Source organism: Motacilla alba, chromosome 17, assembly GCF_015832195.1.
Source record: "Motacilla alba alba isolate MOTALB_02 chromosome 17, Motacilla_alba_V1.0_pri, whole genome shotgun sequence".
Taxonomy (NCBI): Eukaryota; Metazoa; Chordata; class Aves; order Passeriformes; family Motacillidae; genus Motacilla; species Motacilla alba.
The window spans coordinates 8,993,601-9,217,496 of NC_052032.1; the positions used below are offsets into that span (position 1 = coordinate 8,993,601).

The 223,896-nt window shown below is 53.1% G+C and overlaps 8 protein-coding genes across 26 annotated transcripts; 4 read left to right on the forward strand and 4 right to left on the reverse strand.

Moving 5' to 3' along the window:
• The first annotated feature begins 21,374 nt into the window (after positions 1-21,374).
• UBAC1 (UBA domain containing 1) lies at positions 21,375-35,474 on the forward strand. 2 transcript variants are annotated; one of them, XM_038156427.1, is made up of 10 exons: positions 21,375-21,792; positions 25,755-25,875; positions 26,095-26,168; positions 27,143-27,250; positions 27,796-27,913; positions 28,557-28,665; positions 29,843-30,074; positions 31,217-31,303; positions 31,986-32,124; positions 34,141-35,474. In XM_038156427.1, the coding sequence occupies exons 1-10, from the start codon at positions 21,655-21,657 to the stop codon at positions 34,254-34,256; spliced, it is 1,242 nt and encodes a 413-aa protein (XP_038012355.1). In that variant the 5' UTR covers positions 21,375-21,654; the 3' UTR covers positions 34,257-35,474. The 2 variants fall into 2 exon arrangements, with proteins under 2 accessions (XP_038012355.1, XP_038012356.1); XM_038156428.1 differs by having other exon boundaries at positions 27,811-27,913.
• An 8,639-nt stretch (positions 35,475-44,113) lies between these two features.
• On the forward strand, positions 44,114-78,407 carry CAMSAP1 (calmodulin regulated spectrin associated protein 1). 4 transcript variants are annotated; one of them, XM_038156433.1, is made up of 19 exons: positions 44,114-44,322; positions 52,561-52,723; positions 61,399-61,661; positions 61,930-62,091; positions 62,710-62,790; positions 63,740-63,772; positions 67,155-67,296; positions 68,257-68,396; positions 68,500-68,596; positions 69,014-69,191; positions 70,452-70,546; positions 70,905-70,989; positions 71,344-73,780; positions 74,456-74,592; positions 74,681-74,889; positions 74,975-75,077; positions 75,425-75,540; positions 75,797-75,915; positions 76,196-78,407. In XM_038156433.1, the coding sequence occupies exons 1-19, from the start codon at positions 44,254-44,256 to the stop codon at positions 76,496-76,498; spliced, it is 4,932 nt and encodes a 1,643-aa protein (XP_038012361.1). In that variant the 5' UTR covers positions 44,114-44,253; the 3' UTR covers positions 76,499-78,407. The 4 variants fall into 4 exon arrangements, with proteins under 4 accessions (XP_038012361.1, XP_038012360.1, XP_038012362.1 ...); XM_038156432.1 differs by lacking the exon at positions 63,740-63,772 and adding an exon at positions 65,724-65,783; XM_038156435.1 differs by lacking the exons at positions 44,114-44,322; positions 63,740-63,772 and adding exons at positions 51,691-51,911; positions 65,724-65,783.
• A 6,590-nt stretch (positions 78,408-84,997) lies between these two features.
• KCNT1 (potassium sodium-activated channel subfamily T member 1) lies at positions 84,998-160,782 on the reverse strand. Of its 14 annotated transcripts, none has more exons than XM_038156485.1 (32): positions 160,509-160,782; positions 147,993-148,172; positions 105,794-105,873; positions 104,733-104,832; positions 103,588-103,644; positions 103,227-103,275; positions 103,043-103,102; positions 102,232-102,306; positions 101,791-101,874; positions 101,283-101,377; positions 100,171-100,351; positions 99,914-100,078; positions 99,344-99,480; positions 99,141-99,204; positions 98,676-98,784; positions 98,394-98,502; positions 96,587-96,736; positions 96,195-96,433; positions 94,485-94,701; positions 93,996-94,101; positions 93,737-93,909; positions 93,485-93,556; positions 93,080-93,214; positions 92,752-92,863; positions 92,360-92,461; positions 92,179-92,262; positions 91,717-91,845; positions 91,356-91,376; positions 90,260-90,563; positions 88,583-88,645; positions 85,995-86,079; positions 84,998-85,542 (listed from the first exon to the last, which is right to left on the reverse strand). In XM_038156485.1, exons 1-32 carry the CDS (start codon positions 160,637-160,639, stop codon positions 85,422-85,424), a joined length of 3,789 nt encoding a protein of 1,262 aa, XP_038012413.1. In that variant the 5' UTR covers positions 160,640-160,782; the 3' UTR covers positions 84,998-85,421. The 14 variants fall into 14 exon arrangements, with proteins under 14 accessions (XP_038012413.1, XP_038012422.1, XP_038012416.1 ...); XM_038156494.1 differs by lacking the exon at positions 160,509-160,782 and adding an exon at positions 157,854-158,532; XM_038156488.1 differs by lacking the exon at positions 160,509-160,782 and adding an exon at positions 153,453-153,702.
• Positions 160,783-168,279: 7,497 nt separating this feature from the next.
• Positions 168,280-172,120, forward strand: B3GALT9 (beta-1,3-galactosyltransferase 9). Its single transcript, XM_038156715.1, has 2 exons — positions 168,280-168,285; positions 168,742-172,120. The coding sequence occupies exons 1-2, from the start codon at positions 168,280-168,282 to the stop codon at positions 169,879-169,881; spliced, it is 1,146 nt and encodes a 381-aa protein (XP_038012643.1). The 3' UTR covers positions 169,882-172,120.
• On the reverse strand, positions 170,780-177,487 carry PSMD5 (proteasome 26S subunit, non-ATPase 5). The gene is made up of 10 exons (XM_038156571.1): positions 177,284-177,487; positions 176,972-177,116; positions 176,266-176,379; positions 175,908-176,036; positions 175,158-175,267; positions 174,669-174,811; positions 174,047-174,238; positions 173,743-173,852; positions 173,156-173,296; positions 170,780-172,674 (listed from the first exon to the last, which is right to left on the reverse strand). Exons 1-10 carry the CDS (start codon positions 177,472-177,474, stop codon positions 172,417-172,419), a joined length of 1,533 nt encoding a protein of 510 aa, XP_038012499.1. The 5' UTR covers positions 177,475-177,487; the 3' UTR covers positions 170,780-172,416.
• Positions 177,488-179,190: 1,703 nt separating this feature from the next.
• On the forward strand, positions 179,191-187,672 carry CUTA (cutA divalent cation tolerance homolog). The gene is made up of 6 exons (XM_038156587.1): positions 179,191-179,341; positions 181,850-181,998; positions 184,671-184,730; positions 185,856-185,901; positions 186,137-186,186; positions 186,635-187,672. The coding sequence occupies exons 1-6, from the start codon at positions 179,261-179,263 to the stop codon at positions 186,735-186,737; spliced, it is 489 nt and encodes a 162-aa protein (XP_038012515.1). The 5' UTR covers positions 179,191-179,260; the 3' UTR covers positions 186,738-187,672.
• Positions 187,506-195,492, reverse strand: PHF19 (PHD finger protein 19). Its single transcript, XM_038156586.1, has 15 exons — positions 194,668-195,492; positions 193,317-193,511; positions 192,967-193,048; positions 192,770-192,865; positions 192,576-192,676; positions 192,326-192,474; positions 191,989-192,084; positions 191,686-191,754; positions 191,258-191,378; positions 190,793-190,860; positions 190,514-190,684; positions 190,346-190,427; positions 190,044-190,129; positions 189,846-189,941; positions 187,506-189,560 (listed from the first exon to the last, which is right to left on the reverse strand). Exons 2-15 carry the CDS (start codon positions 193,500-193,502, stop codon positions 189,209-189,211), a joined length of 1,755 nt encoding a protein of 584 aa, XP_038012514.1. The 5' UTR covers positions 193,503-193,511; positions 194,668-195,492; the 3' UTR covers positions 187,506-189,208.
• Positions 195,493-199,455: 3,963 nt separating this feature from the next.
• Positions 199,456-211,545, reverse strand: TRAF1 (TNF receptor associated factor 1). Of its 2 annotated transcripts, none has more exons than XR_005259296.1 (11): positions 209,830-211,278; positions 209,059-209,143; positions 207,313-207,411; positions 206,231-206,392; positions 203,880-203,951; positions 203,217-203,282; positions 202,592-203,017; positions 201,951-202,128; positions 201,244-201,392; positions 199,744-200,173; positions 199,456-199,660 (listed from the first exon to the last, which is right to left on the reverse strand). XR_005259296.1 is itself a non-coding variant. In XM_038156643.1 (11 exons), the coding sequence occupies exons 2-11, from the start codon at positions 210,036-210,038 to the stop codon at positions 199,958-199,960; spliced, it is 1,662 nt and encodes a 553-aa protein (XP_038012571.1). In that variant the 5' UTR covers positions 210,039-210,050; positions 211,400-211,545; the 3' UTR covers positions 199,704-199,957. The 2 variants fall into 2 exon arrangements, 1 of the variants encoding a protein (XP_038012571.1); XM_038156643.1 differs by lacking the exon at positions 199,456-199,660 and adding an exon at positions 211,400-211,545 and having other exon boundaries at positions 199,704-200,173; positions 209,830-210,050.
• Between the last annotated feature and the right edge of the window lie 12,351 nt (positions 211,546-223,896).

Consider the following 223,896-nt stretch of genomic DNA (forward strand, 5'->3'; position numbering starts at 1 on the left):
CCATCGTTAACCTTGTCCTCTAAGGAGAGTTTTGTCACTGACCAGGAAAGCGAGGTGTGTTCGGGTGCAGGTGCTGTGACTGGCCGCGTTTGTCTCGGGAAAGGCTCGAGCCAAGTGGGATGGGCTGGGGGAAACCGTGGCACTGAAATCCTGGCCGGACCCCTCTGGAGCAGGGGGAGGCCTGGCCGTGGGTGCTGCTGTCCCGGGGAGGTTCCTGCGGCTCCCTGGAGCAGGGATGGTTCTGTGGGAGTTCAGGCTGGCGCGTGTCGGGAGGACTGCGTGGGATGCAGGTGGAGAGCCTGGCTGCCGTTGTGGTTGTGGTCTGGTTTTTGCCCGAGATGGCTGGGTTTGGGTTTGGTTTCTCTCTCCCTCCCTCCCTTCCTCCCTCCCAGCCTCTCCTTTTCCTTTGCTTCTCCGTGTTTGCACCCTCACGTGCCCACTCCTGGGGGCTGGGCTCTGTCACCCCTCTGCACCCCGGGGCGTGAAGGTCCTGGGGGACCCACTGGGAGGGGAGGAACCCCCCCTCAGCCTGTGAAGGGATTTAGGGAGGAATCTGAGCATGGAGAGCACGTTGTTCTTGCTCCAAAGGGCACGGAGTCAGGAGCTCTTGGCGTTGGCTCCTGGCAGCATCCGCGCCGGAGGCACAGCTCAGTGCGTGCAGAGCTCACCCTCTGCCCCTCCCTCCTCCCCAGGCCAGCCAGGCTCTCACTTTTTAATAATTTGGAGTGTATTGGATGCAAAAGTTATAAGAAAAAGTGAGCTTTGAGCCCTTCTGTGAAGAGGTTTTGGGGAGGAGGAAGCGCTTTGCCTCCTGCTCACCCTCCCGCTGCCCCTTCTGGGGAAAACCCAATGTGGAGTTATTTGTCTTTTCTTTTTCTTGTTGCAGGCTGATGTCCCCAGGCTGTGGTGGCTTTGGTGGCCTCGGGATGGGACTTGTGGGTGTCCCTGGAGCCTGATGGGCAGCAGGTACCTGCTCTGTCCCTCACCTTTCCAAACCCCAGAGCTCCAAGGGGACGCTGCAGCTTCCCCCGAGTGCTGGGGCCAGGCTGGGGGTCCCACGGGGATGGCACTGCTGGGGTGCCCCCGAGGGATGGCGACAGGGCCATGAAAGCCAAGTTTGGCTTTTTCCTTTTTTTTCCCTTTCCTTTTTTAATGATGATTATTTTTACTGTGACTTAACGACCTGCTTTAATGGCACTTGCAGCTTGTTCTCTAACACGCTGGGGACTAGGAACAAGGTGCACAAAGAGTCCCTTTCTGGCTGCTGTGGCTGTGCTCCTCTTTTCTTTCCTGCTTTGATTCCCTAATCCAGACTGCGCTTTGCTCAGGGTTTTCTTCCTTCTTTGTATTTCCATTGGGAAAGCGGGAGTGGGGAGAGGATAACCCAACTTTTGGCCGTTTGTTTTCGTTTTCTTTGATACTTGAAGCAGTTTTTTTTTGCATCGTAAATAACGAGGCTGCCCAGCCTGTGCCACTGCTCCTGACACAGCAAATCAGTGACGGGGAGGGGGTCCTGCCCCACGCTGGGTTTTGGCACAGCTTTTTTTGGGGGGACTGTGACGCCCCTGCCCAGGTTTTGGGGGCTGGTGCAGGTGCAGAGGTGTGGGATGCTGCAGAGAAGTGGGAATGGGCACGGCTCTATTTGCACTTTACCCACGTCACTAAACAAACCCGGGGACCACGGGCTGAGCTCGGGGGGGGGGCTTTGTCCCCAGCCATCCCTGGGGACACGGAGCAATTCCTTGGCCCTGGGGCGTCCCCATGCCCTGGGGACAGCTGCTGGAGGGCAGCTCAGCTGGCTTGGTGGGGCTCAGGTTTGGCTGAGGACCCTCCTGATCCCCAAATCTTTAGGTTTGCCCGAAGTTTGAGGCAAGCCGGGAGCGGCTCCGCGTGCCGGAGATCAAAACTCGTCCCTTGTGTGTGTGTCTGTGTGCATATATAGAAATAGAAATATAGAGAGAAAAGATATTGCAGAGGATTCTTCCTCCTCCTCCTCCTCCTTTTTGGCACTTGCTGGGGGTGGGGAGCAGGCTGAGCCCCGGCTGGGGGCTGCACGTGGCTGGAGGGATTAATTCTGGACCAAACCTGTTCCCAGCCAGCCGGCGGGGCCACCGGGGGGGCAGCAGCAAAGTACTTGAATGGCTTAGGACAGAGAGTCTGCAGAGAGTCAAGTTGCACAGTGAAAAAATATATTTTTATACCTAGCACAACTTCCTGTATATTTTGGGGTTTTTTTCTTTCTTTTTTTTTTTTCTCTCTTTCATTTCCTTTTTATTTTTTTTTCCCGATTTGGGTTTGTTTTATTAATTATTATTATTATTATTATTATTATTATTAGGAAGGCAAACTTCTAAAATGTGAAGGGCGTTGGGTTTTTTTCCTTATCTGGTAGATGAGGGCAAGCATTTTGCACTAATGTTTCCTGTGTGTGGAGGATTAATGATATGTTTGAAAATGTTATATGGTAATGATTGTATTCTTCCGAGAAAAAAAAAAACAACAAAAAAAAGGCAAAAAAAAAATAACCCCTTAAAACTGAATGTAAGGTGAGAACAGAGCAGTCCATCGATTGTATGCGGCTTTCCTGAGTGCCTTAGAATTTTTTGATCATTTTTTTTCCAAGGAAAACAGATTAAGAAGATCAGATCATAACCGACTCCTTCCTCCTCTTTGTTTACGACACTATTTTAAATTCTAGAATTTTGGGGCTGCTTTATAATGTGAATAGGAAACTGCATTCATCTAGGTCTGACCGTGTAAAAATCAGAGCATCAGTATTTATGGTATGTCTGCACCTTTATTCTTATGCTTGACTATTAGCAATATTACCTGTATATTCTATATCTAAAGTTATACCAAGCACCTTTAACGAGCGCAGAGTGGAAAAGCACCCGAGTTCCCCGCAGCCGCCTCTCCTCCTCGTTAGCGCTAATTAAACAAACCCCGCTTTGCACGGCCGAGGGGCTGCATGAGCCTCTGCCAGCCCCGCTGCGGCCCGCCCGGGTGACACGGTGACATTGACACGGTGACATCGCCGGCCTTTCCCGGCGGCCAGGGCAGCGGCTGGGGCGGCTCCTCGGGGCTGCCAGTGCCCGGGAGGTGCCCCGAGCGTGGGGCTGGGGACCGAGCGCCCCGAAACTGGAGTGGCCGGGAGCGGAGCCCGCAGGGCTGGCCCCGGCGCTGTCCCCGGGGCTGCTGTCCCCAGGGCTGTCCCCAGGGCTGTCCCCGGGGCTGTCCCCAGGGCTGCTGTCCCCAGGGCTGTCCCCAGGGCTGTTATCCCCAGGGCTGCTGTCCCCCGGGCTGTCCCCAGGGCTGTCCCCAGGGCTGCTGTCCGCAGGGCTGGCCCCGGGGCTGCTGTCCCCAGGGCTGCTGTCCCCAGGGCTGCTGTCCCCCAGGGCTGTCCCCAGGGGTGTCCGCAGCCCTTGTCCCCTGGGGCTGTTGTCCCCAGGGGTGTCCCCAGGGCTCTCCCCAGGGCTGTCCCCAAGGGTGTCCCCAGGGCTGCTGTCCCCAGCCCTTGTCCCCCGGGGCTGCTGTCCCCAGGGCTGTCCCCAGGGGTGTCCCCAGCCCTTGTCCCCCGGGGCTGCGCTCGGAGCCCTCGTTTTGCTGGAATTCGCTCGCTGCCAATGGAGAAGGAGCCGTGGGAAGCCGGGATGAGCCCGCAGTGTCCCCAGAGTGTCCCCAGCTGTCCCCCCATGGCCAGTCCGCAGCCATCCCGGGATTCAACTGCTGTTCCAAGTGTTCCTGCTCTCCAAACCGTGCTGGGAGCGAGCGAGGGGCGGGTGGGACACGCTCGCATTGGAAACCCCTCCACTCCTCCTCCAGTTTCTTCCACTGTTCGAAAGCGTTTTGCACACACACAAAATTAAAAAAAAAAAAAAAAATCGTGATTTTTATGTCAAGGGTATAATAAAAAAAAATTTAAAAAAAAAAGCCAAAACTTGCAATACTATTTTTAGCAGACAAGAATAAAGAAAAGGAAAAAAAAGTAAATAAAATAATTAATAGATAATAAAAAAACAACTGAGTATAAATGTATAAATATTTTTGACTTGAACATTTGGATGGCACTTGATTCAAATAGAACATTAATCCTTTGGACAGAATGTTTGGGGAAAAAAAAGGACTTAAAGTACAAGGTTGTTTTTAAAGCGTCTTCATAGGGTATTAAGTAGTACTGTAATTCATGACTGTTAAAAATACTTTCTGTGCTGTAAGGAGATCTCACAGTACCACTGAATTATGTTCCTCAACTGTCTCAGCCACGAACGATGCTAGCTTCTTTTTTTTTTTTTTTTGTTCTGTTTTGTTTTGTTTTGTTTTGTTTTTTACCGTGCATTATTCACTAGTATTTATGTGCTCTTACTCTGTATAGTTCAGACTGTTATTTTGTAGCCATGGCTGACACGATATATCAGTAACTAAAAAAAAAAAAAGAGAGAGAGAAAACATGAAGACCCCACCCCGAGCTGGAACTGTGCTCATAGCTGTTTTCATATGATGAAAAAAAATCCATTAAAAAAAACCAACAAAACAAAATAACAACAACAAAAAAAAAAAAAAAACCAACCCGATGTGATCATTAATTGTAAAACGCTTTGTAAAATTCACATTTACAAAATAATAAAGTAAATTACAATTAAAAGGTTTCCTTGGCTCCGTTTTCTGTCTCTCTGGGTGGTGGGCAGTGTTAAGCAGGGGGCTGTTAAGAGATGCTGAAGGGGCTCTGATGGCTCAGGCTCCACTTCAAGGTATGAAACCACCCCCAGATTTGGCCAATTGAAGGGTTTTGCCCAAATGTTGGGATTTTGGAGTTCCCTGCACTGCCCTGGGCCTCACCTGATGTGATTTGGGCATCTTTCGGGTTTTTCACCTGGACACATCACACACTCCCTCCCTCCACGTATAAAAACTAATATTTGTGGTTGTTATTATCACTATTTAACACTGAATTGGCAGCCCACCCAAATTAATCTGGGGCTTTTCCAGAGAGCAGGGCCGGGACTGGAGGATGCAGCAGCAGCTGAAATCCTCCCATCCCCTGGGAAAATCCTTCCCCAGGCTCCGAGAACAGGCAGGAGGGCTCCTGCCACCCCCCAGGGATCGTGGGATGAGTCTGCCAGGCCTCAGAGGGGTCTCACGGCCCCGGGGCAGAGTGGGGATGCTCGGGGATGCTCGGGGGATGATCCCGGGATGCTCCGGGGGATGCTCCAGGGGATGATCCCGGGATGCTCCGGGAATGCTCCGGGAATACTCCGGGAATGCTCCAGGGGATGATCCCAGGATGCTCCGGGGATGCTCCGGGGGATGATCCCGGGATGCTCCGGGGGATGCTCCGGGGATGCTCCGGGGGATGCTCCGGGGGATGATCCCGGGATGCTCCGGGGGATGCTCCGGGGATGCTCCGGGGATGCTCCGGGGATGCTCCGGCGGCAGCGCTGCCTCCCCTGCTCCAGAGGGAGGTACCCAGGCACCAGCAGGGGAGATGGAGCACCAGGAGCTCCAAGAGCATCCCAGGACCCCTGGCTCTGCCCAGGATGGGGCTGTCCTGGGGTTGTTGCTGTCTTTAGGATGAGGAGGGGGGAAAGGTTTCAAAGAGGCTGAGCTGGAGCAGGGTCCCGCCGAGGGCCGGGGGTGTTGGTAATTCTCCTCTCTCTAATTAATGCCCTTTTTTTCCCCCCCAACCCAATTGGCCATAAAATTGCTGAGAAGCTGCATTTCCTCAGCTTAGCAAGATAGAAGTGCCCAAAACCACTTGCATTTGGGGTTTCATTTAATCTCATCTCGCTGGAAAGGAAAAACAGAGAAACTTGGATGCTGCACGCACGGCGCATTCCGCCGCGTTACATAAACCATTTCAAACTGATTTATTCTAAATGAGTTGTTATAATCAGAATTTTCCTTATGAGCAGCTTTCTTGCAAACGTCAGTATTTCAAGGGGGGGGGGGGAGAGGAAAAAAAAAACCAACAAAAAAACCCCGAGCCCAAGCCCATGGTACGCCCGCTGCAATATTTCAAACTGATTGCTTCTAAACACCAGCGCTAAAATTAGGGCTTTGGTGTGCAGTATTGTCAGAGTGGGTGTATTATGATCTGCAGAGAGTATAAAAAGATAAATGAGTTATTTAACCGAGTAAACGACGTTGCTGTAGAAATGTGCTGAGGGAAAATGCGCAGGGGGGGCTGGCTCAGGCCGGCTGGGCCCCGGGATTGTGGCAGCAGCGGGAGGGGAGCTGCTGGAGCAAGGCTTGGGGGTGGGAAGGGGATTTTCTTTGCATTAATGTTAGCATTTTTATGGCTGTTGTTATAAAATAGCAGTTTCCCCCTGCCTGGGGTGGGGTCGTGATTTTGGCAGTGCCAAAATGAGAGGGAGGTGGGTGAGAGAGGCGATGGGGCACCCATGGGTGCGCCCTCCCCAGGGCATTAAAAATGGCTGGTTGTTGGTGTGCTCTGGGATTTCACCTGCCTTCGTTTCCTTGGGATCTGCTCCAGAGGGAGAGATGGTGGAGCACTGCGTCTGCTCGGACTCTTTGAGGCTGGCTCTGAATTTCCACCCACACAGGTGCAGATTGTCCCCACTGGGGGCCTCCAGGGTGGGATACTGGGATCAGGGATCACCAGCCCAGGGACAGAAGAGTCTGGGCACTGCAGGGTGTTCATTGCAGAAGGTGTTGGTCATTTCATAGATGGGCCATTGCATGTGCTGGTCATTTCAGCTGGCGTTGCAGAAGTTGTTGACCATGGCTGAAGGTGTTGGTGATTGCAGACATTGGCCATTGCAGGTGGCTCCGGCCATTTCAGGAGTTGGGTGTTTCAGGAGGTGGTTATTTCAGGAGTTGGTCATTCAGGAATTGGTCATTTCAGGAGGTGGTCATTTCAGGAGTTGACTCTTGAAGGTGTTGACCATTGCAGGTGGCTCCGGTCATTTCAGGAGATGGTCATTTCAGGAGTTGACCATTGCAGGTGTGGACCATTGCAGGTGGCTCTGGTCATTTCAGTCATTGGTCATTCAGGAATTGGTCATTTCAGGCATTGGTCGTTTCAGGAGTTGGCCACTGCAGACTTTGGCCATTGCATGTGGCTCTGGTCATCGCAGGTGGCTCTGGCTATTTCAGGAGCTGCCACTGCAGGGCTTGGCCATTTCAGGGCTGGCCGTTGCCCCTGGCCACTGCAGGAGTCGTTGGTCCCTGTCCCTGCAGCCGGGGACGCCTCCAAAGGGAACAGGAGCCGAGTCCCGTGCAGGGCAGGCTGCATCCCCCTCATCCCCCTTTCCCAGGGCTGCTGCCCCGAGGGTGTGAGCCCGGGGGCTCTGGGGGTGCCGCCTCTCCCCCTCCTGCCCCGTCCGTGCCAGGGAAGTGGGGGATTGATGCCAGCTGGGCCCTGGAGCTGCTGCGGTGAATCACAGCCCCGCTCTGGGGCTGCTCTTGTTGAAATGCATCCTCTGTGCCGAGCCTTTGATAATCAGCTCCAGAGCAGCACTCCAGCCCCGGCTCCGATGGATCGTGCAGGACCCAAAACCCCAATAAAGGGTGAGGAGCAGGACGTGCATCATCCCGGCCGCGGATTCGCAGGATTCGCGGGGCCGGCGGCGCATCCATCAGCCCGGGCAGGGCTGCGGGGAGAAATCCGGGGTGTTTTGGAGGGTAGCTTAAGGGTAATGATGATAGGAATGATAAATCCGTGGGGAAGGGGTGGCAGGGATGGGCTGCAGTGGCGGGGTGGTGGCACGGTGACAATGGACAGGGAAGCTGCCACCGGCGTGGGGGTAACGGGGTGCTCGGGTGAGGCAGGAGCTCGGATTTTGGCTGTCTGTGCTGGGGCTGGGGCGAGGCAGGGTCGGTGTTTTGGTACCCAAATCCCTCCTGGTGGGTCTGGGTCTTATGGGACCAACCCTCATCCCTTCTGGGGCTCTGGGAGAGGAATTGCATCAGCCCAATTCAGGGACAGGGCAAAAATGGGAGGAAAAAGAAAAGGCAGAAATGCCAAGCCACAAACCAAGGCAGATAAATCCAGGAGGGCAATGTAATCTCACTCACCGGGCCTCACCAGAAGTTCCCATACATAAATTATTGCACCTAAAAGCATCTCTAATTCCACTTGTGAGTGATTCACCAGGACACACCAGGCTGCCCTCTGCATCTCCCCATCTGATTAGACATTTGTACCAAGACAGAGCTCACGCTTAAAATAACATTACTGGAATGGAGATGGACAAGAGAATTCATTTGAATGGAAATCAATTTGATTAGAAAAGTAAATTACCCGCGGTCTATGAGCAGCGCATTGTGGCTCGGAATAATAATAATAATAAAAATAATAATAATAAAATAAATCAGTGGCAGCAAAGGATCTTAAATGTTTTTACAGACCTGGCAGCGACTGAGCCGTGATCACTTCCCACAGGGAAACAGGGCTGGATCCCCACTCCTCGTGCTGGGACACTGCCAGGCAGAGCTGTCCCATGTCCCCAGGACCCTGTGTCACCAGGAGCCTCTGGAGGGCCCCAGAGTGGCAGGGGGGGCGTGGGGCTGCAGGACCTGGGCATGGCTGGGCACAAAGGGCTGGCAGCGGGTTCGTGGGGCTGCAGGTGCCCTCAGAGCGGGGATCTGATTCAGCCAGGGCTGCTGCTGCTCTGGAACCAGCCTGGGTGACACTGGGATCCCAGCACGCCAGGCACTGGCCCGGCTGGGGAAGGGGGGGACAGCAATGTCCCTCCCTTTGTGTCACCCTCCGCTGGCAAGTGTCACCGCTGAGGTGACAAAGAGCCAGGCAGGCCATGGGTGCCTGGCAGGAGCCCTGGGAGCTCCCTCCAGGGCTCTCCCCTGTGCCAGCTGCAGTGCAAGGAGCTGCACACTTTGCTGAGCCGTGGCACCTTCTAAATAATCAATTGGTATTTAATTCCCATGTGATAACTGTCTTATTAAATCTAAATTTAATGTGTATTTGGGAAACCCTAATTTAAAGTGTTACTGCATGCACCATCTGGTGTGCTCTCTAAATACAAATGCAATAACATAATTCAGAATTACATCATAAAAGTAAGTTATAAGAGATTAAAATGCACAACTCTGTTCTTCAGTCGAGGCAGCTTTTATGCTTCTGCTCCTGACTTAGACACAAATCACAGCCAAAACATCCCCACCCCGATCAAGTGATTTTCTGCTGGGATTTTGGGTTTAATGGGGAGCAGGAGTGCACAGGAGGGAGCCTGGGAGATCAGGAACTCTGGAGATGTGGAAACGTTGCCCAGAGGAGCTGTGGCTGCCCCAGGAAGGGTCCAAGGCCAGGCTGGACAGGGTTTGGAGCAGCCTGGGACAGTGGAAGGTGCCTGCACCCATGGCAGGGGGGGCACTGGATGGGCTCTGAGGTCCCTTCCACCCAAACCATTCTGGGTTTCCATGAAATCCCCTGCTCCCTCGTGCCAGGGAGGCTCAGGGCCGGGCACAGGGGGACTCAGGGGCCCACCGAGCTGCCTTTTGTTGAAGAATCAGTCAAATACAGCCCAGAGCTGGGTGCATCAATGATCTTTTATAGTGGCAGTAAATCTAATATCTTTGCAAAACCCCCTATTTTCTCTCTATGTTGAATGAAACATGAGATCCCTTAATAGAGAGGGAAATTAAAATCTAGCTTTATTGCAGTTCCTGTAACTGGTATCTAAGCTATTAATAATCAATCCATTCTTGCTTAAAAGCCAGCATTTATCACCCTGGCTGGGCTGACGGGCACTGGGGGGAAAGCACAATTGACTGCAATTACACTGTGAGAAATGTTATCTGTGCCACTGACCACTGGGGATAAATGACATCCCACCTGTTCCTCCCCTCTGCAGCTTCATCCCCCAACTCTTATCATTGGGATTTGCTTCTCCTGGAGCCCCTGGGATGCCCTGAGGAAGGAGCTGAGGGGAGGGGTCTGTGCTGTCCCAAATTCGGGAGGATCCCCCTCGCTGCCTGGGGGACCCCAAACCCTTCCAGACCCAGCAGTGGGTGCAAGAGCAGCTCCAAATCCCTTCCAGCAGCCCCAAAAACAACAGTTTATTGGTTTTACTCCTGCCCTTTCCGAGGGGGAGGACGAGGCTGGTGCAGGAATTGATTTCCTGGAGCTGCTGGTGTTCATGGAGCCGCTGACCGCAGACCTCCCGCAGCAGCAGCCCCTCTCCCCGCCAGAATTCTCCAGACTCCAAACTTTCCAAATGAGTTTTTGCAGTTTAAAATTAATAATTGTTCTGTCTAGAACAAGGATAATTAAATGCCTGTTCATCCTCATTATTGTCAGCCGTGTGATTTGTTGTTTTCTCCGTAATAAAATTAACCGGTTTAACTAATGGGTGCCAAAGCTTGATAATTAAAGCTGAGCAAATAATTTGCAACAAATAATTTACCCAGTGGGTTTGGAGGGGTCTGTGGTGGGTCTGGGGCTGATGGTGAGGGGCTGGGAGCCACTGGCGATGCCCAAACCCCCACAGGGCACCCCGGGGAAGCTCCTTTTCCTTACCATGGTCATTTTTTATTGATTTTTCTTGTTTGCTTTTTTTCTTTCTAAGGAAAAATGTTCCCTCCAGGGGCTTTGGCTCACACCTGGAGCACGAGGCAGTTGTAAGCTCACCTGTGGATGAAATCCCAGAGGAAAGAGCAGCTGCTCTCAGGTAAATCCCGGCGAGGATGTGGAATTGACCAAAAAACAGCAATTCCTGGGGAGGAGAGGAATTAAAATAACGAGCCAACAAAAGGAGTTTGGTCAGACACAATCTTCTAAGAAGAATGGGCTTTGAAGTGATGGTTGTTAGCCAGGTTTCACTCTGGCAGCAGTTAAAGAAGCTTTCGGAGGTACCGCAATTAATTTGTAGGTTTATATTACACATTATAACGTGAGGGGCCATTAACGAGGTGGTGACATTAAATTTAATGTTCTTGGCGAGTGGGACAGCTTGTCTCTTCCCCCCTGGGTGTGTTCCCTGCGTGTTTGGGGCCTGGCCCTGCCGGGTTTCTCCGTGGGAGCTGCTGGAGAGGCTGGGGAGGAGCCGCCAGCACCGGGGGTGTCACTGAGGTGCCACACAGGGGGACACAGAGCTTTGTCCCCAGCTCCGTGGCACAGCCAGCAAGGCCCAGAGGAGCACAGGGAGAATATGGAGTGTCTCATACCTATAACTTTAAATTAAAAAAGCAATGTGCTGTTTATTGGCGCTGCCGAGTGTCTCCGGAGCGGGAGGCTCATAAAGATCATATTACAGTACAAGCCATTATGCAAAGAGTTTACTATATATACATTTCTAAATGCTTCAGCAAACAGCAGCCTCCTTATGAGCTGAGCAGGATAACTGGTTCGTTTGGGGTAACAAATGATCCTTGATTTGATTTTAAATGCAATGACAGCAAAATTTATTTCTTATTTAATCACTTGCCAGAGCTGTTGAGGACGGGATGGTATTAAACTGCACAATGCAGCATATGACTACTGAATCAGTCGAAATAGGCATAAGAATATATTATGTTTATAGGATAGAAAAAGATTGTACAGCAATGCATATAACTAGAATGGGTATTTTTGTCATTTATACAGTAGCTTATATCATTATTCCTTCCCGCTTCCAATTTTTCAGTAATAAAAATACAGGGGATGTGATTCTCTTTGCATAAACCAACTTGATTCTTTATTAAATATTTTTATTAATCTGAAGTACTACAAAGCATTTGAGCAGATAAATCAGGCTCCGAATAGTCATTTCCTCTCTGCTATGGCTCTATAAAGTGGATTCATTTATGGGCGAGCACTACCCGAAAAGAAGCTTTCCTTATTCATTAACGTGCTCCCTCGTGGCGCTGCCTTTTCATCCCACCGGACCCCGCAGCAGGGTCTCCAAAAGGAGCAGGTCTGGGAAATCTGCTCTGTGATCCCTGCCTGGTTTTGTGTCCGATTTAATGAGGAATCACCTCTTGGGTATCTCAGGATGCTCCGGGTCTCTCCAGCTCCACTCACACCCAGTTGGGGACACCAGCACCTTTGGGGTGATTTGGAACACAAGCCGTGTGAAGGACGACTGAGGGAGCTGGGGGTGTTCAGCCTGGAGAAAAGGAGGCTCAGAGGTGGCCTTGTCACTCTCCTCAGCCTCCTGAAGGGGGGCTGTGCTGAGCTGGGGGAGACTCAGAGGTGACCTTGTCACTCTCCTCAGCCTCCTGAAGGGTGGCTGTGCTGAGCTGGGGTCGGTCTCTTTCTCCAGGCAGCCACAGAGAGAACAAGAGGACACAGTCTCCAGCTGCACCAAGGGAGATCCAGGCTGGAATTGAGGAGGAAGTTTTTCACAGAAAGAGTGGGCAAATACTGGAATCACCTGCCCAGGGAGGTGGTGGAGTCACCATCCCTGGATGTGTTTAACAAAAGCCTGGATGTGGCACTGGGTGCCATGGTCTGGTTGAGGTGTTGGAACATGGGTTGGAGTCGATGATCTTAAAGGTCTCTTCCAACCTGGAAATTCTGTGATTCTGTGCTTTGGGGATGGACCCAGCCCCAGAATTGTCCCATCCCAGCCACTCTCCCACAGGATGTGGGGATGCCATTGTGCACCAGAGGGGGATTTACGGACCAGCCCCTCCTGGGAGGACGCCCCAATACCACGGGACTTTTTGACCCCCCCCAAAGTGTCCCTGGCCTCCTGCTGCCCCTCCTCTCCCGTGCCCCCGCATCCTCTCACCCCACAGAAGCAGCCCTTGGCTGTTGCACCCCCCTTTTGGGCGATGCCCCCGATGCCCGGGGAGGTGCCACCCCGCCGGGGCTGCTCCCCGAGCCGGCACTCCCTGACTGCGGCGGGCACGGAGGAATTCAACCGATTTAAACCAGGAATTCAACCTATTTAAACCAGGAATTAAACCTATTTAAAACAGGAATTCAACCTATTTAAAAGCCAGCCAGGTGTGCAAACAAGTTTATCCTCTCGCAGCGGCTCGTGGGGGAGCGGGAGGGCTCCATAAAGGTTACGGCAGCCACGGGGATGTTCGGGGCTCCTTGGGACAGGTGACATTCAGCATTTGGGACCCCCGGAGCTGCTGCCTTCAGCCAGGCGAGCCCAGGGCTGCAATTCCTGCCCTGAGCTGGGATCAGCCTCACCCTGCCCTGCTCCCCTCCCGCCTGCTGCACCCGGGGCTTTGCTTTCCCATTTTCCTGCACAGCTGTCTAACATTTGTTTGCTCTTTGGGAACACCAATTCTGGCTCTCCGCAAAAAGCAGGGACCCTCCGGAGCTGCTGCTGGCACAGCCCCGCCGCCTGGCATCCCACAACGTTCCTGCTGCTCCAGGTGCCATCTTCAGGGGGATTTAGCCATCCATCTGCTGCTCGTGCCTGCCCTGGAGCGCTCCAGCAGGGCTGCGGATGCCCGGCGGCTCCAGCGCTCGGGAATGAGCCCAGCGGCAGCACCAGGACATGGATTTGCCTTCCCTGCCTCCCTCCCCCATCCCACAGTGGGCTGGAACAAGGTGGAGCGGGGCTTGGTCCCCCCAGGAACGGCTGGAGTCAGCCAGCCGTTGCACCGGGGTGTTTTCCTTGCTGGGAGCTGCTGGGGCTGCCCATAAATCCGCCCTCAGCAGCAACTGTGCCACAGATGTCCCAGGACATGAATTTTTTCTCCGGTTTTAGTGCTGGTGTAAAGCTAAATTATGGTCGTTGTCAGCATTAGCAAAACCCACCATCCCCATCCTGCCTGTAAAGCGCAGCAGCGGGGCCCGGGGCTGCCAGGGATGGAGGACAGGTGGGGCAGCTCCTGTTTTCTGGGAACTGCAGGGGTTTGTGGAGCTGGGACTGGGAACTGCAGGGGTTTGAGGAGCTGGGACTGGGAACTGCAGGGTTTTGAGGAGCTGGGACTGGGAATTGCAGGGTTTTGAGGAGCTGGGACTGGAAATTACAGGGGTTTGTGGAGCTGGGACTGGGAACTGCAGGGTTTTGTGGAGTTGGGACTGGGAATTACAGAGGTTTGTGGAGCTGGGGCTGGGAATTGCAGGGTTTTGTGGATTTGGGAATTGCAGGGGTTTGTGGAGTTGGGAATTGCAGGGTTTTGAGGAGCTGGGACTGGGAACTGCAGGGTTTTGAGGAGCTGGGACTGGGAATTGCAGGGGTTTGTGGTGCTGGGGCTGGGAATTGCAGGGGTTTGTGGAGTTGGGAATTGCAGGGTTTTGTGGAGCTGGGAATTGCAGGGTTTTGAGGAGCTGGGGCTGGGAATTGCAGAGGTTTGTGGAGCTGGGACTGGGAATTGCAGGGTTTTGAGGAGCTGGGGCTGGGAATTGCAGGGGTTTGTGGAGCTGGGGCTGGGAATTGCAGGGTTTTGTGGAGCTGGGGTTGGGAACTGCCGGGTTTTGAGGAGCTGGGACTAGGAATTGCAGGGGTTTGTGGAGTTGAGAATTGCAGGGGTTTGTGGAGCTGGGACTGGGAATTGCAGGGTTTTGAGGAGCTGGGGCTGGGAATTACAGGGGTTTGTGGAGCTGGGGCTGGGAACTGCAGGGTTTTGTGGAGCTGGGAATTGCAGGGTTTTGAGGAGCTGGGGCTGGGAACTACAGGGTTTTGAGGAGCTGGGACAGAGAATTGCAGGGTTTTGTGGAGCTGGGGCTGGGAATTACAGGGGTTTGTGGAGCTGGGAACTGCAGGGGTTTGTGGAGCTGGGAATTGCAGGGTTTTGTGGAGCTGGTGCTGGTGATTCCGCCGCGGTCAAGGCCACCAGCACGATGGCAGGAGTGGCAGCGCAGGCACCTCGGCCACCGGGAGCCCTTTCCCATCCCTCCACCTCTCTCTGGATGTGGGCTGCACACTCAGGGCCCACGGAGAGGAGGGTGAAGGAGCGTTTGAGCTCCATCCAACCCAAAACCTCCTGGCACTGCCCACGGACACCTTGGGAAGCACCAGAAGTTGGCACCTGAGTGGGCACAGAGCACCGGCCCCTCGCCGGAGGCGCTGGCAGCGCTCAGCACCGAGCCCGGAGGGGCAGGAAAGTTTCACACCTTTGCCAAAGCCCCTTGGAGAAGGAAATGAGCAGCCAGCAGCTGTAATTGAGATGGATGGAAGGGCGGCTGCCTCCCCCAGAGCGTTCCAGGCACCAGACTCCAGAGGAATATGAAGTGCTGCTGCTCTCCACAGATCGCCACGCTGCCACTGAATTATTAATGAGCAGGAATGATTTCATATTTAATCTAAAGACTATTAATTACACTGCAGAAGAGCAACACGCCATCCTGAGAGCCCCTCTCGCCAGCTGAATAATTTAGTGGTGCCCCATCTTTTACCTCAATGTCAGGGCGGGCAGGGAGACCCTTCCTGCCTGAGCAGTGGTGGCCCAAGGGGTGTGCTGAGGGCCCACCCCAACCTGTGAGCCCCCCAGCCTGGGCAGAGAGGGATTATTTGGGGTCCCTGGGGGCTGGGGGCACTGCTGTCCCTCTGTCCCAGCCTCTCTGGGAGCCAGCAGCAGCCCCAGCTGTGGGAACACTGAAGACAGATGTTTATTTGTCCAGGATTATTGGCTGATCGCTGTTAGAGTGATCCAAGATGATCATTAAAAAGGGAAATGGGCTGTTTAATAACGACGCTGGGAGCACGCAGTGTGCCTCGCATTACCAGGGTGTTTAAGCATGAGCCCAATTAAGTCCCTCACATCCCTGCAGAATTACCCCAGTTGTGCAAAACTATTAGGCAAACTCCAGGCTCCTCGTAGTCACAGGCAATCCTGGAGCCTGGCACTCTGCTAGAGACCCATTTCTGTCCTGAAGCTAAATTAAAATCCTATTGTGCCAGGGCTGCTAATATTTCCTGCTCTTGTTTCCAACAATTAAATTGTGACATTCTGCCAAAACATCCGAGGGAAGGAGGAAACGCTCTCGATCAGCTGGAAAGAGAAGCAAATCCTCCCAGCTGCCTCCTGCCACCCCGGTGCCACGGTGACAGTCACAGGTGAAGCAGCAGCTGACGGATGAGGCAGTGCCCGGTGGAGGTGGGGATTCCTCCTTCTCTGTGGGAAGTGGGATTTGGGGACTCCAGGTAAGAAAGTGAAAGGTTTTTCTTCTCGGTTCAGGGGAGGAATTCGGGAACTGGATGCGTGCAGTGCCAGAATGGAGAAGGCTGACGTGCTGGGTTTGTGGGGCAGGGCTTTGGGGGTGGAGGGCTCTGAGGGTAGCAGTGATGGAGCAGCTTTGGTGGCACCTGGAGCCCAGCTGGGGCCACCCCACCACAGCTGCTGCTGAGGAAGGGCTTGGGGACAATTCCCAGCCCTGCTGTGTCCCCAGCACCACCAGCGGCCTGATCCTGCCACCCTTCTCACACACGTACTGCACATCCTTTTAGATATCCTCCTGAATCCTAATCCTGTCCTGTGCACTCCTGGGGAGGGCACAGCTGCTTCCCTGGCGAGCCACAGTGCCCTCAGAGTGATGTCCTCCTGCTCGGGGTGGGCTGTGGCTGCTCCTGGGCAGGAAAGACCCCCAGGGTGCTGGGGACACTCCAGGGGGACAAGGAGGGACTGGCATCTGCAGAGCTGGGGTGAGATCACATTAACTGGTGGAGGAGAAAGAGGAGGGGTTGGGGAAAGAAAAAAAAAAAAAAAAGCTGTTTAAGAAAGAAATGACTGTTTGGTCATGGCTTACAAGTTGGTACTTAGAAATTCCATGAATTTTAAAATAAAGAAATGGTGAGATTTGAACTTTCTTTTGAATACTCACAAACTGCAGTGCCTAATACCTTCCCTGGCCATTAAGGAGCTGTGCTGGGAAGCCGGGAGAGCTAAGTACTACACTGATAGAGCAGTTAAACACTGTAATGGAATTGTGTTTGGAGAGGCTGCAAAGCCAGGTAGAGAGCCCATACATAAACAAGGCCATTACCAGCCAGGGTAAGTGGTGATAGAATTTCATGAATATCCCCACAAAAAGCTTTGTATATTTATAACAACCTGCAGAGTCGTTTTGAACACAGTCAGGGGCCTTTCAGAGTGACTCTGGAGTTAAATTGTGCAATAGATCTGTGTCCCTGCACGGGGATAGCAGCTCCAGGCAAAGCTGGAGGGGCAGAGGGACCCCTGACCCTGCCTGGGCACCCTCCTGGGCTGCTGTGGGTCCTGAAGCAGAGCTGCCAATTCGGTGGTTACTGCCCACAAAGTCCTCCAGTTTCCAGCTCAAAACTCCCTTTTCAGGAAGCTTTTTAGGGTAATTTCTGTTTGCAGGGCAAGGGAAGCTGAAGGGCTCTGCTCCCCACCCGGGATGGAAACGGGAGCAGGAGGAGTGGCTGCTCCTCTGCCGGCCCTCTGGAGAAGTCACCAAAGAGCACCACGGAAGTTTCCACGTCTCAAGAAAAGGAGAAATAAATCTGGGAGCCATCAGACCCAAAAGATCAGGATGGAGATCTGCAGGAGCTGCACTGAGAAGATTCAGAGCCCAGTGGGGAGCAGGGGCAGAGCTCAGACCCCAGACTGGGGCTGGGGGGCACAGACTGGTCCTGCTGCTCCCCAGAGCTGCTTTGCTGATGATCCTACAGCAATCCCACAGCATTCCTGGGACAGCCGGTGTTGCCAGAGCCCCAAAACCTCCCCACGAGAAACCCACACTCTGCAGCTGGAGAACAGCAAAGCCAACTCCTGAGAGTGCTTACCACTTTAATTTAAATAAATAGGTGCTTTAAACTGAGGAAAACTTTGCAACTCTTGCAAAACCTGAACCCGAGCGATAGGCACAGCTCGGGCACGAGCCGCAATAAAATGCTAATTGCAATTCATAAATTACGTCGGGATGCCTGGGAATGTTGAAGCTCCTGGATGAAGTGTAGCATTCAATTTATCCTGTGCCTGCTGCCGACAGTGCTGCCAGCCTCCTCCTTGTCCCCCTGTGTTGTTTTGTCATCTCTGTACTATCACCAATTCATCACAAAGGCAACTGAACTCGCCGGTGTCCACCCACCGGGTGACTTTGTCTTCGCTACTCTATGACTTCTAAATTAAATTGTCAAAACACATTACCGAGAAAAATATCGTGAAGGGGAAGTTCTTTACCCTTTTCTCCCGGCTGAAGAGAGAGAGGGTTTGATTTGGAGCAAACATGTCTGCTTCATTATCCTGCCCGTTATCATATTTCTTCCCTCGGCGGCAGCAGGAGAAGAGTCGATACTCAAGTCTTGGATGACATGATGGAGCATCCCACAGGAGTTGTCTCCATAAATTCTGAGATTGCCCAGGAAAAGCTGGGGGGGGGAAGGTGTGTAATTTTCACTCTCTTTTATTCCTCCCACTCTCAGACAATTTAAAAGAGATTACGGGGTTTGCTGGCGTGGATTCCCCCGAGCTGGATGTTCCCACTCTGCCAGCGCTGCCTGCTTTGGAATCAGCTCCTTGGAGTCCTTGCAGGAGAAGAAACGAGCCCAGCAATGGGACTGGGGAGGGCACAGGTCCTGCTCCCACACCTCTGCTCCTTGGGTAGGGAGGGACCTTAGCAGGGATCCCGTCCCACCCCTGCCATGGCAGGGACACCTCCCACTGTCCCAGGCTGCTCCAAGCCCTGTCCAGCCTGGCCTCGGCCACTGCCAGGGACTGGGCACCCTGTGCCAGGGCCTCCCCACCCTCACAGAGAAGGATTCCCTCCTCAGATCCCACCTAACCCTGCTCTCTGTCAGTCTGAGTTCATTCCCCCTTGTCCTGGCACCCACCCCTGTGAAAAGTCTCTTTTCCTGCTCCTTGCCAGCTCCCTGGTGTTTTGTTTCCTGCAGGAATCAACACCGATGCTGAGCTGCTCCCCCACTGTTTCCCTGCACTACAGGGGGTGTTTGAGGGCTGCGGGCTCTGTCCCCTGTCCCCTGGCTCTGCTGTCCCCCCCAAAACTGGAGCAGAGCCAGGCCAAGGTTGGGGAGCAGGGAAGGATCCCGCTGCTGGATGCAACCACAGAAAATAATTCCCCTGGGGATGTGAAGCAAGAGGAGCCTTTCCTCCAAGGGAAAGAGAAAGAGCTGCTGATTCCCTCTTTCCTCATTCCCACCTTGGTCTCTGGCCATAATGGATCAGCCATAAAAAGCAAGTAACACACGGCGCACTCACGGCGTGGCTTTGGACAATAGCAAGGTAATAGGCACATATTGTTTATTTCTTCTGCTGCAGAGCCAGGCAAGCAGGCAGTGCCCAGGGTTTCGATGGGGTTTTTTTAAATGCTCCCATTCCCTGGGCCCTTGTGATGCATTAGCCATCAGTAGTCAAATTGCCTCATATTTGCAATTTTATGGGTTCATTTTGTCAAGCACGCTGGAGCTGCATTCAGAGCACAGAAATAAAGTATTCCACTTCTGTTAGGCAAGAGCTGCTTCAGCGCAAGAGGTGGCCAGAAAGCAGAAACCTCTTTGATTTTTCCCTGCCTCTGCTCCAGATTCACCCCCAGATATTGCTTCTCCTCTGCAGCAGCGACTGCTGAGAGCCCCTTCATGCCTGTGGAAGGTCCTGGGCACACCAGGAGCTCCACACCACTGGAATCATCCTGCTGGGACATCACTCCCTGCTCCATGGCTGCTTTAAAAGAGCTCCCAGCAGAGCCTTATCCTGGTTGTCCCCAACTCCAGGGGCTCTGAGTGGCACCTCCCAAGCCAGCCCCAGACTCCATCTCCCTCCGTGGGGCAGGGAAAGGTTGGAAGCAGCAAAACCACCGGGAATCAGCAGGAAAAATAAGTTTTCAGGGTGGGTTTGGTGTTGGGCAGATCGCGTTCAGCCCATCACAAGGACTTGGGGTGACCCAGGAGCTCCAGGGCTGTGGTTTTGGGGGAACTCGTGGGATTATTCCCAGCAAGAGCTGCTGCTGGAGGAGTTTGCAGAGCAGGAATTTGCTCCCTCTCGTGGGCTCTGGGGCTGGAGGCCGAGCTCAGCACAGCAGAAAGGGCTGGGATTCCTCGGCACGTTGGAAAACGGGATGGGAAATGTCCCACTGGAGCTCTGGGAGCTTCTGCTCCAGCACGGGACCAGGACAAACAGCAGGGACAGGCAGCCCTGGGCTCCTTGTGACAGCTTGTGGCAGCCCCAAATTAACCCTGCTTCTTGATGGGCTCGGGTTGTGGCTCTCCAAAGCTCTCAGCTCCTCCTCACACGACACTTTATTGCCTTTATTGTCTCTAGGCCCAATTCCAGCAGGATTTATCTCCGTTTCAGCTGCTGTTTAACCAACTCCACACACGGACAGCACGGGGCTCACTCCCAGGGATGAATACACCACGGATTACTCTAATTTTCAGAACAAGAACAGCTCCATCTCATAAATCCATCAACCCCCAGTGCCCCTTTTTTTTCATTTCAAGCCCCATTTAATTTATTTAAACACGTTTATTTTACCCTAAAAAACCCCACAGCGTGTCAGGGGCAGGAAAAAGCGGGGAAACAATCAGGGCATATGTGGGTGCAGAGAGAGCACGGCCAGCCCCTTTCAGGGGATTTTTGTTATCCTGATCCAGATCCTGGGGCTGCTTTGCAGAATTCCCGGTCCAACACAGCTGGGACAGATGTGGCACGAGTGGGACAGATGTGACAGAAGTGGGACAGATGAGGCATGAGTGGGACAGACATGTTTTGGGGCTGTCAGACCCCTAAAATGCCTCCGCCAGAAACCCGCTCTCTCAGCCCCTGCAGCTCTAAAGCAGGAGAGCCGCTTCTGGAGGGGATTTATGGATTTATTTAAATAAATAGGTGCTTTCAACGCGTGAAAACTTTGCTCTCCGACGCCGGCTAGACCCGAACCCAAGCGATCGGCGCAGCTCGGGCACGAGCCGTAGGGAATAACACGGTTTGAATAACACACTCACAGTTTTAATAATAAAATATCAAAAGGAATCGCTCCCTCTGGCCGGGCACTGAGCCCCGCGGGGGAGCGGGCCGGGCACCGGCGGCCCGCGGGCCCCATCTAACGGCCCGCCGGGGAACGCCCGCTGCCCCCGGCCGCTCCATCCCGCCCCTCCGGGACAGCGGCACCGCCCCGGTGCCTCCCGGTGTCCCCGGAGTGTCCGCGACCCCTCAGCCCTGCCCGGGCCGCCTCAGGGAGCCCCGAGCCCCGCGGGAACGGAACTACAACTCCCGGCATGCACCGGGCAGCGCCGCAGTCCCAGCGCGCACCGGGACACCGGGAGAAACCGCGAGCCCACAATGCAGCGGGGCAGCTCCATGTTAACTGCGGGGCGGAGCAGCCGTTGAGGAACGGTCTTAAACGTCATTAAACGTCATTAAACGTCATTAAACGTCATTAAGTGCCATTAATCGTTTATTGAAGGTTTATTAAAGGTTTATTAGGGATTCAAAACCTCAGCTGCCCGCTCAGGGGCGTGAAGGGGAGGGGGGTTCTACGCGTTCACTTCCGGAGGAGCCCACGGCGGTAGAACTACACCTCCCAGGATGCCGCTGCACTGCGCAGCATTTCCGGTTCCGGCCGCGGCGGGAGCGCCGCCGTGTCCCCGGAGGGACGGCGGGGCCCGGGCGGTGGCAGCGGCGGTGACAGCGGGCACGGCCGCGCCGGGCACAGCCAGCGCCGCGCTCCCCGCGCCGCCCGGGCCGCGCCGCCGCTCCCCCGGGCCGGGCGGGCTCGGGGTCACCTTCATGGGCGGGCGGGAGCGCGCGGCGCTGCCCGGGGCCTGCTGAGGCGGCGAGGCGGAGGGACCGGGAGCGGCACCGGGAGCGGGAGCGATGTTCGTGCAGGAGGAGAAGATCTTCGCGGGGAAGGTGCTGAGGCTCCATGTGTGCACCATGGAGGGCGCCGAGTGGCTGGAGGAGGTGCCCGAGGACACCACGGTGGAGAAGCTCAAGGAGCGGTGCCTGAAGCACGTAAGGAGCGGCACCGGCACCGGGCTGAGCCGCCCGGAGCGCCCGGAACTCCGCGGGGCTGGGGCTGGAAACCATCGGGGACCGGGGGAACGACCGCGATTAACAGTCCGGGGGAAAGGAAAACTGTCCCGTGAGGAAAACTGATTTTTCCAACGCCCTGTAAATGGCTTTGAAAAGAAGGGGAGGCAGCTCGGGTGCACAGGTGGCTGTGTGTGCTGGCTCGCTGTGCCTGCTGTCCCCCCGAACTGCCTGAAACTGTTCCATACGGAAATAAAACCCCCTCCTGGAGAGCTTTGGGTGGTGGTAGAGGAGGATTCGGGCAGAGATCACTTGGGAATGTTTGGGTCCAGGGTTTGGGGTGTGTTCTGCAGCGGTGCCGGGGATGCCCGTGCTGTGTGAGCTGCTGGGTGTGAGTCGAACTCACTCTAGCCTGGCTTGTTTGTGTGTTAGCTGGACTCACTCTAGCCTGGCTTGTGTGTTAGCTGGACTCACTCTAGCCTGGCTTGTTTGTGTGTTAGCTGGACTCACTCTAGCCTGGCTTGTTTGTGTGTTAGCTGGACTCACTCTAGCCTGGCTTGTGTGTTAGCTGGACTCACTCTAGCCTGGTTTCTTTGTGTGTCTAGTCAGACTCTAGCCTGGTTTCTTTGTATGTTAGGTGGACTCACTCTAGCCTGGTTCATTTCTGTCTCTAGCTGGGCTCTAGCCTGGTTTGTTTGTGTCTCTAGCTGGGCTCTAGCCTGGTTCATTTCTGTCTCTAGTCAGGCTCTAGCCTGGTTCGTTTCTGTCTCTAGTCAGGCTCTAGCCTGGTTTGTTTCTCTAGTTGGGCTCTAGCCTGGTTGGTTTGTGTCTGAGCACAGAAGGAAGGTAGGAACTGAGGAGGAGAAACGGCCTGCCCTGTTAGAATCTGAGTGCAGCCCCCCTGGGCTGGCACTGAGACAGCTGAGGTGTTTTTTGGGGAGATCAAAGCTCTTCTAACGCTCTCCCCGTGCTTTGAACAGCAAGGTCTTGCTGGAGGTGGCCAAAGGGGCTCTGTGTGGAAGGGAGGAGGTGCCCAGGCTGGGGAGCAGGGCAGGGAGCACAGCCTGGGCACGCTGGTGCTCCCGGAGCCCCTGGGCTGAGGGGAGGCTCAGCCACAGCTGGGGTTGCTGTCCTGAGTGACAGCAGCAGCGTGTGGCTGGTGACCTGGGGCCAGCACGGCCGGGCTGGCAGCTGCACCCCTGAGAGCACAATTCACTGACTCACATCTAGTGGTGGGGTTTGCCTTTAGAGCCTTGCAAAGGATTTTTTTTAGTTATTTTTCTTACATAAACCTGTGCAATGGGAGATCCCTGTGATTTGTAACCACTTGAATCCCATTTGAAGGGTTAAAAGTTTTATTTCCTGGGTGAAATAAAGGTGCCCAGGAACCCTTCCAGTACCTGAAGGAAGCAGGGTTTTACAGGACAAGGAGAAGTGGCTTCACACTGACACAGAGCAGGTGTAGGCACAATTTGATAACTCAGGGTGATATTTGATTTCAATCTCTGCTGCTTTGTGCAAAAATCCATCCTGGGGTGGATTTCCATGACCGTCGTGGAGATTAAATAGTTTTGTGGAGGAGGAAATTAGACCTGGAGGAATCCTGGCTCCTGCTCACGGACTGAATCTTGGTAACACCTTGAGATAGTTTCTGCAGCCAGCTCTTCCAAGAGTCTGATGAGTGTGTTCCTGAATGTCTCTGAAATCTGAAATCTTTCAGGAAGCACAGGGAGATGTTTGTAACAGGTTGCAGCTGGGGAAGGGGCCACTTTTCCCTCCTTAACCTTCGGATGCTGGCTGAGCTCTGAAGTGCCACTCTTGCTGCCTTTATTTCCCCCAAATTTGGTGTTTTGGGCTCTTTTGTTGGACAAAGAAATAAACCTCTCCCACTGGTTTTTCCCCTTACCTGTAATATTTGTTTAAACAGATGGTTTAAACCACCCAAGTTTAATAGGAGGGAGTGTCAGGCCTATTTTCAAATGTTTCTGTTATTAAAAGCAAACAAAAAAGGCTTTTTTTGTGTTTTAAAACAAACAAAACCTTGTGGTTTACCAGGATTCCAAGCTTTGCAAGAGGTGTTTGGCATCACCAGGGATTAGGATTCCAGCAGTTGCTCGGGCACCTGTGACAAATGTTTGTCCCCTGCCAGGCAGAGCAGCTTGCTGGGAACTCCAAAATTAAAAAGCAGAGGTGAGAATGAGTAAAGACATTGCTGGTCAGGGTTTTTTTTTCCATTTCCAGGGCATTTAAAATGTGAAGACAAGCCAGGGGTTTCACTCAGCAGCCTCTTTGGTGTCTCTAGTGCCCACATCTGCCCTGTTGTTCTGTGCAGTTGTTACTGAAGAGGTTGGAAGAACGGGAAATAAGAATTGGTGCCCACAGAACATCAATTTTTTTTGCTTAAATTTTTACCTGATTAGTTTTATGATTAATTACTGGGGGAAATGGAATTAGGGGGGGTGTGTGTCCACCCCAAAACCAGCCCCCAGCTGCCCTTCTCAGCTGCTCTTACCTCGGGATCTGTACCAGGAGCACTCTGAGCTGGCTTGCAGAGATGTTCCTCTGATGTCCCCAGGCATTTTGGGCCCCTCAGCAGCTCCATCACAGGAGGTGCTCCCAGCTGTTAATGTGTTCCTTGGCCTTGGTTCAGCCCTTCTTGGGCTGGAGCTCCCTGAGCAGCACTCAGATATTCTCACCTCAGTTTCAGGGAGGCATCAGAACCAAATCCAGGTTCAGGGCTGGAATCTGTGTTGGGAACAGGAGCGTTTTGTTGGACAAACAGCAAGGAGCTGAGTTTCCATCGGCTGCAGGCAGCAGGAAAGGTGGTGGTGGAGTAAAAAGGCTCCTTTGCAGGAGGCTGGTGATGAACAGCACCAAAATGAAGGATTTTCAGTGGGATTCCTGGGCTCTGTTGCACCAGAGGTGAGCACTCTCTTCTGCACACGTGGAGGAAACATTTGGAAGTGGCATTAAAAGCTGTTTGCTGTGGGCAGAGCAGGCAAGGGCAGTATGAAGTGTCCTGTTTTGTGGTGAGAACAGCAATTTCAGGTTGTTATTTCTAATCTTGCCTTTCTGGAATTGCAAGCACTTTGCTTTCTTTTTTGCACTCAAACAAATTGGAAGCCTCTAGATGCACTGATGGAATAATGTTCCTGCAATCTTTCACTGTGCATCTGGAGCCACTCTGGTGTGAGGAGGAGGCAGCTCGAGGCCTGTGTGAGCACTCTTTTTTTAGGATTTGAACTGATTTCCTGGTGAATTAATTGACATGCAATTTGGAATTGCAACAATCCATTGTATTCTGATTATTTATGGTCGAGAGGAGGAGCTGTGAATGGGACTTTAGTTCAGCCCTTTCAGCAGGAACCCAGGTTAGAGCTCCAGCAGGCAAACCTCTTGATTTCAGCTGGAAACAAGGTGTAGAAACTGCCCAGTTTAAGGTCAGAGAAACCAAAATCACTGCTGGCAGTGCCTTGTTTACTCAGAAAGTAATTAATAATTATGAGGTGAGGCAGGGAGTCTGTCCTGTTTGGACACTCCAAATGAGGACGTGCATCATTCCAGCCTTCCCTCCTGTAAAACACTGCTGCTCCTGGTAGATTTGCATTTTTATTTTGTGCAGCCAGTTTCTGAGGAGCCTCAGTGATCAGAATGAACGTTGCAGTGGGTCCTGGAGCATCCTTGCTCTGCTCCAAATCTCCTGCACTTCCAGAGTCTAGTGTGAGAGCGGTGTCCTGAGAAAGCACAAATCCACCCACACAGGCACAAATCAAACCTCATTCTCTTTAATAAAATGCTTGATGTGCACTGACCTCTGGCTTGAGCTCTGGAGGAGCCAGGAAATGATGCAGAGTTTGTACGTGGAGAACCCTGAGTGCCAAGTGCCTGAGGGGCCTCATTTGTCATTTCTCTTTCTGATCTGCGGTGTTTATTGTCTCCTGCAGTGCCTTCCTGGGAGCTTGGAGGATCCCAAAACTGTGACACATCACAAGCTGATCCATGCTACTTCTGAGAAGGTGCTGACAGACACCAAAACAGTGTTGGAGGAGAACATTCAGGACAGAGGTGAGATTGTCTGCGTTTGGATTTTATCGGTCTGGAAGGAGGAGCTTGGGTTTCATCTGGCACACTCCAAACGTTTTTAAGATTTTCTCTCTGACACAGGAAGCTAGATAAATGGAACTGACGCAAAATTCATCTCCAGGAGCAGTTGAATTTGAGGGTGTCTTGCAGAGCAGCTCTCCCAGACTCTCTAACCTGTGGCAGTTCCTCTCTCTCTCACAGATGTGCTGCTGCTGGTCAAGAAGCGCGCGCCGACGCTGCTCCCCAAGATGTCAGATGTGGTTGCAGAGGAGAAAGTGAGTCTGAAACACTTGGGATTAACTGCTGTAATGATGTGGGGAAGGGTTTCTGTGATGTACTCTCCTTGGAGAGGCAGATGCTGCTCCCTATTTCTTCCAAACTTAGAGGAAGCTGATTTGGCATTTTTAACTGTCATTCTGAGAACATTTGCCTTAAAATAAGACACACAGATACGCTCTGTGAAAATGGTATCGATTTGATCTTTGAACAAATGTCTAATAACTAAAATAGAGTTCAGCAAGTGCCTTAGTTTGTTGTAAAACACAAAGAAATATGTTGGCCTGCTGTCAGGTTGCCTTCTGTCACCCTCTACCCAGCTTCTGGGGCTGGAATGTTGCCCTTGACTGTTTGGTTGTGTTTTATTGGAGTTGTTCCTGAGGGTCAGTGTCGTAATACGACACGAAAAAATGACACGGACACTGTTGCTCTCCAGGTGAACAAAAAAGAGGGACCTTTATTTTCTGACTCCAACATTTATAGTTTTCCAAAAGTGACAGCGGATTGGAGGGTGACAGTGCCACCTCTCCAATGACACTGGACAGACCAAGAGTCCATCAATTCTCTCCTCCTCCATGAAAGAATGCAAAACATAAGTTGTTTACAGAACTGTGTGTAAGAAAGTTTATTACAAAAATACAAACATCAGAAGGCTTAACAAAGTCTTAGAAAATCAGGGTGACAGGTCAGGATGGTGTTGATGTAGTTGATGTATCACATAAACTCAGAGGTTCTCTGGGATACATCCCTGTCCCTCTCAGTGCTGGAATTTCCCTGCAGGTTTAGGTGCAGGGACTGAAAGTGGGGCAGCCCAACAGGCCCAGCTGAGCTCTGTGCTTGCAGCATGACCCTGGAGCTGTTAATCCATGGCATTGCGAGTGACACAGCACTGCTTGGTGTCTTGGGGAGGAGCATGAAACTCTGTGCTGTGCCTGCTGGGTTATGAAACCTGCTCCTGTTCCCTTCCCTGCAGAGGAAGCAGGAGCAGAAGGCTCCTGACAAGGATGCCATCCTCAAAGCCACTGCCAACCTGCCCGCCCGCAGCGTGGACCGCAGCGTGAGCCACCACAACATGAGGGATGTAAGTACTGCATCTCTGAGCTCACCCACCCACAGCCAAACAGGCTGCTTTCTGGTGATTTATTAATACTTTTTAATATATTTCACTTATTTCTGTAAGAGAAATCTAGATGTCTGTAATGTGTATTAAATAGCTTAAGGTTTAGATACGTGGTAATAAAATACCGTCCTAAATTATGATTTTAAAAGTTTTGCTTGTACTTGGAAAAAGCCTCAGAGCATACTAAAGATCTGGAAAATGTGAAGTTACGGCATTTTATTTCTTCAGTCTTAAATAATTCAGGAGTTTCCTGTGGTTCATTTCCCTCCCTTGACTACTGCCCGTGGGGTGTGGTAGAAATAAAAGGACCTTTCTGCCCAGGAGCTTTTGCTTCCATGTAACACTTCACAGGAAGGTCCCAGACCTCCTGAGAGACTAAACAATGAAAATAAAGCCCTAATAAAGCAACTTTGTGTACAGAGGGCCAGGCTGCTGCTGTGTTACTAACAATAGATACATTAAGATTCACTGATGGCTGGTAACTTCCTGTCTAAATGCTTTGACAGTTTCCTTTCTTGCAGTTCCAGACAGAGCTCCGGAAGATTTTAGTGTCTCTCATAGAAGTTGCACAGAAGTTGCTAGCCCTGAACCCAGATGCAGTTGAACTGTTTAAGAAGGCAAATGGTATGAACATATCTTTAGAGTTATTGGTTCAGTCCTGGGAATTTGTTTTTGGAGCATAGCAGTGGGCTCAGAGTGAAGTTCAGACGCCGATGTGGCAGCAAAGCTGCTGAAAACTTTGTGGCAAAAGTTTCACCTTGTAGATAAAAATCATGGATATAAAAGGTCACTTTGGGATGGGTGAAAAGTTCCATTTAAAAATTATTAGTAGGGATGGTAAAGAATAGCTGAAAATTCACAAGGATGTAGTAAAATGAGGAGAAATGGTGGCTGTTGATCAGCTTGGCCCATCCTTGAGATCTGCTATGGCCAGATCCAACTTAATTTCTAGAGAAATGCTTAATAGATCTGCAGTGAATCTCATCTGTTTCATTGTGTGGAAATGCCATGGTCGTGTGAGAGTTAGCGGCCTTTTGTTTGAGATCTTGAACACATCTGGACAAAGTCTTTGTCCTGGAAGAATCAATCTGAGCCGGAGCGAGCTGAGTGCAGCAAATTACATGATGAGGTGGCAAAGTGGGGGCAGAAACAAAAGAAGGGACGGGAGAGAGAATGGGGCTCGAACTTAACACATGCCTTTCCATTGACACAGGGTTTATGTGAGGCTGGAATGAATCTGAGCTCTGTTTTGTTTGTGTGTGTGCAGCCATGCTGGATGAGGATGAGGAGGACAGGGTGGACGAGATCGCGCTGCGCCAGCTCACTGAGATGGGCTTCCCAGAGAGCAGGGCTGTCAAAGCCCTCAGGCTGAACCAGTGAGTGTGCAGCGCTGCCTGGCACTTTAACACAGATCTGCTTTAACACACATTTGCATCTTTTTGGTCTCCTTTATGTGGGTCACCTCAGTGGAGGTTGGAGGAAGCCTGAACTCCAAGAAGTGCTGCCTCAGGCCCAGCGCAGGTGGCTCGGGGAAGGGGGATCAGGGCTGGATGTGCTCTGCAAGGTCTGGGGGTCACAGGGCTGCCAGGCTGGCATTGTTTCCAAGCATCCAACTCACATTTTCTTCAGCTTTCAAAGTCAGATTTTACAGAGGAAAGGGCAAACTTAGCCCATCCACACTGGCCTTTCAGCTGTAGAAATGTACTTTGTGCTGATCTTTAAAAAAATCCAAGAATATTGTGAAGTCCAGAGAGCAACTGCAGTAAAGTAGGAGGTTATGTAGTTCTTCTCATGCCCCAAGAACAGCCAGCTGTGCTGCCTCACTCCTCAGAGGCGTTTGTTAAGCCATTCCTGAAAAATTTTGGTGATAGAGTCCTCAACATATTCCAATCACACTTTTGCAGTATCTCAGGAAGACTTTCTCCCATGCCATCCTGCAGCTTTCGTGTTGTAGCAGAAAAGCCAAATAGGCAAAGGCTTTCTTTCCCTTCTGTGAATATGCAATAATTCCTGTGTGTCAAATGGAATTACACATTCCTGTTACCTTTGCTTTTTCTTTTCCCCCTGTTGGGAGAGGTGTTTGGGAGCTCTGAGGCTCCCTTAGCTGGAGCAGTGACACTGCACAGCCAGTGATGGTGTCACCCCATGGTGTTCTGCTCCCCTGGCCCTGAGGAGCAGAGCCCCTGGCACCTGAGATGTGGCTGCAGTGCAGATTTGGGACGTGCTTTCTTGGCAGTTCTGTGCCCAGCTGCAAACAGCCAGTTTTTGGGAAGCACAGCAGATGCTGCAGAGAGTGAGGTGACCCCCTCAGAAATGCCTTTCAGAATCTGGCTTGCAGGTCCAAGCTGGACTTGGAGCCTCTCTTTTCCCAGATTCAGAGACGACTGTGGATGCCCAGAGAATTGAGATGCTCTGAGATTTGCTCCAAAGCTTTCTTTATGAGTTTTCAGGTCCTGATGAACCCTGCATCCAGCATGGGAATAACTGCGTGCCCGTGGAGCGCGGCTGCCTCGCGCGGCGCGTTCCTCAGCGCTGCTCCCGTGTGTTTTCCAGCATGTCCGTGACCCAGGCCATGGAGTGGTTGATAGAACACGCCGATGACCCTTCTGTGGATGCTCCTCTGCCAGGTTCTGCTCCTGCAGAAGCCCCAGCTGAAGGTGCTGCCTCCTCTGCTGAGGCAGCTGCGGGGCCCAGCTCGGAGGAGGGCGGGGAGGAGGCCAAGGATGAGCTGACGGAAATCTTCAAGAAGATCCGGAGGAAAAGAGAATTTCGTCCAGACCCACGGGTGGGTGCTGCTTATCCCCTGTGGGGCTTGTGGGATTGGGAGGGATTTCATGGGCACCATGAAATCCAAATGTTTCCTTTATAATTTTCAGTGGAGGTGTTCAGGGAGTGTTAAAATTCAGGGATTTTACCTCAGGAATGCATCACTGTCTGGGATAGCAGGATCTACATGAAAGGCACTGTTACTTCTGCACCTGGAAACTCTCTGAGGGGACTGCCATGAGCTCCAGACCCCCGGCACTGCTGTGTTCACTGCAGCCTGGGAAGGAGGGGTGGCAGGACAGGAGTGCATCCTTTGGTTGAACGGGGTCAGAAAACCCTGGACTACTGCAAAGTGTCCCTGCTCCTGGCAGGGAGTTGGAGCTGGATGATCTCTAAGGTCCCTTCCAACCCAAACCATTCCATGATTCTGTGGAAAGGACAGAAGGACAGTACTGTTTTAGGGAACAAGGCAAAGTCCCAGCAGCAGGTTGAAGTCTTGCAGCAGGGACAGAAGTTGCCCTTTTTTCAGAACACAGCATTACCTGCAGTGGGAATGTGTTGTTCTCCCACTGGGAGCACACCAGGAGGGGCTCTGTGACATCTGGCACCTTGGGTTTACATCTGGCTGCTCCGAGATTTGGGTTAAGAGCTGCAAATGGATTTAATGGCCTGGGTGCAATTGCTAAACAATGAAACATTCTGGTGCCATTATCTGGGTATGTTTGTCTGAATACATCACACTCTCCAGCAGTGTGATAAATTAAAGAGGATGAAGAGAACCACAAATGCACATCAAGGCTGATCTGTCAGTGAGGTGTAAGAGCTTAGTGACAGGAGAGGGGCTCCAAAATGAGGGGTTTATCCTCATTTTCCTTCTCTTTTCTACCCCAGGTACACTTGCTCTTTGCCTTGCATTCAGCTTCCAGTGTTGAGGGTAGGAACTACCTTCGCTCCTAAGATTTTTTTATTCTTCCATAATAAACACACCTTTGATACAGAATATTTGAGAACTTGGTTAATAAAATTACTGAGTGCCCTGCACGTGGAAATAATGAGGGGGTTTTACCTCACATAAAGCTGTGCACGGAAGGTGAAGGGATATGATTGCTCTCATTTCTGTTCCAAATGCAAGATTTATTAAGCTGTGGGGTTCTGCCCTAGGCTGTCATTGCCCTGATGGAGATGGGATTTGATGAGAAGGAAGTGGTGGATGCACTCAGAGTGAACAACAACCAGCAAAATGCAGCTGTGAGTACAACATCCTTGCTGCTCCAAGGGTCTGTCCCACTGATGCTTCTCTCCCTTGAGCTGGATCATGTTTTGGTCTGTCAGAAAGTGAACTCCTGCTGAAGGTTCAGGAGCACAAATTCTGTGCCTCCTTGAAATTGGATACAAACTGGAATGACTACAAAGGGTTTGCCCTCCTCAGAGGAGCTCAGGGTCTGCGAGGCCGAGGCTGGGTTGTCAAAAAGCTTTTGAGGAACTCCCTCACCACAGTCTGAGATTGTGCTGTCCTGAGGAAGGAGAAGGTGTTCCCAAGAATAACTAGTTTAGGACAGGAATCAATGATCCAGGATAGATTCAAGCCAGGCAGTGTGTAAATTACCACCTGGCAGCAGTGCTTCCACAGTTTCTGGGATCAGAAAACAGGAAGTTTTTCCAAGATTGATTATTCCTCTGCTGTATATTAAGGAAAATTTTGTGGACGCAGCTGACAGCCAGGGAAGCCTCTCTTCAGGATCCAGTGCTGGCTGCTGCTGGAGAGAGGATATTGGGTTGGATGGTACAAATAAATGTGTGAAAAGAAATGTACAGCTCAGGCTTTAACTGGGAGAGGGAAAAGTATTTTTAAAATGCCACATTAGCAAAACTTTTGAGTAGAGACACTTTGGTTCTCATGAAATCTGACATGCCTGCTGATTTCTTTCAGTGTGAGTGGCTGCTGGGAGACAGAAAACCTTCTCCAGAGGACTTAGATAAGGGCATTGACACCAACAGCCCTCTCTTCCAAGCCATCTTAGAAAACCCAGTGGTACAGTTAGGGCTCACCAACCCTAAAACTCTACTAGGTAAGTCCTGTGTGGGTTGCTGCTGGATTTGCCAGGAGATCCAAGCAGAGGTGATGGTGACAGCCCCCTTCAGGGGACAGGGGCAGCTCTGGAGCCTGTTGCTCGCTTGCAGCAGCTCTGCTGTTTGTTTGCTTCATCCTGCAGCTCAGCTGAACCCAGAGCAGGCTTGGGGCTGTCCCAGGAATGGTTGTAATTCCCCAGGATTACACTTGCTGAACTCAGAACTTGAATAGCTGCTGGCTGCAATGCTTTGTGGATTTAGGAGACCTTTTGTGTGCTCCCTTTGGCCACGAGGGGAAAAATCAGGAATGTCTGTCTAGAACTCTGATTATTCCACAGAAAAAACAAGACTGTCTCCAGCTGTGCAGCTCCCTGTGTGTGAGGCCTGAGCACTGAGACAGAAGGGAACTTGTGGAAAAATATTCAAACGAGAAGGTTGAGCTAAGGCTTTGCCCATCAAAATGGAGATAAAATGGGAAAACACCCTTCCCCTTGCTTGAGTTTGAGCTCTGTGGTAAAGTCTGTGTGCTCAGGGGCAGAAAGGCTGTGGGCACAGTGTGTGCCCAGCTGAGGAGCCTGACAGAGCCTCAAATCCCTGAGGAATTGCTCTTTTTGACAACACAGAGTGATCACTGGCTCTGTCATGTAGATATAAAAAGTTTTGCATTTAATCTTGGGCTTCAAAACTTACTTGAAGCAATGCTTTTAAATAAAGGCTGTGTGCACAGCTCATTCAAGAGAGCCTTTAAAAATACTACTTTAAATGTAATTAGGAGAGTTTGCAAGCCTTTAAATAATTCAAGAGCAGAACCTTCCCACTCTTGATTTCTGAACAAATGGTCTCTTCATTTCCAACAGGGGTTCCACACTGCAGCTCAGAATATAAATAGAAAATGAAATGCCATTGTAGGAGCTGGTGGAGCTTGGATGAACATCAGAGAGTAAATTCCTAATGATACATCTGCAAATTGCTTATGTCACAGGTTTTAATCATGAGGCTTTGAGTTTCATTAGCTCCTTCCAGAATATCGATGAATCTTTCGTTTTAAGCTTGTGGGTCTGTGTTAAAGAAAATAGTTCAAGTGCTGAAAGGGGAGATCTGGATTTTATTTTGGGCTTTCCTGGAGGCAAGTTGCATGACCTTGAGCAAGGTATTAATGAGGAGCCTTTCAGAGGTGCTGGGCACTTCCAGCTCCCACTAATGGCCCTTGAGCTTTGTGCAAGTGGGAAAATTAACCCTGACCTTGGGCCAGGCTCTTACAACACTGACATTTTGGTGACTGTGCAGCTGCTTTTTTTGTCCCGTTCTGTGATGACTGACTGCTGTCCAGGAGCCCAGCTCAGTGGCTGGCAAAGGGCTTCAGTCAGTGCCTGGCCCATTCCTCTGCCAGACTGGCAGCTCAGCTCTTGCAGTGGCTGCCTGGTTCCTTCAGCATGAGTAGAAGAGTCAAAACTAGAAACGGTACAAGAAAACAACAGAAAGCACACAAACAGCAAAGCTTATTGTAAAGACAGAATATTAAATATTTTGGACCACTTAGCACAGGGAACAGGCAAGGGGAGACTGTGCTTTCCATGAACTGTCTTGGTTAAGTACCAGGGAGGAAAAGGATGTTGGTGCAGGAAATCCAGGCTGGGATGTGGAAGAAGCTTTGGTCAGAGGAGTGGAGCTGCAGGAGACCGTCCAGGAATGGATAAATTTCATGGCGTGATCCTGGAGGCAGAGGCCTGGACACATTTGTTAGGGCTTTACCTTTTCGACCCCATGTCCTTGAGGTTCTGTGGGCTGGCCTGTAATCCAGGCTGAGTATTTAATCACTGTCTGCAGGGAGTTTAGTGCTGAGAGGGGAGGAAAGCACAAAGCCTGCAGCGTCACCCAGCCTGTGGACCCTTGGGAGTGCACAGTGTGCATCCCCACCATTTCTGCCTGTGAGCTGCAGCTGTTTCTCACTGCCCTGCTGTTGAAACCTCCCAAACACTGAAGGACTAACTGTTGCCATCCCTATTTCTTGGCAGCCTTCGAGGATATGCTTGAAAACCCCCTGAACAGCACTCAGTGGATGAACGATCCCGAGACGGGGCCGGTGATGTTACAGATCTCCCGAATCTTCCAGACACTGAACCGCACGTAGAGGGAGCTGCCAGTGCACTGTGCCACTTCCCCCTGGCCCTCACTCCCCCTCCACCTCCACGGGAGGCTGCCCGGATGGTTGGGAAGGGGTGGAGGGAGGGAGGGATGGATGGGGGAGATCCTGGCTGGAGGGGTCTCTCACACGAGAGCTTTCGTAGTTATGGCCAACAGGAGTGAGTTGCCTTGTGGATTTAGTGTTAGTGGAAGAGGTTTGAGGATTTGTTCATGTTTTCAGGTCTTAGGTTTAAAATAAAGTATATATATTAAAAAAAAATAGGAAAAAGGTTTTGTGAAAACACTTAAGAATCTGATTGTTGGAAAGAAATATTGCTCGTTCAAAAGGCCTGTGACAGTTTTCTGGCCAGTTCTGCTAGGATCTGGCTGGTGTTTACAAAAGGTCACTGACCACTAGCATAGGATTATTAATCATCTCCATACAGTATTAATTTATAGCTCTTATCAAATTGCAAAACTGCTTTTTAAAAAATAAAATAAAAATTGATTCTTAGGAAATGTTTTTTAAAAGCCCAAATCTTGGGAGAGCAAGCACATTTCTATCTGAGCTTGTTTATCTGGCATTCTAATTTAAGCAGAATCATTCAGAGATGGAATTCTAATAAATAGCATTACTTTTTCCTATTTATTTGCTGCGTTAGTGTTGTTGCAGTCCCACTGGGGTTGTCCTTGCAGGAGGTTCTCTGTCAGGTACCATAAAGGTGCAGGATCTCTTTCACCACAGAATTCACCACATCAAGACTTGGATTCCCGAGTGGCTGCAATTCCTAAGCTCACACTCTGCCATATCCCATTGCAAGGAGGGATATCTTCACACAGTGGGGTTTTTTTTTTCCCATTTTTATGTGCACAGTTTTGGCAAGGGGCTTGCTTTTCCAAAAAAAAAAAAAACAAGCAGCTGAATTGCATGGGGGGTTGCTGGGGTTCTGTAAAGCAGCAGAACCACACAGGTTTTTATCTTGTTTAAGGTTATTTAAAGCACGCTTGAAATTGCTGTCTTTGAGTTAGAGGTGAGTTTTTCTTTATGCTTATTTTTACCATGGTCATACCAAGAATGTCAGGCTGGGTCTCTCCTATTTTGCCAGAAGACTGACTTGAGATTTCAGAGAGGAATTCTGAGCTATTAGGAACAGAACTCACTGTGGATATCCAGCTGGTGTTTATGACTGGGCTCTGCAGGTGTTACTTTTTTAGCAGCCTGCTACAAAAAAAGGGTTTATTTTCAACTTAGTGCAACATGATTGTCATCTGTCATCGTCCCTGCCATGCCTTGAGCTTCACAGCCCTGCAGGAAAGGCACGAGAGGCAAATCTTGCAGAGAAACCAGCTGGAGACCCTGTGCTCAAACAGCACCAAGGTGTCCTGTCAGACAGGGAGATCCTGAGCAGCTCTGCAAGGCACCTCTGAGGTGTGGGAGGCATTTATGTGCTCTTGGGTTTTTTTTAAACAAAAATGCAGCAAGATGCAACCCGAAACCCCACAACAAGTTTTGGCCTGAACTTGGCATCTGCTCTGTGCTGTTAAGCAGCTGAGGCACTGAAGTTGCCAATTTCTCATAATTAATATGAAGGGTGGGGAAATCAAAACAGCCTGAGATTTTATCTTCTCTTACTATCCCAGGATTCTTTTTTTTTTTTTTTAATTTTGTAATTTCATATTAAGCTTTACAGTTGATGACTGCTGAAATATTTACTTCTACATTTAGAAATTCCAAGCTTTATAGAGATGTTCCTTCTGTTCAAATTGGACAGTAAAACCATTTTTTGTGGGCTCTTGCTAAGAATAGACTGACAACATGACACGAAATTATAACCTTGTCCTGTAACTGAAGCCAGGAGCCTGATCCTGCACCCCAGCGAGCTCAGCACAGCTACTCATGAGTAGCTGTGGCTGAATATTGTGGTCTTATAAAATGTTTTGATTATTTAATATATATTTTTTTGCTTACTCCTGAAGTTTTTTGCCTGTAATAATACCAGAAGACTCTCTTACTTGAAGCTCTTAATGTTAGAGAGAAATGTCCTTCTCTACAGTCAGGATTGTGGTTAATATTCCTTTTAATGAGTGTTTTTAGAAGGCAGAGTTGGGAAAAACTACCCTGTAGTTTGGTGGGATGTTTTTTTTTGGCTTCTGAATGGATAAGGAGAGGTTCAGACTGAGCAAACAGATCCTTTGGTGCAGCTGTGGCCCTCGAAGAATGGGAAGGCTTGGGAAATGCTGGGTTTGATTTCAGGAGTCCGTGGTTGGACTGTGGAGCTCAGAGGGGTGAAAGTGCTCAGAGCTGCCTCCCTTGGAGTGGCAGCACCCCTCAGTGCCACCAAGCTGGGAAAAGCACCAGCAAACAGACTGTGCTTATGGGATGGAAGGTGAGAGTGCCCAGGTTCAGCAGCAGCAGCTGGGAGACCCTTGGGATAAAGGAATTCTGCACTTCAGGGTGCTGGGAGGCTTGAGGAGATGTGGTAATTTCTGGATTTTGTTACTCCAGAGCTCAGCACTTCCACGGCTGAGGTGTTGTTTGGGATGGCTTTAACAGAGCCCTGCTTGGCTTGTGAGAACTGAAGTTTGCAGTGGCCAAAAGCTGAAGGAGACCAGAATTTAGGAGGTGTGGTGTTGATTTAAAGGCAGCAAAAACTCCCCTGAGGTTGAAGGAATTGCTCCAGACATCAGTGGTGCTGGGGTGTGAATTACAGCAGGGCTGTGTCCCATCACCCCAGGCCTGGGACTGCTGCTTCATCCCAGAAAATGCAGAGGGGAGTTGAGTCCAGTGTGCTTGGAAAGGCACAGACTGGCCCAGTTTCTACAAAGCCTGCAGAAGCTGAGGTGGCACCGCTGTGGAGCTGGAACGTGCAGCCATGGGGCACAAGGAGTGTGTGAGGCTCTGCCTGGTGAGGAGCTGTGCTGTCCCTGGGTGCAGGACTGGGGGATCTGCCCTGAGGCCCAGTGAGAGATCCCTGAACACACAGGAAAGATTTTTGTTAAATAAACCCAGCAGGTTTTGTGAGGAAGAACTGCTCCCAGCAGTGAGGATTTACAGGCTCAGGTCCTGTGCTTGCACCTTGGCTGTTCATGTTCCAGCTAGCACAGACTTGTCAGAGTTAATTTTCTCTTCACGTGGTCAAGGGAGTATTTGGAAGCCTGGGAGATGGAGCAGGACAGGGATGGGGTGGTGGGTGACTAATAGTGTGATTCTTACAGTTCCTGCTCTCTGCCCCATTGGTAGCCAGACAATCTTGTACCTTTCGATGTTGCAGGCCTCTTGCAAGTAGCCAGCTATTTATTGAAATATATCTAACTTATAATCGTGTCACCAAAACACTGATATTTTTAATGGCAATGTACTATGTGGAAGATTGTTCTCAGGGCCTCGTATTTATACTCTCTTTTTAGGGGGATGCATTTAAAGGGATGTATTTGGAAAATAGGCCAGTGGCTACTTTACAGCTTGGACCTTGATTGTCCTGACCTGTGAGGCTGAGCTAGTGTGACTCCTGCTGAACCTCTCTCCCTGGTCCAGCCCGAAGAATCTGCCATTCCTCCTCTCCTGGGGAGCAGGGACATGAGTCCTCCTTTAGGATTGCTGCATCCCTCCCTGGGAGTGGTCCCACGGGGTCACCCTGCTGGGCTTTGCAGCGTTTCAAGGCCGTTTGTGTTCTCCGTGCAGCTGCAGAATTGCCTTGCACAGTTCCCAGAGCAGCCCTCAGGGCATTCCTCCTCTGGGAAGGTGGGAGCTTCTCTCCTGCATGAGTTCCAAGGCCTCCAGCTCACGGCTGCTTCTTGGCAGCCCCTGTCACAGACCTGACCCAAAGCTTGACCCCCACCCTTTCTTTTCCTCCTCTCCTGGAACCAAACTTGCATTTCAGAGATTGATTTTCATATCCAAGCAACTCTTGAGTGGTTCTCGAAATCCTTTTTAGTTAGGACTGTTACAATTACTTTTTTTGAGGCGTTCACACCAAAACGAGCATCGCACCAAACGAATGTATAGCAGCACTGTCAGCAGCCATTGCCCGTGGAAGGGGCACGGGTTACTGTGAGCTCTGCTCCAGCGGCAGTTTTCCCGAAGGCTTGTGCACAGGATAGCCAGTGTTTCATCCAAAGGAACCATCCCGGTTTTCTACTTTTAATAATAAATGCCATTTTTATTAACCAACAGAGCAGCTGCGCTTCCAGCTGGTGTTTCCATCCAACTGAGAGTCCTGGAGCTTTGGGGCTGCAGATCCTGCCTGGATCCCCCTCTCTGGGATGGCTCCTCCTTGGAAGGATTTGTGCTGCCTGTGGCAGGGCAGTGGGGGGCAGTCCCCACCTCCCTGCACGGGGTGTTACGTCCACGTGAATGTTCTCCTGGTGGTTCTCACCTCCATCCCCATACCCAGTGTAGCAAAAGGGGTTTTTTTTTAAGGACCTCTTGCCCTAGATTTGAAGATCTTCAATGCAGATCCTGTTTGCAGCATGTGAACTTCAGTAAAAATGTAAATGCATTAAATTCTTACTGAATTTGGGTATAGTTTTATATCGAGCTCTGGGGAGAGGGAGGAAATTGGATCACGTTTTAAACGAAGCCCCACGAACCCAAATGTCTCTGTTGCAGCAGGTAACAGAGGCCTGTAGAGATTTTTAATTTGCATATTTTTATCATGGCTTAATGAACTGTACACGAATGTGATTTGCTACCCAGCACTTCCCACGAGGCAGCACCAGTAAAATTACATCGCGAGGTACTGACTTCACATTTTCTCATTTCACCTGTGTATACAGCAATTAGGTACTGCATAGGATAACTTTGATCTGGCTCTGACGCCGGCGTGTGGCATGCACAGCTCTTCCTAAGGTGTAACATTACTTTTCTGAAGCTTCAACTAGGGCAGACATCCCTGAGCCTGTGGAATTCGGGATTCATTCTGGCCACGCTCGCCTGGGTCGCTGACCTCTCCCGAGCAGGAAAACCAGCAGGATTTGCTCCCTGCAGAAATCCTCCAGGCCAAAAGCAAGGAATGCTGCTAATTTGTGATCGTTTTAAGCAGTTGCTGCTCTGAAATATATTCCTGGAAGTCGGGGAGGTGTTGGCAAAGCCAGACCTGTTCAGCCTGGAATTGTTTTGTGTGGAGATGTGGAACCCACGGCCGGGGCTGGAATGAATGCTGAGGCTTTAAACCTGCTCACACATAACCCCAGACACTGATGTTGTGTGTGCTGTACATTTATAATATATCTTCAAAATAAAGTTTTTTGATTTATTACAAGGTGTTCGGAGCCATCATTTGCAGGAGCAGCAAAGGTTTGTGGATCCACGTTGCTCAGTGTTCCTTGTACCCGCAGGTTGCTGGGGTTGTTTCTCAGAAAGTGGGGTGTGAGAGCTGCTCATACAGAGTTGGTGCAGGAAATCCTGGCTCAGCAGCTGCTTTTGCACCTGGGAGGTATTTCTCTATTTTTCAGGAAAACTTGCACTTTGGGGAGATTCATTGCAAGGGTTTTGTGAAACACAGTCTGGTGATCCCCTGGGATGTTCCGATGCCGCTAAGATGGATTTATCTTGACAGTTGTTGACTGACAAATTGAAATCTTTTCTTTCCCAACAAGGGAACCCTCATTAAGGAAAACAGCTCCAGCAAGCAGCAGCTGCTGGGATGCAGCAACTTGCACGTGACGTAACCAAAATTCCCATCTGGCTGTCGTGGTGCCAGCTGTGGGGGATTGGGAAGCACTTCCAAGCCTTGGCCCTCTCTGTGGGTGCCTTGGAGGCAACTGATGGTGGTGTAAAGGTGTGAGTTTATTTCTGTAAAGGAGAGAGAATCTCTAGAGTTCATTTGGGGTTTTTTGGCGGTTGGGTTTTTTAATTAATTAGCATTTTCTTCCATGTTCAGGGCAAGGAGCCTGCCAGCAGCCTGTTTGTTTAGCAGCTACTGCTGAGGAGTTCAGAGTGATTTTCATAGTGTCCCATGAGAGGTGGAGGATTGGAGTGTGAGACATCAAAATGCTGCTTGTTCAGATCACGTGGGTAAACATGGTGGTGTTAAATGCAGGTGGTTGTGGTGTCAGGCCCTAACTCAGATTTGCTGTAATGCCCAGCACAGCAGCAGGACAGTTCAAAGGTTTGGCTCTCCACTAATTTACAATTAAAACAAAAAAAATTACCTTAAAGCAGCTTGGGGATGTATCATTAGCTAATGACACTTGTGAATCTGAACTGGTACAGCAGGTCTGGGCAGAAATCCACACCTTAAGAATGAAGAAGTGCTGCTGTGTGTGTGGCAGGAGGGGCTGGAATTGGCGTGTGCTTGGCAGCTCCCGGTGTGCCCTGGGCGCAGGGACGTGTCCCGGGGTGCTCCAGTGGGGATGAGCAGCAGCTCCAGCCCAGGAGCCACCTCCAACAGGGCCCAAATCCATCACAGAGGGCAGGGAAGGGAAGCACAGGTTGCACTGGGCTGTGGAGAAGCAGCTTGGTGCTGGCAAGGTGAGCCATTGCTGACAGCTCAGCGGTGTGGCAAGAGTCGTTCCCAGCGCTCCGTGGGCGGTGTGCCGGTGCCATCCCAGGGCTGGGTTGGGATTTCTCCTTCCCTGTGTTCACTCTCTCCCATGAATTCATGGTCGTGGTCAACACTGCCCCTTAAAAAGGAGCAGAATATTGTGCAATTACCCATCAGCTCCTCTGGACAGGGTTCCAGCGACTGCCCAGAGAAGCTGTGGCTGCCCCATCCCTGAAAATGTTCAGGGCCAGGTTGGGCGAGGCTTGGAACAACCCGGTCTGGTGGCAGGGAGTGGAACAGGATGGTCTGTAAGGTCCCTTCCAATCCAAACCATTCTGTGACTCTGTGGAACAGATGGAAGCAGCAGATGCTTCCCCTGGGAGCTCCTGTGCCCTGACAGCCCAGTGAGCTCAGACCAGGCTGCCGTCCCCTTGGTGACAATCCTGTCATGTGCTCTCCGCTTGATCATGCCTTTCTTTAAAATTGATTTTATTATAAGAGGAATTGGCAAAGGAAGCAGCAGCTCTGGAAGCTGCCGGGGATGATTTGGTACAGGGAGATTGGGTTTGGAGCAAAATTAAGGGAGAAATTACTTTCTCTTGTAATTCAAAAGCTTTCATTTCAGCTGTAGGCCTCGTGAGCTGGATGTGGGTCCTGGAACACGGCTGGAAGGAGGGCAGGGCTGCAGCGTACGTGTGTGAGCTTGGTCCAAGTGCCAGCGAGTGTGACCTGAGCTGGGACACAGCCCGAGCCCTGCGGATCCAGTGTCACCAGGAATCCAGGCCCTGGTGGGGCAGGGGGAGGGACTCCAGTAACTCGAGATGTGCTGGACCAGACCACGCTGGACTGAAATAAACCTGGAGAGGTGACCAGCTCTGTGAGCCAGGGCCGTGATTCAGATGCCTGGCAGAGGAGCTGGTGCCCAAATAAAAGGGCTGAGTTCAGAGCTGTGATGCCAGGGGGCCACTGGTGGCTCTAGCAGCACATCCAGCTGTGGTGGGCTGCAGGTGGGATGCAAACCCCACGTGGTGGGGTCCTGCACCAGCCCTGCACCCCGGGATGCAGCAGTGCAGCTTCCCCAGCGTCACAGGGAGAGTCCCAGCTCTCCAACAGGTTTTGTTACCCATCCATCAGCAGTTGCACAAGGAGCTCTCCCACTCTGGGAAGCAGCGTGGGGCAGGAGCTGGTTCCAGCTCTGGGTGCACGCTGTGAGCAGTGGCTGCGGAGGCCTCACTCCTAATCCCTGGTGAGAGCTGCTGGAGCCTCTTGGGGCTGTGCAGGTGTGTGTGTGGCTGCTGCTGCACCCCAAGACGGAATTATTCATGGCACACTTGCTGTGCGTATGCATGATGTGGTTTCCTGGCTTTTATGAGCCGTAGCTCGGGCATAAACCACATTTATGTAGCCGTGAACCTCTTTTTGTCCTCTGAGGAAGGGAATCTGAGCCCGGGAGTCACGAACCCGCAGCAGCTCCCATGCACCCCAGGTTTGGTTGAATTATTTATTGAGCTCCTCCTCGATGTGGCTGTGCAGGACAGCCCCTGGAACTGTGAAGCCCCAGGGCTGTGCTGACCCTGCTGCTTCAGCCATGCACAACCTCAGCCCCTTCCTGCTGTACAAGGGCTGGAGAGGAGTTTGGAACAGCTCTCTGGATTTCTTGGCAGATGGGATTAGATTTTTCACTCTGTCCCCATGGCCTTAGTGGGGGTGAGGCTCTGGGAGCTGCTGGACCCCCAGAAGCCCCACACAGCTCCTCCATGACGTGTGCAAGAGAAGGGAACAGTTCAGACCTTCAGAGTCATCCTTCAGAGGACACCAGCCGGCTGTTGCCATGCTGTTGGAGTGGCGTTGCAGCATCCCTGTTCCATCTGTGTTTTCCCCTAACAGGAGCTGGTTGCCAGGCTGCCTGGGATGAATCATGGGGTGCTCTCTGCCTGTACCCCCCCTACTCCTGGCGTCCTCACAGACAGGCACTTAACTCCCCTGCTCCCACACATTGGGAGCATTCACCAAAAAAAGAAAAAGTGCACAATCCCCCCCTGCAATCTGTGCTTTGGCCTCCAGTGAACCTTCCCTATCCCTCCTCTCCCCTTTCCTGTCAGCGAAAAGCAGCAGCCCACTCCTCCTGCCAGCCCCTCTCCCCACTGCAGCAGCCCTGCTCCTGGTGCAGCCCAATCCATAAGTGGTTTGAAGTATTTCCATGCAGCCCAGGTGTCTGGAAGTAGAACAGAGCCCTGGTGGTGCAGCTCTGGCAGCCACAGCTTCCCTGGTGCCGTCACTTCCCGGGCCGAGCACTCACTCAGATTCCCATGGGTGACCGTGGGCTGTATTTATAGTTTGCTGGGCTAAAAATAAAAGCCCCAAGTGTTGGGTTCCCTGGTCCCAGCCTCATGGAAGGAGGGATGCCCAGGAGCCCCCGGGAGGGGTCTGGTGGGGGGTGTTGCCTGGGGCTGTGATGCCTTGGGAGCTGCTCCCATGCAGGGTTGATTAAAAGTTTATTTTTTGGAGATGATGTAGCTGCTGCATCACTGGCTGCTCCTGCTCAGCACAGAGCCTCGTGCAGGATTCTCATCCCACTAAAAATACTTCCTCTGCCTCATCAGGCTCAGTCTAACAGAGCCCGTGAGTGGAGGGGATGGAGCCATCGGCGCTCCTGGCTGTGGCTACCAGATGGCACGTGAGGGAGCCCTGCACGGCCCAGCTCTGAGAAAATGTGCTGCCAAATCCCTCTGAAAAAAGGTCTGTGTGTGCAGCATTGGTTTGTGCTGGTGCTGAACCCCCCGTGTGTGTGCCCAGCAAACATTCCTGCCTGCTCCTGACTGGTTTCCAAGCGAGGTCCCTTTTCAGCTCCCACCATGCCGGACACAAGCGCTGGGCACTGCAGGGCGGTGTTCCAGAGGGAGGATGTGCAGGAGAAACGTGCCTGGACATGAGGGGCCCGATGCAGCCCCTCTAAGGAGAGACCGTCACCCATTCCTGGTGCCAGGGGAAGCCAAAGTAAGTGATTTCTCAAGTGTTTCCTTAATCTGGGGCTTTGTGAACAGAACTGAGGTCTAAGGGCAGTATGGGGGAGTGAGATCTCATCTGTCCCTCTGGCTCTGTCCCAGTCCCACCATGCCACCAGCACTGGGCAGCATTCAGAGCCGATGGGCTCCAGCATCTTCCCCCCTCCTGACTCCGTAGCTCTCCTGAAAAAAAAAAAAAAAAAAAAAGCCAAGATGATCCCGGCGTGGCACTGCCTTGCGGGGCTGCATCTGAACGCTTTCCCTGCACAAAACCTCGCACCTTTAACCAAAACCAGAGCGGCAATATCTGCTCCCGGCATCGCCCCGCAGCCCCCGGCCCCCTCCTCCGCATCTCTGATGTCACTCGGCAGCAGCGTGAGTCAGCCGGCAGTTGCCGTGGTGATGCCAGCGATGCCGGGGAGCGCGGTGCTGTCCCGCTGCCCCCAGCCCCTCCCGGGCAGCGCAGGGCACCGAGCCCCCCGGCGCTGAGCCCCGGGACGTGCCATGGGCTCCCATGCCGCGGGGAGCTGCCCAGAGCCCCCGGCGACCCCCGAGGCTGCGAGGATGTCGGCGGAGGCCGGCGGTAAGTCGGGGATTCACCGGTCAGGGGCTGCTCCCGGGGGTCTTGGAGCGGTTCGGGGTCTCGGAGCAGCCGTGTGTCCGCCCAGCAGGACAGACAGCGGCACGCGGTGCCCCAGCCCCACGGACAGGGGCGTCCTTTGCAGCAGCCCCTTCTCCACGTGCTCCTGGCTGCCCTGGGGGGCTCATCACCCCGGTTCCCAGCCGAGGGGTACAGGCTGCTCTCAGCCCCTTCTGAACCCCGGGGAGGGAATGGAGCCTGAGGCAGGGGGGTGCTGGGCTGGCAGCAGCCTTGGCACGCGTGGGGAGCGGGCTGGGATGGCACAGCGCGGGGGCACCAGGGCCGGACAGCCCCCCAGGTGAGGACAGCCCCCACAGCCGATGGCCCAAGTGAGCAGCACTGTGCATGGGGACAGAGGGGCCACCGCTGTCACAGCAGGATGGGACCATCACGAGCCGCGTCGTGCTCATCCCCAGGTACTGCTCATGGTGTCGTGGTCACTCTCCTCACCCAGACCCGTCCTGCTGTGGGGCCGTGTCCTGCCCACATCTCTGCCAACCTCGGCAGGTGCCAAAGCCGCTGGAAGGGGTTGTGGGGGGAATCTGGGGATGGGCACCCCAGGGCACGCAGGACCCTCTCTGTGCCCAGCTCTGCAGCAGGGATGGACACGCCGTGTGCCCCTGGGCTTTGGCACCCCTGCCAGGTGCGTGGGGACCAGGCTGGCACTGCCCACCTCTGATCCTGGGAGTCAGCTCCGAGCTCCATCAGCCAGAGCTCACTGCCGGTGGATCAGAGGCTCTGGCATGGTTTGGTTTCCTGCTCGGTGTCTCAATTTTACAGCCGTCAAGTTCTCGCTGTAAATAAGGCCTGGACGAGCAGGATGGAGATGTTTCAATTCCTCTGACTAATTTGTACGTTCCCATATTTCTCTGGCTGCAGATTTAAGAGTGTTGGAGCATGTGCAAGCTGGCTGGGGCCCAAGCGGGTGAGGAGGGCAGTGTTTGCCTTGGCACCTCCCTGCAGGCAGGGCAGGAGGGGACAGGGCTGCCAGGTGAAACCTTTGGCTGCGGCACAGAGCTGGCAGCAAGGGGAACTGGGAGCTGCATCCCACCAGAAGAGCAGGAGCTAAAAATACTGAATGGGAATGAGGCAAAATGCAGTGGGGAGCCACTGCCCACCCCCGCCAGGCCCTGCTGTGGGGGAATTAGAGGAGCTTTCATTTGCTTTTGAGGCAGCTTTTGCTGGACTGAAGCACATCAAAATCGCCCAGAGCGAGTTTCTGTGCTGGCCCCAGGTTTATATTTGTGGAGGAAGAAGCCTTGCGATCCAAAAACAACAGCCCTGTCCTCAAAATATCCTCTGTATTGCAAGACCATAGCTCAAATCTGCCACAGGGAATGGGAAGTGCTGGGTCAGGTACATCCCTCCTGTGGCTGGGATGGATTTTCCAGGACCTGGCAGGCAGTGTTTGCCTTGTTCACCCCCTGGGGGACCTGGAACAAGGTCTGAATTTGTGCCCTCCCTCTGTGCGATGGATGTAGAACATTTTGGTGAAATCACCATGTTGTAACAGCTTCTTGGAACGGGGTTGGCTGCGTTGGCTGTGAATTCCCAAAGGTAATGCTTAGCAGGGGATCAGGATGTTGTTTTTGAGGATAACCACGTGCCAGCTGATGGCAAGAGGAGGGCTCTGTGCCATGCTGATGGATGCCAGGCTATTCCTGTGCCAGGGGTTTGTACTGCTCCACAATCCCTATGGCATTTATTGGGATGGTGATGCTGGGTACGTTCCATCTTGCTCTGGGCTCTTGCACCTTGCACAGCCAGGAGCAAGGGGAAGATGTTGTGATTTGTAATACAATTTTTTTTTCTTGTTTTTTTCTCCTGCCTTTCACTCATTGATTTCCTGTAATGTTTAAGTGGTGAAAAAGTTAGGGATAAGTAATTCTGTCTTTGCATAGTTGTATAGTTGTGGTAAATATAGTTTTAGTCAAAGTGTCCTTAGGAAAAAAATGCATTTTAGAAAGAAATCATGTGGGAAAAGAAAATCAACAGTCCCCATTGAAACTGATTTGTTTGAGCACTACCCAAATGTGGTTGCTAAAAATGGTTTAATGAATATAAAGATACATGGAAAGATAGAAACATCTCATTTGCTCATTAATTAGATCATGACAACACTCAAAACCCTTTCAGTGCTCACCCAGCTCATCCCTGGGGTCTTCCTGCTCGGGGTTGCCTGAGGAATGACAAGGCATGGTGGGATGAGAGTCCCGGGAGAACCTGCTGGGTTGTGAATGCTATTGACCTGTTATCCTCCTAAACATAGTCCAGGGACTTTAAAAATAAATAATCTTGCGGATAAAAATATCTTACAGGCCAAACCCCCTGCTGTTATTGATGCAGGCACTTAGAACCCACCAGCAGCACTTCCAGAGCTGTAATTGCTGGGGGTAACCGGAGGCCTGCGGATGGAGCATCCCGCTCCTCAGAGCTGGGGAAGGAAGCTCTGGCTCCCAGCAAGGAAGGCAGGCAGGGTGAGCTGTCACCCCTCCCTCTGCCCGCTCTTCCCCCTGGCAATAACAGAGTCATTAATTAATGTTTGCACAGCACTTTGAAGATAAGTGCTGAACACAAGTATTCCTTTAAATGTGATGGGGCTTGTCCCTGGCTGGGGGGAAGCCCCTCTCTGTGAGGAGCAGAGTTGCCTGTGCTCCCCGCCCATCCCATTTCTTGGGTTTGATACACATCAAACACTCCAAGCAGCGGAAAAAGAAATAAATCTGAATAACTTGTTGCACTCATCAGCATAACAGCTGAGCTGCATATACATTACCTTTGAAATAATGCAAAAGCATGAATGAAATAGAGCCCTACTACCTGCACTTCATTTGTTTTCTTTATTTGCATGAAAAATGCTGCTCGTTTCCTGCGGTTCCCCGATGCACAAGGCCTTGCCACTGCATATTCCTGCCGAGCCACAGGAGTGGAGATAAGGAGCTGCTGACAGCGGCGCTGTGCCTCAGAAACGGTTCCCGTGCTGCTGGGAATGGCACTGAAGTGACGGTTCCATTACTGAGAATGATGTCCTGCTCTCTGCTCCTTGAGGCTGGCTCCCTGATGGGCTGTCACAGGAAACTACTTTGTACAAGGGAGGAAAAGACACGTGGAGCTGTCAGAGCAGCAAGAGCATGAGGACGCTGCCAGCCCCACTCCCCCTCGTGTGATGGGACCCAGGCTCCTGTCAGTCAGGAGATATTTTAAGCGTCTTCTTGACCACATCTCCTTTTCCTTCTGGAATTTCTAGTGAGATTAACTTTTGTTTTGATCTCTGTGGGATGTGCATGTGTTTAGGATACCAAATCTGATGGGCACAGAGGAGACAGACCCCTCTGCCCCCCAGGCAGTGCCAGCGCTGGCCCCACGCTGTGACCTCGGGGTGTGCCCAGGCTCTAAGTCAATCCTGGCTGGGGATATTAAGTGCTCAGCACCGGGGCAAACGAGGCCCTGCAGAACTAAGCACAGGGAAGCAGCTACAGCAGGGTTCAAAATTAGTCCAGGCTGAAAATAGGGCCCTGAGGAGAGAGCTGCAAGCAGCCGGGGCTGTGAGTGTGCATGAGCTGCTCGCTGCTCTGCTGGGGCCACCTCCAGCTCTCATGGCTGTCTTGGAAATTTTGCAAGGATAAGAGATAAAAATGTTCATTCGTTTGAGTGTTTTCTCTCATGGCTCTGCAGAGCTCAGGCAGCAGCTGTTGGGCAAGAGTGAAGGCAAAAAAAATCTCTTCCCAGAGAGAGCCACCTGCCTTTATTGGCTGCTGAGGACAAGCTGTGGCTGCCCATCCTTGGAAATGTTCCAGGTCAGGTTGGATGGGGCGTGGAGAAACCTGGGATAGTGGAAGGTGTCCCTCCCACTGCAGGGGGTTGGAACAAAATGATCTTTTGGGTCCTTTCCAACCCAAACCATTCCAGGAGTGGAAGCACTTCCTCTTCATAACCAGGATCCATCTTCAGCCTGTAAGTCCCAGGCCACAGCACATTTATATTTTACAGAAGATACTTTTTTTACAACATGAATTTAGATCTGCTGTCCTTGGGGACATCAGATATTCTGGGAACTGATACTCTTACTCTATTTGTAGTCTCCCAATATTGATAGTTGAAAGAAGGTGGAAGAAACCAAAATCCCAGGCTTTTATCCACTATGGCAGAAAACAAGCACAAGGGTCCAGCTTTGCTGCCTGCAATGAGTGTCATGAGTGAATATGGTGATTTCTCAGAGGAATTGCCTGCTAGTAATTAACCTCAGAGCTCTGCTGGAAGACAAGTTGTGTCAGTTCACGTGTACACCCACTCTCAGTGCGTGAGGAATCCAGGAGACTAATAGGAAAATTATTTCTTCTAAAAAAGTAATGTATTACCATTTTCCAGAAGAAAAGCCTGGAGCATGTTTAGTAGTGGAGCACAGAAAGAAACAAGCAGCACGCAAATTACAGATGAATTTGTTGCTGCTGAATAAGGGAGAGTCATTTCTTTTCTCATGGAAAAGACAAACACACTTAGCAATCCACTGGTGACCCTCCCACTTTAAATGCAGGCTTTTTATCTCCAGGACAAGTTTGAGGACGCTGGTGTGGGATGAAGCCGAGTTCTTGACAAACCACTTCATCATCACCCAGAAAGTTTCCCAAAACATCAATTTCATCTTCCACTTAAGGACATGCAGATGCCCTCAATAGCAGAGTTTCAGGGAATTACCACAGAGGAAGAAGAGGCAGCATATTCCACACCAGGCTGGAAGAGGTGCAGAGAGGAGGGAAAGGGGCAGAGCAAGAGGTAATTCCAGGGCCAGGATCCTCCGTGCAGCAGAGGCCTGAGAAAGGAGAGCTCTCCCCTTTATGCTTTTTCCATTTATTTATTCCAAGAGTTTCAGGAGCTGAGGTGATCCTGGCTTGGTTTTGTGGGTGTTTTCTGCTGCCTTCTTAGAGCATATTTTTGTTCCTGATAAGTTTAACAATTGGATCCATTCCTTACCTCAAGGAAAAATATGTCAGAGGAAGATGCAGGTCAGTTTTTTCCTGCTTACACCTTCACCCTCAACGCAGGTCATTTGCTCCAGGAATCCGAGGGCTGTTCTGGTCCTGCCGTGGGTCTATTGCCCAATCCACCAGGAAAATGAAAACATTCTTCTCAAATATAAGGGGATTTGGATTCGGCCTTAATGCTTAATCTAAAAACAAGAGCAGCTTGTTCCGATGATAACGCTACAAATCGACTGCCTGTAACCACCGTGTTGAAAACCAAACCCTTCGAACAGAGATTATTAAACAACCAGCAAGTTGTTTGCAAAGACAATTTAATTGCACACAATCCTGCAATATGGAAGAGTGATGGAGGCTGGAATAACCTTTGGACACCAGATTGTATTTCCTGGTGACACAAACAAAAAAAATGCCCTCCCATTGCACTTTGAGAAGACACAGGAAATAAACGTTAAATCTTAAGACAGACCTAAATGAATCTTTAATGATTCTGAAATATTCACATAATCTACCAGTTACACGCAGCAGGAAAATAATTTATGAGAATCACAACAAAATTAGGTAGAATAAGGTCAGTCTGCTATCGCTGTTGTGCAGCTAAACTTGTAATCATGGTTTCAGTAGATGGATATGAAGATAATTCATCTGGCCAGCACACGCATTAAAGGCTCGAAGCTCAATCATGCAGCTTCACTTTTCAGACGAGCCCTAAAACTCACTTGTCAAGTGAGCTAATCTGCAGGATCCGGTTTTGATCACGAGCCTGGTACGCAGCGGTGGCCAAAACTGCACAGAGCTTTGGGCACCACAAGATAAGCAGGATCTAAAGCTGTCAGAGAGCATCCAGAGGAGGCCATGAGGATGGCTGGGTGTCTGTGCAGGGACACGGGCTGGACTCAGTGATGCTGTGGGTTCCTTCCAGCTCAGGATATTCCGTGATTCTATTCTAGGGCTCTGTGATCCCTGCTTGCTGTGCAGGGGGACAGAGGGAGACAGGGCTGGGAGACAAGAGCATGTCTAACAGCAAAAAAAACCCCACATCTTGAACCTGTCACGCATTTCTTGCTGTTGTTACAGATCATGACATAAAGCAGGGAAAGAAATTCTCCTTTTGCCAAGAAACAAAAGATGTGTAAGGCTTCAGCCTGAAAAGCCATCCACCATCCTTTGATGGTGAGCAGGGAGTAACTCAGCAAATCTTGAAGGACATTATTTATAATACCACAAAGAAAAGTATTGCTGATACTTTTTGATACAAACCCAATGTTTTATTGAGCCGTGCTGACAGCAGAGAGAAATTTCAACCCTTCCCACACTTAAGAAAACGACTGCTTTGGTACAGAGGAATCTATCAGGCACCTAAAGGTTCCCACAGCTGGTGGGTTTTGTGAAGAGGCATTTTCTTTGGCAGTTCTGTGCTTCCCTGCATCCAAAGGGAAGGCTTGGTGAAGATGCCAAGGGGTTGTGACTCCATGGGACGAGGATGGGCTGCGGTCCAGCAGCCCCAGTTCCACCTCCTGCCCAGGAGCTGGTTCCCCGAAACCCTGCAGACCCCACACTTGCTGTGGGTTGCCTGACAGGTCTCAGGAGTGGGACACAGCTCAAGTCACTCTCATTCACCCTATTTTTAACCAAAGAGGCTCTTTCTCCATCATGACTCCCGCAGGCTGGACCCCGCTGCTCCCCCAGCAGCCCTAGTCACCACCTGCCCTTCAAGATGGTGTAGGGGATGCGGGAGCAGAGCTGTGAGGGCAGGAGGACCTTGATGGTTGTGGGTGCATGAGGGGCGGCGGTGCGATCCTCCATGAGGATCGTGGGTGTGCCAGAGGTGTGGTTCCGTGAGGGTCTGTGGTTCCGTGAGGGTCTGTGGTTCCGTGAGGGTCTGTGTGTCCATGAGGGGCGGTGTGTCCGTGAGGGGCCGTGTGTCCGTGAGGGGCCGTGTGTCCGTGAGGGGCTGTATCTCCGTGAGGGGCGGTGTGTCCGTGAGGGGCCGTTTGTCCGTGAGGGGCCGTGTGTCCGTGAGGGGCCGCGCGGGCGGCGGGGCCGTGAGGGGCGGGTCCGCTCTCCCCGCGCGCGCGGGCCGGGCGCGGTCGCCACGGCAACGGTTGCCTGGCGCGCGCGCGCGCGCGGGCGGCGGGAGGCCGTGCGCCCCGCGCGCGCGCGCTCGCGCGCAGGCGCTCCCGCCTCCCCTCCCCGCTCCCCTCCCGCCTCTCCCTTTTCCCGCCGAGCGCGCGCGCGCGCGCCCCGGGCCGGGCGAGGCGGGAGCGGCGGGCGCGAGCGGCTGGGGGGAGGGGGGGGGCGCTCGGAGAGACGGAGAGAGGGCGCGGGCGCGCGCGCGGGGCGGGAGGCGGGCGCATGCGCGCGCGCGCGCGCGGCCCCGAGCGCTGTGGCAGCCGCGGCCCCTCGGCGGCGGCGGCGGCGGCTCCGTCCGTGCCTCCCGCACCGGCACCGGCGCCGGGCCCGCCGAGCCTCCCCACCCCCGCCCCGCCGGGGCTCCGGGCACCGCCGTGCCCCCTTCTCGCGCCGGGGATGAGGCGGCGGTAGCGCGGCAAGGTGAGGCGGCGGGGCCTGCAGGCCGCGGCGGGCGGGGGGGAGCGGCGGCGGCGGCGGGGGCTCGGCGGGGGCCTGCGCGGAGCCGGCGCCGGGTGGGCTGCGCCCCCCGCCTCCCCCGCCCTCGCCGCCGCCGCCGCCGCCTCCTCCTCCGCCCGGGTGGGGCGGGGATGCGGGGAGGGGGCGCCGCCGGCCCCCGGCGCTGCTCGGGCCGGCCATGGGCGTGCGGGCGCGGAGCCTCTGCTGCTTCTCGGGGGCGCGGCGGGGGAAGGAGCCGCAGGTGCTGCCCCGGCTCTGCCCCGGCCCCGGCGCGGCCCCGCGGGCGGGGAGGGGGCGGCGGTACCTGCCCGCATTGTTCGGGAGAGCCCCAGCCTCCCTTTATCCCGGCGGCAGGTGACGGGGCTGCGCCTTTCTCCGCTGCCTCGGCCCCGGGCTCGCCGAGCCGGGCCCTGCCCTTGACAATAAGGGATGCTCGCCCCGGGCTCCGATGCCTTTTGATTTCCGAGCGGGTTTGGAATCGCTACATCAGCCCTCCCGATGGAAATCCCGAAGGATGTCGGGCCTGTTGTGTGCAGCCCGGCCGGCCCCTCTCCTGTGTGGCTTTGGAATCGTCGGCTCGTGTAAAAGTCTCTGCCTTTTGTTTTTGTTTTAGATGGTGGATGTTGATGTTTGTGCGGGTGGAGATAGTACCAGAAGAAAAATGGATGCTCTGACAGATAGTGCAGTTGAGATTGTCCCTTTGGAGCTCTATGATTCAGCCAGAGCAAAAATAGCTGCTAATCTACAATGGATCTGTGCTAAAGCCTACGGAATAGGTAAGATCACCTCTGTCAAGAAGTCATTCTTGATTTTGTTCCTGCTTTTTCTGTCTCCCCTGCTGTTTCAGGAGTAATTAAATTTGGCTTTGTTTTAGATATCAATAATATGGCAGCCTGGTCTCCTGTAATACTGCATCTTTGCTGGTACCTTAAACAGGAATAACGGGACTGTATGAGATGCCCTGAATCAGCAAACCTAATGGTGAATGCTCCCAGATGGTGCTTGGCAAGAACTGCCTGCCTCGAAATGTTTAAATCCTTGCTTTAGCTAAGCAGACTTTGTTCCACAGGGCTTTATGTCCCTGCTTGCAGGCCCCAAGTCCCTCCAGGCTTTGGGTTCTTCCTTGTCTGGTCGTCTTGGCCAACAGATGCTGGGACCTTGGCTCTCTTTGTATGCTCATTTAGCACTTCTTTTTGTTCAGATTATGGTTTTGCATTCAAAATGTTCTGAAAAACAATCTGTTTATGTTGAGCAGCATTTTTTCTTTTGTGGAGAGAAATGTTGAATGAGCAGGTGTAGTTTGGGCTCTGTGACATTAAAGAGCAGGTTGTAGGGGATAGAGGAGCTCTTCCTTCCCTCACATTGTCATAAACTTTTACTGTCAAACGTGGAAAAATAAATATTCTTGGAGTATATTTGTACAGTGTTTTCCTGGCAGCTATTGAAATATGCTTTTTTTTGTTTAGAGCTAGATCTGTCTCGCTGTACAAGATGCATCTCGAGTTTGAGTAGCTTCACTGTGAAGAAACAGGATGCAATACTCAGAACAAAAGATATGATAAAAAGATGTATAGAGTCTTGTTTTGGAAAATGAGGTGGCCCTGTTAATCTAAGTCTAATTCTCCAAACTCATAATATGCTTAATGGATTAGCACTGGCTTACTTGGTGACCGGGCTGAAGAAAAGTGGTCCATTGCTGCCATTAAATATTAATCCTTGCTGGAATATTTTTGATCAATTATTTTCCTTCTTAAACATCTCCAACCCTGTCAGTGTCTCCCTCATCTTGGTGATTGTGGGCAAAAAAAAAATCACGGGGTTTACAGTGTTTAATGTGTTTTGTTACAAGCAACAAGAGGCAAAAAAAACCCCACGGATCAGATGACGCCTGAAAATGTGGGAATTCGGGGAGGGTGTCAGTGGAACATTGATAACTCAAAAGAACAGGACAGGCGCTTCCTGATGTAAATATTTCTCAGCTACTGGAATTGTTTGTAACATCTCCTGAAACTTTTTAGCCATCCCTGATAAAACAGTTGTTCCAGACCTGGGGATGCACTATTTATATTGTGACTTTGTGTGGAAGGAAAGCCGATCCCAAATGGGAAGGGGCTGGCACGGATCCTGCGCTGCAGAGAGAGCTCGCTGGCCTCGTGCTGCTGGGTGGTGTCTGCTCCAGCACTCAGCCTTGTGTCTGAACCTCTTGGACCAGTTAATTGCTTAATGGCTAGTCTGTTTATGCTCCTGACAACACAGGTTGTAAAAGTATTTGCCTTTCCTGTGACTGAAAGCTAAAAAGAATCAGCTTTTCCCATGGCAGAGCTGGCATCTCTGGCTGCAGCAGCCTCTGGCAGTTATTCTACCTGCATTTAGGCTTGTTCACATTACAAAGAACAACATTTGAATGCCACAGACAATAGCAAAAAGTAATTTTTTCCCCAGTGAGTGAGGATTGGTGCCTGTGTGTGTCTTAGCAGGACTGTGGCCCGTGGAAATGTAGTTTGATTTTTGAAATGGCTCCTGCAAGTCTCTGTCACATGTTAGCCATTACTGCTGGAATAGCATTGCACAATCCCTAGAAATTTATAAGCTTCTTTAATTCATAGAGAGATGGGTTTAAGAAGGTTTCCTGTGTGATTATAATTTTGAATAATACTTGAATTTAACACATCACTTGTCATAATGTGTTGTGTTTTAGTTTTAAGATGTTGGATGTTGTCCAGTGAGTCTTGGGCAGCTACAGTCAGTTGTGATTTTATTATTTAAAATCTCACTATGCAGATTAAAGGGCTTGAGGACTTTTTATTATTTTAGACTTATTTCTGGTTAATTTGGTAAAATAAAAAAAAGAGCTTATCTGTTTGTAACATTAAAACACTTCTGTTCTGAAGTAAATCTTACCAGGTCTCCATAACTGCCTTCAAGTGAATGAATATTTTTCTGAAATGTTAGATTTGGATTTGATTTATGAATTGACATAATTTTGTGCTTTAATCCTTCAAATTCTGGTACATTCATTTTCATCTGGCTAAGGCTGAGCTCACGGTGAAGAGTGGAAAGGGTCAAGAACAGGAATTTGATGCTGTAGACTGTTACTGAAAGTCACTCATCACTGCAGGCTCTACCTGCAACTATGTTTTCTCTTTGCTGTTAAAGGATATTTGAATCCTCAGCTTCTAAGCTGTATTTAAATAGGAAAATTCTTCATCCTTTGGTTTTTTTTTTCCTCAAGGACAAATCACTGGAAGCATGTATGACAAATACTTTGAAGTCCTAGTTTGAGCTTTGTTTTATTTGATGATACAAGATGATGCAGTCCTCCTCCTTGTTTTTTCACCTTCTGGCCATGAAAAGAGAGTTTTGGTGGCCAGACAACTGAGCAGCTCCACAAACACTGCAAGACAGCTCCTCTTCTTGCACAGGAGCTGGGCTGGATGGTTTTCCTGGAAACCTGCAGCTCCTGGCTGGCACAGATGGGCTCCAGAGGGAGGTCCTACAACTGTTTGTCTGGATTCCAGAAAGCAGAGGGGAAGGATGTCATGAAGGAAGGTCTTCCTCCATTCACTGTCATCCATCTCCCCAAATAAATCTGGGAGTACTGACACGGATCACTCTCACTCTAAGCACATCTGGAAACCTTCTGTAGCCTGGAAAGGTTCTAAGTTCCTTTAGCTGAGACAGTGGTTTGAGAAAATGGTGTTTAATTAGACCAGGATTAGCGTTTTTCATCCTCAAACTTTGATGAGAACCAAAAGGCCAATTCAGGGAATCCCAGCTCCTGATGCTTAAAGGCTCGAGGAGCAAAGCTGCCACCGAGCGTGGGGAACTTCAGCTGGCAGAGGGTGAGCGTGGGAGGGCTGGGGAGCCTTGGCAAGCCCTCCATGGGGAGATCACTTTTCCAGAGTGCTTGGAATGATCCAGACTGCCGGATCCAGATCCAGGAATGAGGCCATGCACAGCAGTGGGAAGTGGACCTGGCCCTTCAGCCCCGCTGGCCCCTGGGGCTCTGAGCAGCAGCAGCTGGAAAGAACAAACTCAGGATGCCTTTATTTGCTACCACTTGGGGAAATGAACAATGGCAATGAGAAACCCTGATTTCTCAGCAGATTTAATGTGGCACTAATTTATGTGTGGAGATTATATTTTCCATCATCATGGCTGTAATATTAAAATTCAGGTATTGAAGGATGTGGAAGTGTCTCAGTGTTGCAGCTTGCTGTGAGCAGTGGGTTCTTTCCAGCCCTTTCCATAGCAAATATTGTTGGTTCTGTAAAACAGTGTGCAAAATTTGGATTTTTCAAAAGGGGCCTGATGGGTTTTACTTATTTATTAGGGCTGGGAGTTCTTCATAGTTTCCAGGCTTAATGCTGACAGTAGCCTGGAACCTTTGGCAAGATACAGGCAGGAAAGCCAAGGACTAATGGAATGCATCCGAGGGGAAATGCAAGTTTGGTTTTTTTGGTCTTTGAGTACTTAGAACTTGCTTGCTAAATAAGGTTTTACAGGGCTGTAATAGCTCCCTACAGTTACCAGCTGGTAGAGGCAGTGTGAGGATGTTTCCTGGGCTAAATTCCCTAAATCCCTGCATTCCCTGCTTGTCTTTTGTCAGCTTCCTTCTCAGGCTGGTAGTAAAAATCCTTTTAAGAAAGCTGTTGTGTTTAGCAAATATTAACAGTTAAACATTTGTTTCTTGAATAGCTCCTGTTTGATAAACACCGAGTATTATTGTGTGAAGTTTACAGGGGTGAAGGATCCCATAATTATTATTTTGTCTCTTCTGCTTTATCCAGGATTGTGGCTTTATCCTTGATCAAAAGATATGGTAATAAGTGCAGTCGCTCTCCCAGCAGTTTGCAAAGCCTTTAGCTTGGGCTTTTCCTGCCTGTTGTGTGTAAATTTTCATGTGTCCTAGTACAGATCACTTACAGGCTTTAGAATTCAGTGCTGTCATGAGAAGCAGCACAAAATGTTTATATTCTGAGAAGGTGGGGTTTGTGCTCAGCCTGGACATTGACTGGTGCTGAATAATTCTGGGAACAGATACTGATACTGATGAAATCCTACTCAGAATGTGAATAAGCTTCGTGCTGTTTACCAGGACAGCTTGGCTCCCTTTCCAGGTGAAACCAGTTCTTCGTGCTTCTGCAGGTAAAATAACAGCTGGGCTGGATCCACCCCGGCAGTTCAAGGGATAAGTCAAATTTGTTCAGATTGCTGTATTTTTCTTTATCGAGTCAGAATCAGCTGGTTGTCTTTGAACAGGTTTTTGTAAGTGAGATGATAAAGAAATGCTCCCTCCCCTGAAGCAAGCAGAGACTGGCAATAATTGTCTCTCTGACAGCTGTTGCAAGTTCAGGTTTTTTTGTAATCCTCTCAAGGATTTTTTTGTACTTGGTGGTTTATACTCAGAACTGACAGTTTTTGAGATATTAGAACCCATTGATACCATGGAACAGACCAAAAGAATGGCTGGATGAAAAAATTGTATTGGAGGCTTCTTTATAAGCAAAAAATAAGAACATTATTTAATTTGGTTTCCTTTAGTAGGATTTGTTAAACTGCTCAAGCAGAAATTTTTGTAGCTACAAAAGGTGTTAGTAGTCTCAGGAGTTAATTTTTTGTGTTGATTTTCTCCAAACTCCAAGGCATAAACGTGTAAAAACTCCATGTTTTAATGAACAGAACTTTTCTAACCTCCAAGTTCAGTTATAGGTCACGGAAAGAAGGTGCTGGAAAAGATGCTGATAGAAACTGGGACTTGGAAAGCCTGGGACATTTTCTTCCAAAAGAGGATTGGCACATTCTGTAGTGAGACAAGCACAAAGCCTGTGACACCTTTGGCTTGTCTGACCCATGAAAAAGGGGGAGAAAAGGGAGAAAAGGTGTCCAGGTGATAGCAGGGCTGCTCGTGTGGCATGGTGTGGGGTTTAAACAGCACTGGGGGGATCTGCTGGGCTGTCCCTGTTCTGAGGGTGACAGGGGATTCCTGGCAGTTCTGGCAGTGGGAATTGTGTCCTTTCTCAGGGGGAAGGAGAAGGAGCAGCCCTGGGTGCTGCAGGTGTTTTCTGTGGGTTGTGCTGCAGGTAAGGATAATTAACAGGTGTGAAAGGTAAGATCAGTGTCTTCAGTTGCACTTCCAGATGCAGATTTCAAATATTGAAGACACCTCTCAATTAAAGCCCCTTTTTGTCTGTGCTGTGTTACCCCATTGGAGACAACTGCATTGAGCACAGCACATCAATTCTATTTCAACTCAGAATTCTACACTTATTTAGCATCCTGTTTGCATTGCAAGTTTTCCTGCCATTTATTTCTCATTTATTTGTGCCTGCCATTATGGCCAGCATGAAATAAATTTGAAATAGTAAAGTTAGTATCGTCACTCTTAGGCTTTGATGTGGTTTTTATATCTTAATTTTTTTAGTCAGGACATAAATCAGCTACAGAACTGTTCCTGTGTGTGACAGACAGAAGTGTTCTATGTCCTAATGTAAAAACTAAACCTGGGCAAGTGTTTACAGGGAAATAAATTGCTATAATGGGAGGATTAATGCTGATTAATAACTTCCTGTGACAGTAGGAAGTCAAATTATAGAAGTTATTCCCACCCAGCCCTACCCTTAATCCTGGTCAATCCAAATCCATTCAGTCCTTAAGTTATGTGGAGATCAGAAACATGAAATTAGAGGAGTCTTCAGTATAAAAGAAAAGGATTTCAGGTTTCTTGACACTCAGATTGAATGACACCATACAAATTGGGGTTGTTTTTTTTTTCCTTCTTTTTTGTTTGTGTCTTTTGGGTTGTTTGTTTGGGTTTGTGGTTTTTTTAACATATTGATTTCTGTGACATGGAATCTCCTCGCTAAGAACTAGATCCATTTAGTGCTGGAAAAGGCTTTTAAAAATCATTGACATGGAGCTGGTTTAATCAGAAATTGATGTGGGATTTGTGCCTGCCCCTGTCACATGGGGGGCTCAGCTCTCATGGCCTCTCCTGTGTTAGCAACGTGTGTAAAGACCCCCATCCTATAGAGTGCTTCCCTCCTGGGCGTGCCAGTGCTGCACAGAAACCTTCTTCCTTTCTGTGCTTACAGTCTATAAAATAATCCCAGTCTCTCTACCTTGTGGAAAAGGGAAAATCCTCAGGAAAATCCAGGCTGTGGGGCAGGAGGGACTCCAGGGCTCTTTGTCCACCATTCCAGCCCAATTCCAGGCAGTTCCTGAGCTGGTGGAGGGCAGGTGTTGGAGCTAAACCCCTCATCCGAGTGCTTCAGATTTCAGACTTTTGGAATTTGCTTTTTTTTTTTGGTGTTGTTTTAAAAAAAAAAGCCTTTAAAATTTGGAGTGGTGCTCATGCTCTGCCGGAGATGTACAACTTCATGGATATTTTATGAGCTTGTATTATTTCCTTTCACAAACAACTCTAGTACAAAGCAACGTGTCTCTGGTTGTTAAAGGTGTAGCTGCTTGTAGTGAACTGAAATGTTGAATTCTACGAGCTGCTCTGCGTTTGGGTTTTTGCATCTTTCCTCAGTCTTTGGAAACGGAAGCTCGAGTTCTCTAGCTGGAAATGGCCATGAACTGCAATGAGCTCTCAACAGCCTTTGATTTTAGGTCAGGTTGACTAATGTTAAGAAGATTAAAAATATCTGAATTTATGATGTGTTTCACTGCAAATGGACAGCCATGTTAACAAATGCTACTTAGGTGGTGCCAGTGGGTTTTATTTTGTCTCTTCCAACCACCTTCAGTGGAAAGTCACATTCAGTGTCACAGAAAGGAAAAATAATTATCTCAGCTTTAAAAAACTTCAGAAAGCTTTAAAAACTTTCTTCCCATTTTGAAAGAGGGCCAGCACTGTCTGACTAACAGGAGCTGTTAGACAACACTGGTTCGCTGCATATTTTTATCTAAGTGAGATGTACTTGTAGCTCATGCAATAACACTGTCTCCAGCCCTCTTCTTCATGAACATCAAGTGCTCTGCAGTACACAATCATTGTGTGGCTTATTTTGCAGCTCAAAGATATGGGTGGAAGTTTCTTAAGAGTGGGAAAATTTAATTATTCTGGAAATGAGCTGAATGGAAAGTAAATATGCTGCCAAATGAATGATTCTGCTAAGTGTAGATGTATATATTTAAAATGAACTGTTTAAGTGACTTTGGGGAAAGATATTCAGAGTGACTGGATAGCACCAGATAGAATTTAATGTTTGAAATGTAGGAAATGTCAGGCTTCTATTAAGACAATACACTTCAGGCTAGAAAATATTTTTCTTGGAGTTGCAGACTCTCATTATTCCTGCTCAGTTGTTCTAAAGATCAATAGCTTCCAGGCTGATTACCCAACGTGAGGAGAAGGATTTATTTTGGGACATAGAGCAAGGCATGGATTTGAGATGTCTTGGACATATTTAGAGTGATTGGAATATTGGTTGTTGTTAGTGCCTTTCCCTCCTGCCAGCTCTGAGCTGTGCTGGGAGTAGTAAAAATGTGTTTATGGCTGGTGGTGTGCAAGGGTGAGGCCTTCTGTGTTGCTAATTTTAGCTTCTTCTAAATTACTACTCTCAGGGTCTAGGATCAGTTTGATAAAATCCCAACACAACTTGGGGAAATTGGGCCAAGGCAGAAGAAGTTCAGTTTTAGACTTGGTTTAAAGTTCCTGCTTAATCCAAATGGAGTGGGTTTGCTTCCCAGGCCTGAATTATTTAAAGGCTGAAAGCTGCAAGAGTTTGATTAAAAAAATAGATCATGAGCTCACTGGTTTGTTTCAACATTCAAGGTTTTAGTCAGATATTTTGGTATTTTCCTTCTGAATTGCCAAAATTCATTTAAGAATTGGTGGCTTGGTTTAGAGCCTGGCCAGCCCCTGCTGGTGACGGAGCCTTGTCCTCTTGCTGTGCATGGATGCTTTGGGATTTTGCTTTGGAGATGTGGATAAACCTTGCCCATGTGACACCCATTCTAACCAGTGTCACTGACACATTTTATGAAAAATCCTTTTGCCAGGATTTTTTCTCCTGAGAAGCCGAGAGACCTCAGGAAAGAAAGAAAAACAATTATTATCTGCTGCTGTGGAGTGCAACGGGTGCATCTTTGATTGGTCCGTGTGAGGTGTTTCTACTTAATGACCAATCAAGGATGCAGCTGGGTCAGACTCTCTGGGAGTCACAAGATTTTGTTGCTCATTCCATTCTATTCCTGTCCAGCCTTCTGATGATTCCTTCTCTCTATTTTAGTACAGTTTTAGTTTAGCATTTTTAATGTAATATGTATCATAATATAATAAATCAGCCTTCTGAAACATGGAGTCAAGATTCTCATCTCTTCCCTCGTCCTGGCTGCCCTGCAAAGACCACAAACCAGTGATCAATCCCAAATAAAACGTGAATCCCACCAGCATTCCCCAGGCACTCCTGGTGACGTGTCGCTGTTCTCTCGGCCCTTGCAGACAACGTCCCGGAGGAGCTGAAGGACCCGTTCTACATCGACCAGTACGAGCAGGAGCACATCAAACCCCCCGTGATCAAACTGCTGCTCTCCAGCGAGCTCTACTGCCGCGTCTGCAGCCTCATCCTCAAGGGGGATCAGGTGGCCTCTCTGCAGGGACACCAGTCCGTCATCCAGGCGCTGTCTCGGAAGGGGATTTACGTCATGGAGAGCGATGACACACCTGTGTCTGAGTCTGATCTGGGCTCCGCACCAATCAAAATGGTTAGCTTAATTAAATCCACCTAATCATCTTCTTTTTATTTAACGCTAGTTAAAATAGTAAATGGAGTGAAGAGCTCTTAGTTTCTAGGTCGTTAACCTTAGCAATGTTTTGTTTTAAATACAGTTAGAACGTGCGGGGTTTTAAAAGGGATTTTATTTTCCAATCCTCTCTGTTTTTTTCTTCTTTCAGAGTTCTCACATGGCAATGATTGATGCTCTCATGATGGCCTACACTGTGGAAATGATCTCTGGTTTTTTCTTCTTTCAGAGTTCTCACATGGCAATGATTGATGCTCTCATGATGGCCTACACTGTAGAAATGATCAGCATTGAGAAGGTGGTTGCCAGTGTCAAGCGTTTCTCTACATTCAGTGCCTCAAAAGAACTGCCCTATGATTTGGAGGATGCCATGGTTTTCTGGATTAACAAGGTAAAATGGACTTTGGGAAAAGCCTGCCTGTCTTTTCTTGTCACCTTTTGGATTTTTAAATGGATTCTGATGCGTGTCTTCCTTTCTTAGTTGTGCATTTCTGTCATCCCTTCTACTTTAGCAACTTGTTTTTCATAGGGAAGGATAAAGCTGGTAAATTTAAAAATAAAGAAGATAATCAGGAACTAACTTAGAAAAACTGTAAAAATTGGATTCTTTATTTTCAGAAAAGTTACTTTGAGGTGTTTTTTCGGTTGATGGGTTTTTTTTTAGGTGAAGCCCTGTTTCATGCTAAATAAGAGGATGGACTTAACTCTGACTAGATGGAACATTTAACTGAAGTGCTGGAATTTTTCCAAGGGCAGCAGTTAAGTTACTCTTAATTCTTTTGAGTGACAGGAGTCACATTCCAAAGAGAATGTGTCCTTGCAAACCCAGGATTGTGATTTCAGCTCCTGCTAAAAGAGAGTTGGTCTGGAGAACTGCTGTACCATGTTTTTCTGTGAACTTTTTATGTTTGTAGCATGAATTGACTATTAAGTGACAGGAGCAAGAAGGACACTTGTGGAAACGTATCCAGGTGTATTTTAATTAATTTTCCTTGCTGTGCCCTTTCAGGTGAACCTTAAAATGAGAGAGATAACAGAGAAGGAGATTAAATTAAAACAACAACTAATGGAAAGTCCGGGGCATCAAAAGGTAAAACAAATCTGTCTTCAGTTGTGATATTGTGTGTTGATGATGAATGGATTTAAATATCAGTATTTTCTTTGTCAGGGAAGTGTGAGGGCTCCAATCCTCAAAAGGGAGATTTTCTGCATGCACTTTGTTTTGTCTCTGTCATCAGTGCCCTTCCCTGCCTTTGAAGCCCACTGGTATCTCCTGACTTTCCTTTAAGTTTCAGTAGGATGAAAACAACTTGTTTCAACTAAAATAACCTGTATCAACTGTATGTGGGTAAATATGACTCAGCTTTCACAGCACAAAATATATGTTATATATTTTGAAAGCTCTTGGGGCATGTTCTTTTTGCATGTTCTCTGTCCAGTGTGTACTTAGGGACTTATTCAGGTTCTGTCCAGGAAGGATACTCTTGGCATTCAGATGTTCTATGTGTGTGTTTTTAGTTTTTTCCAGCTTTTTCCCTTGAAATTATATTACAATGCACTAATATTGCAAAATACAGCACACTTTCATTTCTGGAGTATGTCAAATAGGTCTTTCTCCAACATGATGTCTATGTGAACTCCTAATTTGTGATTTCATAAAACCTTAAATTACAAATAACGTATTCTTTCCTCAAATTGACATTACTAAGCAAAGGGCTCAAAGTGTGACCTATGAACAAGGCACAGTTTCATTTTCATGTTAGTGGTGAAGGTTTTTTTATAGAAAATAATATCCTTCATCAAAAAAGAGCTGCTTAATTTTAACAGGTTGATCTGCGGTCTAAAGGATCTCTTGAATTATTTGACCCTATTGGCTATTTGGTCTCATTTAGTATCTTTAAATCTAAATTTCTAGGCTATCAGCCCTCTGAAATATGAAAGTGTTTTTTGCTGAAGTGCATTTAAGTATTACTGCTTTTAACTTGCATTGCTGATGTTCCTTTCCTATTCCTACCTTCCTTTCCTTGCTTCCTGAGCAGTCTCCTTCCAAATGGTATTGGAAATTAGTACCTGTAAGTGAACTACTTTTACACCAGTTGTCATCCACAAAATCATGGCTTTTTAAACTTCCTCAGAGTGTTTGCTTCCATTGCAATGCTTCTCAGCTGCTCTTTGAACAGCACCCGTGTGAGCTTTTGGGTCATCAGGCTTTGTTTTCATGCCGTGCTTTTCTGCATACTGTACAGCACACAGCATACTCCCTTTGCAGCATCTCCAAACTGCTTCCACACTGCAGGAGTGAGGGATGTGGAGTAGCAACAAAAAAAAAAACTAGAAAATGATTGAAATGTTGCTCTTTGAACAGCACCTGTGTGAGCTTTTGGGTCATCAGGCTTTGTTTTCATGCCGTGCTTTTCTGCATATGTACAGCACACAGCATACTCCCTTTGCAGCATCTCCAAACTGCTTCCACACTGCAGGAGTGAGGGACGTGGAGAAGCAATAAAAAAAAAAATAGAAAATGACTGAAATGGTTGCTTTGGCTGGGTTTGGTTGTGAGTAGGAGCTGATGCCAGCGCTGAGGTGAGAGGAAAGCTGGGCGGCTTAAACGGCTGCCTAATCTTGGAATCCATAGTTAAGATACTCAGATGTTTGTGCTTAAATAATGCTCTTACACTGCTCCTGCACCTGCTCGGCTGCAGATCTGTAAATCTGGCAGAGCCTGAGCACTGCTGCTCGCTGAGGTGGGCTGGGAGGTTGGCCAGGCTGGTGGGACAGTTGCTGGGGTTGTGAGCTCAGTTAAGGAGCCTGCAGCTGGCACAGTGGGAGGGAAGGCAGTTTGCACACTGGAGCAAAATACTGATTTTTCTTTCTGCTCAAGTGTGAAACTGGAATATCAATTCCACTATACATAAAAAAAAAAAAAAAAAAAAAACCAAAACAACTAAATAGTGCTTCTAGAAATCCTGCTTTCTTTTGTCAGGGTTTTCTGGGTTTATTTTGACTTGCAGAGATTTTCCTTTGTTCCTTTGCTTTCCTCAGCTTTGATGCCCTTTCTCCTGCCCTTGCAGGAGCCGGTGTTACTCATTTTCTCTCTGGGAAGATGAGCTGTTGTCTCAGTTGTTAATTCCAAAGGGCAGAGCACTTGGAAAAGGCAGGTGTGATCAGGCAGCCTCCCGTGATCTCTCTGCCTTCCCACAGGGAGCTCAGTCCCACTGCAGCCTCCTAATCCTTTGTTTGAGCCAAATCTGTAGGCTGGAGTAAGAACTTGAAATATCTGAAATTAAAGGAAGGAACAAACAGAGGTTGTCTCATTTCTAGTCCACTTAGATTTTAATGGTTTACGGGCAGGTTTTGCAGCCTCTCGAAGTTGTTGTCAGGTTCTGTCAGTTCTGTGCTTTTTTATTTTGTGATTTTTGTTTGGTTGGAATAGAATAATCTCTATTTCAGTAGCATTGTTTCTGCAATTACTGCATACAAATGTCATTCATTGTGTGCACGGGCAGGAGGGTTACAAACCACAACACTTGCCTTAGAAAATAAGGAAGAATTAAGAATTTTCAGTGTAAAAGACTGGAGGGTTAAGAGAATAACAGCTCAGCAAAAAAACAAAAAAAAAAAAAAGAAATTAAATCCATAAAAAACCCTCTTTGATAAATTTGTGGGGTTTTTCACCAAAGCCAAAAGAAACAAGGAATCTTTACAGATTTTAGTTCTTAGTATTGAGTGTCATTGATTTAAATTCCTTTAAGCCTATTGGGAAAGAAATATTTTTATCTACTTTAACGACAGGAGGAATTAAAGTTGAAAAAGAATTTCTGAAGGTTTTTTTGTTTAATATGCTTATTTTAAGTGGATAAATGCTGACCCTTTCAAGTTAACCAGTTTCCCTTGGTGTGCACACTTATTCTACCAGACTTACCACCCCCATTTCTAGTGCATAATGGATGTTGCTGATGCCTTTGATTTGTTTCTTGTTTGAATAATCACCATCCTATATCTCACTGTTTCTCTCTGTGTAAGCCTGATCTGATGCATGCCCTGTCTCACTGCATGCTGGAGCCAGTGGAATATGCTCGTGTGGTACAGTATGATTCCCATTCCATTCCATCTTCGTGAGTGCTCCAGGCTGGGGAAAAACCCAATTTGCACCTGGGAAAAGGACAGGAAAAATAGCATTACCATGCAGAGATAGCTTTGAGTTCCTTGGGAAACTTGGCGTGGCATATGCAAAATAAAGAGAAGAAACTGGTTCTCATTGCTCCAGGTGATCTTCATTGCTCTGAACAGATTTTTTCACAGCCTGTGCCATCCTAAACCGACACCTAGGAGTGTGTGTGTGTGTGTAGAGGTTTCCCAGGCTGGCTTGGGAAGTGTAGGACGTTGGTAAAACCCAGCTTTCCTCTGGTGATTCAGTGTGCGATTGGTGTGTCTGCACAGCAGACAGGAGATTCTGTTCAGTGCCAGTGCTGGCAGTGCCCTGAAGTGTCCAGGGGATGTTTTCCCAGCCCTGCCGGGTGTTTCTGCCAGGCCCTGCAGTGCATTCTGCTTTTGCTTTCCCAGCTGCTTTGCTGCTCAGTTTAGACACAGCCTCCCATAGTGTGCAGACGCTCAGGAAACAGCAACCCTGGGACTTGCAAAACTTGCAAGAAGCAATGCCAAGATCCGTTCTTCAGCTGACTGGCTTTGGCAGCTCCAAATTCCCTGAGGGCTGCGGGGTGGTTTGCACCAGAGCTTGATTTTGATCTGTAGTAAATCAAGGGGAGTTTTGCTGCGGATGTCAAGGCCTCCTCCTCTCTGATGATTCTGGAAAAGGCTGTGGTTTTTATTTTTGCACAACACCTGTGTTGCACACAGATGTGCCACGCTCTGGTTCCCTCTGAGAGAACCTTGCTGTCTGTGGATACAGCAGCAAACCCATGGGTGTGGGGAAGGTGTGAGAGATCACCAGCCCATCAGAATTTTTATTGCTGGGTTTTGTTTCTCCCAAGTTTTAAGTGTTCTCGTGTAGTTCCCCGTGTCTCTTTCTTTGGATCTGCTGCATTCATGCATCTGTGGGGAAGGGTTTTGAGTTAAATTGATGATAATAAGTTAAAATGTGTGAATGGAGTGAGGAATCCAGCAGCACAGATTGCTCCTGGGCATGAGGAGACTGAATGGCAGGTGAGCAAACTGCCCTAGTGCAAGGGGGTTGGGTTAGGTGATCTTTAAGGTCCCTTCCAACCCAAACCATTCTAGGATTAAAAGTGAAGCACCGTTTCCTTCAGAATTGGCTTCCATGGGGAGAAAAGCACAGCTTTGTCAGCTGGGTTTGACTTGGGGCAGAATGGCAGAAAGGATCCAGCGAAAAGAGTTTCCAGTGCTTAACACAGGTTCCTTTTTCTTTGCTTTTTTGGGTTTTTTTTTGTCTTTTAGCCTCTTCAGCATGATGCGAACCCTTGTTTCTCTCTGCAGGTGCGTTACAGAAGGGACCACCTCTCCAGCAGGCAGTTACCCTATTTCCCTGTGCTGGAAGATCTGATGAAGGATGGTAGTGATGGTGCTGCTCTTCTAGCTGTGATTCACTATTATTGTCCAGAGCAAATGAAACTGGATGGTATGTAATAAAGGCTTTGAGGGAATCAAAGGAATAAAAGGCTTTCAGGCTTTGAAAGCTGAACTAGAAATACATGAAAATTTAAGAATGCAGCACATTGAATAGGTAGTGGAATATGGCAGGTTGGAGGCAGGTCACATATGGAATCTGCATTTAAAAAAGAATCTCTCTTGGATCTTGGTTTTTTTACTTACTGTATTTAGAAGACTGTGTTCTGTATATTCTGAGCCACAAAAGAATCCTTTCCTTTCCAGTTTTAGATGATGTGGCTTTCTTTGCTCAAATAACTGAGCTTGGTTTCAATGCCATAAAAATGGAGTACATGTCCACCAGTGTTAGCTGATAATTCTCATTCTTTTCTTGGCATAACTCGGCATTTTAAAATCTAGATTATGAAATAGGTCTCTCAATCTGCAGAAATTGGCACTCTTGAGCATTGCAAAACTTGAGTTCTCTTCCCCAGAAAACGTTTTTCTTAATAAATCAATGTCCTTGTTGCATTAACTTCTGCAAATCAACATTTTGTATTGGTTTTTAAATTCTCAGATGTGTTGTACCTTGCAGAGCTCCTGAGTGTTTTCAGAAGGAACCAGCACTGTGAATCCTAGGAGTAACCCTTTATTATATGCAAATCAAGATGTCTGGTTTTAATTGCTTCTGTATTTTGTCACTGTGTGTGTTCTCTGTAGCCCGTTTACCTTTTCTGTGGCTGTGATAGACAGAATCCCCCGTGGATTCAAAAATGAATGCAGAGCTGATACTGTTCTCTGTGGTTTTCTTCCTCCTTTTCCTGTCCCTCTGGCTCTGAGCAGGTAGAGAAATGTCACTGGTAGCCAGTAAATATCCAGAGCTGGTGTAGAGTCTGTGAAGTTCCTGGTTTTAGTGTTTCTGTGAGCTGGGGGTGGAAGGGTGATCCCTTGGGAAAGTGCCAGAACTTACTCAGCCCTCTCTCCTTCCCAGATATCTGTTTGAAGGAGGTGACATCAATTGCAGACAGCCTCTATAACATCCAGCTCTTGAGAGAATTCTCAAATGAGTACCTAAACAAATGCTTTTACCTCACCTTGGAGGACATGTTGTATGCTCCTTTGGTTTTAAAGGTAAGAAACATAACAAAAGATGTAGTTTTCAATAAAATGTGGGTAGATCAGGAGTGTTTTGTTAATATGAAGTGTAATTTTCTTTTTTTTTTTTCTGTTTCAGCCTAATGTCATGGTGTTCATTGCAGAACTCTTCTGGTGGTTTGAGAATGTCAAACCAGACTTTGTACAGCCAAGAGATATCCAGGAAATAAAAGATGGTAAGTTTGTGACCACAGATAACTGATAGCAGGTTATTTAGGAAACACTGACAGTGCAGTGAAACTGTTGCCTAGTGGTGTTTCCTTGGAAGGTTTGTTTCTCCCCAGGCTTTATTCTTGCTGGGGGTCTTTGAAAAGCAGTGAAGTAGAAGGAAAATCAGTCCTAGATCCATTTGAGTTCTAATTTTTTGGATGGATAATTTTTGAACAGATAATTTCCCCCCCTAAACCCACTAATTAATTATTAATTATTAATTTCATTAAGCTCAGCAGAAGACAGATATTTTAAATAAAGACCAGTACTCCAGGTTACTGTAGACAAAGTTTCCATTCTGCCCTGTGCAATCTGAGAGCTTCCCGTGCTGTTTTCTCCTGTGGCCCCTGTGGGTGGTGCTGATGCTGTCCCTTTGTGCCCAGTCAAGGCAGTGATGCAGCAGAAGAGCAGCCGGCCCCCTGTCCCCATCTCCAACGCCACCAAGCGCAGCTTCCTGGCCACTCCTGCCAGCCCGAGCCCAGCAGAGCTGCAGCCCCCAGCCCAGGCAGCCCCTGAGGCCTGCAGCAGGTACTACCTGCACCCCGAGGAGCCTGACTACCTGTGAGTGTGTCTTCATCTTGTTCCACCTTCTGTTCGTGCCTCCCTGTGGGTGACCTGGGGATTTGTGCTGCTGAACGTTGTCGTTTTGCCACAAACTGAGTGACCCTCTGTGGGGTCTCAGCCCCGGATTGGGGTGACCCCAAAAGATGGAAAAGTCTCTCCTCCAACCCGTGCTTTCAAAGAAAGACTCAGCAGTCCTCTGTTGTCCAGTCTCAAGGTTGTTTATTGTTGGTTATCTGCAAGATTCTTCTCCTGAGCTGCTGTGGCCCGTTCAGCAGCTCAGACAAAGGCACACTGCCCTCCCAGGGCTGGTGCCATCTTTGATATCACACATTCCGTGTTCCATGTTTATATTTTTTCCCCAGTACCTACTATCTATATTGAATGGTGACTTTCTACTCGAAACCAATCTGTGAGTGCCAACATCACCAAAGACATGGAGGCTAGGAAGGAGAAAGGAGGAGGACAGGGCACACCCAAATCCCTCCATCTTAGATCTCCTGACCCCCATGTACAAAACTTGAACCCCTGTGTACAAGGCTTAAAACCCCCCTGTACAGCACTCAAAAATCCTTCCTTTCACTTCGTGACTACTTCTACTACAATACCTAAACTTGTGTGTGTGGCTTGTAACTCTTCACACAGAGTTGGTAATTTGCTCCACGGGCTAAGATCAAAACCCCACATGTGTCCTTGGCTGCTGCCAGGTTCTCAGAGCCCCCTGCCAGCAGCTCTGGCCATCCAGGGCACCCAGAGGGGTGTCCTGGCTTCCCACAACCTTCGAGTACCCAAAGGGGCTCCAAGAGGGCTGGCCAGGGACTTGCTTGGAGCAAGCTGCTCTTGTGCAAGGTGTCCTTGGAACTGGATGGTCTTTAAGGTCCCTTCCACCCCAAACCATTCTGGGGGGCTGTGAAAACAAACTCATGATCTGAGGTGGTTAATGTGGTTTTCAGCTGGCATAAATTTCATGGTGACCTCTAAGTTACATCAGCCTTTGCTTTGTCTTGAATTTATTATTTACATAAGCATTGTCTTAAATCTACTGCATTTAGAAACTTAGTTTAATTTCAGTTAATAGCTTTACTTTTGTGTCGTTACATGTGAAAAACCTCTCTTTAAGGAACTTCTTAAAAATTCATGATAATATGTTTTAAAGAGGATGAGGGTAACTTATCAGTCTGACTTCACAATTTGATATTTTTTCTGATTATAGAAAAAAAAATTCTTTGTAGTAATGAATTTTTTGCCTTCCTGAATTAGTGGCAAAGGAGGAAGCCCTGCCTTCAGCCCTTCCCATCCACTGCTGCCTTTGAGGCAAAAGCAACAAAAATCTTTACAGGGAGAAGAGAGCCCTGGTAAGTCTGCCTTGAATTTGCCTTTCAACAAACAATGCCAGTCAATGTCAATAAAATAATTAATTAAAATATAAGTTAATTTCTATAAATGATTCAGAATTGAATTAATCTACAGTAACACAAGTGAGTGAGCATGTTGAGTTTCAGTAAATCTTAAAGATCTTTTAAGAAACTTAGTGGATTTTAGTTTTTTTCAGGCTTTGACTGTGTCTGTCTGGTGGCAGCTGCAGCAAATCTGTTTTCTGCTGCCATCTGTTGGGGAATGAGTTGATTCTCTTTCTATGTTTGCTGTTAAATGAGGCAAAAGTGCTGGTTTAAAGACCATTTGTGACCTATTACCAATTAAAAACCATTTCAGGCCAGCGGCACCGATCGAATTCTCTGACCCGCGTTGATGGGCAGCCGCGAGGGGCAGTTCTGGCATGGCCAGAGAAGAAACCCAGGTAATTATTTATTACAGCATTGCTTGAGGAGATGATACTGGGACAATTTAATTGTGGTAATGTGGTATCACTGCCCTAGAACTGCACTGACAGTCACTTAATTTTGTTTTCTCCTTATGTGCACTTTCAGAGCTGACTGATTTTAGATTTGCAATACGTTAGCCGTGGTTTTCAGCAAGTGCTGTTGAAAATGGAAGTGTCTGAAGTTGCTGCTTGGTATTGCTGGTCACTCGTGGTACAGGAAGCATTTTTAAAATAAAACAACAATTCTAGCTGTCTGTATCATGGTCTTTATTTCAACAAACTGTACCTTGTCGTGCTTGAGTGTCAGTAGATTCTTCTTATCTCTTTTAGGCCTCTGTCTCAGCCAACACCATTTGCTCTTCATCATTCTGCCAGTACTGATGTGGACCCTGGCTCTGGTGACAGCATTAGCCTGGCCAGGTCCATCAGCAAGGACAGTCTTGCTTCCAACATTGTCAATGTAACCCCCAAAAATCAGCCCCACCCTCCAGCAGTGAAAGCTAACGGGAAGAGCTTGCTGAACAACGTAGAAATGGAGGATGAAGATGAGGAGCTCATTGCAATCATCAGATCTGAAGAAAGGCCAAACCGTGGTGACCCTGAGGTGCAGAATGCAGCAGCCAGGGTGCCCAGCATAGTGGCCACAGCGTGGTCTCCAAAAACAAACAGCGAGCCTTCGGACAGCAAACCTGAGAGCTTTTACCTGGAGCCTTTAATGCCTGCAGTCCTGAAACCAGCCAAGGAAAAACAGGTCATCAATAAAGAGGATGAGTGTGGGGAGGGGAAACAGAGGAGTTTTGTAACAAAGAGGTTAAATGAAGGACACTTGTCTTTGATCCGCAAGAAAGCCACGAGCAGTCACGGTGAGCATGACCTCAATAGGACTTTTACTCCCATTTCTAGCTCTGATTTCCCTCCAGTTGCAGATGCCAGTTCTGCAGATGCAGTGGCCCTGGGGGAAGCAGGTGTAGAAGCTTCCAGACCTTTGGCTAGTAGCAGTTTAGATCCTTCCTCTCAGGAGCTATCCACTGGAGGATTCTTTCTTCATGCTGCTAAAGCTGATGACGAGGTAACGAGTAAAGTCAACGTGAGTTATGGGAAAGGTCTCAGCCTGCACGTTCAGGATGCAACCTGGACCATGGTGAGACAGGACTCGGAGCCGGATCTCCTGGACATGGAAGATGCTGACCAGGATTTGGTGGCCATAGACAGCCATCCTATAGTCACTAAGTACATCGGTGAGGAGGAGTCTGCCAAGCTGCAGGAGGACATGAAGGTGAAGGAGCACGAGGACAAGGACGACGCCAGCGGCCGCTCCAGCCCCTGCCTGAGCACCATTTCCCAGGTGAGCAGCGTGTCCATGGCCAGCGGCAGCGTGCGCATGACCAGCTTTGCCGAGAGGAAGCTGCAGAGGCTCAACAGCTACGAGACCAAGTCCAGCACCAGTAGCTCCCAAAAAACCACCCCAGATGGGTCAGAAAGCTGCCCAGCACCACTGACCACGTGGAAACAAAAGCGAGAGCAGAGCCCCAACAGGCAGAACAAAGACAACGTGAATCTTTTAGCTTCGGAGCTGGTGCAGCTCCACATGCAGCTGGAAGAGAAGCGCAGGGCCATAGAGGCTCAGAAGAAGAAGATGGAAGCTTTATCAGCGAGGCAGAGATTAAAATTGGGCAAGGCAGCTTTCCTGCATGTTGTTAAAAAAGGGAAGTCTCCCGACGGTCCGCAACCTCTTAAGCCAGAACATTTTGCAAAAGAATATTCCCGGCACAATGGGGAAGATTTAGATGAAGTTTCTTTGGGTTCCAAATCTGAGGAGTTTCTTGTGAAAGAGGAGGAGAGAGAAGAAATGCTCAACGATTCTCAAGAAGTAGCAAAAGTAAAAATGCAGGAAGGCCTGGCTTTTGCTGAGCAACACAAACCAAAAGACCCTGCTGCTCTACACGATCTGGAAAAAAGTAAAATTATTTCTGTTGCCCTCCTAGAAGACAACGTGACTGAAGCAGACATAAACGAATGTGATCTTTCCATCGAGAAGCTGAATGAAACAATCAGCACCCTGCAGCAGGCCATCTTAAAGATATCCCAGCAGCAGGAGCTGCTGATGAAATCTCCGACAGTGCCATCCCCAGGAAGCAGAAGTAACTCTCAGGACCAAAAGGTGAAACCTTCAATCCATTTTGTTGAGCCCCTGTCTCCAACTGGAATGAACAGCCTGCGGAAACCGCCGCGGCTCGGCCAAGGCAGGACTCCCCGGCCAGGGAGGCCCTCAGAGCTGAAAGTCCCCAAGGACAGGCAGCAGAATTCAGCACGGGTTAAAACCCCAACACCCAGCCTAGAAAACCTTCCACATTTGAGACCTTTCCCACCCAACAGCTTGGCAAAGACACCCACGGAAGTGGGACTGGAAGGCAGCCCTGATCACGGGAGCGGTGCCCAAGAGAAGTGTTTCTTTGATACCTATAGACTTCACGATGAGAGCAATCAAAGGGCACTTGTTCTCTCCACCTCCAAAGATGCAAATATTCTGTCTGAAATGAGCAAAGAGGTGAATAACAGCTTCAAGGAAACAGGGTTGAATTCTTCTGATGGCTCAGGAAAAGAAAATGTCCCAGTGGATGAGCCCCTGAGAAGCAAGGCTAACCTCATTGAAGTAGATTTGTCTGACTTGAAAGCTCCAGATGAAGGAGAACTTGAAAACCAGGATAGCTCCACGGATATGATTAGTGAAGGTGATCAGAAGTCTGGTGTGGGTTTTTTCTTCAAGGTAAATGTGTTACCTTTCTCTCTTTGGTTCCTGTTGCACACTCACCCAGCGTTAGAACTGGTGTTTCCCAGGCTCCTGATGGGGCACAGCTCTCACTGTTTGCAATATTTGGATACAAAAAAGCTGCAGTGGAAAACAATTACTTCTGGAAAAAGACATAGATCAAACATTTAGTGTTTAGTGCAAAATTTGTGTTTTGCAATGATTATTGTCAATACCACAAACGTGCTGACGTGATACTGGCTCTTCTAATTTCTCTTTCAAGAAAGTCAAGCTAGTCTCAATCTCAGGGAATTCAGCTTTTGGGGTCTTTGTAGTGTGATTAATTTGGACTGATCGTCATTCACTGGGATTATTTGTGGTGTCCATCCTGGGCAACATCAGAGCTGCATTGTACTTTGCAAGTCTAGAAGGTTTTGTGATAATTAGAGATATTTAAAACCAAGTCAGAGTAAGATGAGCCCTTTTTTTCTCCTCACAGACTTAAAGGAAAACTAAAACTCTCTCTTAATTTTTTTCTTGAGCAATAAGAGATTTTGATTTACGCTCAATTCTAAAAATGTAAAGATTTCCAAAAGTAATCGTTTTTCTTCAAATTTTCCTGGAATCATCAGCAGTCGTGTGCTGCTCATTAACATACTGTTCCTTAAAACTTCCATCCCTTTGGATTTTTAGGATGAGCAGAAGGCAGAGGATGAGCTGGCCAAGAAACGTGCGGCGTTCCTCCTGAAGCAGCAGCGCAAGGCCGAGGAGGCTCGGCTGCGCAAGCAGCAGCTGGAGGCTGAGGTGGAGCAGAAGAGGGATGAAGCTCGGTAATGATGCACAGAAAAGGATTTCTCTTTGTTTCAAGGTGAGGAGGGTGTTCCCTGCTGAACGCACTGTCCTTGTGTTCTGTGGCAGCCGCAAAGCTGAGGAGGACCGGATACGGAAAGAAGAGGAGAAGGCTCGGCGAGAGCTCATCAAGCAGGAGTATCTGAGGAAAAAACAGCAGCAAATTTTGGAGGAGCAAGGGCTTGGGAAGCCCAAATCCAAGCCCAAAAAGCCCAGGCCAAAGTCAGTCCATCGTGAGGAATCTTACAGTGATTCAGGCACCAAGTGTTCTTCCACACGTAAGGATCTGGCTTGGTTTGCTCCTCCCAAGTTTCAAATCTGCTGCAACCAAATGTGTTTGACATTTTCTCTCCTGTTTTGTAGCTGATAATCTGAGCAGTGCTCAGTCTGGTTCCAGTCTGTCTTTGGCCTCAGCAGCAACGACTGAGCCTGAAAGTGTTCACTCTGGTGGCACTCCCTCACAGAGGTACGGCCAGCTTCTCTTAGGTTTCTCTGCTCCTGGGGGATGAAACAGTTTTGGGCTTCAGTGCTGTTTGCTTCACCTCCCTGGCAGAGGAGCACAGTCAGCATTGCTGAGTTCATCTGCTTTACGTGGCTGCCAACTGCAGTGTTCTGTACAAACTTGCAATTTTGTTTTATTTTCTTCCAGAAGAGTCAGAGATTTGCTTTGATTTCTAGCAAGGACAATCTGACTGTTCTGGGGAGGAACAGGGAGAATATTCTGTTCCATTCAGGGACAGCAGCATTTATGTGAGATTCCAGGGCCAAACCCCAAAATCTTGGCATATAATTTTTTATTTCTTTCCCTCCCAGAGTTGAATCAATGGAGTCCTTACCCATTCTGAGCAGAAATCCCAGCAGAAACACAGAGAGAGACTGGGAGAATGCTTCCACAGCATCTTCTATTGCTTCAGTGGCAGAATACACAGGTGCCTGCTTTGTTTTAGTTTAGTTGCTTTTTGTTTAGTTTGTTTTATTCATTTATTATGAATGCCAGATCAGGAAAACCTGTGATATGTTTCATGTTGTTTTTGAGAAGCTGTCAGATATATTTTGTTCTGTTTAATATCTCTAAAAGTCATTCTAGAAAAATAATGAGGTTTTTTTCCTTTTTTTCACTTTGAATGAAAATCTTAGCTTTCATAAGTGTAAGGCAGATAATTTTAACTTATTTATTTTCCTCAGGTCCAAAATTATTTAAGGAACCCAGCAGCAAATCCAACAAACCTATTATTCACAATGCTATATCTCACTGCTGTCTTGCTGGAAAAGTGAATGAACCACATAAGAACTCAATATTGGAGGTAAACATTAAAATTATTGCTGCACTCTCCATCACACGGGTGTGTAGTGCTGGTTTCATACAGTGTGGATTCCATTTCTGTAATGTGGCTGTGCAGAGCATTTTTTGCTTTCCACGTGGAAAACACCATCCTGTGTTTACTCTGCGTTTACTCAGAGCTCTGCATTTCGAGTTCTGCTTTTAGGTTTATAAAGGGACTGGAAAATTACGTTAAGGGGAACACCCGTTCAGCTCAAAGCTTGGCGTGGTTCTCCCAGTGAACCTGCTTGTTTTTGCTGCAGGAGCTGGAGAAATGTGATGCCAACCACTACATCATCCTGTTCCGCGACGCCGGCTGCCAGTTCCGAGCACTTTACTGCTACTACCCCGACACGGAGGAGATCTACAAGCTCACTGGGACGGGGCCAAAGAGCATCACCAAGAAAATGATTGATAAACTCTATAAGTACAGCTCGGACAGAAAACAGTTTAACGTGATCCCAGCCAAAACCATGTCTGTGAGCGTGGATGCCCTCACCATCCACAACCACTTGTGGCAGGCCAAGCGACCCGCGGTGCCAAAGAAGAGCCAGACTCGGAAATGACACCCAGCTCCCGGGGACAAGCTTGGCTCGCTGGGATTGCGTCGAGACGAGACGTGTTTACCGTTTTCCTCCGGTTTGGTATGAAATGTGCAGAACCATAGACGTTTTTTAAGAAGCTTCGGGACGGAGAAGCGTGGATGCAAGTTCTTGAGGATGAAGGAACGTTGCCAGTGTTTTTTATGAGTGATGAATCTGCTGTTACACCCAATGCTAACTACTGTGGCTTTCAGCTGACGAGGGACTGTGCATGTAGCAAGATCTTGAACAAGTGGATTTCCTTTTACTTGAAGCTTTTCATCGGTACAAATTGGGAATAATTTAATTCTCTTTCCTCTCCGCCTCATTCCCTCCTTTTTCCTGGCATTCTTAAAAGTTGGCAAGCTCTGAACTCGGGTAGAAGGATTGAACAGATCTTGGGTGGAGTGCTTTGGGTTTGGTTTGGTTTTTTAAACAGTCTTTAGGGAAATCTTCCTCTCAGACCTTTTTGAGGAACTGTTGAATACATCCAGTTGTTGTACTGTACCTACTGCCAACGAAAGTCCAGCTCTCAGATTTCTGAAAAAAGCCCCAACTTGTGCTGCTCAGAACAGAGTTTACTTGCAGGATCTGTGTAGGATAAGCATTGCAAAAAAACAAAAAAAAAACCACAAAAAAAAAGCCAGTCTTTTTCTAAAAAAAAAAAAAAACAAACATAAAAAATGGTTCACAAATGTAAAAGATCTCTGGAATACAATCATGAAGAGGCATAACAGGTGCTACTAGCTGGAATGTGCCTGACTGAAACTTAAGGCAAGCTGAACGGAGCCCAGTGATTACTGATTTCAGTTTCAGGTAGTGTCCTAAAGATTTGTTTGCTTTAATAAAGGTGGATGCTGGTAGGTATAGAACATTTCCACTCTGAGCACGCTACTCCTGTACGATGGTGCACTTAATGATCACAGATTTTAATGTTTTTATTACATCATGAAATGTAATTCTACTTTCTTTGTCCTGTCTTTATTCTGAATGAGCAGCATGCTCTACAATGAAGAGTGTGTTATGTTTTTTATTTTGGGTGATATATTAATATATATTGTTTTGTTTTTTCTCATTTGAAAGCAATTTTTAAACAGAGACATTTGCATTTGTTTCAAAAGCCCAAATAAGTCGAATGGCTTGGATTTCTTTTCATGTTGAAATATTAAACCTTGAGTTATGACCTTAAAAGTCTTTGTGTTTCAGCAGATTAAATTTTTGTCTGTGGTAACAGGGTACATTTGCAGTTCCTTTTTTTTTGTTTTGTTTTTTTTATTTTTATTTTTAACCACTCCCACGCCTCATTCTTGGCCCCAGCAGGTTCCCAAGTAGGTTTCTGTAGCTATTCCCTAATTAATTTAATCTGCTAACGAGCTCCTGCTCCCTGGCTTTGACACTTACTACCTGCAGCTCCTGTAGGTTCTGGGTTTGCACATGTTTACTTTTCTTTGAAGTGTTACTTGAATTTGTGTCTCTCGAGTGCAGCAGGCCCTGCCCGTCCTCGAGAGGAGCTGAGCTCTCAATCCAGTGTAATTATTGACCTCGGAGATGTGGAAGGTGCAGAGTTACTGTGCACAGGGGACTGGGGGATGGCGTGAAGTGCTGGCTAGCTAGAGCAAAGTGAAGGTCTTCCAGTGCAGTCTCTCCGTGTTTTTTTCCCCTTCCAGGACTCCCTGACTAGGCTGCTGCAACTTTGTAAATTATGTTAGATAGTTTGCTGCTTGTAAATAATTAAAGGCTTTATGGTTTCTAAAGTGCTGAGTATTAAACACCGTCATGAGTGTAACTTTTGTTACCATGCTTTTCATGCTTGTGCTTTATTTCTCACTGTTTGATATTATAAACCATATTTATTTTATGAAACACTGAAATTTAATAAAAATCATTAACTGATTTCCTTTTTATTTCATGTGTACTTTTGTTGGTGTGACACTTCATCCCCTCCAAGAACTAATCCACTTTAAAGATGTGCTGTTCTGTTGGCTGAAGCTTCACCTGCAGGGAGCTGCAGTGACTTTGTGACAAGAGCTTGCAGTGGCCAAGGATGGGACCAAAAAGCTCTCAGAAATTGGGAAATAGTTGAAGGATTTGTTTCATCAGACTCTTGCATGTCTGCTGGGGCTCCTTTGATCTGTGCACTCCCTCAGTGCCAGAATTTTGGTAATTGTTTTCCAGTCAGTGTTGAGGTTTGGGTTAAATTTATGGAATTCTGAATACAGAGGATTCCTGACTGTGGTTTAAGTGACCTCACATTTAACCCTTCCCTGCCAAGGACAGAAAATCCTGATGTCCTAATAAGGACATCATAAAATCCTAATAAAGTGATCTGGACCCTGATAAATTCTAAAAACCCCTGCTTAGAAAATGGGGTTTTGTCCTTCCAGAGCAGCGTGAGTGCCAGAAATCAGGGAAACGTGGGAATCCCCTGCTCCCTCAGCCCCGGGGGCTGGCATCCCTGCGGGTGAATGGAATTCCCCTGGCAGCCTGCAGCTTAAGCTGCTGCTTTGGGCTGCTTTCCCCAGGGCTGGAGCCGGGGCTGTTCCCTCCCAGCTCTGTCCAAACCAGATCAAAACAGAGCAGAACTGGATCCAAACTCCTCCAGCAGCTCCCAGAGCTTCTGCTTGTGCTTCCTGGGAGGGAGGAGAAAGTGGGAGCTCTGTCTGTGCCCCCTCTCTGCTTCTGACTAACAAATCCCAGAATGTGCATCTTTAAAGTGCTTCCAATCTCTGCATTCCAGCTCTGTCCATCAGTCTGTGTGCTCCACGTGCTGTTTGCATCTGTTCTTGGTGTGGTTTTGTCCCATTTTCATCTTGCTCTCAGGTGGGAGAAGAGTTCAAGGTGAAATGATCTGGATTTGGAAAATATTAGCTCGCTTTTGGAAGCCTTCACCTACACCGGGAGGGCTGAGGGTGCCGAGAAAATAAAGCTGATTTTTGTCCCCACTGCCCTGGGGAGTTGAGTGCAGAAATTTCTGGAGTTTCTCTTCCTACAACCAGGAGTTTGGGGCTGTAGTTTAAGCACGAATGACAGGAATGAGATCTCAGGACTTGAATTTTCCATTCCTTTTGCTTTTCCTCACCACAAATCCCCAGAACTGATGACTAGAGCAGTGTCAGACCACCCCAAACCCCCTCACTTTCTCTTTTATTTGATTTATGGTTTAAATACAGCAACAAATGAGGAGTCTCCTGCTCACTCTGAGCTGACTTTTGGCAATTTGGTGCTGATCCCACCCCTGGAACGGAGCAGTGCTTGTGGATTAAGCTGCCATCCACGCTCTGCTTATCCAATTAAGTGGCTTGCAGTTAATTAGGGGGTTAAATGTAATTAATTTTCAGCGGTTGAGGGAGAGGCAGGTGGCTGAGGGGGGTGGGTTTGGGGGTCAGGACGTGCCAAACATTCTGGGGATGAGGCTGTGCTGGGATTCTCCAAGGACATCACTCCAAAAAGAAGATTTTGGAGGAATTTGGTACCATTTTAGTGCTGTTCACCTGCAGAACTGAAGAAATCTGGGGAGTATTTTGGGGTTGTATGCTCCAGGTAAGTGAAACTTCATCACATGAAGTTCTTCAGGCCAGTTTAAAATTGGAATATTCATAAGGTCCACTAAAGTGTATTTTCCACAATGCATTGAAAATTTTACAGTTAATTCCAGGTTACCACTGAGACACTGGACTTCTCTTACTGTGGAGTAAGAGAGAAATAATTATAGCTTTTTAAAATTTTGTTATTCTAAAAAGAAAATATTTCCCTGAGCTTTCTGTTGCAGGTTTAAGGCTTGGTTTGCTTTTAGAGGGTTTGAGGATTTCAGGCTTCCTGTGGCTCTGTGAAAAGGTGCATTTTTTACTTTTCTGCTGCAAGTGGTAAGTTCAGCTCTTCTTTGAAAAAAATTAACCCAAATTTTTAGGAAAATGCCATTCCAGAACTGGATTTTCTGTCCCTTCTGTGCTGAGCATGGGTAAGTTCCTGTTGTAAAAAATTACAGGGTGGATTTAATTTCCTTATCTGTGCTAAATATAAATCCACTTTTATCTTGGTGCTGAAATCCTGTCATAGTTTTCTGATCCATCCCTCTGAACTTGTTAGGAAATAACACATTTATTGTAGTGGAGGAAAAATAGAACCTCTGGGGAAGGGTGTGCAGCTGGGATCATGAAATATTCAATACCCAGCATTTGTTAAAATTCAAATGAGGCACTTGAAAGAATGGCTTGAAGCCCATAAACCTTCCCAAATTATTGTGGCATTACCTGGAAATCTTAGCAAAGGAAATCCTCTTTCTTTTGACTCTGTTTTCCAGGGAATAACAAAAAAAAAATATTACAGCAAAATAAAAAATCTTTCCTGGGTTAATTTTCCTTTTTGTTTCCCAGCCTCACCACCCCCATTATTTTTAATGTATATTTTAGTGCTCTAGATTTTTTTTCTCTGCTACGAGGAATTTGTAGTGTTAGAGGTAGATTTTCCTCAACTGGGGCAAACATTTCAGTGAATTTTGGTTCATTTTGCAGAGTTTTTTTCCCTCTTCTTTTCCGTGTCTGCTGCTGTGGAAGGTGGAACAAGAGGAAAAAGTGGAAAGAGGAAAAGGAGGAAAAGGAAAGAGGAAAAGGAAAATAATCCACTGCTGGGAAGAGCCTTGTGCAGAGCATCCAATCCTGTTCTGCAGCCTTGGCTGGGTTCTCATCCAGTGAGGGCTGCTCTTGGTGCTGTTAAAATCACCTTCTTTTGGGTGTAATCATTGCAATTTGGATATCCTGGAAATTCAAGAGGATTTTGTTCTCCACAAACGGATTTGTCTGGCTTAAAGCCAATAATTAAAAAGTAATTTAGCAGGGACTTGGCTTCCTGCTGTCCTTCTACTTCCAGCTTCCTCACGTGTGTGTTCAGCCCAGAATGATCTTCATATTTAAGGGACATTGTCTGTGTCCTTCTGTGGGATTTTAAATAAATAGATTTTTACAGTATTTACAGTAAAATGCTGAATAAAACCAATCTCTGCTTACCTGCATTTGACGTCCAAGCTAAACTCTTTGTGTCTGAGTGTAGCATGCCCTAGAAATGTTGGGATCTTCCCTGAAAATCTTGGAAACTTTGGAGCCAGTGACAAATTTTGAAGTGTTGGGAGGTAGAAGAACATGTTCTGAATCTTGGCTGAACATCAGTTTAAAAAAATCCCCTTAAATACCTACCAAAAAAAAATCCCCTTGAATACCTACAAAAAAACCCCCTTAAATACCTACCAAAAAAAACCCCCTTAAATACCTACAAAATCTAATGCATTTATTAAATCATAGAAATTAGGGTTAAATAAATGAATTAAATAATCTTTAGAAGCTCCTCTACCACACCATGTCCTTTGTGCCTGAATGCACAAAGAGTTTGAAAATAAAATTAAAAATTAAAGTTGGGAAGAGCTGCCTTGGGAATGAGCCTCAGCTCAAACCCCATTTTCCTACGGATTTTAAACCAGGCTCCCAGAAAAACAGAAAAAAAATCAGACAGCCGTGTCTCCTGTTGCTGCATGCAGCTCTTTTATTGTCATTTATCTTTACAGAAATGTGAAGCATCTTCACAAGAATTGTACAAAACCCTCTCCCCTTGGCTGGCCGCGTCCCAGCAGAGCAGCTCCCGGAGCTCGGTCTCCGAGAGGAAAGGCGGGAGTCGCCGTTGCCGATAAAAATCCATGCAGGAGCTGAGCTTGGGAATCAAACTGTCCTGGTCTACAGAGGTTAAATAAAAAGGGGCGTAACAGGAAATAAATATGCTCATAACATTGGCTGGAGTAGTTGAGTTTAACGCGGGATACGTGGATTTGTTTAGTCCATACTGAGCGTTAGTGGACACGGAACATGCGCCGGAGCCGCTGCTGGAAAACCCCAAAACATCCCAGCTGTCCTGGTCTCTGCGTCCCCCGGGGCCTGCCAGGTCTCTGCACTGGAACACAACTACTTCCTGCAGAAAATGGGATTTCTCCGTGGTTGGCAGCAATGGCCGTTCTCCTGCCCCCACGGAAGCTCCTTGTGGGCCCTCTCGGCGGCTGGAGCGACTCTTGGTCGCCGCATCGACGTTTCCAGGGCCATTAGAAAAATAAACTGCTCTTGTTTTTACATTAATATGGTAACTGAGGCTAAGGAATTAGAAAAGTGAACCCCTTGGGTTCTCAGACTCGCGTTGGCCACAGGTGAGTATTTACAGGGCTCTCCCCATCCCACGGGAAGGTCGGCTGGAAATTTACACCAGAGGAGGAACCCCAGGCTTTGCACGCGGAGCTTCCGTCTCAGCTACAGGGACTTTGTACACTGAGCAAACAGAAGCGTTGTCAAAACACAGGAACATCCAGGGCATTTTGATAACATCACAAACCACACAAAGCCTGCAGTCCTTTCACGCGGTTTCCCCTTGGGATCATTTTCTCCTCGGATGAAGGGCAGGAAGGAGCTGTGTGCCCGCTGAGGAAGGAGGGACCCGGCGCCACGGCCAGTGGAGCCTCTGGAACACAGCCCCTGGATCTGGCCGCGTGGCTGACCTGGCTGCTCAGGGCTGGGGGGTGAAAGTTTAAGTAAATTAAAGGTTTTTAAAAGAAATTAAATTTTCCTGCCACGGGAGGGTTGAGCTGAGGAGCTGCGCTCGCTTCCCTGCGCTCTCACACACAGCTCACAGCCCAACAAACAAAAAATAATAAACATGTTCTCAGTAAACACATTCAAATAATCACACCTTTTGTTTTATTTGGGCTGGGCTTTTGTTTGTTTGCTGGTTTGGGTTTTTTTTAACCTGTAATACTGTTTTGTTCCACTCTCCCTTGAAAGCAAAGTGGGGTTTGGAAAATGATCCATATTAAATGCAAACAATTAAAATACACTCACACTCCGTGATCTGAGCATCCTGAGGCTTCAAGCTAGCACAGAGCCCACGTGTCCTTTTGTACTTCAACCACACCCACTTTTTAGCCTGTAATTTCTTTCTGCTGTTTTTAAATGACAAATTTGGCATGTGAAGCGACAAACAGAAATAAATAAAATATTGTGCCTGCCTAAACCACAGTGATCCAAAACTAATCATTAAAAATCCATCAAAACAACCCCAAAAAAAAGCTTTAAAGACAGTCCTGTTTGTGCCCGCAGCTCAGCAGGGTGGGAGGGATGCACTCCTTGCTTTCACCTGTGGTTCCTCACCAGGCCTGGCATGTGCCACCTCTCAGGGGCTCCTGCCTGGCACTTCAGGAAAAAAAAACAACAATAAAAATAAAAGCTGGACCCCAAACCTCATCCAGGCACAGCAGGTCTCTCTCAACCCCCTCTCGGGGTGATGCCAGCCTTGGCACTGGTCCTACCCTGGGCATCTCTGCTCTCCCCCAGGGCCAGGGGCACGATGGGCAGCACATCCCCATGGGCTGGGGCATCTCCCCAGCTGTTTAAAACTCATTTAAATCAGGTTTTGGCTTGTTTTCTGTTTTGTTTTCTTTGTAAACATTGATTTGGGCTGCAGTGGGGAGCAAACAGTGAATGGTAATGGCAGTAAACCATTCAGCTGGCAGGGGTGCAGGAAGCTGATGGGATTTCATGGCCATGTTGGGCTCTACAAGCTCCTTGCTAAAAAAGAAAAAAAAAATCACATTGGAATTGTAAGATATGAACATGAAAGCACAGAAAGTTAACAGCTCAGTTATTCACTTGGCAGTCAAGCAAACCCTTTCCACGTCGCTGCTGAGTGTGCAACAGCAGATGGAAACACATCTGGTGTTTGTGGTGGTCCCTGCAGGTCGGGGGGGACGTTCATGCACCTCTGCTGCAGGGGAAGCCATGGGGACAGGGAGGGGACAGAGCCGAGCAGGGGGGGCCGGAGCTGCCGTGGTGGCCGGGGGGACAGGCAGAACCTGCTGCCATAACGGTGTCACCGAGCTGTCACCGCGGGGAGGGGAAGGACAGCAGGCCATGGCCAGGACACACAGAGGGGGTTGGACTCCAGACTGCCCTGGCCGGAGGGGAAAGGGCGAGTGGAGCCACCAAACCACCACATCCAGCCCAGCCACCCGGGACAAGCACCCCCGAGCCCCCCGGGCAGCTGAGCCCCAGCAGCAGCGCAGGGGGACCCGAGCCGGGGGCTCCGAGGCACTGCCACAGCTCTGGGCGCCCTGGGCTTGGCGTGTTCCGCTTTGGGGGACGCCCCGAGGCGCGGGGCAGAGCCCTGCCGTGCCCTGTCCCCTCCGTCCCCGCTGTCCCACGGCCACCAGAGCCCTCGCCCAGCGCCGGAGCCAGAAACCCAGGCGAGGATGGAGGACGTGAGTGACAGAGCAGAAGTTTGGGGAGCCCGGGGGACACCTGGTGAAGGAGGAGGAGGAGCAGGGCTCGGTGCAGTTTTACCCTGGGTTCGGAGCAGTTTTACCCTGGGTTCGGTGCAGTTTTACCCTGGGTTCGGTGCAGTTTTACCCTGGGTTCGGAGCAGTTTTACCCTGGGTTCGGTGCAGTTTTACCCTGGGTTCGGAGCCGTTTTACCCTGGGTTCGGTGCAGTTTTTCTCTGGGTTCGGAGCAGTTTTACCCTGGGTTCGGAGCAGTTTTACCCTGGTCTGTACCAGCCTGCACCCTCCGGGCCGGTGCCAACCCAGCCCTGCTCCCCCGGGGCCATCGGCGTCGGGGCTCAGCCACGTCCCAGCAGCACCAGCGAACACTTTCTCACTAGTTGCGGTATCGGTATAAAAAGTTAAAATCCCCGGGGCTCACGGCCACCGGCTGCGGGCGCGTCCGGCTGTGCCGCCCCTCCCGGGGCTCCGGGCATCCCTCCCGCGGGCACAGCCAGGCTGGGCATCGCCTTCTCCGGGGCACCGCGGGCAGCAGCCGCCTTCCCCGGGCTGGGCCGGGCCGTGCTCTCCTTCCCCGGCCGCCCGGAGCCCTCGAGAGGGGCGGCTGCTCACAGCTGGGTCTCGTCGCGCGTCTCGGGGTTGCCGGAGCCCAGCTTGTTGCTGCAGCTGCTCTTGCGGCTGTGGCCGTCGTTGGCCACGTGTGCCAGAGGGTCGGAGCGGATCAGGTACCTGCGGGACACACGCTGTCACACTGCTGGAACACTCCAGGTCCCCCAGGAATTGAGGCCGGGACGCACGAGGACGCCCCACGGGGCTGTGACGCTCGCAGAGCTCGGCGGTTGTTTGAATAAAAGGGGTTAAATAACAAAGGTGTTCACGGAAATGCCATGAAATGATAGGTAATAAATAAATAATAAATAAATATTATAATATTATTATAATAAATAATAAATAAATAATCAGGAGTTATTCCTCAGCTGCTCATGGAAAATCCCACGCTGCCCATGGGAGCTAAGATGGGGCTGGGGTGGTTTGGGCACTGCTCAGGAGCCCGGGGAGTTGGAATGGGCTGGCAAGGAGGCAAAGCCCATGGGTATTTATGGGAAATCCTGGGAAACAACGGCATGGGGGCAGCTCGTGGCACTGGGGCAGTCTGGGGACAGGGGTGAGGTGACACTCACACGATGTCGTTGAGCTCCAGCCGCGTGTCCGGGGGAGGGTTGATCAGGACGTAGGACAAGGTGTTCTGGTGGTCGTTCATCTCATCTGCAAGAGGAGGGGCAGGGCTGGTGAGGGAGGGACACCCCCAGAGACACCCCAACAGGCAAGGTGACAGATCCCATCCGGGCAAATGTGTCCCTTCACCAGGAGAAGCCACGGGCAATGTCACTGCCACGGGAGGTCACCAAGAACGTCGCTGCCACCTCCCTCCTCGCCTCCCCAGGCTCTCCCCACCACGGCACGGCCCAGGGGACTGGCAGGGGTAACTCTTCCAAGTCCCCACTCCCCCCAGAAATAAAGTGAGATGTCTTACCTTGGTGCAGTGCAAAAGAGGGAACAGGTTAGTCCGGCTGTGTCAGGTACAGCACAAGCCCAACCACGGGCTCGGGGCAGCGGAACCCCCCCGGGGCCGCCCCAACGCTCTGCCCACCTCTCCCCCCAGCTGCTCAGTTTAGCACAGGATTAGTCCAGGGGTTGCTTCTTTCCCCTGCCCAGGGGAAATCGCCTCCATGGAGTTCCAGAGCCATCGATGCCGTTTTGGAGATGGCTCCAAACCAAGTGACCTCCCGGGGCGGGGGGGGGGCTCAGGGTCACCAAGAGCAGCACCCAAGGGGGAAAAAGGGGGTCTCGATGATGGGGAGGGCCCCTGTGCTCCCCGAAATAGCCAAGAACAAGATCATGGTGAAATGGATGGGGGCGCGAGGCTGCGGGTGCCAGGGAGGGGTGAAGCTGCGACAGGTGACACCGTCTCCAGACAGGGTGGTGGGGTGTGGATGGACAGGGTGGGGAGGGGACGGACAGACGGACGCGGGGGAAGCATGAGGAGCACGGGGGGACACCAGCTCGCTGCAAGGCTTGTCACTGGGACACCTCTCCAGGCTTTTGGAAAGGCCCCTCTGAGGCGCAAATGGAGCAAATGGAGCTGCTTTGGGGGCAGCAGGACCAGCACCCGGCCACTGGGATGGGCACCTACTCCAGGCTGGGGCTGCTCCTGCGGCCTGTCCTGCTGCTCCCACCACCCCGTCCCTGCTGTCCCCCTGCCTGGCGTGGGGGACACCCCAGCCAGAGGCTGCCCTGCCCCATGGCGGGCACAGCCAGGGCCTCCTGCCTCAGCGATGACAACGGGTGCCACGTCACCCCGGCACGGGGGTGAAACTGCTTTTGTCCAGCCCTCAGGTGCAGCTCCAGCCACCGCGGGCACCCAGCACAGGGATGCACGCAGCTTCCTCCCGAGCTGCCCTTGCCAGGGCACACCCAGATGAGCCCCGGGGCACCCCTGGGGCTGTGCTGCGTCCAGCAGTGCTCGCAGGGGGACACCAGACCTTTGTGTGGCTGCTCGGACACATCCCTGTCACCTCTGAGCCCACAGAAGGTGCTGCAGCCAGGGGCACCTGGGACCACCCTCGGGGAGATGCTGCCTGGGACCCCCAGCCCGTGCCAGGGCGTCCTGTCCTGGAGCCACCAGGGAGTTTTGGCCATCCCAGTGCTCAGCCTTACAGGGAGACAGGGATGGGGGTGGCGATGCCAGGGCAAGGGTGGCACACGGACCCTGGGACCCGACGGGACACACGGGGGGTTGACGTGACAGGGAGGTGGGGACGGGCTCTGGCTCTGGGCAGGTTTCCCTGCCCCACGGAAGTTTCCTGACCCCGTGCAGCCAAGCCAGGCCCTGCTGAGCACCCCGAGTATATTGCTGCATCTCCACCGCCCCAGGCAATATACTCTGCTGGCCTGGGGCTTCCGTGAGCCCCGGCTGGGGCTGCCTGGCTGATGAAGGACACACTTTGTAAGGAAAATGCCAACGTTTCACCTTAAGCCTGGCCTAGGGAAGCCAAAAATGGAGCTGGGATGGGCTGTTGCTAACCTTGGGGCTGCTGCAGTAAAAAGGAGCCTTTCCAGGGCATGTTCCACCCTGGTGTAAAGGTGGAAAAAAATGGGAAAACCTGGTAGGTCCCACAGAGCCAGACATGGTGCCCGGGGTGGCTGCAGCACCAGTGGCCCCTGTGGCTGCCTCAGACTGAGCCCAGCACTCCCAGTCACAAAATGAGGTCTTCTAATGCTGGAGAGGGGTCCAGGAAGGCAAATCAAGGGGTGCAAAGGGATTTTGAAAGCGCTGCCTTGCCCTGGACTGTGGCTGACCCAGCAGGAGCTCCAGCATCTCATCACAGCATGCACAAGCAGCTCTGGTGCATTTGTCCCCTTCCTTGTCCCCTCCTCAAGTTGCCACTCAAGTACAGCCCAAAATCCCTCACGGAGCCACGGAGGGAGGGTTTTGTTGATAAAAGCCAAGGGCTGTGGTTTCCCTGTAGGAATTCAGCTAAAAAAGGGGTCCCTGAGGTTTCTATCTCCCTGATCGGGCAGAGCCCTGCGTTTGCACCACCACCACAGGACACTGATTGGTTTTCCAACACCACCCAACAAATTAGTGCTGAAAGCTCGGGGGTCTAAGGTGAAAACTGGCAAGGGTGAGGTTTGGGCTTAGCTGGCATGATCTTGTTGTACGCTGCACGCCATGAGTCACGCGGGACTCCCAGGGAAAGGGAATTACCTTGCAAATATCCCAGGTTTACCCGATTCATCACATCACTGGCTGTTAAATTTGCTACATCCTCTACAGAACATACAGGGAAAGGCACAGACATAAACAGAGAGAGAGAGAGAGGTCAGCAAGCCATGGTTTGGCAAATATCAGAGACGAGCTCCTGCGCTGCAGCGATAACGAGAGCAAAAGAAAAAGGAAAGGGGCAGAAGGCAGAGCAACGTTTGCCATGGGTGTCCAGACAGTGACACAAGGTGACAATACACAGTCCCTGCGCCTCTGGATGCCCAGGGAGCTGCTGGTCCCCACCCTGTGCCCAGTGTCCCTGTCCTGCACCCCCACCGTCCTCTCTCCTATCAGAGCTCCCCCAGTTTGCTTCAACCAAAATTTGCCAGATGGGCCAGGACAAGGATGCCAGCCCTGCCCTGACCCCAAGCTGTGCCCCACGCCTCACCGAGGCCAGACAGCCCCCCTGGAACTGCAACAGAAACTTCTGGGACTGGGAATGAGGGGAAAAAAGGAGAGGGGGCACACCAGTGCAAGCTCTTGCCTGGCAGTCCCTGTCCTCACTCCAGCCCACCACACTGCAGCTCTCCTGCCTCTCTCCCTGGGGACGCTGGCAGTGCCCACAGCCACTCCCTGGGCCCCCACTCCAAACCCCTCCAAACCCCTCCTGCGCTGCACTTCCGGACAGTTTCTCCTCCTCTTTCCCGTGCCTAAAGCCAAGATGGGAAAGGAGGAATCCCACCCCCAAAATCAGCTCCCAGCCCAGCTGGGGCTCACTGCCAGCCTGAGTGTGGGCAAGGGCCGGCACGGGGGGGACGGACACTCCTGGAGGATGGAGCAAACAAGCAGCAGCACAGGATGGCTTCAAAGAAAGAAAGAAAATTAAAAAAAAAAAAAACAAACCAAACCAACCAAACGAAAGGAGCTGTGGGCTACAGACTTTGTCATAACCAAGGGGTGGGAGCTGTCCAGGGTGACACAGATGCCAGCACCGACGGGCGGGTCAAGCTTGACGAGAGATGCGGCTGCACAGAGGGACCCTAAGCGCTGTGGCTGTCACAGCCACACACCGGTGTCACACGCAATGAAGCAACTCAGCCCTGCAGCTACCGAGAGGTTTTCCACGAAGAGTTTACGACAGATTAAAGTTCGTTACAAAAGGGGGCTGCGCCAGCTGACGGGGTTTGGCCTCTCCCTGCCAAACTACGGGGGCTCTTGGGCACAAGGGTTGCGCTGACCTGGGGTCGGGTTGTCCTGAACCACCATCTCTGCACGGCCAGAAAGAGGGGCACAAACGGGGCCTCGAGCCCCGAGGCCGTGTGGGGACAAGGGCCACTCTGCCACTGCCAACTCCTGCCTGGAGCCATCCCAGAGCCCAGAGATGGGGGGGCTGCCTGCAGCTGGCCGGGGGTGGCAGGGGAGGGGGGTCTGCGTGGCGGGACCCCAGCCTGGAGCCGCTGGTCTGCACAAGCACAAGCAAGCCGGGGAATGAGGCGCCGCTGGCAGCGCGCCCGGCGGCGCCCGCTGGGACGGGCTCGGCGCGGCGCTAAGCCGGGCATGGGGTTAGGCTGGCATGGGGTTAGGCTGGCTCAGGGTGGGGTTAGGCTCGGCCGGGGGTTACCTGGGGAGCCCGCGGGCGGGAGGCGGCGCCGCGGAGCGGCTCGGCCGGACGGCACTTACCGTACCCGGTGGTGGGCAAGCCCAGGTGCTTCATACGGTTTTTGACGAGCTCGGACAGCTCCTGGCGCTCGGAGCGCCGGTACAGGCTGAGGCGCTGCTGGCTGATCCACTCGGCCGTCTTGCTGGAGTGCTTGTTGCCCTTCCTGCTGAGGCGCCGTGCCCACTGCATGCTCTTGCGCCGCAGCAGCGGGTGCTCCGACTGGTCGCTGGAGCACGAGTTCCGGTGGTGGCTCGTCTTGATGCCCCAGTGCTCCTTGACGTCCTTGGTGTCCTCGCAGTCCTCAACATTGATTGAGATCTGTGACTAGAAGCCCAGCAGGTCACGCGGGATGGGGGGTGGCCAAGGGGGGTTTGGCCTGTGCCTGGCAGGGTGGGATCTCTCCCACAGAGTGGGATCCTTCCTCTGACCCAAACGGGCTCTCCCAGCTCTTTGGCAAGAGCCACTGGGCTGGCAGATTTCACAGAACTCCAGAGTGGTTTGGGTTGGAAGGAGCGTAAGGCTCGTCTCATTCCACTTCTTGCCATGGTCCACCAGACCAGGTTGCTTCAAGTCCTGTCCAACCTGGCCTCGGACATCCAGGGATGGGGCAGCCACAGCTTCCCTTGGATAAGCGGGGCTGAGGGGACTCTTGTGGGCACCTGACACCTTGCACAGCATCACCTCTGGGATATCTGCCCCAGGAACAGCCATGCCCTCATCTGCCTCTCTTCCCTCTTACAGCATCCGTGCTGCCACATGTCTGACCCAGCAATCCCCACTGGTGAGCAGGAATTTATTAATAAAGCCTTTTAAAGCCTCTCAAGGAGCTGGGTTGCGTTTAATTAAATGCCAACTTTCAGCTCCCTGTCACTGCTTCCTTACAAAGTTGAACACTGAAGGTATTTAAAGGGATCCTGGCTCCCTCCCTTGCTCCTGATCCCAGTTAATTACATCAGGGCGCTGAGGCTCAGCCAATATCTCCCTTCCACGGGGACAGGCACCGGGGCTGAGAGCTGGCACAAAGCACGGGGTGGCTCTCGGTGGCCAGAGCCAGCCCAGGGATCAGCCACGGGGTGGGGGGACAGGGAGGCACGGCCGGACACGAGCGGCACTCACCTGCGCTCGGATGTCGTGGGGCTGCAGCAGGGGAGGAGGAAGGGAAAACCACGAGTCAGTGCAGCAAAGGGGCAGCCCTGCTGTGCCCACCCTGCTCCCCAAGGTGCCCAGTGGTGTGGCGGAGCCATGCCAACAACATCCAGCACTGCCCAGAGGGACCCTGACCCAGCTGGGGAAGCAGGACACCGCCACCCAGCACGGCCACGCTAACAAAATCAACACCAAAATTCCCCTTGCGCTGCTCTCCCCTCCCCACTGCGGCTGCAGCCAGGTCTGAGGTGCTCCAGGGACCAGCACCCTCCTGGATCCCAGCCTGGCTGGCACCAGCAGCCCCTGCCCAGCACGTGCACCCCGTGCCCACCTCGGAGGTGGCAAACATGTGCGACTCCGTCCTGTAGATGCCGATGGGGATCTCGGCGCTGGAGGAGCAGAGCTTCTGGAACAGGCGGCCGTATGTCCGGATCCACAGGTCATCCTCAGTGATCTTCATCTGAGGAACACAGGCCCAGCATGGACCCCCACTGCGCCACGGGCTGCTCCCGAGCTCCACCCCAGCCCATCCATGACCATCCCAAAAGTGACTTGGACTCCACAAGAAAATCAGGGGCAATTTCTGACCTCAGCCTTCAAAACAGGGAGCTTGGTCCTTGGCTGCTCTTTTGGCAGCACTGAGGTTCCCCAAAATGGAGGGGAACAATGACCTGGCAATGCTGCTCCCCCCCAGATCCGCAGGAGAGGGGCACCCCGTGCACAGGGTGACAGATGCCACCGGATCCAGGCCAGCCTGGCCGATGGTTTCACCCCAAGGGGGCTTGGCACGTACCGCACAGAGGTACCCGGAGCCCGGCGTGGTGTCCAGGCCCAGCAGCAGCCGAGTGATGGTGATCATGTAATCCTTCACGAACGACTGCGGAGACATTTGGGCAGGAAACCAGGCAAGGGTTGGCTCGGCTGCTCCCTGGGGGCTGCCAAGGGGAGGCCGCAGCTGCAGGGCTGTGTCTCACCTGGTAGAGCAGCGTGTCCAGCATGCTGATGCTGAAGACCCTCCCGGCCGCGAAGGGCAGCCGGAACATGAAGGCCAGGTTGGAGCCGTTCTCTCGCTCTCTCTGCAAGGAGAAGGGGAAGGCTGAGCTCAGATTGCACAGAAACTTAGAGGACTCATGGCAATGGGAGGGCACGGATGTAATGTTTCTGGTGGGTGTGGCAGGAGGAAACCAGGGCAGCATCTTTGCACGGTAGAAAAAGAGGATATTTTTTTTTCTTCATGGAAATGTGTGAGACATCATTGGGTTTTCCGGGCATGGGAAAAGCACAGGAGTTTGAGGAGCTCCGATGCTGTCAGTCACTGTCAGTGTTGACTTCCCAGGCCCCTGTGCAGGGAACAGCCTCCTCTTACCTTTTCTAGCTTGGAAAGGGCCAGGGAGTAGCTGTCCTTTGCTCTGAACTGCATGAACCTCATGTTGGAGGGGTGGGTCAGCTCCGTGATAATGCTGAGGCTGGGGAAGAGCCTGCAACGGAAAGAGATCTGCTGTCCTGCGGCTGTCTCAGAGGATTTAAAACCTGAGGAACGCCACAGCCATCCCTGTGCTGTCTGGGGTCAGAAATAGCTGGTTACACGCTGCTTCCTGCAGCAAACCCAGGGCCAGATGTGTCCCACTGTCATAGCCACCACCCCAGCCACTGCACCCGTCCTGGTCTTGTCCCCAGCAGCGGTCACCCCTCACCTGAACATGGTCTGGACGTTGACAATGGTCTTGGCATCTGCCATGTAGTCCTCCTCGGCGCTCATGGTGCTCTCCTTGTCCACCACCACCAGGTTGTCGGCGTAGATGATGCCACACTGCAGCAAACTGTCCAGGCTGGGCAGTTCCCAAAGAGAAGAGCGCAGGGTCAGCCCTTGGAAACGACACAGGGAAAGCAGCACAGGGGTTCCACGGCGAGCCCAGGCTGCTCCCGACCTGCTCTTCACCTGCTCCCATCTCCCAGGGAGGGGTTGACAACTCGAGAAGCCCAAGGCGGGCTCAGCTCTATGCTACCAAACCCTGGGGCTTCTCACAGGGTGACGGGAAAGTCTGGCCTGGGGTAAATGCAACAATTCAGGCACGACAGCCACCCGCGGGAACACCTACTTGTCAATGGTGCCCTCCATGTAGTAAACCATGGGGAAGCAGCAGATGGCCTCCAGAAAGTGGTGCTCAGGCCTGGGGGGAGAGCCACAGAGAGCGAGGTGGTTCAGCACGTCCACGCAGCAAAGACAGACGCAAAACCCCAGGGCCGGCCAGCCCAGGTACCCAACGGTGGCCCACCCCACAGCGGGAGATGCCCACGGGAATGCAGGGAGGGCTCTGCGGGAGGGAGAACACCGCTGGAGAAGTACTTGCTTGTTGTCCAGCAGCAGCACGATGGGGTTGAGCTCCTTGCGGGAGCGGTAGTACGCCCGCAGCGGGACGATGAAGTTGTAGAGGCCGTTGCCGGCTGTCTCTGCAGAGACGATGATCAGTTTGTTCTTGAACCCGTAGGCTTTGGCGTCCTCAAAGCTGTTGTGCTTGCAGCCCTGGGCGTGGTGGGACAGCGCAGGCACTCAGTGGACACGTCCTGGGGGGGGTTCAGCCCCAGGCAGCCCCCACAGCCCCTCCACACCTTGTCCAGCCTCAGGCAGCAGAACGGGGCTTTCTCAGGCAGGAGGTGGCACAGGGTCGGGGAGCTCCCGATGTAGGGCGAGTTTGGGGGGTAGCCCTTCACGTACCTGCAGCAGAGGGAAATCTGTGTGAGGACATGGGGAGAGCTTTCCATTTATCCAGCACTCAGATGCTGGGAAAACATTCAACAGCAACGCTGGCAAATACCCTGCAAAACTCTCCTGCCCCAGCTGGGAACCCCCTGCGTGTACATATTTCAGAGTATTTTTTGCTATGCAAAGGGTCATGAGGTTGTAAAGATGCAGGGACAGAGTGCTCATGGAAAAGCCAGGAGGTGCTGAGCCTGAGCACCCCCGGGCACCCCTGAACACCTACCACGGTCCCAGTGCCTCTGAAACTGGAACAAACTGGGCGCAGCCACAAAGAGCCAGAGGCACCTGAGCGAACCAGGGCCCAGCCGGCATGAACCGAAGAACAGAGAGCGACTCACTCCACCACCGCCGACCCCTCCTCGTCCGACTGCGTCATCTCGTCCTCGGACTGGTCGCTGAGGAGGTCACAGGGCAGCAGGGACGAGGTGTCAGCCAGCTCCAGGACGGGGGCGATGCTGGGCCGGCGCGTGCCCGAGCCGTTCTCGGCGGGCAGGGCCAGCTTGCTGCTGTTGGCAGGGCGGCACTCGGTGTTCTGCAGGTCCATGGCCACTGTACCTGGACACGGGGGCAGGGAGCACAGCAAACACGCTCTAAGGGGGGGGAAATGTCACAAAAGCCTCCTGTCCCCAAGCCCTGCACAGGGATGAGGCAGCCCAGGTGATGCTCAACTGTTTGTGGGCACAGGGAGTGCAGATAAAGTCCCCGCTGGTGGCCTCCACCTGTGTGCAGCACCTCACCTGTCCCTGGGGTTGTCCCTCTCTCTGTTCCCCTCACAGGTCCATGGCCAGCTGAAGCACTCACCCGCCTGCTGCTCCCTGAACTGCCAAACCTGGCTCTGCAGGAGCTGAGATGCTCCTTTTGTCATGCTGATGTATCTCTGAGAGGACAACCCTGCAGCCTAACCCCTGCCCACAGCTCCTCGGGGGTTCTGGGAGGCACCAGCCAGGTCAGGAACCACATCTGCCCTGGCACTGCCCTGCCTATGGATGTCCCTCCGCCCCAGGGAGAGGCAGGCAGGCAGCAATGCCCTCACCCACCGCCCACATCCCTCCTGAGCAGCTCCAGGCCATGGAATCTCAGAATCCTTAAGGATAGAAAAATCCTCTGAGATTGAATCCAGCCATTCCCCCAGGACTCTTAACCTGCCTCTAAATCATGTCCCCAAATGCCACATCCAGCCATGATTTAAATCCCTCCAGAGATGGTGGCTGCACCACTGCCCTGGGCCAATGCTTCACAGCCTTTCCTGCGAGGGAATTTTGCCTAATATCCAGCAGGGGACAAGACAGACTTCCTCATCCTGTCCTCCAGCAGCTTCCAAAAACCAAACACATCGATGGAGTGCCCCAAGAAGCAGAGCCCAGGCAGTGGCCTTGCCAAACAGCACTGCCCTGCTGTCCCTCTCATCACCTCTGCCAAAGGTCCCTGTGTGTGGAGCTGTGTGATGAGAGCTGTGACAAACACGGCTCAGCAAAGCGCCCCGAGGCCTGCTGGGGGATAATCTATGCAAATTGCTGCTCAGGAGTACAAACACATAAATTATTTGCTTGAAATATAATGTGCTCGTGTGGCTCAGCTCCTCCAAAACTTGTTCTCCCCAGATACAAGAGGGAAGCAATGACTCATGGTATTTTTCACTTGCACAAACGCGCCGCTGGCTGCGGGGAGAACTACGCTCTTCCCCAGCCTGGGAACCATAAACGTGATTTAGGATGTGCCCCACGGCGTTTCTTCCTCCAGCCTTGGAAATAATTGGGGGCTAAATCCAGGCTTGGGGCATTTATGCAAATAACCCTTAATGATAATGGACATCACGAGGTTTAATGATGATATTTGAGCTTGCTGGGAGCACACAGGGTGCAAGGAAACACGCATTTTCCTGGTGAGATGGCTGGGAGACAGCACGCAAAGGGGTTTTGGGGAGGGAGGGAGAGTGGCAAGGAGAGTGCAAAACACAAAATAAACCCAAATGCGGGGAGGAGACGAACCCAAAACGTGGGGGAGGTGATGGAGTGAGGCGTGCACGCCCCTGCTGCCCCCAGACTCACCCATGCTGGCGATGATGCTGTGCACGGGCAGCCGCGAGGGGCCGTCGTAGCTGCCCCGGCCCGCAAAGCCCTTCTTCTTCTGCTTCTCCTCCTGCTTGAAGATGAAGGCAGAGTTCTCCTCCTTGGTGATGTTGATGTAGAAGCAGGTGTCCGAGGCCGCCATGATGTGCCGTGGCCCGGGGTTCAGCAGGATGCTCTTGTTCTCCTCCCTCCGGATGCCGATCAGGCAGACGCCGTACCTGCCCGGGGAGCAGGGGGTGGGCATTCCCAGACGGACAAAATCCCCTCCGAGACATCGTCCCTGCCCAAAGAACCTCGCGGCAGCCCCGGCCCTGCCCCCGGGCATGCAGACAGACAGACAGACCCCCCCGCCCGTCGCCCCCCGGCCTCACTTCTTGTGCGCGTGGAAGGCGGCGTAGGTGAAGCTCTTCCCCTCGTACTCCATGAAGAACTTGCTGTCCCCCATGCGGATGTGATAGACCTCATTGCCCGAGCAGCGCCCGTACATCCGCTGCCACTGCTCCGGAGACTCCTGGCCCTCCCTGCAAGGGCAGCGGCGGCGTCAGCAGGGACCCAGGGGCTGGGATGGGACCCCTGGAGCTGGGATGGGACCCCTGGGGCTGGCATGGGACCCCTGGGGCTGGCATGGGACTCTCAGGGCTGGGATGGGACTCTCAGGGCTGGGATGGGACCCCCGGGGCTGGCATGGGACTCTCAGGGCTGGGATGGGACCCCCGGGGCTGTCATGGGACCCACGGAGCTGGGATGGGACTCTCAGGGCTGGGATGGGACCCCTGGGGCTGGCATGGGACTCTCAGGGCTGGGATGGGACTCTCAGGGCTGGGATGGGACCCCCGGGGCTGGCATGGGACTCTCAGGGCTGGGATGGGACCCCCGGGGCTGTCATGGGACCCACGGAGCTGGGATGGGACTCTCAGGGCTGGGATGGGACCCCCGGGGCTGTCATGGGACCCTCGGGGCTAGCATGGGACTCTCAGGGCTGGGATGGGACCCCATGAGCTGGGGTGGGACCCCTGGAGCTGGGATGGGATCCCCAGAGATGGGATGGGACTTCTGGAGCTGTGATAGAACCCTGGAGCTGGGATGGAACCCCAGGAGCTGGGATAGGAACTCTGGAGCTGTGATAGCCCCCTGGAGCTGGGATGGGACCCCTGGAGCTGGGATGGAATCCCCAGGGATGAGATGAGACCTCTAGAGCTGTGATAGACCCCTGGAGTTGGGATGGACCCCCAAGGCTGGGATGGGAGCACAGATCCCAAAACCCCAGCCAGATCCCGGGGCAGAGCACCAATAATCCCTGGAGCTGACCCGGAGCCCGACAGCAGGAGGTGACAGTGACACACGGCCACGGGCTGTTGGTGCTCTCTGAGGATGAGCTCGTTCTCATTTTGGGGTTTAAGTGCCTTTTTATTTAACGAGGGCTCCTGCAGAGTGCAGGGGGAGGGTGCAGAGCCCGTGTTGGCAAACAGCTCCGAGCATGGGGCGAGAGGCATCTGGCAAGGATGTTTCATAACTGTTTTGATGGCACTTTACCCAAAATTCAGGCATTTCTGGCTGGCCAAGGAGTGCAGGGCACACACCACTGCTCTCCTGTGCTGGCAGAGCTCCTTCCAGCCATGCTGGATATAAAAAAACACCAAAAAACCCTGCAGGGTCTGGGGCTGCTTGTGCTCTGAATCCACCTTCCTGCCAGCAGCACCGTGCCAAAACTAAGATATTTTTATCTCCAGCCTCTGAAAAGCTGGCAGTGCCCAGCCCACCTGCACTGGTGTGGTCCCCTTACAATATGGGCTTTTGTTCTTGACTTGGATGGGGACCCCAGACCCCACTGTGCTGCCCAGAGCCATCCCTGACCCCACCCTCTCCCCTGAGCCATCCCTGACCCCATTGTGCTGCCCAGAGCCATCCCTGACCCCACTGTGCTGCCCAGAGCCATCCCTGACCCCACTGGGCTCCCCAGAGCCATCCCTGACCCCACTGTGCTGCCCAGAGCCATCCCTGACCCCACTGGGCTCCCCAGAGCCATCCCTGACCCCACTCTCTCCCCTGAGCTCAGAGACCTCAGCTCCGCCACCCTCCAGGCTCAGGCAGGGGCAGGGACGGGCAGGGACAGCAAGGGACAGCAAGGGACAGCAGGGACAGCAAGGGACAGCAGGGCCAGCAAGGGACAGCACTCACTGGCCGCGGGAGGTGTGCACCAGCAGCGTGATGAGGGTGGAGGTGGCAGGGCAGACGCAGTTCAGGGCCAGCATGGCGTATTTGCACTCCTCCTCACACACAACGTGATCTGAAAGGCAGAGGGGACCATCAGGGAGGGCAGGGGGACAGATGGGCTCCCTGGCTGGCAGTGCCCGGGAATGGGGTCATTTTGGGGCGCTGGGCACTGGGTGTTTCCTCCTCCTGCCAGTCCAGGAGGGCTCTCAGCTGACCAAGAGCTGCTGTGCAGCTGCTCCAACTCACCTGCAAACTTGACATGGAATTTATTCTCTGGCTTTAAGATCTGAACGTAGAGGGGGCAGTTTGGAGCAAAGTCTTTGACAGCCCAGGCCCTCAGGATGGTCTGGTGGTCCTGGACAGGGACAAGAGCAACAAGAGCTACTCGATTGATGGCTTCTTTTCCCCAAAGCTTCTACACCTGGGATGAGCTGCAAAGCACCCAGCCACCCTGGAGACGTACAGCAGGAGCTCCTGCTGGCCCTGCTGCTCCCTGAAACCCAGCACTGATGGGAAACCAGCAGAAGGAAGGGGAGCCCACAGGGGCTCAGCCAGCAGCGTGCTGCTGCACGTCTCTGTGCCATCCCCGAGGCTCTCCTCGGCGCTCAGCCCCTTCCCAGCACCCTCCTTCGCTGGGCACAGGTGACACCAACACCAGCCCAGTCCCTTCTGCCTGGAAAATGCCCCATCCCCACCCCTGACCGGACTCACCGCCGCTGTCCTGTCCACCTCGTTTCGGCTGCTGAGAATGAAGCAAGCTTCTCCATTGTCCATCCTGCCAGGAGAGAGCAGCGACCCCGTGAATGCAGGACCCACAAGGCTGGGCACCAAGGCTGCCAGCCCCCCAGAGCCAGCGGAGGGACACGGCTGGGGTGACACTCCTGGCTGGGATGTGCAGCGTGTCCCCTGCTCACTTGGCTCTCATCAGGTCCTGGTCCTTGAGCGCGGAGCCCTGGAGGTAGATGACCCTCTGGGACCACAGGGGGATCTGCAGCACGCGCCGCACCTGGATGTCCATCTCTGTGGGGCACAGGATCACCACGTAGTAATCCTGCAGGGGAGAGGCCACGTCAGGGAAGGCACAGGTTGCACATCAGGAAAAAAAATTTCACTGCAAGAATAATAAAGTACTGGAATGCTCTTCCCAGGGAGGTGGTAGAATCACCATCTCTGGGTGTGTTTAAAAAACGACAGGACATGGCACTTGGTGCTGTGGTCTAGCTGAGGTGTTGGGGCAGAGGTTGGACTCGATGACCTTAGAGGTCTCTTCCAACCTCATCATTCTGTGATTCTGGGATTCTGGGATTCTGGGATTCTGGGATTCTCTGATTCTGGGATTCTGGGATTCTCTGATTCTCTGATTCTGGGATTCTGGGATTCTCAGATTCTGGGATTCTCGGATTCTGGGATTCTGTGGCTGGGGGTCCCGAGAGGCTGCGACCCACAAGTGACCCAGCAGCGTGTGGGCACGGCCTGGGGCTCACCTGCAGGCGTGGGTGGGCGTAGAACTCGTTGAGGAAGTCCATGAGGAGGTCGATCTTGAGCGAGCTGACGCACAGCACCACGTGCTTCTCCGTCTGCGCGCGGTGCCGGCTGTAGTTCCCCCCCGACTTCTGCCTCTCCATCCACAGGTAGACGAGCTCCTCGAACTGCAGAGGGCACGGAGCTGCTGTCCCCACCGGCAGGGCTGCCCCGGGGCGGGCCGGGAGCCCCTCCCCAGCCTCAGCTGTGCAGGTCTCACCTGGAGCGGCAGCACCACCAGGGCCACGCAGATCATGATCACCACGAGGAGCTGGGAAGGCCAAATCTTTGGTGTCACATCTCCGTAGCCCACGGTGGAAAAGGTGACGATGCAGAAATAGAAGGACTTGAAGAGGGAGAGCTTCTCACCTGCTCTTTCTAAGTGCTGGATGCCGCAGGTCCTGGAAGGGAAAAGCCCCGTCACAGGGGGGCTGGCCCCGCAGCAGAACCCCACACCCCGGCAGCTCAAAGCCATCCTGCTGGACACCAGTGTCACCCAAACCTTCCTGGGACCAAGTTGTGCCCTCCCTCCCCCAGACTCATCCAGCAGCGGGGCTGGGAGCACCACTGAGCTCTGAAATAGCATTAGTCATCCACATCAGTCTTTATTGCCAAAAACTCATGAGCCTAAAAGCCTCATTTCCTCTCCATTCGGCAACTTAATGGTTTAATACGCCTCAAACCCAGACCAAGGGAGCCGGAGGAGAATTCAAAGCCTAATTCAGAGCTAAATAGCCAGTGATGAGCTCTGCTCCCCTGCCCCAAGGAACATCCTTGATGCTGGCGATGGCAGGGAAAGGGCCCAGCTAATTAGCAGGAGCCCCAGTGGCCAATTACACAAATGACCTGAGGAGCTGTGAGTGTGGGGGAGGAAGAGCTCGGCTGGAGCCTGGGAGTGCTGTGGCTTCTGGTGAATGAACCATCCCTCACCTGTCCCTGGGGGAAGCTGCTGTCCCTGCCCTCGTGTCCACACCCCTCAGCTGCCTCTGGCAACACCCTCACCCTCACTGAAAACTTCCTGATTAAACCCCAGAATAAGGCAGGATCGGGAGTTTGGCTTAGAAACCCCCTCACAGCGCTCAGCGTGCTGGGGAGGGAGCAAAGCAGGGCAAGGTGTGAGCCCTGCAAGAGCCCAGCTCTGCCAGCTGCCCCAGGTGGGCACAGCCAGATTCCCGGGGCGGGCACAGCTGGATTCCTGGGGTGGGCACAGCTGGATTCCCAGGGTGGGCACAGCTGGATTCCCGGGGCGGGCACAGCTGGATTCCCAGGGTGGGCACAGCTGGATTCCCAGGCTCAGGAGGGGGGTTTAGAGAAACGGAGAGCAGCACTCACCCCGTGAACACGAGACACAGGAGGGTGCAGATCAGGATGAGCACCTGGTTGAACATTGCTGACTGTGTCCTTTGGATGGCTCGGTGCAGATCGTTCTGGGGAGACAGGGGAGGGCTCCCACCAGCTCACAGAGCCCGGGGGAAAATCCCCTCCAGGCACCAACTGCTGCCTTGCTGGCTCCAGCAGTGCCCTCCCCAGTGAAGGGCAAGCCTGGGTGCAGCCCTTGGGAAGGGATGTGCATTCCCGTCAGCAGGTCTGGGATCTGAGAGACAGCTCTGGTGGGAACAGGGGAATGCTGGAACACCTCACCCCTGACCACCCCTGTCACTGCGGTTTGGACTCTGAGGGATTCCTGGTCACAGCTTCGCATCCCCAGCCTGGCATTCCCTGGCACAGCTGCACACACCAAGCTCCAAATCCTGCCCCAGAGCTGGGGGCAGCCAAGGGTTCCCTCCCAGTCCTGCTGCCCTCCACATCCACGAGGAGCTGGACAAAAGGGACCACTCACAATCATGTTCTCCAGGGCATACTTGGCCAGCCAGCAGTTCAGAAACACAGGAATGAACAAATTCCTTAAAGGAGGCCAGAATATCTACAAAAGCAAGGGTTATTTGCAGAAAAAAAAAACAACATCAAAAAAAACCAAAAAAAAACCAAAAAAAAAAAACAAACCCCACGTTTTTTTAAAAAATAAAGCCAGAAGCAGCCATCCTCCCTGAGTGGAAGGATTCAAATCCAACTGAGCAGAAGCTGCCACCAAACACGGCCCTGCTTCCCTGGCTGGGGAAAGGGAGGATGGGTTTTGGTATAATTGTCAAATATTGAAGGGAAAATTTCCTGCCAGCCTTAAAAACCACTTGGCCAGAAGCCCATTTGTCTTTATTTCAGCACCAAAACACAGCACTCGCTACACCTAGAGCTGCTCCAAACGTCACCGGGACACACTCACCGTGATGATGAACGGCACCGTGTTGATCATCTCCAGGACGAAGGAAATGCGAAAAATCTGCTCCCAGATGTTCCCCTGAGGAATTCAAACCAAAGAAGATTTAGATAACCTTAGAAACTCGCCAGAGGACAATTAAAGTGATCCCACTCTGCCACAGACCCTGCTGGATGAGGGAAATACGGTGCAGGAGAGATGCAGTGGTGGTGGCAGGCACTCTGGGAGCAGGAAACATTCCCAAACTCCTCAGCTCTCTCCACAGCCACTACATCCCTGTGTCTGTCACTGCTGCCACCCTGAGCTGGGGGACAGCAACGCTTCGTGCAGGGATGGAGAGTGACTGTGACAGCTAGAGATCGCTGGCACTCGGAGCAGGGGTGACGCAGGGTCTGAGCCTCTGCTGCCAACCCTTCCCTGGTCCCTGGGAGGATGCCATTTGTCAAGGTCACTTTTTCTGGCCATTTCAGGTGGCTTTGGTCCAAAGGAGCCAGCTTGTGCCTCTCCTTGTCTGGCTTGGAGCGGTGCAGGAGCCACCCTGCCGAGCTCAGGAGACCTGGGATGTGTCAGCCTGACACCAGAAGCAGTGAGCCTGCATTAAACAGGCCTGAATTTCTCAGAAAGCACGAAAAGAAGAGATTCTGCTCTGCACAACGCTCATCCGGCAGCCCGAGGGGCAATGAGAAAGGAAAACATCCACGGCTGGCTGAGCCAGCGGCCAGACAAACATCCTCCCGGGATGCGCGGGCTCCGGGCCAGGGAAATCAATTCCTGCGGAGGGCAGAGCAGGCTGAGCCCTCCCGGGCCGGGCTCTCACCTTGTAGCTGAGGTAGGTGAGCAGCATGGTCTCCAGGAAGCTGATGAGGGCGATGCTGACCTGCAGGGACACACACGGGGGGCTCCCAGGGCTCTCTCCGAGTGCTGGCCGAGCCCCCCCTGCCCCTGGGGGTGCCACAGGTGGGGCAGAGCTCCCAGCCCAGCCCCTCTGGGCTCCTGCTCACCTGCACGGCCCACAGAGGGGTTTTCCTGTCCACCCAAAAGATGTGGGACCTGCAAAGAAACCCAGGGGGGATTCAGCTGTCAGGGTTTTCACCCCCACAATTGCAAACCCGAGGCCACCCCTGCACCAGGAGCTGCTGCTGCCTCCTGCACAGTTTGCTCAAGCAGCCCCTGCACTGGGAATCAGCCATCCCCAAGGGTGCAGCCACTGGCACTTGCCAATGGATTTGGTTCTGGGATGCTGCTCCACATCCCTGGAGCAGCCCCACGACAAAGAAGCGGCCTCAGGCAGCTGCCAGCAGCAGCCACCTCCATCCCTCTGCTCCCCCAGCTGACCCGGAGCACTGAGCAGCTCCCACTCACCAGTTGATGTTGGTGGACTGGTTGAAGGCTGTGTAATTCTGCTTCTCACATTCCCAGCTGGGGGAGAAAGAGCAGGGACAAGCAGTCAGCGGGAGATGCTGGCACTGACCCCCTGGGATCACTGGGCAGCATTTCCATGGATGCAGACACCCTGGTTCCTATAGCCAGGGCTTTGCACAAGAAAAGTCTCACCCAGGCAGCCTTGAACATCTCATTACTGGAGGACAAAACCCCTCAGGGGCTTCAGCCCCCACCAGAGATGCTGTGGAATGCTGATTCTCCCTGGCACAACGCAGAGCACAGGGCTGCAGGGAGCTGGGAGCTGGCAATTACCAGGTTACAATTGACAAAATTTGCTGAGCTGCAGCTTCTGGGACACGGCTGGCTGTGTCCCCAGCACCCTGGCAGGCAGGCAGCACCGACCTGAGCTCTCCTGCCCTGCTGTGAGGGATGTGCTCCCTCTGGCCAGCCTTGCTGCCGCCACACTCCCTCAGGAAAATGGGATTCCCTGAGCTGCAGCTGTGCTAAACCTCTCAAGGATGAGCATCCGTGTCCTGCTCCATTCTCACAGGTCTGGAAGCACTTTCAGAACGTGCAGATGTGCTGGGTAGTCTGCAGCCTTTACAAGGAAAAATCAAATTGCCAATTATCCAAGCTCTTGGGGGGAAAAAAAAATCACATTGTACATGAGCTAAACGAAGCAAGGACACATTAAAAATAGGCTTATACTGAAACCCAGCTCAAAGCTGATGTGTGGAATCATCCATCACCTCAAGGATTCACACAGCACACCGTATTTCCCTCTCAAGTGCTTAAATGGGATTTAGTGTTAATGTCTTCAAGGGCATCAGCCTTCAGAAAACATTTGCACGGTGATGCCCTGGAGTGGCTGAGCTCTCACCTGTGCCTGAAGGCCACGCTGCACCCCTGACAGAGTCAGACAGAATTTGGAAATCAACATGACCTGGATTTTTCTGCTCAGGGCCAGTAGATGCCCCCACAGCCACCCACGGGGTGCGAGCTGGGGCCTCCAGCCTGGGAAGTTTTGTTAAAGCACCAATTCAAACAGCTGGGGGTGGGGAGAACCCGTCCTCAGAGGTGCCACGGTGAGCCCCGGGGGGCAGCTGGGGGCTGGGGACACTCACCAGCCGATGCCCTCCTCGGGGTTGTCCAGCAGGACACGCACGATGTACAGCAGGCACGTCAGCAGCTTCAGGGAGAAGTTGAAGAGCCGGATCCTCAGGCCTGTGGGGGAGGGCAGCAGGGATGGGGCAGCAGTCCTGGGCATCCCCAGGAGCACCCCAAACACTCTGGGTGCCTTGTGCGTGCCCCCCAGCCCAGCCCCACAGCCCAGGAGCCCTCTGAGCCCCCGGGGAGACACTGCCCAGGCTCTGCCCAGCTCCAGGTGTCCTGCCCGGTGTCACAGACACAGGAGACCAACACAGGGACAAATAACCATCAGCCAGCTCCCTGCTGACCCCAAAAGATGTGATAGGCAAACGAGGAGCTGCTGGGGTGGATCCCCCTCATGAGCAGGCACCCAGGCAGCAGAGCAGCCCTGACCACATCACAAGCACCTTGCAGGAGCAGGGATGGTGAGGAAAGGCTGCTGCTTTATCCACTCTGCCTCCCCAGCCAGTTCATGGGGTTATTACTCAGATTACAAGTGAGAAATTCATCACATTTTCATTAAAAATTTCCCCCTGGGCACCCTGTAGTGCTGCGCTCCAGCTTTTTAGCAAGACGACAGGATGCAGGCAGGAGAAGAAAAGGCAAATTTATAAATTAACGAGCAGGCCCCCTCCAGACAGCTAATGACATCTCGGAGAAAGGAAATAAAAACACCATTAGTCAAGTGGAGACTGATCCCCATGGCTGGAGCAGGAGAGGGTAACTCACAGCCTGCCCTGGCTGTCCCCACAGCCTCAGGGAGGCACAGCCAGCTCCCTGACATCCCTGACATCCCAAACACTTGTCACAGCTGTTTGTCACGCTGCGGCCGTCGCAGGGAGCAGAAGTGGCAAAGCAAAGCATCCCCCAAACCGAGCGGGCCAGCACCCAGCAAAGGGGCCGGGAGGCGGCTGGGGACACGCGGGGACAAGGCCACCAGCAGATGGCAATGGCTTCTCATCCCCCAGGACGGAGCGCGGCTCTCCCGGCTCGGCAGGGCTCGGCTCCCCCGGCCGGCTCCGTGCGCAGCACTCACTCGATCGCTGGTTTTTGATGAAGAACAGCTTCAGCCGCTCCTTGAAGGTGTTTTCATTCACGTAGAACTCGACCTGCACCCTGCGGGGAGAGTCCCCAGCGGGGCCGTCAGTGCGGTGGCAGGGCAGGAGCCCCCAGGAGCCCCCCCTGTCCCCCCATCCCCGCTGGGTGACATCCCGGAGTGACCCAGGCTCGGCCCCGGGCTCCCGGCTGTCCCCGCTGTCCCAACCGGAGCCCCCGGCACCCCCAGAGCAGCCGGTGTGACCCCCGGGGCCAGCTCTGGGGGGACCCTGGGCTTGGCTGTGCTTCACACACGGCCAGCTGACAGCAGAGCCACAAACTTCTCCCTGCACGCAACTTCACAAGGGCCCAAACCTCCCGAGGAGCAGCGGCTCTGGAGCTGCCTCTCCCCGTTTATCTGCTCCAGCAGAGCAGGACAATGTCCCCAGTGTCCCCAGTGTGTCCTGGCTCTGTCCGTGCCCCGCCTCTGCCTGGGGAGGAGAAACACTCAGCACGGAAGCTGCAAAAAACAATTCTGCTCTAAACGGAGAAAATTCCCCTTTGTTGCTAAGATACCGCTCCTGGTCATTCCAGAAAAACCCAGGAGCTGACAACCGACTCCAAACATCGCCTGCCATCCAGGGCCACTGGTGGTGGCTCGTGGCCACCGTGGGACGGTGCCAGGGCAGAGCGTCACCTGCCAGGGCACTCCACAGCATCCGGCAGGGAGGAGCAGCAGGTGGCTCTGGAAATGTCCCATCCCCGCCTTCCTGCGGCCCCACATTCCAGGATGGGAGAAAACCTCCCCGGGCTGGATGGAGGCTCCTCCAGGGATGGGAGAAAACCTCCCCGGGCTGGATGGAGGCTCCTCCAGGGACGGCAGCAGGGGCTGGGATGCTGCATGGAGGGTGTTTGGGTCCCTCAGCTCACCCACCTCTGGTGGCACTTTATGATCACCTGCAGCCCTTTGTAAAGTCATTAATCATCACCCCAAATGGCGCTGCTCCTGCTGAGTGCCGGGGAAGCGCCAGCGGCTCCTCCTGCCTCGGCTTTGGAGTGAGCACGGCAAACTCCGCTCCTCACTGTCCGGCCCTCAAAGGAGCTCAGTGCCGTGGATTCCCCCTCTCGCTGCTTTCAGCAGGTCTAAGGAAGCGCTCCTGTCATTGCTCCTTCCCCAGCTGCTTGCAGGAGGTCACCGAGGGCTCCTCGTCAATCCAGCCCAGGCAGAGATCAAGGGCAGCGAATTCCCGGTGACAATTGCTGCCATCCCACTGCATCCCGCAGGTGCCAGATCCAACCCCATCCTGATTTACTGGGGACGGAGGGATGAATATTTACCAAACATTCATACCAGCTGATCAGGGAAAGGGTTTTACGAGACCTTCATCCCGGGCTCCACCCCAGCCGGCCTGAGGGGTGGGGAGGTGGCCGGAGGGGCTCTGCACCACACCTGGAAGGGACAACCCCAGACCCCACTGCAGGGAGAGAGCAGGAGGATTTGCCAGCCCAGGCTCATCAGCACGATGCTTGGGGAGCAAACAGCGTTAATGCAGAGCCTCGGAGCCCAGCCTTTACACCTGCTAAAATTGATCGTTTCCAGCGCCAGACGCGGCAAATCATTTTTCCGTGCCAGGGCATAAATCAGCTGTCACAACTGCTCACAACGCTGCACACAGGATAATTGCTCCTTCTCCTTATTAAAAATGCCCAGGAAGTGCTGGGAACTGGCTTTCAGCTCCGACAGCAGCGCTGAGCACCCCATTCATCAGAGTCCCTGAGGATTGAGAGCCTTGAGGAGCCGGAGACTTCAGGGAGCACGATTCCTCTGCCAGACATTTGTCTGGTATCAAAGCAACAAACAGCTGAATAAATCTCTGCCATCAGACAGATGGTTCACTGATCTGTGGAGCTGTGGCCCACCTCGAGACAATGACTGTAATTGCTGGTGGATAAAAGGACTAAATGATTAGATCTAACTCTTCATGATAAAGTGGCCCACGTATTCATCCGTCCCGATGGCTGCAGGAAGAAGGAACGCTGGGAAAACAACAAAGCAACAAAAAGCCATGTCCTGACTGGGGGGAACAGGGTGTTTAACACTGCAGAGAGATGAAGGAATAAAAAAAAGTGGAAGGAACGCGTTCCTGTGCGGACAACCTGCCGAGGCTGAGCCCCAGATCTTCGTGGGGTTCCACTCTGCAGGTGAATGCAGCACTCCACAGCTGAACAAGGGATGGCTCTTCCCAGGCAGCAGCACCATCCCGAAGTATCAAAGCTCCTACTCCATTTCCAGCCGAGGGAAGGAGATGATATCATGTAAAACATACCCTTTAATTTCATTGTCAGGAAGTTAACTGGGAGTAGGAATCAAGCAAAACTCTGACTGCATTATTACCACCCCAAAACACACCGTGACAGCTCTGCCTTCCCAGCAGCTCAGCCAGGATGGGGTGCCCAAAGTGTCCCCTCCCTGCTGCCATGGCTGGGCATCCTTCCCACCCGGAGCATCCTGGTGCCAGCCCATCCCAGGTCCCCCCGAGGGTCCCCAGCTCCACAGCTGCCCCACCTCACCCCTGCTGAACCCCCCAGGCCATGCGAACAACGATCCTGGTACAAGTTTAGTTGCAAGCCTCTGCTTGGAAGGGTAATTACTGCTATTATGCACTTCATAATGCCTGAGCGACTTCGTTTTCTTCGCTCCGTTATTTATTGTACTTTATTAATCCAAGATTAGAGGCAATTTGTTGTAAGATGATGAGTTCCCAAAAAAAGACACAATAGTTTGTTCAGAAAAGTGCAGGATGAAAGGGCAGGACGAGCACATCACAGCCCACCAGCATTAAAATAGACACTGAGGGGCTCAGCCCCTGCTCCATCCTTTCCATTTCCCCTGAGCTGGGACAGTTCTCTTCAAAAGGAGGAAAACTCAAAAAATATTAACCCATACAGGGACTTCTTGTCCCAGGAAGCTTCTCAAGGAATTCCTTCCGTCATGTAGCAGGATGCAGACAAGATTCTTCTGAATTTTTTTTTTTGGGAGGGGAAAGAAAGTAACAAACCAGCAGAACCTCAGAAATCTCTGCAATCTGGTGGGTGCCAGCACCCACCTCTGCCAAGGCAGTGAAAGTGAGACCTCACTTCACCCCTCTGCTCCAGCTCAGCTCAGCTGACAGCTCTGCACCCTCCATGCAAACCCACACGGCTCAAACACACAGGAAATGTGGCTGCAGCCACGCTGGAAGTACAGAAATGTGCTGCTGGCCCAGCTGGGCTCCCCGGGGACAGACTGTGAGCACCAGGCACAGCTCAGAGGAAGGTGAGGAGCAGGGCTGGCAGGGCAGGTCTGCAGCACTTCCTCTCCCAGCAGCCCGAGGAGGCTGTGCAGGATGCTCTGAAGGCACCGTGCCACGGCCAGGCTGCCTCCAGCCCTCGCTCAGCACCGGGAGCAGCTGGTGCCAGCTGGAACCCGAGCAGAGCCAAAATCCTTCCCAAACAAACCGCAAAACCTGCCAGGCTGGGGCTCAGGTACCTGCTGGTGAAAACCCCAGGCAGCTCCAGCCCTCCTGATTCCCTTTGGGATGTTTTCCCTTTTTCCCCAGCATTTTTGTGGTGGTGACGGGTGTTTGGGCACAGCTTCAGCGAGACGGGTGAGCTGTGCGCCCTGTGTCTGCCATCCTCCATCCATCCGGGGTGAGCAGAGGATGGGACAGCTCCAGCCCAGCCCAGAGCAGGGTTTGGGGACAGGAATGGGAATTGCTGCACAGCTGTGTGCGCACAGACAGCCTGGGCGCCTGCCAAAGGCAGCGAGCTGCCCCCGCGCAGAATTCGCCGTAATTGAACAATTGCTCAGAGGAGGAGGAACGGCTTCAAACCAGGGCAGGGAGCAGCTCCAGGGGCTTCTCCTGCCACGCCGGGTCCCTCACGGGCCGGGGGATGCTCGGCTTCACCCTCCTGGCAGGATGGTGCCCTGCCCAGGGCTCTGCAGCCGGGAATGTCTGGGATTCTCAGGGCACCGTGGAGCGGAGCTCTCCCACTGCGGCAGCTCCTCCAGGAATCTGGGGCACGTTTTTAAACCAGACAGCACAAAACAGCCAGGGAGGGACGGGCAGCTGGGGCTGGCTGTGCCTGCTTTGGGGGCTGAGCACCCCCCTGCCAGTGCTGCTGATCCACGGAGGGAAGGGGAGAGGGGGGATTTCTCTCAGGGGGGATTTCAGGGGCTGGGGGGGTACAGGACAGCACTGGGGACATCACTGTCAGGGCCAGCATGGTCCAAAAGGCCAAGTACTGCAAACAGGGCAAATCTGCCCACTTTCAGGGAATTTTCTCATCCCGCATCCCTTAGCAGGTGCAGCACTGAAGCTGCTCTCCCCCCCATCCCAGAATCCCAGATGATCCTCAGGGATCACAGCAGCACCCAGCCCGCAGGAGCTCAGCAGGTCCCACACCAGCCCGGGACAGGCAGTGTCCCATCCACCCCAGCACGGCCACTGTGCCACCATCACAGCCACCGTGGCACTGTCAGGGTCACCACAGCACTGTCACAGCCACCGTGGCACTGCCACAGCCACCACGGTATCACCACAGTCATTGTGGCACTGTCACAGCCACCACACCACCATCACAGCCACCGTGGCACTGTCAGAGCCACCATGGTATCACCACAGTCATTGTGGCACAGTCACAACCAATGTGTCACCATCACGGCCTCCATGGCACTGTCAGAGTCACCACAGCACTGTCACAGCCACCATGGCAATGACAGAGCCACCACGGTATCACCACAGTCATTGTGGCACTGTCACAGCCACCCTGCCACCACCACAGCCACCGTGGCACTGTCACAGCTCTGTGGAAAGGCAGCTGCCCCTCCTGGCCCCTGCAGCACCAGCAATGATTTCCCTGGCACAGCACATGCTGAGGCTCATCCCCGACCAGCAGAACCCAGCCCCACGTCAACAAACACTGCCCAGGGAGCCGGGATGCTGTGGCACATCTTGCCCCTCCTGGCCCAAGGACTCATTTCTTCAAGGTTTCATGCATTTACCACGGGAATCAATCAGAAAAAAACCCTCCTGTTTTATTATGGAGCGTGATTTTTTTTTTTTTCCCAAAGAAAGAATTGATATTGCCAACCACTCTGCAGCGAATTAAACCCAGCTGGGTGCAGGTAATATCATCTTGGCTCCAGCAGTAATGCTGCAGTTGTATTTTTGGGGGATGAAAAGCACATTCCAAGCAGTCACTACAGGAAAAACCCTGCCCAAGAGTAGGTTTGGCCTCCAGGGGCATTCATCTCTCACCATGCCCTGAGCTCATCCTGGTGTGCCAGTGGGACAAGGGCTGGCACAGACTGCAGGAAGGGCTCCACGGGCCTGAAGAAATGTAACAGAAATCTCCTGCTTGACTTTTAGTTCTTTTATACGTATATATAATTTTTTTTTTATTAGGGAGGACGTTGCAATGGAAATGGGATTTTTATCGATTCCTCATTCCCTGAAGGCAGCTGCAATCCCTCTCCCTCTCAGCAGCTGCAGAGCTCATTTCCAGGCACCAAACCGAACACTGGAGGAAACAGGGACGCCCTCGGGGCTTCAAGTTGTAGATAATAAAATACTTGGGGCTGAAGGGACCTTAAAGTTCATCCTGTTCCACCCCCTGCCGTGGGCAGGGACACCTTCCACTATCCCAGCCCAGTCCAACCTGGCCTTGGACACTTCCAGGATGGGGCAGCACCTCCCATCCATGGTTTGGATGGTGCTCATGGCCAGGCAGGGGCAGCACTTGCTCCAAAATAAAATAATTATACCTCTACCAAAGGCTAAAACCCCAAAAGGGAGTCAGCAATGGGATGACAGGCTGTGCCCCCTTTGGCCTATTTGTTTTGCAACATTGGAGACCGGCACTCGTGAGTCTGCTCCTGTAATTGCTTGTGCTGATGAATCTGCATTGTTTAATTAGGGCTGTGCATGGAGCTCATCGTTAATGGATAATTGCTGATTTGCTGCTCTCAATTCTTCCTCAATAAACTTCTTATTATTATCCTTTTGTTTAGTTACTGCTAATGAAGTTTTCTTTATATTCTTTCAAAGTTTTGAGCCTGCTTTGCCATACTCCTAATCCTGTCTCACAGCAGGAAATGAGGAGGTGAATTCCAGTGGGTGCACTGGTGTTTGGCCAGCTCCAGACCCACCCCAACTGCTCTGTCCCTGCAAGCAGGGAATCCTTCCCAGGGTGGGAACTGCAGAAGGATTTGCTGCTCCCATACACAATTCCTGGATGCCCAGAGCAGTAAAGGACAAACCTCGCGCTTATTGGCTCCCTTAAAAGCAGGATCATCATGGAACCACAGATTAACCACTTCCAAACCCCCTGGCTGGGGTTGGAAGGGACCTTTAAAGGTCACCTGGTTCCAGCCATGGGCAGGGACAATTCCACTAGACCAAAAACCAATTCCACCGGACCAAAAACCAATTCCACCGGACCAGAAACCAATTCCACCGGACCAAAAACCAATTCCACTGGACCAAAAACCAATTCCACCGGACCAAAAACCAATTCCACCAGACCAGAAACCAATTCCACTAGACCAAAAACCAATTCCACCAGCCCAGAAACCAATTCCACCAGCCAATTCCACCAGACCACGTTCAGGTTGTTCCAAACCCCATCCCTGCTTGCCTGGAACACTTCCATGGATGGACCATCCTCTTCAACCCGCGGTGATTTAACCAAGATTAACCACTGCTCTCAGCAGCAGGTCCTGCCCAAAAATCCCAGCTCACCACGAGCACCACGCACCCCGAACTCCAAGGGGGTTTTTGCCCTGTGGAGAGCAGGCTCAGCTTCTCCCCAGGGCAAGGCAGGGTCCCTCGTCCCTCCCCGCGGCACCGGGACACGCAGGCGCAGCACTTACTGTGAGAAGGAGGAGTCCACGCTGAAATCCTCGGCGTGAGGCCTGCGAGCGAGAGCAGCACAGAGCGTGAGGGAGCGCCGGGCCCCGGCCCCAAACCGGCCTCCAGAACGGGCATGTGACACTGGGGACGTCCCCACCAAGGCTGTCCCCGTGGGGGATGTGCCACCAGGGATGTCCCCACGGGGGATGTGCCACCAGGGATGTCCCCGCTGGGGATGTGCCACCAGGGATGTCCCCGCTGGGGCTGTTCCACAAAGGATATCCCACTGGGGATGTCCCCACCAAGGCTGTCCCCACGGGGGATGTGCTGCCAGGGATGTCCCCACGGGGGATGTGCCGCCAGGGATGTCCCCACTGGGGATGTGCCACAAAGGATATCCCACTGGGGATGTCCCCACCAAGGCTGTCCCCACGGGGGATGTGCCACCAGGGATGTCCCCGCTGGGGTTGTTCCACAAAGGATATCCCACTGGGGATGTCCCCACCAAGGCTGTCCCCACGGGGGATGTGCCACCGGGGATGTCCCCGCTGGGGTTGTGCCACCAGGACTGTGCCACCGGGGCTGTCCCACAAGGGATGTCCCACTGGGGATGTCCCCACCAGGGCTGTGCCACCAGGGATGTCCCCCTGGGGCTGTGCCACCCGCAGTGCCACATCACAGGGACCAGAGGCCACCCCAGTGCCCAGCTGAGGTCACGCCATGCCTGGGCCCTGTCCCTGCTCAGCTCCCAGCGATGCTCTGCCCGTTACAGCCCCTTCAAGGACTGGGCTCCGTGGATAAAACCAGGTTTTGTGCCTGTTTTGTGCCTTTTGTTTTTGAAATGACTGTCACTACGTGCCTCGCTGCTCTGCCTCTAGTCAGCGCCACACCTGGGGCAGAGAAATCGGCCCTGGAAGCCTTGGTGCCTCCAGGAATCAGCACTGTGCCTCTCCTGGGCTGGTTTACAGACACGGGTGATGAGCGGAGAAGGGGAAAGAAAATGGAGTAAAAAAAGAAACCAAAAATCAAATCAAGCAACAGAGGAACGATGAGGGGGATGAGGGGGTCAAGGCAAGGGGAGGAAGAACACAGAGAAAAAGAAGAGTGGGTGGGAGGCAAAGGGCCTGTGCTCATGTACTGTACATCCCACAGACAGACAGACAGACAGACAGCACGGGGCTATCTAACACAGCAATTCCAGCTGCAAAGCAAGAAATCCCCTTGTGAAAATGATGCTGTCACCAAGTCACCCAGGGATGGCCCTGGGTCCCCATCGTTAGCTGAGCCTGAGCCCTTCCCTGTTCCAGCAGTGCCCTCTCTCCTTTCCTGATTTACTGCGAGCCAGGGACACCGAGAAATATCACCACAGCCAAGGGGGCCACTGCAGACCATAAAGATTTTTCTTGCATTTTGCTTTTGCTTTACAAGTCTGCAGCACTCCAGCACAGTTCAAACTAAATAAAAGCAATAAATTCACATTTCAGCAGGAATGCGAGCCAAAAGGAAGCTGATCCATCCCTCAGCTACAAGGAGCAGCCTCCCTGGGACAGGATTTATTTTGCTCCTGCTCCTGGGCTCTGCTCTGGGCAGAGCCTGGGGAGGAGCTCATTGCTCCTTCCTCTATCCCAGGGTGCTCCAAGCCCTGTCCAGCCTGGCCTTGGACACTCCCAGGGATGGGGCATCCTGTGCCAGGGCCCCCCCATCCTCACAGGGAGGATTTCTCCCCAGTATTTAATCTAGCCCTGCTTTCTGTCAGTGTGAAGCCATTCCCCCTTGTCCTGTCACTCCAGGCCCTTATCCAAAGTCCTTCTCCAGCTCTTTTGGAGCCCCTTTCACTGGAGGCAGCTGTAGGATCTCCCCAGAGCCTTTTCTTCTCTGGGCTCAGCTCCTGCCCTGCTCCCTCCTGCCATTTCCCCCTCTTCCCTGCTCGTTCCCAGCTTTCTCCTGGAGCATTAAGTTAATTCCCACCAAAGTGCTCTCTTGTGCCGCCTCTCACAGCAGGAACAAGCCCTACAGCTGAGCCATGCCTCGGAGCAGCCCTGGCATTTATTCCTGCCCAGCAGCCCGGGTTTTGTGCAGCTGCAGAGCCTGGGGAAGCAGCCTGGGCTGGCAATTCCCCTGCAGCTCAATTGGATTATCCCCCGTGAGCAGCAGGGGCTGCTCGGGCCCCTCGCCTGCCTTGGCTTTGGAGCAGGGGCCTTTTCTGCCTCACAGAGATCTTTATGGGGAAAGAATCAGCAGATGATTTGGTTTTCTCCTAATCTGGTGCCAGCTGGCAGCCGGGAAGGGTGGGGGAACAGGAGCTAATTCCAGCTGCAGAGCAACCCTCCTGAAAGCCAAACAGCAAAGGCACAGAACCACTAAGATCAGTGGGGTCCTGCAGGACATCAAGGTTTTGGAGAACTGGGGTGATTCCCAGGATTTCTTCCCCCAAATCCATGGGCTCAGGAGGACAATAAACACCTCACTCACATGGAGGCATCACAAACAAAACGGATTCCAAAGTCATGGACAGTGAGAAACCTCCCCAAGGGTGGCTTTGGCCACTCTGTGCTGTGGTTAAAGCCCATGCAATAAAATAACCTTTTTTTGGTTACAAAAAGGTGCTTTTGGTTCCCAAATGAGTGAACTTTGTTGTGCTGGTCACAGAGGCAAGAAGTGATTTGAGGTGCCCCACTGAAACCTCTCCTTCTTCCCACCAGGCACCCAAATTCTCACCAGCAGCCCAACTGCTGAGAAAATATGGAGATTTCTCCAAGCAAACGAAAAATCATTCCAAATCTCATCTGGAAAACAGCCCTCTTCCAGATCCCAAAAACACTTCACCAGTGATTTACAATATACAGAACCTAAGCCACTTAATGGAGTCAGAAAGGTTACTCTGGCTTTTAATGTGTTTTAGATAATCTACTTCAAATTGACCTTTTTATTTCGTCCAGATCTGGCTCGGTGAGAGCAGACAAACCTCAGCTCCTCTCATTCCCATGGAAAACAACGACAGCACAGGCAGCCAAAGGACCTTCACCCCCCCGCAGGATGCAGGGGCTGGGAGAGCAGAGCTGTCCCCACACAGGGCAGGCTGAGGCCCCTCGGTGCTGCCGAGCACCAACCACCACGCCAGGCTGCTGGCTGGCACAAGCAGCACCTCCCAGACAGAGGAGCAGAGCAGGGAAGGAGAAAGGAGAGGAGCAGAGGGGGAAGGAACTTCTTGGCTGCTTCAGAGACAGGTCTGCCCCCACCTTTCAAGCTGCAGCCCCTGACAAAAGGGGGAGGCTTTATTAGAAGGTGAGGAGACAAAGGCACGTTTATTATTAGAACAAAGCCGTAATAAAGCTTGCTTATGTAAAAGAGAGAGCAATCACCTGCCCACCCGTGCTGGAGGCAGCTCCTCGGCTGAGCAGCACCTTCCACCTCATCCTGCCCCCTCAGCTCTGGCTCCTGCTCCTCCCAGCAAAGGCAGGGCCCCCCTGAGCTGGGCAGGGGTGTGCACAGCACCCCAAGAACTGGGCCAGCAGAACCAGCTCCCCTCTCTGCAGGGGGAAGGCAGCCAGCCCCGAGCCCCAGCTCTCCTCCAGCTCTGCCAGGGCACGGCAGGATCTGGGTGGCATTCAGCTCCTGTGCCTCATGCAGATAATTGGAGGCTAAAAGCTGTCCCTGTGCTCCAAGTGCTCCGGGATGCTCAGAGGGAGAGGGCAGCACAGCACAGCAGCAGCTCAGCCCAGCTCACGCAGGGTCCTGTTCCCTCCCAGCCAGCTCTGCTCCTCACACCACCGTCTCCCGAATTTTTGGTAAATGAAGAGCATTAAAAATTTACTTCTGGTGGTGCATTTCCTATTCCATTTACAGCCATCCTTTCCAAACAAACAAACAAAAACATTCATGCCTTGACTTGAAGCCTCTGGAAGTTACAGACACAAGTAATGACCTGCCAGCACTGCTCTTGGCTTCAGGCTGCTTTAATAACCACTTGCGAGGCTCACAGGCATTTCAAGACAGAGGTGGAAAGGTATTAAATCTGATGACTTTCTCCCCTGGCTTTGGGAAGGATTTAATGCCTTTTCACCCTGATCTGGAAATGCCATCAATGCAGGGGGGGTGAAGATGAGCCAAGCAAGGTAAGCGCCTCCTGGGGAGGCTTCCCAGAGCAGTGCTCATCCTCCAGAGACAGGAGCTGCACCACGGTTCCTACCATATTGACAGTGAGAAACTCAGCCCAAAATAGCCTGATGTGAGAAGGACAGATGGGAGGAGATGAAAAAAGAAAGTAAAGAGGGGGAGAAGGAACGAGCAAGAGGACGGGGAAAGCGAGAGGAAGAGGCACACGTCTGCTCGCAAAGCCCTGGAGAGGGGAGGGAAGGGCAGCTCCTCTTCCCGCTGTGGGATGGAGCAGGGATGACCCCAGGGAGGGGGCTTGAGCCTCAGCCCCCCTGGTGTGGAGGAACTCAGCCAGCTGTGCTGGTGGGCACCTGGAAAAGCCACCAGCAGCTGCAGAGGTGCCACAGGGACGGGCGGTGCCACCGCTGGCACCGGAGCGGCCACACGGGCAGAGAGCTCAGCAGGAGTGGGCTCAGCTCCCTCCCAGGGTGCTGCTGCTTCAATCACAGGAGTGCTTTTCCTTGGCATTCCTCTGCAAAAGCCATATCACAGCTCCAACACATAAAGTTTGGGAAGCAGCAGGCGCCGTGCCAGAGCCGCAGCAGCGCTCGCTGCAGCCGGACAGGCTGTTCCCAGCCCAGGGCCCAGCCTGGCCTGTGGTTACCTTCCAGAAAGCTGTGCCTCTCCCAGAATCAGCCACAGATTCGCTGAGGTTGGAAAGGACCTCTAAGGTCATCAAATCCATCATCAAACCTTACCCCCAGCACTGCCAAGCCCACCACTGAGCCATGTCCCCAAAACCACACATCCTTCAGATCCCTCCAGGCATGGGGACTCCACCTATGCCAGGGCTGGACAACCCTTTTGGTAAAGAAATTTTGCCCCAAATTCAACCTAAATCTCCCCTGGCACAACTTGAGGCCATTTCCTCTTATGCCAGTGACTGTTTCTTGGAAGAAGAGGCCGGTCCCACCTGGCTACAAGGTAGATGGAGAGGGCGGCACTGCCAAGCCTGGGCAAAAAGGCCCTGCAGATGCTCAGGCTGCTCTGACACACAGCTCCCTGCCCTTGCTAATGAGCTAAATGAGTCCCTGCAGCCCTGCCAAGTGACTGATCCTCGTGGGGGAAGGACTGTGGGCAAGTTTGGAGGTGGGATGTGAGACCCTGGTGTGCCACGGACCCCCAAGGCCCACTCAGGGGGTGCCACTCTCACAGCAAGCAGGAAAGGCTCCCCCGAGGGAGGAACATGCCAAGCCCTGTGCCCTGATGGGACCTGATGGGGATGAGGATCCTAAAATAAACAGAGCAGAAGCCCAAGTGTGAGTGCTGAGTGCTCATCCTGAGGTGAGGATCGTGTCTGCCTGTCAGGGCTATGTAGGGCACCGAGATCCTCAGCGCTGCTGGCGGCTCCCCAGGGCTGTGGGAGGAGAGCTGAGCCCTTCCAAACCTCAGCCTGCTCCCCCCAGCACCCAGCTCGGGGCTGGCATCGCCCCATGCCCTCGGGGCAAACCCTGGCAGAACCAGAGTGAGCCTGGAGTTTGGGAGATGGGCACCACACACACAGGAGCAGCCACCAACACTTCACCACAAGGGACACTGGTGGCCCCTGCTCAAGGGCCAGGTCTGGCACAGACCATCCTGACACCTCCAGCCTCAGCCTGCTCGGATTGCTGGCACAAAGCCTCATGCCCAGCCAGCAGAGAAGCAGAAGAAGACCCAAGGCTGGAGCTGGGCAGGGGTGGGCACACCCCACGCAGGGCATGTCCCTGGCACAGCGTTTCTCCTGCACAAAACCACCTCACCCGGAGATGAGGCAGCAAACCAGCACGTGGCGTTTGCTGAGGACAGAGAGAGGGCTCTGAAAGGCCTTTGCTGGAAGAAGCTTTTGTTAAAGAAAGGTTAAAAATAAATAAATTGACTTCTTGGCCCTGCAGGAGGGAATTCCGCAGCACGGCCGTGGTTCAGCAGGGAATTGTGTCCTGGAGAGCTGCTGCAAGCACTGATGGCTGCAGTGGCTTCACTGGCCAGACTGGACCCCTCTATGGTTCATTTGTGTGCAAGTGTCAGGCAAAAAAACACATTTAGCAAGTCCTGTTTGTTAATTCCAAGCTGCCCCCGAGGGGGAACAAACATCTATCGGTCAGAAATTCTATTTTCAGACACATTTGGGTGAATTCCTCTCTCTCTGGAGTGCTTTACCTCCAAGAACCTCGCATTAAACTCAGCCTAGCAGAGTGCTGCTCTTTCCCACCGAGGAGACTCCTTGTTGACTGTAACAGGGCTGAAGCAGAGTCCCATTTATTCCTGCCAAAAATATCTCAAACTGAGAGACGAGGCAAGGCTGGGGGGGTGGGAGTGTGCAGCCTGAAGGAGAAAGAAAGGGAGGGAAGGATCCGAGGAGCAGCCAGACTCCTCTGGGACACCCAGCAAGAGGACAAGAGGGAACAGGTACAAGAAGCAGCAAGGGAACAATTATTCACCTGAGAATGACCAAACCCAGCACCCAAAGAAGCTGAGAAGTGTCCAGAGAGATGTTAAAAACTCAGCAGGACTGGTCCTGAGCCAGCTGGGACAACTTTAAAGCCAGTTCATCTTTGGAGCAGAGCCCTCCAGTACTGTCCAAGCCCAGCTCTTCTGCAATGCTAATCCTCCTCCCAAACCTCAGCAGCTCACAGTTCTGTTCCCAGCAGCTCAACAAACACAGCTGAAGGAGCTGAGGGGGGCCCAGGGGGCAAGGAAGGGACACAGAGCCCTGCCAAGGGCTGGGGCAGAGCATCCAAACCAGACACCAAAGGGGAATGTTTGCAATCCCTCCGGAGTCCCAGTGAGCCCTGGGACAGGCAGTGGCCAGAGCTCCCCCTGCTTCCAGCAGAGCTGCACAAACAGGACGTGGTTATCTTGTAAAAACCTTTGGTTGTGTTTTCAGAGCCACACCTCGGGTGCTGCAGGGAGATCACCGGCCCATGAGATGGGATCCAAACTGATGTTTGCATGTCCTGCCCCCTGCCAGCAGCTCCTTCCCCAACACAGAGTGCTCTGTGCAGCTCTGCTTCCCCTCACACCTTTCCCTTTCAATCCCCCCTGCACAAGGGACAAACCTGCCTCAGGAAAAGCCTGGCTTGCAGGGAGGACTCTCAGCCTCTCCTGGCTGCTTCCAGTCACTATCACCTGGTGCCAGGGGAGGCTCAGTGCCCAGGCAGCTGGTCTGCATGGCCAGGAGGCTCCCAGTTCCATCCCCATCTCACAGCAGTCCCCGGCACACAGAAAGGACTCCAAGCCTCTTTGCTGGAGGATACCTCCACATGGGCAGCTGGGCTGGTCCGTCCCACCTGCAGGCCACCAGACACAGGAAATATCCCTGTCCTGGATTCCCAGGGCAGTCCTGAATTCCCCTTTTTGCTCCCAAGCTGTGGAGCGTTTTTTCCTTCAGATGAATTCAAATCCTTTCCTCCTGTTTTGACTGGGAACCCCTAAAAGCTTTGAGATGCTGCAGTGACTCAGAGACAGAGTAAGGAGGTAAATAAAGTAGGTGAGAATAGATTTTCCCTGGCTTCAATCATCAGAAGGAATCATTTGCATCCTGAGAACACCCTGTAACACAGATCTCCTTCCACCAGCACCTGGAAATTCACCCCCAGCTCCCGGGGACAATTGTCTCTCCTGACTGGGTAGCGCTGCTGGAGTCTGGCTTTGGGAGACACAGAGCATCTCAAACTCGCTGCTCATCCCTTCCAAACCCATCTTCCTGCCTCTGGTGCAGCAGGGGAAGAGAAGTGCACAAATCTCAACCTTAATTGCCAACTCATGGCTGGGCAGCAGTGCCCAGGGAAGGAGGAGGTGCTGGCAGTCAGGAGTCCAGGCAGGCTGTGGCTGGCAGGGCTCTGCCAGGGGTGTCAAAGTGCTCCACCAACTTCTCCACCTCTCAGCAGCAGCCTCTCACAGCAAGACTGCAGCAAATCACTTAAAATTCCCTGAAACCCAAGGAATTGGGTCTTTATGCAGCCCTGGGGCACCTTCTCTCGAGGGTCCACCAAAACACTGTAGTTACGCCGTTTTTGGAATTGCTGCCCTCCAGATTCAATAGTGCCTTGCAGCATCCCTGCTTTATGCTGTGCTCCCACAAAGGAAAGGAGGATCAGCCCTGGGGTGAAGGTTTGGCTGCCTGGACTTGGGCAGGAATCCATCAAGCCCCTGGGTGCCAGAGAAGCCCCTCTTGGATGTTTAATCAGTGCTGAGCAGTGGGATGAGTTTGCAGCAGTCTCCCAGCTGTATTTTTCTGGCCCCTACACATCTGGTTTGACCACTGACCCTGTCCTGAGGGGACACCAGCACACCAGCAGAACTTGGAAGAGCACAGAGAGGAAGCAGCCTTGCTCCAGAGGCTTTGCCCACAGTGGTGCCCAGGATGCCCCCTCAGAGATTCGGGTACCCCCAGGACAGGTCCAGCTTTGGTGCCTCTTTACAGCAATGAAAACGAGGCACAAAACAGACCACAAACAGCCTGACCAGCACTGGGAGCAGACCCAGACTGCCAAAACATTCTGAGGCCACACCAGCTCCAGGGATTTAGTCCCACTGCCCCCCACCACGCTCATCTCAGCCTTCACAGCCCCTGCCTGGCAGAGTCAGAGGCAGCGCCCCACCAGCTCCCCGTGTTTGCCCACCAGAGCCCCAGCACCAGAGCCATCTGGAGAGCTGGCACACCACGCCAGGGCCACACACTCCCAGCTCCTCAGTGTGCCAGGACTGTGCTCGCAGAGCCGGGGACTGAAGCGTGTGCCCGGCACGGCTCGGCAGCGGCAGCGGCCACGCCGGCGCTCCCAGCACACACCTCCCTCCTCGGCTTCCCCGGCGGGCACCACAGCTGCTGCTCCTGGCTCGGTGCCACCTCCCCCCAGATATGCCAAGAGGCAGAAGCTGAGGCATTATTTCATTCCAGCCCAAAGCCAAACAAGTAAAATTCCCCCTGAGCAGGAGCTTCCCTACCGCGCCCGTTTGCACCAAATTGCATCCCAGGAGACATACAGTACACAGTCACAGGTGAGGCAGCATGGATGGGCTGAGAGGCTGGGTAGGTGGTGGGAAAGAATGGAACAGAAAATGGAACGAACAGAACGAGAGCTGAATTAGTGACATTTGCATCCTCACTGTAACTAGGGGACCTGGCTCCTCCTGAATCACTGAAATCCCAGCGCAGCGCAAAGCCTTCTCCTCCTCCTGAAAAACAGCTCCTTCCTCTCTCTACACTCGGCTCTGGGCTTGCAGGAAGGCTGCAGCATTTCCTATGGCAGCTTTTTTTTTTTTTTTTTATCGCAGTTACAAATGAATTATTGCTCAGATGGGGGACTGAGCATCTCTCCAGCCACACAAACATGGTGCTAATGCACAGGGCGTACCGTGGCGTTAGCAGTGTAAATAAGCTCGGGGTCTCTGCTGCACAGGGAAGGTGCAGTGCAAGTTAACAGTGGTGTGTGGCACCCCCACGGTCTCAGGCTGCCATTCAGACATGCTTTAGGCATATAAAAAAAAAAAAAATCAAGAAGCACCTATAAAAATTTAAAGGAACTGGTTGCCTCCTGCTCCAGCTCCCTATTTCATAACACAACTTTAGAGCCGGCGCGGCTCTTTAACATAGCTCTCCAAAGGATTTGATCCACCACCCCTCCAGCCCGTGGAGGCACTAATCCTTTCCCTCTCATTTAAAAGAGAAAAGGTGCTGCCTCCCCCCCAGCCTCCCCACGCAGCACTGCAGCCCTGCAATACCTTTGTCCGACATCACTCCCCATGGATCCCATCCTCCGAGACGGTAACAAGGGGCTCACCCCGTGGACATCTTCTGTCGTCGCCGGCGGGACAGTTTTGACGTGGGAATTGCTCTCTGAAGGGGAATTCTTTAGCTTGGCTCTTGCCATCCTGCCAGCCTCGGCTGCCTCTGTGACTTCCTCCTGTTTCCCCCCTGAACTCTCTCATACATAGCAATCCTCACTGCAATCAGTTTAGAGCTGTCGGCACGTACCATCTCCTTCCTTCTTCTCTCTCCCCAGTCACGGCTGCTCAGTGGAACAATCCTGCCCTGTACATTTATTTTGGTAGTGAGGGGAGTCAAGGCAAACTCTCTGGCCTTGCTGCTGCAACAAATTTGATGCAAAACCGCCGAGAAAACGTCCACGATGCAGAAACCTCTGAAAAGGCTTTGTTTGCTAAATAATGAAATCGCCCTGCCTGGCTCTGTCAAAAGAAGGATTGCACTGCTCTTATCACCACAGGCAGGGCAGGGGCTGGAGGATTGTTTTTTTCCCCATCGCTGTTTTTTGGTAGCAGCATGAGGAGGAGGAAGCTATTTTCTCTTATTCCTCTGTGTACAGAGCAGCGTGCACACTGCGTGCCAGGGAACAGACTCAGCAGCTTTTGGCTCTCTCAGCCACGAAGCAGCAGAGCTCTGTCCCCTCCTAAATGCACCCTCTGGGAGCCAAGCAGAGAGGAGTGGCCAGCAGGGCTCGGTCCTGCTCACCTGGCCAGGCGGGTGCCTCTCACCTGGCCCAGAGGGACTCACGTTTCCCTCTTCAGGTGACAGCAAAAGCTGCTGCTCCTTCAGCACTCCCGGCATCGATTTCTCAAGATATCCAGCAGAAAAGGGAATTCACGCGGGCCAGGGGAGAGCTGAGCTGGGGAGAACACCTGAGTGCACAGGTGGGGTCAGGAAGGACTGGGGGAAAGGGTCGGGTATCCTTCCTTTTTTCGGGAATGCCACCAGTCCAGAGCTGCTCCTGCTTTGCTGGCAGCCAGGAACAAAGAGCATCCTGAAGGTGCCACAGCCCGGGTGGGGCCCGGGGCTCAGCACCACGGACAGCAGTGCCACCACAGCACCGCGGCCTCAGCGACACCCAGCTCCTGCCGTGTCACCCCAAAGTGCCAGCCCCACCCCAACACATCACACCGGGGCTGCCCAGCCCCACTGCAGGGCGGTGCTGCCCCTTTGCAGGCTGGAAATAAAGAATAAATTCACTGATGGCCACCACGCCATGGCCTAAACCAGTGCGGACAGTCAGGCTGCACCACAGGATTTCTTCAAATGTTTTTGTACCAAAAGTCAATGCATTGACTGGAAGGGTCTTGCCAGAACCTGGGACCTGCAGCTGTGAGAGGGCTGGCATGGAGAGCAGGGCAGGAGCTGCCCTGGGTGGGAATTCTGGGATCCACGTACTTCCAGAATGAAACACTCACAACTCCCTTTGGCACAGCTCCATGCCCTAAGCACACCTTCCACCCCCTGCCAGGCTGTCAGAACACCCAGAATCACCGTCCTGTGCCAAATGCTGGGAAGAAAAGGCCAGTCCTCTGCTTCCTCTCTGCCAGGAGCTGCCAGGCACGCTGAGCTCTGCCCTCTGCTCTTCCCCCAGCATCAGGACCCAGCCGTCATCTGCCCCAAGGCACAAAGGCAGGCCCCAAATTCCCCATTTCCTGTTAACCAAATCCTGGTTTCCCTGCTCACAGCGTTATTTCTTAATGGGATTTCACCATCTGACATACTTTGTTTCTGCATTTTGAAATGCAGACTGGATAAAAACCCGCAGCCCTTTTCTTAATGTGCCAGCTTTCAGCGTACATTTAATTTCTTGTTTTGCCTTGAAATGATTCATTGGCTCAATACATTAATTTTCCACCCAAGTCATTCCTTTCTGCTTCATGGTTTGATTCAGACTCTTCACAGATTGCTCCACATGTCTTTACTTTGGGGTCCTCAAATACCAAATATAATCTGTCAGCCCTCTGGGCTGGACTGTGCCCTGATAAATCCTCCTGGAGCACAGAGTCACTGGGATGGGGCAGTCAGGTGTCTGGTTTTGGATTAATTCCACATTCTATTGTATTCCTAATTGCAGAAGAACGTTAATTTTAGGCTTGAGATCAGATATGAAAAAGGGTTTAGGCTTTAGTTATTCATCTCAGCACTAATGCCCTCACAGAGCAGCCGGAACAGAACAGGGATTAGGGAAAGACCTGGGGAATTTTAACAGAACATATAAACTCTCTTGTCACTCTTGTGCTGTGCAGAAGGCGACAAAAAGCACAAAGAGCCCCGTGAGGAACTCAGATCCTGCCCACGGAAGCCTCTCCATGGAATCACCTTTTCTGTCAAGCACTTAAACACAAACCAAGAGAGGAAAACCAGAGAGAGGGGAATGGTCTGACCCCAGGCCATGAGAAACTGCAACCAGGGCTGCAGGTCAGAGCAAATGCTCCCTTTTCTGGGGAGAGGAGAGGTGGCCCAAGCCTGAGCAGAACCTCTGAGAGCCTGGCTGATCCCCCAGAGCACCCGGCCCTGCCCTGAGCTGCCAGAGCAGCTCCTGTGCCGTGCTTCCATCAGGAAACGCTCCTCTCTCAGCAATGCAGCGTGTTCCCCACTCCACCTGCAGACCCAGAGCCCAGCAGCCTGTCCCCTCCTGGCCCCAGACTGTCCCCTCCTGGCCCCAGACTGTCCCCTCCCGGCCCCAGAGTGCCGCTGTGTCCAGAGGAGCAGTGGGAGAAGGATCTGCCAGCCAAGGCAGCCCAGCACATCCAGCACACCCAGAGCACTCCCTCTGGCAGGGAAACAGCCTGTTCCTAGAAAGAGCCGTGCTGTCACCTGAGCCAGCTCTGCAGGGACACATCCTCGGTGCCTCTGCCCGGGGGACACAGCAGCAGGCTCCACGTGGAGCTCCTCGTTTGGACAGCACCTCCTCCGAGGGAATCCAGGGGGGAAAACCAACAAAAACACAACCTCGGCAGCATCAAAGCCCAGAGAAGAACTGCTCGGGTCCAGAAGCACTTCCCGGGCCAGCTGAATGCCAACCATCTGACTGCCAGCCAGGAAATGGATGTTTAATTTTAGTTTGAGAGCCCATTACAAAGTGCTGATGTCTCATTTCAGCAGCCACGTTCTGCAGAGACCACTGCTGCGCCGGGGGCTGCAGAGATGGCTGGGAATCGCTGAGCAGCAGTCGCAGGGGTAATGATATTTCAGAAAATAAGATTAGGAAAGGAGCAGATTCTTCATTGGTCCTAATTGAATCCACAGCAACTGCATTGTTAAACATTCTCCCTTTTATCCAGGCCGCTTCCAGTCCTGGCTGCCAAAACTCCCTTTACTCGCATATCCAAATTATTAATAATAAAGCATCACCCTGTCCATTAGAAGTAGTTGATGATACAGGAAGGGGTTGAGTTTCTCCCATTTTCTGGCAAACAAACTGCTCTGGTGAGATACAACCCAAGGGTGCTGGCTTGCAAGACCTCTTCAGGGAAAGCCAGGTTAATCTATTTCAAAATCTTCAAAGGGATCAGCTCAGCAAAGACAATTCCAAACCCACAAGGAGTAACCTGGGTGGGAAAACACACCTTGGAAGAAGAAATGTGCTCAGGAGCAGTCAGAACCTCACAGGAGACACTACCAGAGCTGCTGCTCTAAGGAGGGGCTGTGTTCTTACAAACGGAGTGTTAACAGCGGGGACCCCGAGCTGAAAAGCCATTAATGCTCGTTATTATCCCTCCAGGAACCCCTGGCCGCTCTTGGAAAGCAGCTCCAGGAAAATCAGCTTTCCCTGCGTGGCCCCTCTGTGTTTCTGTGCCTCTGCAGAGCAACCCTGCCCTGCCTTTATTTAATAACACCAAGGAAAAACAAGACCCCACGTAATTTATGACTGCCACAAACACCTCCTGTATTTCAAGACCCCAACAAATGTCACGGCATGACATTATCAGCTCAATAAACTTCAGAGGGCCGCTAATGCTCAGATAAATGCACAAAGCTGCCTGGCACAGCCTCTCGCTGGGGTGTTTTTCATGCACCAGCTCTGCCCCTGAGCCACCAGGGAATGCCCTGCATTGTCACCAGGCACTCTGCAAAATTGCTTTTCGAAAGCTGCCAAGGTTTGGAGGTTGCCAAGGCTCAGGCAGAGCCTTGCAAAAATCACCCCCCCCGTCCCACTGAGGATCCTGCAGCCAAGGCACAGAAAACACCAGCTGAAACATCCCTCTGCAGCAGAACTGCCTGGAAATGTCCCTGCTTCTGAGCAAATCTAAAGATTTGGGGTTTTTTTTTTCTCTATTCACTCATTGTTCTCTATCCCGATGGGAAGTTAAAATCACAGAAAAAGGAGCTTCTGCTTCCTCGCCAGAATGTTTTTTCCTCTGACATTTGTCTCAGTGAAAATAGCAAATCTGCCAAAAAGAAAAAAAAATAAAAAGAAAATTAAAAACGTTGGTGCTTCTTGCTCTTTCTCTGTGTAGAACTTGGCCTTCCCATGCCTGGGCAGTGCCAGAGCTGCTCCCACACACGCGTGGTGCATGGACACCCTCAGAGCCCTCTGGGACAGCCAGGATCCCCCCACCTGCTCCCCTAACAGCCCACCCTGCTCAAGAGTGCCCCAGGAATTCTTTTCCCAAGAAAAAAAGTCCTTCCGCCAGGAATTTTGACTTCCATCAGCTCCTGGAATTGCAGCTGGTGAGAGACCTGAGCCCAAAGAGCTCCAATTCCTTCCACAGTCAAACATAAACCACCAATACATTGATTAACTCAGACTGTAGATGTTACAATATCCAGCAGATGCCTGGGAAGGGGTTTATGTAGGTATTTATTAATAAAAGTGCTTTTAGGAAGTACTTTTATCTATTGACCCCGAGGCAATTAAAAAAACTTCTCTCCATTTTCTTTCCATTAGGGAGAGGAAGGTCCCTGGCATGGGAGCAGGAGCTCGGCGCTGCTGGGACAGCCAGCAGGGCTCTGTCAGAGATGGAATTATGGAATTTAAAATTCACAGGGGATCCAATCCCTCCCGAGGGGCTGCAGAAAGCCGGGGTGGAGGAGGACTCCTACCTGCCATTCCCAGGGAGGTGCAGCCGGGTGAGCTGGGGCTGATCCCATGGGAGAGACACGGATCCACGGGGAATCCAGGTGAGCTGGGGCTGATCCCGTGGGACAGACACAGATCCATGGGGAATCCAGCTGAGCTGGGGCTGATCCCATGGGACAGACACAGATCCATGGGGAATCCAGCTGAGCTGGGGCTGATCCCGTGGGACAGACACAGATCCATGGGGAATCCAGCTGAGCTGGGGATGATCCCGTGGGACAGACACAGATCCATGGGGAATCCAGCTGAGCTGGGGCTGATCCCATGGGACAGACACAGATCCATGGGGAATCCAGCTGAGCTGGGGCTGATCCCGTGGGACAGACACGGATCTGTGGGGAATCCAGCTGAGCTGGGGCTGATCCCGTGGGACAGACACGGATCTGTGGGGAATCCAGCTGAGCTGGGGCTGATCCCATGGGACAGACACAGATCTGTGGGGAATCCAGGTGAGCTGGGGCTGATCCCATGGGACAGACACGGATCCGTGGGGAATCCAGCTGAGCTGGAGCTGTCCTGGGGCTGATCCCATGGGACAGACACAGATCCATGGGGCCTCCAGGTGAGCTGGGGCTGATCCCATGGGACAGACACGGATCCGTGGGGAATCCAGGTGAGCTGGGGCTGATCCCATGGGACAGACACAGATCCATGGGGCCTCCAGGTGAGCTGGGGCTGATCCCATGGGACAGACACGGATCCGTGGGGAATCCAGGTGAGCTGGGGCTGATCCCATGGGACAGACATGGATCCACGGGGAATCCAGGTGAGCTGGGGCTGATCCCATGGGACAGACACAGATCCATGGGGAATCCAGGTGATCCCAGCCACACTTTACAACTCAAAGCACTTGCACACGAGTCCTGCCTTGATCTCCTGTGCCCTCTGTCCCCAGGGTGGTGGGTCCTGCCCTCCCCACTCCCCGCAGCTGAGTGCCAAAGGTAAAGGGAGGATTTCCCAGGATTTTGGCTTCCTGGGAGGTGAATCCATGCAGAAATGGGCTGTGAGGAGCAGGGCAGCACTGAAAGCGTCTCAGGGACTCTCCCACCTGCGCTCACAGGCCTTGGTCACTCGCTGCCATTACTGTCACACCAAGAGGCCCCAGCCAACACAAACCTCCACTTGCCTGGGCTCCCTGCAGGCTGGAGAGGGCCAGGATGCACCAGGGGGATGTAGAGCAGGACTGAGAAGAGGGGAAAATACCCAAAATTCAGTGACTTCACAGGAAGATGTCATGGCCCCTGAGTCCTCCCACTAAGAAACTAATCAATGACTAGAGTAATTATTTCAATGGAATTTCTCCATGCACTACAGAGAGCACCAAGGATCAGAGGACACCCAGGAGCTGGGAGAACATTCCCAAGCAATGGGGCTGTGAGCAGCTGGAGAGGGGAAGGGCAGGGGGAATAACACACACCAGGGCTGCGGCAGCAGCAGGGTTCAGAAACACCCACTCAGCAGGAGCCAGGGCACCAGCAAACCCACGCTGTGCCCTGCCTTGCCTCTCCTTTCTGCTCCCTCCTCCCTGTGCCTTGGCAGGGTTAATGCCTTGCACCACAGGCTCTGACGGGTTCCCTGAGAAGCCATCAGATGGATCTGCACCACTTCCAGCCCTCTAGGGCTCCTTTCTGACATTTGTCTTTAAAAAGCAACGCCATTCATATGAAAAGTTGATTAATTCCACTTGTTATAATGAGGCTCACAAATAAAAGCAGCTATTCCCCCCTGCTCACAGGGGGGATAATGGTCCTTACCCTTCTCACGACAGCCTTGAGCTTCCAGGGGGGAGAAGCTCTGTACCCAGCACTAAGTGTTATTATTAAACTGTCACTAAAAGCATTTCAGGAAAAGTTCACAAACTGCAGGGATTTCTGTCATCACAGCATCTGGCTGGGACAGCAGCTGGGCTGAGCGCTACTGCCAAAATCACAGTGGTACCAAATTCCCTCTCTCCATTCCGGAGCCTCAGCCAGCCTCTGGAGGGGACTCACCCCCAAGGATCTCTGTGGGATCAGCTCCCACCACGGCGGGCCTGGGGGGCTGCTCCATCCCCACTGCACTTCTGGGGGTCCTTGGCATCCTGGCAAACCAAAGAAACCCAGCAGGAGAGAGCCTGGAGTGGGGGGAACACCGATATCCACTGACACCGCCACACATCCACAGAAACCTTCGGCCAGGCGGGGTCACAGCAGACCCCGGGAAGGTTTGCATGGCACAGGCAGGAACTCACTGCCTGTGTTTTATTCCCTCACTTTCCCTATTTAGCCTTGGCAGCTGAACCAGGCAGCACAACCAGAGAGCTCCAGGCAGCAGCTCCTGCATCGCCCAGCCACTCCTCGGCAGTTTGGGAGACTTCTGCAATAAACTGGAGCAAAGGAGTTCTGGGGAAGGAGGAACAGCTTGGAAAGCATTGATGAGAGTGTGTTTAGCAGCTGCAAGAGAGCTGGAAGCAGAAGGAAGCCTTTGAAGAGCTGGGCTGATGGAGAGAGATGGGAAAATTATGTAAAGTAAGAAGACACATCCAGAGCTTGCAGGCAGGCTGCGAGCCCAGAGGGGGACGGGCTGATTCCAGAAGCGCCTTTGATTTCTCTCCTCTTGCCAGTGTACTCTGCATTAACATTCCAAATGTTAACAACTTCCAACGTTAGGGTTTAGAGGAGAGGACCCGGGACTCCAGAAACTGCCCAGTAATAGGAGCAGTGCCCCGAAATCTCCCTCTCACCCAGAGCCACTGCTCAGCTGTGCCCAGCGGCCGTGCCCTGCTGGGAGAGGGATGGAGGGGATTCCCAAACTGAGCCCCTCTTTTGGCTGGAGGGGAGCAGGCAGGGCAGCTCCCCTTCCCCGGGAGCCGGAGCAGTCCTTATGTAACTGCAGAATCCCAGAACTGTCATCGCAGCCTTTGCAGAGCCATTTTCACCTCTCCAAGTGTGCCTCATCAGCCACGAGCACGAAAGCTGCAAACCCAGCGGGGCAACTCGGGGCTGCTTAGCGGGGAGAAGGAGAAATAGAGCACGCCCGAGCAGCTGCTGAACAAAGCTCCCTGCAAAGCCACGATGCCGTTCCCGGGTGCATTTGACAGGCTCACAAGCAGAGCAATGAGACCCTGAAGCGTTTCAATGACTCCCGATCCCCTCCTGCTCCTTCCCAAAGGCGGTGGCAGGTTAAAATGGCCGGAGGAAAAAGGGGAAGGTAAGCGTGTACCTGTCGCAGCTGCTCAAGCCAGCGAGGAAATTAAAAGCCCTCGGGTAAAAATCTAAATATATATCTGCAAGGGAAGCGTGAGAGGTGTGCAGGCAGAGCACAGTAATGAGGCACGGCCAAGTCACTTTTCCAGGTGAGTACATAACGGGGTCACCCTCTGCTTCCCACGAGTTAATGAGAGCGGCGCCGGGTGCTGAGCCAGGCAGGGCTGGCAGCGGGGATGGGCAGGGCTGGCAGGGGGGATGGCAGCGGGGATGGGCAGGGCTGGCAGAGGGGATGGCAGCGGGGATGGGCAGGGCTGGCAGAGGGGATGGCAGCGGGGATGGCAGCGAGGATGGGCAGCGGGGATGGCAGCGGGGGTGGGCAGCGGGGATGGCAGCGAGGATGGCAGAGCTGCCCGAGCTGAGCCAGCCCCGGCTGCGCTGCGAGCGGAGCACGGCGGGCACGGAGCGAGGGAGGCAGCGCTGCGCACAGGAGATGCAGGGCAGCACCCAAACCGGCAGGGAGGAGCTGGGGAGGGGCAGGGCAGCACCCAAACCCCTCTGGAAGGAGCTGGGGAGGGGCAGGGCAGCACCCAAACCCCTCTGGAAGGAGCTGGGGAGGGGCAGGGCAGCACCCAAACCCCTCTGGAAGGAGCTGGAGAGATGCAGGGCAGCACCCAAACCGGCAGGGAGGAGCAGAGGTGACAGGACAGCACCCAAACCCAGCCAGGAGGAGGTGGCAGGGCAGCACCCAAACCCCCCAGGGAGGAGCTTCTCCCAGGGGCTGTGACAGGCAGCGAGAGCTGGAGAGGCACCTCCTGCTCCCCACACACCTCTCAGGAACCCTTCTGGAATTTGGTTTGGTGCCCAGCAGCAAAGTGCCCGGGGGAGCCGGTGATGATGGAGCCAGCACCGCGGCATTCCTGCTGCTGCAAACAGCCCTGAGCCGCCTGGCAGAGCTCACCAGGAGGAAATTTCAAAATGCCAGAGTGATTCCCACTCTGCAGTTTTAAAGGACTCCAAGCTCTTTTAGGTTTGGGGGGTTTGTTTGGGGTTTTTTTTGTTGGTTTTTTTTAATATGTTCTTTGCTTTTAAGGTATTGAAATCGTAATGCGGCGCAGAGCAGTGTCTGCCTGTTCAATGGTGCTAAGGGTTTCTGCTGAAAAAAGTGGAGAATTTCAGCGTCTAAAAACTTCCGTAAAACTTCTAAAAAAATTCCAAGAAAAATGATTGACATTCAAAGAAGCAATTTTGGCTTTGGGGCTCTCCATCAGCACTGCCAATTATGTCTCATGGTAATAACATTTTCCTCCCTCCCCAGGGTGGCTGGATGATGCCAGGTACCATTTCCCATACATTTTTTCATTTCTCTCAGCATTCCTTTTTGTAGTGCATTATATAAGACAGAGAAAATGGCAAGAGGAATTCACAGCGTGCTGCAGAAATGAGGCATGAACTCCATGGAGTCTGTGACAGCCTCATCAGGCTGTGTGGGCAGCACAAGAACAGGGGGCTGTGCCAGACCATTGATCTCCAAGAACGTTCCTTATTTTAACTTCAATGAGGAAAGATTTGCTTACCCATCAACATCCTGCTGTAGCTGGGGGTTCTGCCGGGAGCCAGGGAGCCCTGCGGCCAGGTGAAGGGCTCAGGGAGTCACCTGCAGGCAGGTGATGTGCTCAGAGTCACCTGCAGCCAGGTGAAGGGCTCAGAGTCACCTGCAGCCAGGTGAAGGGCTCAGGGAGTCACCTGCAGGCAGGTGAAGGGCTCAGACAGTCACCTGCAGCCAGGTGAAGGGCTCAGAGAGCCACCTGCAGCCAGGTGAAGGGCTCAGAGAGCCACCTGCAGCCAGGTGAAGGGCTCAGAGAGCCACCTGCAGCCAGGTGAAGGGCTCAGAGAGTTACCTGCAGCCAGGTGAAGTGCTCAGAGAGTCACCTGCAGCCAGGTGAAGGGCTCAGAGTCACCTGCAGCCAGGTGATGTGCTCAGAGAGTCACCTGCAGCCAGGTAAAGGGCTCAGAGAGTTACCTGCAGCCAGGTGAAGGGCTCAGAGAGTCACCTGCAGTCAGGTGATGTGCTCAGAGTCACCTGCAGCCAGGTGAAGGGCTCAGAGAGTCACCTGCAGCCAGGTGAAGGGCTCAGACAGTCACCTGCAGCCAGGTGAAGGGCTCAGAGAGTCACCTGCAGCCAGGTGAAGGGCTCAGAGAGTCACCTGCAGCCAGGTGATGTGCTCAGAGTCACCTGCAGCCAGGTGAAGGGCTCAGAGAGTCACCTGCAGCCAGGTGAGGTGCCAGAGTCACCGTCAGCCAGGTGAGTGCAATGCCCAAGCCACACAGGTGCTGTCCTGGATGTGACAAACACCATCTCTCTTCTCATCCAGCCAAAAACAGGGGTCAGCCCCGAGGCGTTGAAAGGAAAAGGCAAGGATGTGTGAAACTGTGTCCCTGAGAGAAGAGTTTTGCACAAAAACCCCCGGAATTCCCCCAGAGGTGCCTCGCACAGGTCAGAGCTGCCTGCCCAGCCAGGGCAGGAGCCAAAGGTGAACTAAAGGCACAAAAGGATTTTAAATTATCCACCAGCATTGCCCTTATCTGCCCATCAGCTTTTGGTTCAACTGCCGTGACCAAATCATCTGTTGGAAAGGGAATAGCCTCTCCAGGAGCTGGTGTGACAGCAAATGCTGTTTCACAGATCTTGGCTGCCTCGAACATTTACAGTAAAAAGCACAGCAAAAAAAAAAACAAAAAAACGCCTTGGCCTGTTCTCATCCCTCACAGAAAGACACAAAAATGAAAAAGAGAAGGCTGCAATTTTTTACACAGTGTCTCCTTAAAGACTGAACTGCAAACGTGATCCTCTCCATTTATATCCATCCTGGCCAGGCAAAGGCTTTTAGGAGGAAGGATGGTTTAATAAACAGACATTTATAACAAGTGCCAGAGCTTGCAGCTTCATCATCTGGAAAAGAGTCGATTAAACCAAGTGAGAAACTCCCTGATCACTAAAGGTGTCTAATGGAATTAAAATTGAATTATATCATGATTAATATCTTCACCAGCATGTTCAGATGTTCTCCTTTCTCTCCCTAAAACCTGCCTGTGGGAAATAGAGCATAAAAATCTTAGAGGGGGGAAAAAGGCCTTAAAAGTTTGGGTAATTGTTCCAGCTCTCTGAAGTTTCTCAGGAAAAGCAGCCAGGAGGTCCCAGAGTGGATCTTGGTGCTCTCCTGTGCTCACTAACCTGTGCTGGAACAGCAGCACTCGCTGTGCCTCTTGTGAATCCTCCTCCCTTGAAAGGGAACCGGGGATTCCAGCAGCACAGCCAAGCACAGCGCTGGAAAAGGGCACGGGACTCACCCAGCCTCTGCTCCCAGCCTCACAATTCCCTGCTGCAGAGAGCAGCATCCCTCCTCCGCCTCCTCCCTCCTGCTGGAATCCCAGTCCTCACTCACTCCACTCACTCCCTGGGCTCTGAGGTCCAAGCTTTGCTCTTCGTCAGAGTTTTTGTGGTTTTGTTTTCAGCTCTCACCGTTGGGAAGGAGCGCAGCCCTCGTGCATGCGCTGTGAGGTCGGCACATGCCTGCAAGCAGAAACATTTGTGCTGCTGAACCCTGGAAGGCCGAACGTTCCAGAGGCACAGAGCACAGCACTAAAACCATTTACAAGTTCTTAGCACGAAAGAAATATTTCCCATTAGAGGCCTAACAAGAGCTGCCTAGAAAATTGTTTTTCCTCTCAATTTCCACACAACAGCTGCTGGCGATAAATCTCCCCATCAGCACTGGGCAGTTCTGAGTGCAGTTACTGTGTGGGAAGAGTCCAAACAAAGTGACAATACCGAGCTTTAAAAGCATTTTGGAGGAAGATGAAAAGGAAAAAAAAAACTGTTAAACTACAGTTCTGGAAGAGGCTGAGGAGCTGTAATGGCTTTTGTGTCACCATCTCACACTCTGAGTGACCCCACAGAGCAGCAGCTCCTGCAGCAGAGCCTCCAGCTCATGGCAGTCCCTGAGCAGCTCTGAGATGACAGCTTCAGACGTCTCCGCTCTGGAAAGAGACTGTAAAATCTCCTTCCACACAGAAAAACCTCATGGTGCTGATTTACTGACCTGGAACTGATGGGTCTTGAGAGACTTGAGAGGAGCAGGGATGACAGGCTGGGTAGAGAACATGAACTTCCCCTTCCTTGTGTGCTGGCTCACAAGTGAGCACATTCCTGCACACGTGTGTGCGAGCGCCTCAGGACAGGGATGTCCCTGTGCCAAGGAGCTGGAGCTGCTCCAGGTGAGCAGAAAGACCAATCCCAAGTCATCTGAAGCGGGAACTGGAGTGTCAGAGAAGGCCTCGACTCTCGGCAGCGTGGGTGTGATTGCATCAAAGTGTAATGAGGCAAATCCGTCTCCAAAATCCAACTTCAAGAGCAGCAACTGAACGGCTTCCTCCCATAAATGCCTTCCCAGAGCCCAGCTGCAACTTCTTGCTGAGAAATATGGGCACCACCTAATCCCCACTTCTGCTCTTGAGCAAACACCGTGACTGTGCATTAGAAACATCAAACTAAATTAACGCGAGTGTCCATGCCAATTATTCCAATTAAACTCTCTTCTAAGAGCCAATTACCACCCATTTCATTAAATGAGAAAATTTTCAAACAATGCTCCCACTCGGAGCTCTCAGCCCAGATGCAATTATGCCCTTCACACATTGGTACTGGACACTGGGCAAACGAGTTTCTCTGGGCCTCTGCAAGGCCACCAGAAGCAGAGTTTGTCTGAAAGGAGGTTCAGGCTGTGTTTCAGCTCTGAAAAGCTGTAATTGGTACCCGTCTGCAGGACCCTTTTCTGCTTAAACTGCTTTTTGCTCACCTACAAACCACCGCGGTGCACCGGTGAAAAGGCCACTCTCAAATTAAACTGCTCGGGGCAGGGATTGGGGCGTTCAGCACCGAGGCAGAGCGGCTCAGGCACACAAGAGTGATGTGAGCTGGAGCAGGATTCCCACTGCTCCGAGGAGCTCACGCTCCGCGGGCTCCGCGGTGCAAAAACGCCCACTTTTGGCAAAGCCCTGCCTCGTCGTAAACATTTCCCTGGGGGATTTTTTTTTTTTTTTTGCTGCCTTCTGACAGGATAACACATTTCTCAGCAGTGTCACTCCTGCCCACAGCATGGCAAGGTCTCAAGCTGACATTTGCGAAACATCTTCACCACCTGCTCCCCAGAAACATTCCTCTCTCCTAGACAGAGGGGACCTTTTCCCTGACAGCTCCTGCCACCAGGGAGGTGGCACGTACCTGCATGGAGCCACCAAGCTCCAGCTGCTCCCGACACCCCAGTGGGTTCTGGAGCCACAGGAGCACTGCCCCACGGCCGAGGCTCACGCAGGGCTGGGAGCAGCACGTGGGGCTTTTGCAAAGTCCACTTCTGAAGCCAGAAACTCCTTGCAGCCAAGCTGAAGGAAAGAAATGACTCCGCTAATAGTCACACCTCGGGAAGGAGCCACGCACAGCAGCTCCACGGCTCTGCCCACGGCCCAGCAAGGAGAGCTCCCTGCCGGGAGGGAACTGCTAAATTCGCAGAGCCGCTCTCGGCTGCTCTGGAGGCTGCGTGGGCTGCAGGAAGCGCGGCAGAGCTGCCTAATCCAAACACAGCCGCAGCCTCCCCGGAGCTCCTGCCGGGCCCCGGCGCTCCGGGATGGGGAAACACCGGCCCGACAGCCCGGGAATGGGAACGGGAATGAGGTGGGGAAACACCAGCCCGACAGCCTGGGAATGGGAATGAGGTGGGGAAACACCAGCCTGACAGCCCAGGAATGGGAATGAGAATGGGAATGAGCTGGGGAAACACCAACCCGAATGGGAACGGGAATGGGAACAGGAACAGGAATGAGCTGAGGAAACTCCAGCCCGATGGTCCAGGAATGGGAATGGGAATGGGAGTGGGAATGAGCTGGGGAAACACCAGCCCGAATGGGAACAGGAATGGGAACAAGCTGGGGAAACACCAGCCCAACAGCCTGGGAATGGGAACGGGAATGACCTTGGGAAACACCAGCCCAACAGTCTGGGAATGGGAATGGGAATGAGCTTGGGAAACACCAGCCCAACAGTCTGGGAATGGGAATGGGAATGAGCTGGAGAAACACCAGCCCAGTGGTCTGGGAATGGGAATGAGCTGGGGAAACGCCAGCCTGACAGTTCAGGAATGGGAACGAGCTGGGGAACCTCCCCTAAGGCACAGGTGGCAGAGTGCAGGGCAGGGCAATCACTGCCCAAAGAAATCCACACCCAAATGCCACAAACCCCTGCGGACCCCAGTCAGGGTCCCTCACACAGGACAGGCTGGGGTTGGTCTCACCTTCAAGCGCAGCTTTTTTAAGAATCCTGCTGTTGAGGCAGAGGCTGAGAGCACACAGCAGCCGTGTCCATCCCCAGAGGTGCAGGAGAGGGACAAAGCCCATCCTGGAGAGAGGAACTCATCGCAGCCCTCTGCAGAGCAGGACCGGGTTTGAGGGAGCCTGGGGGTTCCATGGAACCTGCAGATCCATGTCGAACTCCAGGAGTTTGGGACGTGCAGAGAGGAGGATGGCAGCACCTCCCTCAGGACTCTCCCTGGGTGGAGGATCCCAGTTCCCAGCCTTGGCAGTGGCCATGGGTGGCTGCCCAGGCAGGAGGTGAGGACGGACCCACTCCTCGCTCCCCCAGACCCCACAGGCAGCGTATCCAGCACCTCAGAGACCAACACTCCACAGCAGCCAGCTTTACGTAAAGCTACAACCAAAAGCTCAAAGACAGGCGACAACAGAGGGTTCTGGAGAGAATAAGAAGTGCCATTTTCCCTGGGTTTGTGGAGTTGGATGGGAGTGATGAGTGCGCTGGCCTCCAGAGGGCCCCTCCGCAGTGAGATGGCAGAGCAGCAGCAAAAACCACCCGTGACAAAGGAACCGGTGACAGCAGCAACGTGAAACCCTGCCCAGGAATGCAAAAGCAGCGGGGCAGAGAGAGGCACAGACCCTGGCACCCCAGCGGGTCAGGGCAGAGACGTGACACAAGGGACAGTTTGTGTCTGAGACACCCCCAGAGACAGCAGGAGCTGTGCAGAGCACAGGGGACACCCGCCCCTGCTCCATCCCTTCATGTGACACCAGCCAGGGACACAAAACCCTCTCTGGGTGCCAGGAGGCTCCTGAGGGCAGAGGCCCAGCCCTGCTCCTCACCCTGCAGCTGGCAGCAGCCCCAGTGCCAGGAGCTCCAGCTCCAGCCCAGCAGAGCCTGCCACACACAACGAGGGCACAGTGGCACGGGGCAGCCAGCACCCCACCAGAGCCCAGCTCCATGGAGAAAACCAGGATATTTCTGCACCAGCACAGGTACAAACCCAACCCTCACTTGCCTCACATCAGGCAAGATTTTCATTCATCAAAAGAGCAGCGCCACAAAGGAAAGATGTGGTTGAAGCTCCCAGCTTCACTGAGGGACGCCTGGCTGTGTCCCCACACCTCAGTCAGTCACCTCCCCCTGTCAATTCATGGCTGTTTCACTCCACGTTGCCCTGCTGACCTCACGAGTTGCCAACCCCCGGCAGGGCAGCAGGTGTTGCTCTCCCTCTCCACATCCCTCCTTCCTTCCTTCCTTCCTCTCCACATCCCTCTTCCTTCCTCCCCACATCCTTCCTCCTTCCCACATCCATCCTCCCTCCTCCCTCCCTCCCCTCCGGCTCTGCCCACGGCCAGCCAGGCTCTGAGCCCCCCGTGGCCACTTGTTCATGGTGTCACACATCCCCGCACTCCCACGCAGCTGCTGCAGGCACAGAAACAACCCGGCCCTGGGGATGGCAGAGCACGAGCAGGACGTGCCCTCTCCGTGGCTAGAGGGACCCTGTTCCATGGGGGAAAACATCACAGGAAAAACACAGGGGAATCACCAGTGCGAGGTGCCCTGATGTGCAGACAGCACACCTGGCTGCAGAAACCCTCATCCCCACCCTGAGGGCTGGCACCCGGCACGCTGGGACTGACCACACAGGGATGTTCCGACCCCGAGGGGTTGTGCCCATCCACAAACTTTGCTCCCCGCCTTCCTCTCCCAGAACATCATTTGTGTGGTCAGCAAACAGCTCCGGGCTGGCTCCTGAAGGGACTCGAGCAGATGGTCTGTCTGGAGAAAGGCAGAAGCAAGACCAAGCAATGGAGGCCCCAGTGCGAGCCCAGAAAGGCAAAGCCAACTCCAAGCTCCTGGAGTTCCTCCAGGAAGCCACGGACAGCCCCCGCAGGGCACGCCTGCCCCTGCACCACATGGCTGGTGGAGTTTTAGGACAGAAAATAACTCTAAAAATGCTTGCAAGCACTGCTTCATCCTCTGCTTGCTTTGAAGGACAAGTTTTCCGAGTTTGAGAAGTTTGGAAAACAATGAACACCGGAAAACATTCCTCTAATCTGCTGGTACTGTGCTAACACCGCTGGCATTTCTGTCTCACCGAGGCCTTGCACTTCAACTCTATCGCCAAAAACTTCTCCATGATCAATTATTTATTACCTAGAATAATTAAAGGGGAAATGCTGAACTGCCAGGGGATTTGCAACCCTGAAATCCTCCTTCCAGCCCTCTGGCTGTGCAGGGGAGATCCTGAGACATCGCCAGTGAGGTTGTGGGGACAGAACAGAGAGCAGAGCCTGCCACCTCCCCACGGGCTGGCACCACAGGGACCTGTCTGCTCCAGCAGGCTGGACCTTGATCATCTCCCTGCAGCAAAACAGCAGCCAGAAACTTGCTAAAATGGCAACAAAAAGCTTCACAAAGAGAGGAAACCAGGTCACGGAGCCGATGAAATTCAGTGCTCTTAATTGATACAAAGTGTGATGGAGCAATGGAATCTAAACTCCGAACTCTCTGAAAGATGATTTTTTTTTTAATAATTGCAGCAATGCAGCAAATTAATGGACTGATAACAGAGGAAATCAGATTTGGGGACTGGGAGGCTGCGCTGCCAACCCTTGGTGGGCACCCTTAGAGCAGCTGGCACGAGCCTTGCCCAGAGCCCGTGTGAGCCTCTCTGAGCTGCCAGCCAGGAGCAAGGTGAGGCATTTAATTTGCACAGGAACACCTCCACCTCTGCGCTGGATCCAGTGGAGCCAGTGGAGCAGAGGAAATGCAGCGTGGCAGGGAAGTCTGTGCTCGCTGCAGGGCTTCCCTGGCAGCGTGCTCTCATCCCTCTTTTAGCAGTGCTAAAACAGTGAAGGATTGCTCCTGTCTGTTGGTGGCACTTCTCACAACCAGAGATGTTTGGATTCAAATTCCAGCCTTTTCTTCCTGTCTAAGCCCCTCTGCTGCACAGACCACGATAAAATGAGACTCCTCACAGGAGCACGAACAGCAGCACTTACCAACCAAGTTATTCATTCTCTGCTGGGGATCTCATGGCCACTCAGGGCTCTGAGGGAGAGCAGCTCACACCCGAGCAGGGCTGGCAGCGGCACAGGGCTGGGAACAGAGGGAGAGGGACCTCTGTGTCCCCAAGGCACTGTGCCTGCACACAGCCAGGCACTGAACAGGCTGTGCAGAGGAACAGCAATGAGCAACACCTTCAGAGCAGCAATAAATTACTTCCCTTGGGAACAAAGATGCAACTGTGATGAGGGAAGGTGGTGGGAAAACACAGCAGTAAAATTTAATGCATTCTCTGCAATTACAGCTACAGCTGCCAAGTTGTTTCTCGTGCTGTCACTACAGCAGTGGTGACATCTTTGGGCTCAGCCCGACCTTCCAGCCTCTCCTCAAGCAGAAAAACCCTCCTGGGGATTCCTGCAGGCACAGGGCCTTGCTGTGCTGACAAACAGCAGCGTGGTGCGTGCACACCCGTGGAACATCCCTGTGCCAGAGGCCCTGGGAGATCCCTGCCAAGCTTTCCCATCCAGCCAGGCTTCTCTCCACCTGGGAGCTGCTCCCTGCCCTTTCCCAGCAGGCTGAGGTGGCACAGGAGCTCCCCTGGCAGAGACATGCACCAGGGCCACACAGGAGCCACCAGAGACGCCCCACCAGACTCCAGAGCCACGCCAAGACCACGTGGAAGGAGCTTTGTCCCAGGTACCACGGCAGGAGCCAAGACTCCAGCATCTCTGCACTCTGCTTGCCAGGAAATCTCTGAGTGAGGACTTTCGGTGTGTCCTGTACAGGTGGTTGAGGGCAGTAAAAGGATTCATTTTGCCCGAGTGTTTAATTTGCCATGAGTGGGCTCAGCACCAGCCCCAGGGGCTGCCCTGGAACGTGCCCACCTCACCAACCCCCTGCCCCTGCTCCCCCTTCACTCAGGTATCTTCAGCACCCTGAAATGCTGTTTTCTCTTTCAAGCCCATTCCCCCAACAAACAGAAAAGAAACCAAAGGGAAAGTAAATAAGTGGGGAAAGAAAACCACCCCAGGGAGGGACGGAAATTTGAGCCAACGGTGTTAAATTGCACTAAATAACTGAAAATCAATGTTGTTCTTCCTTCTCCTCAGGGCACAGCCATCCACAGCAGCACTCCAGGGACACCTCTGCTCATTCCACCAGCCTGCTACGGGCACTTTCTTTTATTGCAAGCAAGGGCCCACTGCTGACAGTGAAAACAATATCCCTGGAAAAAAAGCAATGGCCATTTTTAAAAATAAAATAATAGTTACAATTACAAGAGAACTGCGTTTCTTCTTTGCTCTATTACTTTCATAATTTTCCTAATACTCCTGCCAATGTCCAGGGGCACCTGCCTTAAGATGAAGACACAAGAGCACACCAATAGCTGCAAGGAAACATCAATTAAAAAACTCCAAGCAGCACTGCAATTAAGACCCAGCTCTGGGAATCATCCCCGCAGCCTTTCAGAGCAACTGGAAAAACAAACCTCAATTAAGAATGCTATCATTAGAAAAAATCTGCAAACACAAGAAAACCCAAATCAATTTTATAAACCTGCCTCAGGCTTCCAATGCTCCTCATGCCGGTGTGTCCCACCTGGGGCTGGGCTGAGCAATCCACAGGCAGCATCTGTTGGTTTTGCCCCTGTTAAGGGCGAGGAGGTGCTGGAGAGGAGGTGCCCACACGTGCAGGGCTGTGCAGTGTGGGTTTCATGGTTCCTCCTCCCTGTCAGGGACAGCGGATTTAGGAACACCAACACTGCCCTAGGGGATTCCCCCACCCTGCCCTAAGCTCTGCTGCTCCAAACCCACCAAACCGTGTTCCACCAGCGCCTTGGGGATGGCTGGAGGCCTGGGATGCTCCTTCCCATCTGACCCAGGAGCAGGAACGAGCCTGTCTGGAGGAGCACGGCGTGTGCAGCCTGCTGCTCCTGGCCAGCAGCTTCTCCAAGGACTCACACGGAGCTGGGGACTGAGCTCAGCCTCGTCCACAGCCTTGGCCAGCACAGCAGAGCTCTTGGCATCTGCTCTGGACAGAGCCACACCTGCACGTGCCACGAGCCTGCCTGGCAGTGCTCCTTGGCTCAGGAGCACATGGGGATGGCCCCAGAGGGAACACACAGGGATGGCTCCAGAGGGAGCACACAGGGATGGCTCCAGAGGGAGCACACAGGGATGGCTCCAGAGGGAGCACACGGGGATGGTCCCAAAGGGAGCAGGGATGGCCCCAGAGGGAGCAGGGATGGCCCTAGAGGGAGCACACGGGGATGGCCCCAGAGGGAGCAGGGATGGCCCCACAGGGAGCAGGGATGGCTCCAGAGGGAGCAGGGATGGCCCCAGGGGGAGCACACGGGGATGGCCCCAGGGGGAGCACACGGGGATGGCTCCAGAGGGAGCACACGGGGATGGCCCCAGAGGGAGCACACAGGGATGGCCCCAGAGGGAGCACACAGGGATGGCCCCAGAGGGAGCACACAGGGATGGCCCCAGGGGGAGCACACAGGGATGGCCCCAGAGGGAGCACACAGGAATGGCCCCAGAGGGAGCACACGGGGATGGCCCCAGAGGGAGCACACGGGGATGGCCCCAGAGGGAGCACACAGGGATGGCCCCAGAGGGAGCAGGGATGGCCCCAGAGGGAGCACACAGGGATGGTCCCAGAGGGAACAGGGATGGCCCCAGAGGGAACAGGGATGGCCCCAGAGGGAACAGGGATGGCCCCAGAGGGAGCACACCAGGGTGACCCACTCCTGCCACGGCTGGCCGGGCTGGCAGGGGCAAACTCCTGCTTGTGCTGTCACACAGAAACTTCCTTGACAAAGCCTTGACTCAGGGAAACAGCCTGATCCAATTAATAACTGGTTTGGTTTTGCTTTGCCAGGTGGAAGAAGCAGAGGAGAAGCAATTTAATTCTGCTGGACTCACAGGTACTCCCAAGCTCCTGTCTGGGATCCCACCACCTTCACCAGTGACATTTGTTACTTGGCTTGCCCAGGCATCATCACCGAGCTGTCCCTGGAGAGATTCTGCACCCAGGGATGGTGGAAATAGGCCTAAACACCATTACTGAGGGAAGGGATATTAGCAATAATATCCAGCCTGCTTCACCAGCAAGGGGTCCCACTGCTGGGGCATGAAGAGCCTCCCCCAGGGGAATTTTGTGGCACACAGGCACCAGAGCTGAATCTCCTAATTCCAGGTACAAACCTTCACTGGCACAGATGCTACAGCCCGAGCAGACTTTGCACTGATGTAAAATATTGGCCATTACCTCACCAGCAGAGAAATAAATGTCTCTAATTTCTGGATACAAATTGGAATTTTCAAATTGGCATCTGCATCTTCCAAATAAAATGAGGAAAATTGCCCATTAAATCAAATAGCAATGAAGTGAGGACTCAGCCACACAACCTGCCTCGGGAACACGAAACTACCCAGCTCCATTAATGTAATGATGCATTTTGATGAGGAACTCGCTTGGGGCATGTTAGCATGAGAACTGCGGGGGTAAGATCCTCCAAGGCTGATACTGCAGCACTTCACTTTGCTCATGCCAAGCATAATCTGACCCGAGATTTAGAGCCACCACTTAGTGACAAATTAAAGAGACAAAACCCAGATGTCAGATCACAGACAAAGAAGTTGTAAGACTCTAAAAAAAAAAAAACGAAACTGAAAGCAGAAACTTAAAAGAATTGGCCCTGGTAGTCAAAATCCTCTTTTCTTGGTTATGTAACATCTAAAATACTTTTGATTTGAAATAGGAGATGTTAAAATTTTATAGAGAAGTTGCTGAATTCTTCTGCACGAGCAGCTTCTCCAAATGATTTTTTTTGCTGATAATTAGCCTCAGAAAAATGCACTTAATCAAAGTGACATCCATTACTTCTCGCTCCTGTAAATAGGACTGTGGCTTCTGATGATGATTTTCTGGAAAGTGTTCAGACTATTCAAATTAGGCAACAAATAAGCTCCTAATGACACTTTTCTGAGATACAGTTTAATTTCATTTATGGGCTTTTTTAATACATGCCCCAACCCAGCTGTCAGCACTGTCCAAGAAAAGAGAAATGCAGGAGATCAAAAAACTGCCACGGCCAGGACAGCAAACATCAAAGGGATGCCACAGCTTGGGGTGTGAAACAATATTTATCCATGCAGCAGATGTGCTTTCTCAGCTGCCTTTAATCAGCACTGGCAGCATCACTTCAGAACAGGAGCCTGGGCAGCCCCAGCCCTGGGGAGGCTGTGCTCAGCCCCTGCTGCCTTCCCAGCACCCTGGCCTTGCTCCCAGCTCCCCGGCACAGAGGATTCCCATGCCCAGAGGAGCCAGGAAGGTGAAAAGGCAGCCAGCAGGGTTTGTGCCCCCGGTTCTTCACCTTCTCTTTGCCACAGGCTCAGCATCTCAGACTGTGCCTTCGCTGGTGCATCCCAGAGGCTCTGCTGCTTTCATGGCCACAAAACATCAGCGGGATAAGAAAGGCAGCGCTGCCAGGAGCCAGCAGAACAAATCCATTTTTCTCCCAGCACTGATATCGACAGCACCTTCCAAACGGGGAGGAAACTCCTGAACTGGGCAGGATTAGTGCCAGACAACAGAGGCAACTGCAAGGTTCCAAAGAGAGCCTTCCCTCCCCACCAAAGCAGAAATCACCTCCCAGGCCCCAGCAGTCAGATTGCTGCCCTGAGAGCTGTTCGTAGCCCCTGGGAATGCAGAGCTGAATGACACCTAATGCTGCTTCTCCCACCCAGAGACCTGCCTGGCAGAAATGTCAAGCCCAGAATTTAAACACAGCTGAGCCCAAAGCCTTCCACCCTCTCATGGCAGTGAGCTCTGAAGACAGTAAGATGATCCTGGAAGGAGCGCTTGGACTTGACAACTCTAGATTTGCTTGTCATTAGGCTTTTCTCTCTCTGTCTCACAAATCCATTTTCCTCCCACATTCCCTTCCCAGCCAGCCGTTTCCTATTTGCTTCCTGGCCAATTTCTTGCATCCACCACAGGATGTTCAAAGTGTTATTTCATTCTCCTGTCAATCAGTCCACCCGCCAAAGAGCAAGCCCTGCTCAGATCGACCGTGATCATCTTGTACGCTCCAAAAACAAAAGTAAATTAGGAGCAGCCTAATTTACCCATTCCACCTCACATTCACTGATTGGTTCCTTCTGTTTCAGAGGTTATCTGGACCCAGTCTCTCCTCCTGCTGTACCACAGCTCTCTAATTATCCACTTGTTCCAACAAGCTCTCATCTCCTCAAGCTCCAGCATTACCTCATTCCAGGGTTGGTGTCTCTTCAGCATCCTCTGTGATGAGGATGCACTAATTCATCTCTAGCAGGAACAGTTTTAACTCTCCAGAAGCAGCAAAACCCTTTGGCCTCCCATCCTTTTAGCCTTTGCTGACCCCAGAAACCCCCTCACTTCCAGCAGCACACTCATTCCAGGGTAATGTTCAAAATCAGACATTAATTTCAAGCATACCTTTGACAAATACATGAGATATTCAGTGTTACGGGTGTTTTCCTTCAGTGCTACATCTCCAAGTCCAGCGAGCTCTGTTTTACCACTCCAGGTTCCCTGCAGGGTTTCCGTGGGGGGATTTTCCTCAGCACATCCCTGCCAGGGCTGTAACAAAGCCCTTCCAAGCACAGCTCTGAGCTGCTTATCATCCACAAGCACAGCAAAGCCAGAAAGTCTTTCTGCTTCTCCTTTTTTTTCTGCCTAAATCAGCTCCTGATTCAGTGGGTTTGGAGCAGGCTGATGAGCTCCTCGTAATTACCCCAGCGAGCTCGATTCAGCCACAAGGTCCCACTATCATTAATGACTGGAATTCAGGCCTAGCAGCAACATTTCCCAAAGCCCACAGCTCATCTCAGCTCCCGGGGAAGTCAAGTGGACTCCAGTGAACAGCAAACGTGGGCTCAGAGATCTGCATGCCCCCACACAACGAAATTATCAGTATTTTCCAGATGAAGGGGAAATCAAACAACTCAAGGAAACGGCGCAGAGCCAGTGGAACTGAGATATCTTGAGAAACAATGCTAATGAGTTCTTGAGAAACGGGGCTAATGAATTAACAAAACCACCCAGAGCATCTCCACATTAAAATTAAAGAGAGATGCTGAATCAGAAAGACTCAAATCTAGAGGAAAATGAAGGTTAAGGGGTGTAACCAGAGAAATACATAAAGAATACAATCTGCTGTTCCATCTTCCATATTTCAGATGGTTCCAAATACTTCAATATGAAAACTATTAAATCTTCAAACTTGACCAAATGAGCCATATCACAACCATTCTGAAAGCCAGACATTTTCTGCAGCAGGAATTTCCTGCTAACTTCTCACTTGGTGTCATAAAACTATATTAATGTTTAAGTGTCTGTTAAGGAAATCTGGGCTTTAAAACCTCCAGGATCACAGATTCCTTTTTGAGCCAGACCAATTTTATGCAGCGATAAAAGTTAGGAACACTTATAGAGAACATTTGTAAAACCCACACTCACAGTCTCAAAGCCAAATTCACTTTCTTTTTTTTTTTTTTATGACACTTGTACATATATATATATAAAAAAAAAGGACATTATCTTTTAAGAGAGCTGCACAAAAGCCTTGATGCAGGTGTACCAGGCACACAGCAGCTAGTCAAGGACTAACCAGTAATTAAAAGGTTTTCTCCAACAAGAATTACATCTCTCTTTGTTTGCATCATGCAATTAATTGGTGGAGAAAGACAAAAATCTGACTCCCCATTAGCACCGGTATTTATGATATGAGCAGAGCTGAAGGGAAGGAGCTTGTCCCTCTTGATTAAACTGCTCTGCCCATGGAATTCTCCTGCCACTCACGGCATTCCCTCTGTCCCTCGCTCAACCTGGGGATAAATCCCAGCCAGGCAGGAACAGCAGGTTGGTGCTCAGCACACAAAAAGCCATTCCTCTGTTTATCCCAAGGGAGGGAGAGTGGCACCACAACCCCAGCAGCGCTTCAGAGCCACCCTGCTGCCCAGACAGCACCCGAGGACAGCCTGGAGGAGCCGGCCCTCCTCAGGAAATGTTGTCAGCCCAAATTCCACACACGGTGCCACAGAGAGCTCCACCAGCCCCTCGCTATCCCACACATCGATCCCTTTTCCTGCTGGCCAGCCCCTGATGGGACTCCAGGAGGCAGCAAGCTGCCCGCACAGCTCTGCCGGCCCAGCACACCCACAGCACTCCCAGCACACCCAGGCGTTCCCGAGCCGCTCTCCCAGACACCCGCGGCCTCCAGCCGCACATCCCGGGAGTGCCACACGCCGCCGCATCCTCCAGCGCACCCCAGTGCCACCAACATCCCGGCCACCGCAGCCCCTGCTGCCGTCAGCACCGCGGACAGCTCCGCACCGGGCGGGCTCCGCTCCGCGCCCGCGGCAGCAGCACCGCGGACAGCTCCGCACCGGGCGGGCTCCGCTGCGCGTCCCTGTGGGAGCAGCACCGCGGACAGCTCCGCACCGGGCGGGCTCCGCTGCGCGTCCCTGTGGGAGCAGCACCGCGGACAGCTCCGCTGCGCGTCCCCGCGTCCCGCCGCTGTCCAGGTGTGTCCCCAGCCCAGGTGTGTCCCCCGTCCAGGTGCGTGTCCCCCTCAGCCCAGGTGTGTCCCCAGCCCAGGTGTGTCCCCCCGGCCCAGCTGCGTGTCCCCATCCTGGGCAGAGCCCCAGGTCCGTGTGTCCCTGCCGGCGGCTCGGTGTCCCCGCGCCCTCCCCGCCGCTGTCCCCCGAACCTGTCGTCGCTCTGGAAGGACTGGTCCCCCAGCAGCAGATCGCGGAACCGGTAGCGGGGCGGCAGCGGCAGCACCTCGGACTCCAGCTCCGTCATCTTCAGCGAGGCGATGTCCAGAATGACCCCACTCTTGCGGCTCCCGCCGCCGTCCCCGCCGCCGCAGCCGCCGGGCGACGAGAGCCTGCGGGAGAGAAGGGACAGCGGCAATGGGGGGGCGAGGGGGGCCCTGCCCTGCCCTGCCCGGCCCCTCCTCCGGGGCCGGCTCCGCGCCACCCCCCCGCACCCCCGGCCGCGGTTACATTGCGGGGCAGGCGGCCGTGCCCCCCCGGCAGAGCGCTCCCCCCGGGGGCATCGGGGTGCCTCGGGGGTGCCTCGGGGCTCCGCCGGCTCAGCGCAGGGCCCGGCGGGGCGGGCAGGGTCCCCCGGAGCGCCCCGCACGGCGGCACCGGCAGCAGGACATCTGCCGCTCGGCAGGCGAGCGACGGAGAGCAAGAGGAGCCAATGGGAAAAAAAAAAAAAAAGCCCGATTGCCGGGAGGAAATAAAACTGCTCGCAAGATAATCGAGAGCTGACGGGCAAAGCCAGATCCACCCCCGGCCTCCCCCCGCGAGGAAAAGTAGGGATGGGAGGCAGGCAAGGCGGCGGCTCCACACGCGTGCTGGAAGCAGAGGCACAACCTCCTCTCCGGACTGCTGGCACTTAAATCATCTGAACAGCCCCGGGATTAAATGAGAAACCGCGAAGGCTGATGACTCAGTGGCCTGTCCAGCTGCCAAGTGTCGTGGCCAGGAGGATACATCACCCATCCCTCGGCATGGCTCCCGTCAGGGGTGGGCAGCGCCTGGGAGAGACCCAAGGTGGTGGCTCACAGACAGCTGCGTGTGGCCACTGCACACAGAGAGGAGATGAAACCCAGGCAGCCCTCAGGAGGTTATTTCAGAGGGTTAAGGGCTTTCTCTGGTCCCTTTTCTCAAAGCACATTTACCAGCCAGAACGTGGGGACGCCCCTGCTGCCCATCACAGCAGATTGGGCTTAAACTGAAACTTCACAGAGCAGCAAAGCCATTCATTGCAGAGACCCCGAAGGCAGCACCCCAGGTCCTGATCCTGTCTGGCTGGGCTTCATCAGTGATGGACCCCCCTGTCACGAAGGGCTTCACGACAGGAGCACCAATTTCAGACTCTTTGTGGGAGGAGGGGAGGACAGGGCTGGGAAGAAGAGAAATGGTGCCTCTGAGCTGATTCTCTGTCCCTCACGTGTGACTCTGGAGTGCGAGGCAGCAAAGAGCTGAAAGGCTCCAACTCCTGTCTGATGTTCTTCCAAGAGTCTCCTCCAAAGCCTCTCCAACCCATTCCCAGCATCTTCCCACAGCTTTGCCTCCAGCACACCCTGCACAAGCTAAAGCAGAAGAGCCTCCAGCAGCTGGGCGCTGAGCTGGCACTGAGCACAGATCCAGGGATTTGCCGCAGGGACGGGAGCTGAGGCTCCTCAGATCATCGTCTCCCTTTACCAGCTCGCAGCCCTGCAAATCAGCTCCCAGCTGACCAGATCCCAAAGCCCTGCTCAGCCGCTGCTCCCCAGTTTCCAGAAGAGCAGCCAGCATGCAGAATTTCTGCTGAGCACAGCCCCAGCAGCCAGCCCAGCCCGCCCTCAGCGCTTCAGATGCTCCTCACTGCTGTTATTTGCCACTCAATTCCATCCCCCCCAGAGCTCCTCGGCTCCTTTCAGCTGCCACATGCACAGAGCAGCCAAGGCTCTGCACTGACTGATGCATCCGTGCAGGGCCGTGGGCTGAGGGGAGGTTATTCTGTGCTGCTCATTGATCCAAAACTTGGTCTTGAAGATCAATCAAGCCAAGCTCCTGTCAACTCAAGCACTCCCTGCGGATCCACCCAAATAAACACTGAAGTTTGCTGACCACCTCTAGCTCGTGCTGCAAGGGAGGATCTAACATTAAGCACACCAAAAAAAAAGAAAAAAAGAAAAAGCCGCAATTAAATCTTTCCTCTTGGAGCTTAACTATGATAAATTAGGCCAAAAGCTGTTTCTAGGCCATCAGGACAGCATTCTGAAACGCAAATTTCAGCGCGAGAAAATGCGATTTTTAAGAATTATCCACCCTCTCATTATAAGCGTGGTTTAAAGCAGGGAGCCAGGTGCCTGGCTCCAAATGGGGGTGGTTGTAATTGTGTTTGAAGGAGCCTGTCACACCCAGTGCTCTCCAGTGATTATGAAGCGCCTCTTTAAAGGAGCACCTTGTTTCCTCTCCCAGAGGAAAGGAGCGCTGCAGAGCCCTGGCCACACTGCCTGCCATGTGGAAAGGGCATCTTTACCCACAGCTGCCACCCTGGCTGACACTCCCCAGCTCCTGGACGGGCAGGGCCATCCTCATCCTGCCCCCTCAGGGAGCTGTGGATGCTCACAGCTATTCCCAGCCCTCCTCCTGGATATCAAACACGCACCTTTTGGGGTTTGGGTGCTGTTTGGTTCTTTTGTTTCCACACGATCCTTTTCCAACTCAATTAATCCATCTCTCCTGGCCTCAGATCATGAAACAAAGCAAATATTCACCACTGTCCTTTATCAGCCTTTAGAAACTGTAGTAAAATCCAATTATACCAGTAGCTCTGGAAACACAATTTCTGCTATTTGCATCTGAGCTTCTCCTCCCATTGGCAGTAGCAGCTACACTTTGAATGTATTTTCTCTTATTCTTGCATACAAAATCATTCAGAATTTTTAAATTTTGGCACATTCATTTGTTCTGGATGAAGCTTCACTACACAAAATACTGCATTTGCTTGTTTGTCACAATGTCTTTATCAACTGCACAGTGACTTTGAGACGTTGCACGTCGATGTCTTAGACATAAGTGCTCCTGCAAGGCACACAAATCTCCTGACATTGGCACAGAGGATTTACAACCTCTCCTCCCAAACACAGGGATCCTGAGCTCTGGAAATGCCACAGCAACCTGGCTACTTCTTCAAAGCTGTAGTGGTATAAAATAAAAAATTCATGAACAAGCTCATTTATTGCATAGTCTTCAAATACTACAAAAAAAAAAATAATAATCCTGGAGTGGTTTATAGCTAAATACAGATCTGCAGCTTTATTTTTATCATCCCTTTCCTTTCTTCCTCCAGAGCCATGCACCACTAAAACAGCGTGCTGCCATCAGCAGATGGAAACCTCCACACTCTTCCTCTCTCGGCTACGGCAGCGTCTCTCTCCCAGCTTGGCCAGCTCCCTACTGCCGTGGGGAGGGGACACAGCCCTGCTCAGCCTCCTGGAGCCGGGCTGAGCCCGGCGTGACCCCGGCCAGACCCCCCTGCTGCTCTCTGCTCCCGTTAAAGACCCATCCCTGCTCCCGGGCACAGCCATCCCTGCCCGGCTCAGCAAACACACACCCCAGAGCCACGGCTGCCTCGGCTCCTTCCATCCTTCCCCGTGCCTGGGCTGGGCACACCCAGCCTCCTTCTGCCCTTGCTGGTTCCACCTGGCACAGCCAGGGGTGCTGCCAGCACCGTGCCCCGGGCTGGAAATGCCAGCACAGGAGCAGAGGGAGCCGAGGCATGTTGGCTCCGCAGTGCCACGTGCTCCCTGGAGCTCCTCAGAGCTCCCCAGCTCCAAGAGGCAGCTCTGTCTCACAGGAAAATCCACAGGCAGGGAGCTGCTTGTGATGGATATTAGGATTTCCACTACTGTTTGTAACTGTGTCTGCCAAAGAAGAGGAAGGACGCAACCCGAGTTCCTCCTCTGCTTCCTTGCACACTGCACACCCCAAAAACCACGGGGCACCTTCCTGCTTCCCACCACAAACCAGCCCCAAACTGCCAGGGTCACCACAGACCCCACACTGCTGAGGGATGGAGCTGCCCCGGCCTGCCTGGCACCTTCAGGAGCCCCAGAGCTCCCAGGGACACCTCTGCTCTGTCAGCACCAGGAGTTCCTGGAGGAGATCTTCTCCTCCCGAGGGCAGGGCTGTGCAAACGGAACAGGTGAAGCTACATTTGGGGCAAGCTCTTGCATAACATCCAGTCTAAACCTCTCCTCTCCCACTCCAAGCTGTAAAAGGAGCCAGAGGCACCGGGCCCTGCTGGCAGCCATCTGCTCCAACTCCATCCTTCCCCCAGGAGGATGGCCAGGGAGTCTGGATGTGCCGCCAGGAAAGCGAGTACCTCGTGTCCAGCCCCAGCATCCCCTCCTCAGGCAAAGCCACCTCACAGCTCGGGACCCAGCAGTCCCTGCAGCACCCCAGGCAGCTGCTGCTGCGCCTCCTGTCACCTCTGAGGGCACGGAAGAGACAATCCCTGGCTGAAAGAGTGGAGCAGAATCACACACAGGGCCTGACCTTGCTGTTGGCACCGACACAGGACAATCTGCTGGCAGAGCCCGAGCTCTGGGCTGCAAGCAGGCACTGGTTGGGCAGGAACCTCCAGCTGCTCTTTGCTGGCCCAGACCAAGGTAGGGTGAGAGTATCGGGATTGCACCCAAGGGCTGGGACACCTCTCCAGAGGGTCCTTGGGCCAGGCTGCTCCAGGACAGCAAGGACTGCCACGGCCTGTCCTCCTGACCCAGCCGTGGCTGCAGTCTGGTCCTGCATCCTGGTCCACCCTCAGTCACCAGCACTGACTCTCTCCAGGGAGCCCAGCCACACAGGAAATGCTGCCCTTTCTTTTCCTATAGTTATTTAAACATATACAATCATCTCGTGTTTGTTTCTCCTCCCACAGCTCTTCTGGTTACCAGGTTACAATTGTTCTCCCCTCTCTTTTTGGTTTGGGGTTTGTTTTTTTTTTTTTCCCTCTGAGTGACATCCCCGTGGGGTCTCCTGAAGGCTGGAGTGCTTGGGGACACAGCTTTGGTCCCTAGAGGCAGGCTGGAAGGCAGCACATCCCCCCTCCCAGCCCCTGCAGCAGGGCTGGCACTGCTTTGGGCACGGAGGGGTGGCAGAGCTGGCACAGCAGAGCCGAGGAGAGGGCAAGGTGCAGGCAGGGAGGCGAGGCAGCAGCTCTGCACACGAGTGGGGTGAGCACAGAGCAGGGCAGGCCTCCCACACAGCACAGCATCCCCTGCCAGGCACTGCCCTTCCATGCCAGCCCTGCAGGGACATGCCCACGGAAGGGTCGGGGTGCCCGTTTCGGAGCTGTGTTCTCTGCCAACGCCTCCTCTCTCTGTGAGCAGCAGCCAAGCCGCTGCTGGCTCTGTCTTGCCTTGCTGAGGAACAGCCCCAGGCTGTCATCCCCCTGCCCCTGTCCCTCCCCAGGGGTCTCACAGTGGCCCACGGTCACTGCTCATTGAGACAGCAGTACCCCCACCGTGGGTGTGGGTTTGAGATCTTCTGACTCAAGGAGTTTGAAGAGCTCTGAGGGTGTGAACAGGCCCAGCCCAGCACCCAAGTCATCACTGCCATGTAGCCTGAGCAGCTTTGGCTCAGGTCCTGGTTTGGGTACAGACCTGCAGAACACACCCTCACAGTGTACGAAGTCTCCCAGGTGAAATTCCTGCATCCCAGCTCCCATCTCCACAGGCAGCTGGACTGTCCACGTCAGGAGCTGCTGTTGCTCAGAACTTCTCCAGAGCTGCTGAGCCCTGTGACAAATCCATCCATCCTTCGCTTCCAACAAGCACAGGCAATTTAGCACCACAGGCCTCACGGAGAAATTAGCATTTTGTGTGTTTCACGTGGAAAATGAACAGGAAGAGTGAGTCAGTGCAAAGCTCCACGAGCCTTTCCCCCGCTGGCAAATGCTATTTTCTAGAAGATGAAAGTAGAAATTGTACCTTCCAGGTCCAGAGCCACTTTCCTCACTAGACAGCCCCGCACCAGCAGCCGAGCCCCACATCTCCCCATCCCTTCTGGCCTGGTGCACACGAGGGTTCTGTGTGACAGGCTCACCCACAGAGAAGCCTTTTCCCTCTTCTTTGATCCCACGGGAGTGGCAGAGGCAGCTCAGCACCCCCAGCCCCAGTGAAATTTTCCAGTCTGAGGTCCAGTGGGAGTGAGCCATCCCCTGTGTCCAGAGCATCCCACCTGGAAGAGCTGCCAGTGCTGGGGGTCCCAGCAGGCACAGAGGCTGACAGGCCACGCTGATGTCCCTGCTGGCTGCAAAGATGGGAAAAAGGAGGCAGGGAAAGCTCATCCTGCACATCCTGGGCTCCTGGCAGGTGAGGGGACCAGCTCCCACTCCTCAGGCCTGGGCTGGGGCCTCCTCATCTCTTTAATAAGAAAAACCAACCTGGAGTGGTGCAAGCTCTGGTGGAACCAACCTGGGCTGTGGAGGGTTCCCTGCCCACGGCAGGGCTTGGAGCTGCAGGATCTTCAAGGTTCCCTCAGCCCAAATCCTTCTGGGATTCTGTGACTTGCAACCAGCCTATTCTATTGTGTAAACATGCAAACAAAATGCAAATTAGCTCAGCTGAGCACTTGCAGCATGACATCCCAAGCCTGCTTGCCTGAGGACACAGCTCTGCTCCTCATCCCAATGTCCTTGGGCAAAGGGCTCCTCCGAGGGCTCATTCCCAGCACCTCGGGCAGGAGCAGCCTCGGGAGAAGGGGCAAACCCAAAGCACTCAGCCTGCAGAGCCAAGGTCACCAGCCCTGCCAGGAAATTCCTGACTCAGCCCTCTCCAGGGCTATTTGTGGATTGCATCAGGCCCCTCTCTGCTGAGGAGCAGGTTTCCTGGAGTGTCCAGCCCTTTTCCCAGCAAGGACATCACCCCTTTTTCCTCCTGGGTTTGTAGGGCAGCCTGGGAGCACGAACAAACTCCTCTGAAAGCTCAATCAACCCCAGTGCTCAAGAAATGATGCAACCAGGACTCACTGCTGGAGAAACGATCCCTCAGGGGAGGCCCTGCCAGTCCCACTGGGAATTTTGGAGGCTGTGCACACCAGATTCCTCAGGAAAACCACCCAGCCTTCAACAGCAGGGTGCTGCAGGGATAACACCAGGCTCATGATTCACACCAACCAACCACGACAGACCCTAAACCTAAACAGATTATTCACCTAAAAAGAGAACAATTCCCTTGCCACGGCCTCCAGAGCTGTTCCTGGAGAGCCAGTGGCCAAGCCTCCCCTCTTGCCTCTGAGATATCCCAAGGGACACAATCCTGGCTCAATCCAAGCCATAAAATCCTCGGCCACGTTTGTCAGTCCCCCAGCAGCTTTCAGGCTCATGTGAAAATAAAAAGTCTGCAAGATTGGGAAAGTGCTAATTCTTGCTAATAAACTTGCTGGGAAAATCCTCCCCTCTGCCCAGCCCCAAGCTGCTACAAACAGCAAGGGTTGGAGCATGGAGGAAAAAAACTTCTTTGTGCTCCAGACTCCTGCAGAACAGTCCCTGCTGTGGAAGCAGAACATAATAGAGGCATGTGGGAGGAGGAAGAGTCTCTTCACACTGTTCAAAACCACAAAGTCTTGCAGAAATAAACCCCCAGAGGCAGGTTTGTCAGCGCACCTGCCAGGTGTGACGGCATGAAGGGAGATGTCTCCTGGGTTGGAAGGCAGGAGACAAACAGAAGGAAAACACTGGAGCAAACATCGGTGGGGTCCCACCAGGCTCTCCACGATTGCGTGGCTTCAGAGGGGACGGGGATGACTGCAAATCATCCACTGCAGTCAAACCAAAACCAGACTGTAAACAGGAAGATCTTGTGGCACTGACCGACCTCGTGAGAAAATGTCAGACAAAAATTAGCATCAATAAATTCCAACGGATCCAAAGGGAGATGGGGCAATCACCTTCCTGCACAGGCATGAAAAGGTCTGCAAACCAGCCCTCAGGAAAGAGCCACGGGCACAGCAGATATGCCACAAAGCCAGCAGCTCTCAGAGGTGGTCAAAACCCCACACTTCAGGGAAGGATTTTTATTCCAGACAAGCCCACCATGGAGTCACACACTCTTCTGGCTCCCCCCCTCAGAACTGAAACAGCCCAGAGAAGGGCACCAGAGGTTAACTGTGGGTTATAAACTGTGGGTTTGGCAAGGCAAGGCCAAATAGACCTGGAGGAGTCTCCAGCCTGGAGAAAGACATGATGAAAAGCAGATAAAACCAGACGGGACAACCAGGGAGCAAGAACATCACAGCAGCTGCAGGAGCTCAGGGAAATCACGGGCAGCAGCTCAGAGGAACAGCAGCTTGTTCTGTCACACCACAGAGCTCCCGACCCCCTGTGGGAGCAGAAAGTGCCAATGGCTTCAGGAGGGAGCAGGTGAATGCCCAGGGAAGCATCCACCAGGCTGGCACAGCCACTGGCACAACCTCCAGCCCTGGGAAGGGCTGCTCCCTCCTGCCCTCTGTCCCTGCACAGAATGCCACGGTGGTTTGGGCTGGCAGGACCCTGAATCCCATCTCATTCCCAAGGGCAGGGACTCCTCCCACTGTCCCAGGCTGCTCCAAGCCCCTCCAGCCTGGCCTTGGGCACTGCCAGGGATCCAGGGGCAGCCCCAGCTGCTCTGGGCACCCTGTGCCTCCCCACCCCTGGGAAGAACTCCTTCCCAAGCTCCGTCCCTGCAGTTTGTGTCACCAGGCCCTGGCAGAGGACACCAGGCCAGAGGCACCCGTGCTCAGGGCTCTCCTGGCTGCCTTTATTCATGAGAAGGATGAATGAGATGCTCCCCACTGCAGCCCAGCCTGGCAGGGGTGCAAGAGAAACGTCCGAGGCTCCAAAGCAAACTGCGTGCAGCGCCGGGAACTGGCGCGGGGTCAGCCAGAGGCCGCTGCAGGAGGACTGGGAGGATCCAAACAGATGCTGTAAATATTTTTGCAGAGCAGAAAGAGCCCTGAGCACAGGCAGTGACCTACTTTGCTGCTCTCCGGTGAAGGGTGACAGGGCCACGCCAGAGCCCAAGGGCAGCTCCTAAGGAGGGCATTCAGCACTCTGGGGGTCCTTTTATGAACAGAGTAGCGGGGAAGGGTCCCAAAACCTCTTCCCACTGAGCCAGGTGTGCCGGTTCAGCTCCCCTGCAGCAGTCCAGAGCCTCACACTTCCCTTTCCTAACCATCTGAGGAGAACAAGAGCAGAATTCCATCTTATCTCTGCTACATAAACACCCTGAAAACACAGGATGTTTGGCCCTGCAGTTTTTGGCTCCCCATTGCAATTTCTCCTGGAACAGCAAGGCCCGGATGCCCACGGGCAGCCAAAGCAACAGTTGCTGCAATCCACAAGGCTGACTTTCTGGAAGCTGACAAACGTCCAAGCTAGTAATCACGCCTGGAGGAACTGATCACTAATTAGCTACAGAGCCTGGGTCACTGCAAGCTCTGTCAAAGAAGCATCTTCTCATCCATTTCCAGAAAACAGAAAACTTAAGAGACAGCAACAGGCTGCAGGGACCATCCTTGTGCTAGACTGAGCCAGTTCCTTGGATTCATGGAAAGATGAGCAGGAGAAGCCATGGGAGAGCCATCCTGGACCTGGGTGAGTGCTCACACTCAGCAAGAATCCCATTTAATCAGTGCTTTTCCCCATTTCTCCTGCCCTTGGACTCAGGCAGAGGCTTTACCCAGAGTGGCAGAAGGTGCCTATGTGCATTTTTAACCCGGCTGCCACTGCTCCAAATCTTGCTGTGAATTTCAGGGCCAAAAGCCCTGTCCCAGCCAGGTGGGACTGAGCACAGCCCCTGCCAAACCCAGCCCCCCGGAGCTGACATCCCACAGGAACACGCCGAGCCTGGCAGGCTGCTGCTGTCCAGCCCCCAAGCTCAGCCCCTCTGCCCCCTGCCCTGGAGCTGCTGGGACCCCCCTCCCCTCCAGATCCCGCTCCCAAAGCCCCGGCACAGCCCCCAAACCCCCACAGCAGCAGCCACACAGGCCCCCCCAAAAGAGCAGACACGAGAAAAGCCACGTACGTCTAGGGGAGAGCCATGGGCTCCCTACGAGCGGCTCCAGGCAGCCCCGGGCGCGCCGCCTTCCTCCAGCCTCTCCTCCTCCTCCTCCTCAGGCGAGCCATGGGAGCAGGAGGCAGGGGATGGAAAATCCGAGCCTCCTCCCGCCCATCCCTGCCTCTCTCGCTGGCCCCCTGACTCGGGCAGGATATTTTTGTGTGAGTCCTTCCATCTGGCTGCCCATCCATCACCCGTGCCCGCGGTGCCCTTACATGGGCAGCGGGGAAGAGGAGCCAGGGCCCGAGGAAATCCTGAGTTCCCCGAAGTGACACGCTGGATCCTTGTGCAAACATTTACCCACATTTCCCACGAGGTAGGACAGCGAAATTTAGGCTCTTTGTACCCTCTGGGTGCCAGAAATGTGTGTTTACTCTCCAAATAAACTCTCAAGTGCTTTTACAGTTAACTCTTTGCTTTCCACCTGGGAGGGACCTCCAGGATCGTTGTCCCCTTATGAAGAGGGCCAGGAGGAAGCTCACAGACATTTCCACACACATCTCCACTCTCAGGAAACAGAGCAGACAGGATTTCTCTTTAACAGCTTTTAAGCCAGCTCTAGATTCGCTAAGTGAAGGGATAATTGAGTTTCCCACTCACTTCAGTGGGGTCAGCCCAGCTGAGGTCCCTCGAGCGCTCAGCAGAAGGTTCAGTGAATGTGTTCTGCATCTTTGCTGCTCTACCCTGGCTCTCACATCCCTCACACACATCTCTGGTGATAGCTCTGCCATCACACCTGCAAGCACAGAGAGGAGCCAGGGAGATGGTGTTGGGCTGCTGAGCCCCGCTCTGCCCGGGGGCTGTGCAAACCCCACAGCACCTGGAGAGGAGGGGAAACCCACGGCAGGAGAGGGAGAAGTTCCTCCAGCAGGCAGAGGCTTAAACATGGTGGTTTAACCAGCAGGTGGTTAAACGTGGATGATCATTTGTGGCAGGATTTGTGCCCCCAGCCCAAGCTGCAGAGGAGGAAAGCAAAGAGCAGAGCAGGCAGGGCCCCTGGGGTGGTCTAGTGGTGCTCGTTGCCTGCTCCTGCCCTTTCTCTTCAGCCTGTCTGTAACAATCCTCTGCTGCTTCTTCAGCTGATCCGCTCGGAAAAAGTGCATCAGACACCAGCCTGCCCCGAGCTGCAGCTGGGGAAGCTGCAGAGTCCAGAGCTTGTTTAATATCTCCAGAAGGGCAGCAAAGGGCCGAGCACAAGGGCAGGCAAGACAAGCCATGGAAAGCAATGGCATTTCAACCTCTCCGGAGCCCGAGGGGGTTACAAACACATCGAGCTGCAGAGCAATAATTAGGAAACAAAGTTCCTCTACCCAGATTGAAGGAGACAGGCAGGAGGATCTTTGGGCAAGGGTTTTGTAGCGCATGAGGTGAGGATAAATCATTCCAGGCAGGGCTGTGGTGTCAGTAATGAGGAGCAGCTCCTCGTCTTCCCCTAATGTCGAGGTTGAAAACCTCCAGGAGCTGTTGCCTCCAACCCGATTCTGATCTTCACAGACAGAACAACCCCCTCGAGGGTGTCATTTCTGCAGACACATCAAGCACAGCTGCAAAACGAGGCAGTTTGGGGGCTGGGGAAAGCACTGTGCTCTGCAGCCACCCTGCTGTGCCCAAAGGAACCGAACGGTGCCACCCAGACTGGGGGTCCCGAGGCACCACGGAGCCTTGGACATTGCATCACTGACAGAGAGAAGGTAATAACAGGGGTCTTAACCCTAAAAAAGCAATATTCAAGGATTTTATTAATTACGCACCTCAGCGGCAATGTACCGAGAGTTAAAGAACAGAGTGTTCTTTCTCTTTTCATTTAGGTTTTTAGGAATAAAAGATCACTTCCCTAAATCATGGCAAGCAGATGAAGGCATAAAAAAATCCCAGCTGGACAGCCCAGGGCACAAACCCAGCTAAGGTCCTAATGTGCCAAGCGTGAATTGACACACACGGCTCATCTGCACACTTCAGCTGGCACTGGGTGAGTGAGACAGGCAGAAGAGCCACACTAGTAAATTTAACCAGAACAATGATAACACACAGCATTTTTCAGGGAAATCTGGGATACTCTGGCAAGGACAGCTTGTGAGGAACAGGTGCTGCTGCCTGGCACAAGAGGATGGTGGCACCGAGTCCCCCTGATCTCAAGCAGCTCTTCCCCTCCCTCTCACTGGACACGGAACTTTGGCATAAAACCAGCCCAGAAAGGGAGCAGGGGCTGGGCAGCGCGCACGGGAGTGCAGCCTGTTCCTGGGTGCATTTTAGCCCCTTGGCTTTGGGGTGGCGCCGGGGCTCAGCCGAGCCCGGCCTCACCCTCGCACCCCGGAGCAGAGCCTCAGAGGGATCAGCACGGACCCTCTTCCCACGAAGGACGGGACTGCTCGGGGGTCTCCAAGCGCCCCTTCCCCATCCCCAGGCAGCTCCCGACTGCCCCATTCCCGTGTGCTGTGCCCACAGGGGCATCCGCAGGGACCCCGGCCAGGCCTGCGAGCGCCGCGGGAACTTTCCTCCAGGCTCGGGGCACGGGGATCCTGCCGGCCGAGAGGGGCAGGGGCTCCTCCGGCTGCCCCGGCAGCTCCCCGGGACGGCAGCGCGGCAGCCCCGGGACCCTCCCCAGCCCCGCAGCCCCGGTACCTGTGGGCGCTGCCATCGTCGTAGACGAAGGAGCGGTTGGTGTAGCACTCGGAGCACACCGGCCGCCCCTCGGCCGGCCCCGCCGGTTTGTAGATCCCCTGCAGGCTCCGCTCCTCGCCCGAGAACGGCATCGGCGCGGCGGCGCGGGGGCCCGGAGCGCCCGGGCGGGGCAGAGCATGGGCGCCCCGCGCTGCCGGGGGCGCGGGCCGGGGGCTGCCGGCCTCGGGCACAGCCAGCGCCGCCGTCCCGCTGCCGGTCCCGCTGCCGGTCCCGCTGCCGGCCGCCCATCACGGCGCGCCCCGCAGCCGCCGCCGCGGCAGCCCGCGGGCCGCTCGGGCGCTCCGCATGCCGGGGCCGGGCGGCTCCGCGGGGAGCGCGGCGGGGAGCGGGCGGCAACAGGTGCGGGATGCGCGGGGATGGGCGGGGAGGGGCGGGGAGGGGCCGCACCGGGCGGGGCCGGGCTCCGCCCAACGCGCACCGGGGCCGCGCTCGCCTCCTCCCCCGGAGCTGCCCCCGCCGGCCTCGCCCCGGCCCCCGCGACCCCCGGGCTGCGGCAGCAGTCGGTGATCCCCCCCGGCCTCTGTCAGCACGACCTTCGCGTGGCTTGCTTGCTTTATTTTCCTTTATCCTCTCCTTTTTCCTTTCCGTTTTCCCTATCTTTCCCCCGTCATTTCCCCTTTCCCTTTCCTTTCTCCTCTCTTTCCCTTTTTCCTTTCCTTTCTTCCTTTCCTTTTCTGTTTTTTTATTTTCTTTTTTATTTCATTTGGTCGGATTTTTCTTTTTTTTTTTTTCCACTACCCACACAAATATTTGTGTTGAGCGCTGCTGCGCCTCGGGGTTGTGCCGAGAGCAAACAGCGCGGCCAAGCCCCGGCAATTCCTGTGCCGTGCTGCGCGGCCGGGCCGGCAGCGTTGATCTTCCCGGGGGGCCCTGCTGCACAAACACGGCCCCGCTGGGGAATGGCCCCGAGCCAGCGACAGCGTGGGCAGCCTGGAAACGAGCCGGCCGCCCCCAGGAAAGGGTTAACGGGATGGGCTCCAAGGTGCCTCCCCTCCAAGTTCAGCCCCATGTGGCAGGAGGTGCCACCAGTGATGATGCGGCCAAATGTGAAGGGCTGCCCCAAAAGCGTGTCCCCTCGCAGATGTGAAGAGCCCCAAAAGTGTGTCCCCTCGCAGATGTGAAGCGCCCCAAAACCGCGTCCCCTCGCAGATGCGAGCGGCTGCAAAGGGAGCGGCTCCGAGCAGGGTTCCACTGAGCGCCCCCGGCACACGGCAGGGCGTTCTGCCCCAGCTCGGCTGCCCTCCTCTCCTTTTTGCTTCTTGCTTCGCTCCTCTTTCCCAGCCCAGGCCGTTGTGCGGGCGCTGGGGAGTTCGCTACGGTGCCATTTTTTGGGAGCCCGGATCTGTGCTGGTGAGCAGACACCCCAATAAAGGAACTGCTCCCGCAGTGGCCACACAGCCCCTGGTGCTGTGTCACACAAGTCACCCAGCGCAGCACTTCAGTCCCACCCCGGGAAGGTGGCACCCCCCGCGCTGGCATCCCGCCGCTCCCGGAGCTCTGGCTTCTCCCCGGCAGCTCCCGGTCCCGCTGAGCCCCGGGCACCCCACCCTCGCCCTCCGCACCCGCCGCTGCCGGGCTCGTGGGATCCATCGGCGGATCCGCAGCCCCCGCTGTGCCACAGCCTCCGGATCCAGAGGGAAGTGCCCCCACTCGGATGCGCTGGGCTTTGCGCTTCTCTCCAGCGCTGGAGACTTCGTTTCTCCCGCAGCATCTCTTCCTCCTCCTCCTCTCTCTCCATATGGACTCTCCTACACCCGGAGTCATTGGAGAGAAAAGCAATTAATGCTCCCCGTGCAACGCAGCCGGGCGATGCTTCCCAGCCCATCCTGCTCTGAAGTGGGAAGGTTATTCTCCATTCACTAATTGCCTCACATTATCTGGCGCAAAGTGTTAACGTGCAGCTCCCGAGGAGAGGGGTGGGTGGCACAGCAGCGTATTGACATGCTGGGTGATAACACAGGCGTGGGGGAGGAATTATTTAAAACAGTCAGATGCTGAGAGAAATGAGAAATGAAAGAGAAAGAGCCAGAAGAAGAGGACATCCCCACCCAAATGCTGGAGTTTGAATGGCAGAGTGGGGCCGGTTCTGCCTGCCCCCGACACTGGTGTCACCCCAGTCCCACCACGAGCAGCTGCTCAGGCCACCACAGGGACAAGCCGAGCAATCTGGTGGCATCCTGCCTGAGGAAAGAGCTCTGGTCCTGGGGACAGCTCCCAGCTCCAGCGCAGAGCAATTCCTTGCCCCCCCTGGAACCAGGAGAGGAAGGCAGGGCAGTGCTCTCAGCAAAGAGAATTCAGAATTCTGGGGGCATGGGGCTGAGCTGCTCCTTCCTGCCTCCAGCTGCAGCACTCCCCAAATGCTATCGATGCTCCAAGTCCTCATTTCCCACCAAACATTGTCACAAAATACAATTAATAAAGATTTCATGTACCTCCTACTACAGGGCTGTTCTCTCAAATCCCTCAGTCCCAACAGCTCAGCTGGGGAGCCCCTCAGCACCCCGACATTCCTGCCAGATCCTGAGCAGGAGAGCACACACTGCAGGGGGCTGCACCCCGACATTCCTGCCAGACCCCGAGCAGGAGAGCACACACTGCAGGGGGCTGCACCCCGACATTCCTGCCAGATGCCGACCAGGAGAGCACACACTGCAGGGGGCTGGACCCCAAAACTCCTGCCAGATTCTGAGCAGGAGAGCACACACTGCAGGGGGCTGCTCTCAGCCTGGGATGGGGATGAGCAGCACACCCCGAGTGCTGTTCCCACGGCCGGGTGCTGTGTGTGCACACAGAGCTCTCTGCTCCCCAGAGCACAGCCAGGCTCGGGGGGCAGCACGGGGGGGCTCCCAGGGAAGGCAAAGCCCCGGTCTGAGAACCCCCAGGGATGGGTGCAGGGGAAGGCCCTGCTGAAGGCTGCTCTGACAGATCCCAGCCCTGCTGCTCGAGGAGGGGCCTGGCACAGGGCAGGGAGATTCAACTCTGCCGTTTCTGCGTCTGGGAGAACAATAAATAAATCTGTGGGAGGCAACAGTGGAATGAGTCAGAGGCGAGAGTGAGAGAAAGTCGTCATCTGCAGAGCACATCATCCGTGTCCAGCGACCCGCAGGGCTCCAGGGATTCGTGTCACGGGGGTCCCTGTCCTGCTCCAGCCCCTGATAACCCCCTTGCAGGAGGGTGATGGGGACGGCCCCACCAGCGGGAGCCTGGGCCATGCCTGGGGGAATGCAGCCCCTCACCAGCCCGGGGCCACCAGCAGGAGCACAGCTGGATCCATCCAGCAGCTGGAGAGGATGGGCTGGGGCACCCAGCTGGCTGCATCCAGCTCCTGTTTCCCCCCACGACCTCGGGCAAGCTTTGCCTTTTTGGGTGCCTCACGCAGGGACCCCATCACCCCGGAGCAAGGAGGTGTCCAGGAGAAATGCTGGAAACTGAAACACTTCCAGCTGAAACTTATTCTGTTTCTCCCAGGAGAAATGCCCAGAGCAGGGCAGAGCAGCCACGGTGTCAGGAACAGCGACAGCAGATCTGCTCCCAGCTGGAAATGTTGTCAGAGCGTGGACTGAATTTAATCACAGCACAGCCCGAGCCGAGACTCCGACGCTGCGGATGTTGTGCGTGTCAAATGAATTTCGTGTGAATCTCCATTTGCCAGGCACAAATACAGCCTGCAGGGAATGAAAGGACAAGGCAAAAAGCACCAAAAACCATCAGAAAAGCAACTCACATGGCACAGCCTGAGAATTAATAACAACAAGGAAACTTCTGGCCCACTGCAAAATAAGCAACTTTAGTGTCAAGTTGACATCTTGGCAGGGAGAGCACTTGGGGAACCTGCTTGGCCCTGTGGCCTCCCAGCTCAGGATTTCACACAAGTTTTGTTCTTTCCACTCAGCTCTTGTTAAACTCGGCGCTGCCGAGGCTGAGTGCAGCACTGGCAGAACACACAGGGGGTTGAGGCTGTCGTTACCCAGGAGTGCAGAGGTAGGGAATTGTCAAAGCTGTCAGTAATCTCAAGAAGGAATAATCAAACTTACCATAAAAAAGGAGAGAGCTCTGTAACTCCTAGACTGATGTATGCAAAACAGAAAGAAGAATGCAGGAAACTTGGCTATAAAGACGTGGATTTAGTCTCATCAACCGAGCCATTAAATCAGAAGCAAAGACACCTTCATCTGCACATTGGGAGCCACGGAGATGTGTGTCTGCTGTCTCAGTGCTCAGGTTGGCTGGCTTGGTTTTCGGCTTTCTACTTTTATTTAATGCCCAAAGGGCCATTAAATATCAAATAACGAGTGAAACACGCGCTGTAGAACTCTTACAAAGCCTCTTCTTCCATCATTTCCCAAACCCCATGGAGAATGTGAGGTGAAGAACTGCCTGCAAGAGCTGAATCACGTCTTCAAGCACAAACATTGCTATTAGGTGACTAAGACCTAAACAACCATCTCTATTTATTGCAACTGATGCTGTTATTAAAAACCAGACAGGTCCCTTTGCAGCCCCTCGTGCTCTCAGGTCTGTGTGTGCTGGTGAAACTGCAAAAGGCAGGCTGGAATAAAGGGAGCATCCAAAACACTCTGGAAACCTGGGAGTGCTTGGTGTTCCCAGAGCATCCTGGCTGGGGACTGCTGGGGTGACAAGGGGCATCTCTGAGCCCCAGAGGCAAACACGTGAATCCTTGAGAGCACAGGGAATGCCTCCTTGTGCCAGATGGGTTCCAAGAGGGCTTCTGAGCTGTCCCTGGAGCAGGAGGCAGTGAGTGAAAATTGGCAAACCTGCCTGTGGGAATCAAGCTGGCTTTGGGGAGAGCCTGAGAGCAGGGGCACCACGGCGGGCATGGAGAGGGGTGCCCGCCCTGCCCAGAAGGACATCTAGGGCAGGCTGAGCTCAAGCTTTCATATTTGAACCAATTCTTATTGGGAAACCTGATTTGCACTGGATTTTCCCCATCAGCCCCATCCATCCACCCTCTCCTGCTCCATCTCCTGAGAACGGTGCGTCATCCCAAGCCTTCGCATTTTCACAAAGTGAGCAGAACTGAGGGAAGCCAGGCTCTGCTCCCCCTTCCAAACGTTCCCAGCACTGGGAGGGAAGCCAGGAGACTTTAGGAGACGTTTTAAGGAGCTGCAGGTTGGGCTGCTCCCCTGCAGCACCCACTGCCTGCCCCGGGCTCCTCCTGCTCAGCAGCATCTCCCACCACCCTCCTGGCAGCTCTGCTTTGACCTTTGGATATCACAAAATACATGCTCTCCAAAAAATCAAACCCAAACATCCTTCAGTCTGAGCACTCGCAGCTTTAGGACAGCTCAAGCTGCTCACAGCTTTACATCCCTGCTCCTGTAATGAGGTTTTCATGGACATAAAATTTAATGAAAATGTGAAAACATCCCACAGAAAGCAAATTCCAGCCCCGTGGCTCAGGAAAATCTGCTCTGCTGGTTGACTGCCTAATTTACACCCCCAGGACTGTGCAGGGTCTCAGTGCAGCTTAGGAACAGTGTTCCCATCCCCACCGAGCTGACTGCAGCCATGCCAGGCTCCTGAACTCACTCCTCTCCAGGAAACCCCTGGATCTCCCTGGGAGTGAAGATTTCCCCAAACGAGCTTCACTTCCCCCTTCTGAAAAGCGAGATAGGGTCACACGAGCTGCTGGCTGTTGTGCTTGCCTGAAACCTGGGCTTAAAGGTGATGGAGGGACCACCCCAGGCAGATTTCCTGGAGCTCAGGGACTCAGTTATTCTCCCCTTCAGCAGTCCTTGCCTTGCTGTTCCTCAGCTTTCTCCCAGTGGGACTCCACCAGGCTCTGTGGATGAATAAAAACCCACATCCAAGAGCTGCCTGTGCCCTGGCTGGGGAGTGTTAATTTTATATATTTTATATATTTATACATATTATAATTTTATATATAATATATAATAATATATATTATATTTTTTAATATTTGTATTTGTTAATTTTATATATATACATAATATATTTTATATCTATTTAATTTATATATTTTTATATATTTCATCAAAGTTGCTGCTGCCACCACAGAGCAGTGCTAAAGGAATGGCTTCAGCAGTGCTGCCAGCACCACGCTGGGCCTAACTGCAGCAGGGATGACACACACGTGGGGCTTATTATTACTATTATTTTATTATTCTAAAGATACTCAATTTTTAATGTAAGAGGTTTCAAACGTTCGTATTTATTTGCTGACTAAATGATTCAGCTGGAGACAGAATATCTTCAAAGAAGGAATTTTTTTTCTTTCCCCAGAATGGGTATCTGGAGTTGCAGGGCTGTATTATTGTACATGAAAAAAAAAAAAATTCCTTATTAGCCTTTTATTTCAGGGCACACATTTAACTGACACTTCCCGTGCTGACAGCTCACCCAGCTTCAAAGCACAACTTCTGTGAGGACTGCAGAGTGTGAGGCTGGGCTGGATGAAGCTGTGGCCCAGCTGACACATGAGCTCCGGGGAAGTTTTCCCTCTTTTTGGAGAGCCTGAAGCAGAAATCCACACTGGGAGTGTTTTGGGGTTTTTCAGTGGGGTAAGATGCACTTCTAAGCTGTGAGCAGATTTTGGGAACCTGGCTTCTTCTGTAATTCCTCTGTTCCCTCTATCAACACAGCTGGGAGAGCTGAGCAGCTCAGCCAGAGCTGGGGATTAACCCTGGACCCCTCAAGGCAGAAATCAAAGCTCTCCTCCACGTCCCAGGGACATTGGGCTAATCCAGGCTGCCCTAAGGATGCTGCAGGGAGCCTTGCAATGGTCCAGCCAAGACAAACCAGAGCAGCGCTGTGCTCTCCTCTCACCCAAGGATGCAGAACAGAAACGCACCCTGACCTCTGAGAAATCTCAAAATTCAAAGGAAACCGTGATCTCCCTGCTCTCCCAAGGAGCCTGGAGTTCCCACAAGGCTGACCACCTCAACCCGCCCCTCAAACAGCAGCACTGCCACCACCCAACCCTTCCCTCCCTCCCAGGGCCCTGCTGGGGACCCTCAAGCCCCTCTCCCCTCAGCGCTCCCCAGCCCCACTGCCAAAGCCAACTCTCCCCCTGCTGACAGCTCCATCCTGTTTGTGGTGTCTTTGGCACTTCCCCCTGCAGCACTTCCAGGCCCCCGTGGCTCCCCGGCCCCCGCGGCTCCGGCGCAGCCGGGGCTGAGCCAACAGCAACACGTGGAGCAGCCCAAGGCAGAGCCTGCCCAGGGCAGAGCCCCAGGGCTGGAGCCAGCCTGGCCCAGCAGCACTCCCAGCCTCGGGGTGATCTCCACCACCCCACACAAGGCAGACAAAGCTCCCACCCCAAAGCTCCAGCCCAGGAGATGCAGAGTGCCCAGCAACTGCCCTGCATGGGGGAGCAACACCACAGCCGTGAAAAACACAACCCCCAGGGCCAGCAGCAAACTGGCAGCTCAAGGACAGACTCAACAGTACCAGGGATTCCTGTGACCAAGTGAGCCCCAGCTTTTGCTTCACTTATTCCTCAGAGTGCCAGAAATTAAAGAAGGGAAAGGCCAGGGTTTTGTCAGCTTTGTGTTTTATGTGCCTGCAACACGATCAGCCCCGGGGATCATCTTTCCTCCACCCAGGCAGGTGAGGTGGAAGCCACAGGCTGCAGGCACTGGGCAGTAACTGGATCCTGCAGACCCAGATACAGCCAGAGCCAGGAGACACTGCCCAGAGAGCCCCTGCTGCAGGGACAGCTCCCAGCACCATGCAGGTAAGTGCTGCAGCCCCTTACAGCCTTCACAGGGACCTTAAAGATCATCTCATTCCACCCCCTTCCACTTTCCCTTGTTGCTCCAAGCCCCATCCAACCCGGCCTTTCCCTCTGGATTCTAACCCTGACAGCTTTCATAGGGCAGGGTCAGGCCAAACAAAAAAGCTGTCCTTCAAGGACACATAAAGGGGCACCTCAAGCCTTCAGTAACAGGTTAAAAATAGCCAAAAATTATTCATAGCAAGTCATACTTCAGTATTCTCCACACATGGATGCACAGAGAGGAGCTTTCAACACCGTAACATCTTTCTCAGTTTGGGATCTCGCTGTGCCTCAAGTAGATTTCTAAAGTTCCTAGGAGGAAAAAGCCTCACACTAATAATACAAAGACCACGGTCTAGATGATAGCTTTGCATGGACAGATTGTAAAATGAGGGGAAGCCTTTGGGTTGAGAGGCAGGAGAATTCAGTGTGCATGCTCCTGTTCCCCAGCTGACACTCTGCAGGCTCCGCACACACCAGTGGTGCTTCATCCTCTTCAATGTGCTGCTCTTCCACGTGCTGCTCTTTGGGGCAGATTTACTGGAGCAATACTTCCTGCAGTCCCTGCCTCTCTCCTACACCGATGCCAAGGCTCTGGAGATCAGGGACAGGGCCAGGAAGCTGGATCTGGATCTTCTGAAGGCCAACCTCTCTTACAGCAGCAGCAGCAGCGCAGCGACTTGCTCCAACCAAGAGATATTTCTGCTCATTGTCGTCTGCAGCAGCCCAGAGAACAGGAGCAGGCGCGATGCCATCAGGCACACCTGGGGCAACGCCACGGCCTCCAGGGGTTTCAGTGTCCTCACCCTGTTTGCCGTAGGAAAGGCAGCTTCAGCAAGCACCCAGCTGGAGATCAAAGAGGAGGCCCAAAGGCACAGAGACATCATTGAAGGCAGCTTCATCGATTCCCCCCAGACACAAACGCAGAAGGTGCTGATGAGCGTGGAGTGGACGGTGACCTTCTGCCCCCGCGCCAGGTACATCCTTCACGCAGCCCAGGACGTGTTTGTGGGTGTTCCCAGCCTGGCTGGCTACCTGCTGAGCTTAACCCAGCAGGAGGACATCTACCTCGGCAGGGTGGTTCACCACGGAGTGCCTGACAGGGACCCCCAGAGCCCTGGCTTTGTCCCCATCCAGCGGTACCCCGAGGAGTTCTACCCGGATTTCTGCCACGGCAGCGCTTTCCTCGTGTCCCAGGACGTGGCTCGCAAGGTTTACGTGGCTGCCAGGGAGGTGCCACTGGCACTGCCCCCCGCTGCCTTCGTGGGAATCTGTGCTAAGAGAGCCGGCATCACCGCCAGGCACAGCTCCCGCTTTGCTGGGGAGAAGCACATCAGCTACAACCCATGCTGCTATAAATTCATTTTCACCTCTTCTGACATGAGAGAGGACGAGCTATTTAAAGACTGGAAGGAAACGAGCGATGGGGAGGATTGCTCCTTACTGGAAACCTACTACAGCCTGGTGTCCTGCAAGGTTCTGACCTACATCGATAAATTCAAACAGTTCAACTTGGACAGGATAAAAAATGAGCTCCTTCATTTTGTCAATTAACGCTTCACTTCTGCAAGGAGAGGCTGGATTTTCTTTCATCGGCTGTGTTATCCTGTTAACATTCTGCACAAAGGATGCCCTCCCAAAGCTTGCTCTTTTCCCTTCAGCAGCAAATGAATTCTCGCTGTTATGGTGCGACAGAGCAGAACTGGATGTCCTCTGCCTCTCTAAGTACCTACAACTGCATGCATGGAAGTTAAAAAGAGTATCCCAACAGACTTGCCTATATCCATGGTTTTTCAGACTTTTAAGTCTTCAAAACTCCTTTTTTATGTGAGTGAGGCATCACCTCCTTCCAAAGAATTCTGCAACAAAGGGGAAGCTTTCCATCTCCAGAAGGAGCTGCTTGTGAGCAGGCTGGTTCAGAGAGGAACAGAGCAGCTCCAGCAGGAACAGACCCTGAGCCACCACGGAGATTCCTCAAGCAATGCTGTTTGTTAACATCCATCAAACGACGAGGTTTGGTTTGGCATTTGTTTGTTTTTTAAACCAAATGTTCAGCACGTTACCTCAATTCTGCAGCATTCCATTTCGTGGTTTTCCTCAGTTATCTCCACCTGTTACTTTTAGGGGGGGATGACAAAAACAACACACTTGAAAATTGTCATTTATATCAGCTACAGCAGCAGCATGTAATCCATATGGCAATGTACAGCATGGGCAGGGAACTGTCTCTGAGTAATAAGGGGAAAGTGATCAATTAATCAATCAACGCTGAGCTCAAAGCTCAACAAAATAAAGCATATGTGTATACATAAAAAAATCCCCTTGTTTGGCATCTCTGCACGTTCTAAAATATTGTCTTTGGCAAATGTACCATGCAAAGCAGATGCTAAATACCCAGCACACAGAGTAGCCTTCAAAAGCACCAGCTGAAAACACACATGGAAGAGGCTCATGAATTGCAGAACAGGTTTATATATTGATTTCTTTTACTGACATTTCAGCATATGGCTTGTACAGAGCCACCAGCACACAAAGCCACCTAAAATAACAGAGCTGAACTGCCCAGAACGAGTGCAAGCTAAGGACTTCTACACTCTTTTATTTCCTTTTTAGTGCTTTAATGTGTTTGCTGGATGCAGGATCCGTGAAGCTGCTGTGCTCTCTCCAGACACTGCAGTGCATTTCTCACTGGCACAGCTTTGTTGGGCACGTTCAGGGTAAAAGCAGCAGCACTGGGATGCAGGATGACACCTCAGGGACATCTTGGGTGAAGAGGCACCCCACCTGCATTTAGACAGCTTAGCAAACATTAAGGGATCTCCCCCAGCTCCTCTGAGCCCTCCTGGGCTGCGGTTTTTGGCAGGCAATGCCAGCTGCACCTCCACCTAGCACAGAGTTCCTGCAGGACAGGATCCTGCTGCTTCCCCTGGCAGCACAGGCACACGGGGCCAGGGCTCCCCACAGCCACACATTACTAAAAGAAGCCCCAAATGAGTAATTTCTTGTTTTATTCTGCTTCCCCCTCAACAAAAAGAATACAAGGCTTTGATGGGAAGTACCCTGTGGTCTGTTTATGGGCAAAGACACATCCCATGCCATGGAGTGCCCAGCCACTCCTGATTCTCTGCCACAGCTCTGGCATCTTCAAAAGATTCCACCTTCCTGAGAGGCCACATTTCCATACTCCCACTTCATTCACTCCCTTCACACAAGAGCTGCATGCTCTTACCCCTGCTAATAATCTAACTCAGCTAACTAAAATACCACATTTATTTAAATAATACTTTAAAAAATGTATCTTTGTTAAAAACAGTGTAAACAATTCAAGATTTGGTTCTGAAGTAGCCTTGTAGTGCTCCAGCCTCTAAACTGAGCTGCCACCCCACAGCACAGCCAACCAGGGACACAAAGCTCCCTGGTGGGTTTGATCCCTACAGAGTGCATTGATTTGTTTTTAAAAGGGCTAAAAAACTTTTTTTTTTTTTTTAAATCCTCAGCAGAAAATGTAAACAATATTTAGGATTATTTATTCCAGCAAGACTCACATCCAGCAGGTTGAAAACAAGAGAATCCAGTCCATACTCCCTCATGTGGACAGTGTCACTTGCTCAGCAACAGGATTCTGACAGAACAGTGTTCCATGCAAGTGCCAATTTTGGCAGGTAAAAAACTAATTAAAAAAGAATACAAATTATGGCAGCATCTGAGGTTACAAACCTTGAGGTGTTTTGGTGGGTTTTTTTAAACTGATCTGTAACCTACTGGAAAAATACAACAGAAACTCCAAAGCCAAGAACAATTTAAACAAACACTGATAAATTCTGCCAAAGAAAACAGTCAGCAGCTGCTAAGTGCTCACCTGGCTTACCTGCCTCATGAAGCACACAGGGAACTTCTGCCATGACATTTTAGGGGGAAATATCAAAACAACCTTTCGTTTGCTCTCCTGACTCATTTCAAACAGAGTCAAAATATCTTCACGCTCCTTCAAAGAGACAACCTCCAGTGTGGAGAGTTTTTACACCTTGTAGCTCAACACCTGTGCCAGGACTGTGTTCTGCAAGAGGGGGAGCCCAGACAGCAAGGGCATTATTCTGCTCCTTCCACGGCTGTAGTAGAAGCTGCGTTAACATAATAGGGGCCCTCGTGCAGGTAAGCCCTGAGCCTCAGGTAGTACTGATTGCCAAAGATCTCTGCAATGGTTTTGGAGTTCACCAGGGCCTTCACCAGTTCGTATTTAGCCTCCTTGGAAGCTTTGTCAGGCTCCACAGATCTGTCCACAACGTACTCCACAAAGCCTGGGCTGCTCAGCATCAGCTTCTGGGCCCACGGTTGATTTGCAATGGCCTGAACAGGAAGACAAAAGATGTGAGAGGTGGGGGAAACATTTTAAAAGCCCAGAAAAGCAGTTACACAGTTGGGGTTTTGGTACAGGGACAAGGAACAGGAAAAATTAAATGAGATAGAAACCACCACTCAAATCAAGCAGCAGGGATAACACTGGAGAACAAGTAGAGCTCAGTGCTTATCTTCAAAGTTTTGAGGGAATTATCACAGCAGTGCCTCTGCTAGAGAAGCAGCACCTTAGAGCACAGCTCTTGCTTTTCTTCCCCTCTCCAATTCATTAGAAAATTAGCATTACAGACATGATGTGTCTGCTGCAGCATTTAAAGGGGGAAGCCAAGTGGGGCCTGAGGAAAAAGGCCTTTTCTGACCACTCCTGGGCTTCAACAAGAACTTGGTGGTATCCACTTTAAAGAAATAAAGAAATCTGAGACTGAAAGGCAGCACAAGTCCCTCCCTGACGTTTCAAACCAGAAGCACTCACAGTAAACACCCGTAGAGCCCCGCAGTGGAGATCAGGGAATGGCTGAGTACTGATGCTCCTGAACAGCTCCAGGGGCTGGCTGGACAAGGATGTGAACCAGGATTCAGTCATTCTCAAAAGGTCTTCTGTCTGCTGCTCTGGCTGCATAAATCACAGAAACGAGAGTTTGATTAGGATTATGAAAAGCTTTCAGGTTTTTGGGATGTGTTCAAGTGGTTTCATCACCCCTTCAGAGATACACTGCTAACCCGGATCCCTGGACCCAAAGACTCCACAGGGACTGGAGCAGTCTGCCCCCATCCCTCTGAGCACGAGGACATGAACCTGCTTACTCTCATTCCCTCAGCAATGAAGTCTCAACTTCATCTTTTATCAACATTTCAGAACACCTGGCACCTTACAAACCAACCCAAACCTTTAGCAAACCAATGGGGGAATGTCGAAACAGCAAATCAATGACTCAGAACACTGAAACCACTGCCACCCAACCTAGAGGGTGCAAAATGCCTCCTCACAGTCACCCAGGTGTGTGATGATTTCACCCTTGGAGATTTAAAGAAAGAACAAAGACAAAAAGCCCAACTTACAGGCAAGTAAAGCAGGGATGAAATCGCATCCAAGCACCGAAGCCGTAACTCGGTGGGGGCATTCTTGGCCCGGTGCCCTATTTTGCTTAAGAGATTTTGAAATCTACTTCCTTTCAAAACAAAAACAAAGTGCTTTTAATTCATTCAGCCAGATCTCTACAGGAACGTAGTTACCCACCAGCTACATTATAAATTTATTCATTAGTTAAGTGAATACATTTTTTAATTCCTTTCTGTATCACCCCAAACCAATTCACTTTTATAATATAAAGTATTATTAAAAATAAAAAAATAAGACACTAACTAGTTTTCTGTAAAACCTGTTTGCCTTCCACATTTGATCCCAGGATTCCCAGGGTGTCCACAGCCACTCCAATCATGGTTGGATCCTGACTTTCTGCCATTTCAAAGACTTTTTCCATAAAGACAGGGTAGCGCTCACAGATCTGCTGGGGACTGTCCACAACAGCCAGATTGCCAAAGAATTTAACAAATCCTGAGAAAACAAGACCAAAAAAAGCACTGAGTGGAAGAACAGCATCTTCAGCAATGGCAGAATTAAATGTGCATCAACGTGAGACTGATTTGTTCCTAAACACGTGTTATTAAGTCTGAATAGTGTTGGTAAAAAGCTCAAAATACAGACAGAACTAAGCAACAAGCCAAATATTTTGACCGTTGCTTAATTCACGATGTTTGTATTCCTAAAAAAGGCTACAACAACACAAACTTTAAAGCTACAGCACAGCCTGCCCAGCTCTTACTGAGGAACACCCTTCAGCATTGTTAAATATCCAATATTTTACATATCAATCTAACATTCAGAATTCCCCCTGAGCTTTCAGCAGAGGCCTGGCAGTGCTGCCAAGGTAACCCACTCCCAAAGCAGGCAGCAAAGCCCCAAAAGGAGGAATGCACGGGGCCACCTGGCAGGTAGAAGCTGGAGAAGGGGTCAGACTCTGCCCCCAGGATGATGTTGGAGATCCTGTCGATGACTCCCTGCTGAGCCAGGTACTGCCTGCCCTGGGGGCTGTGGGCCAGCGCTGTCACCATCTCGATGCACGTGGCTCTGCAACAGAGGTTTGTGCTGTCAGCAAACACCATTTGGGTTGCTTCAGGTGGGGCTTGAAGCACTAGGGGATTAAGAAACCACTCCCACAAGACACAATCCTAGCAAAGAAACCCAAATGATCCCAAGTGTTCAGCTCGGTAGATCTGGGAAAGGACCTGAGGTGTTTCTGCTGCAGCCATGGTAATGATCACTCCATTAAGGTGTGAAGTCTTAGACACCCAGGACAGTTTAAGGAGAGGCAGATAAAGTGTTCTCTGAGCAGGGTTTTACAAGAAACACACACAAATGCATTTATTAGGTTCTAAGAATGGTGGACGTGTCCCTGGCACACTCTCCCACATACCTGACCAGCACATCCTCTCCAGTCAGCTCCCCAATTAACTCAGGGATTAGCCCACTGCTGGCACAGTAATTCAGAGACTCTGCTGACACTGAGGAAATCTCCACAATCAACTAAATAAAAGCAAAAAGGACACTTTATAAAAACATTATAATAATTCACTGCAACAGCCAAACACATCTCCTAGTGCTAATTAACCTTACACATATTAAATAAGGAATTCATCACATTTTCATCGCCAACCCAAGTGTCTGCCTGAAGCAACTTCATGAGGAGTTGCAAGTCTCCAGCCCGTGCATTTGATCTCCTTTCACAACCAGCTCTTCCTGTGCTATCCCCACTAGGCTCTAGAATGTTTAAACTGTGTTATTGCTCCTTTGCCAGGCACCTCTGGACTGACACTGGCATCTCTCCAAAACTCTCAGCAGCACTTCACATCCACAAGAGGCTACAGTTAACTATTTTACTTTTATTTTTTTTTACTTTTATTCTCAGAGAAACAAACACTTCCTGGTGCCTTCAGTGATTCTGTGTAGCCCTTGCAATGCTTAGGCACCACGAGCTAGAAATGAACACTTTTACACCAAAAAAAAAAGGGAAAGAGAAGTCACAGCATCACGAGAGCCCTCACTGCTGCAACCCTCCCACTCCTTTCCAGCTCTGGTGCAACACAGCTGTGAAGGGAAGCAGGCAAAGCAGGGAGAAGGAATCACATCAGAGGCAGAAAAGGCAGGAGCAGAGGGAGGTGCCCACCTCGTAGACCCTGTAGCGAACCACGTCGCTCGTGGCCATGACGCTCCTCAGCTCACCCAGCAAGCTGCTCCCAAACAGAGCCTCCAGGCCCTGCTGCCTCTGCGCCAGCCCACACAGAGATTTAATGGCCTGCAAGCAAAAACAGGGGCTTGTCAGTAAAAGGGAAAATCGTGCCAGTCTGAAAATCACGCAGAGAAGAACACCCGGCACTATCAGGGTTCAGCTCTTTGTTAATTCCTTAAGCACAGCTATCCACTTAATTTTAATTAAAATTCACTTTTCACTGATGAGAGCTCATCGTTATTGCCACCCAGCCACCCCGGCTGGCAGAGGAAGGGGACAATAAAGGCACCTTTACCTCTTTGGCCACTGCTATTTTCTCCCCGCCGATGCAGTTTATGACCTGCTGCAACAGCTCGGGGCTGTGCAGAATCTCTGGGACAGCAGCTGGGTCTTCAACAATCCTCCCAACCTGATCAAAGAGTCACAAAAAATAACACGAGAACAAATTCTTTCCCACTGGAAGGACACTCGAGCACTGGAACAGCCCAACAGCCAGCCAGAGTCACGACTTTTTGGAAGTTTTTGGGTCAAAATTCAACTGGACAACACCTGAGCAGCTGCTCTGAGCTGAACCTCCAGAAATCCCCCAAACCACAACAGGCCACAATCCTCTTCTTTTAAATTGATGCAGCAATGCCGAGCTCCCACAGCCTGTCTGGTGTTTCCACAATAGTGTGAAGCATCCTGAATATCAAAACGCTGCTGCTTTTAGTTCTTGCATCACCTGCTGGCCTGGAAAGCTTTCACCACGACACGGGGCACAAGTTTTCACCACAACTTGCTTTTGTCAGGACACGGTTTTGGACGTTATCACTGACATATCACAAAGCATTACATAGGGTGCACAATAATCATCCCAAATGGAACAAGCACAGGACACAATTCCTGCTTTTATCACATTCCTGGACACAATTGCGGCTTTTAACACAAACCGAGGCAGGAGAGAGCAGACGGGGACTAACACAGAGCTCTGTCCCCTCCTCCTGGAGAAAACCCCGTACCTGGGACATGGCGAGGATCTTCACAGAGTCATCGGGGTGGACAAGGCCCTTCTGCAGCTCCTCCCTGAGGTTCTGGATCACGTAGAGGGGGTCCAGGGCCTGCAGGAGCCGCTCCAGGATGGAAACACAGGCGGACACCTGTTCCCTGGGCAGGACGGAGATAAAACCGAGCCCTTGAGCAGACGGACACCGCTGTGCCACCTCCCGCCCCGAAAGAGGGCAGGGAATGAGCCGGGGAGGCGGCGGGACCCCCCCGCCCGGGGAGAACAGCAGCGGGGCCGGGCAGGCCCGCGGCACCGCGCCGGAGCTCACCGCTCATTGCTGGCGAGGAGGCCGAAGAGAGCCCTCAGGTGGTGCTCGCCGAGGCGGGAGCGGAGGGCGGCGAGCGGCACGGCCTGCAGGGCGACCCGCAGGGCCCGCAGCTCCTCCAGCGCCGCGTCCCGCCGCGCCGCCCGCTCCAGCAGCGCCGCCGCCGCCTCCGCCATCTTGGCCGCCTCCGCCATCTCCCGGGACTCTCGCGAGAACTCGCGCCGCCCGCAGCAACCGCCGGGCGGTAGTATCGCGAGATCGCGGGTCGCACATAGCAACCGCCGCGCCGTTGCTAAGGGCGCCCTTTGCGTCCGGCCCAATGTGTACAAAATGTCCGCGCGCCACGCCCCCTGGCTCCGCCCCGTCGGGCGCGCGCGAGGGGGCGTGGTCACTGCAAGGAGGGGCGCGGTCCCGGTAACGGAAGGGCGTGGTCCCGGTAAAAAGGGGTGTGGTTCCGGTAAAATGGGGTGTGGTTCCGGTAAAATGGGGTGTGGTCCCGGTAACGGTGGGTGTGGTCCCGGTAACGGAAGGGCGTGGTCCTGGTAACGGAAGGGCGTGGTCCCGGTAAAATGGGGTGTGGTTCCGGTAATGTGGGTGTGGTCCCGATAACGGTGGGTGTGGTCCCGGTAACGGTGGGTGGGGGGGTGGTCCCGGTAATGAAGGGGGCGTGGTATCGATAGCAGAGGGGGCGTGGTCCCCCTAGTGAAAGGGCGTGGTCCCAGTCATGATGGGCGTGGTCCCTTTGGGGCCGCCCCCATGGCCGTGGCGGGTCCCCAAGGCCCGAGCGCGGGCTGAGGTCCGCTCACGGCGTCGCCGTTTTTTGGCGGAACTGCGAGAAGCGGCGTTTATCTGGCTCGGGGAGGGAAAGCGCTGATCCCGAGGGAGCAGGACCAGCCGGTCCCGTCCCGGTGTCTGCCCGGAGCAGCTCCTGGGCTGCGGGAACGCGCCAGCCCCTCGTTTCCTCACGTTTTACGAACAAATCGGTGCTGTCACATTACTCCTACAACTTCGTGCTTCCAGCTCTGGGAAGGATCCATCCCCCAAATAAACATGTGATGGACACGGGGATGGGCACAGGGACGGGATGGACACGGGGATGGGATGGACACAGGGACGGGATGGACCCGGGGATGGACACGGGGATGGGATGGGATGGGATGGGATGGGATGGGATGGGATGGACACGGGGATGGATGGACACAGGGACGGGATGGACCCGGGGATGGACACGGGGATGGGATGGGATGGGATGGACACGGGGATGGATGGACACGGGGATGGGATGGACACAGGGACGGGATGGACACGGGGATGGGATGGAGATGCAGGCAGGCAAGGAGTGAATTCTCCTGGCACACTATGGGAGCGGACAGGGGCACAGTAAAAAGTCACACGGGGGGACAATAAAGTTGCAGCGTGAGCCAAACAGCGCTCGGCTCTGCCCCGCGTCCCGCACGGGAGATTTTGGGTACAAACACCACGCCAGCACTCAGCCCCCGCCCCGCGGTTTCTGTCCAGAGAGCCCCAGCCAGGTGAAACCTGAGCAAATAACAGATTTACAGACAGGGAAATCAAAGCCCAGGTGACAAATGGGGTCAGCACGTCTCAGAGCACCGGGGACGGCGCTGGGGGGGCTCCAGGGCTGGAACTGGAGGGACAGCCTGGAAACCCCAGCAGACGCTGCTGCGGGCACTTGGCGCCAGCTCGGGTGCGTGACCCGAATTTTGGGGTGCCAAGCCCCGATATTTGTCCCCCCTGCCCGGCAGGTCCCGCAGGTGCGGAGGCTGGGGGGGCAGGAGGGGACACCGCGCTGTCCTGCCCCGCAGCCCCGCCCCAGCCGGGGAGGAAGGAGAGGAGGAGGAGGAGGAGGAGGAGGAGGAGGAGGAGGAGGAGGAGGAGGAGGAGGAGGAGGAGGAGTCAGTGCCGCCGCTCCGGGCAGCGCTCCGGGCTCGGGCACAGCAGGTGGAGGGGCCGCCGGGCATGGAGGGGCTGAGCCAGCGCTGCCCGCTGCCCCCCGCCGCCCAGGGCTGCCCCCGGCCCGGCCGCGGCACCGTGCTGCTGGTGAGTGCGGCGGGGATGGACGGACACCGGGATGGACAGACACCGGGATGGACACCGGGATGGACAGACACGGGGATGGACACGGGGATGGACACCGGGATGGACACTGGGATGGACATGGGGATGGACACTGGGATGGACGGACACGGGGATGGACACTGGGATGGACATCGGGATGGACACCGGGATGGACACTGGGATGGATGGACACAGGGATGGACACCGGGATGGACAGACAGGGGGATGGACAGACACAGGGATGGACACCGGGATGGACGGACACGGGGATGGACACTGGGATGGACACAGGGATGGACACCGGGATGGACACAGGGATGGATGGACACGGGGATGGACACAGGGATGGACGGACACGGGAATGGATGAACACAGGGAATGGACAAACACGGGGATGGACAGACACGGGGATGGACACGGGAATGGATGGACACGGGGATGGGATGGTCAAGGAGCTGGGATGGACACAGGGATGGACACAGGGATGGGATGGACACAGGGATGGGATGGAGATGCAGGACATGGGACACTCCCTGGGGAGCACAACAGACACCACCTCACCCCAGCAGCCATGGACACATCTGTCTGTGCCTCTGTTAGCAAACCCGTCCCCAAAACCCTCGTGCAGGAGGGGTGGGCTCCCTGCGTCTGCTGGGAGAAAAGCAAATTTTCACCTTTTTTTACAGCAGCATCGCCACACGTTGTGCTCAGGTGGTGTTGCTCAGTTGGGGTTTTCTAACAGGATCTCATCAAAACCAGGCAAAAAGTCCTAGCAGGGTGATTCTAAACCTAAAGCTGTTTATAGATCACCAAAGCCAGGAGAAGTGTTGCAGAAATCTGTCTCTCTGCACTGAATTGGCATTTTGCTGCTCCGTGCTTCTCAGTGAAGTTCTTAAATCCTCACAGGGGGGTTTTCAGTTTTGTTCACTTCAGTATTTTGGCAAGCACGAGTTTAATTGGTTTATCAGGCAGGAATCCTGATGTTTCACTCCTTTTTTTGCACCATCCCTTAGCAAATATAATTATTCTGGAAAAAAAAAAGGGGGAAGAAATCTTCCTTTTCATAAAAAAGGGGGGAAACACCAGAAAAAAACCAAGGTAGTGTTCATGTTTGTACTAATATTCAATCACAAATGATCCTGGGGATTTCCTCCTTGCATGCACATACATCTCACAAGAAGATTAATGATCCTCAGGCTGAACAGGTTGGATGTTTGGTTTTTTTCCCTGAGCAAGGAGCACAATTACATTTTAATCTGGGAAAATAGGTACACCAGCACATCTCTGTTGGGCTTGTAACTCTCCGAGTAGCTTCTGGGATTTGTTGTATAATATTTGTTAAATGGCTTAGTGGGAAAAAAAAGGAGCACAGGAGGAGCTCTAAAAATTATGATGAGAAGTCTTGTGGTAACAAAGAATATTTCTTTAAATGGATTGGGAAAGAGGAGACGAGCAGTACAGCACATCAGTCATTTTCCAAATGGAAAGGAGCTCCTGGCTTTGGGGTGACAAGAGAGATTTTTAATTCAATTTAGAAAAAAAAAAAAAAGAAAATAAAAGAAAAGAGAGAGATTTCTACATTAGTGCTGTAATGGCAGGTTTGTCAGAGGACAAAGGAGGGTGGAAATAAGGAGGGGAAAGGAATATATTCTTAGCATTTTTTAAATCACTGCAGCTGATTCAGGGCCAGATGCTGTTTGTGTCCAAAACAAAACAAAAGACAAAGGGAGGGCGCAGCAGGGCAGAGCAGCACCGTCCAGAGCTGGGCTGTGTACACTGAGGTTTCCGTGCCCCACAGGCTCCTGACTCACTGTGCTTCCAGCACAGATAGCTCAGATGGGATGAATGTAAAGCCTGCCTTGAAGTGAGGCTGGAGCGTGCTCTGGCTGGGCTGCACAGAGCTGTGGCAGGGCAGGACGGGCATTCCCCAGCTCCTGGCACCAAACCTGTTTCCCATGGACAAACCCTGCTCTTCCCCTGCCCGCATCCCCAGGGAGCAGAGGGTGCTGTGCCCCTCATTCCCCAGAGGGATGGGCACAGCTCACCCCTGGCCCACGCTGGAGGGTGGCTGCAGGTGTGTCCTGAGCAGGAGAGAAGTGCTGCTGTGGGAACCATTCCCTTCTTGCTGGTTTTTGCTCTAGAAACCAAGACATTCCATGTCTTACCTCCTTGTCCTTCTGCAGAAAGCCGGTCCTGGCTGCTGTGGTTGGGTGGTGGTGTCTGGAACCCCATTACTCTGGGGGTGGCCTCCCACAGTCGAGTCCTGGGCTGGTACAGCCTCAAAAGCTCCCCTCTCCTGCCCTGAGCACGAGACCGGCTCTCCTGGAGGGGAATGCATCCCCCTAGGAGCAGATTCTCACCTTAATTCCATTTAACTGGCTCTGCACTGCTGCGAGAAGCCTGGAAGCGTCCCTCGAGGCACAGACAATGTAAATGCTGTTCCCCACGGGCCGTCCTTCACCTCCCACCACCCCTGGTGTTCTCTCCGAGGTGCTGACGCTGCTGGTGCTCGTGTCCCCCCTGCTCCGGGGCCTGGCTGTGCAGCTGCACTCGGCTGTCACGGGCAGCTACGTGCCAGGGACACACTCCATCGCCTTCGTCACCTGCCTCAACGAGCACATCGCCAGGGACATCGCCAGGTACGGCCCTGCCTGCCCTCTCCGGGGGCTGCAAGGCTGGAGGAAAGCTGAATGTCCCCTTGTCCCTCTGGCCCGTGCGGTTCTGGCACAGTGCCCACAGGAGCTGGGGCTGCCCCATCCCTGCAGTGTTCGAGGCCAGGTTGGACACTGGGGCTTGGAAGGTGTCCCTGCCATGGCAGGGCGTGCAGTGACAAGGTTTAAGGTGCCTCCCGAGCCAAACCCTTCTGGGATTCTGTGACACCCCAGCAATGCTCCTTTTTCATTGCCTCTGTGTCACAAGCCCTTGCCAAGGGCTGCTCTGTCCCGAGGAAAGCTGACATTTGCCTCTGGAGTCAATGCCATGGTTACAGCCAGCAATTCTCAATGCATTCCACTGCCTTGCATTTTCAAGACCCATTTTCATGACCCTGAACTTCTGGGTTCTTGAGTGGATTGAGCTCCAACCTGATGTTCTCTGATCTGCCACAGCCTTTATTCCTCTCCAGAACAGCACAGACAACAAAATGCCAGGAGGGATATTTACAGAGAGAGACAAAGCACGGTGCTGTGACAGGAAAATAAAGGAAAAAGGGTCACAACAAACACTTCTGAGGTGCCACTCTGCTCACCAGGCAAACTTCAGGGAGTGAGGGCTTCCCCCCCATCTTTTCCTTCTTCTGTTTTAATATATGAGACACTTGGGGTGACATTTTGCATGCAGAGTTCTTTTCACACATCTGTCAGTCCCCGACTCAATGGATGGTCTGTTCAAAGAACTGCACCCGTGTTGACTGGGGCAGTGTTTATGATGGACCATGAAGTTTCCTGCAACACCTCCTGCGCTGTTTTCCTGCTGCCAAAACCCCTCCATCCCCAGCAAAGGGCTCCCAGGCATGCTCAGGAACTGACAGGCTACTGAAAGGGAGTTTGTGTCACCTTAAATACTGCAACTGTATTAAGAAATTCAAATAGAATTATGCCTGCCTGCTCGATGTCTCCTTAAAAAAAAAAAAAAAAGGAGCAACTGTGGCTGGTGAAAAGAGCCTCAGTTCCTGAAAATGCCTCGTCTTAACAGCTTTGCAAATGCTTTCCACTCTTTGTTCCTCATCTTGCAGGGAAGGGAGAGGAGATAAATCACTCCCCCGTGCTGAGATACGTGTACTTTGGTTGTGGTTTTACTGGTGGAGTAATTATTCCTTTGTTCTGGAGCTGGGAGCAATGAGCCCTGGTTGCAGGGATGACACAGGGCTCTTACACTCCCCCACTCCCTTTCCTGTGTTTATTCTTCCTTTGCACTGCTCAGTGGAGCCCTCACTCAGACGGATCAGTCTGCGAGGAAATTTTCCACTGGTTTAAGGAAAAGAGGTTCAAGGTTTGGGGAAGCAGAAGAGCTGCAGGTAGAATTCAGCATCTCAAGACCTTCTTGGCTGTCCTGGGAGGAGCTGACCCCCTTGGCTGAGTGATGTGGCTGCTGCACCTCACCCAACTTGCCCAGCACTCCACCAGCGCCCACTGCTGCCTTGGATTTGTGTTTATCATTTCCTTTGCTTTTCTGCTTGTTAATATTTAATCTGCCTCACTTCAGGGCAAAGAAACACGCGGTTAAGTACCCGACCCAAAGCTATCATATATTATGCAGACATTTTCCACAGATCACATTCAGCTTCTTGCAATGTTCTCTGTTCCCCTGGTGGCCTCTTGCTGGGACAAAGTTCAGGATCCCGGGATCTCAATTTACTGGGACAGAGCACCAAAACCAAAAGGCTCCTGTGCTAAAGGAACTGCAAGCTGCAGGCAGCAAATCCAAATTGATTTGTGCCATGTGTGACGTGACACAGCAGGGGTGGCTCTGCTCGTGCTGCTGCACTTTGTTGGTCTGAAGATGAACTCAAGATGCTCCACGAGCGTTGAATGCCTGGAGCTGCCTGCACATGGAGGGAGCAAACAGCCCTGAGCCTCCTGGGGTGCCTTTCCTCTCAGCCACGGTCCCCCCAAGCCAGTGCTAAAGCAAACCCAAGGTGGGGTCACTGCTGCCCTGCCTGGAGGGACAGCTGCCAGCTCTGTGCCAAGGGCCACACACTGCTCTGCTCACCAGACACAACGTTTGCCCCCCTTCTTCTACAAATCCTCCCCGAGACGGGGTCAGTGCTCTGTCACCTCTGAAGTGTCACTTCTCCCGAGCAGCTCTGCGATAACAAACCAGCCCTCAACTCTCAGAGGCAGCCCGAGGGAGGGAATCTATCTGCCCTTCAGATTTCTGGGATAGTCTGGGTTGAAAAACCTTGATGTTTTTAGTCTAACAAGACGCACATTTAGGCTGCTCTGGGAGGAGGGGGCACAGCTGGACAGTGGCAGACAAACCCCTTGCTGTCCATCCCAGGCTGGGCTTTTGTGGTCCCACATTTCAGTCCCTGTCCTGGTGACACCACAGCCAGAGGGGCACGGGGCTGGCACCGGGCAGGAGCAAGCCCCAAACTCCCTCCTCAGCACAGGGAGGGCCCGGAGCCCTGCTCTGAAGTATCTCCAGCCAAAGTTCACCTCTGCCTCTGTTTTCTCAGGGTAATAAGTAACCCAAAATTCAGCGTCTCCAATGTCAAAGCTGCTGCTGCCAATCCCGGGCAGCACAAGGGAGTGTCCCCAAGGCTGGGGGTGAGCTCTGAGCTGGCACCGACTGCCCCTCCTGTGTCCCCCAGGGCCATCATGGATAAGAGGCTGGCTGCCGGCGTGAACATCCTGCCCAAGAGCTCGGCCCTGTGAGTAGCGCTGGATATTCCCCGAGGGAGGAGCAAACCTGGGCTCTGCGGGAGGGAGGGAAGGAGGGGATGGACACGGGCCTCGGCTCCAGAAGGCTGCTGGGTGTGTTTGTTGTTGCAGATGGTGGGGATGAGCGTCACTGTGCTCAGAGCTTATAGAGGAGGGCAGATGCTCCCCCTGCCCGTGGGGCTCATTCATTTATTGGCTACTTGGCTACACAGACATCCAGCAATTTAGGGTTTATGGTCCTGAGGACGGGGTGCCTGTTATTAGAGACTCCAAAAAACAGCCAAATAGGGACCAGGAAAGGCTTTTGCAAAATTGAGCAGCTTTTCCAGGCAGGAAGAACAGCAGGTTTGACCTTGGAACAGGCCCAGCCCTGCTCTGCAGGTGTCCTCAGCTGTCCATGCAAAGGGGCTGCACTTGTTGGAGGAGTTCAAGAGCAAAGCCCCAAATCAGTTTTTCCTCATAGAAACACCCTGGCAGAAGTGAGGAGCAGATCCCACCCCAGCTTCCCTCGGGAGGGGATCCCACAGTGCACCCCCTATCCCACCTGGGGGCAAACCCAGGAACGCCCTTCTTCCCCTCATCCATCCCATCCTACAAACCCAAAGAGGCAGAGCAGAGCTGCTCCAGCTGGATCCTGCTCCGTGCCCTGCCCCGAGACACCGCGACGCCTCCGAGCCCTCCCGGAGCAGGAGCCCTGCCGGCAGATGAGATCAGGACAGCTCCTGGCAGCGGAAATGTTTGGAAAGGTCACATCTGACTCATGAGGAGCGCAGCTCCTCTCCTGCAGGGAAAGAGAGGAGGAAAGCTCAGCCTGCCAGCCACGCTCCCTGCAGGCACTGTCCCCCAGGCGCCGCTCAGAGCCACCACCCCAGGACACCCCCAGCAGATCTGCCTTGCCAGGCCCCCTGGGCAAATCCTCTGGAGGAGGCTCCTGGCCATAAAGCTGGGGTGCTCACTCGTGCGCTGGGCAGTTTTTGGGGCCAGAAATGCTTCTTGAGCCGCTTTGTAAGGAAATGGCCACGTGCAAAAAAGCACCGAGCAGGGAAAGTAACCCGAGGGTTGGTACGGCTGCAGCAGAGCTGGGGTTGCTGATGCTGCTTTTCTTTGGAATTCAGGTATTTCTGGAAAGGGGAACTGGAAGAATCCACTGAAATACTGCTGGTAATTGATCATTCCCTGCATCACGAAAATCCCCGTAGCAAATGGCCCCAGCTGGAAGGGGCTGCAGGGGGGTTTGGGGAGGGTGGCTGGGTTTGGGACCATCCCCGGGAGGAGCCCTGGGACAGCTCCTGTCACCCCCTGGCCATGCTGGGTGGGGGCAGTGGAACTGCCCACCAGGATCCCTCCATGCCTTCACATCTCCCTCGGCGTTGTTCTGGTTTTTTCCTCTCCACAGCTGGTGAAAACAAGGACGTCCAAAATAGGGGAATTGTCCAACTACGTCAGGTGAGGCTCTGGCTCCACGGGAGCGCTGGGTGTCCCGTCCAAGGTAGGCTGTCCCCTCCTGCTCCAGCTTTGGGGGTTCCTTGAGCCCTATCCCAGCCAGGGGAGGGGGGTTAAGTGCTCCTGCTGTATCTTACAAGCCAGAAAAACCCAGAGACGGCACCAGCAAAAAGGAAAAGGTGGCAGAAATATCAACTGCTGGGCTTCCCCCAGCCCTCCGTGCTGGATTCCAGCAGGGGTTCTCCTCCTCACACGGGTCATTCCCTGACAGGATTTCCTGCAGCTCCAGAGCGGGGGGCGCTCTCAGCTTGGGGCCAGGCCCCCGGCAGCCTGCGGTAAAGCCCCAACTCGAAGCAGAATTCCCACGTGGCAGAAAGGAGCCGCGGGCGCTTTGAAGTGCGGGAGGGCTGGAGCTGACTGCGCTCCTCCTCCGCGCCTGTTTCCACTTTAGATCCATCCATCCCTTTGAAATCCCCGAAATCATCAGCCTGCCGATTGAGCAAGGAAACCCTGGGTACCTCCGATGGATGGAGGAGAACGTCCCGCGGGACTGAGAGGCTCGAAGCTTTTACCTCCTGGGCTTTGCTGGGACACGGGAGCTTGGGACGGGGACAGCTCCGCTCCTCAGCCTGCCCCGGGAGCCCTGGGCACCCCGGAGCGGGCACGGGCTGGGCTGGGAAGGGCCGCCTGCCCCCAGAGCCGTGCCCGAGGACAGGCGGAGATGTCCCTGTCAGGACACTCGGGGCTGCCCCGGGCTGTCAGCAGCGAACTGCAGCCGGGAGCCGTGGCCTGGCAGCCCCTGCGGTGCCGTGTGTCCCCACAGGCAGCCCTGAGCCCCGCTGCCAGCGTCCCCCGGGGATGTGGCCGTGCCCCCGGCTCCCCTGGCGGCTCAGCCCTGCGGAGCCCGGGGAGGCAGCAAACCCCAGGAACCCCAGCAGGATTGAGCTCTCCCTGTCACAGAGAGCTGGGGTGAGCTAGGGAACAGCCACGGCCGGTTACGGGAGCCCCGGTGCCAGCAGGACCACGGCGCTGCCCTGGCACTGTGTCCCTACCCCCGCCTGAGCTGTGCTTTCTGCCTGGGCCAAGCTGAGCTTTGTAAAAGGATCCTCACGCTAATGGTTCCTGGGACACAGCTTAGGGGACATATTCGGGTTATTTATGTGACTGGAAAGGCAATAAACAGGAGTTTCTTACCTGGGCAGGCTCTCGTGGTCACAGCTGGGCAGGAGGAAAGGCTTGCACAGCTCACCTGGCACAGGTGTCCCGTGCTGGGCACTGGGCATCCCAACCCAATAATCCTCACACCACAAAATAACAGTGACTTTGAAAAAAACCCCACTTTTTAATTGTACATCAGACATATTAATTACAACTTGGGTGTAACAAGAGGTGCTCACAAGCAGCAACCTGAACTCAGAAATCAGAAGGTGCACAGAGTTGTTATAATCTCTATTACAGCGAATGCAAAATATACTCTGCAACAAAAATACTTTTAAAGGCTCCACATTCAATTCTCTGCAAGAAGCCAGGAGAGGAGGAGGGGGAACACAGAGGGAGCAGAGAGGAGCCAGGGCCAGACCCTGTGGGTGCTCCCACGGGCACATCCCACGGGCATAACCCTGCTCAGCCCTGGCACAGCTCTCAGCAGACCCTTGGAAGGGCTCCATAGGCACTAGGAAAGGGAAATCTTTGAAGTGATCCTTCAGGGACAAAGCTAAGGCAGGACAGGCAGTTCTCCAGTTCTCCAGTTCTCCTGCCAGGGATGGGGGCACCTGGCAGCCCCTCTCCCAAAAGGACAGGGACACTGTGCTGTGGATGAGCCGAGATCCCACAAGCGCAGGCAGGACAGGACAGGACCCCACAGCCCAGCGTGGGCCACCCTCCATCCCCTGGGACAGCCACAGTGGGACGGGGGAGAGGCGAGGAGGACATTAAACCATCTCTCTGTCTCTCTAAAGGATAAAAATCGAACACATCTCTCTGATACTGGGATCTTTCTTTAAAAGCCAGCTGCTCTGCTCCTGCCCAGGCTGGCAGCATTGCTTTGTTAGAGGAGGGGCTGCTCCTTCTCTCCTGCAGGCAAATCAAGCCCGGTGCTCACAGACATCAGCGCAGCCAGGAGGTCACAGGGGTGGCCACAGGGACCCCAGTACAGCCCCTGCCCCCATTGTCCTACTCAGCCTTTTTTTTTTTTTTGGTTTGTCTGCTGGTTTGGCACATTTGGGTGAAGATTCCTGTAGAAACAAAAGGCCTTGGGCTCCAGTCTGTGCAGTCCCCACGGTGGTTTTAAGGCAAAGGAGGATTTTTTGGACGATCTCTTCCAAGATCATGATTGTCAGAACAGGGAAATGAAGCCGGTGCAGCCCCACACACAGTCCAGGTTGTGGGGTGAGAGCACATCTGCCCCATGGCTGCGACAGCCACGCGTGGGCTGCTTTGGGGGCATTTTCCTCTCACACAAAGCAAACCACATTCCTTTCATGAATGGATTCAGGACGAGGTGGAAAACCCCGAGAGCTGTCCCCCAGTTTCCCGAGGGCACGGGGATGAGCTGGGAGAGCCCAGGGGTGAGGAGGGGTTGGTGTTTGGGCAGCAGGAGCTCCTGGAGGCTGCTCAGTCAGGCTGGGACAGCGGGATGAGGCAGGCTGTGCCCGGCACGGGTCCCTGTGTGTGAGCGGGGTGTGGGGTGCCCCCAGGCAGCTGCTCTAGCTGTGCCAGGGGGACCCTTCTGGAAGGGCCGGAGCCCCTCGCTGCTCTGAGCACCACCGGGCTCCATCAGGAGGGCACGGCCGGGCCACGCTCTGCATAAACACAGCCAAGGAACTAAAAATCGTTGACATTAAAAAAAATAGAGTGTCGGGGCTTCAGGTTTCATTCCTGGGCAGCCCTGCCTGCCTGGGCGCTGCCTCCCCCCGCCGAGATGGCCGGGAGGAGGGACCAGCGGCTCTCCTGTGCCTCACGGGCTTCCCCAGCAGCCCGATCTCCTCTGCTCCGGCTCCGGGAGAGGTTTCGGGGCTGGCGGGGCTCAGTAGGGGGTCGTGCCTTCCCACTCCACCAGGTACTGCACCTTCCCCTCCAGCGTCACCCGCCGCGCCAGCACCTGGTACTTCTCCCCGCACACCAGCCGGCCCGCGGCCCCGAAGTAGCTGCTGATGGAGGACTTGAGGTGGGACAGCGAGGAGTCGTCCTCGCTGATGCTCTCGAAGGTGTGGCTGTCGATGCCGTCGTCGGGGCGCTCGGGGCCGGCCGCTGCCTCGCTGCCCTCGGGGGTGGTGGCGGCCGGGCGCCCGCCCAGCTCGCCCCCTCCTCTCCTCTTGGCCCCCGAGGCGTAGGCTGGCACTGCCAGCTTGCGCTTGCGGCTGCCCACGGTCCTGCGGCTGCCGAGGAGGGCACGGGGCAGGAGTGAGGGCAGCGCCCAAAGTGTGCCCCCCCCCCCCCCGGGCTGGCTTCTGGGGGGAGCACGCCGGGAATTTGGGGGAGCCCAGCCGGTGGATCCGATCCTGCACCCCCAGGAAATGCCACTCTGGGACCTCCATCCCGTTTTGGGGCACAGGGAGGAAAAACTCCCCAGGGTGGGACATGAAGAGCAGGGACACAAGCCCTCACCCCCTGGCCATGCCACCAGGACCCCTCCAGAAGGGGGCAAGGGGCACGGTCCCCACCTGGACTCGTAGGAGAGGCTCGTGGAGGCCGAGCCTGAGGTGCTGGTGGCATCTGTGGAGTCCACGTCCGACAGGAAAGTCTGTCCTGAGCTGGCACTGTGGATAGGGTGGGATGGGACAGGCTGGGATGCGGCACCGCCCCCAACCCGGCACAAGCAGCACCCCTGCCCCCCACAGCCCTGCTCCGGCTGCGCGGACCTTTTCAGGCTCTGGATCTCATCCAGCGTGAAGTCGAAGATGCTGGCCAGGTGGTGGTTGGTGCTCCAGGCCGAGGTGAAGTCGCTCTGTCACAAAAACAAGCTCACTCCTCACTGCCTGGCACGGGGCCACCGCTGGCACCCTCTGCCCTCCCAATCCCCGCTGCCCTGGGAGTGGGCTGGGCATGCGACACTGCCCAAGGTGAGGGACAGGAGCTCTCCCTGCCCCGGGAGCGTGGAAAACCTGCGGGCAGGGCTGGGCAGAGCCCCGCGGCCGCAGAGAGGAGGGGGCGAAGGACTCACGCTGGGAATGGCATCCTCCAGCAGGAACTTGGCCCTCTTGCGCCGCGCTCGCTTCTGCTGCTGGAGCTGCCGCGGCAGGAGGCTGCGAACAGGGCGTGAGGGGGGCGCGGGCAGGGGCGGGGGGCTGGGGCTGCCGCGGGGATGGCCGGGCCAGCGGGGCCGCCTCACCTGTCCTTATGGGCGTATTTGCTTTTGCCCCGCTTCTTCAGCTCGCAGGAGCCGCTCTCGCCCTCGCCGGGGGCTTTCTCCGGCAGCACCTTGCTGGGGGGGTTCGGGGGGACGCGGATCCGCAGGCGGAAGATGCATTTCTTCTTCTTGATCTCCTTCCCGCACAGAAACCTGGGCAGAGGGGAGGGAGCAGCCCTCAGCAGCTGGCAGCATCCCGCATCCCGCATCCCGCATCCCGCATCCCGCATCCCCCCCGCGGCACCCCCGGGCGGCGCTCACCGGCTCTTGTAGCTGTTGAGGGCGTTCAGGAGGTGCGGGCCGCGCTCCGAGATCGGGGTGCCCGTGAGCTGCGGGACAGGAGCAGGCAGGGCTCAGTGCCGCCCTGCTTGTGCAAAACCCAACAGGCGGGGGAAGCCGAACGCCGGCTTTCGGCTCCTGCCCGAGGCCGGGGAGGGAAGGAGGGCAGGAGGGAGCCAAGGCCCGGCCAGAGCCACCCCCGCTCGCTGGGAGCCGCCCCGTCCCGCCCCGGGGACAGGTTTCCTGATGGGAATGCTTCTCCCCGCTCCAGCTCCCGCTGGGAAAGGGGTCAGGTCTGACGCTCCGGCGAGGAAAATCCCAGCGCAGAGGAAGGGGATTATTAAACTCCTCTGGAGCAGGAGCTGCCGTGCTGAGCGCTGCACAGGCTGGGGTGACGTTTCTCACTCCCGTGGCCGCTCTCCAGCCCAACCCAAGGTGGGTTTGTACCTTCCCGAGCTGCAGAGGGTCCCAGTGGTGGTTCACAAAGGCCAAGATCTCCTCGAAGTCAAAGTATTTCTTCTTGCTCTGCACACCCAGGTTGTAGAGGGCGAGATGGACGATGTCCACCCTGCAGCAGAGAGGGGCACAGGATCAGCAGCCCCGGCAGGATGGTGCCACCACCATGCCCTGTTCTGCCAGTGCCACTACAGCTCCCAGGTCCTCCCAAACCCACCACTGGAACCTCCCCACACTTCACCGGGGAAGCAGCCCGGCCCAGAGGTGTATCCCAGCGGATGCCACAGCCAGGACAGCATCCCTTGAGCTTTGGGGAGAGCTGGGACACTGCCTGCAGCTGAGCACTAACAGGGATCAGCCAGCCCGGCGTCCCAGAGCCACCTGGGCGCCTCCCAAAGGAGGCAGAGCCCGTTTCTCACCATCTCAGGGGCAGGCGCTTGATGTACTCTGGTCCCTGGTTGCACACAGAGCAGAAAAACACATAGAACCTGGAAAAGACCAGGGACAGTCTGGTCAGGGACAGTGCTGGGAGAGGGGATCATCCCACAGCCAGGCAGGGCCCAGGCGTGGGACAGTGGGACAGTGACAATGGTGACAGCAAGGCCAGGAGGAGTGGGGCTCTGTGGGACAGGGCCAGTGTCACACGGGTCAGGGACACAGAGCTGGGATGTGCCCATGGGTCCCCCTGGGCGCCACCTCAGCCAAGGCCAGCAGGGCTGTACCTGTCTCCAAACATCATGGGGTCGCTGAGGCACTGCGTGCAGGCTTCGTGGAACCACTGCCGGCAGCGGTGGCACTGCAGCATCTTCAGGTACCACCTGGGCAGGGACAGAACGGTGACAGTGAGGGCAGCGTGTGGCAGCCACTGCGCCAGTCCCCTCCCAGACCCCAGCCGGGGGGAGGAAGCGTGTCCCTAAGCCGTGTTCCTGCGCAAACCGAGAGGGAGCAGAGCTGCTGGCCCCAGGGTAGTGCCCTGCAAGCCTGGGATCAAACACCCCCGCCCTGATCCCGTCTTCCTTTCCCCCACAGGGCCGGCGGTGACACGCGGGCTGCCCTTACTCTCCGGGGCCCCCGCAGTAGCAGTAGCACTGCTGCTGGTTGGTGCGGTGCGGGGAGTCCCACTCCAGCAGCTCGGGGTTGTAGGACAGCACCATCTTCACGGCTTGCAGCGTCCTGGCAATGGCTCCTTTCTTCAGGGCACCCCCTTTCTGTGGGAGAGACGGGCCCGGGGTCAGCGCGGCCGCCCTGGGAGCCCGTCCTGCCCCGCCGTGCCGGGGACGGGGGCGCGGAGCCGGGAGCTGCCTCTCACCCGCACGGCCAGGGCGAAAATGCAGCGGCGGCAGAACCACGGCGTCCCCAGCGGGCCCTCGCCGCCGCTCGCCACCGGGATGTGGCACTGCTGGTGGTAACCTGCGGGAGAGCCCGGCCTCAGCGCCGCGGGGCCGGCCCCAGCCTCGCCCGGGGCGGGCACGGCGCGGCCCGGGGGGGGACAGCCACACTCACCCAGCCCGCACTTCCCGCAGATGAGGATTTCGTTCCTGGGGCCCGACTTCTTCCCCAGGCAGATGCTGCACTTGGGCTCCTCCCCCGGGACACCGGCTGCGGGAGCGGGGTGACAGAGGTGGCACAGCCACGTCCCCGTGCTGCTGGGAGGGGTCCCACAACAGGCAGCGGGAAAGGGGGGCCGGGGCAACACTCACCATGCTGGATGTCCTTCCAGAGCACCCAGTACTTGGAGTTATCCTCAAACGTGACGAGGCAGCTCTGCTTGGAGCCGCTCACCTGCCAGAGGAGAGCAGGAGGAAGAGTTGTGGGTCAGCTCCCGTTCCCAGCACTTCCCTGCTTTCCTTGGTGCCTGATCCTGTCTCTCGGGGCTGCGGGCGCTCAGGTTTGGGGCGTGACACCCCGGGGCAGGATGCCAACCCGACAAAGACACGCTGCAGCCCAGGCCAGCACCCCCTGAGCCACGAACGGCACCGGGAACGGCACCGGCTCCGCTGGCACCGGCACCACTCCGGCTTCTCCCGTTCCCCGGGGGTGCCCACGTTACCCTCTTGATCTTGCCGAGGTAGTAGAGCCCGTCTGTCCAGCGGCACAGCACGTACTGCCCCTCGCTCAGCCGGACCATCAGCTCCCGGCAGCCGCCGCCCCTCCGCGCCGAGCCCGCTGCCGGCTGGGCACGGCCGGCGGCCGCGTACACATCCCGGATCAGCGGGTCCAGCTGCGTGCCCTCCATCCGCACAGCCTGCAGGGGACACACGCGCTGTCACCGGCCCTCTCGGCACGGCACGGCACGGCACCGGCCGGGCGCAGCATCCCCGAGCGGTCTGCCCTGGAGCACCGAGGCTGGGGCGGCTCAGCCCCACCAGCAGGGCTCAGGACACTGCAAAGCAGGGCCGGTGACACGGTTCCTTTCCACGAAATCCAGGGAACGGCCAAAATCTTTGCTACCGGTGAACAAGAGGGGTTTAACCCCCGACAGGCTCCCACAGCACCGGGACACGCCGCAGCTCCGCGTGGTTCCGTTTTGGGACGGGGCACATAAGGAATAAAAGCTTTCCATGTCCTGTGATTTGAAAATCACGATCTCCGCGCAGTTTTGCGGGCTCCCAAACCACCGGGGCTGCTGCAGGAGCGGGGATGTGCCAGCACCACCCACAGCGAGCGAACCCAGGCGGCCAAATGTCACCGCCACGAGGTTTGGGGTGCAGGAGGCACAGAAACCACCCACAGCACAGCTGCGATCCCGAAGGACGCCGAAACGACTCGAAAGGGACTTTTCTCCCCTTGGCGCTCCCGTCACGGCCACACATGTGGCCTCGTGGCACCACGCGTGTCGCGGCGCCGCGGACCGCGACACGAGCCCCCTCTGCCCGGCCCTGCCATCCATGAGGACTCTCCCGCTCCCCGAGAGCCCCGGGATGGGCAGAGCGATCCCGCTCCCGGCAGAGCCCGGCGCTCGCGAGCCGCGACCCGTCCCGGCAGCGGCACCCGCCGGGTCCCCGCGTGGGAGCGCCCCCGGGGCTCCCGCAGACCGCCGCGCTTCCCTCCGCCCCCGCCGCTCCCTTCCCGGGGCTCCCGCCGCTCCGCGCCCCCCGCCGCCGTCCCCCCCGGCCCCGCGGACACGTGCGGCAGCGCCCACGCCGCTCCCGTGCCGGGCGGCGGGACCGCGCGGAGCGGGAGCGCCCGGCCGGGTCCCCCGCGCCCCGGTGGCACCTGCCGGGGGTGGCCGCGGGCAGCCCCGAGCGGCGGCCGCGGCCCCGCCGCCATTGGCTCATTCAAAGGCGGCCGCGGCGCCGTCCGCCCGCCCGCCCGGTGCCCGCCCCGTGCCCGTCCCGCCCGGTGCCCGCCCGGTGCCCGTCCCGCCCGGCGCCCGTGCGCGGAGCCGGCGCCGCCCTTACCGCGGTGCCCCCGGGCGCTCAGCGGGCGCTCGGGGCGCGGGCCCGGGGGGCTGCGGGGCGCGGCGGGGGCCGGGCGCGGGGCGCCATCTTCCCGCGCTTCCCCCGCGCTCCCGCCGGCATTGACGTCCCGGTTATGCAATTAGCGGGGCCGCCCCCGCCGCCTCCCACGGGTCCGGTCCCACCGCAGCGCAGCGCATCCCCGCGGCACCCACCGGCACCGCACGGGCCGCACCGGCACGGCGTCCAGCGGCACCGACCGGCCGGAACCGCGCGGACCGAACCGGACCGGACCGGCACCGACGCACCGGCGTGACACGGACCGGCAGCGACCGACCGGCATGGACTGGCATCGATAGGAACCGAGCGGACCGGGCCGGCGGGGCGCATCCCGGCCCGGTGCTCCGGAGAGCGCAGGCGGCGTCCCCGGGGCAGGACGGGGCACCCGGGGTCGGGCACGCACCCACCGCCCGTGGAGAGGCACCGTCACCCTCTGCCACGCGCGGGACGTCCCCGCCTGTCCCCCCGAGCCGTGGCTGCAGCCAGGAAAGGGCTTCCCCCGGTGCCCCGGGGTGGGGGGCGGGCAGGGGGTGGGATGCGGGCAGTGCCTGCGCAGCACTGTCCCGAGAGGGAACGACCTGTGCTCGCCGGGATTCCTGGAAGCGGGAGCAGCCTTTCAGCCTTTCTCTGAATCTCACAGAGCAAAATCAATCGCTGTAAAAATGCTTCGGCCGGTGCCAAGAAGAAATCTGTAGGATTTGGTGTTTGTTGGAAAGCGCTCCTGGAAAAGCAATGTGTTCCAGGCTGCTCGGGCCGTAGGAGAGCTGATTCCCAGCGCCGGGGCTGGGAGCAGAGTCCGTGCGGCTTTCCCTGTCCGTGAGGGACGCTGGGGCTCAGACGTGTCACAAAGCTCGAGCTGCGAGCGAGCAGAGCCAGGGGAGAGCGGCACGGCACGGGCTGAGCCTCCCTTCCAGCACCCGGCACTCGGGAATCATTGATTTAATCAAACTTCTCCCATAAAACTTTGGTGTCACAGCGCTGCACCTGCGGAGGGGACGGGAAAGGCGATTCCCTGAGCCGGCACGGCCGCCCTGCCGCTCCCCGTGCGGGGCTGCGTGAGAAAAACCACCCGTGCCAAGTATGCCACGCCGAGCCGTGCCGTGCCGTGCCCCTGAGCGGCTCCGGGCCCCGGCTGCCCGTGAGTCACACCGGGATAAGCGTGAGTCACCTCGGGACCGAAATAACCCCTGCCCACAACCCTCGCAGACATCCCGCTCCTCGCTCCGAGCCTCGGGGCTGCAGCGTTTGCCCGCAACGCCGGGGACTGCTGCCCTCCCGGGACAGCGTTCCTGTCGCAGCCTGGCCCCGAGGGCACCGGGGAGCAGCAGCGTCCTCCCGGCCCCGCGGCTGATGCTCGCAGCGTGCCGGGCGCTCGCCGCAGGAATGCGGATGGTGAGACACGGAAATCAAAGGCTGGATCGAGTTCACCGGGGGTGTAGGCAGGGAGAACCTGACTGAAACCTTTCCACGTGGAGAGAGGGCACGGGAGCATCGCGTTGGGACAAAAGTCTCCAACAAAAGTGAAAAAAAAAACACCCCAGAACTTGAGATGTGTCCTGTATTTCCCAACCGGAATCAAGTAACAAAATTACAGCAACATAAACCAGATTTAACTCTGGTTTCTTTGCAGGTGCTTCTGTCACAGCATCCAGCAAGCCTGGCGACAGATCGCACTGCAATGAGCTCCCTTCTCCTCCTCTTCCTCCTGATCTTCCTTTCTCCTCTCTTTTCTTCTCTTCATCCTCCTCTTCCTCCTCTGCACACCCTCCTGGCCATCCCCTGATATCGCATTTCCCTGGAGCTGTGGGGTGGCGGTCCCTGGCAGCACCTGGAGCAGCTGGGCACTGGTTTGGCACCCCGGGCTGCCCCGCTGGCTGTGCCGGAGCAGGGCAGGAGTGTCCGGCCGTTCAAAGCAGATTATTCTGTGAGCGAGGGAACAGGAATGAACGAGAGCCCCAAAAGCAAAGCTGAGGGCAGCAATCCCACACCCTCCTCGGCCAGGGAGTGGGGCCAGCTCAGGCTCCAGGGCAGGGCTCCCGGCTATGGAATTCCCAAAAAACCCCAGCTTTTGCAGAAGGATTTGAATGAAGCCCCGTGTAGATAACCACTCCAAACTCCCATTTTTTTTTTCCTTAAAACCTTTTACTTGCTCCCCCACACCCCGCACTTGCCGAGGGGAGCTGCTTTCCCTCTTGCACGGGGATGGAGCACCCGGGAATGGGGCCGGGCTGGAGCAGAGCCTGCGGAGAGTGCGGGGAGAGCCGCTCCCAGCGCTGCCTCCCTCTGCTTTGAAAACTGCCCGGCAATCGTCGCAGCCTCTTTTCACAGTGTTTTTCTTTCTTTGAAAACAGGAGTGGGAGGAGGGGTTGGTTGTTGGCGTGTAGCCTTGGAGACCGAAGCCGAGGAATACTGAATGGAAAGCCAAACACGGAGCCGCCGGCAGCTCCAGGCCTGGCGGGGATCGGATCTGCGGCTCTCGCTGGCCCCGGGGCCTCCCTCGGCTGCCACTCCCAGCCCGAGGAGCAGCCGGTTCCATGGGACACGTCCGTGACAACGGGATCCCACAAGTCGGTCATTCCCCCCTCTTCCCTCTGCTCCGAGGGTCTCAGCCCCATCGCCTCTCCACTGGAGCCTGAGTGACCAACACAACCAGCTCAAGCCATCCTGTGCAAGGTTTGAGTTCTTCCCCTGTGCTGAGCAAGGACTTATAACCCAAAAATTTGCCTGTTTTTTTCTTTTTTTAAACTTTAATAATCCCTTTTAAAAATCCCTCCAAACCTTGTCCTTGACTATTCCAGACCATCTCAGCTGTAGGAGCATTTTGACCCCTTGCCAGCCTGGCCATTAAACACGGAGCAAATGCTGCTGGTTTAACTCCCTCGAATTCTTTGTGCTTTTCCTGCCTCGTTTGGTTTGATCCAGACTGAATCACACAGAAATCATTTGCTGGATCAGAGAACTCTTGATGTCGCCCCGATTTCAGCTCCTTTCAGTGCCAGCCACTTCCTCATCGAGGCGCTTTTGCTGCTGAAGGTCTGGGAGGTGAAACCCGAGCCCGTTCCGGGCAGAGCCGGGCTGGGAGCGGAGCCCTGAGCCTGGAAATCGGACCCGCGGATTGCTCCGGCTCCGGCCGAGCCTCGCAGGGCAGCCCGGGCTCCTGGAGCCCTTCCCGGGGATGGAAATGCCCTGGGAGGAGAGCCTGGGGTCCGAGGGGTGCCTGCAGCCTCAGCCGGAGCAGATCAGGCGGAGATCTGGCTGCTTTCTGCCGGCGGCGCCTTGGAAAGGAGGAGCGCTGGGCATCGGGTTTCGTGTCTGTTTGTTTATTCAGCGTGGATTTGATCCACAGCCTTCTTCTTTTTAAACTGAGCTCTCTCTGTGGGCTCTGTGGAAGGGCCTGGAAGTGCTCTTGAGGGAGGTGGGCAGAGATGGTCTGGGCATTTCCAAAAGGACCCTCCTTTCCCCAGGCAGAAGGAAAGGAAACAGCAAGGAAGGAGAAGTGTAGCACAGCTCAGCTGTTTCTATAAAATGTCCAAGCTGCTCAATTCCCTATCCGACAGTGAAAAAAACAAACACCAAGCCTTTGTCAAGTCAGTTAGCTTTATTCAGGAAATAAATAAATCGTAAGAAAATATGAATGATTGGAATAAATATAGCACTTGGTAAAGTGGTTCAGAGAGGAAAAGCATAATATATTTAGGTAAATTACTCCAGTACCCTGTCCTTGAAAGAACATTTGGAAGGTGGAATAGAGGAAAATACACAAAATGTCCAGTTCCTTCCCAAACAAACTTTGATAAATATTTGTTTATGGGGTGGGTGTTTTTGAAATGGGATGATTTATCACAACTAATTCTTTTAAAGGCTGTTGCCAGGACAGAAGTGAAAGATTTTGTGCACATCCAGACAGACCCAAGTTTGTCTTGCTTATAAAAAATAATTATTCATTCCTTCCCTCTATTAGGAAACCCAAAAATAATAAAACTATTTCTAGCAGTTACTCGTATTTCAGCGTGCAAAAAACTTAAAGCATCCGAGCACATTAAGCAAAAAAAAAAAAAAAAAAACAAAAAAACCCCAATAATTTTTAATAAGTTACCTGCCTTGAAGGTGCAGGAAGTGACTGGACACTAAACCAGACCATTGAGGGCCTTACCCAGCCTGGGGCAGAGCTCTGCCCTTCCCACAGCTCTGCATCCACAGTGGGACAGCCCAAGGGCTCCTCTGGGAATCCCAGAGGTGATTCCCCCAAGCACAGCGTGACCTGGTCCCTGCAACTCAGCATTCCCTCACATAGCACAGAAATAGAGGTCTGGAATAAATAATAAATAATAAATTTGAGGTGAGGGCTGCAGCTGCCAGCGCTGCCCACAGCAGGGCCACAGCTCCCGGCCTCCAAGGTCCCGGGGAAGCACAGAGACACCTGATCCGGGCCTGAGGGAAGGAATCTGCCCTCGTTCCTGCTGGGGAGCAGCCAAAATTCCACCCCCCTGTGGCTGCCAGGGAGTGCAGCCCCACAGGATCACCCCTGAGCTCTGGGAAAGGAGCTGCACCCGCTGGGCACTGCCCAGGATGGGCCAGCTCAGCCCCAGACCCGGGAATTCAGGGAATTCAGCCCCAGCCCCACAGAACCACAGAACCACAGAACCACAGGGCCACAGGGCCACAGGGCCACAGGGCCACAGGGTCACAGGGCCACAGGGTCACAGGGTCACAGAACCACAGAACCACAGGGTCACAGGGCCACAGGGTCACAGGGTCACAGGGCCAGCTGGGAGGAGGAACAGCCCCTTCTGCAGCAGCGTGGGGCAGGGGTGACAGTGCCACACCTAACCCATGAGTGACACCTAAACCATGAGTGACACCTAACCCATGAGTGACACCTAACCCATGAGTGACACCTAACCCATGTGAGTGACTCCTAAGCCATGAGTGACACCTAACCCATGAGTGCCATGAGTGACACCTAACCCATGTGAGTGACTCCTAAGCCATGAGTGACACCTAAGCCATGAGTGACACCTAAGCCATGAGGATTGGCTGCTGTGGTGAATAATGCCCTCCCAGCCCTGGGAGCGCCTCCAGGGCATGGCCCTGGGCTCAGGGGGTGCAGGCTCAGGCTCTGGGGGTTTTGTGTACACACAAACCATCACAAGGTCTCAGACTGAGAGGTTTTTCCTCACAAGCTGTTGGCATTCAGAGGTGGCCTCTCCCCAGCCAGCCAGTTCAGGATCTGCTAATTTGTCTCGATGATGCATTTCAGGAACAGCGTGTCCTCCCTCACGTAGGCGTGTTTGGGGGACTGCAGCTTGGCCAAGGGCAGGAACATGGGGCAGCCACTGGCCACGTTCATGTCATTCACTGGCCTCTGGAAGGATGCAGAAGTCAGGTCTGGGCGAAAGGCATCGATTATGTGCTCCCTGTTATTCTGGTCAAGCAGCATAAATGTCACCTGAAAAACAGAACGTGGCAGTGGGGAGCTGCTGGAGTGGAAAGCAAACCAAGCAGGGACAGAAGTGCTGCAAGAGCAGCTGGACGCTGCATTGATAATTAAATAAAACTGTAACAAACATTTCCAACCTGCAAGGTCGGTCCATGCGAACTCCCAGATGAAGTTTTTAAAACTTTGCTACGCACACAACAAAATTAAATTAAATCCAGTAAGGAAGAATTCCTTGGTAGAGAACTGCACAGTCCAAAGTCTCTCTCTCCTGACAACCTAAACAGCCCCTGGGTTTGGTTACAGTCGTTGCATTTATTCTGTTCCTGTGCTTTGGAACCAGAAGAAACAGCTCAGCTGCCCATGCACAAATATGTAAAAGACACAACCTAAATATCAGCATAGAATCTCCCCACCTCATTGCCCTTTTATTTACTCACTCTTCTATAGCTTGAAATACGAAATATCTGCAGCAATCTTTTAACACAGTGAGGATTGGGAACTTTGATTTCTTTTTTTTTTTTTTTTGGCTGCTAACTGGCAGTAAAACTATTTATAGGAAAGGTTTGCAGAATTATTACCCCACAAAGGCAAGTGCCAGAGCACAGGTCAGGCCCTGCCATGGCTTCACTGCTTTCCTAACCATGCTTGCCACTGTCAGATCACACTTAAGGGAAAAATCAGACCGGGATCACATCAGACACCCGTGGCACCTCTGAAAGTGGAGCTCTCACCTCACCCCTCTGATGCCTTTAGGCAGCAAGCCATAATTCCCTCTAAACTGATATTACCTGCGTTTAGCAAGGGCCAGGAGAAGATGTGTCTGGCTCTAGCCCAGGTGGACACAGGTTGGGATATTCCAAACACCACGTTTTGGTGGTGGAAATGCTGCCTGGCAAAGTCTGGAGTATCAGCAGGGGCAGCTTTCCTGCAAGGGACTCCAGTCAGAGACAAATCATTACCCAGGGCTGCAGGGCAGCTGCTCACCTTTGGGAAGGGATGTGGAAAAGCACTCAACTCCCACAAAACTCCAGGGAAAGAGTCACCCTGTGTTGACTTTTGGCTGGGATTTCCCTTCTTACCTTGTGCCTGAAGGGCCACGGGAGCAAAGCGTCGTAATCTCCTTTCATGACAACGAAGAACAGGGACATGTGGGTTCCTTTCCCTGTCCCATCCCCGTTCAGGTACACCCTCAGACACACCTTGTAGCCATATTTTGCAGTGTAGAAAGCTGAAAATCAGAACTTTTCATTAGTAAGGCTAGTTTTTTGGGGGAAAATAAGGCATAATGTGTGTTCTGGCACGTGGGAAAAGGCAAGGCGTGACGTGGTTTGCCCTCACAGAAAGGAGGACAGACAAATCAGCACCCCCTGGAGATTACTAGCAATGAAAACCCAGTGGTTGGAATCCTTTTAGAGCCTCAGACCTTGGTGAAAATTACCTGTCATGAGCCACACAAGTGGAATTTACCTGATCCAGTTGCTTCCCACACGGGAAAGAGCTGCAGCCACGTGGTGCCAGCGGGCACCAAGCTGAGGGCTGGGAGGGATGGAGCCACTGCAGGCAGCTGTGCCAGAGGGCCAAGGGCAGGAGGAGAGCCCAAACTAGAGCACAGCCCTCTGGAAAAGCACATCCCATGCCCTGGGTTACAGATCCCTGCACAAACAGCATCTGGGCTTCAGGAGCCGTTCAAAGATGCTCTGGCACGAGCAGAAAGGAGCAGAGCTCTGGAGAAATTGGGGGGAATTCTGAAGGGTTTGTGCACACACATCTCCATCGTGTGCTTTACCTGGGGAGTACAAACTGACCGTCCTGCCAGTCACAGAGTCCTGGAGCTTCCTGCCAACCTCTGTGATTTTCCAGAGGAAGATGCCATCGTAGGAGGCTTGCTCAGAGAACAGCAGGCTCTTGTGCAGGCTGCTCAGGCCCGCGTCCTTCTGCGTCAGGCACCGGTGCAGCTCTGCAATCTGGGAGAAAAAAGCAGTCCTCAGCCACCCCCCTGCTCCAGGCTGTGCTGCAGGGCTGGCTGGATCCTTCTGGAGTCCTCGTGTTCTGGGAGCTCTGCTTTGATTCCTTTCTAAGTGACAGCAATATGTCAAAACACACACAGGGATGTTGTCTGGGCCTCCAGGCAAAATGTTGCTGTGAGAGGATCAGGCAATTAAACAGCTCTCCTGCCTGCTCACAGTCTGATCATGGCAAACTAACACTCAGGAGTATCTCACTACCTAAATGTGGATTTAGACAACAAATATTAGAGATCCACGTTTGAAAATGTATCAAGCAACAAAAGGATCCTGAATGTGTGTCCAGAACTGAGCCCTTCACAGCTCAGACTCCTGCTCTGGTCCCTGCCCCAGCTCCCCTGATGTGTGTCAGCATTTGTTGTCTACAGAACAAGCACCCAGACAATCCCGCTGTCATTTTTACCTTCAGTTCAAGGCCCCGTATTATGTTCTGGTCCAGTTCACTCTGTCTCCTGAAGGCCAGGATCTCCAAATTGGAGCTCTCCACCTCCTTATTGAGCACTGCCACAATGTTCTCAAACACGTGCAGCTTGTTTTCCAGCTCAGAAATCACCTTCTCCCTCGTGAGCTGCTGCAGGACAGACTCGTCCTCAGGGACACGAGAAGATTCAGGGAAGCAATCCACCTCTGGACCCCTGCTGAACTCCAGCCCTGCCGGGAGCTGCAGCTCACAGGTGCTTTTTGCTGCACTCTTCAAGCTCAGCTCTGGCCGTGGGGTGAAGCCCTTGGAGCGCAGGGTTCCCTGCACCTGCCTCATGTGCTGCAGCAGCAGCAGCATGTGAGCCCCCACCGCCGATTTTTCGTGCTCCTGGATCTTCTCTTTGCTTCCCTGGGAGAGACAAAGCTGTCACTGCACCCTCCACGGCCACCCCAGCAACCCTCCAGCCCCCTGGAGATGGGAAAGCTGCAAGGTGCTGGGGCAGCTCCATCAGTGGCATCAGGAGAGCTGATTCTGTTTTGAGAGACACTGCCCTGAAGGGAATGTCCAAACCAGAGGGGAACGTGCTGAAGGGAGCTGTTTCACTCACCCTAAAGGCACAGCCAACTTCAGAAAAACAACAGCCATCCTTGCTGGGTGAGGACGTGGAGAGGCTCTATTTAAAAAAAAAAAAAAAAAAAAAGCAGAGGAAATAGTCAAAACCAATTGAAGGGAATTCTTTTATTTCCCTACAAACACCAAAGCCCCAAACCCAGCAGCTATAAATCAGATTAATTCAAGTCAAGGCAACTCCACAGCTTCCAGTGCCCAACCAGCTTTGGAAATTGCTGGTAAATCAGTTAAGAGTGTGGCTGAGAGCAGGTGTCCTGCACACAGGCTGGCAGTGAGCTGCCCCTCTCCCAGAGCCCACAGTGACAGAACAATTGAACCAGCTCAGGGATCACCCCGTTTCTCACAAAGATGCTGTGAATGCTGAACAGCACACTCCTGGTCAGGTGGCTCTCACTCAAGCTATGAGAGGAAACAAATATTTGCCCGTTTTACAAGGTTAATTGAGAAGATAATTTAGTGAAGGTAATTGTGGGAGCAGGGGGGGAAGGCAGTCAGCAGGGCTTTGCTGGGACATAAAGAGCAGCCAGAAACAACTGCTGGATCTGAAGATGCTCTCAGATGTTAATTTAATCTAGATGAACAAGTGATAATTTTATTAATTGAAGTAAAGCTGTATTGCACTCCCTCATCTTTCACCCACCTTTTCCTTTGATGCTGTTTCTGTTTGCACAGGTTTTTGTTCCTTGCATAAACTGCCTTCACATGAGTGCTCCTGTCATTAAAACAGGAAGGAAAAAAGTCAGTGCTTTATTTAATTATTGAATTAAGGGTCACCTGGGATATTGGATAGAAGATTGGCCATGTGCAGGTGTTGCCAGATTCCAAGTTATGTGCACACACAGAAAAATGTGCACTCACCTACATGCAGTGACAAGCAGGGGGTTACAGAACAGGAAGCAGCAATGACCAGCAGAACAGGAAATTCAGATATATACAGATAGATGTATATGAACATAAACAGGTTACAGCACAGGAAACTCCAATATAAATTAAAATTCAAATAGAAACTCTCCCTGCATTGACTCCACACACTTTGCTCAATGTGCAGACCCTTCTAGCATCCTGCTTGTGAGCACTTTGGAGGCTGGAACCCAAACTCTGCATCGTGATGTGCTGCACAGAACGCATCACACTCACAGGAGCTTCCTGCCATTTCTGCCTCCAGGAAGGGTGAAGTGATCCCCCTGCCACTGTTCTGAAATATCTGTCTTTAACACAGCAACTGCCAGCTTTGCCCTCTCACTCTGCAGAGGGGGTGGCTGTAATCTTCACCAGCTCCCCTGCACACCAGCTCTGAGGTTTCCCTTTCGATTCTCAGAAATGCAGCCACGGGGTTTTCTCACCCTCTAACTCATTTTTTAACACTCTCTATCTTGCCAGTGATCTTACTCATTTCTGCTCTTTTACTCCTTCAGATCACCAATTTCTTGAGGGGGAGAGGCACCCTCCTTCAGAGGAGAGAAGTTTATTTAAAAATAGAGAAATACAAAAAAAAAAACAACAAAAAAAAACCCAAAAAACAAACAAAAAAAAACCCCAACCACCAGACCTTAAACTGAACGAATAAAATGAAGAGAGCAAGAGCAGCACCCAAAATTTACTATTTTTCCCCAGAGGGTTGTGGACACGTGGAATAGCCACAAACAATCACCAAATTCATTACAGCAGATCATGCAACCGGAATTTTACACATACTAAAGGAGGCCGAGAAAAAAACCACACCTCAAGGCCAACCCCCTGCTCGGTTACCAAGGTTTCCCAACCAAAATATCAGTGAGGTGGTGGCCGGGTGGGAGGAAAGGAGCTCTGGAGGCGCCGGAGCTGCAGAGAGCCCCGGGCAGAGGAGGAGCCCAGCGGGCTCAGGTTCCCTGCAGCCCCAGCCCAGGAAGGCTGGCAGGGATTTTGTGTTGCCACCTTCTGGTGTTCTCAGCTTTGGGTTTAGCCCCGGCAGGATGAGCCTGGCTCCGGGTTCTCCTCTCTCTGCAGGTCACTGAAGGATGAGCAAGGCTGGTTTTGGCTTCTTTTTTCTACCTCTGTGGAGATCAGGATTGAAGGCACTTGTTTTCCACCCTGAGATATCACACGCTGTAATCCAACTCCACACCTGGAATCCCAGCGCTATCAATCCATCCTGGAAGCCTTCCCCACGGCCTCAGGTCAAATATAGAATTTTCCTGGGGGTCTGTGACCTTCAGCACAGAAAGTTTAAAATTCTCAGCAGCCAGGACCCCAAGCAGAAGCTGCCCAAGGAGCAGATTTTAGCAGAGCACCCCATTCTTACCCCAGGAGGACTCATATTCCTTAAAAATCTCTCAGCCCAGTATTTGAAAGGCACCGATTTGTGACACTTTGGACACACAGAACTATTTACATCTCTGAAATATTCACAGCCCTCCTCTCATGTGGGTCTATAATCACCGTGCTCAACTGCAAGGCTGACAATTATCCTCTTGAAATCATTTGGAGGGAACAATATTCATTGTGTCGAGCAAATAACATTAAAAAAGATAAAGAAAATATGTTTGAATGGGCACTGAGATATTTGTGGCAGATTCAGAGCGAGATCTTCCTGGTCTGTGGACACTGCTGATAAGCTGGAGATTTGTCCCTGGTCAGATCTCATAGAAATAATACCTGACAGAATCCTGCCCTGCACATTTGTGGGCAGTTTTAGTTTGAACAGACTTCAGCCACTTTCAAGATCCCCTCCCTGCTGTGCTATTCTGGTTTTCTCTTGCCCCACACAGGACTCATTTTGAGGCAGGAGCTGAAACCTGGGCTGCCCAAGCCCAGGGGAGCACCGGGGCACTTTGTCACATCACCAGCACATTATCACATCCATTTTCCCCTCCAACACTTGTGTGGAAAAATGATCAAACTCAGGAAAATTAAATATTCCCCGAGTGCAACGAAACCAGGATGGGAAAATGGCACCACAGATCACTGAAACCATCAACAAAAGGCCTTTATTTGAGAGAGAAATGTTCTTACCTGGCACTCAGAGCTGGCCAGGCTGCACTGGCACTGCTGACACACTGTCACATTATTGACACATCCGTTTTCCAAGTGATCTGCCAGCTTCCTCCTCATCACCACGTGGCCACAGCCCGTGTGACAAGGGATCAAAGCATATTCACAGAGACTCTGATGCTCCTGGAAGTAAAAAGTTATAAAGCAACATGTGAAGTGTTCATCCAGGTTTATCTACAAATAGATATTCACATTTATCTGTAAATAGTCTCTGTTCTGGCAGCCCAGGGCTCTGATCTGCGTTTCTTCTAAGCTTGGGTAAAGTCCCACTGCACGAAGTTACTGAGATTACTGGTGAAAAATTCACCAGCTTTACTGGGGCTTTCTTTGTTAATTATTAATTTTGAAAAAAATCTCAAAACCAAAACCAAAACCAAATAACATTTGGTAAATTCAAACATGAGGTCTCCCTTAAAAAGCCCCTTAGGGCTTTTGCTTAAAAACAACATGATCCTGGTCCCAGCTTTCTCCCTTGTGCTCATCACTCAGGTTTGCATGGCAGACCCACGAATCTTTTCCTTTTAAATATTTTAGCTGAGGCATTTCAGATCAGTCTGAAAAGAATGATGAATACAATCAATACACTGACACAGGAGGGGATTATTTCTCCTATAAAACATGCCAAGGACATTGCCTGAACAGTGTCCTGGAGGCTGAACTGCTCTGCCCCGTCACCCCCTGCTTGCAGCAGCCTTGCATTTAAACAATAAGGAAACCACTGGATAAAATATCAAGTTGATGTAAGTTTGTGCCATGTGAGTTGCATTCAGAATGTTCTGGATTTGGCCAAAGCCCTACTAAAGTTGATCACAGAATGATTTGGGTTGGAAGGGACCTTAAAGATCATCCAGTCCCAACCCCCTGCCACGGGCAGGGAACCCCCCACAGATTAATGGCACGATTTTGGATAAAAACATTGGTATAAATCACAACTCTGACACCGATTCTAATTAATTGCATTGATTTGTGTCTGCTGATATCCTGGTTTCATGGCCTCTCGGTCCCCACCCCATTTTACTGGAATAAACTCTCTTTGAACATACTTCAAAGTCTTTCATGATACCGGACCAGCTGCACCCAAGGGTCACACAGTGGACTCTGAGCTCAGAAATCTCTTTATTAATGGCAGCATCACCAAAAGCCTGGAAAGAAAACAAAGCAAGGAAAAAAACACAGGTGAGAAAATCCTTCTGGGTGCATCCTTGGAATAGGAACAGCGTGACAGAAATCCACACCTTGATAAATCTTGAATTTTTTTTTAATTTACTGTATTACATAAGACTCTGTGCCCTGGCAAGTGTAGTAGAAGCCCAAATAATTATAGTAGAAGCCCAAATAATTATTAAAAAAATATTTCTTAGCACTCAAAAATAATTTATTTGACACGATATTAATGTACTGAAAATAAGCCCGGCCAACTACAGCTCTTATTTTGCATTTCTTTTCACAGCAGCCTGAAATATTTCACACGCAGCGATGTGCTGACAGGACCCTGACTGCGGGGTCCCTTAATGAATGCATTTCATTACCGGGGTCATTAACACCTCCTAAACGTGCTGCAGTGAGGACTTGGGAGTCTCTGCACCTCGAGCACTGCTCAGATCTGGGCTGCTTCCATTTAGCAGACACCGAGTGCTAAAAAATGGATGAACCGGGTGGGAAGAGGCTTGTTCTTCGCACCACACAGACTTGTGTGTTATCCAAACACGAGGAATTGTACAGTCGTTATGTCACGATGAAATGCTGCGCACTTTAATATCGCACCTTGCACTAAAATAGGGCACAAGAAGAAGCCCTGCCACAGTCAAAGGTATTTTTGAGTGGGCTGCAGGCAAATTCAGATTTCACACGGAATTGCACCGAGCAAGGACTGGAGGGGAGGCAGGAGAGTATTTACAAACGACGCCCACATCTCAAAGTCCCCCAAAAATCCAGCCAGCATTGTTGGGAACGATGTGCACAGGCAGATCCCTCCCCGGCTGGAGCCGGGACACGCAGCAGGGATTGCCAGGGTGGGGTCAGGTCACAAACCCCCCTGCAGAAACCCCCAGGGTTGAAAGTCTGAAATTCATTCCAGACTTGAGGATTTTGTTTTGTTTTGTTTTGTTTTGTTTTTTCTTGGGATATCACCAAGTTCAGCGCCAGCAGCAGACCCATTATTTTGCTGCTTTCTAAATTTTGGCTTTCATGCCACTGTCAGCTGCCTATTTGCTTTCATTTCCCCCTAAAAAATGTAGACAAATGATGTGTCTGTTGATGTCGCTGCATGTAATCAGAGAGGAGGGAGGAGGACAGGCTGGGGCCGGGCCTTAGGGCACAGCAATTTGCCAGGAAAATCACACAAGGAGAGATCTGCACCATTAAATTACAGATGAAGCATTGGCCAGGGCATAGTTTGTGTCAATTATTACGTTCAGCCTCATGTTTGAAGGGTACAGGAAACCATGAGGTTGGAAAATCCATTAAAATGCTTCCTGAGGATAATAAGTAACAGTTAAGACATATTATTACAAGTAGGAAAGCACCACTTTCTTTGAGACAATAAAAAGTTAATCACACGGAAGAGTTTGGGATTGTACATTGCAGAACCTGGATTTGGGAAGTCCTGAGGCTGCCATTACACTTTTAAAAATCAAAAACTCTGTGAATCCAAGTTATTAAAGCTTAAGTTAAAATGTGTAACTATCAGCTGCTATTGCATTTTATACTCTTCCCTTCTGGACTCCAGTCCAATGATGGCTACAGAGAATGGTCATTGATAAATTAATGATCTGTGAACTACAACTTACCCTTTCTTCTGCCAAAAGGCTTTCCTCACCCAAAGTGTTGGGATCTTCCTCTTTACATTTCTGGCAAATTGCATTTTTATTGTTTCTGGTAAAAAGAAAGAAAAATTAAACACCAATCCATAGAGGCACTGCAGTTTAGGAGGTCTCTGCATAGGCACTGACACAAATAAACCCATGAAAATGGTGATTTCCACTCAGAATCCATAGTCCTTGTTCACTAAAGGCCAATTCTGGAACACACTGGGGTCAAAAAGGTTTTGCTCTTCTGTTCTTCACAGGACTATGCCCATTATTCTTATCTGTATTTCAGGAAAATAAAGGCAGCCTGAACCATAAATAGGAATAAAGATGGAAAGCTATTTATCCCATGAATGATTAAAAAACTCCAAGTAGGAAAGAGCATATGAAAACTGAAGTCTTTTAAAACAGAGAAAATGCCCATTTTGCCCAGACAGATACAGACATATATGACATTATATTCGTATAATTAATAAAAAACCCCATAACATCCCTTATCAAAGGGCTGTGAAGTGCCAAGGAAGGATTCAGTCAGCCTTGGGCCAATTCTTCGAGGTTAAATTAGAATTATTTTATCACAGGCATCTCCATCAGGCCCCAGAGACTTCCACGGCAGAAACAAGGAGGAGGCAGGGAATATCCCGCAGTCCCCATGGAGAATCCTCCCAGCCAGGGCAATGCCAGGGAGCCCCGGAGCAGTCCCGGAGCTGGGAATGCCGCAGGCAGCGCCCCCGGGCACAGCCCAGCACCTACCTGACGATCCAGGTGAGGCAGGCAGAGCAGTACCTGTGCCCACACAGCGTCTGCAGGGCTTTCTTCAGGATGTTGTGGCAGTTGCTGCACAGGAACTTCTGCCCGGGCGCGTCCTCGCAGATGCTGGTGGGGTACCCAAAAGGGAACTCGTTCTCGTCGGGGGCAGAGCTGGGGGGCTCCTGCAGGCTCCTGGCGCTGCTCTCAGCCATCTGCAGCGAGCGCTGGCCGAGAGGAGAGAAAACCCAGGAGTTCTAACGCGGCACACCCTCGCCTGGATGTGAGAGGATGCACCAGAGCCCCCAGGCAGCCCCAGAGCTGAGCAGGAACCTCGCTGTGCTGGGCCGGGCCTGCAGTGACAGGCGTGACCAAATGTCACACTGGGGTTTGACCTGGCACCAGCAGGAAATTACTGTACACCTTTAAAATTTCCCTCGAACACAAGACAAAAATAGACCTAAAAGCGTCCTAAAAAGGGTGGGTTGGGGTTTTCTTTCAAGACCTTTTAGCTTGCAGAAAGATGAGCTGCAGTCCCATCAGTCCCCATCACACGGGATTGTTCCTGCAGAGTAAATCCCCGACCACATCAATTCTCAAAATTCGTGATTTCACTTCAGACACACAGAAACTGAGCAGCTGGTGTGTTGACAGTGACTTTCCCGAAGTCATAAGGCTTGTGGTGAAATGACAAAGGAAATCCCGAGGCCGCAAGCCCTTGATGCTGTGCTCTGACCAGGCAGGAGCCACATGTGCCGAGGTGCGGCGCACATTCAGTTGGGTTTGCTTTGCCGTGCAGCGGGCTATTTTTGGAAATGCAGCCAAAACCGATTCTGGCGCCTCTTGGAAAGTCCAAGGAAGGTTTTCACCCAGGGAACCGGTGCAGTTTCATTACAATAACCCCTTCATTAAGGAGGGTTTGGTTTTTTTTTCCCCACGACAGCACTGACACACCATAACCTGTTTCAGTATTACCAATGGTCACGCTGACTGAGACATCTGAAAATAAACCACTGCAGGCTGCCGTGGGCAGGCCGGGCTGCCGTGCGACCGCCGGGAGGTGGGCAGGGCACACCGAGGAGGCTCCGTCCGGGAGCCAGCAGCGTTTCCCATGGCCTGGCTCGGCCAGTTCCCTCCGCAGCACCGGAGCGGGAGCCCCGCAGTGACCGCGGGGGCTGCCCGGCCTGCCAGAGCCCTGGAACCGAGGGGCTCCGAGCGGGGGACGGGGCGCTCACGGCTCCCCCCGCCCGCGGGCCCAGCCGGGTCGGGGGTCCCTCAGCCCATCCCGGCTCAGGGCGGCGGAGAGCGGCCAGGACCCCCGGGCAGCCCCCGCTGCCCTCCGGGAGCTCCCGGGGCGCGGTTCGGGCACCGGGCCCGTGTGTGCGGGGGCCGCGGGCGGTTCTCCGCAGCGGGGCCCGCTCCCCTCCATCCCTCCCGCTGCTCTCCATCCCAACCTCCGTCCCTCCCGCTCCCCTCCACCCCTCCCGCTCCCCTTCATCCCTCCCGCTGCTCTCCATCCCTCCCTCCGTCCCTCCCGCTCCCCTGCATCCCTCCCCGCATCCCCGCCCTCCCGTACCTGAGCCCGCCGGGCCCGGGCGGGCGCTGGGCGCGGTGGCGGAGCCGCGGCCGGGCGGCTGGGCTGCTTTCGGCGCTGCTGCCTCGCTCCGGCCGGGAGGAGCGGGGAGCCCGAGCCGCGCCCCGGGGCCGGCGGGAGCGGGGCTTCCCCTGCTCGGGGCAGCGGCGCTGTCCCGGCCCGCGGGCACCGGGACCTGCCCGAGGAAAGGCCCCGCCAGGCGAATTCCCCCGGGCCACCGAAATGGAGAATGCGGCGGCCGGTTCCTGAAAGCGGAGCGGGGCCGGCTCTGCCATGGTGGCCCGGGGCTCAGACAGAAAGTCCTGCCTGCCCAGAGCGCGGTCACAGCGCGACATCCCCCGCACGGCCCCGGCTGCTCGGGGCAGCCCCTGCCCCTGGAGCCCCTGGAGCCTCCGGGAAACCTCGCCGGGGAAGCCCCGCCGTGCCTCAGCCTCCCATAGCCCGGGGTAGAACACCAGGGAAACACAGGAGTTCAGCAACGCCTGCAAAGCCTTCTTAGAGCGCAGGGAAGATTCTACAAAGCAAAGTTTCATTATCAGCAGGAGGTCCTCTTCGCCTCTGACACTGCCTGCCACCCTCCCTCGTTCTGACAGAGGATTCAGTCAGAAAAAGAGCTGTACATGCAAATCTGTTCATTCCTCCTTGTGGGGAATATCCCTGGGGGTGAGGCCCTGCTCAGCATTAACAATGAAAAGCAGAGGTGTTTCTCTGGGTGCTTCACTGGCTGTGCCCTGCTGCCCCGACAGGAGCCACCAGCGCAGGTACCGGGGTGTGCGTGGCTGCTGAGGGATTCCTCACAGCAGCCTTTGCCTCGAGTCTGGCACCTTCCCGTGCTGGGTGTGCACAGACAGACACAACACACACACAGCTCCACTTCCCTCCTCTCCGGGCTGATCTGATGGAGATCTCTAGTTCAGATCAGCAGGGCTGGGTGTTAAAGCCAGGAGGAAAGTGTGGCACAGCCCCAGCGAGGCCTTGCCCTGACCCATCTGCCCTCGTTTGGGTTGTTAAAATTCATCCAAAGTTAATTTGGCCCGGGCATTCTCTGCCAAGATGTGAGTTAAAACCTCTTTCAGAAACGAAGATTTCTGGATGTGGTTTTTGAAACTTTGGGGATACAAAGAGGTGTAAGATGTTAATTTTAGAACGATCAGTGTTACACCACAGGGTCAGTTCAGGGATGAAGTGGCAGCTCCACCTCTTCCCTGTGCCCTTCACTCACTCCTTTCCTCTTGCTTTGAGACTTCTTGAAAGTTCCTGTGATTCTGTTGCACCTCTGTCTCCAAGGGTGCTGAATTACACAGAGAAACTAAAGATAAGGTTTTGGTACTTTCCAAACTAGAGAGATTTCCTGTGGTAAATTTCCCCCATATGAGATCAGTTAACTGAAAACAGGATGTGGCTCAGAGACAGATTAAAATTTGAAGCTTAATTTTACTGTAGAGCCATTCCAGCAGTGCTCAGCATTGCAGGGCACTGTGTTACTATTTAAGGGGAATGACCATTTTATATCCTAGGGAAAAAGTGCATAAGGGAATATATTCCTATATTTAACATCACCTTTTAAAATTAAGCCAAGGTGTTGAGGCTTTTAATGCTACAAAATTCACAGGACATTGAAAATGGAATTTAGGCTCAGATGCTCTGGGTTTTAAAGACTGTAGTCAAAAGGAGAGTTGCATTTCAGAGAGATGTTTAAGATAGGGATGTCTCCTTCTATGAAAACATGATTTTCAATTAGTATAAATTAGCTGGAAGTATGCACATTTTCTAGGAAAACCTGAAAAATGGGTAAAACACAGGAAGGAAAATTTGCTAGTAGAAGCAAATCCAGTGCCCATGGGATCCAGTACTTCTAGGAACTGGAGCTCAGTGCTTCAATCAAGATTCCTGCCTGGTCAGAGCTCTGATGTGAAGGAGCTCTGTAACTCCCACACCATTACTTGTTTTCTGAATGGAACACAGTGCCTGGGAGGTTCCACCAATTCAAGATTAGAAAAAGAAGAATCATTAAATCTGATTCTTGTTGTCCTCAGCGAACTCGACAGCTTTGCCACAATTCAGCCTCCTGTCTCTAATGAAATCCTTTTACGTGTTTCAGTTTGATCTGTCTGTGCTTACTAGCAGTTGTAGCTCTGCTTTGTTATGGTGCAACCCCGAGGACCAGCCCAGCTCTCATTACAAGAGCAGGAAAGTTTCCCACTAGGTTTCATAAAAGCTGGACTGTAACCCTCAAAGAGACATCAGGAATCAATTTTATTTTCCTCATCCCTGCTCTGCCTCAGGATTTTTCCCAGATCATATTCTCTGTAAGACACTATTATCATAGGAATTTTTTCCTCCAAAAGTATGGATGCTCTGGAGCACCTCTCCAGCATTTGACAGGAGAAAAGCACCCAAAAATAGATACCTTATATATATATGGGTGTGTGTGGCTTATTTCAATCACTCATTAAGCAGTTTCCACAAGCCAAGCCAAGGAATCACCCTGAAGAGCAGAGAGAAAATGAAAGTATTTCTCTCTATCACAGTGGCCTTGATGGCTTCCTACAGGCAAGAAGAGTATTTCAGAGCAACTCACTGAGAGATTTCTGAGGCTGCCTCTGAGTTTAGGCCACCAGGCAGATCTTCTTCATGTGGAGAAGCTCCCTGGTGGCCTCGTGCCTCAGTCACTGTCCCCACACAGCAGGACAAACGTGGGCTGCAACGTGTGAGCCCAGCACGGACCAGTTCGTGCCAGTTTCCCCAGCTGAAGCTCAGCTCTCTGGCCACATGAAGGGTTTTGCTGTACTTGTGGTTGTGCTTCTGTTTCTCTTAATGTACAGAAAGCCTGAGCTAAACTGGAAAATTCTGAGCTGCTTCTTTCCATTCTTAATGCTTTGGAGAGAACTCTGGGAACGGGAGCTGTGCCCAGGGGGAGGCCTGCCAAAACACTCTGGCAAAGCTCTGGATGTGACATGAAAAAACAAGTTCAGTTTCAGATATCTTTTGACTCTAAACCAGCTGGGAAAATGTGGATATTCCATTGATTGACTGGGACTAATTAGTGGAAACAGAAAAAGGAAACATCAGATTTATTTGATATCTTCATTAATTCTCATAAACGACAAGAACTGAAGGGAAAGTGAAGGTTATGGCAAATCTCCTTTAACCCTTTCAGGAGCTGCTCATTTGGCTAATAACAGTGAGAAATAAAGATGTTTGAAGATGTTTTCCACATGTCAGAAGCAGAAAGAGACTGACTCTGCACTAACTTGCATCTCTCCTCCACTGAGCCCATAATCCCCTCTGCTGTTGCAGAATGACAGCATCAGGCTCAGCTTCCCAATGGCATTTTTCAGAGTGATTCATAATCCTGAGTAATTTCCACACCACCACTGACATGTCTCTCTGTACCTGTATTTTACGGGCAACACACCCAGGGAACACAGAAGCTCCAAGTGTTATCTGGGGTTTCACAAGGGGGAAACAAAATTCTCTTTCTCCATGTTGTAAAGGGAAAACAAAGCCCTCAGCAAAACACTGCTGCAACAAGAAGGAAAACTGAATGTTCACAAGCCAAGATGTTTTTAAGGAGGATTTTCAAGGAGAAAGGAAAATAAATTTTAAGCATAGGAGGAGCCTGAATGAAAAATTACAGCTGGAAGTGGGGAAAGCAGGTAAAAGAGTAACAGGCCTATATTCTGAATAGGGGCCACAGGTAAGTGTTTAAACTCCTGAATAAAAAGAGCCCTCTCCTGAGGCTGTGCCAGTGATGGGACCCAAGAGCCCAAAATCCCAGACATGTTCCCAGCAGCGTCCTTGGAATCCAGCCAGGGAAATAAAACTTGTAGCTCCACGTCCAACATCTGAATCACAAACTGGGTGTTGGAACCCCAAAGCCAGAGGAGGAGGCACCCAGGGAATGCTCTCATCTGCCCAGGCTCAGGGGAAGCCTGGGAGAAACCAAAACAACCAAAGCCTGGCTTTGGAGGGCAGCAGGAATTGTGCTGAGGCTTCGCAAGGAAAGCTTGGGGTTCCTTGGGGCAAGACATGGACTGGAAGGAAACGCAGCATTTCCTAAATCTGGTTCTCTAAAGTGACCTCCAACAGTTTTTCTTATCATGAATATCTTGTTTCAAAGCCCTGGGGAGTGTTTCTGGGCTGGGACTAATCCCAGTTCAGACCTGGGCACGGGGATTGGCAAGATCAGCAGGGACACAGGGCAGGAGCTCATGTAGGTTTAGGTACAACCCCCCAGTTTATGGTATAAATCCATGGAATGCTGCTCAAATATGTCAAGGATTAAGTTGATCCCTCGTGGTTCCATAGGAAGCTTTTGATCCTACCTTGTTTTTGAGATTCCTGACCAAAACAGAAGCTTAGAAAGAAGCCCACCCTTTAATATCACAGAGATTGGTGACTTCAAACTGTTGGAATTCACTGCTGCTGGAAATGAACACCCATTCCCACCTCCCTGTCAGAGCCTGGGGATGAATATCCTCTAGGACCTTATGGCAGAAGGTTCTAATGGAAAAATTTTATGATTTAAGCAGTGAAAATGACATTTTTATGGCATATTGCTTTTTATAAGTCATGAAGGAAACCTGGCTAATCAGACCCTGGCAGAGCCAGCCTCAGCCACGCAGCAGAGGAATGACCTCAGTCACAGCTGCCACTTGGGCCCAGCCTGTCACCAGCACCTCAGCTGATGTCTGTGCATTGCAATTCACCTTTCAGCAGGTACAGACTGGCACAGTGCATGTCCTTTGGAAAGCAATTTCCCCTCTGGTTTTTTGTTGTTGTTGTTGTTTTTTTGTTTGGTTTTTTTTTTGCTTTTTTTTGGGTTTTTTTTTTTTTGGTTTTTTTTTTTTGTGCTGCAGTTGAAGAAATCCTCTATCTGCAGATGTAGATATCAAGAGCAGCTCCTCCAAAATCATTTCAATGCCACTGATTTGTTCTGGCTGAGGATGTGCTCCTCATGGCACCAACACAGAACTGCCAGTGGGAACAATGTGCTGCTGGGGCTCCTCTTGTAAAGCCAAATGAGACAATTCAAGTCCATATCAGGGCTCCCTGGAACCAGCCTCAGAGCACTAAACCCAGCTCTGAACCTCTGTGTGCTCTGGAGTCCTTTCAGCTGGCACCAGTGGGGCTGCTGCCCTTAAGAGAAAATAGATTTTCCACTGTAAACCCCAATTTTGGGGGTTTAATACCTCAGCTGATTTAGAGTGTGTCTAATACAACTTTTTGTTTACTTTGTCTGTAAAAGAAATTGCCCCTTTTAGCTGTCAAGTAGCAAATAAACAAAGGAACCATAGTCTGAGCCACAGCACTTTAGGAATAATCTGCATTTCGTGACTTCTAGCTCTGAATGTGGGTAAATATAACCATTTTATAAATAACCCCCTGTGTGTAACAAATATTTTCTGGGATAGAAAAGAAAGGGTTGAGTAGAGCAATTTTTACTCAGGATCTCTCTGCTATTGTTTCCTACACTTGAATGTTCTTTTTATGAGAGTTGTGGTGTTTAAACCAGTTTAGTATTTTCCAGGAAATCGGTTGCTGCTTAAACATGCATCCAAATTCCAAGTTCATTCAGAACTTGAAAAGCAAAATTTAACACAAGGACTGGAATTCTGTAATGATCCAGCAACTGGCAAAAGCAAACTCTTGGTTCCCAGGAGAATGAAAGAGCCAAACCCAGATATTTCTCCTAATTAGAGATGAAAACATTATTAAATATCCTAAAAATTGAAAGCATATGCAAGCACTGTAAGGTGGGTGTTTTACTGGAAAATAACTGACAGCCATGCTAAATTTCTGTGTGTTCTGATGTAAGAATTCAGCAGGAGATTGAGAACACATTTTGCTGGGAGACATGTCTAAACATTAACATTTACACAGGCTGAAAATAGGCCTCTGCAGGCAGGGTCAAGTGAGACAACCCAGCATGGATGGACACCAAACTGGCAGCTCCCAGACAGCGATCCTTTAAAATTACAAAATAAACTCCATTCAAAAGAAAAGATGGATTTCCTTACCCCGTGTTCCCTCATCTCCTGACACCCCTTCTGTACATGGACCTACAGCCCCTGCCAGCTGACCCCACAGCTCTTCCTTTGTGGAGAGGGGTGCTTGATAACCTTTATTAAAAGAGTTTTGAACTGGAAAGGAATCTTACCGAGGATTTTATTCAAGGATTTTGTATTGCTCCACCTGTTTACTCAAAGGAGGGACTGTCCCTACACTGAGCATCCACACTGCTGTGCAAATACAGAAAAGAATTTTGGTGTGATATTCTGGCTTTGCCTTGCCCAGGCTCTGAGCAAACTCACTGTGACGAAGTGAGTATTTCTCCCATCCCAAATCATCGCAGATGAGAGTGGAGCATCATAACAAAATAAAAAACTATCTGCTAACTTGGGCCTGCACCCTCCTAGCTCACGGGAGCATTCTTCTCTTCCCCCTAGTATTTAATATATGTGTTGGGGTCAGCCAGGAGAGAATTATGGCAGTCACTGCGGAGGAATTCAGAAGGAATAATATCAGTAATATAAGTAATAGCACTAACAGGCAATAGGGATTTACCATCCCTCCTCTAAAACTGTCAGGTATTCCTAATTCAACACCATTTTTGTGCCTGAGTGTGCCTGAGTGTGCCCGAGTGTGCCTGAGTGTGCCTGAGTGTGCCTGAGTGTGCCCGGGTGTGCCCAAGTGTGCCCAAGTGTGTCTGAGTGTGCCTGGGTGTGCCCGAGTGTGTCTGAGTGTGCCCGAGTGTGTCTGAGTGTGCCTGGGTGTGCCCGGGTGTGTCTGAGTGTGTCTGAGTGTGCCCGAGCGTGCCCGGGTGTGCCTGAGTGTGCCTGAGTGTGCCTGAGTGTGCCCGAGTGTGCCTGAGTGTGCCGGAGTGTGTGCGAGTGTGCCTGGGTGTGCCCGAGTGTGCTTGAGTGTGCCTGGGTGTGCCTGGGTGTGCCTGAGTGTGCCCGAGCGTGCCTGAGTGTGCCCGAGTGTGCCTGAGTGTGCCTGAGTGTGCCTGGGTGTGCCTGGGTGTGCCTGAGTGTGCCCGAGTGTGCCCGAGTGTGCCTGGGTGTGCCTGAGTGTGTCTGAGTGTGCCTGAGTGTGCCCGAGCGTGCCTGAGTGTGCCCGCTTGTGCCTGAGTGTGCCTGAATGTGCCTGGGTGTGCCCGAGTGTGCCCGAGTGTGCCCGGGTGTGCCCGAGTGTGCCCGGGTGTGCCTGAGTGTGCCCGAGTGTGCCTGAGTGTGCCTGAGTGTGTCTGAGTGTGCCTGGGGGTGCCTGAGTGTGCCTGAGTGTGCCCGGGTGTGCCTGAGTGTGCCTGGATGTGCCTGAGTGTGCCCGAGTGTGCCCGGGTGTGCCTGAGTGTGTCTGAGTGTGCCCGGGTGTGCCCGAGTGTACCTGAGTGTGTCTGAGTGTGTCTGAGTGTGCCTGGGTGTGCCTGAGTGTGCCTGGGTGTGCCCGAGTGTGCCTGAGTGTGTCTGAGTGTGCCTGAGTGTGCCTGAGTGTGTCTGAGTGTGCCTGAGTGTGCCCGGGTGTGCCTGAGTGTGCCTGGGTGTGCCCGGGTGTGCCTGAGTGTGCCTGAGTGTGTCTGAGTGTGTCTGAGTGTGCCCGGGTGTGCCTGAGTGTGCCTGAGTGTGCCCGGGTGTGCCTGAGTGTGCCTGAGTGTGCCTGGGTGTGCCTGAGTGTGTCTGAGTGTGCCTGAGTGTGCCCGGGTGTGCCTGAGTGTGCCTGGGTGTGCCTGAGTGTGCCTGAGTGTGCCCGGGTGTGCCTGAGTGTGCCTGGATGTGCCTGAGTGTGTCTGAGTGTGCCTGAGTGTGCCTGAGTGTGTCTGAGTGTACCCGAGCGTGCCTGAGTGTGCCCGAGCGTGCCTGAGTGTGCCTGAGTGTGCCTGAGTGTGTCTGAGCGTGCCTGAGTGTGTCTGGGTGTGCCTGAGTGTGCCTGAGTGTGCCTGAGTGTGCCCGGGTGTGCCTGAGTGTGTCTGAGTGTGCCTGAGTGTGTCTGGGTGTGCTTGAGTGTGCCTGGGTGTGCCTGGGTGTGCCTGAGTGTTTCTGAGTGTGCCAGAGTGTGCCTGGGTGTGCCTGAGTGTGCCTGAGTGTGTCTGAGTGTGCCTGAGTGTGCCCGAGTGTGTCTGGGTGTGCATGAGTGTGCCTGAGTGTGTCTGAGTGTGCCTGAGTGTGTCTGGGTGTGCCTGAGTGTGCCTGAGTGTGCCCGAGCGTGCCTGAGTGTGCCCGAGTGTGCCCGGGTGTGCCTGAGTGTGCCTGAGTGTGCCCGAGTGTGCCCGAGTGTGTCTGAGTGTGCCTGGGTGTGCCTGAGTGTGCCCGAGCGTGCCTGAGTGTGCCTGAGTGTGTCTGGGTGTGTCTGAGTGTGTCTGAGTGTGCCCGAGCGTGCCCGGGTGTGCCTGAGTGTGCCTGAGTGTGCCGGAGTGTGTGCGAGTGTGCCTGGGTGTGCCCGAGTGTGCTTGAGTGTGCCTGGGTGTGCCTGGGTGTGCCTGAGTGTGTCTGAGTGTGCCCGAGTGTGCCCGAGTGTGTCTGAGTGTGCCTGAGTGTGTCTGAGTGTGTCTGAGTGTGCCTGGGTGTGCCTGAGTGTGTCTGAGTGTGCCCGAGCGTGCCTGAGTGTGCCCGAGCGTGCCTGAGTGTGCCTGAGTGTGCCTGAGTGTGTCTGAGTGTGCCTGAGTGTATCTGAGTGTGCCCGGGTGTGCCCGAGTGTGCCCGGGTGTGCCTGAGTGTGCCCGAGTGTGCCTGAGTGTGCCTGAGTGTGTCTGAGTGTGCCTGGGGGTGCCTGAGTGTGCCTGAGTGTGCCCGGGTGTGCCCGAGTGTGCCCGGGTGTGCCTGAGTGTGCCCGAGTGTGCCTGAGTGTGTCTGAGTGTGCCTGGGGGTGTCTGAGTGTGCCTGAGTGTGCCCGGGTGTGCCTGAGTGTGCCTGGATGTGCCTGAGTGTGCCCGAGTGTGCCCGGGTGTGCCTGAGTGTGTCTGAGTGTGCCCGGGTGTGCCCGAGTGTACCTGAGTGTGTCTGAGTGTTTCTGAGTGTGCCTGAGTGTGTCTGAGTGTGCCTGGGTGTGCCTGAGTGTGCCCGAGTGTGCCCGAGTGTGCCTGAGTGTGCCTGAGTGTGCCTGGGTGTGCCTGAGTGTGCCCGGGTGTGCCGGGGTGTGCCTGGGTGTGCCTGAGTGTGTCTGAGTGTGCCTGAGTGTGTCTGAGTGTGCGTGGTTGTGCCTGAGTGTGCCTGGGTGTGCCCGAGTGTGTCTGAGTGTGCCTGAGTGTGTCTGGGTGTGCCCGAGTGTGCCTGAGTGTGCCTGAGCGTGCCCGAGTGTGTCTGAGTGTGTCTGAGTGTGCCCGAGTGTGTCTGAGTGTGCCCGAGTGTGCCTGAGTGTGTCTGAGTGTGCCAGAGTGTGTCTGAGTGTGTCTGAGTGTGCCTGGGTGTGTGCGAGTGTGCCTGAGTGTGCCCGGGTGTGCCTGAGTGTGCCTGAGTGTGTCTGAGTGTGCCTGGGTGTGCCTGAGTGTGCCCGGGTGTGCCTGAGTGTGCCTGGATGTGCCTGAGTGTGTCTGAGTGTGCCTGGGTGTGCCTGAGTGTGCCTGGATGTGCCTGAGTGTGTCTGAGTGTGCCTGAGTGTGCCCGAGTGTGTCTGGGTGTGCATGAGTGTGCCTGAGTGTGTCTGAGTGTGCCTGAGTGTGTCTGGGTGTGCCTGAGTGTGCCTGAGTGTGCCCGAGCGTGCCTGAGTGTGCCCAAGTGTGCCCGGGTGTGCCTGAGTGTGCCTGAGTGTGCCCGAGTGTGCCTGAGTGTGTCTGAGTGTGCCTGGGTGTGCCTGAGTGTGCCCGAGCGTGCCTGAGTGTGCCTGAGTGTGTCTGGGTGTGCCTGAGTGTGCCTGAGTGTGTCTGAGTGTGTCTGAGTGTGCCCGGGTGTGCCCGAGTGTGCCTGAGTGTGCCTGAGTGTGCCCGAGTGTGCCCGGGTGTGCCTGAGTGTGCCTGAGTGTGTCTGAGTGTGCCCGGGTGTGCCCGAGTGTGCCTGAGTGTGCCTGAGTGTGCCTGAGTGTGTCTGAGTGTGCCTGGGTGTGCCTGAGTGTGTCTGAGTGTGCCTGAGTGTGCCCGAGTGTGCCTGAGTGTGCCTGGGTGTGCCTGAGTGTGCCCGGGTGTGCCGGGGTGTGCCCGGGCGTGCCCGAGTGTGTCTGAGTGTGCCTGGTTGTGCCTGAGTGTGCCTGGGTGTGCCCGAGTGTGCCCGAGTGTGTCTGAGTGTGCCTGAGTGTGTCTGGGTGTGCCCGAGTGTGCCTGAGTGTGCCTGAGTGTGCCCGAGTGTGCCTGAGTGTGCCTGAGGGTGCCTGAGTGTGCCTGAGTGTGCCTGAGTGTGCCTGAGGGTGCCTGAGTGTGCCTGGGTGTGCCTGAGTGTGTCTGAGTGTGCCTGGGTGTGCCTGAGTGTGCCCGAGCGTGCCTGAGTGTGCCTGAGTGTGTCTGGGTGTGTCTGAGTGTTCCTGGTTGTGCCTGAGTGTGCCCGGGTGTGCCTGAGTGTGCCCGAGCGTGCCTGAGTGTGCCTGAGTGTGTCTGAGTGTGCCCGAGTGTGCCCGAGTGTGCCTGAGTGTGCCTGAGTGTGTCTGAGTGTGCCAGAGTGTGCCTGAGTGTGCCTGAGTGTGTCTGAGTGTGTCTGAGTGTGCCTGGTTGTGCCTGAGTGTGCCCGAGTGTGTCTGAGTGTGCCCGAGCGTGCCTGAGTGTGTCTGAGTGTGCCTGGTTGTGCCTGAGTGTGCCCGAGTGTGTCTGAGTGTGCCCGAGCGTGCCTGAGTGTGTCTGAGTGTGCCCGGGTGTGTCTGAGTGTGCCTGGTTGTGCCTGAGTGTGCCTGGGTGTGCCCGAGCGTGCCTGAGTGTGTCTGAGTGTGCCCGGGTGTGTCTGAGTGTGCCTGGGTGTGCCTGGGTGTGCCTGGGTGTGCCTGGGTGTGTCTGAGTGTGCCTGGGTGTGCCCGAGTGTGGCAGAGCACTTGGCTGAGTGAGACCACCTCGGGCTTGTGGCATGTCCTGAAAGACTCTGCACACAAAATCACTTCTTCCCTGCTTGGGGAACAATGGCCGGATTAAGGCACCCTTTGGCTCTGTCCCTAAATTAGTCCCAGCTCTCTGGCACAGCCCAGCAGCTTTCAGCCCCGAGCAAAGTGTGACTTTCACATGTCACTGTGCAGAACAGGCTGGAATTTGGGCTATTCAAGTCACTCACCAGCTTGGGTCATTGAGATTAATTTCTGCTTGCAATGAGAAGAGAAAGGAGTTCATTTTGTGATGCTTAGCTGTCTAAAAAACCAGTAAAATACAAATGGAAATGTGCAGAAACAGGTATTTTTAAAAGGATAACACAGCATTAACCCTTAAATTTGTTATAATTCTGGAATTCAACCAACTCAGGCCTGCCAAGGGTGCCCAGGGAGAATCCCATTTGAATGGCATCTGCTGAGTTTCCTCATTCAAAGGGAAATATATGAAAAAGGAATAGAAGTCTAACGGCCAAACTTATTTAATTGCCCTTAGAGAGTCCTGCTTTCAGAGATGATCTGTGCAGGAAAGGTCAGCCATCCATTTTTTTTTGGAAAAGGGGGGATAAACGTGGGCAGGAGCACTCAGCTCTGAGGCCACTTCATCAGCAGGGAGGCAGAGCAGTTCCCTGGCAGTGCCTGGCCTCTGGGAGCACTGCAGCAGTGGGGCAGGGAAATTCAAGTTCTTCTGGAAGCACTACAGCCCTTGGCTGGGAATTCAAAGGCTGGAACATTTGGAGACTTGCACATCACAGACATAAACAAGCAAGGAACAGAAAAACACTGTGTACAATTCAGAGAGAAAAAGCTCTGGTGTCCAGAATCCACAGCAAGCTTGGAAGGACAGAATGTGCTTTGAAATAATTTCAATTTCATAATAGAGATGAGTCACCTAAGCAGTGATTATTCCAAGAATTTCCATGTTTGCTGGGATTCATCCTGGGGGCTGTTTGGTGCCTCAGAACTCTCTGACCATGAGGCACCAAGGTTGGCACCGAGCTCTAAAACCACTCCCAGGGCACTTCCAGCTTCTCCTGCCCTGCAGAAATCTGCCAACATCATCTGCATGTGGAAGCAGATGGAGACACAGATACACCTTTCCCCCACGTGGTTTTGCTGTGAAAGTCAAGCCATGCCACGTGGGGAAGGGAAATCCTCCTGCCACTGGGATCTGTACACACCTCCATCCTACACAGGGCTCATTATCTGTACAAATGTTCCCTTTGAAATCCATGCATTTGAAGTGTATTGCTGATCTCAGTGATAAACTGGATAGTTAATTCTGAATAGAAACAGAGATAACAAATAAGATTAAAGATTTTTTTTTTTAATTAGTGACTGCAATTTGATATTTAAGAGCAGCATTTTTATGTGTTATTTTAAAATAACTGGTCTTCAGGAGCCTTTTTTGCAGTCTGGCTCACTAAAAATCAATAGAAGTGAAATGTCACAAGTCACCTGTGACAACAAGACACGCTCTTGTC

Bases quoted from the DNA above. Each gene is read 5' to 3' on its own strand.
- KCNT1 (XM_038156480.1), bottom strand. From the start codon at position 106,511: ATGCTGTGGAGTGCCCTGGCAGGTGACGCTCTGCCCTGGCACCGTCCC. The intron at 102,307-103,042 runs GTGAGAGCCCGG...TGAATTCCTCAG, and splicing joins TCACCTACCTCAGCTACAAG to GGGAACATCTGGGAGCAGAT. The intron at 101,875-102,231 runs GTGAGTGTGTCC...TTGCTTTTGTAG, and splicing joins CGGTGCCGTTCATCATCACG to ATATTCTGGCCTCCTTTAAG.
- CAMSAP1 (XM_038156432.1), top strand. From the start codon at position 44,254: ATGCCGCGGGGAGCTGCCCAGAGCCCCCGGCGACCCCCGAGGCTGCGA. The intron at 62,092-62,709 runs GTAAAATGGACT...GTGCCCTTTCAG, and splicing joins TGGTTTTCTGGATTAACAAG to GTGAACCTTAAAATGAGAGA. The intron at 75,916-76,195 runs GTAAACATTAAA...TTTTTGCTGCAG, and splicing joins ATAAGAACTCAATATTGGAG to GAGCTGGAGAAATGTGATGC.
- CUTA (XM_038156587.1), top strand. From the start codon at position 179,261: ATGGAGGGGCTGAGCCAGCGCTGCCCGCTGCCCCCCGCCGCCCAGGGC. The intron at 179,342-181,849 runs GTGAGTGCGGCG...GTTCTCTCCGAG, and splicing joins GCCGCGGCACCGTGCTGCTG to GTGCTGACGCTGCTGGTGCT. The intron at 181,999-184,670 runs GTACGGCCCTGC...TGTGTCCCCCAG, and splicing joins ATCGCCAGGGACATCGCCAG to GGCCATCATGGATAAGAGGC.
- PHF19 (XM_038156586.1), bottom strand. From the start codon at position 193,502: ATGGAGGGCACGCAGCTGGACCCGCTGATCCGGGATGTGTACGCGGCC. The intron at 190,428-190,513 runs GTGAGGCGGCCC...CCCTGTTCGCAG, and splicing joins AAATACGCCCATAAGGACAG to CCTCCTGCCGCGGCAGCTCC. The intron at 189,561-189,845 runs GTGGGGACCGTG...CCTCCTCGGCAG, and splicing joins AGCCTCTCCTACGAGTCCAG to CCGCAGGACCGTGGGCAGCC.
- UBAC1 (XM_038156427.1), top strand. From the start codon at position 21,655: ATGTTCGTGCAGGAGGAGAAGATCTTCGCGGGGAAGGTGCTGAGGCTC. The intron at 25,876-26,094 runs GTGAGATTGTCT...TCTCTCTCACAG, and splicing joins GGAGAACATTCAGGACAGAG to ATGTGCTGCTGCTGGTCAAG. The intron at 31,304-31,985 runs GTGAGTACAACA...GATTTCTTTCAG, and splicing joins ACAACCAGCAAAATGCAGCT to TGTGAGTGGCTGCTGGGAGA.
- PSMD5 (XM_038156571.1), bottom strand. From the start codon at position 177,474: ATGGCGGAGGCGGCCAAGATGGCGGAGGCGGCGGCGGCGCTGCTGGAG. The intron at 176,380-176,971 runs GTACGGGGTTTT...CTCTTTGATCAG, and splicing joins AGATCCTCGCCATGTCCCAG to GTTGGGAGGATTGTTGAAGA. The intron at 174,812-175,157 runs GTATGTGGGAGA...CCTCTGTTGCAG, and splicing joins GGAGAGGATGTGCTGGTCAG to AGCCACGTGCATCGAGATGG.
- TRAF1 (XM_038156643.1), bottom strand. From the start codon at position 210,038: ATGGCTGAGAGCAGCGCCAGGAGCCTGCAGGAGCCCCCCAGCTCTGCC. The intron at 206,393-207,312 runs GTATGTTCAAAG...TTTTACTTCCAG, and splicing joins GTATCATGAAAGACTTTGAA to GAGCATCAGAGTCTCTGTGA. The intron at 200,174-201,243 runs GTAAGAAGGGAA...TCTGTTTTTCAG, and splicing joins CGTGGCCCTTCAGGCACAAG to GTGACATTTATGCTGCTTGA.